Here is a 234533-nt window from a genome sequence, read left to right as displayed (position 1 = left end):
GTTCCTGTGCTCGCTTATCTCTGTTACATTCTCTAACCATGCATAGACATCTTCGTGTTTGGATTTTGCCAGCCCTGATGGAGAAGAGCTACAGGCAAACAACATTCCTCTCCCCTGTCTGAACTGATAATCTTGGTCTCTCATCTCCTTGGTGCTCCCCTTCAGGCTGTGTCAACACCGCCGGGGTTGTGAAGGGCGAGATTGCTCTGCCCCCACTGCCCCATCCTGTACACTGTGTGCTGCCCAGCCCAGCACAGCTCCACTAAGAATTCCTCTGGGGTGCCAGCCAGACCTGCTGGGGGGTTTTAACCACCTCCCTCTTCCAGATTTCTCCACATTTACAGCAACAAAACATGCAGGTTCCAAAGCGCAGAGTGGTCTCAAGATATTGCCCTCCAGAGACTTTGAGGATCTGGAGCCTCTGCACAGCTGAGATCAGCAGCCAGGGCACTGCCAAAGCCAAGTTAGGCCACACAGCCCCTTCCACATCAGTGCCAAGTGCCAGGACACCTCCTGCAGGACAGGCAGCCACAGGGAGTCCAGGCATGCAGAGCTAGCAAGGGTGCCAAATCGCTGGTTTGGTTTTGCTTGCATTTTCAGGAAATTCTTAATCTGAAACGGCAACAAATTCCTCAAATTCAAGTTCTCATGGAGCTGAAACCCTGCAGGGCAGTCTGGATTGAAGCCAGGAGGTGAGAAAAAGAGAAATTCCTCTTTAGAAATTCAGTGTGCTCCATCAGCCACAAGCATTGCCCCTCTATGTCCTTGCACTGCTGTGGGTAAGAAGGATCCAAACTCCTTCTTTTCTTTCTTTATTTTGTTTTTAGCCAGGAAGGGCTGCCCAGCAGTCAGATCACTGCTCAGGGACTCCAGATCCCCTCAAATCTGCCAGTGACCTTTCAGATCCACTCTGGCTTGCCTCCCCAGCACCCACAAGAAGCAAAATTTCCTGAGCCCTGAGCTGTGGTGCTCAGATCCCTCTTCCCACCCCTTTCCCTTTCTCAGACCTAACACATTACAGCAGTGCCAGGGCATGGAGCTGCTCCAGAAATGAATCTCCAGTGTGACATGGCACAGCTTTAATTCCACAACAGGAGCCATAAGAAAGGCTGCAAAACACGGCTCTCTCAAAATCTTCAATCTTCACTTGAGGCACTTTGTGTGGCTCTGAGCAGAAGTAGCAGGACATGAACTCTCCAAGCACACAAAAGAGCTGAATCAACGTCCTGTTACTGCAGGCAGAGCCAAACAAACTGATGATGGACAGGACTGTGGGTTCTCGTGTGCAAGGGAAGGATTTACAGTGATACCAAAGGAATTATTTCAGCCCCGTGCTGACAATACCCACCCGCTTCCTTATTCTATTTTATTGATCTTGCCCTAAATACATGTGGCTGGAGGAAATGATGCATAAATTACTAACAAGTTAATTTCTTGCTCCGACACAGACTCACAACAGCCCTTTGAAGGGGAACCAGGAAAGACAATGTGTGAAAGGATAAAGGCAATGAGACAAGCTTGGATGTAATAATCCCATGTGAATGATTATTGCTGCAACTAATGTAATCTAATAATGAAGAATTTACACCAGATGTCCCCCAGAATATGCCGGGCAGACTCGGGATTCAGCAGTGGATCCATTTCTAAGGAAACCTTGTTAGGAGGGGAAAAAAAAATGCTGTTATCTGTTCATCAAATGAGAGGTTGTAGACCTTTACAGTCAGAGTCTAACAAAAGCCTGCCTTGCAAAGTTTCCTGGAAGGGTGTTCAGCAGATCTGATTGTCCATTTGTTTTCAGGTGAAATTGAAGGGGTTGGGTTTGGCCTAGAAAGCTTCTAACAGTCTAGGAGCAGCCTGTTTCAGGGCTGACACCAGGATCTCCCCTGCCTCTCTCTGGAACTCAGAGGGAGCTTCTGGGACTTCAGGCTCCAGGACAGGTGAATAAAGAATGGAGAATCACTTATTTTTATTTATTTTGAACTTGAATCCCTTCAGCTTCATCAAGTACATCCTTAAAAGAGTGCTCCATCCCAGTCCTGTTCATCCCTGTCAGCTACCAACTAGGCATTGATTTCCATGGCATGACTGGCAATCAGCCAAACCAGAGACTCAACATCCACGTGCCCTCTTCATTCAAAAACCACTCTGAGCTACATGTAAAAACAGGCACAAACCACACTTTTTACTCTCCCTCCTTGCCTCTGTTGCTTATTCATCACCTCTTTGAAGGTATTTTGTGCAGGTATTCCAGGCACCTCTCCCGGCTGCACTTTGGGTTTTAAACTGCTGTTCATGATTCCTCTTTAGTAACCACTGTTATTTAAGTAGCTCTGTGGGATGAGGGGGGGGGAAGGGAAGCTTTAGCAAGATCCAGATCCACTAAAACACAAACCACTACATTCAACTTGAAAGATTTGTTTAAGCCCCATTAACTCAATTGGGACTTAACATCTCGTTCCTTGGTTGTTCCCAGAGATCTCCTCAGTGGGCACGTGTGGCACCAGCACTGAGTCGTGGGGACTGTGTGAGCCTGGTGTGATTGTGTCCAAATTGCATCCCCTGTGCTTCTCCTGTGTTCCCCTGTGTCAGGTAGCTGGATGGTGGAGGCTGCTCGTCTGCTGAGATCTGTTTCACAGGGGCTCTCTGATCCGAGCCTGCATGCTGCTGCTCTGCCCTAGCAGGCACACGGCTGCTCCAAAGGGCTTTGCAAACAGTGACCCAAACATAGCTGCACTTAGGACTTGCAAACCCTGATTTTGACCAGTTTGTGTGTCAGGCATCGCCGTGCCTAGAAACGACTTGCAAACAGGACCAAAGATCAGGTCTAATTTTAGTACGCCCTTAGGCTCTGCGTCCCCTGACTGGGCTTGCTTTGATGAAACACAATCATAGGATGAAAGAGAGCAAAAACCCAGCTGGCACCTGCTGGGAGGGCGGGGAGAGAGAATCTGGCAGGCAGGAGGTTCCTACAGAGATTGCCAACACTACTACACATCTGATTTGCTTTTTTTTGGGCAGCACGGTAAATCCAAAGGTGATAAACATTTGGCTTGGCTGGCCAGACAAGATGTGCCTGCATCAGACACTGCACTCACTCTCCTCTCTTCTCTCTCTGCACCTCTCAAGGCAGCTCCTTCTGCTGTGCTTCTCATCTCCAGCCCCTGAGTTTCAGCGAGGATTGAGGCTCTGCTGGAGGGAAGCACATCAGTGGGGATAGCTGCTCCCTTGCAAAGAGCCGTCTGGCTGGCTGGGCTGCTCGCTGCCAGACATCTGGACAGCCAATTTCACATTTCAGTTTGCAGCACAGCACAAGGATTGTTGTTAGAGGGTATCTTTGAACCTCAGGAAACTTGGTTATGTGTAGGATTTTCAGGACAACAGCTTTATTTACAACTCAGTGCCACGGAAAGACAAATGTTTAACCAATCTGGCAATGACTTTGTTCTCCAAATACTTTCATTGAGGAAGAGTGACTCTGAAGTGAGAAAAACCTTGCTGTTGTCTGGGCAACAAAAGAGGTTAGTAAAGATTCTTGCCTACTCTTTCTCTAGCTCTGAAGTCGTGAAGAAAGCGCTACAGCCCAGCTGTGCTCTTGAACCAAAGAGCATTTTGTGTGCTTTTCGTACCAGTTTCTTTCTCTAAATCCCCAGTGGTTTCACTGTGCCATGGAAGATGCAGGTGAGATGGCTCAATACATTCATCAGCCGAGCACCTGCAGCCCCAGTGAGTCAGTGCCCTGCAGCAGCAGTCAGGCTCCTCTGTCCCAGGGCGGGCAGAGCAGCCCCAGCTCCGGGCTGCGATAACCCTCGGGAGCTTCCCAAACCCATTCCTTGCCCCCAGTCTCTCTCCAGGGAAGCCCACAGCACCTCATGGGAGTGGTGGGCTGTGGAGAACGTGCACCCTGGGCTCACCAGCTGGGTTTTAGGGAGGTGGTCTGCTCTGCAGGGCCCCTGTGGGATGGAAGGGGCTGCTGAGGGCATTTCTGTGTCTGCTCTCTGTCACGGGGAACGGGGCTTGCCTGCACCGGAAACCACGCTAGGAAAACATGCAGACCTTGGTGGAAGCTACAGCAATTAGGTTAATTAAGGGCTGGGGCAGGCCCATATGTTTTCTGATCTGTTGTTTTTCAGGTCCCCTATTGCACCTGTTCTCACAGCATCCAAACACCCTGAAGGCTTAGGTTTTCCCACTGGAGACATGGGAACAGAAGGATGGCTGTCCCAGATCACAGCAAAGGCCTGTTTGGCCTCCCATCAAGCAGCAGAAAGAGAAGGCAGGGGGGTGACAATAGGACATGTCATTCCCCTGGTACAGGTCCTCTGCTCTTCCTGGGAAGGTCCCAGAGCTCTTTTCTAAGGGCTTCTGCATCATTCTGTCACCATCCCTGGAGGGATTTACCAAACATGTAGATGTGGCACTTTGGGATGTGGTTTAGTCACCCAAACCCCTGGTGTGGCTTGGAACACCCTTTCAGACATGGGGTGCCACTGCAATGGGAGCCACCCAGGTTCCTGTCAGAGAGCCCCTGCTTATTGCACAGGGTGCACAGCAGCAGCTTCCACCTGCAGAATAACCCAGCCTGAGACAGGGGTTTGTAGCAGACAGCTTCTCAGGGCTCTTCAAATCCTATTTTCTAGGATCCTCTGACAACTTCTTTCCTCGGGTCTAAGCTCAAGGAGAAATCTGCTCTTCAGAGTTAATTTTGCTCATTGAAAAATCTGGGGGAGCCCATGTTCCTAAAACTCCTCCAGATGATTCATCCCTGCGCAGTGCATTTCCCTAAGGCAGAATCACTTTCTAGAGCTTCATGGAAGCAGAGTACCTGCTGTTTGCAAGCATCTCCATTTCCCCTGCTCATGCAGGAACATGAATAAAGTGCTTTTAAAGTCTATGGAGTCTCCATCACCCATTTCTGCCACAAAAAGGCTGACCTGCAAGACTTTCTCTCACTTAGGAGGCAGGGAAGGATGTTGTGAGAGTTCATTCACCATTAATGGGCTGAGAACCAAAATGTGCCGTGTGCATGCAAACAAACAGGAAACAAAAGTGACAAAACAAAAGCTTTGACTGATCATTGTGTGTGTGTGTGTGTTAGTAGCTTTGTCTGGCAGCATTTGAAGCACTTTTGTCAGCAACTAAAGGAACCACTTCTGAATTTAATGCAGCCAAACTGGACAAATAGCAGTCTGGAGAAAATGAGGATCTCTGATTTCTTTTCAGCAGAGCCCAACGCTTGTAAGCAGTTGCAGTTACTTTACAAGATACTTTGTACACCTGGTAAGTTTTAAAAATGCAGATTTGAAACTCAGTTGTAGGGTTAGAAGAGAGAATAGAAGAACCTCTGCTGCATCTGGTTGTTTCCAGGGATTGCACTGATCAAAAGTGATCTGCTGTGAAGTAACAGAGATCTTCCCCATGCTCTGACAGTGATTCAGCAGTTCCTACCTTACCCGCAGAGCTTTCCTCTGCTGCCTTCAGCAGAAATGCAGAGAGGACTGGAGAGGGCCCTTTCTCTCTTTAGGACTTTGCAGGACAACCCCCACTGCCCTCCTGCTCAAACTGCACCATTTCCCCACAGGATATCTTGGATGTTCGTGCAAGGACAGCATTCTACCATGTCTGATTTTCGTGTTATCTGGACTGTTTGCACTGACACGAGATGAGGTAAAGCAGGGACACCGCTTTTTCCTGCTGCATTTTCACCTTGCTTTGGGCCAGCCTGAGCTTGATTTCCCAAGATCCTGAAGTGAATACATCCTGCCTGATTGCAGCCCCTCCTTTCCCAGAAATCATCCTATGGAATAAGCCCTGAACAATGTTTTTCCTGTCTCCCATTTAACCCTTTCCCTTCCACCCAAGTGCTCCATGGCCCAAGGCCTGCTCCAGAAGGCATGAATTCAGTGTGATTCCCTCATCCTGCCCACTCAGAGGCTGTCAAAAGCCAAAAATGACAGCACTGGAGTGCCAGAAGCAAGCAAGTCACCTGCAATTTCACACCTGCCATCGCTGCTTTCATGGCAGCTGGCGAGGCGAGAAGATTATGAAGGTCCCACTTGGCCCCAGCTGAAAGTCAAAGCAACTGTTGGGCTTTTCAGGGAATGTCCTTCCCTGAAGTAGGAAGGCAGGTAGAAAACCTGCTGGCAGCTGCCCGGGGGCATCTGCTGCCTTGCTTAGGAGGCATTTGTGCTTTTTGCACGCTGTCCTGTTCTTGGCAGCAGCTTCTCTGAGCTGGAAAAAGCACTGGCCATCATCAGCTGTGGAAACACTTTCTGGGCTGCAGATTTCTTTCTGTGGAGCCACAGCTGAACTGTACTGGCCAAGTCTGTGTCTCTTCTAAGTGAGGTTTAATAGTGCCAGGTGAGTAGCAATAACCATCCAGCAGGTTTTGACTCCACTGGTCAAATCTAACCTGCAATTTTGATTGTTTCTTCCTACAGGTGTGCAGGAGAGCGGCCATAAACCAGGCTAGGGAGCTCCACAGGACAACTGTGCAAATGCTGTGACAAGCTGGGCTCTGGTAGCTTTTTTTCCTGCCTTCCACCAAGTTCCTGTTGCCCAGTACCAACAGGAACCTGTCCTGCCTGTGGCTGGGCAAGCCCAGGCTGTATTTCTCATTTGATGTGAGTTATGGCTCCCAGGGAGCAGCAAACTTGTGAGCTTCTCTGTCCCTGACCAAGAGCTCATCACAACCATTTGCTCCTCGAGGTCTGTGGAGGGTCTGTGGGGGCTGAAGACCCCTCACCAAACACCCACCACCAGCCACACAAGTGCAGGGAGGAGAGCCAGCCCCCTGCAAGAACCAGAGGAATCCAAACAGCAGCAAGACTCAGGACAGAAAGCAGAGTCACAGAGGCCCAAGAATGTTGCATTGCACAGACACTGTGTTTGCAGCCTGGCCTCCTGGCTCCTAATATCCTCTGACAGCTCCCAGAGCAGGTTATGGCGATTGGATCACGACACCAAGTCTTGCAGGAGCTGCTGCTCCAGAGTCCTTCTGCCAGGCCTCAGCACAGCACGCGAGGAGCTGCAGGGATGTGCAGCCTCCAGAGCTTGGAGCAGTGGCTTATCTTCACAAGAGAAATACTGGCCAAATGCTGGGTCCAGCGCAGTCCTTAAAAACTGGAGTTTTGGAAGGCAGCTTCAGCCAGGCCCAGGTAAATGACTGCTTGTTTGGTGGCTAGTGGTTTATGAAAACAGAAGGCACAAACCCAATCTGTGTCTTACACTGTCCGTGTCACCACGGCCCACAGAAACACTCACCCCAAACCAAACACTGCCTGTCTGAGACTTTCAGTGGAATTTTGTTTCTAACTCCCCCAGTCTGTCAGCCTGCAGAAGTGAAAAAGCTGAAGCCACCCCGGGTAGCTGGGTTCATCAGGAATGTTTTAAGTTACGCCACAAACTCCATCCCCTTGCCAAGCAGCAGACACACAAAGCCGTGAAAGGACACGCGTGCCTCCCAGTTAATGTCACCTTCACAGCTTCCATAGGTCACAGCACAAGGAGACACCAAAACAAGATGCCAGGCGGAACACGGAGCCCACTCTGAACAATGCCATGGGCCCCAGGGAGAGATGAGGAATTTAAGGGAAGCAGAACAACAGGAAATAAGGAAAGTCCCTCCAGCAAAGGTCCTGTGGCCCATCAGTGGCCGCTCAGCACTGCGCAGGGAGCAGTGACACAATGGATGACTAAAGGCCTGCCTGGCAGCCAGCATTCCCATGGCCATTGTTGCCAGCACTGGCACGACACAGATACAAACAAGAGCTGTGTTCCCAGGCACTGGCAGAGACACATCCACTGCAAATAAAATGACTTCCTGAAGCTCCTCAAGGCCTGGATGCACCATGACATCGTAACTGGGAAATCATATCCTGAGGCAGGAAAAACTGTGCCAGGAGGGGATAAAGAATCGAGCAACCTGGATGAGCACAGGCTGGGTTTTTTTGCCTGTGTGCTGGACCAACATTCATTATGAGGATAGATGTAACTTGAGAGTCACTGCAAGGAAGGAGATCCCCTTCAGAGAGTCTTTGTCTGGCATAGGGGATATATGGGAGAAGTAGAGGATGAATCCCACCCAAATGTGATCTCTCTAGAAGAGCATTGCCTCTAGAAGTCACAAGGCTTGGAGAAAGAAGAGGGATAATTTTATAGTCCCTTTTCTGGCAATAAAGCCCCTGTAAGATCCCAGGGAAAATGGCTAGAAGCACCAGCTCTGGTCAGGAAAGGAGAAGCTGAACTGCCCTGGGCAGCAGGGTGGGATCCATGCTGGATAAGCAGCTCTCTCCAGAGGATGGCCACGCATGTAGAGGACAACAGCAAGGGCAGGCCAGGGGATCCGTGCGGTGCTTTAGCTCTCAAAACAGCTCCTGCAGGGATTCAGAGCAGGGCGTTCCGGGCTAATCTCTGCGTCCCTCAGGGAACCTGAGGATTACTGCTCTGCATCTGCTCACAGGGCTGGGCCCCACCTTGGCGAGGCAGTGGAAGTGCTGACAGCCACTCTCAGCTCTTTAATCGGTCTGGGACAAACAGCAATGGGCTCTGTCCCCTGTGCTGCAGCGCCTCTTAAGTGACTGCCTCCCTCACAGGCCTGATGGCTTCTCTTGAGCCTTGGCTGGGGCAGGAATGCCCCTCAGAGTTCGTTTGGCGGCAGCAGCTTCAGAGCTACAGTGCAGCTTCCCTCGTAGTTTTGGTTTGTTAATTTGAAATTTTGTTAATTTTGAGATTTCTTGGTTAACGTACTAAAGAGCGCGGTGGGTTTGGTGTTGGTTAATTATTAATGTACTTATTTTTTGTTGTGAGATAGGATTAGGAGAAAGGTAAGGTAGGTTCAAAACTTTAAAAGGGTATAAAGAAAAATTTATTAATAGTAATTAAAAGAAAGAGTAATAAGAATTGGAATAAAACCCAACTAGAACGAGGCTCAGTGAGCTCCCTAGAGAAGGGCCCAGCCCCACAACAGAATTTGTCCGGCCCAGCGCAGCTGAAACAGGCCTTATTACTTGTTCCTAAGTCAGAAAAAAAAAAAAAATTCTCGAGTTTCTTTTGTCTTTTTCATGTGTTTTTCACAGAAATGTGTCTAGTTGTCTAGTGGTTAAAAGTTTTATATCACTTCTTTAAATGTCTCCCGTACAAAACCATAACACCTGGTTATCTCAGGGGCTGGCAAAGGGTGACCCCAGCAGTGTCTGGCCACCACTGGTACCTCCCCAGCAGCAGCCACGGCAGGGCATTTGGCTGCACCCAGGCCAGGGTGGGATGGAGGTCCCTAGGCAGCAGTCAGAGCTGTGCTTTCAACTGTAGACCTCTGCCAACTCTTTCAACTTCCCAGCAGAACGGGCTTCAAAAACCTGGATAGGCTCAGGGGTTTGTGCTGTTACTTATGCACCAAGATCCCCTGTTTGCTTCTCTTCCTGCTCTTCTCTCCCTCCTGCCCATGCTTGCCGGAGCTCGCTGCTGGCCCGGGCACCTGGGACACACCACTGGTCCTTCCTCCTCCCTTTCAGACCCGGGGATGTTGGTTTGGGATCGGCTCTGGCTGTGCCAGTCCCAGGCAGTCAGCCCCATCTGCTGGCTGCTATGGAAATACGGGAAGCTCCAAGGGAAATTTAGGTTGGATCTTAGGAAAAAGGTTTTTATTGGGAGAGTGATAAAGTACTGGAATCGTCTGCCCTGGGATGTGGTAGAGTCACCATCCCTGGATGTGTTTAAGAAAGGATTGGTTGTGGCACTCAGTGCCATGGTTTAATTGATGGGGTGTTAGGGCATGGGTCAGACTTGATGGTCTTAAAGACCTCTTCCAACCCAGTGATCCTGTGATTCTCCAGTAATGGACAGCCTTGCTTTTAGCCAGTATTCTCCCTACCCTCACATTCTTCTGTTGAAGCCACAAGTCACAGGGCTGACCCAAATAATTTAAATTATTCACATTTACAAATAAGGGAGTGTTAAATTGAAAACATCTTAATAAAAAATGTTACAAATAGGACAATACGTATCAGGTTAAATGAGAGATTTTTAATTTATAATCATAACTTAAACATAAATTAAGAGTCTCATTTGAACACTTAACAGCTCAAAAAATCATATTTTCAATACATAAACATACAAATCTTAGTATTCCATTTCATTCGTAAACACTATGCAGGCATGCAATCCTTACAAACACTTCCAATTTATTTTCAAATAAATTCTGATCAATTGATCGACAGCCAGAGACCTACTCAAGAACAAGAATTTTACAATACACGTACAGTTAGGAGCACAGAAATATCCACAGTAAAAGCTGCTCAAATAAATACATATGTATATACACATATTACAGTACAGAATCCCACAGGGATGAGATAATTTCTGATCTACCTGCTGTGTTCAGAAACTAGAGTACCCTGTGTAAGCACCATGGTTCCTAGTGCTGTTATAATTTAAAAAATGGTATCTAAGTTTTCTGGGATATGCAGCAGAAATCCAAATAATTGCCCATATCACTGCAGGCATATCTATTGACTGGGACATCTTAAAATAAACTGACTTCCACAAACCAGATCAATAGTTTCAAAGCTGTTCAGTGAATATTTTTTCATCCTGATTCTTCTGTTTCTGCAAGCATAACCCCTGTGACGCCAGAGGAGACACTTCCAGCAGTGTAGTAAGTGATGTGAAATAATGCATGTCTTCACCTCACCTCGGTACCTTTGAGTGGAGCAGAGGAGGAACCAGCCTCCTCTTTAGGCAGCAGTGCACTATTTACTCACCACCTGGACAGGAGATGGCAAGCTCCCAGTTTAGGATAACTACATGGCTGAATGTAGGCAGGATTTGGCCACAAGGCCAGAGTTTTCTGTTTGTCTTCAATGGAAATACCAGACAGCTTGAGTTCAAGATTTCTGAATCATACACAAGGTCAATCATCTTGTCAGCAAAAGGTAAAAACATCTGGACAGCTGCTGATTTGCAGGCAGTTTCATTCTCCAGAAATCTGAGACGTAAGTGAAGGTGGCAGCAATTCCTGTGGAGAGAACAAAATTCCTCCATAAATCAGAAAACTGGCAGAGATTTGTATTTGCTCTCATCTCAGAGGAATTTTGCATGCAGCAGGTAGCAGAACTGCACAAAAGTGTTCCTAATACCATTTGCAGCTGGACAGAATGCTAAGCACAATCATCCTTCAGGAGCTGAACAACCATTTCTACAGCAATAAATCCATCAGTCTTGTTAGGAACTTCCAGGCAATGCCAAGATGCATATTAGGTGTCCCAAAGCACATATTGCTGTGTCAGCAACTGTACAGCAATTAGCAGCTCTGATTGATTGCTTGTGTGATTAAAAGGAAGAGAATTTGTGAGTGAAGCCATCACATGTGCTTACCTGAAACACCTGAGTTAGACATTCTCGCCAGCACTTTGGAAACTACCTTCACTGGCTGTTTCCTGCCAGTTCCTATAAAACAAAAAGTGAAAAATACTTTAATGACAACAGGTTTTTATCAAATGGATTTTAGCAAAGTGATGGCAGTGGTTTTTTCATGTTGTTTTTTGAGACACAACTTACCTGAAAGGAATAAACTTCTTTGCTGCAAGAAGAATAAGAAAAGGTATTAGTATTTCAAGACAAAATCCCTAATTCTTGTTGTCTAAATATTTGGGTTTTACTATTTTTTTTTCATTTTTTCAGATGTTCATCCAAAAGCCAAATATGGCATACATGGAAGGTTCTTGAAAATAATTTTGGAATTTATCTAAGTGTGGGAATTACCACTTTTTCAAAAAGCAAGGTATATGGCTTTGGAGGTTTTGGGTTTTGTTTTTTTTTTTGTTTCCTCCACTGAAATTTTTTTCAGGAAGATAAATAAAGCAGTGGAGCCAGAGGAAGTGCTCACCTTTTCTCCGGAAGCGCCTTGCAAGCCAAAGGAGGAACGATGCTGTGGACAGCAGAGAGGCAGAAGTGGCTGCTATGCCCACAGAGATGTAGCTGGCTTGGTCAGAGGCTGGAAGGATGAAAAGATTTCAGTGAGATCAAGGGGCATGGGTGGTCTTTGAAGCCCTCTCTCCTTCCCTTTCCTCGTGCTCTTCAAGAGGAACCAGAAGTGCAGCTTGTAACACTTAAGTTTTCCCTTGATGAAACAGGACAGCTCCTGCACACAAGGTAAAAAGCTGAATACTAAAATTACCCCATCCATTGCCAAAGTAACGGCAAGGCAAGAAGCTGCCTATACCAGGGTCTGTCTGTAACCTCCAGCCTTGCATAGCAATTTGTGCTCCTCTTATTTTTCATGTTGCAGTGCATATTTTAACTCCCTGTCTGCTACCTTCCTCTTTGAGCAATCCTGCTGAGATCAATGAAATTATTCAAGGATCCAAATTCTGTTCAATCAAACAAAAGTGGAATTGAGCTTTTAGGACCTCAAGCAAAAGCACTCCAGGAAGGCCAGGGGTGCTCCAGCTGAGGACAGAGCTCATACTGCCTTGAATAAGAAGGCAAGGCTGAGCTTTCTGTCTTTTGAAATTACAGCCTCTGAGAGAAAAGCTCTGTGAGGTCCTTTGGCTGAGGAGTTTATTCAAGAAACTATCACACCAAATCAAAAAACCTATAAAATTTTCCACTGAGAAACAGTCTTATGAGTGCAGATTTCCCTACAAGGTTCTGTTTCTCTAGAAGAGCTTTTGTCTGTATTCACAAGCTCATTGAGAGAAATATTTTGTTTAAAAACCAAACATAAAGAACTGAAATCTGGTTTCAGGTTTTTTTTATATATGTATAAGAAATCAGCATTTTCCACAAAGATATTTTAGGATTTCCCCCCTCTTCTATTTTCAAGCATAACGAGTGATTTTGTTGGGCTTTTGAATTCATGGACTTCACTACATGTCCTAGCTCACTGGTTGCTATTACCACCACTACCACCCTTCCACGCCTCATCTGACTAAAAATACAGTGCCACCTCTCTGTGGCTGCTCACAGGCAAAATACCTTCACATGTGGGCAGGCTGGCACTCCAGTTTCCTGAATGGCTGCACTCAAGAACACGGGAGCCATTGAGACTCCATCCTTGGAGGCAGCTGAAGTGGCAGGAGGTGTTGTAGGTGAACATCCCAGCCCCGTGGGAGCAATCCATGGAGCCTTTCTCAGGAGAGCTCAGTGGTTCACACTGTATGACTGAAACACAAAAGATATGGTTATTCCTGCTGTAGAGCAGTGAAGTATGCAAGGAAAAAAAAAATCAAGAAGTTCCAAGCAAACAAATAGTGAAATTTCTATATAATTTCCCATGTTCTGCTTCCATATAAATTTTTTGCAAAAGAACACAACTGGATCAACTAAGGACTTTCCTGTCTTTGGCACAATTTTTTGCACTAGCAGATGTACAATTTATTTTCAAATTCATTTGATATTGGGATGGGAGCTGCTCAGAGCCATGAGCAGGCATTCCAAGGCACAGCTGAAAACATGGGAGCACAGAGTTTAGTTTGGACTCAGGGGTCTATAGGAATATGGATTTCTGTGTGTTCCCCAGTGACCCGAAAACTGCAATTTCCAGCAGTCTTACCTTTGCATTTGGGCACGGGCTTCGACCACTGTCCCTGTGCCGTGCACTCAGTGCTGGGTGAGCCCTCCAGGACATATCCCTCAGAACACTGGAAATCACAGCGTGAGCCCGAGGTGAGCTCTGCAGGAGCGTGGTCACAGCTCACAGAGCCTTCTGCTGGCCGCGGGACAGCCTCACACCTCACAGCTGCAGCACAAGGAGCACGACAGCAATCAGCACAGCTGCTTCAGGACAGCACCACGGCACTGCTGGCAGCCCTGGGGGCTCGGGTGAGCAGGGATAAGGAAATTACCTGCACACGTTGGCTGCTGCCTGTCCCAGGCCCCTGAAGAGCCACACTGCAGTGTAGCTGGTCCCGTCAGGGTAAATCCTTCCTCACAGGTGAACTCACAGGTGGTTCCCCAGGTGAGCTGCACAGAGGGATGGGAGCAGTTCACAGCCCCGTGGACAGGCATTTCCAAGGCAGGACAGGTCACAGCTGAAAGGCACAAGAGACAGCACAAAGCTTAGCTTGGAGTAGGTCAGGATAAACAAACACTCTTCTAGGAGCTGGCAAGAAGATATGCCCTACCTGGAGCTGTCCCCTACAGAGTCATCATACCTCCCTTCAGACCTAGCAGTGCAGAAACAGTGATTTCAGCAGGTTGCACAGTGCAGCCAGAATCCTTCAATATGCACCCAAAACATACAAGTCATTCTGGGAATGGCTCCACATTACTCTCCAGCCTGGACTGCATAAACTGACACTTGCTCCCATTTGGGGTTTAGGGAATAAGGGATCCCTGCCAGAGCACTCCACTGTTAAAGTGTGTTGTTGTGTGTGATGGGGGCACTGCCCCAGAATGTTGTTTGTCATCCTGCACTGCTGTTTCCTCACTAATACACGAGGCTAAATGACTCCCACCTTGAGATCTGCTTATGAAAAGTTCTACCAATGTGGTGGAGATGAATGCTACTCTTTGATTACATTTGATTGAGAAAAGTCTCTTCAGATTCTTCCAACTTTAATCGATGGTCTCCAACCCAGCAAGTCTTACCTTTGCATTTGGGCACGGGCTCCGACCACTGTCCCTGTGCCGTGCACTCAGTGCTGGGTGAGCCCTCCAGGACATATCCCTCAGAGCACTGGAAATCACAGCGTGAGCCCGAGGTGAGCTCTGCAGGAGCGTGGTCACAGCTCACAGAGCCTTCTGCTGGCCGCGGGACAGCCTCACACCTCACAGCTGCAGCACAAGGAGCACGACAGCAATCAGCACAGCTGCTTCAGGACAGCACCACGGCACTGCTGGCAGCCCTGGGGGCTCGGGTGAGCAGGGATAAGGAAATTACCTGCACACGTTGGCTGCTGCCTGTCCCAGGCCCCTGAAGAGCCACACTGCAGTGTAGCTGGTCCCGTCAGGGTAAATCCTTCCTCACAGGTGAACTCACAGGTGGTTCCCCAGGTGAGCTGCACAGAGGAATGGGAGCAGTTCACAGCCCCGTGGACAGGCATTTCCAAGGCAGGACAGGTCACAGCTGAAAGGCACAAGAGACAGCACAAAGCTTAGCTTGCAACAAACCATTAAAAGTATTTTTTCTTTTCTGAAACTTAGCAACACATCCACTAAACAGGAGCAGCTTTAGAAGGGATTCTACTATGCCACCATCTCAGAAAGCAGACAGAAGGGGAAATATTTTTAAATGGGAAACTGGCTCTTCAGGCAAGACTGTTAATTCATCTGCAGCTCATGACAGCAATTATTTACAATCCAAAATTTCCCTATTTTCACTGTTGCTGGGTGACCTTTGATGCTTTCATTTGCTTAGAAAAGTATCTCATTCTAAGCCAACACCTCAGAAAATGATTCCTACAGTCAGGAGTAACTGGCCTGTTGAGAGCTGTCTCACAGCTAGGTCATCTCAATTCCCCGTTTCCACCTAAGAGTTGGAAAAGTCTTTCCCTGCAAGGAACAATGCCAGAACATTCATCCTACTCATCTCACCTCCTCAGGAACAGAGACCTGCGTGCTGAAATAAAATAGCACTTACACCACGTAATGTGCTACGAAGGAATTGGCCAAACTTCCATTTGTTCCTACTGCCAGAGCAGCACTGAGGTGTACAGGGCACTGAGGTGTACACTGAGGTGTACATGTGCAATGCAGAAAGCTCACCTTTGCATGCTGCAAGGGGGGCAGACCAGATCCCAGAAGAGGTACAGTGGACAGATTCCAGTGCAGTCAGCTCATAGCCCTCCTCACACTGAACTTTGCAGGACGAATTGTAGCTGAAGTCCCCCAATGGATGGTGGCACCCAAGGCTCCCATGATCAGGTTTCTTTAGTGGATCACAACTCTTAACTTCAAAGAAGCACAAGAAGGTACGCAGTCAGTCTCTTTGGCTGAGCAGGTAAACCAAGAAGCCAAACTGAACACTAGGTAGCATGAGTTGGCCAAAAAGCAGGATGAAATATTCTTACCAAACTCGCATTCAGGCCCATAGAAGCCAGGGTTGCAATGGCAGGTGTGGTTGTTGATAGTCTCTATGCATTCTCCATGCCCACTGCAGAGAGATGGGTTGCAAGAAGCTGAAAAAAAAAAATAAAGCAAATTATGAAATAATCAACAACAGCCACTAAAAAAAACCTGGCTAGCACTTTGTTTATCTTTCTGACACTAAACAAGCCCTTTGTACAGCAAAAGAAAATCAGAGGGTTTGGTATTTAGGATTCTCCGGTCATTTCACAGAATTTCTGAAATGCACACATTTTACAGACGAGCTCACAGTAAAAGGATTCTGCTGGCTGGCAACTCCAGGACCACTTGTTCTGAGGTAAATATTAGATGAAGTTAAATAACTCATCCCAGCCTCCACCTCAGCTCCCCAGGGTCACACTGGAGTGACCTTTATCACGCTGTACCTGTGTAGCACAAGGCGACCTTCTTTTTCTCACACTGCTCATCATTCCATTTGCCATCATCCTTCCCTCTTTTGATGTAGATCTCAACGCAGTCCTCGTTGTTCCCTTTGCCATTTGGCTCCCCTGAAGCCCAATTTCTTGCTTCTTCTGTCAGTTCTTTGTTGGTTCCAGTCCAGGTCCACACATCATTAATTTTTCTGATTCCAATCCAGTAGTAACCCGGATTGAAGGGTAAGAAGGCATTGAGATGCTTGATTTCCTCCTTGTTCTGGATTGCAACCAGGTTAGTATACTTCTTTCTGCACCACTGCTCTGCTTCGCTGTAGGTCATGTTTGTGTCTGAATAATGGTATGTCCACCCCTTCACCCCCTGCAGCACTGTAAGTCCTAGAATGAGAAGATATCCAACAGTTGGTGTCTGACTTCTCCCCTCCTCTCTCTCTAGAAGAGGACATTTAAGCTCTATAAATACTGCAAACTTTTCAAATCTGAAAATGCATAAAAACTAGTGGTAATTCTTTTATAAACAACCACCTGGCAAGCTTCAAACCAGGCAAGTCAGCTTTGAGTACAAGACTTCAGCCTGTGAAACTATGTCTGATCACACAAAGCTTTGAGACTTATAGGAGCCAATTATGGTTTTGACAGGCAAGCAGGGAAAATGTGCCACTGCATCCAGAGGTTTTTCTGTGTGAACACAGCCTCAGGTTAATTAGGGCAGGTTCAAAAATTCTCTTTGATGCTGAGCTCAAAGAGAACAGTCACACTAATATTGCCATCCCACTAGTTTTCTACACAGAGAAATACACACTTACCATAGGCAAGAAGAGATAGGAACTGCAAGCAAATCATGTTTCTGAGAGTTTTCTCTCTCTTTTAAGCAGATGGCTGTGAGAAATCAAAGAATCACATTTGTAAAAAACTAATAGTGAGCTATCAAAATTCCATATAAACTACTGACCATGCAGTTTTTGCTATGTACTTTTAAACAAGTAGGATTTCCACAAATTATTCATTTAAAAACTGTTTTTAATATCAAGATACTTTAAAATGTTAGCAGCTTTTAAGGAAGATGAACACAGATTTCCAGCTGTCCAGTTCTCCTTTAGCTGGGCAGTGAAACAGAATAGCAGAGCCCATTTCTACTCACATTTTGTAGCTGCAGTGTCCAGGTGACAGAATTCCTCTGCGCTGCTTCCCAGAGACTGTGGCTAAGTGGATGAACTCAGCCTTGAAAAGCAAGTTCAGCTCCAAGTGTCTGGACACTGTAATGCTCTGCCTTTTATCCCTTCAAATAGCCTGTCCTCCACGAGACGGGAAATTCCGTATGGAAGAAAATTTCTTGGAAAATCCCAGGATCTGGCCCTCCTCCACGTCAGGACGGATGTTTCCTCTTGCCAGATCAACCCTCCCAGAAAGACGTACTGTGCTGACAGAGTGCCATTACACACTTTTACTGACAGAAACCCACAATTCCAGGATATCAAGGAGGAGGAGGAGGAGGACAATTAGATTGAATTAAAAGCATGAATAAGCAGATTCCAATATTTCACCTGGCATAATATTTTGCAGTAAGGAGGCGTCAGTTCTTCTGGTATCTCGGTAGGAAAGGCACCAACACTCAAAGCTGGTTGACCAAGTTGGAGCAAAAATGGAAACTGCAGCACAGGACAAGCCCTTCCTTATGGATCTCAGCTGTGCAGAGCTCTCATTTGTGGTCAGGTTGGCCAGCCCCAGGATTGCTGGAACTCTTCACAATACAGGTTCATCAGTCACTTGTAGCAGTCAAGTTTGAAACGTGGACCTTGCTTTGAAGAGTGCCTTGGACCATATTCTTCAATGTCCTGATCTTAATAGAGTTACAGCACCTGAACAGGTGCATATAATATTTCAAGTGGACAAGACAATACACTAGGAATTAATGCACATTTATTGTGTATACCCTGATTAATTATACTGCTGCATAAAGCTTCACTGTTATGGATGGGATTTAATGAGGCTGAACATGCAAAGGACTCAACAAGTGCTGGCAGCAATAGGAGGCCACAGGGTAGCACCCACTTCACATCTGTAAAGCATAGTTTGAAGTTATACAGTGCATGCTGGAGCTCTGATTTTGGAGCCTCAGCCTGTTCTTACAGAATAAAAATCAGTGGCTTCTGGATTCCAAGCTAACATCAACTCGTATCGCCCAATTTTTTCACAAAAAAGAAAGAACTGTCAAGTAGCCAAAGATCTCTGCCCATCAAAGAAATTATTTCAGAAAAGAGCATGGAATAAAGAGTATATTCTAAAACAGCCTCAGTTACTAACTAATCAGGAGAGTTGACTAGAAATTGCAACAAAGTCTTAGAAAGCAAGTCAGTTACTGAAGAGAGTGAGGATTAAAAACAGGCAAAAGAACACTTTCTAGCATGTGTGAACTAGCAAAGCTAGAAACAAAAATCAAGAAACTCTGGGAAGCTGAGGTTAGCTTTTGGCTGGCCTGGGCAAGCCTTGCTTAGAAGCACCACACGTCCTGAGGCTTCCAGGCAGCATCAAATCAGGGCTGCTGTTTATTTAGCCTCAAAGTAGGAATGAAAACTCTTCCTGTTTGCCAGCCCTTCTCTGTTAGGAAGGCTTTACCACCTGAAGGACACAGACAGAAGCTTGTATTTTAATGCACCTGTACAGCATATTATGCAGCAGGGCCTAATTTCAACATTATTCTATTACAAACTAATGTTAATCAGTCTGAATAAGGCAGGGGGTTTTGTTGTTTTGTTTTGTTTTGTTTTTTTTTGTTGTTGTTGTTGTTGTTTTGTTTTGGGTTTTTGTTTGTTTGTTTGTTTGTTTTCTAAAATATTGGTCAGCTGTTTACAACTGTATGCACAGAAAATTTACAGACAATTTCAGGACAGTTTTTATGCTCCCAGGCGCCAAGAGACAGAAAATGCTACACCTTTTCCTGGAGATTCCCTTTCCCAAGTCATTTAATGAGCTTCCTACTGGTAAGCACTCATCCTTGTCATGGCAGAAACTCTGAAGAAAGCTCTGAGGAAACGGCATCAAAATTCATTTGCCAGTGGAATCTCCGGAGGAAGGAAGAGCTTATTTCATAGTTTACAGTCGTCTTCCTTTGCAGGGGCTGTCTGAGACCTCTTGTCTCCAGCAGATAAAGAAAGCCCCACAAAAAATAACAACACACCAAAGCCTACAAGCAATATGCTTGTAAAAATTCCAGCCTAAAAAAAGACTGTTTCTTTTTGTTGGCTGTATTCCTTTGTGCATCATTGCCATGGGGCTCTTTTTGGTTTTTCCCAGGGAATTCTGCTATCCACTGATTCTATTCTTATTTCCCTGTAATGTACTGGAAGATGAAGGCAAAGTTTTCAGGAAAAAAAAGAAAGCCTGAAAATCATTCTCAAAACCCCACAATAGAGGTTAAATCCTCATTATTAAAAGTCAGAGGCACTTCAAAACTTCAGAGGGACTGGGATTCCTATGAGCTAAAGCTCATCTTGGATGCTAAACTACATATATATATTTCAGGAAAAATACCTGTGATACAGTTACTTAGGTGGAACTGGAGATAATCAAGCTAAAATGCCATGCAGCATGACCTTAGCTGCTCTCTGTGCTACTTATTTATTCTCTTCTCAAAGCTATTTCACATTCCTGCTTTTTTACTCTTTTTCCAATTGATTTGGGAATGTAAGAGCCTCGTTTCTTGTGCTGTACAGAGCTGGATGAAGTTGTTGCTCTCTTCTTATATTACATGAGCACAGACATAGTTTCTTAAAATTAATACAATTCCTCTCTGCCAGGAAAACAGGAGACTCTAAAGACAAGTTTTTAGAAATGCTGAACACTTCTTGTTCCTATACACTCCAGAATTTCATTTGCACAAGTGAAGGCCCAGCTTTTTATAGGGAACTCCCCAGATCACCTCTTTTCCCTTACAAGCAGAGGTGCACTGTCAATTATGTAGCCACAACTAATTTTCCAGTTGGAAGGTTCACTTAAGAGGCCACTGTGAGACACAAAGGGTAAGAAAGGGCTATATAAACATATTAGGAATAAAAACAATAAAATCCAGCCAGGTCTGCCATTTAAAGGGCAGCAATTGACAGAGGACATGTCAAATGTCATTTCTTTTATATAAAGGAAAGTTAATATTCATTGCAATAGTGTGGGAAAAGAGAACAGGTCACTTTGTGGAGTGAAGACAATTTAGGTTGGTTACAACCAATCAAGCTACAGTTAAAAGATCCAAACCCTCAGTAATTAACTTTGAGAATATGAGCAAAAAGGTGTAAAAATGTGGACAAAAAGCAAATGTTGCCTCTCTGTATCTCAGAAAAGAAGATCAAGGTAATCAGAAGCCGGGCCTTCCACGTGAGCACCTAGAAAAGACACTAGAACATTGAAAAATATTAAAGAAAACCACTGAAAAATCAGCAGAAGGCTGCTAAGCTGTCAAGAACAGCTGACATGATATGATTGATCTGTTCCTGGCAGATCAACCTGGCTTGTGCCTCAAGGCTGTGTCAGTAATAAAGAAACAATAGTGCACTGTGGTTTGTTATAATTAAGATTTTTAATACCATCCCATGAGACATTCTTATGAGGAAACAAGTGAAACAATGCTTAGCTGAAATCACCAATGAGCACACAAGGGATAGAATCACTACTCAAAGGGCAGATTTTCAAAGAACCCTGTCTGTCCAAGAGAACTGTTTTATTCCCACCCCATTGTAAAAAAGGGTGCTGGAGAAAAGAAATCTTTACAATCTTCTAAAACCCAAAAGATGTTTTAGAGAACTTAGGAGGCAAGTGATCAACAAAGTTTCATATCCACTTGGTGCATAACAAGTAGTGGTAGGTTGATTTGTAGCAACAAAGTTTTAATTGAAAGCTTTCCAAAGAGGCCATGAATTGCTAAGACAGGTGTTTTGTAGAGTCTGCCTTTCTGTTGGAAATTTGTAAGTTTTGGTTTGAGAAACATTTTTTTCAGTGTCTCTATCAGTATCTCAAGAAAATGTAATGCACTGAAAAATTATTTTACTTTATCTGAAACTCCGTTGGACTTGAAGAAATCACAAATCCAAGACAAATACAGAATGTGGTGAGATCCCAGGTGAACAGAGTATATAGATGTACATTTGTACATGTAGAAAAAGACAGAGATTAATTTCCCATGTCTTTTTAAAAGACTGGTTCTTCATCTACAAGATTGCATCTGCATTTACATATCAACAGACAAAACCAGAGCTTTAAGTTCCTCTGAGTAATCCAGTTTTATCTTTCTCCTAGAAGATATTTTTGTCGTTCCTAAATTAAAACACTTGATAAGTATTTATTTCAAAGTGGTTTGTATAATGGACATTTATCCCATGGCAAAGAGTCATAGAACCACTTGAAATTTTGAAATAGTGGAAAAACCTCCAGCTTCACCCACAGTAATACTAGGAGAAGAAAAGTAAGAGATTTAGCCAGCCTGGAGGGGGAAAAGGAGTTCTAGTGCCAGTAGTGAAGGTGTTTCCTGTTAGGAAAGGAGCTTGCAACACTTAATTCTTTAGTAATTAAGAGACAAAGGGTTTAAGGCGCAAGTTTTCCCTGAGGTCCAGATGGGAAGAAAAGATAATTTCTGAAAACATACTCATACCTCAGCCTCTGTGTCTGATTAAGTGTGAATAAGGTAGGCAATGCAACTGCTACAAAGACACTGGAATTTCTCAAGGCTGCCCAAGGCAGTCTCCACTCTGTCTGGAGTGGAACCCCGGGAGTCAGAAAATCTTATCTCCACTTCTCATTTCTGGAATTCTGATGTGACTCATAGTGCTCAATTTCCTCCAAACAGGCAAAAATACACATTGAAGAATCTAACCTGAGGCTGGGGGGTCACTTGCACTGGCCAGGTGTGATTCAGAGCACTGAAACATGAAACAGAGCCAAGGAGCAGAGGAAACAACAACTCACACCTCGAGTTAAGATAAAAGCAGGACTGGCCTTAACACCATATCCTGGCTGCCTGCAGTTGCAGGTGGAACTGATCCCATGCAGAACTTAATTCTTTAGAATTCCACTGTTGGAAATTGTGGCAGAGAAGCTCTTGGAGCCTTGTCACCCTTCATGTACACATAGAATAAGTATATAATGCATGCATTGACTGTTCATTTACTGTCCAGCTCTGTTCCACAGCCCCATGGTCTCAGCAGGGGAGATGTCCCAGAAGTGACACTGTCAGGAGATGCCGGCTCTGAGGAACAGAACAGGTACAGCTTTTGGCAAGTGAGAGGAGTGAGAGCAAGTTTAGGGATTAGGAGATTAAGTAGGTGGTTGAGACTGTAAAAGTGGTCATCGTGAGATACAGTTTTGATTTTGTAGATTCTTTGCATAGCTTCTGCCTAGCTCTGTTCCATGAAAATATTGTGTTGACTTATCAGAGAGCATGTGAGCTTATCAGCAGCTTATCATGGCTGACATGACCCACCAGTCTTCATTTGCTGTATCAGGAGGAAGAGACTACAAAAAAAGGAAGAAGATGCAGCAGCTTCACTTCCTTACTAATGCATTTCACTGTGGGTTTATGAATTCCAAGCTTCAGGTCTGTTCTTTTCAGTGCTCAAGTTCAGCTTCAGGTACATAATTTTTATACATCAACGGACATTTTATTGTATTTAACATGTTTGAGTCCTTAACTACAGCAGTATTCAAGAGCAATCATTAAATCATTAAACACAGCATTCATTATAACAATCATGAAAGGTCCATCACCAAAATTACTGGAATTCTGTGGAATGAAAACTTGCCACTGGCTATCTGAAATCTTCAAGGCAGAAGACCAAAGCACAAGGAACTGCACAGCACTGAGAAGTAAAACCTGACCCAAGAACAGCCACAAAGTGTATCATTCATACCACTCATGACTTTTCTCAGTCAATAGACCATGAGAGAACAGAAGTTCTTGAATTAAGGACTCTTTCAGGAGCTTTTTTTGCCACAACCATATCATCTATGAATTATGCAGAGAAAGAAATTTATATCCATCAGCAGGAAAAATAATTAGCTTTTAGGACAAGTGTCTTTAACACAGGATCATTAGTGAAGTTTACTTTAATTGCCACATAGAATTGTTGTTTCAAGAACAAAGAACTCATCACTTACATTGAAAGCAATGGTGTTAAATTACTTATCTTATCACTTCCCAGACAAGAAAACCCCAAACAAACTGGTGCCACAAGGCTTTTTAAAACTCCAGTTAACTGCTACCAAGAAAATCAGGACTTCCCTTATTTCCAGGACTTGAAAACAATACTTTAACTTTTCCAACAAAGATTTTGCACTTCCAACACTTTTAGATTTCTTGACTCATCAGGAAGGATGATCTGTCACCTGTCCTGAAATTGTTGCACTTTATGTTTGAGCCTAAGAAGTGATCCACAAAGTGAGTCTTCTAAGTGCTGAGCATGTATCCCACCCTACAGACCCTGTTAATAACCCTTCACGTCAAGCACTGGAACAGCCTACCCAGGGAACTGGTAGAGATATTTAGGTACTTAGGGGCATGGTTTAGTGGTGAATTTGGCAGTACTAGGTTTCTATTTGGATTCTGATCTTACAAGGTTTTTCCAAACAAATGATTCATTCTGTGATTCTGGATTTATCCTTCCTGGTGCATGCTAGTTGTGGTTTTTTCCTCTCATTTATCAATAGGCATTTACCCATCATTTGTAGTCACATGATTGCAATCAGTAGCAGAGTCTGGTTATTTGGCCCACAGAAGTAATATCACTTTCACAACAGGTATCAGCAGGAAGAGAAGGAATTGCCATTTATGAGCTATAAAATAATACTGGGCCTGCATACAACATTCTTACTTCAGGCTGTTAAGAGTGCAGTTAATCTAAATCCCCACAACGGGGGTACATAAATACAGTTGGGAAACTACCCTAGTCTCAAAATAAAATGAAAGATCCAGATTTATGCCCACCTGAAGATAAGTAAATTAGGAGTGCAGTTGCTCTATACCCTCTAAAGACAGACAAAGGTTTATCTAAAGGTTAAGTCAAAGGACATAACTTCAATTTGTATCCAGAATTATGCTAGTAAGTCTTCATACCATTACACTCCCCATCCATCATCTTCATTCTGATTTTTTGTTAGGAGCTGCAATCCCAACACCATGACAAAGGAAGGGCATGGCTTCCCAACTGAATGCCTCCAGCCCTAGATCTACCAATCAAAACCCCCTCATATCTCTGCTCCATGAATGCAAATGCGTGAGCTCATCTTGAAGAAAAGCAGCTGAAAGGCCCATCCTGATATTCAGGATGTCACATATCCCACACAAATGAACTCTGATCAATTAAACAGCTCATTCACACTGTTTCTCTCTGCAGACCACAAAGGAACAGCTGGGCCTCAGGAACCATCACCTGCACACTGCTTCCATCGTGCCCCCAACATATGGTGCAAGGCATGGACACCAAGAGCAGGGAAGGACAACCAAAGGACAGCAGAGCCCTGGAAACAAATCTAGAGAGCTGTTTCATTGAACAAGGGGATTCTGGGCATGTCCTGTGTTCTCTCACTTCAAACATTAACAATCCTGTGACAGGCTGGTGATATTTATGGTCATTCAGAAGGAGAACCAGGAGAACGACACCTCCTGGTAGGAAAGTCCAGGCTTTTCAAGGAAAGATACGTGCCATGAGGTCCCTTCTAAAGAAATACCTCTCCAGAAGCCTATTGGAAATTTGTGTTTAAGCCTGGGGAAGAGGAAGCAGCTAGGAAGGCTCAGAAAAGTAAAGAAGGTGCTCAGAGTTTTCTGTATATAGATAGATACAGCTGGTACAAAAACCCCAAATGGATAAAAAAACCTTTTGTGAGTAAATGTACACCAGAAATTAGAGTGGGGCAATGGGGTTATAAAACTGCTTTCTATGAAGAGCAAAACAAAACTTGGTTTTCCCCAGATCTTGTTCAGTTTCTGAAAGGGATTATTATTTATGAAAGCAAGATATGAAGTGTCCAGAAAAGGCCCTTCACAGATGCCAAAGATGTTAACTCCAAGAGAGATAATGTTATTAAACTGCATTTGTTCTGGCCTCTTTGCTAATCTGAGGAGCTGCTAATCAACAGCTGTAAAAGAAGAACCTTTATTAAATCTTATTAAATTGAATGGGCCAAGCAGCAAAGAAGACATGTGATCTTTGATGTCCATGGTAGAATTTACAACAGTGCATTTCCTTTGCACAAGTGTATTATGATCAATCGGATCAACCCCAGGGTTACTCCTGCTCTGGAATTAAAGATAAATTTGCAAGTACAGCTAAACATTAGCCTTCATTTTACTTTCTCTGTTGTGTAAGAGTTACATGTGATGGAAAACACCTACTTCAAAAGCCTTTCCTTAATATTTTCCTGTAATACAAGCATGGGCTAAATGTATCCTCACATCTTGTGCTCTCTGTCAGAGAACTCAATAAAAGGAGAAATTTATACACCTGGAGCTCAATGTGATTGCTTCCCTTTTCCTGACTCTAGTAGCCTGGATTGATCCAATGGCTTGAGAGAATCTCGTGTTGAGTTTCACTGCAGCAGGGTGTGCAGTTAACAGTTTTGCAAAATAGTAATATTACTTTTCTAGTCACTTGCCATTTAGAGATTGAATTGTTAAAAGAAATGAAGATGTTTTGGCATTAGGATACTCCTGGCTCACAGGATCCGATGATAGGAAGGACATAAACAGAGCAATTTTAGTCTTTTGGGTGCAATCCAAATCCTGCAAACTGCAATGCAAAACAAGACCCAAACAATGTTTTTTAGGACTCTGTAGTAGAGACAAGATGACACTTGACCAAATAAATAAAAAAACCCTTGATTTTTTCAGAAAATAGTGCCAAGCCCATGACAAAAGGAAAGTCCCTTTGTGCAGTTTTGTTAGGGACAGGTTGTGTCTGGTTGAAGACCCCTGTCACCCCATGCCATCCTCTCTGTACCCCTGAGGCCCACAAAGTGACGCACCAACAATTCCCACCAGCAGCGGGGAATTTTGGTCTGCAGCTGAAAAGCCAACAGGAAGCTCCTATACCTGGGCATGGCATAGGAAACTACTCTTGGATAAGATGGGTGCTTGGGAAGGGGAAAGCATTAAAGAGAACTGGACAAAGCTCTGCTAGGACTATTACTAAATCACAAAGTTATCTACTCACACTCATGTTGGGTGAAGCCTGATGCCTGTTCTCCTTGTTGAGAGCAAATTCCTTTCAAGTTCAGCTTCTAAGGTATGCCACAAGTATTTCCTTTGCCATCCTTACCACTATTGTTTGTTGTTATTTCCTTCCATGCATCATAACTGAAATGGGGCAATAAAGGTTTTCACAGCCACGCAACGGATTTCTGTGCTTGAGAAAATGAAGGAAACCATTCCAGGGAAAAAGAAAAAACAGAGTTTGTGCGAACAAACAACCTCCATAATGCTGTGTTAGTACAGGATAAATCAGAACATGAGATATTAGGGTAGATTGGTAAACAAAGTAACCAACCACAACCAAACCAGACCTTCCTGGATTACTGGAAACAAACCTAAAGCACTAATCTTACAGGCCTTTAGTGCCAGAGAAAGCAAGCTTAAGCAACCACTTCAATTCCACAAGACTCTCTAAGCCTCATTATCCCAACTAGGCACAGATTTTATCACTTTCTCTGCCTGCCTTGAAAATCCAGAACAGCTGAGGCAGGAGCTTGGTTTCTACTTAAAGCCCTTCACACCTCTTTACCCCTTAAAATTTAGTCAGTAAGGATTTAGCTCTCTAGGACTCTGAGGTTTTTTTTGTTGTTGTTGTTGTTTTGGGTTTTTTTTTTTTTTTTTTTTTTTTTTTTTTTTTTTTTTGTCCCAGGTTTGCTGTTGCTCTGTGCACAGACAAGGTAACTAACAATGGTTTCTGAAATAACAAAATGCTTGAATTTTTTTAAATTAACATTTGTTGCAATTAATAAAGTAGCTCAGGAAGCAGCTTTAGTTATGAAGTAACAAATCTCAAAATAGTCCAACTAACCACCAATTTACATTTACCTTTGTAATATCTCTAAATGTTATATTCAGATGTTATATACTCTTCCTCTATTTTACTGATGTTTTTCATAATTTTCTTAATTTATATAGCATTTTGTTTGTGTATTCAGAGGAAGTATTCAAGTACTAGTTTTAGATTTTAAAGCTATTATTGATGGTGAAGTTAATTTCAACAATAACTTAAATATTTGTATGTATGAAAAGAATAAAATAGTTTAGTTAGAAATTATCGACAATGTAACTTAAAATGTAGTTATGTGGAAGTGCCAGATGTTTTGAAGTTTTAAAAAAATTTCTAGTCTTTAAAATCTGAATTTTCCCTTATTTTGGAGTAAATGCTTGATACAGGCTATGGTCTTACTTCAGCACTGTATGAAAGCAATTATTTTTCCTTTGGTAAATAGTATAGATTTAGTCCTCAGTGAAGTGGTAACAAAAGGAGATGGCTTTAAACTGAAAGAAAATATGTATAGATGGGATATGGGAAAGAAGTTCTTCACTGCGAGGGTGGTGGGACTCTGGCACAGGTTGCCCAGAGAAGCTGTGGATGCCCCATCTCTGGAGGTGTTCAAGGCCAGGTTGGAGGGGGCTTGGAGCAATCTGGGATGGTGGAAGGTGTCCCTGTTCATAGAAGGGGTTAGGAAGAAAGGATCTTTAAAGTCCCTTTCAACCTAAACAATTCAGTGATTCTATGAAATTATTCATTCTACGCATCTGTGACAGCATGATCAATTTGTGTGGGGCTTGCCTAAATCACCAGGTGCACCTATAAAATTAAGCGACCATGAGTTAGATTTGTATTTTTTATTCAGCTTCAGTAAAACATAACCTGAGGAATATTGGCTGTCAGAGCTACCAGCCTCCCTGTGACCCTCTGCTCTGGCATAAACACCTCGCTTTGCCTTGGCCCTGCAGGCGCCATCTACAAAGTCCCCGCTTGTGAAGAGTCCACGGTTGTGAAGGGAGAGATGCAGAACAAGAGCTCTCTGAAGGGCACTTTAGTGTTAGAGGCAGTGGTCAACTTCTGCTCTTGTAGTTTATGAAAAATACTACGTTTCTCTGCTTTTGGTGCCTTGATGTTCAACAGAGGAGCATCAGGTAAACCTAAGCAGAGTTTTATTGCCATTAGGGCTCCTGTCAGGTACAGGCCCCGAGGCTCAGATTACCTCAGCCCCAGGTCAGAAGTTAAAATATTAGTTATATCGGTTTAATGCTTCTCTTGACGATTCGTTGTCAGACTCTGCAACAGAACCACCTTGGTGTTTCATTGAAACCAGAGAATTAGTCATTTACTTTTTTTGAAGCAGATGCTATGCTGCTGTTTTTAAGGTCGTATGTGGCTACCAAGGTAAGAGCGATCTGTAGAAGTGCAGCTTCGCAACTTGACCTAACGACAGAACTCGGCGTGTCTTTATCGGCGGGCACCTGCAAGGAGCCGCCCGGCTGCTGCCGCTCGTCCCCTCACGGCGAGCTGCCGCCCACAGCCCGTCCCGCCTCACGGCCGCCATGGCGCCCGCCCCGCCCCGCCGCCTTCCCACCCCCGCGGCGGCAGCGCCATGGCGGCCGTGCGGGACGTGGAGATCGACCCCGAGGGCACCTTCAAGTACATCCTGGTGCGCCTGCAGCGCCCGGGCGGCGGCGAGCAGCGGGACATCGTCCGCGGCACCAAGGCGGCCGAGTTCCACAGTGCGTGACGGGGCGCGGGGGCGAGCGGGCAGCGGCCGGAGCGGGCCCCCCCGCCCCCGGCGGGTTTGAGGCGGAGCGGGAGTAGCTCAAAAATCCCCTTTTCCCCACTTTCTGCGTCCCCCGTGTGATAGGAAAACTGGGACAATGTATCTGTCGTGTGCCGTTTGGGAGCCCAGTTGAAAGGAATGAGCAGGTGTCTTTGCAAACCGTGGGCCTGCTGGTAGAGAAGGGCAGATATTGAGAGCTGAAAGAAGCACTGTAGGAGGGAACCATAAATTCCATAGGAATTCCACTAATTGACACAGGCTGTTACTCAAGACTATGCTAAATCCCTGGATTTGCAGAAAAAGAACAGAGACACAAGGAGAAAGAAAAAAAGGTGGGGGGTGCACATTAGAAAGGGGGGTCTGTTAGGGCCATTGGGGAAGTCTGTACCTTTCAAGGGAAAGAGAGAAATGCGGCTGGGAAATTAGGATAAAAAGGAGGCTGTGTCTTCTAACAATTTGAGACACCCCACGGGAAATGCCCATGACCTCTCCCTTCATTTGAATAAAATTATAGGACTCCTCTGTCTCCTTTTTGGATATAAACCTCTGGTGTTTGTGGATTAATTTTCCTGACACAATCAGCCTCATTTTGGAGAACGATCTATGCTAACTAACTAAAAAACTAAAGGGCTTTAACTGCAGTTTTTCTGTGCCTCTGAAGAGAAACCTCCCTGCCTTGTAGGTGAAATAAGAAAGTAGCCAAAAACAAGTTCTAGACTATGTAATGCCTAGTTCCTGTTCTAATGTCTCTCACCATTCTTCTTGTGCAGATCATATATTTGAAAAAGTAAATCCTGAGATGGAAAAGCTAGGATATGAGTGCAAGTGCCTTGGAGGAGGGAAAATTGAACATAATAGCAAAGACAAGAAAATCAGGGTATTTGGGCTCTCAACAGTAAGTGCATCTCTCATTTTTCTTCAAATGTTTCTGTCTCTGCTGCTCTGGGATTTTTGGTTAATAGCATAGTGGCTTTTGGCAATTTACATCACATTTTAAACATTAACTGGAAAACTTGCCCTGGCTCACTTGTGAGATAGATTAGAAAAACAATGGTTTTAGGGCAGGAGATCTGTATTATTAATCTAGCTGCCAAATGAAGTGTTAGAGGCAGTGGTCAACTCTTGCAGCCTGAGAAACAGACTTTAATCTCTGCTTTTGGTGCCTTGATGCTCACAGAGGAGCATCAGGTAAAAGCAGAGTTTTATTGCCATGAGGGCTTCTGTCAGGTAGAGGCCCTGAGGCTCAGATGACCTTAGTCCCAGGTCAGAAGTTAAAATATTAATTATGTAGGCTTAATGGTTCTTTTGACTTGAATGCTTGGTGTCAGACTCTAAAACAGAAGTACCTTGGTGTTTTATTGAAACCAAAGAAATAGTCATTAACTTCTTTTGAAACTGTGGTGCTATTTTTAAGGCTGGATGGGATCTTCAAAGTGGTCGCCAAAGCAAGAGTGAGCCGTGGATCTGTTGCTTTCCAACTGATATAACTATATTATCTGTTATTTTTTAAAAGCTTGCATTTTCTAATGCATCAACTTTAACCTTTTCAGTTTAAATGCTTGTTTATTTAAGCAGTTCCTCTTTGGGGCCATCACTGATGAATAAGAGTATGTTTTGTTTGATAATACAACCTTGGGCTCTTTTTTTTTCAGTATTCTAAGTAAACTTTCACGTGAAATACTATGGGGAAAAATATAACCTGCAAATCCCAGATTTCTATCGGTGTACTGCACTATTGTTACATGTATTTCTGAAATAAGAAATCAAGATAACTGTGATCACGTAAGACAATAATGCAAAGGCCACTTTGACCACAACTGCCTTAAATTTCAGTGAAACAGTAACACTGTGACCAGTGGTTTTTAAATGAGGGCAAAAAATCTCATAGGTCATCTGACCTTACCTTGGAGTTGCAATGGCTGAAAAGCACAGATACTTAAAATTGTGCTATTATCAGCTAAGGCAGGATGGGAAATACATAAAACATGAAGGCTGTGATTTCTTTAGTGGCCAAAGTAGTGCTCAAATGCTCACACTTGTTTGCTTATTCCCTTTCCCATCAGCTGAGCCAAATCAGCTGTTTGTATGCTCACACATTAAAGTGGGTCAATGCAATCTCTGTGGTTTAAAGCAACATTCCATAAATACAGTGGCTAATGGCTTGGGAACATTTTAAAACAAACTTTCTGCTGGAGAAATTTTGTAGAAAATGCATTTTCTATTTGACTCCATATAATTTATTTTCTAGAACTTCAATTTGGGGAGGAGGGAATTGGAGAGGACAATAGAAAAATAAAAAATGATACTGCAAGAGTAACTTTTTTAGAGCTTTTGATTTGCATGTGAACAACTTGTGTTGATAAGAACTGAATGGTTCTGAAGACTTCAATGTCCATGTCCAGTTTGTTCTGTCTTGCAGGGCTATGGAAAAGCAGATCACTCAGTCACTGTAGAGATACTGAAGAAAGAGTATGCAGATTATGAAATTACATGGTCAGATGACAAGAAATAAAATTGTGAACACAATGAGCAGTTCCAACCTGGTAACTGTGAGCTGTACTATGATAAATAAAATTTGAAGTATGTTCTATGTGTGTAACCATAAATCTGGAGTGACTGGACTCTGCCATTGTTTGTAATATAATCCTGATATATCTTATTTTTTAGATCATTCCTTTGTGCAGAATCTGAAGTTCTAACCCTTTTTCCTTTTGATGTGCCCTTTAATTAAACATTCCCACACCATCTTACCTCTAATTTGTTTTCATCCAGTCCCATTTCATTGATCTATTGTAGGATACCTAAGGATTTACCATCAACTTCAAACACCACTGGACCAAACCTGTTCACTGATCTTTTGACCACAGTGTTTTCAACTTGTTTTTTTATTACTTTTCAGGTGTTTCATCTTTCTTACCCACATTAAAAAAAAAATGGCGTGGAGGGTAGGGTTGACTGTTACAGTTCTTCATCAATGATCCAAATCTTTGATTTACTCAATGATTTTAAGATCTAGTATTCTGCAGAAGCAATGATCAAAATATTTGATTTTCCTGTAAGAACCTTCCCTGTAGCAGTCTGATATCAATGTAAAATTCTGCCAATGCCTCTTTCATTCTGATTCCCCTGGACTGCTTTGATTTGTGTGAATTTAATAATGCTTTTTTCTTTTTTTTTTTCCTAGCAATAATTATGTGATAGTGAACTACCTCCTCAGTACACCTAGGCAGTGTCTGAATTAGCTAACATCACCCTCCTGTTATGGCAGGATGTTGCCTTTTGTTTGTTGCGAAATTACTTGCTACAATTTTCACTCTTCTTGTTTCATGACAGTTTTCATTTAATTCATTTGTGGATTTACTGACTTGCTGTCTTGAAGGCTTGCTGACTTCCAGAGGTAATTCTAGATAAATTCTCCTTTTCTGTGGTTTCTACTGCACTTACCCAGCAGTATCTGGTGGTATAGAAAAGCCTTTTCTTTTCAGCATGCAAGTGACTCTTACGGTACCAGGAAATCTGAGACTTTAGGCCAGTTTCTCTCACCAAAAATCCTGCTGTTACTCCCTTCTTACAGTTGTGATCCATCTTAAGTCACCTTTCTGTAGCTTTGTTTTGGTTGGGTGGGGAGGAATTTTCTGTTCTCATCCTCAAACCTTTCACTCCAGTCTTCACCAGAGGAGTTCCAGGGGTCTCCATCCCAATAATCTCCTCAGAGCAGAATCTCCTGAACCTGGTGCTACAGGTCTCTTGGTTGGCACCAGATTCCCCCCACTTGCAGCCTGGATTTTCCCCTCCAACACCCTTGCCTGCTCTTGCATCTGCTCTTTGTGCTTCTCTTTGAGTTCCTGTGCAGTGGTTATCTGGCTGCACTTCAGATACAGTGGTAATGATTGCAGGATTGATTTTACTTAGGAAGATTTTGATTTCAGAGCCTGTGTGCCTAATAACCAAGAATAGCACACAAGTCAGTAACCTGCAAATTGGGCACTTCCCAGTTCCATTACCATGGCCTTTTTTGCCCCTAAGCTTTAGTAAAATAACTGTAGCTGCCAGTATACAAAGCTGAGTTTTAAATAGCCTCATTTCCCAAAACTGGCAAATAGTCTTCAAATGGAAGTCATCAGCTAGGGATAACTGTGTTAAAACAAACAAGCCTTTCAATTTTGTTTCCTGAGGTATTTAATGAGTGATTTTAATCTTTGTCTCCACAATACTTACAGGAAAGACATAATTTACACGGGACCTATTATTGTAATGTCGTGTTCAAAATGAGGGGAGAAAAATGCTGTTGATTTGGAGTGAGCTGACTAAAATTGAGTTACCAGCTGAACTCTACCTTTTACCTTTTATTTCTTCACCGAAGGTAGATTTTAATGTGTCATCAAAAAAAAACCCAAAAAATCCCAAAAACTTGGAGGGACCTCCCAATTCAGTTATTTTTTTTTTTTTTAGTGCAGTGTCACATGGGACAATTTAATTTCCCTGGTCATTAAGTAATGCATACAAGCGTTACAAAGGAGTGAAGTTTATTTTCTTCTTTTCTAGTTTGTGAAGAGGAGCAGGACACTGGCCACTAGGGTGGTGAGGATTTCTCAGATCAAGCTAAATGTACATGAGGGAAATTAGTATTTTTTGAAGTTGAAACATCAACAACCTACAAAACTAAATGCTGAATTCTGCTTCCTCTCAGCATGTACCTGCTGGATTTTAAGAACAGAACTCATCTAGAATATGGAAATCCCAATGCTAATTGTGCTGATTTAACCTGAGAAAAAGCATCCTTCATTTTCTAACCAGATTCTGAAATTGGAAGCAATTTATAATGTGTGGGGTTATTTGTTTTTCATGTGCAATCATGGTAAGATTGTGGCTCTGCCATTCTTCCCTCAGAGTTCTGATTCTGTATTTGCAAAAAAACAGCTATGTTTGAACCAAATACTGAGTGAAGGCACAATAATTAAACCAAAGATGGTGTGTTTGATAGTGGAATATTATCAAGAGGACATATTATAGTAGAATATTTTAAGTACCTTCTTCATTTAGTCATCCAAAATTACATTAGATTTTTCTTCCTAATCATATTCTTTGTCATAGAGGTCAACATTTCTTACTACTTGAGGTATAGTTCTCTGGAACTCCACTAGACTAGCAGGTGTAGAACAACCTATTCAGTGGCAAGCCATGATTTATCTTAGGATTGAGTTTGAAAAATGACAAATGGTAATCCATTTGTTTCCAGCATCTCTGATTTGACAGAAAAAAAAAAAAAAAAAGTGCTGTTAACAGTACCTTCTTGATTCGCCAAAGCTAAAACTTTCTTTGTTCCTCAGTCTGTAGTCAGCAGTTATCATCACTAAGTTTCAGAGTTGGTGCAGAAGAATTCCAAAGCACTGTGGCAGTCATGGCAAAACTGACTTTTTTCCTCCCTCTCCTATCCTGTGAGAGGCTAAATTCAGTAGTTTCCAAATCATCCCTTTAAAATAGTCTGAAACAGTAGTGAAGGCTCTTCTGTGAAGTACAGGAAATCCTTTACCACTCTATCTTAATAGCAGCAGGGTCAAAATAGGAACCTTGGGATTGACTTTCAGCACCTTCAGTGATGGAAACTTGATAGCATAATTCAAGTGATTTAAATCACTGCTGTACTAAGTTTCTTTCCATCCCCTCAGACTATTTCCTTCTGCTCTACACTGAATATCCTTGCATCCAGTTTACAGCAGTGGTCACTGTCTCCAAGTTTGTATTTCTGCAAGGGCACCTGATAAAGCAGTGCATGATGACAACAGCTGTCTAAGAGCTTTCTGTCTGGTTTTGGCCAGGGCAAAGCATGCAGTGGATTCCCTTTTTTTTGTTTGAATTGCTGGTGGCAGTGAGCAGTTTTGTAGTTCTTTGGGGGTTTGTTGCCAGTGATTTCTTCAGCAACATCACTGTCTTCAGCCTACAGAAGTGCCTTGTATTGCAGGCTTTTCTGAGTGCTTTCTGTCCTGCCAAACTGGTGTGAAAAGATTGAAGAGGTATGGATGTTCAGTAGTACCCCCAGCAAGTTTAGAAAACAGGGCAATTCATTTCTGAAAAAAATCTTGTTAAAACAGTACAGCAATCTATTAAACTCCTGTAATAGCACATTTTATCTCCTTTTCCAATTGTCTCCTAAACCTCAGTTCTATCATCCTCCAGTATTTCATTTGTAGGCTTGTTGGTTGGTAGAAGGAGCTTATCTTGTGCAGAATATTCTTTCAAGTCAACTTCTAAACCAGCATGGCTCTAATTCCTTGCTGAAATTTTGTTAGCCTGTGACAGAATCTGAATGTGAAAATTTACAGACCACGGTGGTTAATATTGTTACACTCTTTAAGGTGCTTGAATACGTCATGTGTGCATTCCACATGGAAATATTACATGGATTTCTGAGATCCCCACAAATGATAAATACAATCACATCTCCCTCTGCTGGCAAAACAGCAGAGCTCAGAGGTCTGTGGTCCCTGCACGAATCTGGCTGCAGTTAGGCTGCCCAAACCTGAGTGCAAGCTCACCATCTCTTGCACTAATTTTGGATGCTAAATTTATCTCCTTTAGCCACAATATGTCATGTATGTCATTCCCATGTCGTGTATGTCATTCCTGTGACATACAGTTCTGGTGCTGACAGATAATGTGAAAGCCTGGCTGGAGACAATGACTTGCTTAATCTTTGTACATAAATTAATTTTCATAAACAGATGCTGCTTTAAGCAGAACTCCATGCAAAGTCAACACCAGAAAAAACCCTCACTTCCAGTCAGACACCATAATTTGTCAAACATTTCAACAACCACCATCCTTAATTTGTTAAAGGAGAATAAGAGAGGAAAAAGCAAAGAGACATGAGGATTAAAACATTTTTGAGCTATTTTTTTGGAAGATCAGTAGTTTAATTTTAACAGGAATTTTTAAAGGCAATTTCCATAATGCATCGCTGCAGACCCTGATCAATTGTTTTAACCATACTGGTTGTAAACACATTTTTGTCTTCAATGAATTTCTCAAAGAGATAAATACCACCACCAACTCCAAAATAATGCACTTTGCTTGCCAAATACACACGGCCATTTCTATCCAGGAGCTGAGCCAGTGTATCATGCAAAGCACTGTAGTAGTCAGGATTATAGATGGTCTCAGAGGTGAGAATTATATCGTACTTCAAACAGGGTTTGTTGCTGTTTAACAGGAGCTGGCTGACTTGAGACCATTCTCCAGAAAAAAATCTGCATCTGTTGAGCATATCAGGTGAGCTCTCTGCTTTCCTGGGCCTCTTTGAAGGAGGCTTGCTGGCTTTTCTGTCCTTCCCACTGCCCTCACTGACACAGTTGGCCACCACATTAGGCAAGGTTATTTCATCAATCACTGTGCTGTTGTAGTCCTGAAAATGGACTCTGGCAGCTTCACCTTGTAAAGCAACAATTCCCAACAATCCAGCTCCACAGCCAAGATCCAATACGGTCTTGTTGGTAAATTCTATTTCAGCCTCAGAAAAGTAGTCCATGAGATCAAAGGTGCATTCCCAGATTTTCAGCCCTCCTTCGTAGACTCCTGGGATGAGATCAGAGTGGGAAGACACACTTTTGGACACGATGCCTTCGCTGTCAGCATCACCTGAACATGTCATTTCCACTACAGACAGCTTTACATAAGACAGGTCCAATACTGTCTCCATGACTTTATTTTCCAATACTTTGTTGAGATCTTGGGGAATGCTGTGCTCCTTAGCAGCTTTCACACAGAGGTTTTTCTTCAAAGCTGCCTCATCCTGGTACTTAGCAGCAGCCAGCTTCAGGCTGGACTTTGCTGCAAGACTGGCAGTTCCCCTGCTCTTCTCCCTGGATTCCTGCTTGTGTTCTGGAGAGCACAGCAGTAAGAAGTGAGCATCTGCCTCACTGTTCTCATTTTCATCAACAGCAAAATTAAATCGAAAATCCATTTTCAGGAATAAGTTTTTTTTTTAAGTTTAATTTATGACAGCCAAGCTTTTATGTAGGCAATGTTGCAGGACAGAGTATTTCGCTGGTGCAGTATCAGATGTCTTGCCAAGAGCCAGGTGAATTGCTGCTGGAAATAAAAGTAAATAGTCTTATGTATCATTAATATCAGCACAAACCATCTAATTGTAGCATCCTGATTTTCATTACCAGGCTCCCCCGGAAAGTCGTGGAGTCTCCCTCTCTGGAAACATTCCAAATCCACCTGGACGCGTCGCTGTGTCACCTGCTCTGGGGGACACTGCTTTGGCGGGGGGGGGGGGTTGGGCCGGATGATCTCCAGAGCTCCCTTTCAACCCTAACTATTCTGTAATTTTAAAAAACCGCTCTCTAACCACTTAGGTTTATAAACACAGCGTCACAGCAGACCCCATCCCACATACCAGGCAAGGGAATTAGGACAGCTGCCACCCCCGCTAAAACTCGCATTTCAAACTCAGCGTTTCAAGGGGCGCAAACCCAACGCGCGGAGCGGTCCCGCTACCGCGCAGGCCGGGTGAGGGGCTCCGGGAGCGTTTCCCATCCCGTTTTCCCTGCCCCGTTCCCGTACCGACCCGCGGCCGCCGCTCCGGGCCATCCTCCGCTTCCCCCACGTGGAGCCGCTTCCGCTTCCTCGGGCGCGGGGCCTTGTGGGAGCGCGGGGCAGTGGCGGGAAAGGCGCCCCGCGCTGAGGGGAGCGCGGCCGCCGCCATGTCCCAGGCAGACCCCGAGCTGCTCCTGCGGGAGCTGGACGGCTGGGACTGGGAGCTCTGCCGCCGGGAGCTGCCCGCCGTGCTGCCCCGGCTCCTGATATCCTTCCCAGCAGGGCACTGGGGTGGTGTTGGAGGGGTGTGTGTGCGTCCTTCGGAGTTCCACGGTTCGACCAAATGTGTGTGAGGGAGAGCGGTGGGACCTTTGTGAGGGGCCGGGTGCCGGGAATTTCGCTGGAGCCGGGTACGGCCTTTCCCTGGAACAAAAGATTCATAGACTCTAGAGCATCGCGTGTGGTTCATTTAGCGCTGTAGATAACTCCCCGACACACCTCTCACCTACCCCCTCAAAAACAAAAGGAACCCAACCCCCTAAGAAAACCCAAACTACACACCACCGAAAAAAAAAAACAAAACTCAAAAAAAACAACCGTTCAAGGCTTAGTCTCCAATACATTTGGGAATACTTTGTTGATCCTGTGGGTACTCTGGGCTATCACCCTGCGTTGGTTGTGGAGCATCCCCACCAATTTCATGCGAACATGAGACAGTGACAGAAGTCACTGTGGCTTCTGCAGGTGCTTTGAAGGTAGCCTTTACAGCAGAATAAGTTTGATTTTCTTTAACATTTTTACTCAATGTATGAAGAGTCTGAGGACTGGACGGAGCATATTCGTAAGTTATGGTTAAGAAGTGCCTCTTCCTGTGGAGCCCTGTATTGCAATTGCATTAAAATCACTGCAGTGCTTGAAATGCTTCTGCTACAACTTCTCAGTCTTCAGCCATCCTGCTGGACCTTGCACATTGAATAAGCTTTATAAATGTCCCTAAAGACACTGCATCTAAGGCTGCTTTTTCCTTTCTGCTACTTCTGATCTTTAAATGCACAAAAGAAGGGTGTATTTCATCTGGTGTTTTGTTGTCTTTTGGGCTGTTATCTTCCAGGTGACAAAGCTAATAGTTAAAAGAAAATGAGGCTCGTATGTAACTGTTTATGAGTGTTGCTAAAACTGTTACATTGTATATTATGTTGCATTATAAAATGTGCTACTATTTGCAGTTTGGAATGTAGCAAATACTGGATCTGTAAGGTGGCAGTTGTGCTCAGTCTTCAACTAATTTTAGTCAGGTGTGCTGCTATTTTATCCAAAACATGGATTTTTGCATGTTGGAGCTATTACAGATAGTTGATTTTTCAGATAATGTATGTGTGTTTTCATGCATTTCAGATGAGGCAAGTGCTCTGTTGCCTCTCTCAAAATCAAGTGCCTGATTTGTTTTTGCTTTCTGCAGTTCTTTATTTCCTCTGGTAGGTTGCTGTATATTTCTGAGAATTACACATTGTAAATGTTTTTCTTTACAGGTATTTTGAGGATCTTGACTGAAATGTTTTTGCCGCATATCAGCCTTGAAGATGTGGAACGAATTTTTTTCTCAAAAGTATTACCTAAGGTAGAACAGCTTCAGTTAACTGTGGAATTGTCTGTCAGTCCAGTGTTAGAACCTGCTTAGATTGCATTGATTCTTCTTTTGGGGTTGCACAATATCTATGGGATACAAAATTGAAATTGAAGCTTTACCCCTTGAGAGTTTTCACAATGTTGTGTTGAATTGTGTCTGTGATTGTTCTCGTTCTTTATAGTAGGGAGAGAATTAAATATGAAAGTAATGTTCTTTTATATGAAAGCAATGTTCTGCTTTCTATATTCAGCAATAGTCTTGGATTTTATTTCTTTCTGAGAAGATTGGGCTTTTTATAAAATGACCAAGGTGGAGAATTTTTAACTGAGGAAGCTTTTCAGGACAAGTAAACGGAGGAGCTCAACGCTCCTATATCAAGAATGAATGTTGTGAAATTTGTGAATTAATATAGTGAATAAACTTCCAGATCACACTGACCTCACACATGCTTTCTTTTTTGATTAAATGATGGAGAATTTTGTGCCATAGCTGTATTAAAATCAGTGCTTGCATTTTAAGTGAAGTAAAATGGTGCCAAATTACTGATTTAAGTTTCAAGCCTCGGCTTGTCCATTTTAAGAAGCCAGTAAAAAGGGCCACTTGATTTTCCTCTTATTTTATCTCAAGTAACAAATTTTTTGGAGATTACAAGAAAATTGTCTCATAATAGGCATATCCTGAAAAAGAATCACTGTACCACTGTTTATCCTGCACGTGCCTCACTGTCTTTGCAGTCTCAACAGTAACACTCCTCAGATATCCAAAAATCTCAACTAAGGTGGAAATAGGTGTTGTTTTTATGTCACAGACTTTTTTTTTTTGATGTATTCAAAATGTTAATAATCATTCTCCACAAACAATTTTTTTTTCTGAGACAAAAGGAAAATATTTTTTTTAATTATGTGGCTTTAACTAAGTAAAAAATGTTTGGTAGAATAAAATAATATATTTAATAGATAATATTAAATAAATATTATATATAATATATTCTATATATTATTAATGAATAACATATTTCAAGCAAACTAGCTGTGAAGCTTGTTTCAGCAAGAGATCTTAGAAAAAATAATAGCTACAGTATCTTCTGTTTATTATATATATATATATATATATATATGAAAATATATATATATAAAAGTGGTTTTTGCTTCTTGTCATATCATGCTTTATGACTGAAATGCTGTAAAGTGTTTTCTGCTGTGAGTTCTCTCTGTGCCTTCATGCCAAGGCAGCAAGCAGGTATAGAATTGGTGCTATTATTTGCATGTGTACCTTTGTAAGTAAAATGTTTCTGTTTTGTTGTGTTCTGCCAGACTCTACAGTTCTTTGATAACTTGATGTGTGAATTATCCAGCAAGGCCAAAGGACTGACCAGCCAGAGTACAGAGTTATGCAGTACTGTAAGGAATCTGCTACAGGCAAGTCCCATCACATAAGCTGTCAAAATAATGCTTACATCACTCTTTGCTTTTACCTAAACTACTAAAAGGTGCTTAGAAATTTTTTTTGCCAGCTACTGGTGGTTAAAATGTCATTTAATCTTCCTTTGTAGTTGAAGTTCAGTTAACATTTTGTGAATGATTTGATTACATCTAGCGTGTGATGCTAATAATAATTTAAAAAATCATCTCAGATTCTGCTCCAAGTCCCTCCTGCAGATGTAATGTGACTCCCCAGGTGAACCTGGCACCTGTTTATACAGTCACTTCATTCTGAATTTTAACATTTTTCTAAATTGAGAACAATAGTGAAAGAAATAAGGAGTTCTCACAGAGGGTACGGCATCAGAGAAAAGCTCTGGAGCTTCATTCGTCTTTCACAAACTACTTATTTATGCAAATAGCAGTGAACTTTAAATGCAGTGAAAATCCAGGTGTATTTCAGCTAAGAAAAGGTGCTTTTGGAGGTATTGCAGGAGTGATTGATGTTCAGTTTTAATCTCAGACGGTGGTGCAGCTGCTGGAGACGCTGACAGGCTGTGTGCGCTATGTGTGCTCGGTGCAGGAGCTGTCCCTGCAGAGCATCCGCTCCCTCCCTTCCTCCGTCCTCTGTGTGGTGAAGAGCACCTTCACTCACTGCAAGGTAGGGCTCTGCTGGGAGCACAAAAATCCTTCTGTGGGGGAATCTTTGAAATCAGAAGGTTTTGGACAAGTTGCAAAAGGTAGGCCTTAGAGGCAGCAGAACTGGGGTTAGAGCTAAGCAGTAGACATAAGATTCTTTGTCAGTAGCAAAATCATACAAGAAGTAGAAAATAAGGATGAATAGAACAATGGTCAGTGTATTAGCGCTTGGCTAAAATAACTCTCTAAGCAATAGAAAAGAAACACTTTAGAAGAAGATCTTATTTTGAAATTACACTGTTGTCAAAGTATTATTGTTTTAATTTTAGTTGTTAAGTCATTTTCAGAGTGCACTCAGTGCACAAGAACAAAGATGATTTTTCAGCTCTCTGCCCAGCAAATCTGACCTGCCAGTGAGAGGCTCAGACTGGACTATTTCCATCCTTTGCATCAGTGTTAACAAAACATTCTGGTCAGGAGCAGAGTGCTCTGAGGGATCTGTGCAGTCCTGATGGCTACAGAGCCATTTACAGAGCTACAAATGGCAAGTTCCAGAGTGGATTGAGAGTTGAGATTAGCAGGTTTATGTTGCTTGCAGTGAGCAGTGTGTATCAGTTTCAGATGTGGACTGATCTGGATTTTCAGGTGCAACAGTAATTTCCTCTAATCATTGAAAATAAAGCAAGATTATCATAAGGACACACTAACCTTTGGTTGCCTTTCATTTTCACTTTTAATATTTCTTTTTTATAGGAACATTTACATTAGTTTTCCATGTCAGAACTCAAACTCAGATGCCATATCTTTATCTAGTAATTCTAATATAAAAGTATTGGGAAGTCTTTGGAATACTACTTCCTTTGCTGCTGACATTGTCCATGGTTCAGAAATATGATCTCAGGTTCATACATGGAGGGCTGATCCAGAGCCCCCTAAACTCACAAGAGCTAGCCAGACCTCGTTAGTTTCCCACGAGCTGCAAGTGAACATATTTTATATTGAGTGCTCAGGGGCTGTGTATTGAGTTAGAGTAGGTAGGTACATCTGTGCCTTGTTCTTTTTCTCCAGAGGAATGTATGGCAAAGCTCTTGGTGTTTTCTGCATGTGAGGATTCAGGCTGTGAGTCTTCAGCTCTTTTACAAAACTCTTCCTCCCCATTTCAGGACAGTGAATCAGTGTACTATGGGCACCTGCACTTAGTTTCTGACCTCCTACAATCCATGTTCAAGGAAACTTACTCCCTTCAGAAACAGCTGATGGAACTGGTTGATCTGATTTCCATAGGCTCTGCTTCCAGTGAAGATGACATCACATATATGGTGTCAGGTATACGTGGATTTGATACTATTTTAGTCTTGCTCAGTCTTTTTTTCCTTTGGAGAGTATGCTTGAAATTTTAAAACAGGTTTCTGAGTGTGATCAGTTCCTGCTGTTCTGACCAACTTTTTCAGAAAGCAGCATTTTGAACTCGAAATATTTCCATTTTTCTCCTGAAGCTTCCTCTGTGGGAATGTTGTGTAGATTTGTAGGACAGGGGTAGCACCTAAAAATGGAGCCATTTTCCTAATTCATGTCAATGTTCTGGTATTCTCTCAGTATTCTCTTGGGATTGCTGTGAACTCATAAATCTGATTTAACTCTGTTGCTGCTGCTGTTATTTCCTTAGTAATCCACACTGTGCTGGAGATCTGCTCTGTCATTTCCAATATGGACCACGCTCTTCATGCCAATACATGGAAGTTCATAATCAAGTATGTAAGCTAAACTCTTGGGTTTTTATTGTAGTATAGTTTTGAATAATGAGTGTCTCAATTGCTTTGTGCTCAGAGTTTCTAATAAAATTAAAATGAGAGAGTTCAATGTAGCTATTTAATAAGGAAATTTAGAAATTTAGCTTGGAGGTAATATTCCAGCACTGCCAGTGAAAGTAGGTAGGAATTGGTATGAAAAGTAATAGAAACTTGACTTTCTGTATTGCAGTGCAGAAGAAAATTAGCAACACTGTTGTCTGAGTGAGGAGCATTCAGAGAGGTCTGACCTGCAGCTCTGTAGATGTTTTTTGGCTTGAGTTGGCTGTCTCACATTTCCATCCTGCCTCTCCCTTGGGTTTCAGTCATGGCCATGGAGAGAGTTGTTCTCTCTTGAGTTTCTGCTTTCAGTGTTCACGGATATTGCACCAATCGCTGCTGTATAAAAGGCTAAATAGAAGAATGAGTTATTTGGATTTGTAAGAACTCAGTGCATGGTCACTTCTGACAGTTAAATACCTGGCTATATTCATGTCTTTCAGGCAAAGCCTGAAGCATCGCTCCCTGCTGCAGTGCCACCTAAAGCACAGTGACATCCTCAGTGGCCTGTGCAATGACATTCTTCTTTCTTTTGACTCCTGCTTGCAGCTGGCTGAGCAAATGAAGGTGTCAGAAATACAGGTGAGTTAAAAAGCTCTCAAAGCTGCCAGTGAACTTGAGGAGGAGAAATTCTTTGTGCTGTATTATTGCTTGGAGTAATTTGGTTTGGGTTTTTTGGGTGGTAGACAGAATACCTTTGAAACCACATGAAAATGAAGCCCATAGCTTTGTGTAGATTGAGGATGTTTTAGTGAGACACTAAGTTTTCATCATACTATGTGAGAATTTTTTTTTTTATTTTTTAAACTGACAATATCCCAAGGTCGGGCAAATCCTTAATATTGCTCTGAAAGTACTGAAGCATACATACTGAGTATTTTTAAAGTCTTCCCTCCTTAGCTTTAGAGTCTGTAGAGATTCAAATGTGAAATAGGTTTTGAACACTGTTAGCAATCTAACTTCCTATTTTACTGTATTACTCCATATTAACTTTTAGAACTGCTTCTTTTGGACAGGAGGGCACTGACTTCAGGCTGTTCCAGAAGACAGTGAAACTGTGCAGATTCTTTGCTAACTCACTTGTACACTACACCAAGGTAGGTTTTAATTCTTCAATGCTATGTTAGTATTAAATTTAAGCCTCTGGTCTGCAGATGGAATCATTTTGTACTGCATAATATCTTAACAATTTACAGCTCTCCCATATGGACAGTATAATTAATATCCATGCATAACCTGCTTTAGTTCTTCCACCTGTAAATACTCACAAGCCTGTGCAGGGTTACTGCTGGGATTCCCCAGAAAAATAAACTGGAACAGGTTGTTTCATGCAGTGGCACTGAATTAAAATGTAGGAGATGTGCAGTAATTCATGTAATTAATCATAGATTTTATTTTAAAAGTATCTCTCAAAATTGATGGCTTTTGCAGGAATTTCTTGCCTGCCTCTCTGATTCCTGTTCTCAGTTACATCAGCTCTTTCTTCAGATATACAGGTATGTGAAGTACAAATAATTACTGATAGTATCTTAATAACATTTCAAAATTACATTCTTAAATTACAAATATTTTGAGATGTAAAAATGCACTTCTCATTCCAGAGTTGTTGCCATCTTTTTTCATGTACAGAAAGCTGAAATATTTTTAATAAATTAAGTGGTTTAGTGTTTTATAGTTACCTTAACCCTATTCTTGATCAATACAGTGCATGTGCCATGATGACAAACCATTAACTTCGTTGCAACTATTTATGCAAGATTTATTAACAAATTATGTGTAGGATATGCAGAAAAAAGCCTCTACACTAAATGCAGGTGTCAGCAGTGCCTTTTGACAGATTGTTTCTAGCTTAAGACAAAGTTTGGAAAAATATTGTCCTGGAGAAAGAGGGGACCAGAAACAGAGTGCTCTGAAATTTTTCATAACTTTACTGTTGTGTTAATAATCTTGTGGAATCCCACAGAAGGATTCTGGTTTTCCTGGAAGCAGATGCTCTTATAATGCTACAGTTATAAATATCTGCAAGTGGTTTATCACTTTCCTTTCAAAAAGTTTGTTTGCTGCAGTGGTGGTGAAGCATAAGAGAACCCAGACTTCATACTAATAATTGTTTATTCTGTGAAATCAGAGGTCTGATTTCAGCCCTTTGTTGGAATTCAAACCAGGTTCTGTGGTGAGATGTGCACCTGGGTTCACTTGATGTTCCACTGCAAGATTGGGTGAATATTTTTTAATGAATTTCTTCTTCTAAGTTTACTCCCCTTGTAGATTTTTGCCAAGTGGAAGGTTGTAAACTTTTATTCACTCAGGGAAACTGAGCAGGATTTTTGAGTAGGAAAGTAGCATTTTTACAGTTCACTTTATAAGCTGCAAAACTAGAAGATTTTATTTCATGGTCTCTTGCTTTATTCTCATATTGGCTCTTTTTTTCTTTTATTGCCCAAGGTGTTTTTTCATCTTCAGAGAAGCTGTGATACCCTTTTAGGGTCATGTGTTAAGTTAGTGCTGTGATATTTATGGCTGTAAAATCGTGTATACAGTTGTTTTCTTGGCTTTTCCCTTTCACTTGACTCTTTGTGATGTGATATGTTTCTTCAGAGAGATGTTATCTTACACACATTTTCTGTGAGCTTGTAAGGTTTTCTTTAAATGTTTAGTAAAATATTGGATTGTGATGCTTGTTTTAAAGGCTGGATGCAGAGTTGTAACTCTTGGGCTATAACAGATATTCTAAAATGGGGAGTCTTTTCTGTCTTTTATTTCACAGGAACAAGGAAATAATGACTTTGCCTTTTTGTAGTTCTTTTGGAGAAAAGTGATATTGCTGAAAATGCTACTGAGAATATTTAACTTCTTTTTTTTTTTTTTTTTTTTCCCCGTTTCCCCTCAGCAAATTTCCTCCCAGTCTTTATGCTCCAGAGATCTTGGAAGTTCATCAAGATGAAATATCCCAGGTTTTTCTTGTGGCTCTGGACCCTCTCATCACCCAGCTCCTTCCCTTTAGTCCTTTCATGGAACGAGTGTTAAGTGAAAATTTAGGTGGGTTGAAAGTACAACTCCCAGTGCTGTCTGAGGGATCACCATTGACATTCTGACTGTCTGGACCATAACATTCTGTACTCACTTGCTTGTCTCTGGTTCTTTAGTAAGTGCTGTGATAGAGCTGATTGCCTGCTAACTTGGATGGGTTTTATAACAGATAGTTTATGTTGTTGCTGAATTAATCTTTTCCAAAGTACTCATAGCAACTGCACTGTTAATCTGGTTAACAGAAATCCTGTCAATTCTGCTCTTTTGCATAATTTCAATCCACATTTGCCACAAACTTCCAAAGTAGGATGGATTTTTTTTTTTGCTGTTCTGTTGGTAGGGGAAGATAGCTTTTTTCCCCCTAAAGTATTTTCTGTGTAAAGTAGCATGCCTTTAAACGGGGAAAATATCAGCTTTTTGTTTCAACAAGCTCTTCTTGAGTTCTGCCCTGACCAACATCTCACAATTCTGAGATAGCTCTCATCAATTTGCCTCTACACTTGCTTAAAAGTCAGTTTACACACAGAGTAAATATATCCAGGCAACTTCATATCTGAACCCCAAATTTCTACAGGTCTCCCTCCTGAGCAGCAGCTGTCCCAGTGTCTCCTCCTGCTTACCATAATGGACAAGCTGTCATCTCAGCCAGAAGAAGTGCAAACTCTCTGGAACACAGGAAAAAGGTACTAAAAAGGTTTTTGTTGTAGTTCTTCACAACTGTAGTCGTTCCATACAGGCAAACAAAGGGGCTCAGCTGCTGGAGCTTCCTTTGCAACTGAACTTGGAAAATTGTCACTATGGATTTCCATCCTTATGCCAAGACTAACAGGATCTGATGTTCATTGCCTCAGGAGTGAAGGATACAGAGACAGAGATGTCTTTGTTTTTTCAGGGAAGGAGTGGTATTTCAGAGTACTTGTAGGGTAGGAATAAGGCTCTGAAAGTAATTTGTTGATACTTCACTAAGTTAAAGTCTCACACTTTTATGCCTGAACCCTCTAATAATCACCTGAATTGGTAAAAGAGGAAGGCTGTTAGGAACTCAAATCTGGTGTAAAAGCACTGAAGTTATTGCTGTCTTTTCTGGCTGAAGACAAAGTTTGTAATGCCAATGTTGCTTGCAGGATTTGGGACTTACATGTCTGTAACCAAACTGTTCTCTTTTTTTTTTTTTCTTTTTTTTTTTTCCCTTTCCCCCTTGCAGCCTGTCGTTGTTTTCAGCTCTCTTCCTCAGTTTCCAGCAATGTTGTGGAGAGCTTTCTCTCCCTGTGTGTTTGCCACAGGTGGTCAGTACTGGACAGCCAGCAGTTCCCATCACCCTCTATCACTATGTCTGTGTCCACCTGTGCTCCTTCATTGCTTCCACACTCCCATCACACTTCCCTCAGCTGGTAAGATTGGGTTTTGCTTATCAATTCTTCAGCTGTTGTGATGCATAGGTGCTACTTAAAAAGAATGGGTTCTTTCTAATGATGTGGCTCTGAAAAGATGCTCAGAGAGAACGAGAGAACCATCTCAGAGATGGTTTTGTAGAAATCAGCTGTGACACAGCTGCATGGCTGGAGTTCAGTTACATGGCAAATGTCACTTTTGGGAAAGGGGAGAAGAAAGTTCTTGAGGACCTTAGTGGTCTTGGCAATTTTTATACTTTTTCAGAGTAGGAAAGGTCATGTTCTTATAAAAGTTTAGTGCTTTCTTTTCTGTGGTATTCAGGTTGTGTTAATTTTCCCATTTCTCCTCAGGAGTGTGCCCTGCTGGATGCTGTGCTGGGTTCCAGTATGATCACGTCTCTGCTAGCAATGGACGCATGGTGCTTCCTTGCCCGGTAAGATGCTCCTAGTACAAATCAAGCAGGTTTTCCACAGATCCAGTTCATTCTGTTGTTGTACATAATAAGCAGTTTGCTTGAGAGAGATTTTTGTAAGACAGATTTGTCCCAGAATTGGATTGTTTTCAGATACAGAACGTATTTTGAAAATTAGGAGTAGAATTGGCATAGTCATTTTTATGTTCTTGCAAGTAAGAGGAGCATTTCTCTTTAATAATTGATTTTTGAAATGGTTGTCTCAAGTAAATTGTGTCTTTGCAAATCAAGTTTAAATATGTTAGAGGAAATGGCAATTTCTTAGACCAGATTTATGATATTTAGTCTGTAGAAGAATAGGAAGTACAGATTCACAAGCTGCTCTCTCTCATGTTTCAGGTATGGAACAGCTGAGCTGTGTGCTCACCACGTTAATGTGATTGCCCACTTGGTAAGAACCACAGTGATGTTTTCAGTTTGGCACCAGTTTTAATCTGAGTGCTACCAGCAAAGATTCAAATGGAGATTTGAATTCTTCAAATTGGCTTAGTAATTAGCAGAAGCAGTACAGTGAAAATATAAACCAATATGCCCTGCTTATCTTATTTACAGTGTTACTGCTGTGATCCTACATAGCGATTTTCAGAATATCCTGTACAGAATTTGTTTGCTCAGTGGTGATTTTTCCCCCAGTGTAGTGAGGTGCATTACTCTTTTACCCTAATGCAGGTAAAGGCTTGGCCCAGTGACTGCTGCCAGCTCCCTGCCCTGGGTGTGCTGCTGAAGCGAATGCTGTTCCTGATGGCTCCAGAGCATCAGGCAAGTACAGCACCAGCATCTGCTGTTGTTGGTAGAAGAGATTTGAATCAGTGGCCTGTGTTCAAATATTCCCTTTCAGTTCTGGAGAAGTGACAAGATGTTGAGTGCTCATTTGCTGCACTTGTTATTGTACTTGTTATTACTTAGTCTAAGTCATTAAGTCACTAAATTATTACTTATTGTGGATCCCACTTCATGCAGATGTGCTCTTTAAAACAAGAAAAGCACATTGACCTTTCTAAGGGTCTTGCTGGATAGCAACAAATTCTTTTTTTTTGACAAAGTATGAAAACAGCACATCTCCTCAGATTGGCTGAAACTGTGTCCTGTCATCGCATCTGTGATATCTAGGAGTGTTCTTGTGGCATCAGGTATCAAGAGGAGTGTCCTGTCCTGTCAGTGCCTCTCTGTGTACCCTGGAGGGGCTGAAGCCCTCTCTTCTACTCACTAGGGCCATCGCTTCAAGCGGCTGAAAGAACCAGTTGCTTAATCATTCTGATATCCTGTATGTGACAAGGGAGGTGGCAGTTTCTAAATGTTTTTCATATAAAAAGATGGATTTTATTGAAATACTTTGCACAGATTTTTCACATAATTAATGTGAAGCAAACCAGCAGCACATTCTGGTTTCTCATCTTCCGGGCTATCTAATTGTTTTCTGATCTGTTTAGTTTCTATTACCTTTTGTTTCCAGGTAGAATTTGCTCATGAGTTTCCTCCTGAAGAGGATGAGAACTTGGCTGTGTGGCAGCACGTGTCTCTCAGAGCCCTGAATCCTGACCTTAGGGCACAAGTGGCGTCTCAGCTGTGCTCGGCAGGGCTCGCGCGGTGCCGGCAGTGGCTGAGCAGCAGCCGTGCCTTGGGAGGGCTCCCACCTGTGGTAAGGAGATCTGCTTCTCTCTGGAAAAATGAATGACTCTAGTTTTTCAAACTACAAGGGTTCTGTTGCTGTCACCTCAGTTCTATTATTCAGTCTGTTGCACAGCTTTTTTCCATGCCTAGCTGGCATATGCATAAGCAAGAACTCAATTTTAATGTTTTCTTGTATGCAGCACCTTAAGACCTCTACTGTCCTAGTGGAGGTTCTGTGATTCTCTAGTTATTCTAGTTGTTGTTTGCTCTCTGGCTGAGCAGATGTATTTTTCTTCAGGATTTCTGATTTGTGCTGTGCCTTAGCATACAATTCCTCCCAGCTTTAAAGTCCCAGCAAGTTTTATGCAGCATCAAATCTGAAAGATGCTCGCTGGTCTCTTAGATGAGGGAATGTAAGAAACCAGAGGCTTCCACATGAAGTGTCTGCTGCCAGACTTCTCCTGCCAGTGCAGCAAATGACCTGCAGTGTGTGTGAAACTCACAGAAATAATGGATGGTTTCCCAGCTCTGGAATCTTTGTTGGCTGCTCTCCTGCTCGATTAGCTGTTCTGTACAGCTGAAGCAGGACATTGGGCTTCTTGCTACCTTGTATCACTTTAGATGTTTCATATGAGCCTGTGTGCTCACCATGGGTTGGTTTACATGTAATGTGTTTTGTTGGTCTTACACATATTTTCCTCCTAGAACACTGCCCTTTCTGTCCTGCTGGCTGCCTGCAATTCTGCTGATGCTACTCTGGAGGCAGAATTTAAGACATCTGTCTTGGAAATGCTCAGTCAGTTCTGGTCTTTTCTCCAGGTTAAGCAGGTAAGAGAGTTTGCTGCTCCAGCAGTGGAAGCATGTCTTGGAGAGGCTGGTGCTGTTTCCTCAGGTTGTTGTTACTCATTTGTTTGATTGGATTGGACTGTTTCAGTAAAGCACAGTGTACCAGTGCTGCCCATCTGATCTTAGCTGGTTTATCTGTAAGGCAGGCATGAGCTCTGGGAAGCTTGAGTTTGAATTTCCTGAATGTTACATATATGGTTCCTTGTTACTCCATCTGTTACTCAGTGTCACACTCAGACTTGCTCAAGGAGAAGCCTGAAATACATGATTTTGCTTCATACCAGTTACAAATTTGATGTATTTTAAATATTCATCAGAATGTGACCAAAATTCAGGGTGATTTGATTAGAACACAGCCCAGCTCATGGTGACACACAGGGCCAATCACCCTCCTCCTAAGGTGGTCAGGCAGTGTCCTTGTGACCATGTACTTGTTCATGGCTGCAGCTGCATAAAGGAAGGAAAAAAAAGGATTGTCAGGGTTTTCATGCTCCAGATTAAAAAAGAAGGTTTGAGAGTGGGAGTGAAGAGCCAACAATGTGCCCCTTCAGAGGTCTTTTCACACCTCAGCCATTCTGTGAGGACATTTGGCAACTGAAAGTGAAAAGAAATTGTTCAGATAGCCTTTAGGTGCTTATTTTAGTGAGTGGTGGAAGGAGAGGAGGGTTAAGAAATGTTCTTCACAAAAATCAAAGAAAATGGTCTCATAAAATACAGCTACCTAGAAATACTGATATGATTATTTCAATATTTTCTTTGCTGCTTACAATGCAGTGTTTTATGTGTGTGAAGTCAGGCTAACAATTTTGGAATGCTACTGTAGCTTGACATTCTCTCCTAAGCAGTTATTCCATGAGCTAAAATGCAATGTTACTGATATCTTGTGCTCTCTTCAAGGTCTCAGATGAGCCATGTCTCCAGAAGACACTGTGTTTATTGCTTCACCTTTTGGAATTTTTCATCCAAGCATTAGATGCTCAACTGATGACCCAGGTAAAAAAAAAAAAAAAAAATCCTAAAACCCCCAACACCACCTTATGAATAATTCACTACATGAAAACCAACTTCTTTGTGATTTATTGAAATCTCAAATGAGTTATTTCATGGTCTGGCCTTCTCTTAAAGAGGAAATAATTTTCCTTGATTATTTTCCTGGCCTTTAAACCGAGCGCATGACATTTCAGTTAACACTGCTTTTGAGAATCCCTTTCCTCTGTAAGATAATTGAGATATAAGGAAGTATGATAGAAATCATGCTCATTTCTTTCTAAAATGCACCTGCAGCTTTATCCTGGCCAGTTCTATTGGAGGTGCAGCATACCTCCTTCAGGTGTCTAAACTCCATGTGTTTGGATTTAAAGATGAGCCTGCACAGTTTTCACCTGCAGTCTGTCTCATGGGGCTTTGCTGGGATTTGTCTCCTGCAGGTATTTGCACTGCAGTCATCCCTGCTCCAGCTGCATCCCCCGGATCATGTCCGTCTAGCAATGGTGGATTTTCTGTCTTCCATGGGAAAGGTGTTTATTCCACAAGAAGCACAGGTAAATGGAGTTGTGGCCTTAGTGAAATTGCCTTGTATTTTGATAAAAAGACTTTTATTTAAATATACATTTAAGGGATCAAGTTCATTAATTAGATACAGGAATGCCAGGATAGTTGTCTTGGATTAATGGTCTGCAACAGGTTTATTTTTCATCAGGACGTGCTGAATACATGCAAGATGCTTGGAGGTTCAAATGTCAGTCCTTTCTCACTGGTGAGAAGTAACAAGAAGTGAGAATAGAATGTCACCTCCCTCACAGTGGTTCTTTAGCCAGACAGGGCAGTAGCACTCTTGCATTTCCCAAACCTGCCCCTCAGAGCAAGTCTTTAATAATAAATCATGATGGGGAGATATGCACAACTAACTCTTGGGAACTGATGGCTGTTTCTTCCTGTTGCAGAGGCAGGTTGTGCCCCAGCTGTCCTGTCTGTTTGCCTCTCTGCTGGCTGACCAGACCTGGCTGATTCACCAGCACGCACTGGAGGCATTCACACATTTTGCAGAGGTGAGCAGAGCACAACTCTGGGTGCAGGCATTTGGTTCTGTTAACTTCTGTTGTACACAAATTCTCCTGTCTCAAATGTTGGCTGCTCCTTACTGCACAATCTGCATCTGAGTTACAGTGTTGCACACTGAAAGTGCTGAGGGCTGGTGCAGTTGGAAGAGATTTCAGGAGCTGGAAGTGAAGAAGGATTGGGCACTGGTTGCTTAGATTGGTTGCAAGAGGGTAGGGACACCTAGGGAAAATAGAAACATCTATTTTCTTCCCTGTTTTCTATTTTCTAGGGAATCTTCTATTTTCTAGGGAAAATAGAAACATCTATTTTCTTCCCTTCTTAGCATGAATGTACTGAACAACCAATAACATTTTTGATAGGAAACAAGACATGAAGATGTTGTTCCTTGGTGCCTTAATTCTGAAGAAGTTAAGAACAAAGTTGTTAATTTTCTGGCTAAGGTATGTATATTGTTTAACCATTTTACTGCTATCTTAGTTGATGCTGTACATCTGCTATCAGCAATACACAGCACGGGTCTACACTTGCATTATCTGCATGACCGTTAAGTAACTTTAAAATAAACTGTCTGGTTGAACTTCTCTACTTGCTTTAATCAGCAGAATTAGCAACTGCCATTCCTATGCACACTGGTCCTCCAATACTTTCAACTTAAAAGCAAAACATTTATCATCCTTAACCAAAAAATACTTACTAAATTGCACTGTTGTTTTTGAAGGAAGTTACCTATTAAAAAGACAGGATTTGATAATCTGGTTTGATTTCCTTCCCCATTTCTCTTGGATCAGTTTCTGAAATCTAAACAAATATGTATGAAACATCTCAGTGCCTTTTGTATATTAGGAGAAATCCTCTTAGGGCAGGTGGCTGTTGCTGCAGAATAGTGGCATTGGGAAACAGGGGGCAGCTGCAGCTTGAGGCAGGGCTCTCTGGTTGAGCAGCTTTTGGCAAGTAGATAATTTACAAAAGAACTGGTAGCTGCTAGTGATGCTAACCCAAAGTTGTAGATAACCTCAGTCTTTGATCAGAAGAATGTGTGAGAAATAATATTATTTGGACTGCACATTAAAATCCCTCCCTCTCTTCCTTTTGTTCTGGCCTATAAATTTTGCCTATGAAGGCTGGTAATGCTGCCTGGGTTTAGTTACCTCTCCTGGGGCCTTCTCCCTAGACAAGGCAGGTGGAAGAGACAAGAGAAGCACGAACAGAACGCCTGAAGCAAGAAAGGATTACCTGGAGTGCACAGGTTTTGAAAGTGGATGGAGAATTGGAGTCAACAGGAGAGGTATGTGTGCTTCTTTAAACTGTTAATTTCTGTCAGTTCTGAGGAGTGTCTGAGAAGGCTGAGCTGATCTTGCTGCCCTCCATGTTCTAAGAAAAAAGGTCACATGCACTCCTGGCCCTTTGTATATTTTAATGGTCTGTAGTGCCTGCCAGGCAGCAAAAACCCTCACAGGACAAGGGACTTTTGCAGCTCTGTTCCACCTAAGGGGTTTCTTGTGTTTGGATGATCCCCCAAGTCCAGTATTAAATTGATGTTTCATGTTTGCTTAAATCTGCAGCCTGTGGCCAAAAGAGCCTGTCACCCCCCCTCTGAGGAGCAGTACAAGGCAGCAGTAGGCACGATGGAGGGAGCAGTGGAGGCTGTGAAGCTGCTGCTCCAGAAAGGGTCCCCTCCAGGCTGGCTTGCAGTGAAGCTGGAGGCTCTGCACGCAGCCATAGCCACCCTCAGGGACAGCGTGCGGTAGGTGCTCCACAGGGCTTGGGGACAACGGCCCAGCTCAGCTCCCTGGTGGGAGGGAGGAGGTGCCTTTGTGCCAGGAGCGCTGCAGAAGAAAAAGCTGTGACATGGGGCAGTGCTCTACAGTACTGCTGGCTCTTGGTTTGTGTGCCAGGATGGACTGAGGGGTGCAGTGCCAGCCTCTCCTGCATAGCCTGATGGGTTTGAGTGGACACTGCTGGACATCAGAGCTGTGGGTTTGTGTATTGCTTGTTCTTTTACTGCGTGGAGATAAACGTTCCATGACATTGTATTCTGAATACTGAGAGGTTTGAATCTGTTGTCAAAGTAGCAGTGACCTTGTTCCTATCACATGCAGGTACTCCACACTAGGGTAATCCTTTAAAAATAATCTTTATTGGTCAGAAAGAACATGGTGCTTAAGCAGTTTGTGGTCGTTCACTGTATGGTTCCTAGCACCTCTTGTGCCATCCACTGACAACTATACAAACAGAAATAAATAAGTTGAATAAACTGTACATTCATCGTAAAATCATCTCTTAGCTGAAAAGTTAAAAGGAGCCATTCCTAAGGGCTTTATTTTTCTGGGAAAGGAAAAAAAATCAAACAAGAAAACCAAAGGAAAAAGGCACATTAACCAAGAAACTCAGTGTGACTTTCATTTATTGTCAGCAGTTTTTCAGGGAAGGGGTGAGTTCTGGATCAATCTCCTACACCACTCTTGGCCTCCAGTAGCACATCAGCACCATCACGCTGTCCTCTCTCCGGGAGCAGTGGCAGCACCACAGCTGGGCATATTGCTGGAGTACAGGCTCACCCCTGCAGCTTTTGGCACAGACTGGGAAGGAGCATCCCTGGCAAGAGCTCAGGGCCCCACAGGATCTTGTGGCTGTGCAGCAAGTGCCTGCCTTGTGGCAAAAGCAGCGCTGAGGTACTTTATCCATTGTACTCTGGGGAAGCAGCAACTCCTGTCACAGGATCCAACACACCATAAATCACCTTGGTCTTGTTCAGAACTGTTACCAGTTTGTATCATCTTCCCAGTTCAACTCCTCTTCTTCACCCCAGCCTGTAGCTTCAGCCTAGAATCACACAAAATTATCAAGATTAAGGTATGGGGAATGTACTGCTGTGCTTAGCACAGGCCCAGGAGCCAGGCAGGTGCCAGTGTGGCTTGGGATGGCAGAGCATTCATACACAAGGCCAAAAGCCCAAAAATGAAGTGTCAGTATTTGCAGCTTATGGTCTTAAAGAACTTTGTCTTTAAGGTGATTTCTCTTGTAGTTCAAAAGCAGACTTAACAGGGAGTCTTATTTTTTTTTTACTGTTTGCATCAAACCCACTTTCCATTAAAAAAAGGATGCCATACATTAGATGATTTCTTTTCCCCAGGAAAGAGCTGTTTTCTTGTTGTATTCTAACTAAGTTTGATCTCCCCTTCCCACTGACACAGAACTTGCTGCCTTCCCCCCAAAATGGGGTTGGGGTCATGACAGTTCCTGGACACTGTGCCACTTTGAAATGCCATAAACAACTTCAGTTTACAGCCCAGGCTTCTCTCCCCATGCTCCCTGCTGTTCCTGGGGTAGCTCTCTTGAGGCTGAATGAGCAAAACAATCTGAAGTCAACACCTGTTCCCTAAGGGAGTTACATGTTCAATTGGGAATGCTGCCTCCCCTCCTAGGAAACAGCAATTGTCTTTGGAGTCTCCCTGATTGGGCTACAGGGATTTATCTGCTTAAAGAAACTCCAGTTTTGTGACCCCACTGTGTCTTTGAAATAGAGAAATGTTTCAGCTGTTCTTTCATGAAAACAACACACCCAAAAATCTCTACTCTGTAATCCAGAGGTTCAGGTTTCCTGGACCTTCATTTACAATTCTGTTTTGCTAGAAGAGTCAGGAAAAACACTTCAGTCCTGAGTATTCTCTGTGCCTGAAAGCCCCTTCTGTTTGTGGATGGGACCATGTCTGTTCAGCAGCCAGGATCTGGCCTTGTTTTACCTGTCTTGACAAACCAAAACTCTCCTTAACAAGTCCAGGATACAGCAGCACAGAGTAAAAGCTGGAGCTGTAGTAGTGTACAAATGGAGTCCATTCCCTGTTTCCTAACAGAGCTCTCTCTGCTCTATCAAGTGCCCACTGCAGTACCTGGTGCCTGCTAAGATGCTGCGTGCTGAGGAGCCTCTCAGGGCTGCAGTCACCTAAACCTCGAGCCTCTTACCTCAATCACATCAGCTGCTGCAAATTTGGATGAAAACAGCAGAGTCTGGGAGGCACCTTCTCTGCTGGACACCCCACCCGAGTGAGTGGGAACAACTGCTTCTGTCCTTGCCTCAGGTAAAATCAAGAGGGCAGAAGAAGGTTTAATGTCTGGGATCATGTCAGCAAACCAGTCCAGCTCTGGGTCTTGCACAGGTTTCCTCTTCACTTTGATCGTGAATTCTTCTCCCAGGCCAGACTCTGATGAAGACTTCAGCCTTTCCTGAAAGGTTTTTGGCCACACAGTTTCTCCCAGTTGTTCCTCGTGGTCCCACTTGTCATTGCTCCAGCTGTTCCCATGGCAAGACTTTGTGGGGGGACTCAGTCTGAGGCCTTTGAATTCTTTGCTCAGTTGATGGGTACCTGGCAGAGGCCTTTCAGCTGCATCAGCCTGTGTCACAGTGGGGCAGTTTCCTGAGGACAGTTTACTTCTGGGGCTCCTGGGTTCAAAGTCATCCCAAGGCTTCTCATCTATATCATGATCAGCAAAATAAGGTCCTGCGCTGCCCCGCAGCTCCCGGGGCTGAATTTGAATGTTCACAGTTTTCTCAGTGTCTGTCTCCTCTGGCTCGCTCCAGTCTGGCCACTCCTCTGCTGGCTTTTCCGAGGTAGTCAAAGAGCTCCTGCTGTTCCCCAGTGTATTAATGCTTCCAGGAATTCCATTTGGGGGGGGCTGAGTGCCTTGCTCACCTGTGGAAGACAAAGGTGTTACATACCCATTTAAAGACAGCAAGTGCAGGCAGAGATGGAGTTATGTCTAAAACTGCTTGACATTACAGGCACCACCTGGCATGGGAACAAGCCAGTAATTGATTGGAAAGAAAGCTCCTCTTGGATTAGAAAGCAGGGACACCTTCCTGCTTGCAAAGGAGGGAATTCACCTCAGAGCCCTGAGCAATACAAGCTGATTGCTGATAAGCAAGAGGTGGCTGAGAAAAGACCATGGAAGGAAACAGAATCAGCTTTGATTGTCAGGATGAGCTGCCCTGTAAATCCAGAGTATCTGCTGAGCTGTGAAAGGGGTGAAAGCACAGCACAGAATCTGCCATAAGAAAACAAATTCAAGTCCAAGCACCCAGTTTGTGTATGTCAGCTTCCCACATAGCTATTCCCTAGGATGTTAAAGATCACACTCCTCTTCCTTCACTGTTGCCTTCTGTGGTTCACCGAATCTTTCAGATCAGCACATGGGGGGGAAAAGGCACACCTTTCAAGCAACACTTCCTTGATTTCTGAAAGGAAGCACTAGGGTACGTTTTACCTGTCTTTGAAGCCAGGGGATTGTCCTGTTGCATGGGAAGCTTTTTGCCAGGTGCATTTGCAGAGCTGGGGAACGAGCTGGGACTGCTCTTCAGGGGCCAAGAGGTTTGGTTTCTCTGATTGCTCATGCCGTGACTGGGGGAACCTGCCAGGACAAAGGGAAAGAAAGGACACAAGTCCACAAGGTGTGCTGTCGGTCTGAGCTGAACTGCCTGCAGCACTGGAACATTGTTTTTGAACAACACTGAGGCCTGGCACAGCAATCCAACAGCTGCACCTCCTGATCCATATATAACACAATAATCCTCTGTTCCTGCTGCCTGCAGCTCTTGTCAGTACAAAGTTATGGCAAGTGTACATGGTCAGCTTTGGTGAGATGTTCTTTCAAAAAACACACAATGAATAAATTGATTAGGATCAGAGCAGATGCTTTAAAAATTCTGTTTGCCACCTGGCTGGATCCAAAATCCTAACTGCATCACAAATCCCCTGGTACCTGCCTTGTACAAAAGCACTGCACTCGCTCACAGCAATTCCAAGCATAAGCAAACCCATGACACTACACAAAGCCCTTTCCATGCCTGGGCATGGGCACCACAGCTTCCTGGAATGAGAGTCTCTACTCTGAAGGCTGACTGCCAGCTGCCCTCATATCCCAGCCTGAGGTGAGCTGGGTGGTGGGCAGTCAAGGCCATGCTTTGGAGCTGCCCAAGGCAGGTGTATTTCCCTGGCTCAGTGATTACAGCTTGGCAAGCACGTGGCTGCAGATCATTTTTGGGAGCTGCAGGGTATGATCAGTACTGGTGATGACTTGCCAACACCAGCCTCAGCTGTGTGGGACCCTGTTGCCACCACTTCAAAATGGCAGTTTGGGCCAGTGCTGCACTTCCTTCCAGAGGGCTTGTGTGTGTTCCCAGCCAGCTGTGCCTGCCTAGGCTGGGGATCACCAGTGTCTTCAGACACACGTGGCTCATGGGAAAGGACTGCAAGGAACACAGAGAACCCACCCCCTCCCCCAGTGCCCTTCATTCAGGGCACAGCCTTTGAAGGGCTTGAGCAACAGCTTGTTAAGCATCATATGCTCAGCCTCTTGCATTGCTTTGTGCAGATCATCACTCACTGTTGAGGACAAAGGTGGGGGTTTTGTTGTTTATCAATAGTTAAATCAGATTTAATTTTAAGTATAATCTGAAAAATAAACCTGGTTTCAGCCTGCAAATCTAAAGTGGTTTATTTACTACAGTCCACTAAAATAAATAATGTAAAGAAACTAATGCAGTGAGCCATCCACAGATTTTAATGAAGGGTGGTAGCTGCCAATACACATAAACAGGAAGCAAGCACTTAAACTGATCTCTGTCAGGTATTTCATTTGGTATCTCTATGTCTAAAGTTGCACAGGTGCTGACTTTTCCCTCGTTATAAACATTCTTAGTTTCAATATCCAGAGAAGCTTTCCCTTAGCACACTTGGTTCCAAGTTATCTAGCAGGTGCAGGGGCTACTGTCTTCACTTGCATTAGCTGAAAAGCCTCCAGAGAGCTGATAAAATAGGGAAGTTCGTATTCCTTTTCCAATCTATGAATAGAAATTGGGGGAAGAACATAAGATTTACTGTTTTTAAGAACAGGAAGGACAGAGGGAATATTAAATAACTGCCTATATAAGTCCTTTAGAAAGGAAACACAGTTTTTCCACAAAAGACACACACACTCTACCTCCTTTGCTTACAGGAATTCTTAAGTTAAGAAGAGGTTTCACTTTTTCCCAATATATTTGCTGTATTTAAAATACTTTTATATAACTCTTCTTCTGATATCAATTCTGTATCTGCAAATAGCACCTAACTTAAAATCCAAGTTTGGCTGCAAAATAGCTTTTTTTTTCAATTAACCTGTCACCAGGAACAGATTAATAATCCAAGAAATTCTGCCTACGCTGCTGGGACAGAACAGGCAAGCATCCCAAGAACACTGATTGTATCTTTTACCTTCTGGGGAGAGATCAGCAGTTTTCATGAAACTTGGTGCAGAGCTTTTGAAGATCTTTGTTCTTTCTCCACCTACAACTACTTCAGGTCCAAGCAGGGAGACGAGGACAGCAAGGCTGTGCAGGGTTATGGCCACGATGGAGTCACTGGTGTCCCTCAGGCCCAGCAACACCTGCACCAACAACACACTGATGTCAGCACAGCAGAAAAATCTGCTTTTGCACTGCTTGCCTCCTCAAGTGTTACCTTTGCAGCACATCTCATTTCTAATCCTCTACAGCTCCCAGTAGAGACTGGATGTTGTTTCATAGCATAAAACCAGCCTTCCACTTCGTGCTACCAATTAAGCAGCGTGGCTGATGCTAGTGGGTGAATGGGGCTCTCAGCAACCTGGTCTGGTGGAAGGCATCCCTGCCCCTGGCAGGGGGTTAGACAAGATTAGATGGTCCTTAAAGTCCCTTCCAAGCCAAACCATTCAGTGATTCTGTGAAATCCCATATTCCAGGACACACCACCCATTGGTCTGCTGTCCCTAACCTGTGGCAATATGATGTTCTTCAGCTCGTCCCGAGAGAACAGCTCAGCGTAGGCGTGGATGTGGGACAGCAGCACCATCCTCACGTGCTCCTCATGCACCTCAAACAGCTTCAGCAGCACAGGGATCACGTGGGCCTGGAACAGGGCTGGCGACAGCAGGCAGCTGGTCTGGCTCTCCCCACTTTGCTCTAGGGAACAGAGGTGAGGATGGGAAAAGGCTGCTTCACCCACCAGAGACAGCTCACCCAGAAGCTACTGAGTGGTGACACCAGTAGGATCATTGCTAATCCTCCTCCCAGCATCAGCAGAGCAGTGCAAAGGAGGAAGCACAGATAACTGTCCTTTCCAGTTCTGTCTGTTAGAGCATTTGTTCTGCTCAGGGAAACACCACTCTTCCCTTGATTCAATGAAACAACCGCTCTGAATTAATTCCAAACTTGTCAGGAATAATTGTGATGAGGAAGTATTTAAAGGTCACCTTTCTTTGGGCCCAGCAGGTGAGGAAGAAAACTCTTGACAGCTACAGGTTCTGCAAACACAAGCTGATTGAGTAGGAGAGGCACCAGCCGTGATGCTATCAGCTCCTCTGACAAGCCAGCCACCCTGTCCAGCAGGAATCTGCATTCCAGGAGACAGCAATTAGTATCAAGGCAGCCTTCCATGCATTTATGCCTGTTTCCCTTAATATAATTTTCCCCTTTTTGTGTGTGACTCATCCAGAGTCAGTGTCCCACTGCAGCCTCTCCCTCTGTCTGCATTCTGACCTACAGAGAGAAGCCTCTGCTCCTGCCTGAGGCAAAGCTAGCACAAGCCAGGAGCCAGAACCACATCCTGCAAAACCCCACACCCGGATCAGGGGCTGGCACAAGCACATCCAGCTGGCACAGAAACTGCTGGGGCATCAAACTGCTTCAGAGCTGCTGGCATCTCCCGTAAAGAGCTACAGTCAAAACTGCAGCAGAGAGTTTTCCTCTCACTCCACACCCTGGTCCATTGCAAGGATTTTTCCTGCTGCTTTGGAGAAGGCTCTTCTACCCACCGCACAAGGGAAGTTTCCCTTGCACAAAGGGAATCCCATTTTGAAACCACTTCCATCTAATGAGGCCAACAGAGTATAGATTGTGTTTACCAGAGTTTAATTTTGTGCAACTGCTATCAGATTTTTGCTTTAAAATATTAATTTATCAGTTACTGCTGTCTCTCTATGCTTGGAGGAGACCAAGAGAAGGGTGCACATGCTGTGAAGGCCCCTCTGCCTGATGGAAGGGCAGCACTCCCCTATGTTTAAAAAAATTGTTCATCCCTTCCTCAGTAAACACTGCTGACATGGAGAAAGTGAGAAACACTCTGAATGTTCCTGCTAAGGATCTCCATTCTCCTCTTACTTCCTCCACTTAAGCCTCAAACTAATTAAAAATAACTGATGCATAAAATAGGCAGGAAAACAGCACTGTGAGAACACCAAGGCTCTTTTATATGGAAAAAGAAAAAATCACCTTTTCAGGCCTAGATAATTCCACGATTACACAGAAAATTCCCTGACACAAAAATTCTTGGAGACCACAACAGTGGGATTTACTGCAAGATGTTCCACTACTGCAGCTGAGACATCCATTAAAGGCAACAGCTTTATTCTGGGCACCACATGATTAATTCAGCCAACGAGTCTATTTGCAAACTCTCTCATTGGCAGCTACATCACTCTGGAGGCTGGGGAGCATCAGGATGATGCAGAGCCCAGCAGGGACTGCTCCTCCTGAACACCAAACCAAGTCACAAGGAATTGGGAAACAAGAGGTGGAGAGTTTCCTCTTTGATAGGGCTCTTACTTTGGCTGGAGTACCCAAAGTGTTACAGAGTGAACAAGGTTCTGCCAAAGCCACCAAATCTGCCACCTGAGGAAGTGGCTTTGGCCAGGAGCCTTCCCAGGTCCCCCCACAATCCATTTGCAGAAGTGTGCATTATCATTCTGAAATAAGAAGCTTCCACATTACAGTTCCTTCACTTACTTGAAAAATTCAGTTTTCTCCTCCTCAGACTTTAGTGTTAAGGTCTTCAGAAAATTCACAACTTCCAGAAAATCATTCCTAAGCACAAAACCAAAAGCTGTCAAGTGTAATCCTTATTGATGCTTAAACCACCCACTGTGAAGAGAAACCCCCCACCACTCCTTTAGCAGAGAGAAGAGACAAAGGGACCCAAGTCAAATGCTGGGGGATCAAGAGTGGCAGCAAGGAGGTGACAGCTGAAAGGCTGCTGCTCAGCACCTCTTTGGGAGGGTGGTAACACCTTCTTAATTTAAGAAGCCTCTTTGTCAAAGATCCCTGCAAGAGGCAGGGATTAAGTCTGCACTCCCATCCCACCTTCACAAAACTGTTGCTTTGCTAGACAGAAATGAGCAGTACCAAGACCAAGAGAGGCCTGATATTCCTGTCCTTACCTGAAGAACTCGTGAGACAGTAGGCTGGACAGTGGTGGGCGACACTTTGGGTCTGGATTCAGCAGTGTGCAGTGCAAGGTTTGCTGAAAGCTGGAGAGAATATCTGCTGAAACTGAAATCCAGAGCACCTACAGTTAGATTTCCCTCTCCACACTGAACAAGGTATGTTCAGGAGTCCTCTATCCACCCCCCCCAAACTTATTTTTAGCTCCAATTGATAGCAAAAGTGCAAAAGGAAGAGGAAAATAGCATTTCCATTTCCCTTCCTAACCTGCCTGGCTACTGGGCCTCCAGGGTGTGCTGCTGTTCTCCCAAGAAACTTCCTGCTGCCTCTCTGCTGGAAGTGGCAACCCCTTCTCAGCTGTGGCTCTCAAGACTCACTTGCCACATCCATAACCCTTGGGAGGACCAGAGCAGGTTTGGGAGTGCTTGTGTCACAGGGGCTGGTGACCTCCAGCCACATCTGACCACACCCCCACAGAAAAAAAGTCTGCAAACAAGGAACAACACTGGCCAACGAGCCCACAACACTCCTGCCAGCTGCAGAGCAAGGTGGAATGTTCAACCATACAAGGAATGAACCACAGGGCCTGTCACCAGCAGAATAAACCAGTGTCATTCTCACCCTGATCATTGAGAACTGTCAGGAGATTCTCAACTGTTGTCCCAAATGCGTAGGCATCCCTCGCATGCCCGTAGCTGCTGGGCAGGATTTTGAAGTCTGCAGACTGAAAACAAAACAAAATAAAATAAAATAAAAACAACAACAACAAAAACCAGCAAAGCAGGAGCTTATGAAATATGTGGTGTTTTCCGTAAGTCTTTATTCCCACTCCCCACCATATACACTCTAGTTCTTTTTATAGCACCAAAGCTCCACTGTGTACCCTACAAGTAGAATATTATGCTAAAAAAACCTCCACTGGGGAATTTATAACCCAAAGGAGCAACTCCATCATGATGAAACAGCTCCCCGATGAATGCAGGCAGTCAACAGCTTTCAGCATTTCTATGGAAACAGGCAGTAATTAGAGAGCAGAAACGTGCTCCTTCAGCACAAGCAGCTCCAAGGATTCTCAATGGCTAGGAAGTCACTAACAGGTAGGGAAAACGCTGTGGTGAGAGTTGCACAACAATGGGACCATAATGATCTGGGTAATCTCAGCAAATACTCTGATTTTTGCAAAACTTCGGTGATTTAGAAGCAACACAGAGCATTTGAAAAGTAGTATTACCTGTGCCCAACACCATTCCCAAAGCAGGGATGGGACAGAGAGGGGACAAAAGGAACGGAGGAAACCTCAGATATTATCCTAGAGCCACTTCCATGCCATTTAGGCATGAGGAAATACAACATGAATGTAAAAATATTTCCTGACCATCAGGGTTTTCTTTGCTGGCAGCAGGAAGCTCCTTGAGCTGTCACTCACCATCTCCTCGCAGGGGATGCACGACTGGTCTCGCACCGACCTCACGTGACACAGGAACTGCAAGGACAAGAGGGGGCCACGAGCTGCCTCCGTGTCCCCTCAGTGCCAAGGAACAGAGCAGGCTGTGCCCATGGGCCGGGCCAGGGCTGGGGGGTGGCAGCAGAAATCAAACCAGGAATTGTTCTTTCTGCTACCAAGCAGTGAAAATGCCACCAGCACAAGTTAAGGAGGCATTTAAATTATTTTCCTTAATGGCTCGTTTCAACCTGAATCTTCCTGCTATTTTTTTATATCAGTCCAGAAGGGCAAAGATTTCTCACTCTCCAGCCAGCAGTGTCCCTTAGAAAAGCAGCTGGGTTTTGGCTAATGGAGAATTAATTTGTGTGGACATTTTAGTTTATAGTAATGGTGTCCTCAGAGCAAAGATTCAGGACAGAGCTGGAAGAGAGCCAACACATTTAATAGGAAATCCAGCTAAGTGGAAGGACTTGGGCCTTCACCCCCATAGATGGCCAGATTCCACAGGCCAGGAATCCTCCCCTGGGCATCCAGGGTGCACTTGCCTTGGCTCTTACCTCTGGGGTGGCTTCACTGAAGTTACAGACTGTTTCCATTCCTCCCAGCTTCCAGTGCCCATCCTCACTCACAAACACAGATGACAAACAGACGTTGTTATGCGTTAGGTTTCCCTAAAACATAAAAAACCAAAAAAAGGGTAACTGACTTGGGGGACAGATGAAGATGTAGAATTTTAATCAGCACTAATTAGGTACTGCAGGGGACTGAGGGAAAGCTGCCAAAAACCACACAGTTCCTCTGGGACTTTGTAGGTGACCAGCAGGTGCCAGGCAGGAGGGCCAGCATTTTAGAGCAGACAAAGCCCTAATTGTCACAGCCCCTGCAATGCAACTGTAAATCCAGGGAAGTTCTCCAACTGTGAACACAAAACCCCAGAGCTACAGTCTGAGCTGAGATTTACCTGCACTCCTGGGCAAACACACAGTGCCCAGACAGGGCAGCAGTGACACCAGTCTCTGGCATGGGGCATCAGCTGTACACAAACACCAAGCAATCCCATTTCCCTAAAGCGAGAAGTACTACAAGCAGATCCATGAACTGAGAACTGCTTCTTCCCTCATTTCCACAACATTTTCAATTACCCTTCCTCCTACAAAGCAGGCAAGTTTAGCAGTTTCAGCCTACAAGAACCGTGGGGCACGTGTCTGTCTTTTTTGGGAGGAATCAGCAGTGAGTCACCCAGACACAGCCAGGTACAACGCTCTCCTGTCACATTTCCTCCATCTCCCACCAGAGCCTGATGATGCTGCCAGGGGTACCTACCCTGTCATGGAGGAAGATGAGTGCCAGCAACACATCGTAGATGCCTGCACAGATTTCTGCAGCAGAGAGTGTCTCCAGAACCATCTCCAAGGGCTTCACCCGCTCCGTAACCAGGTGGATCCCATTCGCTTCCACGGTGCAGGAGAGGAAGCGCAGAAGGCAAGGGTGGCGCAAGGTTTTCAGGTGCTTCCAGGAACAAAGATGTCTGTTAGACCTCCTCTGAGACAGCTCCTCCAGAAGCAGAGCTTAGTCCTGCCCCCTTAGCCATGTTATCTCATGGAATTCAGACAGCCCATCCCTGCTCCTCACCAAGCACCCAGCAAACTTCCACACTCAGACTGCAGAACGTTTTATAAGACATTGAAACAGAATCATAGAATGGTCTGGGTTGGAAGGACCTTAAAGACCATCTTGTTCCATCCCCTTCCCACAGGCAGGGACACCTTCCATTATCCCAGGTTGCTCCAAGCCCTGCCCAGCCTGGCCTTGACAATTCCAAGGATCCAGGGGCAGCCACAGCTTCTCTGTGGGCAACTTGTGCCAGGACCTCACCAACCCCACAGAGAATTTCTTCCCCTATATCCAGTCTAAACCTACTCTCTCTCAGTTTGAAGCCATTTCCCCTTGTCCTGTCGCTACATGTTCTTGTCTCTCCATCTGTCTTGTAAGCTCCCTGCTGGCACTGGATGGAGAAAATCTTACACAGAATAAAAGTCTTACTCAATAATAAATATGGTATTTTGGATGGGATTCACCCACAAAAAACCCTGAATTGCATCTGCAGGAGGAGGCAGCACCCTGCAAAGGCAGGCAGGCACTGCTGTCTGAACATTGCTGCCCCAGCACGCAGCACACAATGAACTCTGCACCTGCCAGCCCCCTTCTGCCCCATGGCCAGCTTGCCTTCCACTTTTCTCCTGACCTCTCTCCCAAGGTTTGACCCCGTTAACTGATTCCCATCCTGCCAATAAAAGGAGGGACAGCTGTGGAGCGTGTCCCAGGCACAGTCAGTACCTTGGCAGCTTTGTTGACCTTCTCCTCGCTGTCTCGCTTGTACACGAACACGGAGGCCAGTTTGCCATCCTGGAGCACGGCCGGGTAGATGGCGTGCCCGGTGGGCAGCGTGAACGGCGGCTCCTCCAGGCTGTAGCTCTTCAAAGCACTGTTCTCCGAGCCCATGCCTTGCACAGGTCCCCTGCTCACACCAACAGGCCCCGGCTGAAGGAGGATTTGCTTTGGGCAGATTTAGTTCCAGCGGGCGCCGTCCAGGTCACGTTCAGAGCATTTTCTGCAAAGCACAGAACAGCCGTGAAGAACCTCCTCCTGCCAGTATCCTCCCCTTGAGCTTAAGGACAAGAATAAAATCCCCAAAGTTTACCTTGTAAAGGAAACCCAGTGGCCAAAAGGGTTTGGATCAACAGGTGAACGGCTCTCACCAGTGGGGCTTGGACTGCACTGGCACCTGTGTCAGCATCACCACCAGCTCTGACACAGTGCAGCACCCACAGCCCATCCCTGGCCCGGCAGCCAAGCTGAGGTCCACCAAAAGCAGGATCCACCAACACCCCCAGCCACACAGACACCCACTCCAAGGGTTTAACTGACACTAAGCACAGTCAGCAGTTAGAAGGTGTGACTGCCACTCCACAAGGAGCCTCTGGCCTTCTAAAAAACACCATTCTTCAGTTCTCCAAGCCAGAGAAGAATTCAGTGAAGGAGGAAGGGTTACAAGCTGTATTTCAGGAGGCTACCTATAGCCAGGCACCCTCCTCCAGGAGCATGTTTTCCCCTTTGATTACTTTCTCTCCATGTGACAAATATTCCTTCTGCCTGCCAACCCTTCCTTCCTCCCACAGCCTGTCAGGAAGAGGCTGACACAGATTTCTGTGCAGTTTCCTCACACACAAAACCAGTAAAACAAACACACTGATTGCAGAGGCTTTTTTGGAAAGCACTGACCCAGCACATGCTCTGTCATCAGGCTTGTGATCACAGGCCACGGGTGAGACCAGAACCTGTCTGCACACAGAAGTCAGCAAACCTTCCTCAGGAACCAGAGGGACAGAGCAAACCCTCAGTTTTCAGGAAAAGTGGGGGAAATTTCCCACCCCCAAGCTTTTGCTTTATTGTGGTTGTTTCCAGCCATGACCTGAGGCTTCAGGAAGGCAACAACGCAGGAGTCTCCCAGCTCCCCAGCAGAGCTGTTCCACCCAAGCTGCGGCTCTGGCCTCTCACCTGTGTCTCCAGTTAGGTCTCCCCCGAGCCCTGAGGTCAGAAGTGCTCGGGGCCTTTGGATAGAGAGTTGGTCTGTTACAGTTCCCTGGCTCCTTTAACCCTCCAGAGGGTACCACCTGAGGGTACAACAACCCCTGCAGCCTGCAATGGGGGGGAACAGGGGCTTTTAATTAATTCTGTGTCCTGATCCACCTAAAACCTGAATTGGATTAACTACAGAACTTGCAGCTTCCTCATTCTCTCCCCTCTGGTGTCAGGTGTGAATCTGCACCTTTTCAGCACTGATTCCTTAAATGGGACATTTAAGACATAAAGGGAAAGTTATGGAAGTCTAAACTGCAGCTTCCCAGCACTACACAGAGGGGCTGACAGGTGAAAAAGAAACACAATGCAGCATCAGCACACATCTCTAAACTGGATTTTTCTTTTTTTTTGGGTGAACTCCCTGGCACAAAAGCATTCATGCTGCCTTCAGACAGAACATTCTCCTCTCCAGACAGAGCCTTGGAGCTCTTCCCTGGCTGCCCCAGGTTATCCCTCCTCACCTGTGTGCAGGGCACCAGCTGCTGCTCCTGGCACAGCCAGTGCATTCCTCTGCATTCTGCTCTTCCCAGCTGTGCCTCATTTAGTTGTTCTACCTCAATGATTCCTCACTCAGGACACCTGAAAGTATCTGGGCTGACCTGATGCCTCAGGTTCCTTTAAATACACATGGACATATTTAGCTTCAGAGACACACAGAGCTCAGGAACAGAACCATAGAATGGTCTGGGTTGGAAGGGACTTTAGAAGGTCAACTCATTGTGGCCATGGGCCATTGTGGCCATGGGCAGGGCCACCTTCCACTATCCCAGGCTGCTCCAAGCCCCATCCAGCCTGGCTCTGGGCACTTCCAGGGATGGGGCAGCCACAGCTTCCCTGGGCAACCTGTGCCAGTGCCTCACCACCCTCACAAGGAAGGATTTCTTCCACACACCTCACCTAATTTTCCCCAGGTTCCGTTTGCAGCCATTCCCACCTTGTCCTGTCACATCTCCCGATGAAGAGTCCCTCTCCAGCTTCCCTGTAGCCCCATCAGATACCAGAAGGCTGCTATGAGGTCTCCATGCAACCTCCTCCAGGCAGAACAACCCCGACTCTACCAGTCACAGGGGAGGTGCCCCAGTCCCCTTATCAACTTCATGATAGCCTCCTCTGGAGTTGCTCCAACAGTTCCATGTTCTTCTCATGCTGAATATTGCAACACCAGAGTCACCCTCGTGCCTGTGACGCACCTGAGATCTGCTGTACGACAGCCAGCTGCGAACACACCGCCCCTCTGGAGGGAAGCTCCTCTCAGCATCAAACACGGAGCAGCCCGTGGCACCCTGGGCTTTCCAGCTTTTCTTAATGGCTATTGAAACTCCAGCTGGCAAAAGCATCTGCAAAGGTTTATTCGCAGGTGTGGCTCTCCAGAGCCAAAACAAGCCATTACTCACGCAACTATGTAAGAGCATTAACCCTTTTGTACCTTATTTTCAACAGATTGTAAAGGTGAACGTCAGATGTAATACACAGAACACCCTGCGACAGAGAGGAGCCCGGCAGGGAAAGCCAGAGGGATTGGTAGTAAAGGACAATGTGGATTTGCTACCAGAAAGAGGTGGAATTTCAATTTAGCTTCCTTGCGGAGTGAATGACAGCAGCATACAGAGTATTCACCCGAAACACACACCAGCTCACAGAGGGGCTGTTCCCGGCTTTCCAGGCGCTCTGCCCGCCACCTCCTGGGCCAGCAGAGCCTCCGGGAAGGGCTCTCAGCGGGGCCGGAGGCTTCGCTCCCAAAGGCAGAAGTCTCCCAGCGTGACACCCTCAGATGCCCGCCCGGCACCCCGCACACGCAGACCCTCGCAGGCAGCGGGGCGATCAGCAGCCCCGTGGGAAGGAGCCCGGTTCTACCGCGCTCCCCCAGGGCCGGTCCGAGCCCGGGCACCGGGCAGAGCGCGGTTTCAACACACCCGGGAACCCCGGGTAACGCCGGCTGCGGGCACCGCACGGCCAGAGCCGCCACTGCGGGAGCTCCGCCCGGGAGCTGCAGCCCCGCGCCCGCTGCCCGCGGGTCACACCCCGGCCCGGGGGCGGCAGCGGCACCGCGTCCCCAGCGGGGCTGGCAGGGCCCGGCCCGCCCGTCAGACCCCATGGCGGCCCTCACCCTCGGCCCGCCCGTCCCCGTTCACCTGTCCCCGCCGGACCGGGGCTCCGGTGCCGCTGGGCCCCGCCGGCCGCTCCGCCTGTCCGTCCGTCCGTCCGTCCTTCCGCCCGCCCGGCCCGCCAGCGCCGCCCGCCTCGCGCGCCCCCTGCCGCCCGGCGGCCGCAGCGCCCTCAGCGCGCGGGGGCGCGGCCCGCGGAGCGCCGGCCGCCATTTTGGATGAGGGCGCGTCTCCCTCCGGGCGCCCTCGGGATCGGGGAGCCCTGGAAGCGCCGGGGTTGGAGGGAGCCCGGGAGCTCGAACGCGCAGCCGGCAGCGCCACTGGAACCGCTAAACCGCATCACCCAGCGCCAGGCCCGGACGCCTCCTAAACACCGCCGGGGATGGTGACTCCAGCACCTCCCTGGGCAGCCTGTTCCAATGCCTGACCGCCCTGACAGTGATTTTTTTTTTTTTTTTTTAAACTCGTATCTAATCTGAACTCTCCTGTCTCAGCTGGGCCATTTCCTCTTTTCTCCCACCGCAGGCGCGGCAGAAGAGGCCGAGCCCAGCTGGCTGCCCCCTCCTGACGGGTGGTTGCCGATAGCGATGAGCTCCCCGAGCTCCTCCGAGCTCCACACCCGCAGCTCCCGCAGCCGCTCCTCACAGCATCTCCTCGCTCCTTCACGAGCCTTGTTGCCCTTTGGACACGCTGCTGCCCCACAGTGTCCTTCTTAAAAGACATTTTAAAATATCCTTGTCCTCCCCGTGCCCCGCTCGGGTCCGCCCGCAGCCCGGGAGCCCGAGCGGGACCGGAGGGTGCGGGCGAGGCAGGTGGTCCGTCACGGCCGCGTGAGGGGATCCATTTAATGCCATTAAAGCTAATTGCTCTCCGTGCTGCGGCGTAAAGTGGCTCCGGGGAGAGATTTCACGTGAGTGTTTTGGACGGCGGAGCGAAGGTTGAAAGGAACGGCTCCAGAGCGGTGGGAGGTCTGAGCTGTTCACACGCTATTTCCATATCGCCGGTGTTATTCCAGTTTCCTGCAGCGCCAGGACGTGAGGATGTGGTTTGCTCAGTCGCTCTGAACAGCAGCACAGCCCAGCCCCGTGGCCCCGTCTAGACGCGGGTTTAATGGCCTGGGCTGAGTGTTTAACACAGGTGGTCTGAGCTGTGCAAGCGCCTTGGCTTTCTGTAGTAACTCAGCTCCACGAGTTTAACCTGCACTGAGTTTTGTGCTGCCAAATCCAGCACGAACTGTGTAGAGGATGTTCTTTAGCAATACACTTTTCCCCTGCGTTTCTAGGGAAGCCTTCCAGGGCTTGGACAGCACAGATGATCCCAGACGCACAGGTCTGCTGGACACTGGCTCAGCAATGCCAGAGTCCCTTCAGCACAGCTACAGCTCTGCTCCCTGGATAGCAAAAGGGATTCCCTCAGACCCACAGCCCAACTCTGCTCAGCTGAGCCTCACTGACTGTTCAGGTGAGCCAGGAGAGAAGGTTTCTCTGTGACTGTGCAGGGGAAGGGCTGTAAGGTGACATGTCAGGGATAACATGGGGACACAGTGCCAGGAGGAGCCTGCTCCTCTGGCAGGATGTGCTGGTGGATGGATGATCTGGGGCTTTTTAAAAAAAAAAAAGAAGAAATACGATGGGAGGAGCAGGGTGCAGGAAAGTAAAATGGGTCACAGGATGACGTAGTATGTCATACATTGCAGGGTAACGTAATGCACACAGGAACAGAAACTAAATAAAGTTCAGGTACACCACCTCTATCTGTCAAAGGCAGGAAAGATCCAGAGTCTTTGGCCCAAATGGGACAGACACCTAAAAATATCCTAGCCCCGAAGTGCAAACTAAGGGGAACTGTGAACATTAGTCACCAGTTTATCCAAGGGGCCAAGTGTGGGTTTGTGGCAGGGCAAAGGCAGAAGGTCAGAAGATGTGAATAATTGGAGGTAAAAACTTCTTCATAAGCAACAACTGATTTCTACTCACAGCCTACTCACCCTTGGCTCCAGCTGTAATGTGATTCATGTGGCTGTCAGGAAGAAAAAGCAAACTTTGGCTGTTCTGCATAATTTCTGGTGTGTTTCCTCTGCTGGGCTGTCTCTGTGGAGCAGCTTTCTTTCCCTTTACCTGCTTCTCCCGAGTGATTCCACTGTTCCACACAGGCTGAAGTGGCACTGAGGGGTGTGCCCTGCTCAGGGCCCTGTCACCAGGTGCTGCACAAAAACCCCAGCTGGGCTTCTGCCCCCAAACTTCACCTTTTGCCTTTCCTAATCACAGCCAACTGGGCTCCTCCAGAGAATGACCCCGGGATTAGGATTAGGAAGGTGTGAACCCCTCAAGGGCAGAGGGAAGAGATGGAACCAGCAGGATTACAGAGCTCCTAGCAAATGCCTCATTAGGATTGGAACTAGTTCTTTAAGTCAGTTGGGCAAGAAAAGACTGGCATAGTGGAGAGAGAGACAGCTGGTGACTGCAGAGGGGGATGGGGCAAAAATCACTTCAGTGGATTCAATGCCTGTAAGATCTAAAGGCACTGCTGGGGAGCATTGCCTTAGAATCCCAGAATGGTTTGGATTGGAAGGGAAATTAAAGCTCATCTCCTTTCAACCCTGGCAGGGTCACCTTCCTCTAGACCAGGCTGCTCCAAGCCCCATCCAGCCGGGCCTTCAACACCCCCAGGAATGGGGCAGCCACAGCACACTGGGCAGGCTCTCAGTAGTGCAGACATTCCCCAGCTCAGCCTCTGCCAGGCCAGGGGTTTTGGGAAAGGCACAGGGAACAAAGGCTGCAGTGGTGCTCCCACTGATGCCTTCTCCAGTGATGTCCCACTCCTGCATGGCCACGTGAATTACAACTACAGCACAGCAACTTCTTGCTTCCAATGATATTTCTCAATTTCTTAATAAACAGAAGTGGGTTTCTTTTTTTTAGGGGGCAGGGACCCCAGCATATTTTTTCCAGCTCTGGAAAAGTCCATGTTTTTATTCAAGTGGGTGTCCAGACCAAGTGGCTGCAAACACCACCTTGCGACTACGAAATCCATGCAGGGGAGTGCAGCCCTCCTCTGTCTGTGCAGCTCCAACACCTCCCTTGGCACCTCAGAACTCTTTCAGAAGAAAACCCCACAACCTTAACCTGAAGGAAAAAATGAGATCACAAGAGCTTCAAGGCAACATGAATTGCAGCAGGAAGTCAGCTCAGTGTATTTCATGGGTTTTGAGGATGGTCACAGAAGGAATGGAGGCTGTCACCCCTCAGCCTCTGGCCATGGTGAGTGGACAGCTGAGCTTACCAGTGCTGCACTACAGGAATTCCATTAGAGAACCTGCCAGAGGGGCCCAGAATCTCTTCTATCTAAACAGAGCTTGTCCTGCTTATTCCAGAGGAAGATACATCTTGTTCCTGTTTCATTTAATCCAGAGTGGATACAATTAAACAGGATCAGGGCAGTCTGATTTCAGAATGAAATGCACATGTTGAACTGCAGACAGCTCTACAACCCCCTGGATATTTGAGACCTTGAATCAGGTCCTCCATGAGCTCTCAGGGAGGAGAATATTTGTTTACTTTTGCTTTTCCCCACCCTGCTGCCCTGGAAAGCTCCTAAGAACTGGTGTAGTACAAATAATAATTTAACACAAGATCTTAGGCGGCTGTGTGGAGCACAGCCTAGAAATGAGCTTGTCCATCTGCACAAACCCTCTCTAATAGCTACCAGACACAGGAGCTTCTCAGCCATTGCTTATTTCATTGTGCTATTAACTTTACAGCTTCATTATATCTAAAACACTTGCCTAACCAAACTCATTAATTAATTAGCAGCAGGCTGGGAAAGAGGATACTCCTAGGATGGTTCAGGATTGCTGCTGTAGGGAAAGAAAAGAGGAGCTCTACAAAGCCTGGAAGAGAAACCAGGAAAAAGAGGACAAAAGTTGCAGAAGTTGCTAAAAAGAAAGCAGATCCCTCCTCGCCCTGTTTTGTGCAGCATACAGTACCCAGGGACTGAATCCATAAAATACAGATAATTAAACAGGTCAGACTCTCCCGTCTTCCTCTGACACCCACAGGAAAAGTGATATAGGAAATGTGAAAAGTCTATGTGCTCCTATCTTCCCCCCCCCCCCCTTTCTGGCTCAGGAACTGTAATTAAAGGGAAAATCAGCTTCTCTCCTGCCTTGAAAGTGCAGTGGCACAGCTGGTTTTCATCTTGGCAAGTAGGCTCTGTCCTCAGGCTACTAAGTGCTGAGTAATTTTTACCAAGCTCTGTTTGCAGATAAATGATGTTCTTTTCTTAGCTGCTGCCAGGCAAAGCTACAAATACTTGATCTTTTATTCTTTTCCCATAAACTCCTAACATTGAATACTAAAAATGCAGCCAGAGTTTTTTTCCACTGCCATTTATTCTCAGCATGGTCACAACTGTATTACAATTACAGACACCCACCCTTCACTGGAGCTCCACTGCAGCTCCTCGTTAACCTGAAGCTTCCAATTAAAGGCTCCTTCAGTTTCATTGATAGTTTGCATATACTCAAAGGACCCACTTCATTTTGGTTTTCCCCCAAAACACATTCCATGAGAAGGGCAACTGCTTTAAATAACTTCACACTATTTTCTGGAAAAGCCTGACGAGCAAGTGCCAGTCTCAGAAGCCTGAGTGTGCACTTTGGGGGATTTCTCTCATAGCTATAACTATAAAAATAACTGAAAGCTTTTGACTGAACATGCCACAACCTCTGGGCAAATCCAGTGTGGACTCAGAACAAAGGAAACAACCTAGAGAGGTACAACACTGGAAACCCATTAGTGTAGTTCAAGTTTTCTGCCATGTTTTTTACTGAGATCTTACCTGTTCTAAAAAACTGCATAAGAATTAATTAAAAATGGTAGAGAAAATAATTTTAAAAATACTGCTTCATCTTGGCAACGCTGTTCTTCCACCTACCTCCAGTGAGTGAAGCTCTGAACAAGAAGCCAGCACAGAGAGAAGGCCGAAAACTGGTATGAAATACCATGGCTAATTTTAGACTTGTTTCCAGTCATCCAGCTGGGAACACAGGGAGTAACGGTGCTTATAAAAGTACTTGCACACTTTGTAAAGATAACACAGGGTTTCAAAACAATTTTTATTTCAAAGGTATTTTTGAAGTATATGACTAAGAGTTTGTCAGATTCCCCAAACAATCCCGTGCCTTTGAAGATCACATTCCCAGCACAGACCCCAGTCTTATGGAATTACTAGTGACTGGTTTTGTAGGATCAGCCCCTGATGCAAGTCAACTTTCTGTTTAAGCCATAAAGGAGGGAGGAAGAAGGAGAAAAACAAATCTGCAAATCAACAGGCATTAACAAAAGAAAAAGGATGAGGCAGAGGTAACTTCTCTTTTAAAAAGTAAAAATTTGAACTGCTGCCTTGGTAGCTGTGGCAGAGAGAGCATTATCATCCCTTTCTTCTGTCTGTCACAGTGGGCACGCACAGCTGAAGAACGGCTTTAGCCTGAATTCCGTTTGCAGGTTGTTTTAAAACATGACATAAAACAATCACCACACTGCAAGTCCAGTGTGAAGGGGTCCTGGCTTGACTCTGCTGGCTCACTGATCCCTGCTTAGATCCAGCTTAAACCCCAGAAACGAGCAGGACAGGATGGATTTGTGTTTCCAGATAGGGAAGCTGGAGTAAAGGCTCTGCTCTGGATTCTGAACCAAGGTACAGTGTTTCTTGCTCTTGCTGGCCCTCAGGATGGATGTAGCTGTCTTCTCTCAGCCCACAGAACTCAGTTTAAACACTAGGGTAAAGGTATTCTGTTGTGTACTTTCTATTTTTAAGTGTTTTCAAGCATTTAAAATGGACTGTAAATGTCTGAAGCTCCAGGGGAGTGAATCTGTGCCATCTTTCCATTATTAAAGTGGTGACCCAGGACTGGACTTTGGTCCAAACTATGAGTCAGGGCAGTGCCAGGAGATGGGGCTCAGTGGTGTTCTGTGACTGAAGTGTGAGAGGGAAACAGTCCATGTTAAACACGCTGCACATGGAGCACTCTTCTTAAGTGCCTCGTAAAACACACAAAACATGGGTTAGAAACACATCCACCACTGCTGACCACACAGGTTTTTATATTTAATAGAAATTAAATTAGTAGCTTAATATACATAATGTGACACTTTCCAGTCCAGTAGTTTCCAATTCCTGCTTTCAAGTCACAGTTACTGTACAAAAATAATAACAACAAAGAGCAACCAAAGAGTAAACGCTGTCACTAAAACACCGGACCCAGAAAGGCTAAATTATGTGGAGCTACACATGCCAAAGGATACAGAGTGCTGGAGCCATGGTGGAGCAGTCATGCATGAGCAGGCAGGGTGCTGCTGGCCGGGCTCACCGTGCTCCGTAGCCGTAGTAGAAGGGCTCGTCCGGCCGGTAGCCGTAGGCGGTCGCCGGGCGCCCAGGAACCCCTGAGCTCTGACCGAAGCCATCCACTCCAATGCTACAGAAAACAAGGAGAGAGAAACTGCAGAGCTTTGTATGGCATGGAGAGAACACCAGTGCTGGTGGCTCCAGCTCCTCCTGCTGATGCCTCTTTAGGCTGACCTAAAAACAGAGGGCTGACAAAATTAAGGGAATGAAAAGGTGTTATATTTATTGAAGGGCCTTCAGGTACATTTAGGGCAGACAAAGTACCCCCAGAGGCTACACCCAAAATGGATGATGGGTAACAGGTTTTCACACTTTTATAAGTTTGGTCCATTTGCATACTGGGGGTAAATCTTCCAATTACAGCTTCAGGTAATGAAATCATTAACCCCAAGTTTGCTCCTCCCAACTCCCTTTTGTTTCCATCTCTCAGGGCCTGAGGCAGTGAGGTGTCCTTGACTGCCAGGACTGGAGAGGAATTGTTGTGTCTGCCCAAAATGGGAAAGCAGCAGCTCACACTGTGTGTGGAGTTTAGAGCTAAACACTAAAGAACTACAAGACTACAAATAGATGAAAAATATACAAGCTAAAATCCTAAGGCATCGCTACCACAGAGGTGGTTTTGTGAGCAAACTTTGGCAGCTGTGTTCCTCTTCTGGACACCACTTCCCTGGTGCGAAAAGAAATATTGTGAAGACATGAGTGCAACTCCAATCAGGGAAAGGCTTTCAGGTCCAAGAGGAATCCCAGGAGAGACCAAAGTCTTCTTTTCCCTCCTTTCACAGATTTACTGGTCAAGCACTTTACTTCCATGACTCAGTGTCTCCCTCTGTACATTACAGTTACCATGTCCTTCAGGCCTCTGGCAAAGCCTGTTGTAACCCTGCCCTGCACAGCACATCTGAAGAGTCTCTTTCCCTGCCTTCAGCCCATTTCTGAGGTGCATGGAAAACACCAGCTAAAAGTGAGAATATCTGGTAAAAGATAGTGCTTCTGGTGGGATATGAGACTGGCAGCCAAATGGCAGAAGGAATTAATAACGTACTGAAAAGCTATGTACTAATGTACTAATGAGACAGAGCAATTATTTTTTCACGTAAAACAGCATCTTTTACACCTAAAAAGTCCCACAACAATGAGTTAGATACTAAAACACAAGAACTGCATAGGGAAAAGTGGCACATATTTCATGCTAAACAATAACTCATGCAGGAGGTAGAGGAAAAATGAGCATTGCCCAAGACACTGGATTACTGCCTGTTCATAGCTATGTCACTTCTTAGCTTCCACTTCACTAGGGGGACAAATGGAAAAGGATCCTGATTTATTGTCTGACTAAAGATGCATTGAAAGGAGCCGAACTTCCCCTCTGAAGACTGTCAAAACACAAAGAACCAAAGTGCTTTTGGAGTGGGGAAAAGCTGAACCTCATTACTGCCAATTATCCATATGGAACATGGGTTATGCAACAGTCAAGGCTGGGAAAGAACGACCCCTGCAGAAGATGTACAATGGGTGGGCCCCAGGCCCTGGCTCTGCAAGAGCTGGCACTGCTGAATTGGTTGGGCTGAAAGGGCTCAGCTGCATGGCGGGGGACCACGTCCATCTCTGTCCTCACAAAGACACTTTCCTTGGATTGTATCTCAGTGAGGCCCTAGAAAAGGATTCCTAGTGCCTGGTTTCTCAAAAAACAAGTTCACTCATGGGATATCCTGATAGTCAGGTGAAGGTGGAAGGTGTGAGGCTGAGATTTGTCCTCTGGGATGGAAGGGACACAATCAATAGCCAAGCTGCAGAGAAAAAAAAAAAATCACTGTTTTACTTGGATGTATCTTGAGAAATGCTGTGTCCTGAAAGTGCTTTGCATTTCCACATCTGCCCATGTGTATCTGAATTGGCAACACCCATCTCCTAACTCCTGCACAGAGCCATCAGCCCAACCTTGCAGGCTGATCAGCCCTTCAATGCAGCAGAGTGCAGCAGAGTGGCCCTGGTGCAAAGCCCTGTGAATGCATTCCTCTGGCCACCCATTCCTTCCTGTGTCCACCCCAAAGTCCTCTTACCCTTTTCCAAGCCCATTAGGAAATGAGCTGGTGACCTCTGAGGCATCTTCCCCAGATGCCTCCTTTGTACCTGACAAACAACAGCTTTCTCATTAGCAGGCCTGAAGCTTTGAAAGACTCCTGAAAGAAGAGATTAAGAGAAATCCTGTTACTTTGTGTTTATCTCTCATCTCCAGAAACCCCAAACCCAGCAGTCACCTTAGCCAGTCCCCGCCTCTCCCCTGTCACTGATTTGCAATGTGCAAAGGCACTGACAGACAGACCTCACCCAGGCTGCCCTTGGCTGCAGTATCTCCATATCAGGCTCTTGTGTACAAGCCAACAAGGACAAGCATGAAGCTGACCAGTTTGGCAGTTCAGAAAACAAATAATTTAACAAACTTCTATAAACCAATGCCAATTCCTTCAGGGTTCTTTCAGTACTGTCAGTACCACGAGTTAACAATGTACTAAAAGAAGGCATAGTGGGAATTGGGAGTGCAGGGTCTGGTTCTGTTGTGCTTCTACAAATTCCCAGTGACACCAGATATGTTACACTGCAGAGAAGCAGGACCCTTTAAGGCTACCTTTAAACTCAGGAATTTCATTGCTTTCCTCCAAAGATCCTTAAAACATCTACAGCTGATTTATAATGAAGAGCTATTTTAACAGAAAATGCTTTTCTGAGTTTATCTTTCCATGATGTTTTCTGTGACTATAACAATGTTAGTTGTGGCTAAGTTGTTTTTATTACAAGTGTGGTAGAATAGGGCCTTTTTGCATTTCTGCAAACCACTGCAAAGCTCATTCTGGAATGATATTCAGGTGAGTGAGGAGGCTGTGGGTGCCTAGGGCTGTTGACTGCTAGTCAAACTTGCAGCAGCCGTGCCCAGGCTCACAGCAGTGCCATCCTCAGGTTTCCTGTGGCAAAGAGGGACACAACAAAAACAGGAGCCTGAAACCTGTCCTGAACTCCTTTGTACAGCCCAAGCTGAAGCACCACGGGCTTTTGGGGGTGAGGTGTAATAACGGCCTGAGCCACGCGGTGGCAATGGGCCTCTATCCCTGCAGGCCGAGCTCCTCTAGCCACTTCCAGCTCGGTAATCCTCATTCAAAGAACTTCTAAATGTATTTAAACTGATAACAAGAGCAGGGAAAATATGGTTTCAATCACATTCTCAACAAATCAGTTTTTTAATATTTTTTTTATAAATGTGTAAGTAATTAGGTAAAGATCTCTAGAGTTTAAACATTGAGAGGTATCAGTTATTTCCAAATGGTTCAGACATATGTTAGTGTCCTGAAGAAAACTGGAAGAGATGGATCAGCTGATAACTGCTTTGGACAGTCAAAAAAAAAAAAAAACCCCAAAACCCCCCCCCCCCCCCAAAAAAACCCAAAAAAAACCCCTCAAAAAACAAAAACCACAGAAAATCACATTAAAACACCTTGATCAAATCACTATTCTCTCCTATCTAAATATTTCCATATATTTCCCTGAAGTAACTGAAGTCTTGACCATGCTTGAAAAAAACTGGCTTCACTTTTGCACGTTAGTGCTCTTGAAGCGTAGCAGCTTTGCCTGTTGGATTGTTTGCACTGGCAGCCTGCAGCACAGAGCCTGTCGGAGCCGAAGGGAAGGGTCCTGAGCCCAGGAGGTGACAGAGGGGTGGGACAGCCACAGAGCCAACACGCGCCTGGAGAGCGGAGCCTGGCTCGCTCCCGAGGCTGCCAGGCCAAGGGCACAACCCACCGAGGTGAAGATGGATTTAAAAACAACTCCTGATGAATCCTTGTCCCTTCTGCCAAGAACAGCAGAAGGGGAGAGCCAGCAGAGATGGCAGTTCTGCGGCTGTAAACACTTGCTGGATAACGACTGGCCTGAGATCATGATCTGTGCCATGTGTGCTCAGATTTATACCAGCAATCAGCCTCAAGACTTGTTCCTAGGAAAAACGTGTGGTTGGCTTTATGCTACAGCATCTACCAGGAAACTCAGTGCTCAGCAGAACAAGCACTAATCCTGTCTTCCCATAAATTAGGGACACATAATTATCCACTGGGGCAACAATACTCATGCCTGAGTTGGTATTCTTTCCTCCCAGTGCTCACTGCTATGTAACTGGGCAGCCAGAAGTGCATGCACCCCTGCAGCTGTAGAGTGGCAATGGATGACAGAGCAGCACAACACCCTCAGCAACAAGGCTCAGGCTGCAAGACACTGCAGGCAGCTCTGTCTCACAGAGCATGCGTGCGCACAGAGCGGCGCTCGCCGCCACCCTGGCACAGCACAACTGTGCTCTTGTGCAAAGCTCAGACCCACGCCTGGGGCTGATGGAGTTAAACAGTGAACAGCCCAGCTAATTACTATGTACTGCTAACCTCAGTTGCTGGTTCATTTTGAGACCCTTTAAAATATGAACTGTGTATTTTACCCCTATGCACTCTCTTAATGATTTGTTTTTTTTAGACTGAAATCACTTCCAGCCATCAGTTATACTCGAGGTCTCTACACATGCACTTCTCCTAGCACAAATATTTCTTTTTCCTATTGGTCTGCCAGCCCCTGTCAGAGCAAATTTCACTTTAAACTAAATGCTGTGATACTTAAAACCTCTTGGATTACTCAGGCTGCTAGTGTGATCTATGACCTTCCCCAAATGACAGCTGAACTTTCCAATTTGCTTGTACTGCTAGGGAACTGAGGAACACATGCCGAAGAGGAAAGTGTTCCTGATGTGCATGAGTGAGGAGAGATTTCTGAACAGCCCTGCTTATTGATGCTTGCTCTGATTCAGAGCATCCAAATTAATATACCCATGGAGGATCTTAGGTGCCCTGACAAAATTCAAGATGTAAAGACCAGTTGTGTCCTGTCTCCCAACAGAAAAGGGCAGCCAGCATCCTGCTGCATCCACAAAATTCTTCTGAACTAGATAGGCCTTGGACTAGATAGGCTTTGTGGGATGTGTGGAAGGCTCAGCAGGCTCCCACAGGGAGCACTCCATGGGGAACCCTCTGCTGGGGTTTCCCTCCAGGTGTCTGTGCTGCTCCCCAGGGCAAGGTATCAGGAAAGGCTGGGGAACCCGGGCTGGATAATTAACACCTGGGTAATTAACACCTGGGCGCAGAGTGACCGTGGCACTGCACACCCCACCCTGTCCACACCAGTGCTCACACTGGGACCAGTGCTGCTGCTTGACAGGGGCTCTCACACCACAGCATTACCAGCATTACACCAGGTACTAATTCCTCCAGCATTAGCAGGGCCTCAGAAAGGCAAGTCCAGCATCACTGCGGAGATTCTTGGTCAAAAGTAAATGCTTGAAATCCAACTGAAAGCCCCCAGTAGGATCCATGGAACTTAGAGTGATCCCAGCAGGAAGCACTGCCTGGGAAACAGGTCTGAAGCAGTCTGGCACACATTGTACCAGACTGTCACTGCCTGTGCAAGTGACAGTGGCCCTGGAAAAGCCTTTGAGGGTGAAATACCAGTTTAGGACCTCACACTGCCCAAAATTAAGGCACCCTGGAATCACTGCCCCCTGAAAATGAACTGCAAGCTAAACACATAGAGTGCTTCCACCAGAGCCAAGATTTCATCTCTAATTCTTTTCACTCTAAACTTTTTCTAAAACCCTGTCAATCCTCCCTCCTTACTCTGCATCAACAAGCCCTCATGTCTCAGAGGCTCTCAGCTACTCAGTAGGGATACAAGATTTATAAGCTTATTAAAAATAAAATATATTTTGTTTAAAATCTATAGATTTTTAATTATGTAGATCCTCTGACCTTGGTAAGACCAGCCAAACACTACTTGCAACTCAACTCATCAGCAACCCCACCAAGCCCTATGAAGGACTCACACCCAAAGCTCTCCACATGCTCCAGTGAGCTGCTAGGAGGGTTTACATGCAGGGGTAAACAGGCAGCCTCTGCTGACACACGTGACACCTCTGATCACACCTGCAGCCTTCCAAAACTCCTCTTGAGGATCAGAGGCAGGGGAACCAGAGGGGTTCTCAGCATCATTCAGAAGCCTGGTATCAGTACAATTCATAGCAGTCCTACTCTTTCCTCTGTACCTTCTCCCTCTATACAGTGGCTATTATTGTTTCTAAAAATCAGTCTTCACTCCCAAGCCATCCCCACCTCAGCCTAGGCAGGTGTTCAGAATTGCAGCTGCACATCACTGAAGTCCTACATTTTCTGTTCCATGAACCCACTCACATGTGACAGTACAGTTCCCATCCTGTATTCCCTTATGAACTCTCATGCCATGAACCCCTGTATTCCACAATGCTGGATCGAGCTCCTGTGTGTAATAGACAAAACAAATCATGTTCAAAGGAATACTGAAGGCTGTACTTTCCCCTCAGGAGGTGCCAGAGCCATGGGAGTGCCACAGCAGTCTCTGATCTCAAGACAAGCACAGCATTATAACCTGTACAAATGAGATGCAGCTCACTGATTAGAACACTTGCCAACAAGACACACAGAAGTTTGCCAGCAGCAAAGGCCGTATTTTTTCTCTCATCTCGGTGTTTTTGTTTGTTCCTGAAGTGTTGATGAGAGCTGGTCTGAGACAAAGACTGCAGTGCAGGGCAGTATAATCACAAAGGGGATGCTCAGCCCTGCCAGCACAATTAGCAGACTGGCTGGTCAATGCTGCAGCTGCTTCCCTCCCTTCCTCTCTCCTGAGGTTTCCTCTTCACAGAGGCCAGGCATGGAAAGGCAGGGGGAGCTGGGGCATCCAGGCCCTGACCCATTGCACAATCAGGGATTAAGGCACCCTGTGCATCCAAGCACAGCAGGTGGGAAATGATTTTGAATCCCACAGAACACACAAAGACCTCCAGCTTCTAAAGCCGTCTGCAGGTATGACACATTTAGCTAATCCTCTGCAGGTACCAAGGAACCTTCACACATGAACCAAGACTCAGAGCCTCTGAAGCCATGGACTCTGTGGCCTTTCTGCTGATATTCCCTGGCAGCTGAGTACTGGATGGGACCCCATTCTCCCAACAGCAGCCAGAGCAGGGTAAAGGGCACCACGAAGGGGCACAGGCCTGTTGCTTCTGTCCTTGCTTTAAATCCAGGGATTGAGATGACGATCCCATTTCCTCCTACAAGCCAGTTATCTCTCTGGTTTGCCTTCACTGACCATAAATCTTCTGTCCTTCAAAGCAAGAGCACAAACCATGGGTTATGGAGAAACTCCATACAACTGAGAAGCCTTAGGAAAAAATAGTGTTTCTTTATATAATGTCTTGTAACTGTAGATTCTCCTGCTACTGGTAATGACGTTAAACTATAAACCACAGGTCTCCTAAATTCTGCCTCTCATGACCCCACGTTTTTCTCTTCTATTTGTGAAGCTCTTTTTTTCATGCTTTTTATTCCTCAAGCTTAAGTGGGAGGGGAGTTTTGTGGCAGTGTCTGTGACTGTACCCACTGCATCAATCACCCAAGTCCATCTCTACATTAGCATTAAACATTAATGTCCCTTAAATAGTAATATTGTACCTGCTCACAACACAGAAAGTATCCAAATGAACCTGTGCAATAATACTTTAGCTCCCTCGTGCACCGTAACACAGCTTTTATGGATATGATCATGTCTCTCCTTCCATGTTATCCAACTTTCTTCAGTGTACTTAATGACTTAAAGTTTCCAATTGCTTCTGGACTTGTTGCCCGGTTGTATCTCAGCACAATACTGCTGTTTCTCCCATTTAATTACAAACAAATGGAAAGCTGACAATGGGGGAGAAATGAGCACTGTGTCTTCTGTGTCAGGCTCCAGCTATGCACCAAGCAATAACCACGCCAAAATTCACTGGGGGAAGGCAGCATTAAAAAAAAAAAAGTATTTCCCAACTGAATAGTAAGAAAGCACTGAACCAAAAACAAATGATCTTGCTTAGCCAAATTCAGTGTGAAACTTGCTTGAAAGCTGTAGCTCCTGCCATCCCTGCTCTGCAAACACAGACTGGGATTTGGCCTCAGTTTCTTGCTCTGTCAGTTACCTGCTGTGTGATCCTGGACAAGTTGCTCCTTTTCTCCATGACCTCAGTTTCCCATTGGAGTATTGGAAGAGAAAACAGCCCAGACATTAAAGACAGCCAAATGACAAACTACAGTAATGAGAAGACTCAAATTAGACTGACATAGACAGAAAAGACTTCTGCTTATTCTGTAAAACCCTTTAGGAAAAAAAAAATATTTCTGCTCTGCTAGAATGGCAACCAATCCCCAACAGAGCCAGGGGGCAAAACAGCAGCTCAACGGCTGCAGTTGTGTCATGCAGCCACGTTGTTGCTGTGAAGGGCATCAGGAGAGGTCCTGCAGCGTTCCTGCAGTCAGGCTCATAGCTCTGTCACACAGACAAGGAGTTTCTCAGCCATTCTCTACAGGATTTCTTAAAAGGTCAAGTGCACAGGCAGAGCTGGAACGGAAATCAAGAGCTCTGGTTTTCCATTCTAAGCCTGACAGAAACATCTCCTGTGCTCTTGGCTCAACAACTGTCCAAAGCCACTGATTAGATACATCCATTTCTTAAGAATTAATTAAGAACTAAAACAAATAAAAAAGCCCTGAGGAACAGGCAATAAAAAGCAAGATGTCCTTTCCTCCTCCTCTCTCCTTGCACAGTCCAAAGTGTATGTGTCAACTCCATAAACTGAAGAGTACATTGCCTTAATCTGAACTAGGGATAGGCCTGGCTTGGGAAGCTTTCACACCTCCCTTTCAATTGTCTCCAGCAAGCTCCGTGTTAGGCTGGGTACAGAAAGCAAAATAAGATGCTGAAGTTTCACAGAGATGACTGGTGTCACTGACCAGATCAGGATCTGCTCCAGCTTCCATCAGCCTTCCCATTTCCACACAGGAAGTGTTCCTTGCTTCCTGTGCTACACCAGGTCACTGAAAATGTACTCAGAGACAAGCAGCTGAAGCAAAAATGCAGCTTTTTGGTGGAGAATTTTCCCTTTAAATGTTTATACAAACTCCTCAAGCCTAAGCACAGCTACTCAGTTCTGTCCTTCAACACAAATGGGGACAAAAGTCCCCTGTTGTGCACCAAAGGCTGGAGAAGCCAAGGCCACAAGGCACTGGTGGCACTGTGCTGTCTGCAGGGCAGCCCGGTGGGGCATCCCTCCAGATGCTGGAGGGAAGGAGGGAGGGAGGGTCAAGAAATCTGTTCTGCTCTGAGTTCCAGCTGCAGCCAATAAAAGCTTTCAAAGCCTTCTCTGAAAGTTAACATTGCTGGGGGATTTGCAGCACTCACTCGAGCACACACAGCAAATGCAGTTGCAGTGTTACTACTGATGAAGAAACTTGAAATATTCTTTTACTACCACAGATAATTGTCCGGATTTCAAACACTTTTATATATCAGCACAGGGCCCTAGTGAAATCTTGTCGAGATCTATCAGCAATGATTTTAGTGAAAATCAAGAAGAAAATAAATCTCAATGTCTCTTACCAATTTTTTTCCTTAGGAATAACACTGAAAACATGGCAGATACAAACACAGACAAGGAATGTGTTCTTGGAGATCTGTATCTTGGAGTAGCATTATTATATAAAAAACTCAACTTAAACAAATGAAAAATCAAATGTTTCCAGATTGATCAGGGAGTACTGGAAAAAAATAAAATTTAAAAAGCTCAAAATCCCAAAGGCAAATAAACCCTGTAAGCCAATTTATTATTTTTTTTAAATCTCAGAGTTAAAAAACCATCATCTTAGTTTTCCAGGGGGAAAAGAATGGGTGAGTCTTTGGAGTTGGACAGTTGAGGCTGATAAACACAGAATCAGAATAAAATTTTAGAATCAAAACAATTTTAAGTATTTGGCAAAGAAATTAATTTGATATATTAATTTTTATGCTAGAGACTTGCTCAGAGCAACTGAACATGTTCAGTTCAGATAATAACCACAAGAAATATCCCACTGATATATGGGCCTTTTTCAAACTCCTCATTTTAAGTTTAATTTTGAATCCTGTGAGCATGCTTAAACCCAGCACACAAAACACCCCTCACTTTATTACAGTTTTAAATCTTTCTTCCAGATCTGGCCTTGCAACCACTTGTCTTGATAAAATAGGTCACTTGAAAAAGGAAAGCTCAATAAAATGAATTACAAAACCAACAAGATTAAACTGATTGTGCTGTTTTTGTACAGTGCAGCTGAATTCTGCAAATATGCTGCTGGCTGTGGTTTGGCATTTAACAGCATGTGATCAGTGAGAAGGAGGAAATTTTATTCTCATTAACTGTTGCAGATTTACTGCAGTGAAAAAGGGCTATGTAACCTGAGAAGTGACAGAATGGAAAGATCAAAGCAGCAGTCTGGAAACTAAATAAACCTTCTGGCTACTTCCTGCAAGGAAAATTCACTCTGGCAATGTAAAACAGAGTCCAGTTAAAATCTACTCTCAGTTTTATGAGCTGTCACAGCAGCTTGAGTGGTTTGGACCAGTCAAGTTTAGAACATTATATTTCCTTGTTTTTGTCTCAGATACTTCTGTAAGCAGTTTTATAGTTTCTTTTTCTTTTTTTTTTTTTTAATTTTTAAAGAGAAAAATAAAATTCTTTTCTTTTGGTTGAAATCGAGAAGGTCACAGCTAAACTCATTAAAAACAAGCAGGTCTTCATTTGCACATTCCATTCCCCTTTACTACATTTTAATATTTTACTTTGAGATTTATAAGCAATGTACATTTGCTTTAATAACTCTTCCGCATTCTGTTCACTTATTGTTTAATATAAGTGCAAATCAGTTTACAGAGCCCAGATGGCTTGTAACCAGGGAGCCAGTCTATTCCTAGTAGCACATCTGGAGGGACTGAGCAGCAGACAGAACGTGGGAATTAATTAATGTTACATTTCAGAAGAGACAGGCCCAGGGTTGGGGGATTTTTTGGTAAGACATTCCAAAGGACTTGAGCTCACTGCTGCAGCATTTGGGTATTCTTTTAAAATTCTTAATAGCCACCTAAACCATGATGGTTAAATAAGGCCAACTGCAGGTGGAATATAATAAAATAAAAAACAACTAAAAAAATGTAAAAAAAAAGTGACTGCAAGTAAAAGAGGCCCAAGTATCCTGTATTCCAAAAAAGCTGAAGTGCATTAAAACCTCAATACTTATTCTCTTCCCAAACAGCATCTGCAACTTGCTGAAAAAATATGCTATTTTAACTGTGTTAAAATATTCCCCAGCAAGCTATTTCACCTCTCCCATACTGCTGCAATTGTTGGGAGCAATTAAACCTCTCTTACAGTAAATGAAACAAGGGCAACCTGATCCTTCCCAGCTCCAGACCACACACCCTGGCGAGGTGGTGTGGTCTGGTCACTGTGGGAGCAAGCAGGAGAGCCCTGCCCTGCTCCAGCTCTGGCACCTGACTCCGCAGGAGGAACTTCTCTTCTGCTCCAGCTCTGGCACCTGACTCTGCAGGAGGAACCTCCATTCTCCCCCACCTGTGCTTACCTGCCCACCTTGGCTATCAGCTCTCAAGGACTATGGGCACTGGCTGTGTATGGGAGATACATGGAGAGCTGCTTGGGAGCTTTTCCTCATGCTAAGAATACGATGACTACAAATAAACACCCATGTACATTCAAAAGTTGTTGTACATCAAATATTGGATGTGAATAATATTGTCCTTTTAAGGATATTCCTCAATTACAGCCCTAATCTTTCAGTGGTGCAAAGTTCTCCAAACTCTGGGAAAATCTAATTGATGAATATGGGCCACAGGGCAAAATCTTCACCCTCTGGAATAATCAGACCCCTGTCTTCAAAAAGGCTCCAGTAACTGTCCACAGTGTAACAGCAGAATTTGGTCAGACACTTACTAGTGACACCTAAACTGGATTATATGATCAGGCTGCAGCACCTCTAGAAAACAAGGCTTTGAACAGACAGTATGAAAAAATGAAGTGATTGCTAACAGGAATATAATCACCACCCAAAAAACCCCCCAAAACAAACAAACAAACCCAAAACAAAACAAGAAAAAACAAAACCAAAACCAACCCAAAAAACCCACAAAACCAAAAAAACCCAAACCACCAAAATAACAAAAAAAAACCAACAAAAAAAACCCAGAAAGAGAGAGAGTTCTAGTTTAGTACTGATGCAGAAACAAATTACTGTAAGACACAAAGAAATTCAAGCTCTCATTCAAAAGCTCTTAGCAATGAAGCCTTCCTGTCCTGGAAGCACCACTGTCACATTTCAGTGCTGAAGGAAAATAATGACACAGTGAATTTTGGGTCACGTCAGGCCATGATCCAGGCAGCACCTGAAGCAGTCAAGTGAAGTCTTTCAATAAGCTTGTCCCAGACTGTGACCAAAACCCTCCAAAGGGCAGCAGTTCCCACTTCCTTCTCACATTCTTTTAGATGCAAAATCTCAGTTCCAGGGGTATGTAGCACCTGCATAGGCACTGAGGAACAAAAGCTCTCTGCCAGTTCCCCAGGAATAGTCAGTGCCTTTAACTTCTATAAAACTAAACATGTAGGCACAGTTAGGACAACAGAATATGATAAAAAAGGTGACTCTGCTGCCACTAACAAGATTATTGTGGGATTAAAAAAAATAAATACATAAACCAACCAAAATAAACTCCCTTATTTGTGTCCAGGAACTTCATTGGTTCTGGGCTTTTCTTTAAGGCCTTTTCAAATTTGTTTCAGTGGGATTTACAATTTGCTAATACTGATGTGTGATAAACTAATAAAACCTGCCTGCAAGGTTATAGGCCCAATTTACTAATAAAACCTAATTTAATTCTCCTGGGAAATGCAAATTAAATAGTGTCCAAATGGCAGAAGCTGAGTACAACTCTGCTGAACATATTGCAAAGGCAACTAAGTTGGGTTTTGTTTTTAAAATAAGGTTTAATTATGGAAAAGAAGTACTGCACAGAGTTTTAAGAAATATCATTATGGTAAAATGGTTCTAAGTAGAATCATCTTATAATAGTAATTTATACTCTTTTCGGTTTTCTTTCCATTAAGAAAAAGATTTTATACTCACTATATGTCCACCTCTTAAGACAGGGAAATATTACTGCCTGTGTTCAAATAAGGAGGAAAGGGATAGGGGCAGTCTCAGCACAGACCCTGCATGAGAACATTTTTTGTCTAAAGGAGCATGAAACAGTTTGTTCTGCCACTGATCCCTGCTGGTTTTTCATCCTCAGAGACAGCCTGCAAGATGGCTCTTCCCTCCTGAAAGGCTGGGATGGGAATGTTCCAACTTCTAAATAAACTGTGCTGAACTCTACTGAAAATAAAGGATGGATGAGACACACTCCCTGGCAGGGTCACCAAGATCACCAATTCCTTCAGTCCTTTGCTTAGCAAATCAAATTGAAGATGAGGATCTATATGGAATACAGCTCTAAATGTCAAAGTTGGATCTAAGTTACAGGTACAACCATTTAAAGGCATTTTGATAATCATTCACAAAGTGCACAGTTGCCAGCACCTGCTGCAGTTCCTGTAGCTGACCCAGATGGGAGATGTTCAGCTGGGACTCATGACTGGGAATTCACACCACAGTGCAGCAACCAATGGCAGTGAAAGGCTACAGCTCTGGGTTGTTCCACCATGAAAACTCCCCCTGATTCTCATCAGAGTTTCCAAGTACAAAAAGGCCATAGATAGGAGCATTCTTGCCATTCAGTGTGGACTTGCAGCACGTGCAGACATCACACGTGCTTAGCTCAGCTACAGATAAGCCAAGTCCCACTGGGAGAGCTGGAGCACCAGGACCTGTGGCCAGGTCCTGTTTCCATCAAGCCCAGACACAAGAGCCTGGCTGTGCACCCTGGAATTTGCCAAGAGCAGCCACAGCTTCCCTGGGGCCAGCACAGAGCAGCCTGCAAGGGCCTGGCTCCAGGCACTGAGCTCACAGAACATCCCAATGACCTGCCATGGCAAAAACAAGACATGCAGGCACAGCTTTAGGCTGTAAATCCAGGCAAGAGGAAAGATGTTCCACCAAGGACAGAGACATGCAGTCACCCCATAAAACTGGTTGTGTTTGACATGCCAAACCTCACTGCTTCCTGGGAAGAAGCCTCAGTCAGATCTCTGTTGGGAAGAGCTGGGAGTGCACATGCTGGGAACAGCACACACAGAAAGGCCTTGTCTCAGAGAAAATGAGGATTGAGCAATGGCAGCTCTGCTGCATTTTATAACAAGGTTAAAGGATCCTGCACTGGAGAAAAATTTCCTCAGGGAAAAAAAGAGTTCTGGCCAGCTCTAGCATTCCTAACTATTAATCTTTTCAAAGCTACAGACTGAGAAGATTTGGGAACTCTGTTGAGGATATTAACCAAAAATTGGCTTTTGCATGAGTTTACCATTACCTAGTTGTAGCTGGGAAAGGTTAAGAAGTGGCCTCTTCCCCAAGGGGCAAGAAAAATACTGTGGCTATCTCTATTATAAGGTATTTAGCCATCACTATTATGTTTGTGTCTTAAGAAAGTAATTAGTCTCCAGAAGGTGATTAAAATTTGATGAATGACTGTAGATTCTGGAAGATGTCTTTCAGCTGGTCTTTATCCCCTGCAGCTCAGACACTAAGCTGTCATCACATCAGCCAAAGGTGAGGGATTTTTGTTTGCCACAATCATAAAACTTTCATTCAATATTAAGCCTTATCAGAACCAGAAACCTTGAATTCAGATTTTAATAACAGATGAAAATTTCAAATCTATGCCTAATGTCCATCTGCTTCTGAAAGACAGATGATTCAAAGCTGGTAATCTAATCACAAAAGTCTTTTCCTAGCCAATGAAAAAAACCTGGATAGAAGCTGTCAAAACAACCTCCTCAGCCACATCTTTTCTGCTGAATGGAAAACATACCTTACAATCTGTCTGCATTATGCTCCAAACCTTTGAGGAAAACAAGAGATGCTGTTTATGGACTTTATCACTGCTCCTGTGGATGTTACATTCTGAAATAATTCTATTTATAGGCCTCATAGGTAACAGTACAACTGCACTAAGACTATAGTTCAGGGATAAGAGCTGTAAACAGAAGCTGCAAAACACACAAGCTAGATCCCCAGAAACAAAGCATTTCCCAAGGTGGCACTGTCAGAAAAATGGCAGCTACCCAGGTCTTCATTTTTGTGCTTCTTCTGCTTCATGATGACAAGTAACAGAAATAACAATTACCAGGATGTGGACATGTCCAGAACAGCAAGCATGCAAGCAAATCTACAAACTGAATTCAGGGCTAGATACTTTTACAATTCCCTTCGAAGTTGTTCTTTACTTCTCAATGCATAATCATGTGAGGTGGCATTCTCAACTCCTGAGAGTAACACTACTCCAGGTTTCAAAGGAAAAGTCCAAGACACCCCCATGAAGGGAAGGCAGTGTCTTTGAAAAAAAGCCTCTAAGACACTCCACCCAATTCCCCAGATCAACAGATGGTTTTACTGCCAATGCTGCCACTTCATGTTTCCTTCTTGAAAATGACAGGGGAGAACAGCCCCAATGTGGTAACCCAATGAGTGCAGATGCCTATCCATAGTTCAACTATTTTTAATTCCTGTTCTGCTTAACTTCAAAAGTACATCTCCCTACCCTCCTGTAAGGGTGGGGAGCAGCTCTAGGTGTGTAGGTCCAGTGTCTCCTGGGACAGGGACCCCATAAGAGATGCTGGTGGTATCCCTGCTGCATTACAGGAGAGTCAACCACTTCAGCAACTGTACCTTCAAATACATTTGCTGCTCCAATTGTCCTGAATTTTCCCAAATGAAACAGAGTGGAATTGCAATGGCAGAGGGTGCCCTGATCTCTGCTAGAACAGCATCCCCCAGCCAAGGAAGTTCACAATGTAACCGGAGTAACAATACCACACATGGCAGGTGGTGTGGGCTGAGATATCAAACATAACTTACAGGGAAAATCTGCAAGACAGTTTGAGTTTCATTGTGGTCCTTGACAGCCACTCTTCACAGACACAGTTCTTTGGCTCCAAAAGTTAGGATGGTGATGAGAACACACTTAAGCCTTGGTAAGGCACTGAAGGCACCACACCAGTTCAACACAAATTCAGTTTCTCAGTGATGTGCAGCCACTAAAATCATGGGACTTTCTGGCTGCCTTTTCAGCCCTCCTGGAGGCAAGGCGAAGTCCTGATCCACTCTGAGCACATTGCAAGGACAGGAAATAGCCTCAGAGAAATTAAAGAGGTAACATATCCTCGTCCTTTCTCATAGGAATGCAGAAAGGAGAAGAAAGGATTAAATTATTCAAGGCTGAGGAGCAACAAGTCAGCTCACAGTTGTTACCTACCTCAAAATTTTCAGGGTGGTCTTAAATGGCAAAGAGACTCTCTCTTAAATGACAAATAGACTTCAGAACTCACCCCATTGCCTAGCAAAAACTGCTTCTATTACAGAATTGAAAAGCCTAATATAAAAGGCAAAGACCAGAAGACACAGGCATAACAAATAAATGTATAATAAATAAAAAAGTGTAACAAATGAAAAGACCAAAACCAAGCATCTACTCATAATTAGCATTCTCTTTCTGAACTTCCAAAACATGTTACTATTAACTGACTTGCTAATTGTCTATGAAAACCACAACTCAGCTTTCTTGCTAAAAATGTTTCTGAAAACATATTCGAATATTATTAATAGAAAAATGAACCGTTTTTTATAACAAAAATCTTGATTTATTAAAAGCTGGAACTGGTTAAAAATAAATCCTTGACATAAGGTTCTTGTTAGCTTTAAACTGTAAGCATAAAAATACCCCAGAATTATGTTTTGGTATGGCTGAAATGTACACTATATAACACATAAAAAGTGCCTTGACTCGCTATTATTTTTAATTAGGCTCTGTAGCACGTATGGTTTTACCTTCCAACACCAGTTCAAACTGGGAGAAGGGAGCTCCAGACTCATGGGACTGGCAATTCCATGGCTCATGCCTTGGAGCACTAATGCATTTTACATTAGGTCTGAGCATCAGGAAATCCTGGCTGCTGGCGCCAAGCAGTTCCAACCCATAATGACCCACATGTGAGAAGCTGGATTCGCCACTCAGCTGCCAGTATCTATTCTATCAAACAATTCACTCCTGCTCTGCTACAAATAAGACAGAACATTTGCAGCACTCCACACTGTTTCCAATTAGACTGTGTGTCTGGACTGCAGATAAGTCCGTGGAGCAATCATATTGCAAGAAATCTTCCTAGAAAACAGAATTCTAGCCAGAAATCCCAATATTTCCAGAGGCCATCATCAATGGGCCAACCTGCAGTTCTTCCGCTTTCATCTTGAGGTGAGCCTTCAGAATGCCTTAAAACATGCAAGAAAATTCTACAAATACTTAATTTAACTAGGTATACACCAGAGGTATTTTGTTACTCATGTTAGTTGGAACACAATCAAATTAAAAAGCAGGTTACTATTGGAGCTCCCTGATGAGGGGCTGCAATTTGAAGCTGACTGATGTGCCTTCACTTTTAACCAAGGACACTGAAGATGGTTTTGTTTCCCAGCTGAAAACTCTCTGTTTTCAGAGTATCTTGACTGGGGTTTTCTCTAACTTAACTAAGTAAATTTCTCTAGGTTTACTGGAAACAAAGGAGTCTGCAAGCTTTACCCTACCCATTTTCCCCACACCTCCAGGTGGGCTTGAAACTGTTGGGAGCACCCTCCAATGTCCTGGTGAACAGAGAAATCCATCACCTTGTGGGTTGTATGTCCGTTGTGAAGTTAAAAATGGTGAGTCACCCACTGAGACCCCAAGAGCAGCACAGAGCTCACACTTACCTCAGTTTCTCTCCCACCTGCAAGCTCTGCAACAAAGGTTGAACATTTGGAAATGATCAGCACAGGCACCAGCATCCCTTTCCCAAACACAGACTCACACTACACTGAACTTGATGTTTACTGAGTATAAATATTTACTTTTTTCTAGAAGATTCATCTCAAATCCCACTTTTTTTTTTTTTTTCCCTGAGCATGTTAGTTATTTTAATTTGTCCATAAAAATGTTACCACCACTCCAACCCTTACTCATTGTTCAGCTTTCTGGTGCATCACAGGTAGAATAAACCAACAAAAGTAACTCTCCACCACCCTTGATAAATTACAAGAAGCCAAAATAAGGGAGGAAAATATTTTTTGCTTCAGCTGTACGTACTGTGAGTGACTTACATTTTACAAATGGTGAATAAAGATGTTAGTGGTGAAAAGAACATTCTTCCTTTGGAAAGAAACAGCCTCAGCCCCAGGGCTGGGCATATCCAGACAGCTGGATCCTGTTGAAGTGAATGCTGTACCTTGACTATCAAGTGGTTGAACTGTTTCCTGCTCATGAGTGCACAGAATTCATGCTTTATAAAAGGCACTTCTTACACTCTACAGCATCAGGACTTATGAAGATTCCATTCTTGGAAATGAGTCTTTTCTATTTTGAACTCAGGGGTGAAGCTTACTCAGAAATTCAAACTGGAACAGCTTGCCAACATAGACAAGAGGTCTTAGACCAGAGGGGAAATTCAGCAAAACATCTCCCAGAATATCAGCAAAAGCTGATGCCTTTTGCTCCTACAGCCCATTTTCAAAGTGCCCTCAGGAATCTAACCAGGAATACCTTGGGAAGGCTTAGGTTAATGGAAAAACACCCAAAAAAAAAAAAAAAAAAAAAAAAAACCAAAAAAACACCAAACACCCAAACCCACAGCCTCTTATTTTAAATTTAAGAAAGACTTCTTTTAATTTTAAGAATATTGGAAGCAAACATCATCTGGGGAATCAGCATCTCAAGCCTCTCTTTAGATGTTTCCCAGGGTCTGAAGAGTATTTGAGTAGTTGTCATAACAGGTGGTGTATTCTGTGTTATTGTTCTATTCTACAGTTTTGGAAAGCTGTGATCTATTACAACATGTTAGGATGTTAAAATATACATGTGATTCAGACAACAGACTAGAACTGCTTGTGCAGTGTAAATCATTCCTCTTGCTATGGGGGCAAAAATTACTGAGCACTACAAATGAAGCCCTAAAAGAAACTTGAAGAGCCACTGGATGATAATTCTTTAGTAGGAGCAACTTACTTGCCAGAGAAGGGGTGCTGCCCAACCAGGTCTCCATTCTGAAGCTGGTAATCCCCGAAGATATCCGGACTCACGGCTCCATCGGGGGCTATCAGCCCATCTAGGGAAACAAAATACAGTCACTTGTCAAGGAGCAGGATTGAGGGCAAGGGAAAAACCACCTGTCCTGGTTTGCTTTTAGCAATTCAATAGAAATTTAACTTACAGCATTTCTGCGAGGAACAAAAATCAACAATCATACCGAAACCCAGCAACTTCAAGTACAAAAGCATCTTTACTGGGACTCCAAGGAGCTTCAGCCCACTGCCCTGAAAAATGCTGTACCTAAGAAATATTCTCTTAGCCCTTCTTCCTTAAGCCTATAAAAGTTATTTCAAGACCCATCAAAGTAAGCCCAGAGAACAAGTAAAGAAAAAGGTAAAACATTAATCTGAGCCAGCAGCATAAAAATAAAAAAGCAGCAAAGGTCTTAATTGTTCAGACTCTCTACTGCACCACTGTATCTCTTCAAACTTGTTGAGAAAAACAAGAAAGTGACTTCAAACTTATTTATTTTATCTTGCCCATCTTTTAATATCTCAGAGCTCTTTCCAAAAAGGGCAGGCTTTTCATTTGATATCCTCTCAAGAACACAGGTCACAGATTTTTTGTGCTTCCTTTACAACACAACACTGGCATACAAAGATGCAGACATTTGTAAAGCCAGAAGTATTCCTTAAAGGCTTCACAGTCTCTGCTTGCTTTATGAGGAAAAGAAAATCAGGAGCTAACATCTTCCTTCTGTTACATCAATGTAAACCCACAGAGTGTCTTTGAAGTAAAGTCACTGAACTGACCCCAGCTGAATGAGAGCCCAGCTTAACTCTTTACTGCTCCCATTCACAAAACACATTTCAGTATTAAGGGCACAGTTCTTACTTGGTAATTAGTATTAGGCTCTAATCAGATAAAACAAGCTCTTTCATTTAAATGGCCCCTACATCAGTTTGTCTCCATCACTGTATGAAAACGATTCCAAACTTGAAGTGCAGAAAGCATCCCCATAAAACCAGGGCAGAAACAGGTACATCCAGACTGATACATTAAGAGTTTAAGAGAGGGAAGACAGAGATTCCTAATGATTAGGAAGTTACAAATGCCATTCCACTTTAAAGAAAGAGAGATAAGATCCAGGGAGTCACAGGCCACTTAGCTTAACCTCTGTGGTTTCCAAACTACTAAAACTGCCTGCACAGGAAGCAGTGGAAAGTTACAGACACAAGGGCTTAGAGATGATGACTCTGGCATTCAAACAAATCTCCCTGTGCTTTATGAATTTACCTGATGTTTTTTGAAGATAATATAGTGACAAGTGATAAAAGGAATAGAATTGACACATCTAGATTTCTAACAGACATTTGATGAGGTGCTACAGAGATTCATTTAGAAGATAATACCTCATGGGAAAGTGACTGAATGCAAGGCAGCAGATTGCAAATGAAAAATGCCAGCCATGATCAGACCACATTTTAGCAGCATCAGATTGCTGTACAGGGCCACGTTCTAATTGCAGACATGTGTGTACAGTATGTGAAGGAGTATGACTTGACAAGCAAGTGTTCTGGCAGGGATCAATATTCCTGTCTCTCAGCATGTTCAGCGGGACACAGGTGCCCTGTGACATCACACAAATAGAAAATGTCCAAAGAAGTGAAAGGAAAATTGAAATGGCCTTTATTAAGACTTGTGCCAAGTTTTTCTAGCTCACCTCCTAGTCTGTATGCTCCACTGAACTGAAATGAGGGGGACCATTATCACTTTTATACCTGCAGCACTTCAGTTCAAAAGCAATCCATTTAAGTGACTATGCATTTTAAATAGCCAGGCTAGGTTAAAACTTCTCTTCTTTGAGAACAGAGAAACTTAAAAATAACATATGTCTCTGTATTAATAAATAAGCACTACATTTTAACTCTGAGGCTACTGCTACCACTACTTAAAGTGTCTTCAATCAAGAGTGTTAACAGTCAAACCATAACACTCAGAGTTATGGCTCACATGAATTTATAGGAAAATGAAAGCACATGGAGAGCATCAGCTGCAGAAAATGTGATTACACAGTTAAAGGACATCTGTTGTTATGTACATTTCAACATAAATTAGGTCATGTACTTTCAGAGCAAGAGGCACTGAGCTCAGAAAGGTAACTTCAGAGATTCTACCACATTTTTCATGTAGATTTAAATTACTGTGCAAAAGAGAGATTGGCCTGTCATGAAATAAGGAACTCATCTTGCCATCGGTGAGCTCAAGAACAATTATGGTCAAGGTGGGACTTGTACTGACAGCCATCAGTGTAGATCACTTCTAAAATTATCAAACTGAAATACAAGTATTTCATTTCTGACTGCATAAAGATTTGTACTTTTGGTGAGTTTGGGGTTTTTTTTCACTAAGTAATGATCTGTCCTTCAGAAATCCAAATCCCTGCTCCAACTGGTGCCTTAACCTGTAGCCTTTTCAAAGGAATATCATGTCACTTTTGAGATGCCACATTTCAAAAGCTGAAGTCTAGGAAACTGCAGAAGCACAAAATTACTGACACTTGTTCCAATGAACCTGAGAAGTTAATCTACCTTTTGAATATAATCACTCTTTAAAAAGGGATACCTTTAAAAACAAAAGCACATTTCAAACATCTGCAGAACATATCACCAGAATTCTACCTTTCCTTCCCAGTCAAGTATCAATTCCAACACCAAAAATCCAAAAGGGAAAAACTATGACACTAAGAGGCAAGTTGCTATGGCAGAATAAAAAGAAGCCTTATATTCTGATATCCTTTGAGAACAGTATTTGAAATGCTACTGAGATCTTGCACAATTATTTTCTTGCAGCAACTATGAGTGAAGACGACGGGGTTTAGTGGTTTTGTTTTTCTAATTACTCTTCCTGCAAACTGATCCAGAGTCACAGAGTTTTGTGACTCATGCTTCATGGCAGAGGACTGGACACTTATGTGGAAAATGAAAAACACAGACTCAAACCCAGCAATTAAAAAAAAAAAAAGCAAAAATCCATGCATTCAGTTATCCAGGAGTTTGCAAAGGATCTAAACCCACAAGTTTGAGAGGGTAAGCCAACTCCTAGTTACAAAAAGTTATGAAGACATTTATCCACTGGGCAAATTATTTCATTATTGCCTCCTGCAAAGTTTTATTGAACCCTCCTCCTGAACAGCTGGGAACACTGGATTAGATAAATCAGCATTTACAGAAGAGGTTCACACACTTCCCTAAATCCTAGATACAAAACAGCAAAAATCATACAGATGGATTAAAGTAATGAAATTATGGCCTCTGCTACAGAATCTACAAGTTTGCTGAGACTCAACTGAAGTCTTTCATCAATATCTGCAATAAAAATCCCATTGCACAACTAAAACAATAGGCAGAACAAAACTCTGCATAAATCCTATAGCTGTGACTTTAACAGGGATGAGAGGACTTTGTTTAGAGAGCAAACAAACTATGGACACAAGAAACAGGTGGAAAGAACAAGTCTGGGCCACTTTTACTTGACTCCATTGTCATGGTCCATCAGCTCTCTGAGAGAGGTCTACTCATATTCCTGCAGACCTGTAACATTTCCTTAAATCATGGATATGCAGTACTTAATCCATCACTAAAACCCTGATGCCTTAGGATTTTAGCTTTGTGTTTTTCAGATTCTGTACTGCTTTACTGTATAACTCTAAAATTCATACAGAGTGTTAGCTACTGTCTTCACATTTTGGTCAGACAAAATGTGGGCCTGAAACTCAAGGTCACCCTTGATACTTTTCAGGCCCTGAAAAGTATCAACAACTGGGGACTGAACTGGGGAGCAACAAACTGGGGGTACATTACTTCATTACCTGAAGCTGTAATTGGAGGATTAACCCCTGATATGTAAATGGACCAAACTTATAATTGTCTGAAAAACTCATGACCAATGTCCATCCTGGGTGTAGCCTCTGGGAGGCTTCTGGCTGCCCAAGGTGTACCTGTTGAAGGCCTTTAATAAATACCTGCTTTTACTCTCTTAATCTTGTCCTAGGTAGCCACTCCATGGCATCAACCCCAACAAGGAGAAGCCCATCCCTGGCTGGCATCAGTGCTGGCATCAGTGCATCCCAGTGCCACAAAACAGGCACTGTCATGCTGGCTTGAGTCAGGCCCGGTTCAAGCTTCCACTGCAAATGCAGAGGTGGCAATCCCAGTGCTAAAAACTGACAGGTGCTGCTTTACCTGCACTATAGTAGAGGTCAGGTCTCTCCAGAATATCCCCCTCATGGATGTAGGGCTCGATGGGATCATCTCCGTACAGGTACTGCTCGCTGTCGTCCATCTGCCGGCTCTCCACCATCTCCAGCCACTGCGAGTTGTGCCATCGAAACTTCTCCGTCTGGATTTTTTTAGCCCATTCCTCATCATATTCCTGGTAAAAATCACCACGCAGTGGTTTAGGATTAGCTGTTCACAAAGCTGGTGTAACAGGAAATGGCAGGGGAAGCCAACATCAGCAAAAGATGCCAGTTCAGGGTCCAGTGACTAAAATGCTCTGCTCAGTTGCATGTTCTTTGAGCAAAAGGGATTTTGCAAGCATTGGGCATTATTCGGGTTTGTGATACAGCAGTACAATCTTCCCTTCATGGTTTGGGACTTCACACTCTCCAGAAAAAACTCCTGCTTTGAACAGAACAGTTCCATCAGCAGTCTCCTCATTTGGTTTAATTAAGAAGACCCAATTACTGCCAATCTTCAGAGGATTTTTAGTAATTAATTATTAGCACTGACCAAAAACCCTGCATATCTTCATTAGATGAGCATTTCCTAGGACAAGTAGTTACTAAAAAAAATCTATTAAGAAAAAAGGCTATGATAAAACCAATAAATTTCTTTTCTTTCATGATCTCCAGCATGAATTTAATTTCAACTTCATGTCAAATTTTATGTATAATGTCAAGCAACCACAAAAGTGGTAGGCAAGTAAACTCTGAGAAGAACTTCTCCAGAAAGCTGAGTAAAACAGGATATAGGTTCCAGTCACTATGGAAAAACATGCAGGCATGACATTTCAATCTGGATTACAGCCTAATTGCACTCAAGTGATGTGATATTCATGTAAAGGAACACCAGCATGAAGTGAGACAGCCTATGGTCACTGCAATCAGCTGTTCAGAGAAGGATCTTCTGAACAGAGCAGATTTTGGGGGCTGGTGATTTCCACAGAGGGAGCACCAATCCATGGGTAACAGTTCCTCAATCCTGCTGGGAAGATAGAGCCCAGCTATCTCTAGGAAGCTCATCAACATAGAAAATCTGCAGATGGTATCAATTTGGGAATAGTTACAAATAATGCACCACAACTTGTGCTTTTTTAAACCAAAGTATTGTGAGGAAGAATAATATCCCTAACCAGGACGTTTCTTCTTGTGGGAAGAAATATCCTTATGAAACACATCCCACTCCACTGTCTTCTAACCTAACTACAAAGGAGAGAAAAATTGAAAATAACTTCTTAACTCTCATGGTGGTGAACACATGATCTAGACAGACTTTCCTCAGAGATCTAAGCTGGAGTAGTTTAAGGCTTTAAAAATCTGTTTTATCTAGCCATGATGACACACAATTAGTAACAATGCCTTGGTTGTGGAAGTGGGAATTTCTGCTCCTGCCAGACATGTCAAAGTAGATCTGTCTACAACCAGAGGCCATAAAATGGCAGAGAAGGCAGAATCAGCTGGCTTAGGAGCTCAGGTTAAACTTCTGAAAGCTCTATAGTCTGAACTACAGGTTTTAAACTGACTTAATATTCAACCAGCCTTGTCTTCATTGCTGTCATATGTGTTCCACAGGTAACACTCTCTACCCTGTGTCTTTTCCACCTTTGGGCTGGTGGATAACACAAAAGCCAGCTGGCCCTGCCAGTCTGGCAAAGGCTTCTCTGACATTGCCAACAGGTATCCAGAACATCCAAGATTTCATTATTCTCAATTTCTCCAATTCTACCTCTGATCAACACTGATTCCTAGACCTTGCTAACTCCACTCCTCACCATCCTGGCACTCTTGTTCAGTGATCCTGTCCAAAACCTGGTGTCCTGCACAACTTCCACACCCAGAGCAGGTACCACCTGTGGGATCAGTAGATATTCTCAGTGACTAGGGAAGCAAAATTCCACTTTCTGTCTGTCAGGATTCCTGCAGCCTTAGGGAGAGAGAAGAGACAAGACCAAAACCCAACAAACACACTCTTACACCTCATACTGTTTGGAAAAGAACACTTCAGGCTATTTCTTGATTTTTTTCCCCTCTTGATTAAAAAGAAAAACTAGAAGTAACAGTAAAAACTTGTAAAAAGCAAGCTCATCACTGAGATTTATAAAATGACCCATAAAAAAAAGACAAGGCATGACTTTCAATGATGACATCCGACCAGCACCTTGGAAACAGCTCCTTTGCTGCATCTGCCAGAGCTAAACCCTGGGCTGGCTGTTATGTCACCCTCCAGCAGTTGTGAATTACTTACAAGCTTTAGAGAAACATCTTGTACCTGCCAGAAATCATACTGCACTCTCAAGAACACTATTCCCAGAAGTCATGATTGCAAAGAAGGGGAGGAAAATAAACAAATTTAACAAACAGCAAATTAGATTAAGCTCTGTGAAAGCTGAATCCCTTTTACATTATCCTGTTTACTTTTCAAAGTTCTCAAAAGCCAAAAGGCCATCAGCTAAATAATCTCATTCACATTTACCATCAATGCACTTTGAAAACACTTGAATACTCCCAAAGTTACAACCCTAAATGTATCCCACTTCCTGACATCAGAGCTCCACTCACACTACTGTCTGAACATGCTGAATGTCTGTCAGAAATAGACATCAACTTCTTACATCTTCTTGCAAAAATCATTTAACATTTCTCAGATTCTAACTGGTTTTTCCTTCAGCTAATGACAGCAAGGCAGAATATTCCTACATATTCTACATTTCCCATACTATATTAAGAGGTTTAAGACTCCCAGGTATTTTTCCGCAATCATTCATCTAAATTATGGTATTAGCAATTGAACAGCACATTACTTAAAAACCACAATTTATCCATTCAAGTACTTTGACAAGTTTATTCTTGTTGTTCATTCCCAGTGAAAACAGCAAGGTACAAATGTTACAAAGAAGTGACTGCACCAGTTTTGTCAGGAGGAATGATCAGTTTTGTCAGGAGTGTCATTCTGGCAGCAATCACAGAAAAGGAAGATTTGTAATAGCCTAGAATGATTTACAGAACCTCAGCACAAAAGAAGTTCATTTAAGTAGTGTTAGATCAGGAATATGTCTGTAGATTTTCCATGGAAATATGCAGAACCACCACTGGGTAAATGATTAATGGAATAACATCAGAATGGAAGAAAAGCTGTAAATGTAGGACTACAGCCAAAAGGCACAAAGGAACCAAATTAAAGACATTTAGAGCAAAACAATTCCCTAAAACACTGCAAGTCTTCCAGTAATTATATTTTGAGCTATTAAAATCTTTTTTATTACTATTTTGTGAGGGGGGGGTTGTTTTGATTGGGTTTTGGTTTTTAAACACAAAGTCTTTTTAAACAAAAAGAAGGATAAGCCCTTCTTTTTTTACAAGGGAATTTCTGCAAACATGAGACCAGAAAGCTAAAAATTATGGAGATACAGCTATAGCTTTGAGCCCTTTGAGCTCTAGTCTATTTAAATGTTAGTCTACTGGAAAAGCAAGGGAGAATGAGAAGGTGAACAGAATGTGCCTATTTTCCAGCACCACCCCCCCTCAAACACCGCAGTCATGGTCAGAAACTTAAAAGGAGGAATTCTCAAAGCTGATTTTATTCTCTTTGGAGCTCCCTGACATCACTGGTTTTAACATTCGGTTTCCATAAATCCAGAAGTGTCATAGAAGATGTATGGCTTGACTCTGGGAGGAATGTGCCATCCTTTTTGAAGTTCTCCTTCCAGCTTTGTTTACTACTGAACCATTGAAATATTATGAAGCGTTAACTGGCCCATTATCAGAGCGTGTCTGTTCCCTATCAGGGTCCCCTTTGTCACTGGCTTCCGTCACACCTTGTATCTGATTAACACACTATAGGATAACACAGAGCTACACAGATCTGCTTTGTGTTCCCTCACAGCTGATGAAAAACAGATTTTCCTTTTCACTTTAATGTGGCTGCCCTTTAATTGGGTCTGTAATAGGGTTCATTTGATGTGATTCCTCATACTGAAACAAAACTGCTGTGAAATAAGTAGAAGGCTCATTATGCTCAAGGCTCTACTTAGTGATTTGTTACATTCTTCATTAAAAACCTACTGTTTACATGAAAGATTAAATTAACCATTTATTAAGAAAGAAAAGATTTATCTTGTCTAGCTATTCAAAAGTTAGGCATGTGATTTTAACTCTGTGCCTCTATAAACCAAGGAGAGAAACAGATGTTAGGGATCACCTTCTGCAGGTGTCTACCACACCTACCTTAGGGTAAGTACCACTGCAGGACAATTCCTTCACAGGGCAGGAAAAAAAAATCCTTCCACCACTTACACCTGTGCAACCTGGAGTCACTGCTTCACAATCAGCTTCATTACTATAAATATATTCTGACAGGAAGCTCACAGAAATCTGACTGCTGAAACTAATGGCAAGGCAAGGAAAAAAGAGTAATCATTGATGCCCTCTAAATTTAGGTGGCTCCATAAAATGTAGGGCACCCTCAGAGTTCCTATACTGGCAGTAGCAGACTAGAGAAATTTTTCTTCCTTCCCTTTTGGAGGAATGTAAGATATCTCATTGGCAACCTGTTATGTAAGTAACAGATCAGTGGTTTGCTTCACCTTTCTAGTCCTACAAAGCCAGAGAGCAGGCACCAGTGCTGAAAGGGAATCTGTCCAAGGCAGGTTTTATGTGAAGACAAAAACAACCAGGACACTCTTGCCCTATCTAAAGCTGCCTGTGGTTACTCTGCTGAAGGCAGAGCCACAAGAAGCAACCAGCACCAAAGCAGACTGCTGGCAAATTGAACAATGAACAGAGGAAACTTCAGCTGCAGCCCCAGCCCCTCGCTGCCCTTCTGCCCACCCCTCTGTTTTCATGTTTGCTATAGGATAACAGGGCAACAAGATGCGCCACAGAAAGGGGGTCCTGTCAAGTGAAGGGAGAACCTTTTTTCCTGGAGTGACTACAGCACTCTTCATGGAAAGAGGACACCAAGCTGGAGTCAAAGGTTATCTATTTTCAGAGCACGCTGACCATTCAAATAAAGCCCACACCAAATCCCTGTGGCCTGCTCTTCCTTGACTCTAAGGGAGCTGGCCAACGTCTCACACAGCTGGCCCCAAATCCCAGAGCACAGAGGGTTCACAGCACATTCCTGCTTCTTAGGTGAAATTCCAGCATTCCCAACATGGAGGATTTCTATCAGGGAGCTTAGCTAACACAGAAAGATGCAAGCTGTTCATTAACAATGAATTCCATAAAAGGCAAACATTATTTGACATTCATTACAAATACCCAGGGCAAAGAAAGAAAGCTGAAAAAACACCTTAGGCATGAGGCCCTTCCTAAATCCCATGGAAGATGCTGTAACTATCTAAAAGATGTTTTACTGCTGCAGGAAGTATTGTGATCCACTCTTGATCATAAGAGAAACAAGATGGTACATAGAGCAGGTCTGGATTCAAAGCTGCAAAGGCACTGAAGAGGAAAACCAGGGGAAAGGGGGAGGGTCAGACTACAGAGTCCTAGGATCTGATGATGGTTAATTAAATATCCTTTGAATAAATGAGGAAAATAGTTTGCAATAAAACTGAGATAGGAGCAGAAAAAGAGTAAGAAACCTGAGAGAGTAGTAGCTCTCTTGGCTCTTGATAATGTTGCCTAAAGTGAACAGAATAAAACCATCTCAGGTAAGCTGACATCTCTCTCTACAAGCTTGGAGATGCAGTTCTCCAGGCTTTTGAACCAGGGAAAAAGGGAAATTATTTTGCTTGAGACTCCTATACCAGCTGCTGATTCCAGGCCTTCAGCTAAGCCCTGAGAGCTGCCCTACTTTAGGGGTACAAGAACACTGAACTGGCTGCTTGCTGCCAAAGCTCAGCACATGACTGAGACTGAAGCATTCTGAAATCAACTCAGACTTTTTTTGACAAAAGGGATATCAGTGCAAAGCTGAGACTGCCCAGTATATACTGTGCTAAAGCAGCACATCTGTTTCAGTTCATCAGTGGCAGAGTCCAGCCAAGCTATATTAAACAAATCATCACTAGTGTAACATTTCCATAATTTCTGTGACAATTACTTTACTACAGAAAGCATTTCTCCCCTAAGGCTTATAAGCCATGTGATTTTCTCCAGTGCTATTTCAATCACAGTATATACAGCTCACTGATGACTGAAAGAAGCATTTGTCTCCCTGAGTAAAAATTATTTTCAAATCTACTCCCCAACATTTATTTTCTGATTTCCATCAGAGGACCTACTCTTGTCAGCGTGTGTGCAACAAGACTGAAAAGTGAAGGTTTGCTTGTTGTGCATTTAGCACAGATAAGAAGTTCCACCACTCTTGGAGACTGTTCAGACACCTCAGCAGGCACTGCTGATGTAAAACTGCCCCACAACCAAACACCTCTGTGTTTACAGCCTGCTGTAACATTCCTTTAACACCTAGTAAGATCTGAGCTTCTGATAACTTATTATCTTATAATTCCTATCGTCACTATTTAGACTACATTGCCTTTGTTGCTTGTGATTTTTTGTACTGAGAGACACAAGTGCAACCAGATTACAACATGATTGAGAAAGCAATCAATTAATTACTGGTTCTCTCTTTGTCTTCCAGAAAAGAGAGCACATTATGCTTCCTGTTTCCCTCAGGGGCATGGTGTTTATGCAACTTAAAACCCCAACACCCAGATAAAAAAGCCAGAAAGACCTTCTTTGAAAAGGAACTCTCCTAACTCACGAGCTAACACCATTCTAAGTGGGGTATTGCTCCACAAGCAAAGAAAAATATAATTTACCACCATGCCAGCTGCTCTCAGTATGTGTTTGGTGTCTCCTCCTCCACTTCCAATAACCACAGTACCACATCACTTCTTCCCTTTATTCTTCCTCAAGGCCCTGAAAGTCCTGTCCAGTGCTTTTTGAGGAGCCTTTCCCATCCATTATCTTAGCACTCCTCACTGACTCATGGTGAGCATAAAGATTTTGTGTTCTTAAGAAGGTAAAAAAAAAAGCCAAGTATATTTTATTCAGATGGTAATATTTACTATGAAGCTGTATTTTTGTATGCTTATTCTTCTAGATTCTATAAATTTTGCTTAATAATATTACAACACACCTCACTGTAAAGCTTCCCCATATGAACAACTCAACGTGTGAGTCACTTGGAAATTGCATTGGCCTCAAGGTAAAACAAGTGTTTGATGCACTTAGATTGCCCAGCTTCACCCCAAAGATAAAAAAGGTCTTTCCACTGTTTCCATTGGAGATGTCCCTAGAAACAGCTGATTCTGTTAAGCTGAACATGATGCCAATCATAAATAAGTACTAAGTGCAAATTCATCTGAGTTTTAATTTAGTCCTTAATGAATATCAACAGCAACTCTGCCACTGGAGCAGATTTTCATTGCATACCTCCATGAAGAAAAGACAGAGCCAGATAAAAAGAATTCCAGTTCAGAAAATGTTATGTTATTTCACTATTAAATTAGAAGACATTATTAATGAGTATAATAGAAGAAGCCAAACTAGACTATATATAGTATTTTGCAGTGTAAGTTAGGCCTTAAACTATATTGAACTTTTCAGAGAACAAGCTGCAATACACATAATTAAACTGAAAAAGGAACAATGTAGATGACTGAAAAAGCCATAGGTACTGCTGCTCTTGACTTAAATTGTTTTTGACTATAAAATTTAATTTCATGACAGCTACTCTATACCCAAAAGGATGTAGAGTCACTACAATCCTCAACAGCACTTGATAATTCAGTATTCTTTTTTCCAATTTAGCAGTGTAATACAACTGTCCCAAAAGTTGACTGTGATCCATGGATTGTTGGACAAACCAAGTTACATAGCTAAAGGAAACCTATCCAGAAGATGAAGACAATATTACAGTGACTGTTCCCTCAGCAGGGAACAGCCAGCGTCAGGATCGCTGCCACATTTTCTTTTTGAAACAAATATTGGCATCAGGCAATGTAGAGAAGCTGAATAAAGCTGCTGGGTAACAAGAACCGTTTGTTTGGAGAACTAAGAAATAATGAAAGCTTGGCACACTTATGTAATGTGATTAATTTATAAAAGTCTAAAAGCACTTTTAAAAAGTGTAAAGTTAACTTGTATGAATTTTCAAAGTACACACACACTTTTTGGAATTTTGATGCACAGCCTAATGATTGCCACTGTGCCCTGAAAATTCATCTTTTATCCATATGATTAGAAAGTTGCACAAGAAAAATACTTTCGATTTGCAATATATTTAGTTATTTTAGAATTCTCTTGTGGAAAGAGGCTCTGGAAGGACGAAGAAAGCCAGACCTACCGCTATGATATCCAGAGTGTTGTCACAGACCTTGCGGATCTCAGCGTTTTTATCATGCATCAGGTCTATAAGGTACGCTGGAGCTTCTGCAAAGCAACTGTTAAGGAGAAAATAATTTGTTTTCTCCCCCTCACAACCCAGGGTTGTGAAGAGGCAGAGGCAGGAATTTTTCATCTAATGTAGTAAGAAAGCATTTTTCAAATGTTGGTGCTTTATCATTCTGGAATTAGCAAGAGATGCAACTTCTTATCTAATTTTTTAAAGCTAGCAACCTAGGAGTCCAAAGAGGACACAAAGAACAACCACCCAAAAGGCTTCTCAGATATTCCACAGAGATTAAAGGCAAAAAGAACATGAAGAAGTATCCTTAGTATTGTTAGCAACGTAATTACTAATTTGCTATCCCTCCCAGGGCTAATTCAACCCATTCTGAATGCTTCAATAAAGTTCAACATTCAGTTAAAGCCCACAAAATTTCAGACCATGCAACATATTTGTATAATGCTGCAATACAAAAAGTTTGCTTACGCTCTACATATGTTCTTCTATGAACTGTGAATTTAATTATGATTTGCAAAACAAATTCAGACTGTAAATCAGATTGGATAGCAACTAATGAGTCTGCTGGTCCAGTGATCCCCCTCCTACTCCCCTCCCTGCTTCCAAGCAAACTAAGTTTTAATCTTTACTATTAACCTTACAGCACCTTTACATGCTTAGGCTGCTTGGATTTTTTCTTCAGCTGAAATAAACATTTACAAAGAAACCTCTGAGATCATGAGGTTACCGCAAGAGAAACAGAAGTCAAACACCAGCAATGGCAAATTAAGTGCTGCAACTCCAGATGTTTCATCTGTAAAAAGATACGTGTTTCCTTGATGATGACATCTCTGGTGGCTTGGTGGAACACCATCTGATAAAATACATAGATGATCTGGCAGACAAACTCATCATCTTCCTGCTGAGCTGCAAGGAGAAAAAAAATCCACCACCATTTCAAATCTCACAAATAGAAGCTTTTGATGGCTAAAGAGTTGTGAAGGTGTGGGAAACCCCAAATCTATGAAACCACTACTCAGAATCTATCACTAACGGTGTAACTGTTCCTCCTTCCTCATACAAACACCAACCCCTGCCTTGCAAGAAAACAGCAATGTCAATTACAGCTCCTGCTGTGCACAGGTCACACATGGCCAATTTACCGTTCAGCAACTCAATGAGTGCAGGGATGATCCCAGATTTAGCCAGCAGAGCAGCACAGGAGTCATCCATGGACACGGTCCCAATCATGATCACCACTTCCAAAACAAGGTCATCCTCAGCAGAACCTGCTAAGGCACAAGGCAGCAAGTAGAAGTATTACCTCTCTCAGGAATTCTTAATCTACTCGCAGTTGTGTATTTATCTGCAGGCATGATTCTATTCTTCAGCATTCTGTTTTCCTAAACAATCACAAATTATAAAGGTAAATAGACTCTACTCTGAGCACTCTAAATATTCTTGGAGAGACTCTGCTTTGGAAGCCCAACCCAAATTTGTACAGACCTGGTTTCAATTTATCCTTGAGATATGGAACCAGTTTGTATTCCTTCAGCACAAGTTCCCAGTCCAACTCTGGTAAGGTCAAATTTGCAAGTGTTCCCAGGCATTCAATCACAAATTCTTCTTCTTCAAAATTTGATATTTGAGCTGCTAAATCACCAACATATTCCTGAAGAAAATACAGCAACAATCATTACAAATGAATTATGTGGATTTGTGAAGAACTCACATCTCAGCCAAACTAATCTAGTTCTCAAAAGAAAACTAAAGAGATTTTGCTCCTGAAATAAGGACTAATAAGGCAGTTTCAATTCCAGTTGATGAATAATCCAAGAAAACATTTCAGCACTCTTCCCATCCATCCTTTCACTTTCAAGGGATGTGGATCATTTGCTTCAACGTTCCAAAAGTAGTTACTACAACACAGACTTTAAAAAAGCTCTTAGAAAAAAAGAAAAAGAAGAAAGAGAAAACCATCCTGCATTAGTGGCCGTAATGGAGTTCTTTACCTAAAGATTTTAATAAATAACTAGAAGATTTTCTGAGGACATTAAACAGGGGAATAATGGCTTCTACTTACTCATTTTATACTGCTTTAAGACAATTTGATATCCACATTTTAATAGTATGTTGAAAATCTCCATGATTAGAGTGTTGTGTTTTCCTCCTTTCTTTTGAAAGGGTGGCTTTACAGGATCAATATTTAAATATTAAGTATTTTAAATACCCACAAATAAAACACACTTGGACAGTGAGGAAAATAAAAGCACCAGATTTTTCTCTCTAGGTCCAAAAGCAGAAATTTAGGATAACTTAATTGTTATGATGTTCACCCCAGCAGCTGGGGCATTTTTGTTTGTTTGCTTGGTTTTGTGTGTTTGTTTTGAAACCTATTGGAAAAGGCTTAAGACCTGTTTTCCCCTTAGTGGGGGATCCAAACTCTGATCTACCAGCTGAGATAGCATTATAAAACAAAACATAAATCATGGCAGGACAGACAAGGAAACTTAAATTGGACACCCTACAAAACAAACCACAGCAGCTCTCCAGAACCAGACTTTTCCAGAAAGATAAATAACAGAGATCACACTAGGTAAGACCTAATACTTACAATAAACTGGCTTTTAGTTGGCCCATCATGTTGTGAAATATTTCTGATCATCTTCATTAACAATGGATCCTTAAACTTCAAAGCCCGCTTCATGAGCATTTTCAAACCATTTCCTGAAAAGGAACAAACACTTAGGAAAAAGAGAGGCAGTACTGGCAGATCAAAAATCAACATGCACACAAACAAATGCTTCAAGCTTTAAAAATTTAGAATGAAAAAGTGCACAGCAGTTAGTCCAGGCACAGAGACTTCTCTCCCTGTTCCACAGAATAAATATGTTGTTAGGGTTTTAAAAATTTATTTACCAAAGATCAATGCATCGGAACAGACCTGGAGTACTTGACCACATAGAGCAAATCCCAGTGTTAGCATTATGCTTCCAAAAGATCACGCTTGCCTACCTAAAAGGTGCTGCTAGCTCGACTTTGACCTTTAATATAAAATTGGATCTCCCTGCTCCCCCTTCTACAGAGCTATGCACAGAATTTTAAAATGGAATTTCAGGCCACAGAATCTCTTGATTGCAACTTTGAAGGCCAGTAAGTCACTGCAGCAGTTCTTTGGGAATATGCTGAGCACAAGTGAAAGTTGGAGCTACTGAGTAATATTGTTTTATTTAAAACCACTAGTATGAAAATAATGAAACTTTTAAAGAAATCCAGAGTTACTACAAGAAAGTCAGAACTATCTAGACCATGAATCAAAACATTAGAACCCAAAAGAAGCTCAATTATAATAAAAAAAATTAATGGAAAGCTGCAACTGAAAGACATCACTGCTATTCAGTTGATAATGGCAGGTGAAACACCAATCAGCCAAAGATGGATTTTAGGCATCAGGCAGAATAAAATTCTGATGTCCCCATATAGCCATAGTTTTCCATAGCAATGTCATCAGCCTGTTTTTCAGAACTGTGTGCATGTACAAGAGGTGTGGGCATCTCCCTCAAGTGCCACTCCTGCCACTGAGAGCAAATTGTGAGGAGGATGTGGCCATTTGCTTGCCATCATTACCCAAACACATGCATTTTATTTCTTTAAAAACACATATGTACATTTGTAAATAACTCAAATATACATAATTTACACATGTAAGTATAATAAAAGGAACATACAAAGTGTTGTCATCTCCAAACCCCCCACCAAAACCTCAGTTCAATTACCTTCACAGATAAGCTGCACATTTCTTTTGTTGGCAGCAAGGTTAATACAGAAAGAAATAAGTTCCAGGTCAACTCTCTCATCAGGACATTCAAAAAGCATCTTCATTAACTGCCAAGAAACACAAGCACACTTGGGTCATTAATCTTTCCAAAGCATTAGAAAAGCAGTGTTATGATATCAACTACAGTACCTTTTTTCAAAATTAGTATTCAGCATTTCTACAAGAACAGTGAAAGTTACAAAGGTCAGGGGCACGACATGTATAGCTCCATTATTTAGGGATAACAATCCTTTAAAGTGCCAAAAATGGCAATCACTCATCACCTTAAATTAACTTGGCTTAGTTACATTTTATTGCTACCACTGAAATTTTTGTTTGACTGGTTTTTAGTATTTGTGAATGGATAAATTTGTTTTGAAAGCTTAGGTGAATTTAATATAGGAAAAAGAACCCCCACAACTTAATTCCACAGAAAGTCAAATTAATACCTATTAGCTTAATAAAATTATGACTCTAAACAGGTACTTAACTGCAAAATAATTCTACTACTATTTTGCTGTGAGTGACTCCATTGATAGGTAATTTTAGCTGTCTCTGAAGCACTGTTCTTTCTCTTTGCAGCTTCCAGCTAGAGCTGAACACTGCCACATCCCACAGACTCCTCAGCAGTAATCCCATTCTTCTGGTAACATTAATGTAAGTAGACAATCACCTATAATCCTGTTCAAACTGTTCAGCAAATGTCAGTGAATTCCCAGGTGATTCCCAAGGCTCCTAACCTATGGATTGCCATCATTTTACACACCTGGCCCTGTACTGTCCATTACATCACAGGCTGGCTATCCTGGCTCATTTGGTTTAACAGGAACAGGTTTTGAAATGGCATTTGGAATATATGAACATGACTGAAATAAACCCATTTCTTTTCCCTCTGGTTCCAATCCTGGCAGACAAGCCCTGCACAACTTCAGGGCGGGGGGACACCATCCTGTTTGCTTCTAAAACCCACTCAGTTCACAAGACATGGTTAGATTATAATGCAAACCAGTGTGATGACAAGACTGAGATTACTGGAAAAAGAAGCAACTAAGCCTAAAGATAAGCAGAACATAAGGTACAAAAACTGCAGCTCAGAAAGGGGCGGGAGGACAAGAAAGCAACAAATTATCATTAAATTTAATGATTAACTAATCATTAAATATTTGTGTGCTTGCCCCCTGGTGGAAAGACAAGTTTGTAATGCATTAAAAGCTAGAGAAAGTAGGTGAAGAATCTATTTAAAGAGGAGAAAATAAAAAGAAACAATAGGATTGCAGGAATTCTCTCCAAACTATTTTACTCCAGCCATTCTGTAAGTTTACCTATTATCTTATATCAGGCTCTAATTCCAAACAGAACCAAAAAGCCCCAAAATAAAAACTACATTTACAACATAGCTATTTATATCTTTCCCGAGACTTTCATGTACTCATTCAAAGGCTATCATTGATTTCTTCCTCCTTTTCTTAAAAAGGTAGAATCAGATTTCTCTAGGTTGTTTTAAGAACTTATAAAATCCCTGGTTTATTAAATCCTTAAGCCTGACAGTCACATAAGAGGGAATTAACAGAGAAGAAAATTGCCATTTAAACAAGTAGAACATGAGCATTCAAAAATCACCCCCTGCAACTCTTCTGTTACAAAACCTTTAAAAACAGATTTTTAAAACCCTTCAAATAATTTGAAGGGAAACATTCTCATTACTTACACAATACAAAATCTGTGGAAATTAAATGTTTAACAAGATGGGATTACACTGTTAATTACTGAACTACTTCTCTATAAAAGAAAAAATATATCCAGTTTCAATTAAAGCCATTCAAATTTTAAAATAATAGTTTCATGCGAGTTCCATGTTTCCCATTATGTCTTCATTTAATTTGATTGCTTCTTGTGCCACTTCAAAAGGAAGAGTAATTGCTGCCAAATAGGAAATATTAAAATTAAATTTGTTCTGCTTTTACTATGTCCATTGTCATCTTTTACTGATTTAACAGGAAGGCAGTAAAAAGACTGCAGCATGTGCAATGAAGAGGCAGTAGTGTTCAATCAGACAAGTCCCATATTGAGTATCAGATACCACAGACCAGCACTGAAATCACTGTGTCTAGACTCTCTGGCACCTGCCTTCACTTATTTACCAGTGACCAGAGGCCAACCCCCACAGCTCTGTGTTCACATACACCTCTGTCCAACCCCCTCCCCAAGCCCAGCTCCAACATCTTTGAATGATTATGCCAGAACTGCATGCCTCAGGAATCTCTCCTGAGCGGCTACTCCCAACTCTGCTGTTTGAAGTGATGCTCTGGTTTCTGAACTTCAGCAGATAATGGCGGACAGGAGCAAAGGGGGCTGTCAAGAGAGGACGTTTACCAGCATTAAGCTGAAAAGAAGCTTAGAGATCAAAGAGGGCCCAAACAGGACAACCGTGGTGGAAAACATGTGGGCAGCTTTGGAGAACCTTGCACACCGCTCTGCGGTAAAATATTAAATATCACCATGACATCACTGCCTAACCATGCCCTTTGATTGGCCAGGTTATTACCAATAAAGGCTTTTATAAGCATCTGGATGGCATTTGCACCTATTTAAACAAAACACGCATTGCTGAGGTCTAAACAAGAATGAACTGTTAATACTCACTTTTAACTGTTACTAGAGTAGCACCCACTAACTCCTGCAATCCACAAGGATGTTTAGCCGGGACAGCACGCGCAAGCCCTGGGCAAGCACTTCACGCAGCCAGAGTCACCACAGGGGCTGCTTTCTCCAAGCACCTCCTACTACTGCTTAACATTAATTAGTATTTGTTGATGAACACCTCTCCTCAAAGAGACAAACACACCCGAGGGTGCATACCACTACTGAAGAGAGATTTTGGGTTTCTTGGGTAGAATTAGATAGCAGTGAGTCCATTTAAAACAGTAATTTTCTTTTCCTGATGCCTTATCCATTTCCTAATGCTTTCTGCTACCTGTCTTCCTTGATAACCATACTAATTTTGAACATTTAGTAGTAAAATTTAAGCCCTGGTTGCTCAGCTTCTTTTTGAACAGTGTGCAGATGTGACCTGTGACGCATCAATACTCATAGTTATACTTTCCAACTTTGTTGTTTACTTCACTAAAGCCCAGTGAAGGCAGCAGAATTGTTTGCTGCTCCACCAGTCTCTGGACATAGCTCTGTAAGCACTGGGGGTCCAGGAGTCATACCAAGATTCCCTGAAAGCACATCACAAGCAAGTCCTAAGACACTGGTGCAGGAATTTGAGTTTGACTGGTAACTGCTAGAACAAAGGAGGTCCCCTGTATCACACAAATGCCTTAAAAGGTAATTGCTTCTTGTGGTAGAAAAGACAGCAGGATGTTTACGAGACCACTTTGTAACATATATTAGTTATTCCCACCAGTTCTCTCCTCTCTATTATCCAGAATAATCTTGTATATGGAAAAACTTCACCGATTTTGCCGTAAGATAATGACCAGAAACATTCTGATAACTTTCCATGACAACTTTCCATTCTGGGAGTATTTGATGTTAAAAACTCATTTGGCAGGAAAGAAGATACCATGGTGCAATTCTGGAAAAGCTACCAAAGAGCTTTTACACTTAGGCAACACAGACTTTCTCAACCCCAGTCTCACCAGGGCTGAGAAAAAGGTCAGTAAGAGAGGACTTGGTACTTGAGAAAAAAAAAAAAAACAAAAAAAACCCCCAGACTAACAAGAAACAATAAAACACATGCACACAAAATACCAAAAATACCCACAAAAGCCCAAACCCCATGATATTGTGTCTGCTTGAGTCAATGAGTTAAGTAAGAAAATGCAGGCTGAAAGATCAGTGAAGGGCCTTCTACACTCATCAAGTCTTCCTTGCTGTACATGCCTGCAGTTGGAAAAGGAATTATCATGTAGGAATGTAACCCTGCTTGGCTGGTTTCCAGTTCATATCCTGCAATATTGGAGACACTGAAATTTTGATACCCAATGGGATCAGGCAAGAATGCCTTCTAAAACTGTAAAGGAAATACTTTCCACTATGTTCCCTAGGGAGCTGCTCTGCACAAGCTTTAATCTCTCTCAAGCGTTCCCGACCTTCTGTAGGAACCCTCCGTGTCACCTGTAATTTCAGCAGTTCGCTGGTGCAGCTCAAGTGTCAGCAGCAGTGACAGAGATCAGTCACCTCTGCTTTTGCTGGGGACTGTGAAAACCCAAAAACAGTGCCTGTCTGAGGAGGAGCTGGGTGCCTCAGTGCCAAGCAGCACCGTGGCTGTTCCCTTTGTCACCTGCGGGTGTCAGTGCGAGCTCTGCCATGAGCGAGGGAGGGACCCAGAGCACGAGGGAAGATGGGTTTTATCAGCTCATCACGTACCTGAGGGATACAGTCTGTGTATGCAAACATCGATTTAAAGCAATCGTCCATGCTGATGTGATACAGAATGCAAATCGCTACTTTTTTGTTATTTTCGTTTCCTAAAGGGAGAAAAAATATATTATTAGGAGAATTTTTAGCTGTTGTTAAATACTCAAAAGAGGAAAATGAAAAGCAGAACAATCCTAGCTAATAGAGGGAAAATTTAAATCAGAAATGACACGTTAATGAAAGGGTCTTGGCCTGGCCTAGCCAAATGAAACACGTATTAGTGCAAAGAAGGAACCAGGGCAATGGTAAATATTCCTTCATCTTCCCAGCACCTCAAAACACTTCCTTAACCCCACTTTGCAAGGTATTTATTTTGTGAAAGGAATGCTTAATAATGGCCATCCAGAGAAAAGCTTAATCAATTTCCAGATAGAAAATAAAGATTTAGCTGTGAATATTCTTATTTAAATAACAACCTTGTCTCAAAGTGAAATTATAAAGAATACACCGGTGCCAGAGAGAAAAATAAGAACTGCCACTAAGATGTGTTGCAGAAGGAATCCACTGCCTTTCAAGCAAATACTGGTTTTACTCTCCTAAATAACAATATTATCCCATTGGTGCCTTTTGTGTTTCATACAGATCAAAAACTACATTAGTGTATTTTCATAGTGATGTTTACCAAAGAGACTCGCAATGAAATTTGGAGCAGTTAATGTGAGTGGGGTGTGAAGTATTTAACTGAAAGGTTCTATAAAATCATCTTACACAAACATACAAGTGTTTAAGAACACAGATGAATTTGCTTCTGACTCGCTGCTGAAACCCACTGAGCATTCTCAGGTTCTCCTCTAGCCCTGCACGAGCAGGATATTGGCTATGTATGGGATAAACCCTGCATCTGAATGTGTACATTAGTTAAAGCAGGATGTAATAAGGTCACCAACTCCAGATTCATTCACAGCTCTTACACAACTCATCAGCAATACCCTACCTCCCACTTGTATTTAAGCCAAGTCAGAAAATATGTGTAATAATCTGGCAAAGCAAAAAGACCTCAAACAGCAACAAAGACAGCAAAATTTTCTTTCTGCACACATCACTGGGAGCTGGAATTTCCTTTGAGCAGCAAGGATATGATGCTTTTATCCTGAGAATGAGCCCTTTTCAAAACTGAATTATCCAAATAGACTCACGAAAGTCCTCTGGCAGCTGCCATACAAGTGAGTGAAGCATTCTTAGCTATGTTAAATCTAAAATCAGAGCTGACCTTTCCAATCTTTCTAGAGTCTTACCTGCTTGAAAAAACATAACGGGTATCACAATCTTCCATATATTTAATATGGGAGGAAGGATAATGTCCAAATGTGAAAGCTACTCTGATAATTATGAAAATAAAAGCACAGAAGGTAACAGCAAACAAAATGAAATGTGTGTTCTCTTTAGTGCTTCTCCTGTGACTGGTCACCTTACCTACCTATTCACCTGCAGAAACATTGGGAAAACAATAATTTCATGGGAAAAAATTCCCACACATACAGGTAAAGGTTACTCCTGCAAAAATTTAGAAGTACACAGAAGAAATTATTCCTCCAAATTTCGTGGGTCTAAGGAAAAAAAAAAATCTGTTTACACTGCTCTTAACACGCCATGCCTGTATTTAGTACTTAAACACAAGACTCAATTTACAATTACACCTAGCTGCATAATGCAGGAAACTCTGTGTGAAGGCAAGCCAGTATAAAAGAGAGAAAAACTCCCCAAAACACCAACAAGAAAAACTGGAATGAAGTTTGACCAGACCTTCAGCACATATGAACTGCCCAGACCATTAACAAGAATGATGCTAAATGTTACTGTTTAACCTCTATCCTTTGTGGATTTTTAATTCCTCCTTATTTTTACAAGTTTCATTTGTGCTAATATAAAGCATCAGTGAAGGTACACTTACATTTGGTAAGCTCAGCAGCTTCCTGGTACTTGGCAATATTAGTGGCTTATTTTCAATCATAATAGGCTGATACAACAGTAAAGGCCTCCTGTTTTCTTTCTTAGAGGAAACTCTGCATGATTTTCTAACCCCTTTTTTTTCAAAGGTCTAGCTGGCCACAATAACCTTTCTGATGCCTGAACATCTTCTTGGGTGTCAGTGCTAAATGACAGCACTACCTCAATTTCAAAACTAAAATAATTTCAAACCAAAAATAATCAAAAATACCCAGATAATCAACCTAAAGTGAGAAGAATATGTGAAATCCAAATAAACTTATTTTATTTGAATGAACTCCTAAAGAGTTGCTTTCTAATGACCAGCACTTAAATCATTCTCCAAAAGTGCATTCCATAAAGTAGATTTCATGACACACAAAAGGCAAAGACAGCAACAGTTTCCAACAGAAGAACTGAATTTCAATTCCTCCTTGCTGTGCAGTTACCTGACCAATTTTCTCTGAACTGCCCTGTCCTATTGTCACTAGGGGGAATAGAGAAGGGTTTAAAAGTATTTAAGTCACAAACAACCATTGCACAGCCTCAGCAAGGAAGTACTTTTCAACTGTGAATAAACCAAGTGAATTCTACTAACTTGATGATAAAAGTAAACTACAGAACAAAAGCTGTAGGTAAACAGTCTCCCACTAACCCATCTTTTAAGTATTTAATGGTGTATGTGTTTGAAATTTAATTTCATTTTAATTTCCTAGAAAGGAAGAGATTTCAGGCTGATGTCTGCAAGTTTCACTGTTCTATTTCCCTATGGATGCACTTTGGTGAAGGAAAAGCAGAACCTTGTGATTTTGTCAGTTCTCACGCACAACAGTAACAACTCCTGATCCAAAGAGTGAAACACTGCAGGAAAATCAAGAGGAGGTGGTTGTTCCTAAGCACATGACTTAACACAACTGTTCATCTCATGCTCACTTGGGAAGCACACAGCCTGCTGGAGACCAGGTAGAAGGAGTTGGTTGAAGATTAGGAAGAGGATAGACACAGCAGCTAAAGCATTTTAAACTCAAAGCATCACCTGCAGGCTGAAGGTTACACAAAAAGGGAAGAAGTGAGAGACTCTAAAAAACCTACTAAGCCAATTCCCATCCTTTTACATTGGTACTTCACTTCCAAAAATATCAACTGGCAGCTGCTGACTATTACTTGAATATGTCAGTACCAAGCTTCCTTTTTCTAATTATTGTCTACTCATCTGAATGCTAATTAATTATCCCTGAGTCAAGCATTGCATAAAGACTTGGCTATAAAAATTTCAAACCCTGCCCAGCACCTGGCTGGAAAACAGCTTTCCAAAGCACCCAAGTGATACCTTTCTGCTATTTTTGACCACTGCTGAAGGCCACATGTGAAAAAATAGACATTGCAAGGAAGACTTCCTTATGACTGGGTAGAGTAAGGATCAATTATTGCCCTAACTAGAAAAAGCAAGAGGAAAAAAAAAAAACCCCAAAAACAGAACTCTGCCAAACGTGTTCAAAAAATCACCAAAGTTTTGGTGGGTTGCCAGAAAACTGTGGCCTACATATGCTGGTAAGTTTTGAGCATCAAGCTTTTTATGACTGAAGGTGGAATAGCCAAATGGCCTAAAGCAGTAAGGGCAGCCCTGGAAAATAATGGCCTAGTCATTATGGATTCTTCTGGTATTTATAATAAAACACAAACCATAATGAACTCATTGGATATGAAACATGGGGGTCACAAGCACTTTGATAGGATTTCCACAAGAATCTACCATTAATTAACCAAATAATTATTTGAAAGTGTAACTGAATTAGCCTTAGTTCTTATACAGCCATTCCTGAGAAATTGGTCATTCCCAGCTGAGTGCAGTTAATGCCTTAACAAACCAGTCATTAACTGCAGTTACTGATTTTGTGGGAATTACTGTGTTATAAAATACACTCAACAGTTTATAGAAACAATACTTAAGATTTTTTTTTTTTTTTTGCAGCTGTAGTTCAGCTGGAGCAGATGGGATGGAAAAATATCAGGTCCCTGGGGCTGTTTTCACAACTAGTTTTCTGCAAATTAGAGAGGGAAATAAATACATGATGGGTTCTGAGTTCAAAATGGCTTCAGATTTTTAGCCTTTGAACATTAATAAGAAGCCATGTGCCAGTTCTGGGGACCAATGCCTGAATTCCATGTTTAGTTCTTACTATGGTTAAAGGTCTAAATAGTATTAATAGCAGAAGCTAAAGAAAAAAAAACATGATTTCTTGATCACAAGATCAAGTCCTGCATTTTGGTTGACTTTATGAGCTTAAAATAAAAAATCCTCCATTAGCTCCATGACAAAAAGAGAAACCCTAAAGCTGTAAGACTGAATTGCCAGTCTCAGCAGCAGTATTCAGCTTTCAAATGCTAAAGTAAAAAGGAGAATATAAATTATGGACTAAATTATTCAAATAGAACACTATCAGTAAATCCAGCAGCCATCACTTCTAATGGAATAATCAATGTCTCCACGTTAGATATGAAATATGCCCTATCACACCCATGTGCAAAACATTAACACTAAATCAAAACCAGAACACAAATGAAGATAAATACCTGTTAAAAAAGCAGAGTGAATCCTTATTTCAGTTTCAAACTCTAACACCCTAACGTGATCTGCTGCAGAATTGGGCAAGTAAGACATCTAGATTATAAGGAATGCCACAAACTGAATATCAGACCTATGTGGTGTCTCACCCTAATGTCAGAAAACAGATTAATCAAGAGTTTATTCAGATGTATCATAATTCTCAGTGGTTTTAGGGAAAAATTGATAGAAAGGTATCTCCACTTACCTCTATCCCGTATCATTCCTCACAACCAGCTCTGAAACAGTTGGACTGAGTTAGTCCATGTGTGCTTTAGACACATATTGGTTTGATTTACATATGTAAATATAAATCATATTGGCTATATCAGTTTATTTTATCAAGAGAAACTGAATGAATTTTCAAATCTGCTTAGACTCAAGGAGACTAGACATTGTAAATAAAACATTATGATAGTAATTACATACTAATAACCCCTCCTGTGCCACCTTTATGTTATTTAAAACTGGCTTCATACCATAAGCCTAATTTAAAACCTCAGTGTTGCCATGGTTGGGTTTGGGGTTTAGGTTTTTTGGGGTTTTTTTTCCCTTCACCCAAAGAACTCAGTACATGCCGCATCTGAAACCTGATTACAATTTTTTTTTTTCCCCAGGAAACAAAGAAAGAACTTTAGTGATGAATCCTAAAGGACTAAAAATGGACTAATTTGAATTATTTAATGTTGCAGCACAAGAAAAAAAACAAAGCTGCATGTCTGGAACCTCAGGCTCCATTTCTTTGCCTGGAATTCTATGCAAGATAGACTGAGAAACATTCAGTAGCCACCTCAGTGTAGCACTGCCACTCAGAAAGACTGGTTGTTAACACACTGCTGTAATTAGGTGTGTCCTTTTTTGAGGCAAGACATACCCAGTTTTTGTCCTTAGGATGGGCTATAACCAATCATACTTGAACCCCTGACTTCACACAGAAACTGGAAGCTGATTAGTTTCAATATCCCATATACCTCACAAAGCAGAAAGAAATCAACTAAAAAATCAGGTCAGGGAGAAATCAAGAGGCAATAGGATCATCCCTGAAAGAAGAAGGTAAAGCTGCTTCTCTTTTCTCCACTGAAGTATTATGTTTTGGGTGAGGCTATGACCAAGAAAGAAAGCAAGAGATAGAAAAAAGAGTTAATGACTGTGGTTATTACCAGAAACTGGAAATCAAACAGGTTCTTAGTCTGATTCAAACTAAGGAAACACACACTTCCAAAGTAAGTGGAAAAAATTCTAAGCAAAGATCTTCTTCTAGAAGTCTCCACCACGCTACATAGATTAAATGGAAATGTAATGCATAATGGAAATGGACATGCATAATGTTTGCCCTATCTGCACTATGATTTCATTACAGTACATCAACTGCTCCAATTAAAATTACTAGAAAATATTGAGACTTCTTGGATCTAAACACACCCTTCTAATCTAGTTTGGCATTCAGTGGGAAAGGAAATAGGTGGAGGTTTTCTGTGCTCCTCTGAATGGATGGTGCACAGCTGGATTCCAACATGCTTGGAGGAGGAACAAACCCAAGGCCGGACAGGTTCTCTTGCCTTGAGAAAGGGATGATTCACCATTGTGAAATGGAAACTGGTTTTACCAGTCTTGAAGATGCTGAAATACAAAGCTGAGGTTCAATTCTACTAAGCCCAAAAAGTGGACTTAAATATTGGTTGAGCTTTTCAGTCTTCCAGGTAGGAAGAAATGAACTCCATATTCTTCAAGCACCCATTTAAAAGGATTTGAAGAGGATATTATCAACTGACAAGGCATTTCTCACCTCAGCAACTGCAGACATGGGGAATCTACAGTTGGTCTCCTGAACTGCAACAATCATTTGAGAAACTCTTAAGTAAGGAACAAACTTGTGAGTTAAGATGCTTCCACATGTCTTGAAGGAAAGCAGAGTGTAACCTTCTCCCTTACATCTGAACTTGTAAAATCCTCAGCAGCTCTAGGACTACTCCAGCAGCAGAATTGTTCCATGTGGTGCTTTGAGGCCGCTCCTCTGCCTGCAGCCTTCACAACAGCTGTGGGAAAGGAGCTCCTCTCTTCCACCCTGACCCTGCTTATGATGATGTTACCACAGATCAGGAAGATTAACAAAAGTGCCCCACCCCTTCATTATGGAGATTTTTCCAAGAAACCAGAACTAGTTGTTTGTGTCCTGTCATGCTTCAGGCATCCAAGTTAAGCTCTGTAAAGTTTTTAGATGTCAACAGTTCAGCAGAAGATTAGATTTACTTTTTACTGTTAAATATTAATTTGCTCTTGCAATAAGTTAAGAAACCATTAAAAGCATCAAATTAATCAGTCACATCTTGTAAGCTCCACAATAGAAATGTGGAATAGAATAGAAACTCATTCAGGGGATCCTTTCCATTTGTGAGTTCAAAGCATTTCCAACAACTCAGCTCCCTCATCTTTAGATTGCTGCCATCTCTCCACTCCTGTCCTTGCTGCTGCCATGAGCATTTTTATTTTCAGTCAACACACATGAAGTTAGTTTCTTATATTCCACTAAAGTTACCCTCTTTACTAAAAAAGCCAGTAACACAGGTAAATTCACACGTGCACTTGTGACTAGCACACCACAGCAAGGAGCTTTCACTCACCTGATAGTGATGAGTCTCTACATTCAGTTCTGTATTTCTCAAAAGAAGAAGTCATTTTTTCTTTGAAGTTTGCTGTCTATATCCACATTCAGAGTATCTAAATTTAAGTTCTGAGTTCTAAGACACATTGTGCACCCACCTCTCCTTATACCACTCAGACATGCTTAGGTCTATGTACACTTCTAATAAGGATTTTGAAAATTTATGTTAAGAGATGATTTTGGTTTGTGGGGTTTTTTGTGTCGGGGCTCATTTTGTTTGTTGTTGAGGGTTTGGTTTTTTTTTAAGCCTTGGCCATACTCACCACAAATGATAAAAAAAATACCATTAAAATAAATCCCTTAATAATTGCTGCTTTCCAACAGACTGGTCCCTGTAGTTGAACTGTTACTTAATGTGCTTCAGCCAGCCTTTACTATAAAGGAATGGAGACACCCCAGGCAATATTCACACAAGTAGTATTGGAACCAGCTGCTGCAGAACCACCTTAGGAAAAAAAAAAGTTTCTCAATTTAATTGGGAAAACAGGAGGAAGCATAAATTTTACTGCCATTAATAACTTCAAGCAATCCCGATATGACTTTACCTCACCCTGATGGCTGGACATGTGCTTTTTGTTAGGGTCTTTGCCACATCTGACCCTTATTGTTTGCTCACTTGATCAGGTAAGAAAATGTATGTTTCTTTATAGGATAAACGAGGCCTATTAAAGTCAGAAAAAACATTGCAGTAGCCTATAAGAAGCTCCGTTTTTCAACAGATGTGTGAAGCTCCATAATAAGTTCATTACAAAAAGGCCAAGTGAACTCATAAAGAGAGCACATCTACTTTAAGCCTTCTTAAAAGAAGCTTTCATAAAAGGAATAGAGCATTAAAAACCCACAGCACTCCGTTAATTAGAGAGCAAAGTACTACTTGGCTTTTTAAACAGCAGTCACCTTATAATCCAGCTTGGCTGCATACCATATCAAGCCTTGATTGTTAAGAAGCCAAACGTACAACTGTTTGGCAATTCTTTGATTGCTCATTAAACCTAACCTGTAAAGAATGGAAAAATATCAGAGGAATTTCAGCACAGAAATCTAGAATCACAGAATCTCCCAGGAAAGATTCCATCAATGAATCCAGTGAAGACAGGCTATTCACTGAGGACTAAATGTGATTGTCACTGCTACTATCTGCTCTGGCTTCTCCAGCTTAAATGAACAAGACAGAGGCCTGACTTACTTTGGAGTTTTTCCACAGCCCGTGAATTTTTATCTAAAATTAGGTGGCTACTGCCCCTCATTGTGCTTATACTAAATCTTAGAACACCAAGAAATTAAGAATATCATGCCAGGATGCTGACATTAATAAGGCAGAGAGGCTGGGCACAATCTGTGACTGGCAAAACCATACTGTTGTTACCTGGGGCTGGCCACACTGTATTTCAGAGTGCTGTATAACAAACCCTCATCCACTTGGCTGAAACACAAATCCACAAAGCCAAAGTGCTTTCAGCCACTGTAACCTGTGCTGGAAAATACAACCCAGAATGTTCCTCACCACCTAAAATCTATTTGAGATTGACTACCTTGGCACTGTGTGGCACATTCACAGCTGTATGCACAACCCTTCTGTATTCCAGGCTCCCTTTGGGCCTGATTTGCAACCAGTCCTGTTTTGTGACCCACCCACTTTTCAGCTCACCAGTATCTGTGTTTAATCTTCAATTTTTAAAAGCAGATAGCAACTACAAGCAACAGAAGAGACACTTAAATCTGGCTTCCAAGCATAATGGGGTTTTACTCTTTCAGCATGGCTTGCACTGGGGAGTGAATTAAAAGAAAATAGCATTTCAAGACAATATGTATTGAGTACACCTAAGAACTGTCCAGCAGCTCTGGGATATGAACACATACATCATCAAAATTTGTTCCCCACAGAGTCAGACCTACTCCTTTTATTCTGATCAGCAACACAGTTCCTTCCCACTGTAACAGCTTTTGCAACATTCCCCGTAATTTGCATCCTTGGAGAGGGATACCTCACTGATGGGAGGGACCAGAAATGCCAGCACTGCCCACCATGCAGGGATGCTGCCAGGAACTGCTTGTGAACACAGCTCCACCATGAGGTTTTAAGGCTGCCTTAACCCCCACAGCAGCACTCAGCTGGCTCTGCTGTACAAACTGCCTGCTGTTCTCATGGCAAATGGGGAACTATTTGTCTCACTTCACAAAGGCTAAGAAACAACTCAGAGGCAGCATAAAATAGCACCCTTATTAGAAGACTATGCATCACAAGCTGTGCCTATATTTAAGAGAGCTGTACTAAAAATTTTGTATTCAATTTGGCCTCTTAACTGAAAACCAAAATGGATTTGGTCCAAACAAAAAGTAAGGGGGTTTTATTTTTCCTTGAATGTTTTCTTCTGTTTGCTGCCAGGGCATTTACTTTAGAAGCCAATTACACATTCAGGGGAAGAATTATGAAAAAGGGTAACATATTCCTTATGTCCAACAGTGGAAGAGCATTTCCAGGAAGCAAGAAAACAGATTTGTATCCTGTTTTTACGTTCAGCTCTATGTTTCCCCCCCTTTCCAAACTCTACTATAATTGGAGCAAGTCACTCCTGTGCTCCACTTCCCTTGAATTCTGCCATGCAAAGCACAATGAGAGCACTCTAAGAGTGAACCAAACCTCCACAGAGTAGTGTGTAGCAGGCTGCTTTGGTCTCTCTTTCCAAGGGGATGACTGGAAGACACTAAACTTGTGTTTTCTACATTTCAGGCAAACATCTAGTTTAAACCACTTGGTGAACCTTAGGCAACTGAATTGACACTTCACATATATTGGCACAGAAAGGAAAGATTGCTCTAAACAGAATTGTTAAGTATTAAAACAAAGCCACAGTACAAAAATCATTCTCTGCAGGGTCCTGGTGAGTCAACATTTAAAAGGTCTTCTTAAAGGATGGAAGTCACACAAAGCAACAAAATCTCTTTTCATAGCTCCTCAACCACCCTATGTATGGAAAAAGCTGAGTACAGCAGACTGTATCTTACAGGCCTCCACAGCTCTGCTCCAGCTTCAGATCTCAAGTCTGAAGCCAAACTTCACTCAGCTGCACACAGCTCTTTGAGAGTCACAGCATAACAAAAATCAGCTGTGGTTGATTAATTTGGGTGCCTGCAGGGAGCAAGAGGAGCTTTGTCATATACAATACTTGAGATTTGTGAAGAGAAGCAAGTGGTGCTGACTGGCACAGCTACATGGGGAAGCAGGCATTGGCACTATTAAAAATAAAAAGCTAATTAAAATGGAAACCAAGACTTAAGCAGAATTTCTCATGTCCATGCTTTCAACAGCAGCCTCAACACTCTGGAGTGTGATGGAAAGAAAGATGGTCCTTCTCCATTACATCCATGGCATACTTATTCCTTTCCTGAGAGCTCAATTGGAGCCAGTTCATCCTCACTGCTTCAGCCTCTATGTCCATTTAAAGCCTTCCTGCTCCCAAGCAATTAAGTGTCCTTTGGGAAAATAGTGCATCTTCCAGAACTGCAGACTGCATTCACCTCCATGCTCAGCCTTAAACCACTGTCAAACAAATCCTTTAATTCTTTGCAATCTCAGCTCTCCCCTTAAACACCTATTACACTTTATTTGTGCCCATCTCAAACCCAGTGCTAAAGACTCACAGGCCCAGCATGCATAAATGCTAAATTTCAGGAGGTTGAGTCAGCACACTTGACCTCTGGAATTAAGAGTTGTACAAGGACTTGTCAACAGCTGTTATGCTGTGTTAGCACTTGGAGATGACCTGCAAATGTAAAGGGAAAGGTACTGACTTGAACAATGTGTGTTTAATACCCAAATAACCTGTATAAATGGGGCATCTGGCACAAGGCTGTTTTATTATTCAGATTGCAGATTTCTCTCAGACAGGATATGACAAGTGATGCATTTGAGAATTGTTTGAATCATCATACCAAGAAAAACCTCACAAAGCACAGTGATGGCTTAAAGAAGCAAGTAATAGGAAATATTTCTACCTAGATTTTTAGCGCATCAAAAGTAAGTATCAACCAATTCTACAGGGAGAAGCAAGAACAAACAGCACATGCCTCTATGAAAAATTACAATTAAAAAAAAAGAGAAAGAATGGTTGAATACATCCTAGATGAGAAAAGAAACACACTGAATATTCTGGAAGTACCAGCAGGACTTGCCTTAATTATCCTAACAGCCACTTGAGAAACAGACTCCTATTTCAGCAACCAGCTCTTCTGAGATAAACAGCCTTCACACAGTCCTAGTTACAACTCTAAGAGAATGGCATTTGAAAAGCAATTCTCCTCTCCATGTTACAAACAGACATTAGAAAGGAGATATTTAACTGTTGGGTTCAGTCTAACTCTAATATTAAATGGAGAATTTCTAGGAGCAGTGATTTGTGTCATGCCATTGCCTGGGCTTCAGATCCTCAGAAGCCCCCCTCAGACCACAGCATTACCTGCTGTATGAACAAAAGGGACAAGTTCCTGCTCCAAGAAGCTTACTACCCAAGCTGAACCAAACTAACTAACCAGATCCTCTCTCAAACAAGAGGAAAGATTTACTCATTTCTCAGTTCAATGTTACCAAGTAACATTGTCTTGAGGATAAAAAGATAAAGGAGTGGGCTTTCAAAAGCCAATTTTCATTGTCTTAGCTCAGACCAGTGCAAACATGGTTGTGGGACAAAGTATAAAAGGATGTGAGGCATTTCAGGCTGTACCAGATAGCTGTTATACAATAATCACCAACAGGATTAAGGCTTCCAAGCACTCTAAGTTTTCATGGTGTTCACTAAACAGCAATAAGGCTGTGTTGAGGTTGAAGTAGAATTAAGGAGACAAACAACCCTAAGAGACTTCACAGCTAGAGGCGAAAGCTGAGATTCACCACTGCATTGCCCTTGCTCCAGCCAGGACCTGGATCCACCCTCTGCACTGGATTTAGCGCATCCCAAAGCCAACAGATTTCAGAAGACTTAGCAATGTCTGGCATCAGTGATTCACACAGACAAGATCCTCTATTCCCGCTCAGCAACCTTTAGAGCCAAAAGCTGCTAAACCTGTAGTGTATCTACCAGAGCAGCCTCCAGGTAGTATCAGCCAAAGAACACACAAAAAGCAATAGAAGACCCTCCTCAGAACTCCAGCATACAGCAGTGATCAAATAGAACAATCCTCTGCTTTTTCCAAACTCCTTATTGTTTCCATGGCTTTCCCCTAGAGACAACAAGATGTTTCACTTGTAACTGATGTACTTACATGATCTTAACACAAGACTGCCAAACTGAAAGTCTAGAAATCAGTACTGCCTAGATTGAAAACTAACAAAATTGGGAGATTTCTGGTCTATCTAGACAAGTTACAAGAGCAAGCATATACCAAGCTTCATTAAAAATTAACAAATATTTATATAATTAGTCTGTACCTACATTAGCTAGGCTCTGTGAAGTTGCTGGCTATTTTTTCTAGGTGCTCCCCCAGAATTACAAACATCATTCATGTGTCAGCTCACATGGCTTTCAGGTACCTACTGAAGTAATTTTTAAAGACTGGAAGATTTATTCTACAGTTTTAGAGGCCCTAGAAGTAAATCTACTGGAAACCTGTGTGTGACAAGATGATGTGAATGCCGAGAAGCTGGGAGCAGTGAGGAAGTGGCAAAGACAGAAGTGACACAGCAACTTTCAGGTACATCATATCATGATGCAAACAGCTTCACTGAAGTGTCTGTGTTAGACCAAAAGAAGACATACCCAGGAGTGCAGTGAGTTTGGGAAGCAAACCAACATGGACCATTTTACTTCTCAGGCCTGTGTCAAAGGAGAGATTCAGTAAGAGTCGAAGAGTGATATTCAGCAGGTCTTCATGTTCACATGGTACCATTTTCACAAGTTTTTCAACAATATCCATTTCAACCTGTATTTCAAGGAAAAAACCAAAACCATAATCCATTCAAACTTACTCTGGCTTCAATATCCAATTTGTAGCCATAACAGTGACTGAATGCAGTTTCATCTGAAGTAGTTTCACTTATGCCTTTGTGGTTGAAGTCTTCTAGATTGGCTTACTGGGAAACATTTATTAAAAAAGGTTTTGAACCAACAATTTCATATGTCTTGGAAACATTCCTCACAGCTGGAATACTGCAGGAATGTGGTAAAGACATCACCTGCAAAACTAGAGTGGGGTGAGCAAACTTATTTAAACTTTAACACATGCAATCCTGCAGCAACTGCCAGTAGAGTCAAAGACAGACCCAACCAAGAAAGACAGAAAATTGGCATCCAAAAAGAATTTGAGACCTTTCATTACGAATTTCAAACGAACCCCTAGCCAGAAGTGTGCATGTGCTCTCAGAAGAGGCATGCCATCCTACGTGTCAATTTAATAAAAGCACGAAAGCCATCTTGAAACATGTATCACTTTCAAATTAAAAAGTGGAATCCAGAAACTGAGTAGTAGTATCAGTTCCTGAGATCATGTTCACTTTACCAGCCAGAAAACACATCTGAACTGGCAAGACTTCAGAAAGTTTTTATCATGTTTTAAGCAACATTTCTGTGCTTTTATTTGACACAACCTCTTAAATGCATTCATCCTTTTGTTTCCCAGATCCTTCTTTGGCCAGAAGGAGGCACATAAAATTACTTGGCATTCTTCAGACTTCTCCATGTACATTACTAGTCTGGTTATAAATAGACACTGAATGAACACTAAGAAAAGAAACTACAGCTCTCCCCACACAGCACAGTGCAATAATCAAACCACTGCCTGGACAGCTTTGATCAGAAACAATCAGATAGCAAGAACTTCTACCTCACTGCTTTGAATTTCAAATGGCCCTGGAACAGCCAAGGAAAGAATGTTCTATAAATACATATGGATTATTCCGTTGTACTTAGAATCAGGTCCTGCACAACTAATCTTGGTTCATTTTGCCTTTGACAGTTTTGTATTACTGCCCAATACAAATATCAGAACAACTTTTCCTTCACCAGTAGCTTTCCTTAATAATACCATGGAGAAAAAAGCATCATCTTTATTATCAGTAAGGAATGCTCAGGTGACCTGAAGCACAGCAACATTTGCAAAACCATCAGAACACTCTGAGATAAAACTGATTCAACAACTTTGCTTCATCTGTCTTTCACTAGAGCAGATGCAATGGGAAAAGTGTGCCAGCAAATCAGTGGGCTGGAGAGCTAATTCTTATTTTCCTAACCAAGCCCCATATATAAATAAGGGAGATACTTCTTGTCTGCAGTGTTCAGTGCACATGCATGCAAAGACCTTTTCATCTCACAATCTCTGTACACCATTGATCTCACACTACCTCTTGAATGGAAAAAATGTATAATTTTCATCTAATAAATTGTAATAGAGGCACAAAGGTGAAGTCAAGCATCTATTAAAGTATCAGCAAAGGAGGTACTTGGCTAGAGTTTGAAGTCACAAAACAAATTATGCTACAATTTCAGAAGTGCAAGACTTCACAAAAAAAACCAAAACAACAGCTAATGAAGAATAACTGCCTCAAATTCTTAGGAGCTACTGGCAGCAGGAAGGAACCAATCTGACACAGGAAATAAGTAAACTAGTCCAGCAAACTCCAGAAGAATAAATATCTCTCTTCCCAAGTCAATACATGGCAGAAACAATAATATGTTGTCACAAGAGTACAGTGTGGGGGCAGAGTCATGGGCATCACCAGAAGTGGGGATATGACAAGACTCTGAGGTGCTGAATTCAAAATTTGGAATTTTGTGGATCATATTTTGCATCATATTCTTTGTTTGGGATGACATTTCCTCAAAACTGTTTGCAGTAGGTTGTGACTGGATGTTGTGCTTTTCTTCCACTTATTTTACTTGTAACAAAATAGGATAATCAGTGCTAGAGATACTCAGTGTGAAAACAGAGATGTTTCCCTCTTCCCTCCAACCACACAAACTTTTCAGAACCCCAACCTTTCCAACATTGCAGTAGAGTGCTACAAGCCTCACCATATCATTTTTGTTCTCCATGAAAATGCTGAGTTTCTTCAGGAAGGTTACAACAAGGATAAGCAGCTCAAAATTATCCCGGTCCAGTGCTTTCACCAACATGTGGACAATGTTCTTGTTCCTCATCTTCAGCTCAATGCGAGTATCCTCAGCAAGGTTTAGGAGCAGGTAAATTGCAACTAACAAAGGTCAACACAAATCACACCAACAGATCATACCCAACACTGCTAAACAAGTCTCTATTTACACTTTAAGTGCTGAAGACAAGACTTTCAGAAGCATAATGATCCCTTTTCAATGCATTTTGAAGGAAATTGTCAGTGAATGCTTTTTTTTTTTTGCCTCTTTAAAAAGCATTAATAAGATTAGTTCTAATCATAGCTCTGAAAAAAAATTAGAATTATTATAACTAGAAGCTTTTTATGTTGTGTGGTTTGTATTTTTTTTTTATTTCAATTCCAACAGGAACCAGTAAAAAGCCCCTCTCAGGAAAGGTTTGCCACTCAGATAATTTCAATCTAACATGAAGTGTATTTTAGTACAAAAACTGAGATAGAATGAAATCTATTCAAAGAGTCAGATACAAGCTAAGTTAGGCAAATTAAAAAAAAACCCATATACTCAACTCCTCCCAAACCAACATCATGAGCAAAGAAGAGTGGATCACTTTTGCTCTTCTTCTTCTGACAAATGGCTTTTAAAATTATTAACAGTGTCAAACAATCTGATTAAGTACTTGTCTTCTCCCCGTTCTTTGGCAACACTCTTCCATATTCATCCACACATTCAAGATGTTTAAGACATCCTATTTATAACAAGAATCAAACAGCATCCCTCAGCCACATTTACCAACAACAAAATAAGTTGCTCTTTGGATTTGGTACCTCTAAGCAGCTGTTCCTGCTTGACAACCAGCCCTTTGTATTTCTTGTAAGTTTTCTCATAGTCCTTTTTCAGGGTTTGATTTTCAGGATCTTCATCAAGTGAATTACAGAAGTTAAGGAGTTCAGAGAAAAGTGATACAGGCTGGATGACAATTGTCCTCAAAAGTGTTCCTCAATCACTAGTGAAAAGCAAGGGATCTATGGAATACCCAGTGTCAAGACTCTTCCTCAGCATCAGCCTGCTACACCTGCAATCCAGGCCATGGCTGTTCTCTCCATCTAGACTGGGATATTTTACACCCCAATAAGCAGCACAGATGTGCTAAGACATCCTGCTGATAAAATACAACTTTTTTTTTTCTTGTGTTGCTTTAGTAGCTTCAGCTTAACCTCTTCCACATCCCAAAATCTTCACACTTGGTCTTTCTCATATCTGCAATTATATTTTGCACTTTCTGGTGAATTCTACTGCTTTTACAGAAGGTGCTGTGTACTCATCTTGTGTAACCCAACAACACTCATCAAGACAAGGCAGAAGCCATCAGGCTATGCCAGAACATCAAAAGGATATCAGCTTTCTTCTTTTTAGCAAGTTCTTCCTGCCAAAGCTCATGTCTCTTCAGTTCATGGTCTATGATATTCATACACAGAGCTCCAATTTTGTAATGTGTGATTATCCCATGAAATTGAGAGAAACTACATTGAAGAAATAATACTTGTGAGGAATAAATGCCAACAACTCCATATCTACTTTGACATCTATGGTAGCAATACTGCACCACATGAAATATTAAAAAAGGTATTTACAGTGTGCCCCATTAAAGCACTTTCCTATTGGAAAATTATTTCAAAACAAGAACAATACCTGAAAACATGAGTATTTTCTCAACTTGTAGAAAGGCAAGAAACAGTCTGTTGTTCCAGATCAAAATAAAAACACATTCCAATTTTCATGCATAAAGGAAAAGGTTTTCCCCTCAGCCCTGCCTTCCACACTGCAAGCGCTTCAGAGCACTCTCTCCTCACCAGAAATAGAGACCTAAAATCAAGGTAAATGCAATTTCTGCTTGAATTATTTCTAGGCAGGGTATGCAGAAACACTGGCATTGCTAAATAAGAGCAAGTGCTCATTTCAGTTTTGAACATTGTTTCTTCCCTGTAGGTGTGCAGATGGAAATTACAGCTGGCAGCTCAGCCACCTTTCATTTCTGACACAAAGCTATGAGTCAGAATCTTTACTAGCTTCATCCCAGCTCACTTACAAACTGCCTCATCATGAGATTTCTTTTTGTTACAAGTGATAAAACTGAGGCACACGCGTGTTTCTGTCTGTTTTTCCTGTTTCAGTGAAGTTTTGTAGCACAGAGCAGAAAACAAATAAAAAGTCATTAAGCAGAGCTACATTCTTTATGTTCCTAAATCCAGCGACTCCACACTCACCTTGAAAAGCAGAAGAAAATGTAAATTATATTGGTAGCCAGTTCAATGCTTTGTTTCCAGTCTTCCCTCAGCACTCTAGCCAATGCACCCAGGGCAGTTTCTGAAGTGAAACAAGATTTAAAGAAGCATAAGCATTTTGTGTTCCTCCTTTTTAGCTTATTATGAGCCTCAGAATTTCAATACACCTTATTCTATCAGTTTTCTAGTGAAACACTTTCAGAGGTATCTCATTTTAACAGGCAAAACTCCTCATGAGTTCTGTTTGGAGACAGTACCAGAGAGTACCTGAGTGGTCATCCTGTCACAAACCCTAAGAGGCAGCAAGATGGAAGGAAAGTGCAACCAAACACCGAATTCATCTTAAAACTACCACTATATTTCAGATCTTGTGGCCTCTGCCAGCTCTGTGTTCCATACTACATTGTGTCCCCTGCCTAACACTATAATTTTCATTTTCAAATCCCCTTTAAATTCTGCCTGGACAGACAGTATTTCTTTTCCATCTTTCCATTTACTTTCCCCCCGAATCTACTTCATATTATTTAATAATTTGGTTTCTCCTTGTCTTATTTAATTTCACTTTCCCAGTCACGATCCCCTAGCTAGTCTCTCTTCACGCACACCATGTTCCTTGATCAGAAAAGCAGCAACTGGGAACATGAAGCACTAAATATTTTCAACAACTCATAGGGACAAGCCATTATTTCATGGCTCACCATTCCCATCCCATCTTCTGTGGTGGCACTACAAGATGGGCATGGATTGAAGTCATCAATACATGAGGGTATAAGGACTCAGCAAGAGACAAAAAGGGCAAAGAAAGAAAATCACAAAATTAACTCATGTCAGCTTGCAAATCCTCCTTTCAAGGCAAGTTTCCTAATCTACAGAATACACCAATACATTCCCATCTCCAGCAGTAATGCCAGCTGAAGTTAATTTGGCATCAAAATAACTAGGATCAGAAAAAAATAGCTGAAGCCTCTAGAGGCCAGGAAGATTTCAGTATTAGGCTCACCTAAGACCAGTCTGAGCAGCATCCATTCGTAGAGAGACCCAAGCCAGCTTTGATGGCCACCTTATTATATACAGAGAAATAGAGCCTAGCAAACTAAAGAAAATCCCAAATAAAAGGTGAACTACTTTTCCCTGGACACAAATGAACAGCACATCAAGAGAAATTACCATTAGGTTTTAAAATTACCATTTATAAGCAGCTCTTCCAAATTATCAGGATTCCTGGCCAGCTGCAGGATGAGGGCAGAGCCACGCACCTTGTCAGGAATGTCCTCGTACAGTAACTCAATGTACTCATCCATGTCATTGATATTGGCAACCTCATCAATCTGAAAGCAGTCAGAAGCAAGGGTTTCACTGAGAGACATGGCAATTCAACACCAGCAATCACAATGTTATTCAGTTGTGACACCAAAGGGCACTCAGCTTCTGAGTACAGATCTTAGGCAAAAATAAAATACAAGTTAAACAACTCCAACACCTGCAGAATCACTGCCAATGAATACCAGGAAATCTGATTCCTAAAAATCAAAGGATGCTCAGACACAACTCTGTGCCCTGTCTGATGTTCCAGATCGCACTGGCTGTCCTGCTGTGTGCGATACTTGGAGGGGCAAGTATGCAAGTCAAATATTTTACCCTTTATGGAGATAATTTTCTTCCATTGTGCAGTATTTCCAAACCAAGTTCTTTGTTTAAAAAACAAGAAGCTAAAAACCACAAGAATTCAGCATTTCCTCTCCCCTCCTCACTTTTGTAACTGCTTTTTGAAGTTGTAAACAGGGTTTGCATTTCTCTTTTAACACCAATATTTACCTCTGTTCCTTCAAATGGGGGTGGATCCTTTGGCTTGCTGGTTTTCTCTTTCTTTTCTACAAAGAAAAAGACATGGGTGCAGTTAAGTTACACACAAACACAGGCCAAATGCATATCCAGTGTTCTCATAATGAACACTCTAAGTTAAATCAAGGTCAAAGTCCTTTTGTGTCCAGCTGACCTGCCAGACGAACAGGTTTCTGAACCTGAAACAGGTTTCTGAACCTGAATAGTCCCTAGGGAGTAAAACAAATCCCCAGCTGCCTTTTGACAACGCAGTCTAAATGATCAGTGATAGCCCTATCAGCTGGGGAGATAGAGGGTAATAAACCTTAGATCAAGCCCAGAGTGGCAACACTCACTCCCACAGTGAGAGATGGCAGCAGCTCTGATTCTGCTTGTGCCCTGTGACACACCAAGACACAGAAATGCAGAGTGCAAAAGGGTAAAACATGCAAAGCTCTTACAATCAAAGCCCATATATAACATAAATCTTCGGTTTAAATTTGTCTCACTAGGAATCCAGATTGAGAACAACATTTCATGGTTGCAAGAAACCTGGGTAACCTAAAGATAATGTAGAATCTAATGTAAAATATTCAACTGTCCCCTGAGCAGAAAGTTTAAGGTGAACTTAAGACATAAATAGGAGTACCAAGAGGCCAGGAAATTTAGTTGACAAGATAAGAGAAATACCCCAGGCTGTCTGCTACACTGGACCAAAGCTTGTCAGGCTCTGAAACTGTCCAGCTTTACACATAGTCCAAATTCAGCCTAGGCACACTCTGTACCCTTGCAAGAGGTGATGGCAGAGGTCTTTCTAGGAAGATCCTCTTAGAGACTTTTGATGTCACTGTAAGTGCAGACTCAATATGACAAGGCTGCACCCAACAGCCGAATCTGTACCTCTCAAGTCCTGCTAAAGCACAAGGCAGCCAGTAAGAATCATCAATACTAAATGTAACCACAATAATAAAATAAATTTGGTTGTTAAAAAGGTAATTTCCTTCAATCTCACTTCAAGATAATAATTGTTACCAAAGGTGATAAAAGATACATGTCCCCTGCTTCACCATCCCCAGAGAATTGGTACATCAGGCACATTGGGCTCTCAGCTAGGAACACCTCACTATTTGTTCAAGGCTGAGGCACCCCTGTCCCAAACTACTTTGTTCCTGTATTTTTTACCTTTTCCTGCTGAGGAATCTCTGCGGTTCTGCAGGTAGTACAGCAGCTGCTCTACTTCTGCAAGCTTGGAGGGGTGAATGAGCTTGCATTCTTCAACAACCTTTCGAGCCAGTGAACCAATGTCTGTATTTGCATTAAGACTCTTCAGCCGAATTCTGCAACACAGACAAGTCTCTTTTCAGTTTTTAAATTTTTTTTATCTTCAGTCCTTTGATTATGTTTATACAGTCAAGAATTTCTCAAAGCAGAAATGATCCCGATACACCCAGTGCCTGTGCCTTTCATGTCAAAGTGGTGCCTCTGAACTCCAAGTGGCAAGCAACTGTCAAACAGATTTGGTGGAGCGTAACTGTTCATGAGCTGACATGCAGCAACATTAAAGGCTGCTGCATGAACAGATCCCTTACAACCATCTTAGATACAAAAGACAGTCATTGATTTGCAATATACCCCATAAAAAGTGCACAAGACCACAAAGGAGTACTGCAGACAAAAAAGCCCCAAATGAGAGACAGCTCTGAGTGTTTGTCTGCACAGGAAGGTTCTTTTGTAGTGCCAGGAGTCTCCCACAGCTCTGGCAGATCTGCAGCCAGGTCCACAAGCAATGAGCAGGAAGAAATCTCTGTGGGCATTAACAACAGGGTGGAAAAAAAAGGAATTCCACCATCTTGCAGATGCAAGTTATGTTGATTCATCTGATGACAGAAGTATGCTTCTGATATCTTCAAAAATCTGAGACAATTTAAGGATTCTCTTTCTTTTTCCCCCAATTATTCTTCTAACATGCACTCACACAGGCAGCCACTTCAGTTCAAATTTTCAAAAAGAAACCAGTACAGAGAGAAAACTCCCCTAAAATAGGTCCAACCTTGCAGCTTGAAAAATGCAGTTATGATAGTTCTCTGGGCTTTTTCAGTGGGGAATATTTTAATGGCCTTGAAAGAAATCAACCAGGCAAAAGTGAAATGCAGATAAAGTAGTGAATTCGCTGGTTGGGCAGGGGCAGATCAAAACAACAGGAGAGCCAACAGCTGGAGCATAAGGTTGTCAGGAAGTTCAATGTACTTCTTGCTCCAACATGAACTACCATTTGCACAGGAAACAATCACTTTTCTCTGCCTCAACTACCCATCATGTAAAACAGGAGTCATCACTTTCCTTTACAAAACACCTTAAAGGACATGGCTGGAAAGCAATTTACAACGCGTGTTTCAGATGTTCACCTTCCCAGGCACATGTTATTTCCTGGCTTTGAAACGCTCTGCTAGTCCAGCACTCAGTTCTATAAAGATGACAAGCTACAATTTCTCAGAGGTAGGTGCTACTCTGAGTTATTGAATCTGTGACTATGAAGATTGAAATAAAATATTAGAGCTTGCTGTGACCTTACATTTTCTGACATTCCTTGCGTTCCCCCAGCATGGGGTCTCCCATCTCTCCCAGAATCGTTGCTTCCACTTCATAATGGACAATGAGGGCTTTCTCAGATGGATGCACATCTATGTTACCTCCTTTTACCTTCCTGTCATAAAGGGAAAAAAAAATGATTAAATGAAAAGCTCAGAAAACACACCAGAGCAGAAATCAGTTACCTGCCTCCTGTGCTATGCAGGCCCTAAACCCAAGTAGTGCTCTCCCTTCCATACCATACTCCATCCCACACAGCTGTACCAAAGCCTGGTGCTAGTGGCATATTCTTGGCTACTACCCGTAGTACAGAATATCCAAGCCACTGGTTAAGCCCTACTCACAGAAATCAGGAAAGAAATCAAAGTTATCCTTTTTACAATGAGTAAAAAGATGCATTTCACCAAGCAGGTGAATTTCCCAGTCAATTCCCCATTACCCTGTCAGTATTGACAAATTTTTGTCTAATGGCCTAATGCAGTCCTCTACACATGGAATTTTTCTGTCATTCTCTTACCTAACTCCTAGTAGTTACAATTCTTTGAGATAGAATTACAAATAATTTGTATTTCAATTTAACTGTTCTCTCTTGAAACACAAACCTCTTTGCTACTGTTCTTCACCTCATTGTGCCTGCTGCCAGGCTTGAGGGATTACAAAAATCAACAGCTGCCATCAAAAGATACAAATCATTTCTATCTGCTTTTCTACAGCTACAGATCCTTGGGAGAAGTATTCTCCAGGGAAGCACTCTGGTGTATGTCAGTGCCAAAAGGGCCTGTCCTGCTCTCTCCTCCTTTGTGCCAATAATTCTGTGTCCATGCAGATCCAAGGCTCCTGAGGAAAGGCTCAGATGGGTGAAGACACAACACATTTGTTTTCAAGCAGTGGTAGAACCACATCCAGAGAATACAGTGACCTTTTTTTATTTGGTAAAGATGACACTTGTTCCTTTTCCACTTGGTACAGCCAATTGAATATGTACAATCTTGCCATAAACCAGGAATGCAAAAACACTGTAAATTAAAACCACCTCCAAAATGTGGGTTTGGCTTTTGGGATGTGGAGTGGGTTTTTTGTGGCGTGTTCAGGTTTTTTAGACAGATCATGTCCAAAAAGAGAATTACAAGTAGCTTCACCAGCAGTCATATCAGCATCTAGGAGATAGCAGGTAGCCATGGCATTGGGTCAATTAGATCAGGGAAAACAACTTCAACCTCATAAAGCTGGAAATGTCAGCAAATCCAGATGCAGCCAGTGCTGTAACCATTCTCAGCAGAAAATGTTTGAAATGTGTCTCCATCTACCCAGCTACTCTGGTGTCCACTTTTCCTTCTGCAGAGTACAGCTGCAAAAAATACCTTTATCTTGAGATACAGCTGCCCAAAAAACCCCACAAACCACAAAAGTGTGCTGTGGGAAACAAAGAGTCCAGTTCAACTACCAACCTTGCAAGGACATAAAGATACTCAGAGCAAACAAAAATATCTCACCAGTGCTGGAAAGTAGCATTTTCCATGAAAGTACAGCAAAACTCTCTTTATGACTCGAGATTTTTTGAAGAGACTTGGGTTGTTCCCCTTTAACAGCACCTTGAAGCAGGTGTTTCATTACAGTTTGTTCTCTGTTCTCACGAGGTCCAGCCTTGCAGGACAGAAAGCTTATGGCAAATCTACTTCAAAAGAATCCAGCTCTCACTCTCCACCTCCAAATATATTTCTCCCACATTAAGATCTATCAGGAGATGCCAACTGCAAACACTCAGGGCTCCTGACAATCAAAGCTCTCGTTAGTGACAGCTTAGTAATATTTACAGATATAAATAAAAGTATGAGTAGAGAACAGTTTGGTAAAATTTTACAAGAATAAAGCTGCTGAACTAACAGTTCATCATTGCCCAAAGGATTAGATCTTCCCATGTTATCCCTGCTCCTGGCACTCACCTTGGAGTTCAACATGAGGACTCATCAGTCCCTGTCACAGTCAATTGAAGCAATCCAACAGAAAACTCTCCATGTTTTGGAGAGGAAGTTTTTCACTGTGTAACAGAACTAACTATAGAAAAGGAACAACACTTCCTATTTCTCATCAGGGAAAAGAAGGAGTGAAACCTCCTCCTTCTGGCAACAGTAAACCACTGATGAGCTTAGCAACCAGGAGAGCCTTAGCTTAAGACTGCTTAAACAGTTTTAGGACTTCCCATATTTAATTTTTTCTTCCAGAGGGATAGATAGAAGAAACTGAAGAACTTAGAGCTGCAGAGATTTTCTGCCTTCTCACACTGACAAACACCCTCTCTGAGCTAATGAAGTCACAAATCAAGGCACAGCCAAGTTTCCCCTCTGAAAATCCTACTTTGTGAAATGCTTGAGGACCTACACTAAAATGTACTCCCCAGACAATGAAGTTGTTTTTCATTTGGAAAACTCTGCATTCATATTGTCAGCATCACAAGGTAAATCTTTATTTACAGAAAAAAATCCCCTCCTCTCCCTCAAAGCTACAAACATCTTCTTTACTGATTTTCTACACATCCTGAGTCTGTAAATCATGTCATAAAACATTTGAAACTGCTGATATTATAATGAGTAGAAGCAGCAATGCACTGGGGAGCTCTCATGCACATCAGCCTGTCCTTTCACTTCACTGCTTGCTTTGTCAACAAGAACCCAGTCAGTTCAAGGTTTAAAAGAGGAAGGCCTTTGCTACAGACAAAAGCTGCAAGCTGAGCTCACATAACCAAAGCTGGAGTGTTAATATCCTTTATTAACTAATTCCTTTAGAGGGAAAAAGCAAAAGCAAACTATCCTAATGAAAAGTGGCACAAACGGTGCATGTGGGTAAGGCTGAAAATCCAATAACAAATCCCAGCAAGTCAGACTTGGTGGGAGGGGGAGTGCCCACGGAGGGTGACAAAGGGAGCAGGGAGCAGAGGAGTACCAGACCTGCACACCAGCCTGGTCACCTTAAACAGCACAGCAGGGTTTGGGATTGTGCTCCCCAAAAAGAGAGACAACTACACCTGTTTCAGGGATGACTACAAAACAAAGATTCCTACAAAATCACGCAAGATGGTACGAACTGAACAGGTAAGGCTAAAAAAACAGGCATTGCTCTAAAGTTACAGCTGTTGATTTAATTAAGGGTGGCATTTGATTTTTACCTATCATGGCATTGCTATGACAGAATGGATGTTCAAAGACTATCAAGAGGGTTTTTTTTTTCCCTGCACTGCTTCCAGCTAGGGAGCTAAATATGTGGCATGTAAATGGAGAAAAAGCAAAACCTAGACAGTCTGAACAGGAAATTCTGCAAATACTAATAAATGGAAAGGAAGTAAAAAACAAGAGCAGGAACTCTGTAGGATTCAAGACGTGATGGAAAAAAATCACCAGCACGATAAGAGGAAGTGACACTGTCCACACATGACACCTGAACAGAGGCCTAGATGACCTGGCATCTTTTGGGATTGATTCCTTTTTGCTCTGAAACAACTGACAGAGATCCAAGAGCTGCCAGCTTAGGCCCTATTCTTTATGCTGACTGGTTTCACTGTCAAATAGACAGATAAAAGATACCATTCATTCATCACACCTGCAACACCAAACCCAGATCATACACTTTATACACCAGTTACCTCTTCCATTCACGTCACCTGTCCTGCCCAATCTGCCATGCCATACTCTTAACATCTCCTCCGAATCAGCCTCCCAGCTGCTCCTTGAACCTGGCCTTACTGTCTCTTATCCCATCCCTGACCCCCAAAGCAGCCACCTGCCCTATCCCAGCACCTAATACACAATGATCCTCTCCACTCATCTCCTAAGTGCACCTACTCTCCTTTGACATTCTCAACCTGCTGGCACTTCAGTGCCTAGTCCCAAACACACCACAAAATGTCGCCACAGCCATCTCCAGACCAGAGCACCCTCCAAACCCCACCTTCTCCCCAGCAGCACCCACCCCACCTCTCTGCCTTTGTAACCTTCACTCATCCCTAACCCTCAACCAAATCTTCTGCCCAACAGACTGGGGTAGGCTGAGGGGGAACAGCCTAAACAAATCTGTCTCCCATTCCCACACCCCTCACCCATCTTACCCAGCACACCACAGCCTCCAGTCAGCCTCCAAACCAGCCACTCCTCACTCGCAATACCTCCACCCACCTCATCATCACCCCTCCCAAAACACTCTCCATTGTCACCTCCCCAGCTATAATCTCCCATCCATCCCCAAGCCAGCCCTCACTACACCTCAGCCTCACACTCCACCCCATTCTTCTCCCCACTCGCCCCCCCCACCACACCCTCAGCTCCACTATACTCCCCCATCCACCCCTCTGCAAACACCCCGCGACACCTGTGTCTCGCACCCCACAGCCTGACACACTCCATCCCTGGGGACAAGCTGCCGAGCCTCAACGGCTACGACTTCCCTCCCCCCGCCCCCACCCAGCACGAACCGCCGTCCCTCGTGCCCATCCTCCCCGGTTACCTCTTGAGGTACCGGGCGTCCTCGCCCTGCATGGCGGCGGTGAGGGGCTGTGAGGGGATGGGAGGGGGGGGGCGGCGGCCCGGGCAGGGCGCGGCCCCGCGCGCGCGGTGCTCGTTACCAGGGAGAGCGCGAGCCCCGCCCCACGCCGCGCGCGCGCGCGCGCTCTGAGCACGCGCCGCCGCTCCCCCGCGCACGCGCGCCGCCCTCACCGCACCCACCCCCCCCCCACCCCCGCCGCCTTTCCCTCCCCGTTAGCGCCCCCTGCAGGCGCGGGGGAGGCGCTGCCCCGCCGTCTCCCGGTCCCTCACGGCCGGGAACAGGCCGCTCCTGGCTTTTTTTTTTCTTTTTTTCCCTAAATATGTACGCAAAAGTTAAGTTTCTAAACTTTAGAAACGCGGCGTTTCTGGGCGTCGGTATGATCAGCTGCGGTTCAAGCTGGTAGAGACTTGGCTGAGAGTGAAAAGTGACCTGACCTCACTACAGTAGAGGCAGGTGGGTTGGTTCCCCTTTACTTCGTCTTCTGTCGCTGTTTAATGCTTATTACTTTGAAATTGATATGCATCACTGCCACCTCCTGCCAGATTATGAAATGGTTTTTCAATTAATCAGCGAGTTGCTTTTGGTGAGAGGTACTTGAGGACACTGCGAGCAGCAGGAGTGAGGGAGAATCTCAGTGTTCACACAATCACGGCGTGGCTGAGGTTGGACGGGACCTCTGGAGATCGTCCTGGCCAAGTCCTCTGCCAAGGCAGGTCACCCAAAGCAGGTGACACAGGGATGCATCCAGGTGGGTTTGGGTTTTGCCTCCAGAGAGGGAGAATCTGCAACCTTCCCGGGCAGCCTCCTCAGCCACGCTCAGTGCAAAGAACTTCCTCATGTTGAGGTGGAACTTCTTGTGTTTCCAGTCATGGCTGTTGCACCCCATCCTGTCGCTGGACAGCACCGAAAAGGGTCTGGCACCATCCTCTTGGCACCTCCCCTGGAGACATTTATATGGATTGATGAGTTCCCCTTTCTTCTCCAGACTAAGCTGTCCCAGCTCCCACAGTCTCTCCTCATCCAGAGATGCTCCAGACCCTGTGTGCAGTATTTATAGGAGGACTGAAGAAGGGCTCTTGTGGTGTCCCGCCCCATTATGGCCCCCTGAGCTGGTCACTGGTCTTCAGCACCAGCTCTTGGCTAAGCCCAGCCTAAAGGCAGCCTTGGTGTTTTGAAACATAATCTTCCTTTTGTGTCACTGACACACAGAGAGCACGGGGATGACACTGCTGTAGCTCCAGACTCCGGCAAAGTGGCTGCAAATCCAAAATCACGTTGGAAAAGTTACATGCTTAGCCAGCACCTGAATTTTCTGTCCCTTTATCTTGTCTCCAAGCCACTCTAAAGAACAAGCACACAGTGTCATATCCAGAGGTCTCAGAAAGGACCTTAATGGGCTGTAGTTTTTTGGAGTACTCTTTACTGCCCTGTAACGTAGAACTGAAAATTCTGTCTACCCAGAGTCGTAGGGGTAATGCAGAAATAAATAATAGACAACAAAGCTTTGGTTTTTATTGTGGCAAAATATGCATAAATACTTAATGTCTACTGATCCCATTAAAGAATTTTTATACTTTCATAATCTGTAACAGAGCAGAATAAAATATTTTGTGGAATCCACACAGTGCCTGCCTTTGTTTTAACAGAAAATGGAAAAAGAAAGTACCCTGTGAAATATGAAGTGCTATCTTTGTGCAATGAATTTACAAAAGATTGCTAGAACATAACACCCTTGTTACTAGCCTCATTTTATTTTTATCACAGTAATATTGTCATAAAGGAAAAAAAAAAAAAAAAAACCAAAACAGCTACCTAATCAGAATGATAATTCTCCAGTGATTTCAGCAGCTCTTTAGATAAGCATAAGCTAAACATTAAACTCTGAAGCCATATAAATACTCTGATATTTACTGAGCACTGAGACCTGACAGTCTTCATTTATTTCACCACAAATTTATCTCATTTATCTGGTCACATATGCCTGTAAATGGAGTCTAGTTTTAGACACCTATGGAAAATAGGCCAAAGATTACAAGATGAGAATGATACAGAAGAATGTGAGAACTGAAAAAATATGAGTAAAGGAATGTTTATTCCAGTTAAGTGTGCCATGATGTTTGGGTTAAAATTGGCTGTTTGTCAGGACCTGAAGGGACAGCAGAGCCTGGAGAGAGTCCAAGTGAAATATCTCAGCTTTGTAGGTATTGAGCCACCAGCACTGCCAAGATCAGGCAATTCTGTTGGGCAGTGACAACCATTTGATGCTGGGTTTAGAAAACTTCATGGCATAAACACCAAAACCCACGTATTGCACGGTGGAGTCTTCTAAAATTAGATTGTAGATCACGTGCTGCCTGAGGTTTTGTTCTACAGCCTTGCCCTGAGCTTCTGATGTTGTTTTGCACAATCCCTTACATCCCTGTCCTTATAGTGTGATGAGGTTTATGGGATGAGGCTCTGGAGATCCCCTCACCTGCATGCTACAAGTATATATGAGGAGGAGGAAAGAGAGGGTGGCATTTGAGCCAGAAGGGTGGTCAAATTGCAAGCAGAAGCTGGAATATACAAGAGGTTTGTGTCTGTTCTTTTGTTTGGGTGGCTTTGGGGCAGTTTGGCTTCTTTTGTAGAACAGTTGTAAGAAATATGGTTCTGGAGTCAGCTTGAAGAGATTTTTTTTTGTAGTGAGGGAATATAAAAGAGGGTGTAAAAGAGCTTGGGAGCTGCAGAGAAAATCAGAATAGGAAGAGAGTGGTGAGAAAGTTGCATGAGGAGAAATTGGGCAAGAGGAGTGAAGCAGTTGGGTAAAAAACGAGGAGACACAGAGGTGTGGAGTGTTCCCATATGGTATATGTATGTATATGTATATATATTTATGGTAGAATAAGCACAGATGGAGTAATTAACAACATTTTAATGCAAAACCTCCCAAATTTATATTTTTTGGTCAAGCTGCAGACATGTATTAACCAGATGGACAGAATACACTCAGTGACATTGGAGCAACACCCACCACATTGCCTCATGGTAAACTTGATTTTATTTCTTCTTAGTTTTTCTCTTAGTATTGAAAAGTACTGATACTAGCAGTGATTTTTAAGTCAAAAAAAAAGTGTTTCGATTGTCTTCAATGAGCATTTGGTATATGATAAGACTCCATGTTGAAAATGTTTCAAATGGTTTCTTTTACATCACTGTGAAAAAAAAAATCAACCAAAATAGCCAACACTGTTTTTCTGTAGCAAATGGAATTGTTGAAATGTAATAGACTAATCTCTTGTGTCTTGTGGAGTTGAGAAACCAAAGCAACCCTGAAATTTGTAATCTGTCCATCAAAGATTGCATCTTGCTCTCAGGAAAAAAAGAATCCAGTGGTTTTGTAGGGAAAAATCATGAATATGGGACATTTGCCTAGACTTTGTAAAATGAAGTGTGCATAAAACTACATAAGACTCTTTACTAGCTAAAATAAAGTGGAGCGCTCTGAAAGGATGACTCCCAGGGAAACACGTTAGGTGATTAGACTGTGCAGCTCCGTAGGGGATGGAGATGATGTTCTGATGTGCTGTCACGCAGTAAGGGACTGAGGAATGGAGGTAATAAACCCTGGGCTTAAACGTTTATACTGGGAGGAGAAAGTGAGACAAGGCAAAGCAAAATCTGATATGCAAAGGGAAAGTCTGGCTTAACTCCTCAGGATGGAATTAATCTTGGAGCACAGATCAAGGTGATTCTTGAATGCCTTTTTGATCAGCAGTGACAGTGACATCTGCACAGGAGAAGGTCATTTTCAGTGTGACACGTGATTGTGCTGGCAAATCCTGGGTGCTTTCGTTTTTCTTGAATGTGAGACTTCACAAAAATGAGAAAAAGATCCTCCATTAAGAGCTTGGTTTGTATTTTATAATAGATTTAAAATACAAGATATTTTTAAATATATTTAAAATACATTTCAAATATATTAAATATATTATATATATAAAATACATTCAAATATCTATAATATATTTACATTAAAATTTAATATAGATATTATATAAAAATATATTAAATATATTTATTGGGTTTTATTTATTTTAATATTAAATATATTAAACGTTTAAATGTTTAAATATTTATTTTTATATATTTAAATAGCTTATAAATATATTTTAAATATATTTATATAATATAATAACACTGAGCTAAGTAAATGCATCAATTTTCAACTCATTCAAACCAGGAAAGAAAATAACCTGTAGGTTTCCATTGTTTTAGATGTAAAAAGAAACATCTAAAGATGTGAGAAGAAGCAGATCTCTCCATAGCGAGCTCACTGTAGGGCAGAGCTCTGTCTTCTCCTTTGGCCTATTGAAATCAGAATTGCTGCCTTGCATGGGATTGATACTCTTTGATGGCCTTGTAGCTCCTTCTGGAGCTGGGGTTGTGGTAAAGTAACCATCTACATGGACTTCCATGTGCCTGACTCGATACCAAGCCTTTAAGAGGGAATTGTGCTGGGAGGAAGGCAGAACAGCACGTTGTACACTGTCGTAGAATCTTTAGAATCGTGCAGGTTGGACAGACTTTTAAGATTGAGCCCAAGAATAAACATAACACTGCCAAATCCACCACTAAAGCACATCCCTAAGTGCCACACCTACTTGCCAGTATGGATGTTCAGTGTTTGTGCTGCACTAGGATTTGCATTCTCCATTTCTCCTCATTTTCTGGCAAACAGCCTGAAAAGATAAAATATAGAAGTGTCCATGCAAGAAGGAACAGATGGCCTCTCTCTGTTCGTGTCATCTTGTGACCCCTAATGACAATGAGGGGGATTTCTTGTGCAAAATCCTGGTTTTGCTGAAATCAATGGGAGTTTACCACTCAGCCCAGTGGGGACAGAATTTCACCTCTTAATGTTTATTAGATGCAGCAGGCAGAAAGCAGACTCGTAGCTATAAAGGCTGTGACATTTTATGGTTCTGACTCTGCAACCACTCAAGCACATGGTTAATTTTGCCACAGTAATAAAGTTAAGCACTAGCTAAAGTGTTTTCAAGGAGGGGTCTCTTTTACACTTGAACAAGTCTATATTTCATCATAAATCAGGAATTCCTCCCCTTCAAAAGAAAAGGATTCTGCATGTGATCATCAAATTGTTTCTACTTTGCACAACAATAATTGCCTTTTTTTCAGTTTTTGTCCAAAAAAGGCAAAGGGAGAGCAAGGAATGAATACCTCAGCTGAAGTGGTGTTGCTCCAGTGACATTTAACTCATTTCAAATGGATTCAAGAGGGAAATATCAATTTTTCAATATTAATTCTAAATACCTCAGACACTGGCTATTTATTAAAAAGTGAAGATTTGCACTTTACAGCCAAAATTTTTTTGTTGAGTTTTTAAACCAACGTGGACAACACCAGCATTGTTCTTCATATTAGGGAAAACTCTTCTACTTTTACACATAGCAGTATTTTTGTATTTGTTTCCACTAAATTTTAGCCAAAGCACATCAGGAGTGTAGCAGAATGGAAGTACAAGGAAAGACATTCAAGCTAGATGAATTCAGACCCAAAATAAAGCATAAAATTTTACTGGGATAGCACTTAACACATGGAATGACTTACCTTAGGATTTATGACTTGATGCTTCCCCATTATTACCAGTCTTTATATCAGGAGTTTAAGAAAGAGAATGTGGGTGAGTGTAGAGTAAATCCTTTCCCAGGGTCTGTCCTGATGCCAATTTGTTTTATTTCCATTGTGGAAGGAACCAAGCAGAGGCTGAACTTCGGTTTGATTTAGTACACTTGCTCCTTTGCCCTGCTTGGTGAGGGAAAAGCAGGAGAGCATTTGGGGCAGCTGGAAGAGGCTGTCAGAGGAGGATGTTGATGGTGTGGGGTGACAACAGAAGACCCAAGAGGTGGAAGGGAACATGGGGCAAAGAATATTCCCTCACCCTCCCAGCTGTGCTTTTCAGGAGCTTGGAAAGCACTGGGGGAAGGAAAAAACAGGGACTGGTCTGGCTGGCCCATGAGTAAGAAAATAGGAGAGCCCAGGAGTTCAGCTCTGGAAATTACTGGTTCTCAGGAGCTTCTGGGTTACAATAATGGAGGTTTAACAGTGCTGTTGAGCTGTGTGTTGAAAAAAGAATCCTTCAGCTTTCAGCTAATTTAGTTACCATCTGTAAGCTGTTTAAGCCATTCCCCTTATTTCACTTTCCCCATTTAATTTTGCTCTTTATGCTTTTTCTTCATTCCACCTCCTACATGTGCATCTGTGCAGGCCCAGAGAAGCACATAGGTGTGTAACTGAGGATTTTCTGTAGAGCAGGAAAACACAACTGTCACTGATGTTCTTTGTGGGAAGAACTACAATTATAAATACGAATAAATACATATAAAGCTACATTACTGTAACTCATCCACAGACTGCTGGCATTTTGCTGTGGGGACCCATGGCCTGTTCCTCACACCAGTGTATTTTATATAGACACAGAAAGAGTGAAACACATTTTTTTAAAAAGTGCTTGGTGCTACAAAACTCCAACATTAGCATTTGTGTAGATGTCTGCGCGTTGTTTTGTACAAAACTCGATTTGCTACTGGATTTCAGATTTCAGAGTTAGCACATTAAAGCTGTCCTTAGCTCACCCAGCTGAGCATCTCATATGTTTCATGAGATTCCCCTGGAAGCCAGGGGCATATCGGTTGTCGTGGCAAGGCATAGTGAGGTGGGTTAATTAGTAGCATTCCAACATATCCTGGGCTTTACTGGCTAGTAGTGAAGAATCCCAGAAGAAGGAAAGCACTGTAATTGTGCCAGATCCATCCTCTGTTTCCTATAGTTTCCCCCTAGAATTTTTTTCATACATATTGCCTCAGTGCCAGTGCTTGTGGTCTCTGAAATTAAAAGCATTTCTCATAAAGGGGATTATGAGATTAAAAATATTGCTCGTAAAGACCACATTGATCCTCACTGGGAGGATGACATACATAAAAACATCAAATTACTGATGTCACTAAATAAAACTAATTCAGGAGATAACAGTACATTTTTAAACAAATAGTGGGGATGTATTGGATTTACAAACTGCAAGAACTTTCCTTCCCAGTGTGCTCATTCTTCATTTATCATTTTATAAGAAAACCCCTTAAACTAAAAGTTAGTCTCATACAAATGTCACTTGCTAGCTTTCTTGCTAATCCAGAGGAAATATTATCCTAGTGGTCCCTGAGGCCCAATGTCTAGGTGTTGGATACATGATAAACTTACTTGAAGCTTTCTCAGTGAGATATAGTCCTCTGGAGACAGCTGTGGATTTAATTTTTCAAGCTTTAGTACAACCTAACCTCTTAAAAATAAGATTTAAGTTTCCCTTGTCAGGTCACCTAAGAGTTTCTTCTTTTATTTTACTTTTTTTTTTTTTTCCCCCTCCTCTGCTACTTGCCCAGGCTGTTAATCCCCAGCCTCTGGAGGAAACATTTAACCATCACAAACCTTTCACGTCTTGATCATTTTTTGGTTCCAAAGGACAGCACACATCCATTTGGCTTTTGAATTGTTCTAGTCTGAGAGTTTATCTAGAAAGTATCAATGCAAAGTAAACAATTTTCGGTCCTGATTATGTAGGTTTCTACATCAGTGCTGAACAGAGGTGGTTTGTGCAGATTTTGAGCCACTCCTCTGTGTAAGAGCAGTAAGAGGTGTGTTTCTAGTCTCTGCACTCCATCTTCCTGTGTGTCTATGCTGTCCAGGAGTTGAGTTTAATCTAGATTTCTTTCCCCTTGATATTTATCACTTAGTGTTTCAGAAATGGTATATTTAATTTCAAGGCATGCACAGAATTTAAGTGGCGAGTTCCTGGTATTGAGAAACTCCACACAACTCAGAGCCAGGTTAAGGATGAAGGCTGATCAAGCCAGCAATGTCACAGACACTGAAATGTATCTGAAATGCAAGGGATATTATACTCCTGATACTTTTACTGATCCACAAAAAATGCTGCTTACAGCTCCCGACCCCCCTCATCTCCCTGCTGTGCACACACAAACACACTCACAGGCTTCTGCCAGACTGTTCCTTCTCAGGAGCTAAAGGTGCCAGAGGTCTTTCAAGGTCACTTGTCATATTTGTTCTCTACAGTCAACTTTTCTTTTTTTTTCCTCTCAGCTCGTTTTTCTTTGACTTCCTGAGGAAATTAGTTTTATCTTGCTTTACCTATGCGTGCATTCATCAGGTTTCTGCTCCCTCCTTCTTAATGCCCTCGTGACATGTTGGCCAAGTGCAATCACCACTGAAAGATGTGCATGGAGTCTGCAAGTTAATTAAGTTTCTAGAGGTTTGTGTGCTCTGGCTGCCGGGCAGATGAGGGAGAGACCTGTGGTGGGGACTGTGCTGAGGGAGAGTTAAGCAGAGTTCAGCTCTTTGGCAGCAGTGAGGGGTCAGTCCCTCCGTGCACACTCTCCAGACAAACAGACAGACAGCATAGAGGAACTACTGGCCAAGCTGTCCCACAGCAGCTCCAGCCTGGCTGCAGCACAGGCAGTTTCTTGTCCAGGGTGGATCTTTCCCAATGGATGGCAAGTGAGAGGAGCTATAGGGCTTATTTCAGATGGAAGCAGAAAGACACGCATCTAAAAGAAGCTCTCATGTTGCTCTGTGGCTCACAGAGCAATCTATTTTCCAGTTCAGTTCTAACAGTTCTGACTGAAATGATGTTCACCAGCACTGCTGTGAAATGTGCCTCTGTATCAGATCAGGGAAAGCCAGTCTGATGTTTGCTATCTGAGCCAACAGCAGGGAGGGATCCACAGAGCTGCAGATTGAAAGTCTGGATCTTTACATCTCTGCCTCTGCAAAAAGAGATGCAGATTGAGAAGGTTAAATGGTCTCTCTCATCAGTAGTCTGCACACAGCACTTCTTTCTACAGCTCTGTTGTTAGCCATTGCACTCTCTTCTTTCTCAGGGTGGAGTTGCTCTTTTGTTGGGATGGTCACACTCCACACAAAGGCTACCCCCTCCTGCCATCACTCCTTCCACATCACATCACCAGTGTGTGCTCTGGTTTTCCCACACTGGGGGGGGGCTTCATGCCTTGGCCTTCTAAGAGTTCAGGAAAATACCTGGTCTGGCTCTGTGCTAAGAGCTAGCCAAAGCACATTTCCTACCTAATGGACTTAGGCTGTTCCCTAAATCTGCTGCCAGTGGCTGTCAAACACAGGATAACACTGTGGTCTGAGCAGATGGGTCAGTCTCACGCCTTAGGTAGGAAGGATCCAGCTGAGAGGAAGTGGAAAGGCATGTTTTTTCTGGCAGTGTTGTGTGCAGAAGGAGCTTTGATGGTGTGGTTGCCATCTTTCTTTCGCTTTGGAATTGAAAATAAACCCTTGAGAGACTTTTCACCAAAGCATTTCTGCCAGAGCTGAAAGACATTGAGGCTAACTTACCTCCCACTTGCCCAGTTCTCCCTGAGGGGTTTCTGCATTGCTTTTTGTGCTGTTTTGTGAGTTTGCAACATCCTCTTTATCCCTGCTCACCAAACCACAATCCCCTCTGATCACTCCTTAAAACTTTCTTCTTATGTGCAGCCTTCAATGGCTGAGACAGGCAGTGTCCAGAGCCCCTTCCTCCTTGGTTAGAGCTGTGCCTGCATTCTTAAACAGAGCTGTGGGGGCACAGGAACTGTGCACACTCACATGCACAAGGCTACAGCAGATGTGATCCTGCATTTTCCCCACAAGTCTCCCCACTCAGCCAGGAGGAGATTTTTGTTAGCTTTCACCTCAAAAAAGAGCTTTACCCTGCGCTTGAGCCAACAGAGGGCAATAGACTCAAAATTCAACATTGAAAAGAAATGCTTTTAAAAGATGACTCTGAGCAGCCCAGCCCTTACTGTATCTGGTGTCACATATCACAGTGAAAGGCAGCATTCCATGCAGGACCTAAAACCTTCTCAGGCTCCATCAATTAAACCACCACATCTGAGGTGGAAGAGACTCAGCAAGGAACTCTCACTAGGGTTCAATGAGAACCAGATGTTGTGGGCACAGCTGTCATGCTTCTTATCAAGAACAACAGAGCAGCCCCTGCTGCAGTTTCATCAGGAAACCTGCCCTTCCTTCCCTTCATCCTCAGCACTGCTGAGCGTCCCTAGCCAGAACCAAATAAAATCCTCACAGCCAAAGCTCAGGAGTCCTCCCCAAATATTGCTATTTGTGTTAGCATACTGTTTGTGGATCTCCAAATCAGGGTCCTGCTGGGACTCTCACTGTGCTTGGGACACAATCTTCAGGCTGCCTCTCCTACTCAAGAGTGGCTTCACTCCCTCCCTTTCTAATGTAATTTAGTTTTGGCACCAGGGCTAGAAGGATTAGAAGGAGAGAAGTGTGTGTTCCCTCCATAGGAATAGAGCCCTGGCCAATTTCAGTTACATTAATTTTAAAATATATTTACCCATAGGGCTCAGATGCTGTGTTTTGTTGCTTTAGATGGAATTCCAGATTGCTAAATTCCAATTGTATAAACGATAACAGATTGCTGCTGTGACTGCACCCATGAAAGCACATGGGAATAGTGCAGGATATGCCCTGAAGGCTGTGAGTCATCCTGACCTACAAGCAGTGAACTCTGCTTTGGAAATGTGGTTCAAAGCAAGGGTTTCTCCTGAGACATCAGAAGTCCTATCCTCCCAAGGCTGGGTCTTTGCCCAAGCTTTGCTCTGCATTTCCTTGACACAGAGTGATTTTGCAAGACTCACCAGTCTGCTGGAGACATTATTCTTGTTTGCAGTTGTAAATGATAGACTGAAACCAAATCTACCTGAATCTGATTACAAATAAACAAATAAAAAATTAGAAGGGAAATAGCCCTGCAAACAAACAAAAACATTTTGTTTGGCCCAACACAGAAATTTTTGTGTGTGAGAAAAGGGCATTATTTCAGCTTCTCATAAACCCAAAGTACTTTTTTTTTTTTTTTTTCTCAATTCCACAGTCAGCTCAAAACTAAATTATTTCCACTGTAATAATTTTGAAGACTGCTAAGTCTGATGGGACCCATGAGTGGCGTTCAGGATTGTGACTAAGATTTCCGGACCTCAGCGAGTCAGACAATTTGTGCATCCACTGTCATATTGCTGTTTTCCAGCCTGACGGGGCATTCACTGCTGCTCTGAATGAGCCACCCCAGAACAATCCAGGCAGCAGGTAAAGGTTACCAGCTGCCACCCAACCTGCAGCTGTTCTTCACTGCCCTCAGAACTGCATGTGTGCTCTCTGCCCATGTATCTTCTGTTGACGTGATCCCATGGTTCTCAGGAACTTTTAAAAACCTGTTGTCACAGAACAAAGATAACTTGCTTTAACCAAATCTATTCCTGACAGCATATGCCAAGCATGAGTGTGAGGGAGAGGAATGACTATAGAGGACTTTCTAAGATAAAGAGAAATCTTACAGCAGTCCTGATGGCTTGTCTGTGTGGAAATTAGATTGCATACCAGGTGTTTTGTAAGCAGAACACAGTCAATTAAAGGCAACATTGACCCTTTGTGATCTATGTGATACGTGGAGCTTGTACACATGTTTTTATTTTCCTCTTCTGTGTAGCTGATGTGTTTCAGAAGTACATGTACAGCTCAAATCTGCAGGGACAGATAGTTACCTACTAATACAAAAGCAAGTCCAACCCCTCGTGAAATATCCTGATGCTCCAACAAGCAGATCCTCCTTGGTTCTTGCAGTAACTCATCATAAACCATCTGATACCTGATTTTAATTGGGCTACTTAGATAGAGATGAGCTGCAGGTGTTTTAACAAGAAGCCTCTCTAGCTGATCCCTCATTTTAATTTCTGCTAAACCTCTTGTCGCAGGACTGCCTGATTTCCTGGGAAGGAAGACACACAGAGGAACTGTTTGCTTACCCACATAAATACAAGCACATTCCTATTTTAGACTAAAAACTGTTCAAGCCAACGACTGGCAGACATTGTGGATGTGTAGACTGTTAGTTTGGTTTAGTTTACTCCACTTTATCCAGACTCTGGATTCTCCAGGGTCCCTACCACCAAGAAAAAGGCTGGGTAGCTGGCTTCAACTTCAGAAAGAGTCAAGGGGCATTTGGGAAAGGAAACCAGGGTTGAGATGTGGCTTTGCTCACATTTCAGCAGTCACACCACAGGTAGTATGGGTGTCATCGTGCCCATACTCAAACCCCACACTTCTTGTTAATGCAGATGTGGGATGTGTAACAGTGCTTGAATTATTCACAGCTTCTGGGTAGACCGATACTACTCCTGTTCAGAGTATCAGTTTAGGAGACAGCGTGAACCACTTGTGAGTTGTTCTTAGCAGAAAATATTAATATGCTGTTGTTTACAAATAGAAAATGAAGCATCCACTTTGTGGGGAAAACAAAACAAAACAAAACCCAAAAAAAAAAAAAAAAAAAAAAAAAAAAAAAAAATCAAACCCTCACCCCCCCCCCCCCCCCCCAGAAAAACAACAAACCCAACCCTGCTATTTATGTGCTCTTTATCACACAGTTCTGGGCACAAATCTGTTTGATCTAATCGTTCACAGCAGTAGGAAGTGCTTTGAAAGTGCTTTAAAAGGCTCAGTGCTCTTGAGATTCACTTGCTTAGCTGCACTAGGATCTGAGGAGCAAGGCTGTGTCCACAGCAACTCATAGATGACAGAGCTGCAACAGGGATTTGATCACATGCAGGTAAAATAATAGTACTGTTTATGCAGCCTTCTAGAGATTTTCACTCTTTTTGTGTAGGCAGGACTACTGTGAGTCAAACCCACCACAATTTTATCTATAAAAGTTATAATCAACATTCACCATGAAAAACTAACCCTGTTTTTCCCAGAACTGTTATTTCTGATACATTTGTATTGGGTGAGAACTGTGCCATGGAAAGACAAGTGTGGGTGCCACAGTGCCCAACAGTTCTTATGGGGTCTATGGTGTCTGGTAAGAGAAAATCTCACTTTGCTGAGTGAATCCAGGATTACCTTTGGCTGTTGTGGCACCCCCTGGTGTGGGTTCTTTGCTTCTTTTTGCCAGGGTTGGGATTAAATGTGTGAGATGGTATTTCTTGTTTGGACTCAGATGTTTATTAGTTCTTATCTCTGTTACAGTCTCACAAACCCTGAGTTCTACAGCACTTCACCCGAATAAACTAAAAATGGAGCCCTGTCTCTCTCTCTACAAGGCCTTTTAAGGATCAACTGTCCAGTTAAGAAATGACACCTAAATTATTTTCACTTTTAATCCAATAACCAACCACCCATGCCCATAATGTGGACTTTTTTATCCAATTACACAAACCCATGGAGAAGAAAGTGAAGAAAAAGGAGCAGCCTCTGCCCTAAAACCTCCATCTTGCTTTATATCTATTACTATATTCTGGAACCTTCAACTCTAGGTTTTCCACCCTGTGATATCACACACTTCTATCCAAACTCCACACCCATAATCCCAGTGCTGTCATTCCATTTTGGAAGCCTTCTCCACAGCCTCAGGTGGAATGCAGTGTTCTTCTGGGGGTAAGTGCCTGTCAGCACAGAAAGCCTGAAATTCTCAGCAGGGTTCCAACACCCTGCAGCACACCTCTCTGACAGGATGAAGCAGGGAGGTCTGCATTATGCATACAGCCACGGCCATCCTAGGTGGCTGTTCCAGGCCCCAGACTGTGGCACGTGACAAATTCCCACATGTCAGCTGTGAGCTAGGCTAGGGAACTGATCCCACTTAAAAGAAAATCAAATATATTTTTCTGAATAAGATTTATTTTCCTTGGTGAAGGCTCGGTCACCTTTGTGCTGTTCTTAAAAACTTGGTCAGATATTTGTCAGGAGGTCGAAGTGTTGCTGGGCATGCAGGGCAGCCCATTTGTATTGGGAACATCCAATTTCCTGACTGTGTTTCTGCAGTGCAGCCTACTGATACTGCAGACACCTGGAACAAACAGCTTGAAAATCTTGAAAAGCTTGCTAGGATCACAGTTTATTAGGACTCACAGTTTGTGTAGAGGTACATCCATGTTCTGTCTTCTGGCCTTCCTCTTGAGTGTCCTGCCCTGAAGAACCAATAGTGAGGGAGAGACACAGAAACAAAATCACCCTGCAAGATGTAAGAGGGAGATTCTGGATAATATCTGAGTTCTTTTGGAGTGAAAGCTGAATAGATTAAGAAAAGTACAATTGAATTAAAGCCACTCCTTTTTGGAGAGGATACACTTTAATCCTGGCTAAGCAATTTCCTGGTGGACTTTTTTTCCCCCCCCCGCTTTCCAGCACCTGCTTGTGTCAGAGGGCGACACTCCAGGGATAACTGTGAGCCAGTGCCAAGAGCCAGCATTTCTCACTCCCCTCTCACCCGCCTCCGTCCCCTGCCACACACCCTGGTATAGAATGACAGCACATTGCCACAATTTAAATTACTCTGCCTCTGTCCCTGTGGAAGGACAGGTCCTCCAGAGAACACCAGCCACAGCAGCTGTCCATTCTCCCAGAAAAAAATCTTCATCATGGCCTATAAAGCAGCACATTTGGCCTTTAAGTCTCGCTGGCACAAGACGGACGAAGAGCTCTGTCGGCACAGCATGTCCTTTGTCTTGCACAAGGCAATCCAGAACGACTTCTTCAAGTGCTACCTTTATCTGCTGGAAAAGCTTCCCCTGGGTGAGTAGCCGTGGGCAGGAGTGTCTGTGTGTGCTCTGGAAAGATGGATCGTGTCAGATGGTGGAGATGGTTACTGGCAGTGAGGAGGAGGAGGAGTAGTTTTGAGAAACCCAACTCAAGAGACTGCAGTGCTCACTAAAGACTTTGGAACTGTGTCTCCCAACTCACTCTAATGCAGTAGTCTGTTGTTTCACCTAAATACTCCACAGATTTTTAGAGGAGGGCAAGGGAAAGACTTGCAAGACTGAATGAGAAGTTTGGTTTCTGGCTGACCATTCCTATTTTTGCCATCATTTGAGTAAAACATGCTTTGACCTGTTTAGAACTTGGAAGGACAAAAGCAAAACTAGCAGAGCTGGCAGGTGGTTCTTTCTTTTGCCTAATACCCGTTTTGTTGTCATTTTGGATGTCCTTAGCTCTGGTGTTTATATTGATTTGGACAAGTGCTTGAAAGGTGGTGATTTAAATTTTTTTTCAAGAGTCTTTGTTACGCAGATCTCTGCAGCAGATTGTCTAACCTACTGTTTGCTCTCTGGGAGGAAAATGCTTCCAAAAATTTGTTTATAGACAAATTTCAATGTCAGCCTCTGGTACAGAATGCCAAGAGGGTTTGGTGGGTTTTTTGTTTTTGTTTTTTTTTTAAGATGTAGAAAATGAATGTTCATTTCTTATGCAAATGTGACCCTGAATAAAAAACAAAATTTCCCTGTGGGAATAAAGCTAAAAAGTACATTTGACTTGAGTCTGTATTATGTTAGCATGTTTTGTTTTAAGCAGAATTATTCATCCTGCACTTAATGTCAAACTTGTAGGAATTTTAAGATGGGATGGATGAGCCTGTGCAATCTGTTTAAATGAATTCTTGGGCGTTCCTTTCTAATTGAATGATCTATTTAGGCAAAAGGAGTATCTTACCTATTTGTGTGAACTGTACAGATGCCAGTGATAACCCTATTCAAGAGGATAGAATGCATTAATCCTGTAAAGACAAAAAACATTTCCATGTTATCTTAGTATTTTTAATGGGCAATTTAGTATTATTATAATATATATTTATTAATAAATATATATTTATATAATATAGTATATTTATTATCTTAGTATTTTTAATGCAGCAATATCTGCAACTATTTAAAATTAAACATGGAAGATAAATACTCCTATCCCTAGTGGTAGGTAGCTGTGAACAATGGAAAGGAAGGAAAGATGGAAAGGAAGGGAAATCAGTTACAGGTTGATGGAATCTCACGAAGTTGATGAAAATGTTATTCTTTCATTTGTTTTGAAAATAAACACAACTTATTAGAAACTGAGTAGGATTTCCTACAGTGTTAACTGTTAGTGTAAGTACCACTGCATCATTTTAAGGTTAGAAGGTACCATTATGAGCATCTAACTTAGAAATGAGTGTAAAAATTCCAGCATCGTGCTTGTAACTTGTCTGGGTCACAGAACACAGAATTTATTTATGAAAACAGAAATACCTTGGTTTAAGTGTTTCAAATGGCTGAGAACCCATCAGGCACCACTCAGCTGTTTCCAGGCCTAATTGCTTCACTCATAAAACTATACTTATTTCTTGACTGAATTTTATTGAATTTCCATTCCTGGCCAACAGGCTTTGTAAAATGTTCCTATCAGATCATAGATCCCCTCTGCCAGGCTTTTCATGACCTGACTCACTAAAACTTAGCTAATGATCTTACAAGCCCATTGCCAGCCTATCCAAATTACTTTGACTCCATGGAAGATGCACTATGAGCCCAGCCTTCAGGTGAATATGCAGCATGTCTCTTACTCCCTGCTTATTGTCATGAAGTAAAAGTGGGCATGAGGACAGGTGGAGTGGTTCATGTGCTGTGAATACACATCCAGGGAAATTCACATCCTGCTATGATGGCAGGGTCTGGATAGGGAGACAGTCAGGTGGGTAAAAAATGTTCAGGTGATTGGCTCAGAGAGTTGTGGTCAAATCTTGAACTCAGTGGAATCCTACAAGGGTCTGTCCAGGGACCTGTCCTGTTTAGAACCATGGAATGGTTTGGGGTGGAAGGGTCCTTAAAGTTCATCTGGTTTCAACCCCCCTGCTATCTTCATCAATAACCTGGAGGAGGTAAAGGACTGCTTTATCCTCACATCCAGAAATTGCAGCCAACTTCCAGGACCTGCCCACAAGCTCTAAGTCAGGGCTGCCATCCAGAGGCACCTAAACAGGCTGGAGGAAAGAGACAGTAGCAACCTAGTGCCATTCAAACCCACTGAAATTCCAACCCAAACACCAAGTTGTATACCTGGATAGGAAAAACCCTGGGCAGCAACACCACGGACTGCTCAGGAAGTGCCCTCCTGGTGGGGTTTTGGTAGGCAGCAGCTGAATGTCCTGGAAGCAAAGGCAGCCAACAGAATCCCAGGATGAATTAACAAAAGCATGGCTAGTTGAGTGAAGGAAGTGATGATCCCCTTTTCTCCAGCAGTCTTTAGACCCTACATATAGAGCCTTGGGCTGCTGGAGCAGGAAATGACATGGAATGAGTTGGAAGACCCTCATTGTGGTGAGGGAACTGGAGCACGTGCCCTGTGAAGACAGACAAAGGGAATGGGGCATGTTCAGCCAGAAGAGAGGCCAAATATCATCCTGCTAGTGCCTACAGGAAGGTCATGAATAAGATGGAGTAAGATCTGCACAGTTGAGTGCAGCGTGAAGACAAGGGCTGGTGGCCATGAATCAAAAGTACCCCTATACTGGCTATAAGGAAAAAAGTCTTTTTATGTGAGGACAGTCAGGCATTGGAACAGGTTGCTCAGGGAAGATGTACAATTCTCCATCACTGGAGGGCTTTCTAAACCTGGCTGTCTAAACCCTGCTGAAGCTCATCTGGTGTGATGTCTGTCCCTGCTTTGAGCAGCAGTTTGGACTAGAGACTTCCTCAGGTCTCTTTCAATTTGGACTATCCTGTGGTCCAGTGCTCTCTGTGATGGAGAGGACAGAACTGAACAGGTCTGAACATCTCTGCATAATGACAGTTTCCAGCTCAGTTCAGAATGGACCTGAACTTCTCAGTCTTCAAGACTGGAGCCAGATATCTCTGTGTAAACAGTGTCACAGGACTGGAGCAACACTGTGACCTAGCAGGGAAGTTAAGCATGTGCTTAACCCGACTTATGAGTAATAACACTGAAACCAAGTCTCACACTGAATCCTGCAGCGCTGCCCAGGCTCAGCAAGGTCCAAAGTTTCCTCCAAACTCTGCTAACTCCATGCTCCCCCCACTCCATTGCTGGGTTCAGTGGTGGAGCTCTTCTAGGCATGTTTACTTAGGAGCTGAGTGTATCTGGTATCACAGCCTGTTAAGAGAAACATGTCACTTTTACAGACCAGGCTAACATTTCTAAATAAAAGACATGAGTAACTTCAGGCCCTGATCCAACAATGTACTTAAATGTGTGTGAGAGCCCTTAAGCCCAGTGGACTTTATTGGAGCTACTCAGATGCTGGAAATTATGCACATGTTTACACGGGCTGTGGGACTCAGTGCCAGTGGGCTGAGATCTGCAGTGGAAAACTGAGAAGATCCACCCCTGGAGACAAATATTCCCGTGTGTGAGGCACGTGGCTAAAAGTAAAATCTGCTTTGGGGGTAGGATGATGTTCATCCTCTATTAACTAGAATTTACATGGTACTCAGACCACAGCAGAGAGGTAGATTCTACCATGCACACAGATAATTCTTTTTCAACTGATGCACAAAGCAGATGTTGCATTTAAAAGGGAGCACTCAGCCAAACTGGAATTAGTTCAGTATCTTGCAGAAAGCAATTGGAGCCACAGAATAATGTTCACAAATAAAAACTTCAAAAGAAATTACTTGCAACATTTACTTCTGCCAGGGAAATTTAGTTGAGGAAACTCTGAAGTCAAGAACTGTAAGTCAGCATACTGCAGGTTGGGATTGCACTGGGTCTTACGTGTTAAGTGGTCCATTTCTTTAGAGATTTAGACCAAATGCCCTGGAAAACAACATTTTTAACTGATCCATAAGAAAATAGGAGAGATCATGTTTTGAACATTGCAGGGCAAAAGGCTCAGGTGGATAGTGTCTGTCTAGCCCACACTGGTTAGCATTCAGCTGTAGATCACCACTCTGCATCCAGACTGTTTGCAGTGACTGAAAATTATTGATGTCTCATGACTGCAGTGACCTTTAGGGAGCCACTTTGTGCCCTCAGCCTGCCTGAGCAGTGGGTTTACTTCAACCATCTTCGCTTGGGGACTTGCCAGCAGATTCAGCTGAAGGACAAGTGTGCCATGAAAAAGTTTCTTCTTTACTGGAAACACATTTCTGACTTTAAATCTTACAAGTTACCTGCCTTAACACTGAAAGCCTCATATGTTAGCCAGCTGCCTGCTTTGTGATGTCTGAGGAACTTGCAGCCTGCCTTGTTCTATCCTGCTCATGCCCTACTTCACGGAATTTATTGAAGGCAGGCTGTGTACCCATAGCAGGCCTCACAAGTATTTAATTTCCTGATGCATGAGGCAGTCCCACACGGGTCGTGGAAAGGAAGATGCCTCTGGCTAGGCAGGTCCTGTGATGAGGGGGAGGCATGGCTGCAACACTGACAGCCACCAAGGATTTGTGGCACTTCTCTTTTGGGGTAGATTCCTGCAAGCTGGCAAACCTCCTCCTCCCCGTGGTGCTGCTGCTGCTGGAGCCTGCATGCCAGGCACAGCTGCGAGGCAGATCAGAGGTGAGGTTGATTGGCTGTGTCTGGAAAACTGGGTTGTGCACTGGGAGAGTTGGCAGTGCTGCAAATTCCTGAGAGGGGGGAGCAGCACTGAAGGAGCAAGAGGTGGAAATCACCTCTACAGATCTCACACTGTACAAGTGAGGCTGTGGGTCCACAGGAGAAAACTTTGGGTGCAGAATCCCTCTTTGCATTGGCCCGTGTCCTTGCATGCCCCGGGGTGGGAGACATGCATAAAAACATCTTTGCACAGTTTAATGCATGGAGAAGCCCCTGTGGATGCTCACCCAGAGCTGGTTTTGGATGCCAGCACGTAGGGCAGGGCTCTGGGGCCCCAGATGGCCCAGGAGGAGCTGCAGTCAGCTGGTGTGTGCATGCAAGTCCTGGCAGGAATTCTGCAAGCCTGATATTGGTTCTGAGTGAGAAATGTGAGAGCAGACACTCCAGATCTGATATCCTGAACACCATATCGTCCCCATGTGTTGCCGCAGGTCAGGCTCATGTTTTGAGTAGATGGACTCTGAATATTTGTTGTTCATGCTGTCCTGGTGTGCAGACAGCCTATAAATGTCCTTCCTTTCAATCTAGCAAAATGGGATAAATCACTGTCCCTCGACAGGTTCATGAAACAACCCCTGGAATCATCACTGGAGTCCTATATGGAAGATCTCGCAAAGCCAACATACAGGGATCCAGTTCTGTTCAGCAGACAGGCTGACCTCTGAAACAGAGCAAAAGCAGACACAGAGAAGACAAGATGGTGCCACTTCTGGATAAGGACAGAGATCCTTACTGGAAAAATCCCAGGCACTGATGGAGTCTTTTTCCCAGGCTCTGGGAGTCACCCTGGCCAAGCTGTACTGGGGATTGGCTGCTGCCCCCTTAGTATTAATTTCTTCAACTAAATGGTTTCTTCTGAGTATGTGAATATAATCAGTGGAGTGTGTAAAACTCCCAGGTTTGACCCTTGCTGGGCTCAGTGCTTCTTGTGGTATAAATTTCTCAGGCATAACATAAATGTGTAATGGATTAAAGCTTTAATAGTATCCGTTCAGCAGTTGACTTAAGCAGGTGATGACAAGAGGGGCTGGTAATGCTGCTTTTGTTGGATGAGGGATATGCTGGGCATGCTGCTTATATGTAACCCAATAGCACTATTCTGTTCCGAGTGGTCCTTGGTGGTAATTATTCCCTATCCTACTTCCTTTGTCCCCCCCTCATTTGCCTCCAAAGTGTCACTCTCCTGCTGAGGATGGGCAGGCACACACTTATCATTCCCCGCTGAGTTTGCTTGCCCTCAATTAAATACATTCCAGGCTTATATTCAGGGCCTCTGGCCTTACTCTCCTCCTCTGTGTGGAGGACATAATTCCTGTTCCCCGGCCTGTACAAGCCTATTCAGCCCCTTCCCAGCAGCAGCTGGCAGTGCTCCCATGGAAGTTTGAAGATGCAGGGACAAAGAACTGCTGCCTGGTCTTTGTGTGCAGCTGGCAGGGAGCTCTCCCTCCCTCTCTTGTCATGAGCTCAGAAGGTGTTTGCTTCTGGAGCATTTCCAGTTCCCTGGGTGCGCTGGGAAGCTGCAGCAGAGCTGGTCTCACACTGCAAAGTGGTGCTTGCAAAGGCTTCAGGCTTCTTCCCAGCGTGACTCTCCCTCCTCATGATTGGCTTTCAGTGTCAGGCTTGGAGTTGTGTTTTTGGTGGAGGGTCTGTCACACACCCTGGGCAGTTGTGTGCACGCACGAGACATTAAGAGGTGATGATTTGCAAGCAAAATTTATAGCCTGCCTCAATCCAAGCTTTTGAGCTTTGAATCCATACTTTTGATATGCTGATGCACATCGAGTACAGAAAAACCCAGGCTGTGGAGGATAGACCTCCATTCTTAAAGAACAGGGCAAAATAGCCCTTTCTGCAGCAAAACTCACAGGTTTTAATGAAACAGCTTCAAAATACTGGTTGCTGTATGTTACCAGCAATGCAGCCAAGCCATGAAAAGAAAATCCAAGCCTCTGGCACACAGGAACCTTTCAGTATATCACCCACTGATTACCTTGCTCTTTGACCTGTGCCAGATGAAAATTTAGGACTGTGTCTTCTAAACTGTGTCCCCCTGTGTACTCATTTAGGCCTGAGACTACCATCTGCTTCGTGGTTCAACTTACTTGCACTGCCACAGACCATACAGTATCACTAAAAATAAACCAGAGCAAGTCCTCATTCATCCACTCTCTTCCTGGTGCGCCCTCCCTGCAGCTGTCAATAGCTGGAAAGCATATCTGAAAATCTGCACAACAGTTAGGTCGGTGATAGCAGAAATGATGACCCTGCACAGTAATAAATGCTGCCCACAGCTTTTCCAGGAAAAAACTAGTCCACTTGATGTCCTTGGCACATGTGTTCACTTCAAACCTGAGGTGATTTTTCACTGACATGAAAACACAGTGTGATGATTGAAATGACTTCTGAACCTGGAAAGCACCGAATTTTCATGAGGAGGGCTGGATCCCTGCAAGGTCTTGTAGGATTCAATCCAACACCTTTCCTTCCACTGTTGCTTTAGAAATGGATTTGGTGTTTTGAAAGCTCAACTTAAGTTTACAGTCTTCATCTGTGGGAAATGGATTTATAGAAAATTCTCAAAACCTGGCAGAAGGCTCACACAGTGTGCATCTGTATGCAAACCTTGAGATAAGAAATGCTGACTTAGAAATGCCATGGAATAGGACAGACATTGTTGAGAGAGAAATGGAGCTAGAAACTAGAAACAAGTTTCAAAGGATGGTTTTGCAAATAAGACTAGATACTTTAGAGAAATAGAACTATGAAAGATGCATTGTAGTAGGACCCACGAGGGGTAATTTTAGATGATTGGCTTTAAGGCATTTACAGCATGGTGTGGCTGATAGGCCAAGAAGCGCTTATAATGTATTGTAATTAGGAAATAATTGGCTTCTGATTGTGATGGTGTGAATTATAATATCTGTATTGTATCACCCTTCACTTGAGATTGAAAATGGAATAAAAGTTTTTAAAACACCTCTCAGTTGCCCCATCTCTGGGTCAGAAAAGGGCATAATCCAACATTCATCATCGTGTCTTTGGAGTGTCGCTGTGTCACTCGATAAAGAGGGATGCAGGACACGTTTTATGGTGCAAAAAGAAAGGAACCAACCCGGTTTGTTTTATTAAACCCTTTTATAGGGTTTTTTAAGAACATCCCCTGTCTATCCCCAATTGGTCAGTAACAAGTTGTTACCCTGTGTTGATTGGTCACTCAAACCCCTGGTGTGTATGTGCAGGAAAGGTTATTTGTGAGAGATAGTTTTCATTTTTCTATCTAATGGTGTAAAAATCAGTTTATACAGGTGACTAGTGTTTATCACAGTCCTAGAGTTCTTTCTCAGGGAAAGCAGGTTGTTTTCCACAGTCTTAGAGCTCTTTCTCAGGAAAAAACAAGTTGTTTTTCACTGCTGCACAACTCTGTTCTCATGAAGAGAGCTTCCTCATGGCTTCTGTCGACTCGAGTCAGGATTCAGTTTGTAGGCCTTTGGCCTGCTGCTTCACTACCACATGGAGCAATTAACGAAGGCAGAAACATCTGTCACTAACAATAAAATGGTGATTTATCTGCTTGCAGTGAAACTTTACGCTCTGACAAGCCAAGTCATCAACGGGGAGATGCAGTTCTACGCCAGGGCCAAACACTTCTACCGGGAGGTGCCCGCCACGGAGGAGGGAATGATGGGAGACTACATCGAGCTCTCCAACACAGATGTTGAATCCTCCCGGGAGTTTCTCAGGAAGTTTGTTGGGGTGAGTCATTTAATCTCATCTTCTGCAAGGAGCAGTGGTGATGTGTCAAAAATGGCGTGCAGGGTGCCCAGGCACACCTGATTTAAATGGCACCGTGTGTCACATTTGATTTGCAGTCACAGGTCAGCACTGTCATTGGGTCTAGTCATGTGTTCTGCCAGGTCATTCATTAGCATGACTACACATTTTGCCTGGTCCTACATCATTATTTACCTGTTTTACATCCTTTTCTAATGCTCCCAAGCTGCAATGAGGAATTCTTTTAGCTGGGTTTGAGTGAGGGATTAATTCTGAGTGTAGGACTGGGACCTTTCATGATAAAATCCTTATTGGCTTCCATGGCAGATTTGTGCAAATTCTTGCAGTCCAGTTGGGAAAATAACTGAGACTAAATGCCCAGTTTCTGGTTTGCCTATTTATAGATATTTCTGAGAATGCTGCAACAAAACCCACTGTCTCCCACACATTAGAAGCATATAGAAGAGGCTACACATTAGGCAAAATATTTTTCCTTAAACATTCCAGTGTCACTGAACACCTTTTCAGGCAGATTGCTAAAGGTCTGTAAACGTCTTGAAAGGTCTGCTTTGGCCTGAATTGCAAGGAGACGCCAAGTGGGATTTTAAGAGCAGTATCACTTTGGTTCTTAGGTTTCTGAAAATCCTGTTGAGTTCTAAAACTGTCTTTAGAAATCTGAAGATCTTTAGAAGTGTGGTCTGATGGTTTTCTGACTGCCCTTCCCTTTTCCCAGGAAGGAGCCCACTAAATCAGCTCAACAACAGTATTAGATGTTAAAGAATCCACAAATAAATTTGTTAAGTTCTCCTGCTGACAAAATGACTAGTGCTATAGAATGCTACCACAGGTCTTTAATTTTCTGCTCAAATGTACATACTTGGGATAGCCAGATGACCTTTTTTTAGCCTTAATGGTCCACTGTGGGAAGAAAGCTCAATAGGTTAATTAGATATTGTATATGGAAAAAAAAATAGGGCACAATTTAAATGGATTGGGATGGAAAATGAGTGTGGCTTGACAGCAGATAGAAATAATGCAGAGCAGTGCAGAGCAAGTGATGGCAAGTTTGCTGTACCTGATAGAGGCAGACTTTCAGGGCCGTGAGCAAGCAAAACACAAGTGAATAGCTGCATGTTTCTGTATCAACAATCATTTGTATTAATGCCGAGGTACAAAAGGCTTCCCAGAGCCTCCCTGTATGGTATCATGCTGTCAACAAACACAAAATGAGAAAATACAAAGGAGGTTCAGTGAGGAGCTGAAGCTGATGGTAACATTTCTGCATGGCGTTTCTGAAAACAGCATTTTCAGAAGGAAAATGAAATGCAGTCGAGGCACATTCCTTAAATTTTATTTAAGTCTTGTTTTAAGGACATTTGTGGAATTCAGGTGGTGCAGAAGTGTGTGCTCAGGGGAAGATTTCACCCTTCCTAGACATCACATAGATGCAGTTTCCTGCAGCAGGTTTGTGTTACACTCTCCAAGACCTGAAAAGGAAAGTACAGTCTGTGACAGAGTTTCACATGCCAAAGGGGAATCATACCCACTGCATCAGCTGTGATGACAGACACAAAATACTCCAGAGCAAAATTCCTACTCCTATAATTAGCCAGGGATAGAAAAGATACTCTGAATGGCCAAGATAAAACAAAACAAAAAAAAAAAAAAAAAAAAAAAAAAAAACACCAAAAAAAACCACACCACCAAACCAGAAAGGAGTCTGCACCTTTTACTTATTCTGATTTCTCTGTTAAAGCCTGTTGTCTGATGAGATGTAGCCAATTGATTACGTTCCTTATGGTTTATTTTTCTTTCTTACTACTGAAATTTGAATCCTGCTCAATCAGATACAGATATTTAGTGGCTTTCTGTAGCAGTGACTTGATAATAAAGCTAATGAAGTGTCTTACCAAGTTTATGGCTCTATGAATTTTTTTTTAACCCATAAGGTGATCAAGATAGAAAAAAAAAATCTGCTTCACCCTAATATACTTTCTCTTTTTAGAAGATAAGTTTAACAAAATTGGAAAATAGGAAAAATTGTTTCAGATGAATTGAACAAATTTTTTATTGTTTCACTCTCTGAAAAACTTTTCTCTTTGCTTTCAAGAGCTCAAGTCAGTTGCAAAATAAAAAATGCTCTTTAGAAATGAAAGCTGACAAGTTTGGTTTCTTTTTTCCTTGAAAGTTACAAAAAAAAAAAAAAAAAAAAAAAAAGGAAGTACTTTGACATTTTCAACATTCTTTCCCATGTTTTTTTGGCTAAAAACTATTCTCTAGATTTGAAATACCAGTTTCACAGAGAGTTTTATTCATTCAAAACTCTACATTCTGGCAAAACCGGTGCTCCATACTTGCCCGGTCCCACTCAAATTACCCCTCTTGAGTTAGCTTGGCTGGCGTGGAAATGCCACACAGTGACATTTCCCTTCCATGACTGATGTTGCATACCTTCAGGTATGGCATTTCTTAGCATGATCCTTAGCACCACTGTAAACTGAGCTACAGATTTCTTTGGAGAAAAGAATTCATCTTGCCTGGGCACATGGAAGGAATTACAGGAAGGGACTGAGGGCTTCACTTATATTTTAGCTTCACGGGCGAGTCGAGCGGGGTTGAAAGTGCCACTGTGCTGGAGTTAAGAGGTTTTATGTGTGTGTGGGCAGAACTCAAACCAAGAGCAACATGGCTTGAGCCAGCAGGGCTCTGCAGACAAGCTCCAGGCTGTCTCAGGTACAGGGTTATCAGCACAGCTACAGCCTTGCATATTTATGGCAGCGTGCTAATGCCTCCATGTCCACACAGCCACTGTGTTTCCAAGTGCCTAATCCGGAGGTAGCGAGTAAAAAAGAAAATAAAGAAAACAAAGGAAGCATTAATTCAGCGTCGGTTGTGAGCTGTAGGTGTGTAAAATATTACAGATGGAGATTATATTGACTTTATGGCTCCCTCTCTGCCCTCAACGCTTTCTCCCTTTCTTGCCCCCAGCTCACCTGTGTGATTGGTTACTTGCTGAGTGAAAACTTCTTGAAAAGTGATTTTTCTCCAGTTTGATCAGGGTGATAGAAGAGATGTTGTTGAAAACATGCTCTTTTTTATTTATTTAGAAGGAAAACCACGGGGATTTTTATCTATTTCTTGAACTCTGATTCCTTTTTTTGTCGTACATAGCTTCACTGCCTTTCTGCTCTTCCAAGACCTGAAGTAGCACTGGGAACATATCCCACAGCTCTTTTATTCCGAATGAAATTTATGAGTGCCCAATTTAGCTTTAGAGAACAATTTTGGGGTGTATATGTGTCCTAAAGGACAGTGATTCTGAGTAATGGGAAGCAAGCAGTCAGAGGGGCAGTCAGTCTCAAATTTTGAAGCCTGTTCTGGCTTACAGTTTTCACTTATACGATTTTTTAAAATAAGGAGTCTGATTTTCAACTCAATTAGACTTTTGGGAAAATGTTTGCCTTCCAAAGAAAATGTTAATACTCTGTCAAAGCCCTAAGCACTTCCAAACTGAAAATATATTAGCTGAACATGGAATTATGTCAACATTTTCATTACAAACGGAGCCGTGGTGTTTCACAGGGCTTCTCAACTGACTGCTGGAAACTCTCACTCCTTTTCAGCAAAGTGTGGGATCGAACTTCATCTCTCATGATCATTCCCTTTCCTTCTTCTCGATGGCACACAGAGATGTGTCATCAGAAGTCCTTGCTGTGACGTGTCATGGGAGATGAATTCCCTGTTTTGAGTGATGAATTCCCTGTTTTGAGTCCCTGCTATGACTGTAGATTCTGTGAAACACAGACGTTGAAGGAATTACCTCACTTTTTGTAGAATTCTGTTGGTGGTTTTGGTAAATCATCCCAGTTTTCTCAGCAGCTTTCTCAAAGATTTTTAGTTAATCCCATCAGTGTAGACCTGTATGTATCTGCCAGCCAACAATATGGAAATCCGCCTTGTAAAGATCCAAGACACAGTTCCTTCTCCTTTCCTGAACTCCTTGTTACCTCTTAGTCTGGTCCTCAGTAAAACCCACGTGCAGGAGCTTGCAAGACCTGAAGTAGCACCAGGAACTGTAAATCAGAACAGGTTTCAAAATTTTAGACTGACTGCACCTCTGTCTACTTGCTTCCCATTACTCAGAATCACTATCCTTTAGGACACATATACACCCCAAAATTGTTCTCTAAAGCTAAATCGGGCACTCATACATTTCATTTGGAATTAAAGAGCTGTGGGATATGTTCCTGGTGCAGCCTGTGGATGAGGAATGGCTCCCATTTTCTGGCTAACTACAAACAGGTAGTCTCCAGAGCCGAGTAGGGTTGAAGGTCTGTGGACTCGTGCACACATCAGGAGATTAATCTTCCTGGGCATACAAATTGGGAGCAGCAGCCCTGGAGACTGGTGAGAGCCCTTGAGGGCCGTGTGCTCTTTCTACAATTACTGCGTGTAATCAGATGCTCGCCTGGGCTATTCATAGTCATGTCATTGACAGTGCTGTCCTTTGACCTTAATAATCTACTGAATTACCCACTGAAGCCAGGCCAAAAAAGTGTGAGTTACATGATTTACGCTGGGTTCATTACAAAGGGGGGGGTCTCCCAATAAGCAGGAAGAGCAAGACTCTTCCATACCTTATTGCTTTGAGTGCACTGAAGTTGCAGCAGGGACTTTGGCCCATGGCTTTTACTTCAACACTCAGTTCCAGAGGACAGGGAAAAGGTGTTTACATTTGCTTTTAATATGTTTGTTTAACAGATAACTTTGGCCAGGGAGCTCCTATCCCACAGTCACTGCATGTGTCGGCTCAGAATTTCTGTTTTACAGAACAGCAGCAGGCTCTTAAGAGCTGTTTTATAGTTAGAATGGAAGCTTTGGGGTGAAATACAGCTTTCATTATAAAGCTTCTTTTACAGCGCTTCATTATTTTCTCATAGTCACAGCCTTTGTGCCACATTTTTTCATGTCTGATCTCTGTCCAAAGCTGACATTTATGAAGAAAAAAGGAACAGTTAAGCAAAACTTAGTCAATCATCCTTCTTGTCTCTATGCCTAAAAGAGAAATTCTGTGTATGCTCCAGCCCAAACTTCTTGAGTTGTCATAAGTTACCTATCACTCCAAGGTCTTAGTTCAAACAGAATTTGTTTTGAGGACTGCACTTTGATCCCAGGGATTCTGTGTAGCTGTAGAAATGCCCATGGGCACTCAGGAGTTCTGTGCTGCAGAAGTTACTGCTTGCATGCAGTATTTGGTGTATGCTTCCTTTTTTATTAGCCTTTACAGGGCACAGAATAAGGCTTATCTAGCCACGTAGTTGCCTGTGAGGTGTGAACATTTGGAGTTGCAAGGACTTTACAAAGAGTAGTGGATCTTCTGAGAAAGCCAGGAGCTTGTAAAAGACTGTTTCTTCTTACACCAAGCAAAAACTTCCTGTACAGCACTAAATGCAGTGAGAAGCCCCAGCAGCAGCAGCCCAGGTATGTGAGAGCCCAGCTTAGCTCAGACAGCAGCACCCAAATCTCTGCTGAATCTTATCAATCTCCTAACAGCACTGCAAAGATAAGGAGAGAAGACACCAGACTGACTGGACACATAGTGGGTAACACAGTGTCTTGGTTTGAACAGACAGGTGTCTGCTAAAGAAGGCAGGAACCTCTCTTGAAATGGGAAATGTAAACCCCCTCCCTCTGAATTATAATTTTGAAATTAAGGAGAAGATATGGGAGCAAGAATAAAAGTTCTTTTACCAGGAAAACTAAAAATACAAATGCAATACTACAAAAAAAAAAAAAAAAAAAAAAGAAAAAAAAGAAAAAAAAAAAAAGAAAACACTGCCAGAGTCAGGAGAGGCCCTGGCAGCCTGTGGGTCAGGGAGGTGGCAGCAGTCCCATCCCATGGTGGCTCAGCCCTCCTGCAGTGCCAGCTGTGCTTCTGCTGGAGCAGGAATCCTGGACAAGGCTGGAGATTTCCTCTAAAGCTCCAGGGCTGCTGGAGATGGGCCTGGTCTTCCTCTGGGAATGCAGTGGAGAAGAAAGCTGCTCCTCTGGGAATGCAGTGAGCAAAGGCTGCTGTGGTGTTCCCAAAATATCTCAGATTGTATCCAGGTAGGAATGCTTGGCTCCTCCCCTGGGTGGAGCATCTCCTCCTGGGCTGATGGAATTTTCTCAGCCATGCAGGGACACTCCCTGGCCATGAACAGAAGAGATCTCCTGGAGGGAGGATTGGCTGTGGGAGAGATAAAGAAAACTGCCCAATGAACAGAAGATAACTGCCCCACCTCTGACAGATGACAAAGAGAATACACCCCAGCTAAATCTTTGAACCTAAGACACGTAGTTGCTGTGATTTTTTTCAGGTGGTATTTTTCAGATTTCCAATAATTTTCTTGTATCCCACAGGGGGTGGGGAAAGCTGGCACCAGCCGTGCCCTGGACTGTGGCTCTGGGATAGGTCGCATCAGCAAGCACGTCCTGCTGCCAGTTTTCAAGAGTGTGGAGCTGGTGGATATGATGGAGAATTTCCTGGCTGAGGTCCCAAACTACCTGCAGGGCAAGGAGGACAGAGTAGAGATGTATTACTGCAAAAGCCTGCAGGAATTCACACCGGCCCCACGAAGATACGACGTCATCTGGATTCAGTGGGTTTCAGGTTAGTTCTATGTGATCCTTCTAGCCTGGCATCTCACAGAACAGGCAGCCTCTGCTCCAGGGAGGTTCTCAGGTCTTTGGGACAACTTCCTAAAACATCACGAGAGACTTCTGAGAGTTCCCCCAGGCCACATGCACAGTGGGTAAAAATCAAGTTGGTTTTTTCAGGTGGAGAAATGTGCCAGTTCTTGGAGAGCAGCCTGCATGCAAAGGTGCAGCTGAGGGTGAGGCCCCACATATGGATTTTCTGGAGCAGGAGTGCTCTTTCTTAGGTGTAGAGAGATACACAGGGCTGACCACACTTGTGAACAGTGGTTTCTGAATCTGCTGATTATCCAGGCTTGGAGGTATTTCAGGAAACAATCAGGGAAAAAGCCATAATGGAATCACCAATACCTGTAAATCAGATCAGGTCTTATTACAAGCACTGATGTTTATCAGACATAGGTTCCCTTAGCTATGTCCCACAGTAGCCCTCCTATAAGAAACATCTGCTTCTTCTCCAGCAGCCACCCCACTGAATGCCCTGTAGCATTTAGAGCAATCAGATAATGAGGGCTATGTACCTAAAAAAAAAAAAAAAAAAAAAAAAAAAAAAAAAAAAAAAGAAAAAATTAATTCTGTGCAGTGGAAAGAAGGTTTTCTCTTAATCTGTGAACCAAAGTGTCCAGGGTGCAGTTTCAGAGGGCAGAAGGAATTATTAATTAATTAATTATTAATTAAGGTATAAGAGGCGGTCTGAACAAATTGCTTTAGACCAGCATAATTTTCCTTTTTATTTTTGCTTTTCTTTAATAACGAGTCATTGCTGTAACTGTAGCTCCTGCCTCACCTTTTGAGCAAATCCAAGTCAAAATGAGGAGGATTGAGCTTAGACCTATCTAAGGCTGTGCTGGTCAGATATGTAGCTCCTAACTAAGGGAGCATATAATATTCTTAGCACAGACACACAGCTGAATCTTCTTTCTCCATCAATGTGAAGGAAATATGGAGTCATCTTAATCATTAATCAAACTTCTACCCCTATCTTGAATTTGGCTGAAATATGCCAACAAATTCATTTGATGGAGCGAGGGCAGGACTGTCTGCTAGAAAGCAGCACCTTGAAGATCTCATTTTCTTCAGAAACTACACTAAAAGCCAAGTAAAGAGAAAAATGAGTTCCAAAATAGATGTTCAAAAGCTTCAATGAATCTTGCCAATGAAATCTTTAGTTTGTCTTATGCATGCATAAGCATGTGAACTCCAGCAGTCATTTTGTAAAAAAAGTAAAATGGCAAGCTTACATTTCATCTAGAAATTACCACTTCCCTTCTACATGAAAGGTATTCAGCTTTAGGTTTGGGGGCTTTTTTATTTTAATTTTCTTGTTGGGTTTTTTTTTGAGGTTTTTTTTGTTAGGAGTGGTTAAAGAAGCTTGACATGCTATGTCAAAATGTGGTTTTGAAATGACAACTTCCATTTATAAAAGTTTAAATCTTCCATCAAGAAAACAAAATAGTTTTACTAGAAAATACAGGTGATTATTTTTTCCAAGTTTTTCATTCAGTTTCAGATCACCTGTCCTGTTTATTCATGTTAGATGTTTCACATGTGAGAGTTCTCATTTTGCTTTTCTCTGAGCTCTACACCACTGTTCTCAACAGAACTCCTGATCTTTGAGACGGAAGGATAAGAAACAGAATCTCACTAACATTGGAAAAAAATCACTATTTTATTATTATTATATGTATATTATTTACATATTTGCAAAAATCACACGAGGTTTGAAGTAACATGAGGAGTTTAATTGAGGTTGTGGAATTGGCATTGCATTCTTTGCTGGGTCTTTGGTCCAAAACTCTTTTGATGGAGGGATACAGTGCTACACAAAGTTACAGAGATTTTTAGCAGAAAAAGGCAGAGAGGACTGGGATTATCTAGTTTGACCTACTCTATATCCCAAGATGTTCTTTTCATTCCTTTACCCCCGTGCTAAGCCAGTAGTTTGTGTTCCATTAAAACATATTTTGAAAGATTCAACCGCACTTCAATTGAGGATTTCAAGAGGTGGTAAACCCCACTTCTGTTGGTAGTTTCCAATGGGTAATTGCTTACACTGTTAAACAGTTGTCACTTATTCCCTATATGAATTTGCTTGGCTCCAGCCTCCTGCCACTGATTCTTATTATAACTTAAACCACCAGATTAAAGAACCCTTCAGCACCCACTATTTTCTCCACTCTCCTCAGTGGCTTCTGTCCACATCTGTTGCTGCTACCACTATGGATCCCAAATATTGATTGGAGTTTGTATTTGATCTCATTTATTTGCCCAAGAATTCCTAGTTAAATCTGGCAGGACTAGAATAATAATTTTCTGCAATAAACAGGCTATGGAGACTCAGATCAAGGCACCCTTCCAACATGTCTGAATGGTTAATAGCGATCTATTTTCCATCTGTCTTGGTTTGAAGAGACAGGTGTCTGCTAAGGAAGGCAGGAGCCTCCCCTGAAATTGAAAATGTAAACCCCCTCCCTCTGAATTATTATAATTTTGAAATTAAGGGACTCTCAGGCAAAGATATGGGAGCAAGAATAACAGTTCTTTACTAGGGAAGAAAAAAAAAAGAAAAATAATAAAATAAACAATGCAGTAATATGAAACAACACTGCCAGAGTCAGAGCAGGCCCTGGCAGCCTGTGGGTCAGTGAGGTGGCAGCAGTCCCATCCCATGGTGGCTCAGCCCTCCTGTAGTGCCAGCTGTGCTTCTGCTGGAGCAGGATCCTGGACAAGGCTGGAGTTTTCCTCTGAACCTCCAGGGCTGCTGGAGATGGGCCTGGGCTTCCTCTGGGAATGCAGTGGAGAAGAAAGCTGCTCCTCTGGGAATGTAGTGGGCAAAGGCTGCTGTGTTGTTCCCAAAATATCTCAGATTGTATCCAGGTAGGAATGCTTGGTTCCTCCCCCTGGGCAGAGCCTCTCCCCATGGGATGATGGAATTTTCTCAGCCATGCAGGGACACTCCCTGGCCATGAACAGAAGAGATCTCCTGGAGGGAGGATTGGCTGTGGGAGAGATAAAGAAAACTGCCCAATGAACAGGAGATAACTGCCCCACCTCTGATAGATGGAAATAGAATACACCCCCCCATTTCCAACCTAAGACACCTTCTTTTCACCTGTAGGATATCTGACAGACAAAGATCTCCTGGAGTTTCTCATCCGCTGCCAGGGTGGCTTGAAGGATAACGGTGTCATCATTCTGAAGGACAATGTGGCCAGGGAGGGCTGCACCCTGGACTGCCTGGACAGCAGCGTGATCCGAGACCTGAACATCCTGCACAGCCTCATCGAGATGAGCGGACTCACCATCCTGAGGGAGGAGAGGCAGGAGGGCTTCCCTGAGCAGTGTGTCCCTGTCTGGATGCTGGCCATGCAGAAGGGCCCTGGCCACTCCTGACTGCCCAGTGATACTGCAGGGACTGGGCTATGGATGAGCCAGGGGACTGGGAAGGAGAAAAGCACCTCCTGGAATCCCCCTACCCATGCACTGCTCCAGGGCAGCAGCTTCTAAGGGGTCAGGAGAGAACCACAAAGCTTCTCCCAGGAATAGTCTGCTCCTAAATCCTACCTGCTCCATCATTCTTTCCATTTTTAAAATCTTTCCTAACCTCCTTGTCAGATCTTTGTTCCATTAAGGAGTCAATACTGTACAAAATTCCTCCAATAGAAAATAATTAGGACTGAAGTTTCTGTAGTAGTTAATAATTTTGGGGTGTTCTGTATGAGGTGTTAACAAGCCTGGTTTTTACTATGGCACTTAAGTCTTCTTGGAATTTAAGGAGGATCTGTCAGATCACTGAAGCAGGAAATTCAAGTAACTTCTGGAAGACTTCACCCAAATTTTGGCTGTCCTCTCTACCTGTACTTTAAAATATTAAAACCAAGAATATAAGGAAAATGGTATCTTTTTGTTGGCATCAGCTATACAGTTTTGGGGTTTTTTGGAGGTTTTTGGGGGATTTGTTGTTGTTGTTGTTGTTGTTGTTGTTTTGGGGGTTTTTGGGGTTTTTTTTGTTGTTGTTGCTGTTGGGGGTTATTTTGGGTTTTTGTTTTTTTTTTTTTTTTGTTTTTGAGTTTTTTTGGGGGGGTTGTTTTTTAGTTTTTTGGGGGTTGGGGGTTTTTTTGGGGGGGGTGTTTGGTTTTGTTTTTGGTTTTTTTGTTGGTTTTTTTTTTTTTTTTTTGCATTTCTGTCAATTTGGACAATAAAACAACCTGGTTAATTTTCCATTTTTAGGAGTTACTTCCTCTTCCTGATGTTTCTTCTGTAGAACAATAGTGGTGCATAAGGGATTTCACACTCCAGAGGAAAACTTGGCTGACAAATATCTGCATGTTTGTATTGAAATTTTGTGAAAAGCTTGCCCCACATATTACATTCTGGATTTTTTTTTTCTGAATGTTCACAGTGGAAACCACTTGAAAGCCTCTCTTTATTATTCATACCACTGTACATTTCTTTCTTTCCCACATTCAGAACAAGCCTGGCACCATATGCAGAGCTAATGGGATTTCACGGAACATTAATAGTAAGGCTGTAAGAAGAACTAATACAGTATTGTATTAATTAACAACTGTGCTAAACTGCAGAGAGTGTTAGTGTAACCCAAAAGCTATGATTTATATTCAAAGAGCAGCTGTGTAAGCCTGGATTTGAAAATACTGACATGCAGCCCATCTCCTTAAGGCTCACAGAAATCATACATTAAGCTTGTTGCCCTCTTTGTAAAGGCACAGAAAGTGCTGTGGGAGGACAGAAGTTCATTTTGCAAACAAATTTGGAATTTGGAATTCTGCTTCGTTCTAAAGATGTGAGGGGGGAATTTTGAAATTTGTTATGAGGGAAAGCTACACAACCACAGTTTTCCAAGCTGATTAATTTTTTTTATCCAGACAAAATGAAACGCTTCTTTTGAATGGAACTTTTAACATAATTTGCACTTAAAATGTTACTGAGGCTTGGTGAAATTTTTAGAAATTAATGATAACATTAGAAACGTTCTGACTGTCAGAATTTTTATCACATCTTACTCCCTTGAAATGCAATCCTGGCAAAGCTTTTCAGACTCTGTAAAGAATTGTACTATGACAAATCTCTCTGTGCTAGGGGAAAGGAGTTCTATAAAACATCCCTCACATGACAGAAGGCACAATTGGCTGTGTCAAATATTGTCAGCTGTGTTAGATTAACTAAAAAGAAGCCTGAAGATAACAAGATAAGGGAGCCTCTCAGCTGGATTTTAGTACACATTGCTGTCCTTTGATAACAAATCTCCAATTTTGATTTTAATTGCATAACTCATCTTCTCTGGCAATATGTTTGCACATGTTGAGAATTACCAGTTTATGGCAGAAGGCTTTCTGCCATCAACCCTTATCCAGTAACTCTTCTGTTAATGTTCCATGGCTAATTGTAGCATTAAGGAAAACCACACTGGTGATTTGGTGAATATTCTGGTGTTTCTTATAGCCTGGAAACCTATGGTTCCCACAATACAGATGCTTCTGGAATGTTTTGACTAATTCTTCCATTCTGATCAGCTGGTGTTGGATGGAAACTGAGTAACATTTTTATCAAGAAAGAGGCATCAGTCCTATAGCAAAAAGAAGGAAATATTTACATATTTTCCTTTATATGGATTACAAATTAATTTGCCCTTCACCATTTTTTTCTTCCAGCCAGAGACCTCTGCCATGGTGCAGAATACTTGGGGACTGCTGGAGATCCTTGTGCAGTGGTGTCTGTGCCAGGCAGGTCTGAGAGGTGTTGTCACTGAAGTGGTGAGAGGATGGCATTGTGGAAACAGGGAAATAAAGAATTTTATACAAACCTAAAAAGCTGCCAAATCTTACAGGGCACAGTAAATCAGCTGGTCATGTACACAGCAGAGTTGGTGCAGTTAAGTCATGAGAGACATGGTTCCAAGGTGGATTTAGAAAACAAAGTGGTTCAGGATGAAAAATGGAATATAAATGGGTGGTATGGTTACCAGTGAAATACATTTTTCAGTATAAAAATGTTCTTCCTGTGTTTTGTGTATCTTTCCTATTAGAATTTCCAGAATGCATATACATAAATATATAATGAAAATTGGTTCCCTTAACTATGTAAGAAGAGAGAAAAATAAAATCTTAATTTAGTAGAAAAACCTGTATTTCATGGTTTCCACATTCCTGGAAATTAATGTTTCATGGCTATGTTGCTTCCACAGTAAAATAGCAAAGCTTTTCTGGTGACATAATGAATCTCAAGAGTAAAGAAACACAAGTCCTTCAGGAGCTTAAATGCATGAGAAAGCTACAGACTGAAAAATATTTTGGTTTCCTCCCTTTCTGAGGCATATTTTAATTCCAGAACTCCCAGTCATCTAGTACAGGCCACCCTTAAATGTCCCTTAATTTGAGTAAGGGCCATTCTTGGCTTAGAAATTCAGGGCTGTCTGCATTTTACAGATAGTATATAATAATAATAAATAATCAACAAATTTCAAACAGAACATTTTGCTTAGAAATCATCTGTGTATCAGTTCTTCTTTGGTGTTCAAGACAAGGATGTTCAAGGCTCTGCCTCAACTTCCATGTTATTTAAACCAATCATTTAAAGAAGTCTTTATCTCCTTGGGAGTTTGAATCCCATTTGTTTTGTGCTCATCTAAGACTGGTTCCCGATCTCGATGTTACCAGAGATTTAATCCAAGATCCAAGGACCCTGTCTGAGACAAGGCTCACAGAACACTGAGGGTCCTTCAAGCTCAAGTCCTCATTCACCACTGACAGGTGCTTAGGGAAATACCCAGCTTGTCCTTCTAGCAGATCTTTCTCCCAGGCAACCACACCAAGCAAAGGTTTAGCCAAAGCACAGTCAACCCCATTTCTGCCAAGCCACCATCGAAGTTCTGGTGTCACTCGGTGTCCCCATATCAGGTCCAGCTTCTATTCTGTGGGACTGAAGGTGAAATATTACCTTTGTTGTATGAATGTGAGCCTCAAGCCCTGGTTGTAGCCTCCAAACACCACTGCAACTCCACAAAATGTAGAAAAACAATTGTTGCAGCATTCTGGGCAGCAATCCCAGCCATGCAGATCCAGCAACCGTCACAGTTCAAGCAGTTCATGTTCCAAAGACAATTCAGACATTGCAAGTGTCCTTTCCTTCCTAACTGGAAGAGAGCACCATCGTTTTGGAGCATGGAGCTGAATGGATGTGCTGAAATGCTTGGTTTCAAAAGTACTGAAATGATATCAGGTGTTTTTAGCTTGACTTTCTTGTTTGGATGTTCATATAAGCTAGTTTGAACTGACATGTTATGTGAGATGACAGTGTAATACACTATATGGTATTGAAATAGTTGAAGTGAAACATGAGTTTCCTACAGAACACACCAATAAAATTGGCACATTCCCTGTCCCTAAACTTAGTGAAACAAGTCAGCAATTTCCAGAGCAAACTGATTTCAAGAGGTACAGCCCTGTCAAGAAGCATTTCCCCAAGATCTCTTTGTCCAGACCTATGCCATCCACTCAGCTCAGCTCAGGCTGGTCTAGAAGCAGCCACTGGAGGCTCTTTGAGAGGCAAGAAGAAGCAGCTGACACCTCCAGAGCACTCTGACCAGCTCAGAGCAGGACTCGACCGAAATCAGAGCCTCCCCCTCTCTCCAGTGGCTCTGCAGTGACAGTGCAGCCTTGTTACAACCAGCTCAGCATCTTCATTGTGATGTCAAACAGGAGTGCAGTGTGTTCTGAGGAGCTGTGGCTGCCAAAAAGAAGGCAGGCTTTGGATAACCAAACACCCTCTGAAAATCAGTCATGGAACCAGCACACTGCATTCAAGGGACACTTCAGCACTGCCTAATGCCAGCTGGAAGAAGCTTTGCCAGTTAGTCCACAAAGAGCCCTGAGGACCTTTGTGCCATTCCCTTGGTTTTTTGCAGGCTCCCCAGGGTGTTTACAGTGGCATATCAGAGACTGGGCCTATCCAGAGGAACGTCACTCTCATGTGTGATTAAAACCAGTTGTGCTGCATCCCATCCTTCTCTTCCTTTGATGCTTTTTCCAACTTGCCACAGAAAATCTTGCCTCTGCTTGTCAAAAATGATTTGTTTTCTGTGGACATCACCACATATCACTGAAGTAAAACAGATTGATTTTGAGAGGAGGTAATTCTGTTGGTCTGAGAACAATAACAACACTCTGCATTTCAAACATGCAGGTTCATTCCTGTCTTTTCCAAATGGCAAATAGGCACCCCCAGCCCACTGTACCAAACAAAGCTCACATTCTCATCACCACAAATAACATTATTTGTATGACACCATACACCCCTAGGCCATGAAGAACAAGGTTTATCGTGTTTGGGATAAGGAAACTGAGGCACAGAAGGGTGATCTGGGCAGCATTACAGCTTCACCTAAGCAGTAGCTGTGAGTGAGTAGCACCTCTACAAACCAGGCCACCAGAGGAACTGCAGAATGTTTAGCAGGCAGACATAAACTGATTCTGGCTGTGCTGGGAACAGATTGAAACAGCCTAGTTGTGGTTAGCCTGCTTAACCCAACCTGGAATGTTCTCCAAAGAGAGGGCTCAGGCTGAACATTATGTTCAGGAATATCAACAGCTTCTGTTCCTTTCAAAGCCTTGAAACAGCAATCCAGTGTATGCCTGCAGCAAAAATAAAAACACAAAATTGGTTAAAAGTCTCTCTTCCCTGCATCCCTCTTCAAAGAAATGTTGAATTTCCAAACATTTCAACCTGTTGTGGTGTCTTCAGGCTTCTGGGACTGAGGTTTATAGAGGTATCTCCATTCAACTGTGCCTCTTCACTGTGACATGAACTGATCTGTAGGTACATTGTGCCTGATTGCTCCTCTCTCCCTCATCAAGTCAAAAATCACAGATCTAGGTTCAAAATCTTTGTTTGGGTTATTCCCCTCTGTGTGCACACCCATGGTAACAGTTTCACCTTTGCACACACCTCTGTGTAGAATAAATGCAGTTTGTACTGGCCAAGGTGATCTAGGTCCTGGCAATGTGTGTGGCTTGCCAGCTTTTCACAAGGCATCTGCTGCAGTGGAACGGGGCCTGCTGTGTGATCTGGATCCCCAGCCACCCAAATAATTCCCTGTTTGCCAAGGAAACTGTTCCTGGATCAGCAATGAATGTCATCTGCTCAACCTGGCCCCATCCCAGGATGCCATGGCAAATCCCCTGGGTGACATCTGACATGTCTGGCTTGTAAAACCCACTCAGATCTGTCCCAGCCTCTTTGAATTAATGCTGCTTGTGTCTTAAGCCTCTCAGTCATGTGAGGATTTTGTAATGTGGGACACAGCATCAGCTGAACTGACCTAGGCACTTCTCCATGGCTGCACATGTCCACAGGGCACACCAGCTGCTTCTCACCTGATTTGGACATCTGAGAGAAACTCATCTGGGGCTAAGGCAATGTCAAGACTTCCCACAATTGGTACTGGGGAGAGGTCAGCACTTCCCTCCTATGATGTTTATCCCAAGGTTATCCCATACACACAACTGTAGAAGAAGCCATGGGCACTGTCTTAGGTCCAGACAAGTAATTCTTTGGTGCCTAAAAGAGGTGGGTGAATTTCAGCTCCAGTCTATGGAAATTCATGGACCCTGTATTCAAGTCTCTTCTTTCTCCCACAGATGCAAACTTGGATCTGCAGCCCCAGCTGTAAAAATCTTACAACTCTGAAAGTCTCTCCAGAGGTCTGAAGTAAAGGTCGCTGGAAATGACTCCATCTTGGATCTTTTGGCATTTCCTTTTCATAAGGTATGGGCACAGAAACTCCTGAAAACCCAGTGGAGTGCAAATCACAGTGAAATTTGGCTGGTACCTCCCTCAGATAGACACTATGTGTTTCCTGAGAGGTGCTTTTTGCACTCTGGATTGATCAGTTTACCAATGAACCAGGGCTGACCTTCTGTTGGGACTTATTAAATAACACTCTAGTTTTATTTATGGATCAGTATGTGAGTGCACTGCTAAATAAACAAGTGACTTCTCCTAAAATTGGGGTACCATTGGCAAACTCTTAAAAAGCCGACCTGTAAAATAAACAGGCTCCAGGAGTTACCTCTTACTCCTGCCACTGCAGGAACTTCAAGGTAACAAGAAGTCAATAAACCCCCATCAACAAAATCCCCACTGGGATCCAGGCAACTGAGACTCTGAAGCAGCACTCATCAAGAGAAACGAAGTGATCCAGTAAAACATTAGAGTTCCCAGAGGAACCATATTTGCCTTGATTTGAGGCAGACCTGACTGCTCACCAAGGGCAAGGAGGCTCCTGCTGGATGGTGTCTGTGGAGTCCCTCTGCTTCCTGACATGCTCCCTGCCTGTGTTTCACCCCTAAATGTCTGTCTGCCAGGGCAGAGGGACACTGAGCAATGAGAGCTTTCTCAACCTACACCACTGCCCAGGTAGGTTCAGTGCCTGTTGCTCTGTTCTCCTCAGGATGATGTCTGATAGCACCTTCTGTTTGTAACATGAAGCAATTCTGATTTCCACAGGCAGAGCAAACCTGGCCTTGGCCCCAAGGCAGCTGAGGTCAGGAGCTAATTACCTCTTTTTCTGGGCTTTTCAGCACAGGCAGCTTCATCCTGCTTCCCCCAACAGACTGCAATCCCTACAGCAAGGAGAGAAACACCACCTCACAAAAGATGGCATGGAGCACCAAGGAGATCCCAATCAGTTCTACAACAGCCAGGACAGGTGCATGTACCACACAGAAAGGATTTAGGAACCATGGTGGATTTACTTTCCACCACTGCCTTCTCAGGTAGACAGATCTCTTTACAGTCAGGCTTCTATGGCCTTTAGCATTTCAGCATTAGAGAAGGTTGTAATAATTAGGACCTTTTCCACCCTACTGTCAGGTAGGGAAGGACTAATTAACTTCATTGCATGTCTGGGAAGCCCAGAAAGCAGAGTACATTCTTCTTGTGTTAATTCAGCTGTTTAGTCCAATGGGTTATTACAGCTGCCTCAGTCACGGGAGCAAGGCCAGCTCCTCTGCAAGACCTTTCAGTGCTATTGGACAAATCTGACATTGGGAATGTCCTGTCTTTCACTGCTGATCAGTGGTTTGGTCTCCAGCTGGGATCAAATGCAAGATGGGTTGAATCTCATCTTGAGGGAAGAGAGAGAGAGAAGGAGAGGGAGAGAGAGGAAAGATCTGTATGAGTTAGGGCAGGGAACAAACCCAGCTCTCCTTGGTCACAGCCATGTCCTCATGCCACTGAGCCATTTTCTCTCTTATTTGTGTAAACCAAGGGGATTTGGGGTTCCAATATGGTAAACAAGGATTTAACTACTTCCTCCGTCCTCCCAAATAACTTTCCCTGAAATTAACATGGCAAACAGAGCCCCTGCTCTGAAAAAACCCTTTTTGTTTGGTGTTGTTTTTGTAACTGATCCTCTGCTGGAAAACAAGCAACTCGCATTTCTGCTAAAAACAACCTAAGGGAACCTCTTAATAATAACATTACAAACAGTCTTATACCCTGCTCCACTGGGTGACAAAAGAGTGGATACCCACCCAAGGGTGGGTTTGCAATCCTGTGGAATAAAGCAGCTCTGGGGCAGCTGGCAGCAGAAAACAAAGATCAAGACAAGATGGAGAAAGAGGCAGTGTCACAGATGTGAAAAACAGGATGGTGCTACTCCTTTTACCTGGAGAATAGTGAGAAACCTCCTGTCTATCACATAGTCTAGGAATCTGTTTTGGAACTGTGCCTTCTAAATGTCTTTACTTAAGGCTAGGCCTAAAAGCACAAAATGGCTTGCAGTGATTTCTTACATAGGTCTCAAAGGTGCAGTGCAGAGAGAAGCAAAAGGAATCCCCTTTGTGGAAGGGAAAATGATGGCCCAGAGCATCAGATCACTGAGCAGCCAAGTTGGGAATCCCTCAATCCTGCCTCCAGACAAAGCTGTTCCTTCCTTGTGTAAGGAGGTATGTTTTTCACAGGCTAGGGCTGGATTTTCTTTGACACAGGTCTCCTTCCCAAAGGAGCAGAAATGAGGGCACACAACTAGCCCTTGGCCACAGCCTCGCTGCTGTGAGAAGCACAGCAGCAAGGAGACTGTCTCGGTATGGTAGGACAGGAGCTCCAGCCAGGACAGCTGAGGTGAAAATCCTGCACAAATCCATATGAGACACCCTTGCAGCTCAAGGCATCCATCAGCTAATCCTCCCTTTGGCAATCTCCCCACTTCCATCAAAGGAGTTCGGGTTACGAGGGCTGCTGTCTTAATGAGTGTGACTCTGAGGAGGATGGCTTCTCCAGGACAAAAATAGAGTACTTTGCAGTGTCCTGGTCACCTTGCCTCTTAAGAGAACCAGGCACTTCACAAGCTGCTGCTGAGCCTCGGGAGGGAGGCGAGTCCTCATCCAGGGAGTTGTGCATGCAGAGCTGGAGCAAGAGAAGCCAAGTGCCTGTCTCATGCTTCAGAATAATTCTGATCTGAACTGGGCACAAGAATGTGCATCTCCCACCACGCAGGTTTTTAAACAGTTTGTGAGGCCAAGGCCCTGGCCCTGGCTATTCACTGTCACACAGACCTAGTAGTGTTCTTTGTTTGGCAGATGGAAGGTGTTAACTCATGTTTCCTGGCCACACTTCAATTTGGCTGTCTATATTTTTACTTTCTGATATTCCTGCCCCACCCAACCAACCAGTTTTGACCATTTGCTGATTCCCCCCATCACTTGTTCCCGTTGGTCGTGATGATGCCTTGTGAAGGCTGACCTAGAACAGAGACTAGACAGAGTTAAAGAATAAAATAGGGATTTATTAAAAGGCCTCAATGGATCCACCTTGGGCAGCACAAGAGCCCAGCCAGGGCTGCACCCAAGATGAACCCAAAATGGTCACAAAATGCACGACCTGTCACGGGGGTCTCTCACTTTGATCAGTTCTGCTCCATTTGCATATTGGAGCTAATTGTCCAATTACAGCTCCAGCCCATGAAATCACAACTTTTTTGTTTTTCTTTCTTCATTCCACGTTGTTTGTGCTCTTGGGCCTGAGATCTGGATCATTTGTCCCTGGTCCCCAGTTAGAGAAGGAATTGTTTTGTCTCCCTGCTCTGTGCAGAGAGCTCAGCATCCCCTAATGTGAAGCCCAGACCCACACACTAAAGCAGCACAGAATCTGAAACATAGAAAAGCTAAAGCCTGAGGCATCAGTGGAGTGGCTCCTCTTTCAGCCTAGAGCTCACAGCATTGTGCTACAGAAATGATCTCAGGTTCTAAGCTCACCTACAGTGACATTCCCTGTTCTGGAGAAGCAAGTTTGGGTTCCCCCTCACTCCTTTCCAACCCTTGGAAGCACAGCTGTCACAAGAAGGGTGGTGGAATGGGTGCTCTCATGTGCTGTTGCAAAGCTGATGTGCTTCAAGAGGGCTTTCTAGTTTCTCATTCCTTTTTTCCCCTGTAACTATTGGAACAAACTGGCCATGCCCCTCTAATCAAAGAAATGTGAGGTTAGCAAGCGGCTCCAAATACATTTCCTGGCAACAAGACAAAAGTAAGTCTACTGAGAAGTTTATGCAGAGGGAACATTTCTTGTATATACAGTTGTGTCTTGTTCTCAGATGCCCATACCAAAGCAATTACTGTATGGGAGATGCAAACTGGCTGGAAGAACCTGCTCATTCTGGATCTGTAATGGAGTCTGTGAGGAGCTCAGCTTCCTGGGGTGGAAGGAGGTAAGTGTGTGTGAGGAAGGGAGGCTGGGACGTGCTCATTTGGGAGGGTAACCTTTCTGGGCTGGGAGCCTACTTTTTAGTTTATTTGGTGGTCTGGGAAAATGTGTCACATCACATTCTTCAGCTCCCATTTACACTGAGGTGGTTACATCACCCCAGAGCCTTAGGTAGCTAACAGGGATGCAGCTGTATAAAGTGCAGGCTGGCCCTCTCATGATGGCAGAAGTGCCATTTGTCCCTAAGACAAACAAAGTTGCACAGGAGAGGTAGAAGTCTTCTTCCAGCCAGGGAAATGCAGATCCAAGGCCAGCTCTGAATTTTGAGCCTGCTCATGGTTGGTATTTTCCACATGTGCTTTTACCCCACCCATGAGCTCCTCACATGAGATCCACAGACACGTTGTGGCCTCTATGTTCCTGCAAGAACAAGGGTTGTCATTTCTGGTTTGTGGAAAAAATACCCAGCACCAGTACCAAGGCTTCCCAAAAGGTAACTCCAATGGTCTGAGCAGCATTTTGATGGTCTGGAGTTGCAGGGCATCTTGGCTTCTTTACAACACTGTATTTTGCAAAGCAAGTGTGAAGGCTCAAGGTCCACAGGAGTTGGGGCAAAACCAGACACAGGGTTGTGGAAAAAGTGCTGAGGGCTGAGGAGGGTGGAAAGGGAGAGCTCCAGAGTTCCATGGCAGAGAATCAGTGGCTCTCCCATCACTCACTCCCTTTTTGGTGCCATCCCATACACAGGAGTGAATACAGAGAACTTTGTGTTCTTGGGTCACAAGCCCTTGCTTTGGCAAGATCAGCCTCAGTGTTCAAAGGGACATGGGGTATTTACTCATGGAGTCCCACAGCACCTCTGAGAGGTGTCCAAGTATATCACTCCCCTTTTGCTCACAGCTGATTACCTCTTTTTCTGCTGGTAAGGCAGTGCAGGGAATCACCTTTCACAGCACAGAGTGCAGCAGTGTCAGAGCCAGGCTGCCTGATGCGCAGCTCACTGTGTGCTCCTCCAGATCCTCTGCTTCCTCTGCAGAATGGTGCATCTGCTTCTGTGCCCCACGTCTCGTGCTTCTGGTCTATCTCAACACCAAAATCTTAACTGCTGTTTAAAACTGGCATAATTGGTTTTGATACCTGCAAGCTCTTGCAGGTGGGGATTCTGTCTCCAAAAGCTGAACCATTCCTCTTGCCATGCAAAGCAGCCATACTTCCACAGAGTTAGTAAATCCATGTGAGCTCTTTAAAAGAAATCAGGAGAGTCTTTCAGACATTTTTAGGCTTTTTTTTTTTTTTTTCCATGCAGCCTCCTTGGTAACCAGTTAAAACAAATTCCTCCAGACTGTAAACGAGAGATAATGGAGTGCGCCTTTAATCTCCATCCGCTACAGATCAAGTTACCTCTTAGAAATTACTTATCCTGGCCAAGCAAATGAATTGGAATTGATGTTCTTAATTGTTTTCTAAATTGCTGGTCCCCACTCCCTTCCTCCCCTTCTCTGCACACAGCTGTTTTGCATCAGGATCTAGTCTAATGGGTACTGTCACTCACACAAGGGGGTGAAGTCATGTGGTCATAAAAGAGAAAGATTGGGGGAAGAGATGGAAATACCACCCAGTGCATTATCTGGCTGTGACACACACAAACTGAATAGAAATAATTCCTCCTAGGGGGCTAGTCCCAACAATGGACACAGTGCTGTCTTGGGCTAGAAAAATGTGAAGACTCACTGCATTCTCTGATGCTCATTTCTCTCTCACAGAGAAGGAAGATGATTAAAGTCCTAGTTTGGGACACAGGAAACCTGAGTTGAAACTGCTGACTCTGCAGCAACCTCCTTTGTCTGGTTTTGTGCAAGTTGCTTTGTTTATGCCTTAGTGGCTGCAATTGTAATGCATAAATAATACAATTCCCTTCTGTTCTCCTCAGGGCAACAATGGTCTTTCATTAGCTGCATCTTACAAAACAGCTTAACCTGCTTACCCTCTCCACAAAGTGCTCCAGTACTCCTTGTGCTTGCATATATCAATCTCCAGCCCACTCAGAACTTGCATTGCAAAGCCTCTGGGCTCTGGGAGCATCAGGCCAGGACTTAACACCAGAATCCCATTCCCCTCTATATCTCCTAAAGTGGGCACAGGTCTCAAGTCTTAAGCACAACCTGAAGACTTCTTGCTTCTATAAAATTCATTCTTGCATGTGAAATGTATGCAAACTATTCCACCAACTTCCCTGTCCTGCTACTACATTCCTTCCCAACCTATAAATGACCAATAATTCCAGTTTTGCTGCCAGCAGTTTTCCTGAACTCAACTGTTCCCTTTTGGACCATCTAATTCCATGGACTGGCAACTGTTTGCATGGACTGGCAACTCTCTGCTCATCAGTCCATTAGGAGTAGAACCCAAAAGAACGGTGGTTGTCCTCTTCTTAAAGCCTCCCAGAAGATCTTTCTTGACAAACAACAGTCTAACACTTATTCTTGTTATGATGTCAGATCAGTTTTGTGAGGGAGATCAGAGATTCAGGGAATTTGCTGCCCACATAAAGTCCTGAAGTGCCTGCTGGAAAAGCAGCAGAGTCTTGGATACCTGCCTGTATATCCTCTGTTGGATGAAGGAGTTTTATACAGAAGGAGTTAAAAACTATGCTAACTGCTGCTGATGGTGAGGAAGCCTGACTATTGTACGGGTGAAGTTTCTTCCCCTCCTTTTCAGTAAGGAAAACATGGATTTCTGAGCTGGTCACTGTGCTGGAAGGGAGGGGGTGAAATGTGCAGGTGTTGGGTGCTGTGAGTGAGATTTCCAAAAGACTGAATATGAGTTAGGAGCACAACTTCCAAGCAGTGTGAATCAGGTACACCTGATTGTCTAAATGTGGGATTCATTCAGCTGCTCAGTAGTTTAAGTGCCCAATTCGAAGCTAGGAGGAAAAGCAGACAAAAGGTGTTCAGAGCAATGCTCAGGAAGGAACTCTGACCTTCTCATCACAGCTTCCTTTTATCACAGGAGGATTTTTGTAGATGTTGGAGCTATAAGCTGAGCTCCTGTACTTTTTGCTTCTTATCACACTAGCACTAAGGAAGAATCTTCAATCAGCATTTTGCTGGAGAGGTGCCAAGAGGAAGGGAACCTGACGTGCTTTGTCTGTAGCAGAGTGTGCTAACAGGAGAAAAAACTCGTTTATGTCTATGGAGCAAACAGCTGTGAGCCTTAGATGGTGCTGCCCTTGCTGACATTGGGTACTTGCTGACTCCTTGAATAGCTCCATTTAAGTCAATATAACTGCTCTTGGAGTGAGGTTCTGCTCAGTGTTAATGAAGATGTCAGACTCTGGCCCATGGGGAATAAATGCATTGAGCAAGAAGGAGCTCTTTTATAACCTCTTTCCTAGAACATGTTTGGAGGCCTACATTTGCAGCTGGTTCCTATCTCAAAACCAGGCCAAACCAAGCTCCCCCTCACCAGAAGATGCAAGCGTGCCCAGACTTTTGGAAGTTCAGCTCCAGATCCAAATGTAGGCCTGATCCAAAGCTGATAGACTCCCACTGACCTAAACAGACACTTGGCCCAAGTCCCCATGACTTGGGCCTATCCTGCCACAAAGCAATACACCACACACCAACACTACTGGCGTGTCTGGGCCCATGTCTGTAGGAATATGATCCCTTTTCTCTTTTTTTCCCCCTTGCTTTAATTTTTTTTTTTTTTTTTTTTTTTTTTTTTTTTTTTTTGCTAGGAAAGGGATTAGTCTCAGGGAGGCATAAACTCCCTTCTTTTCCATCCCTGACTGAGTATCAAACTCCTCCGCTGAGATTTCTCCATGGAGACATTGGGTTTTCCTGGCAGGCAGGGTTGCAAACTAGTCAGAGGAATGTCTACAGCTCTGCAGCTCGAGGGGAGCCAGGAGGCTGGGCATCCCAGCCAAGGGAAATACTGCTGTCGTCCCAAGAACACTTTCATGGAGACTGAGGTGCACACTGGATTAGAGGCAGCTAAGCTGGGCTCGTGTGTTTTTTTTTTTTTTTCTTGGTTTCCTCTTTCCCCTCGAAAACCTAAAGCACGAGGAAGAGAAGTGCACAGACGAGAAATCTGGGGATCCTGGTGGATGTTGAAAAATGTGGTTTGTTAATGGATCTTTTCACTTCTCGTGCTTCTGGCTTGTTCGATGCATACACGCACACAAACACACATACAGAGAATAGTTTGGCAAGCTTGTGTTTTCATGGCACAGCACCAGGAAATGGGAGTTCCCCTCCCAACAGAGAGGATCAGGGCAATGAGGCAAAGGTGGGGAATCAAACCCAGCCTGAGTCTCAGTGGAGCTCTGGCCCGGACAACTCTTACACAAATAATCTCCAGGAGCTCTGAACCCATGTTTCATTGTGGACACAGACAGTGCTGTAGAAAAAACAGACTGAAATTGCTTCTTTTTCATGGCATCTGTAGTGTAAAAACAGTTTTCGTCCAAGACATTTGTGGTCGGAAAATCCTGACACCTCATAAATTATCTTAGAGGCGCAACAAAGCTTCAAAAAGATGAAACTCAGTGCTGAGGTCAGCAGGAATTTTTTTGCATCTTCTGCAGTGGAGGAGCATTTTCAGTCTCAGGAAAACCACCACAAAAAGAGGCAGCAAGAAGGGAGAATATTTCTTGGCACAAGAGCCTCAGTGCTCAGGGGAGTAAGGCGTCTTCTGTTATTTATTTTTGGCCACCTCTGTGTTCACACATCATCAGAACATGATCCAAGCGACCACGGGCACCCGACAGCGAGGTGGCTGCTGCAGTTGGGTGACACTTCCAGGTCCACCCAAACAGGTTAATTACCCTGCATAGTGCTGGGGGCTGCACAGGTTGAGCACCTCCTGACAACACTTTATAGGTGAGGTGGCTGTGGGATAGGGCTGAAGTACTGCAAAACCACAGTCAGCTTCAGTGAGAGCCTGCAAAGAGCACGGAACAGCATTGTGAGGAGTGGTTTATGGTCTCTATCAGCTCTTACCCACAAGCAGTCAGCAGGCATTTTTTAAAGCTGTTTTCCTATTCCTCCTGACTACAAATGCAACCCTGCCGCTGGAGCTCTGCTGCCCTGCTGTGTGAGGCTGAACAGGCTGCTTAATCCCTCACACCTCCCCAAATTATAGCTAGTCTGGATGAGGACCACTGCCTAGCAGTTCCCCTTGCTTTCTGCTTGGATATTTCTTTTTTGTTACACAGAGGAGTTTCCTTCTACCAGACAAGAACCGGGTGGAGAAAGACAACCCTGAGGGCCATGTCACACACAGCTTTTTTCGACGTAAGAACCTCTGCAGCTTAGTTACCACATGTGGTGTTAGGGTGGCACCCAACTGTCCTCTGCAGCACATTAAACTCCAAGTTTCTCAAAACACAGGAAAACTGAGGTGGTGTTTGAAAGGAGAAGAGAAACTTGATGTCTAGGATGGCCTGTGCCTCCCCTGCTGTGGTGTGTGGCTGGAAGGACCTAGCCAAAGCCAGGGAGTGGAGGAAAGAAGGGCTTTTTTTTGCAAGGGGAAAAGTGGAAGAGATGTTTCTGAGAAGGCAGACTGGGGTTTCAGGTCGTTATTTATCCCCTTTACTGAGTAGTCATCAAAATGGCTCCATTTAACCTCCAGCGTTGCTTTTATGTGTCTTATTTTGGAGAGTGAAGTTACAAGGTAAGATATGAACTGCTCTCCATTTCTGTGGGTGGACAAAACTTTCAGATTTAAAACTTCTCTCCATCTGTTCAGCTCTCCAAGTCCCTTGCAAGATCTGACCTCCCTGCCCACTTAGTAAATCAACGGTTTCTAAGGCATGTAGAACTGATTTTATGGCAGCAAGATGCATTTCACTAGATTTATGTTATTAAATTGAAGTGGGGGGAAGCCTCCTTTTATTTGGGGCAGTCCTTGAGTTTTACAGGCTTGTTTGAGTAAGTAATTATTTTGGTAATGCTGGGGCCTCCTTTATTGGATCGTAAATGCATCCTGAACAGCTCTCGGAATAACAAGCAGACCTTTCCCTGAAAGGCTAAGGATTGCCTTGATTAGCAAATCTGAACATTAGTAGTTTACTTTGTGATTAGCTTTGCTGCTGAGAGCTGCCTTGGTTCATTTCTCTGGGACTACTCACAGGATTAAGACTGTGTGTAAATGTTTGCAGGATCAGTGTCACAAATGAAAAAAAACCCCAACCCAAAAGCCGTTTCTTTGGAAACATCCTCTCTGACCATGTTAGGGAAAAGGATCAGATAATTGGGATCTTTATGATGCTTATTATAAAAAATGTTTTGGAACTAGTTCAAGCACCAATCAGAAACCACATTGTTCCACTAAATCACTTTCAGATGCCATTTCAGATACAGAATACAATTACTCCTAGTTTAAAAATATAAATGTTCCCTTCCTAAAACACACACACACACACACACACACACACACAAAAAAAAAAAAAAAAAAACAAAAACAAACTATTTTAATTTCTTTTATTTTTATCTGTCTTGGCTGGAGCACAAGCCTTCCACAGATGACCTATCAACAGTTTTTGTGCCATTTCTTTCTGCCAGGCGTCGCACAGAGCCCACGTACAGTGCAGAAGAGCTGTGACATGGACTTTGGGGCTTTACAGCCAAAAGAGTCCTTACACAAACCAGGAAGCTGGAGGCCCAGGCTTGGATGTCTGTGCACTTAAGAAATCAATTCAAAGCAAAACCTGGAACAAAAATTCTGCCTGAGTGTTGCATTAGAAACCCACCTGAGACGCCTGGAGGAGTTCCTGGCCTGTCGCTTTTGGTTATTGGATTTCTATGGGTTTGGGGAAGCAGACTCCCTCCTCTACAAGGGTGGCTGCTGCCCACATGCAGTGCCTGGTTGTTGGGGGAGCCTGAGGCCCACATGTGCTGAGCTCAAACAGGGAGTCTGGCCCTGCTGGTGATGGGGACCCACCCTGGGCCCTGCTGTTTGTGTGTGAGCACAGGCTGGCGGGGAGCTGGGGAAAAGCTGGTGAGGGAAAAGGCTGCTCCAGTGTGGGCTGAGCACCCTCTGCTCACTGGGGTCAGCATGGCAGGAGCACTGCCCCAGCACAGGAAAAGTTTGGTGTTGGCAGCATCTCCTTCCTTCTGAGCCAACACCCAGGCACCTCTGGAGGGTTCCTCAGCCTCTCTGTAAGGTGTGACTCATTTCCCAGGAGGCAGCATCCCTGCAGGGATATAGGGAGGGAGCCACAACAGCAACAGCTGACCCCAGGACTTGGGCAGGCAGTAGGATGCCTGGCAAAGGTCCTAGTCTGTGCAGCAGAAGCCCTGAGGGAGGGTCCTGAGCTTCAGGCTCTTGTGGTGTAGCTGCTGGGCTGCCCAGAGGACTTTTTCACCTCTGCCAGCACACCGAGTTGACTCTAGGCTGGGACTGTCTGGGATGTGGGTAATGGAAATCTTTCCTTCCTGTCAGGGAGTCATCCTCCGTCACTGCTGACACCCTCGAGAGTGGTTCTGTTTTGGTGAGCCCAGGCAGAGCCTGCAGGAGCTCAGCCCAGGTTCCTGCCGTGTTTTCCAGGCCTTGGGGCCCCTGGGCTGTGCTTATTCCTGCTGTGGGACAGGAAGCTCACAGACACTTGGGAGAGTTGCCCTAGAATCCAGACAAAACCCCCAGAGATGCCAGACCCCCAACAACCTGGCACAAAGCCCTGGGAACTTGGGATCAAAACAGGGATAACAAGGCTTAGGGATGCTTGAGGATGTTGCCATCTTTCAGACACTCCATGGGCCATCCTTTTTTATTTTTTTCTTTTCCTGGGGCAAGCAGAGGGATTTCTCAGCATCAGAACATCACGAGACTCTTGAGGGCTGCATTTTGGAAAAAATATATGGAAACATTTTCATATTTTCCAAAACAGAAGATGCTAAGGGGTTTGTTACTAAGGGAAAATTCCTCCACTGGTTTTGCAACGGCTGAGATTTCTGGGTTTCCTTAGTGCCACTGGTGGCTTCTTTAGCAGGGCTTTGGTCTGACACTGAGAGGAATGGCCTTTGAACTCAGTGGTAGCTTAAATGCAGTGTGTGAAATCCTGGCCCCAGCAGCAGCAAGTGAGATCAGGAACTCGGGCACGATGTGCTAGCTGACATTGCTGGGGCCTCACGGTGGAGTAAGGGATCTTCTCTGAGCCAAAATCTTAGCAGGCATGACCAAAGACCACTTTGCTTCCATGTCTCCAGTGGCTGGCAGGAACAGTTTGAATGGAGAAAAAGCCATTTCTGAAGAAGGGATGTTTCGACTGATATCAGAGTTGAAGAAGCATTTTACAGCAGTCTGAAATAAATCTGAGAGAGGGGATTTTCAGAAGCTCTGGCTGTTCTTCCTAACACCAGTGACTGATTTTACAGTGGGAGCAGAGACAGGCTGACGAGGCTGATACAAGGTGGCTGTAGAAATTGGACCACCAGTGCTCTGGATTTTTACTATTTCTGACCAGAAAACTGGAGCTCTTGCTGAGATTTGATTATTTCTGTGAAGTTTTGTTGTTACAAAAGAGTCATAGCCTTGTTCAAAGACCAGAACATCCCATTGATCCAACTGGGCAATACCCTACCCAAGTAAAGAGCAGCCCACAATCCATTTCTATGAGTATTGTTTAATTATTGCGTATTAGTGTCATTAATCATTTTGTTTTTCAGCAAGATGGCTGTGGCATTTGCTGCAATGTACTGGTCTCTATTTAAAAGAGACATTGCTGACAAATGTTTCCCAGCCCTTGTGTTAAGATGTGCTTCTTACCTCAGAGATGGAAGTTTGCTCTGCAAACAGGACATATTTTTCACTGATGGGATGGGGAAATGTTTCAGGTCCTGATATTGTGAACTAGAGAGGCATTAGTGATGGGCGAAGTGGGAATGGGTTGAACCTAAAGGAGGGTAGATTCATATTGGATGTTGGGAGGAAGTTCTTCACCCCAAGGGTGGTGGGACACTGACATGAGTTGCCCAGTGGCTACCCCATCCCTGGAAGTGTTCAGGGCCAGGATGGACAAGGCTTGGGGCAACCTGGTCTGGTGGAAGGTATCCCTGCCTTTGTCAGGATATTGGAATGAGATGATCTTTGAGGCCACTTCCTGCCCAAACCATTCTGTGACACTGATTTGAGGATCAGGTTTGAGGGACTAGTCATTGGTAGGATGTGATTATTCAAACCTCTCAGGTTTTCTTTTTTCCAAGGTTATATTTCTTGCCCAGCTTACAGAAAAATTATCCAGCACAGTGAGACAACTGCACCTGGAAGCATAACAAAACCTAGAAATTCAATAAAGACGTGCCACATTTCTTGTTCTTTTACCTCTTTTCCTTTCTTCTCTTCCTTTTCATGGCTGCCTCCTCATTCAATAGTAGGGCTTGGAGGCACAGAAAACTGCAGTGGGAAGAAAGCAAATATTGTTTGAGCAGATGGACTTAAGCTCTGGGATCCAAGGAGGAGCTCCAGCCTCGGATCCAAATATCATTGGCATTCCATTTCCTTTTGCCCTGATGGTTGGGCTTGAGCTCTTCTGCACAACAAAGAGAACTCCATTCACCCATTTGGATGTGTAGAAGCCCAAGTATCAGTAGTCATTAGCAGTGGTGGGAATAGTTACACTTTTCTAGGTATGTGCCTCTTCTGGGGCTCACTCCTCATTCCACAGCAATGCCAAGAGTGCGAGGGGAAGCAGGAGCAGCAGGAGCAGAGCAGTGGGCTCAGGATGGTGCCAGAATGCCATGGGTGAGTGTCCTTGCAAGCTGCCCATGGAGAGAGCCCGTCAGCCTGCACCAGCAGTGAAGAGGGCCCTGCGGAGAGCCGGCCGAGTAACGACAATCACACCAATGTGATGGCTACATATCGTTCTCCCGTTATTGCACACTTCTCTCAGTTGCCTACCTGTGACAAAACGTCCCTTCCTATTAGTCCAGGTAGCGTGCGGGGAAGACGTGTAACATACGGCTGGGCCACAACGATCTGTCCATCATCAAACTGAAGACTGACTGGTCCTTTGCTCATCAAAGGTGCTTTCATTCCTCCTACTCCCACAATCTGAGTAGTAGGGGATTGCAGTGGCCAATGTTTTGGCCAACAAGACTGGTTGATAATCGTGACGTCTGCCCCTGTATCTAGCATGAGATCAATTGATACCCTCTTGTTTCCTCTGCAAAGTACCACTCTTTTAAAAGGCCGTGTCGACATGTCCAATGTGAAAAAGCTATCATAACTTGTAGATCCAAATCCGCTTTCTCCTCTTTTTCGATCAGCCTGGCCTTGTGTGCGTAGCTTTTCATTATATTGTCAATGTGTCACAAAGTTCTCAAAGGGGAGAATCTGGGCGATCTTACTGCCTTTTGGAATAGTAACTGGCAGTTGAAGGGCATAGGCCATTATCTTAATCTGCCCTGTAAAATGGGCATTAATTACTCCAGGCAAAACTATTACCCCTTGTTTTCCTGTTGGTGATCTTCCTATTAAAAGACCTCCAACTCGTGACTCTGACGAATAGAGGGGTCCTTTAACCATTGTTGGAATTAACACAACTTTTTTATTAGTCAAGGTAGCTTCTACTGCTGTTGCCACATCCATGCCAAGGCTCCCTCAGGTTGCAGGAACGCAGAGGTATAGGAAGTCGCTGTCTTTATCTGAGGCCCCAGAGCATTGATTTGTGTCTTGGCGCGTGTCTCCGGTGCGCTGCGCTGGGAGTTTCCCTATCACTGACAAGCTGCTGTTGCATGAGTATCTGAATTGCAGGCATGGCACCAGACAGTCTTTGAACAAGTTCGCCGCACGTGTCCTCGCTCTCCACAGCGAAAACATGCACCCGTCGCTGTTTTCTTCCCTCGCGGAATCTTTTGATTTTGGTCAATTGCCTTTTCCTCCTGATAAGGCCTCTGCAATTATATGTCCCTGCTCCCTGATTGCATCTTGCATGGCTGCTGTAAAGGCAGCAGTTTGGTTATTCTGTTCAGCCCTTGTGGAACGTATCAGCATTTTATCAGCCGGGCTTCCTTGTGGCAAGGTTGCTAGGATTGCTTGCGTCCGAGGATTGGCGCCCTCGAATGCAAGAGTGCAAAACATATGATCCTGCAATTCAGGTGACAAATTAGGATCATCCTTTATTGCGGCAGACAGTCTAGCTATGAACTGTCCATATGGCTTAGTTGCACCCTGCCACACCGAGCTGTAGGGTGCTGGTTTCTTCTTGTCTGGTACTGCTAAAAGGGCTCGATGTGCTAGGGTCTGAGCAAGCTGATGCATTTCAGTAGGGTACTGCAATTGTACACTGGTAGTGGCATATGGTCCGTGTCCTGTTAGCATGTCTGCTTGTGGTCCATACAGGGAGTCTCCCACAGTCTGGTGTTTATTTGCTTCTTTGGCTGCCAATCTCCTCCACTCTCCTTCATGCAGGAGATATTGCTTTGGTGTTAGTAGCAGTGAGGCAATTCCAGCACAATCGGCAGGGCAGAGGATGCCAGCAGTCAAGATGAATTGTATTACCTGTTGCACAGCCTCCAGCTGAAGGCTGTGGGTGGTGACTCTTTGCTTTGACTGTTGAAGAATCTTCCAGTCATGAGGTTCCCAAGTGCCTCGCCCATTATGGATGATTACAGAACATGCAATGGTGCTCGCAGCTTCCCATTCTCCTTCTAGGATTGCGTTGCGGATAACCCCAGACCACCTCTGTTGGATGGGATCTTTTCAAGCCACACTGGGGGCCGGTGTTAGGAGCAACAAATGTTCTGGAGGTGCAGTTGGTACTACAGTCAGCGAAGTAGGCTTAGGTTCTGGTGACTTCCAGAATCCTGATGTACTCTCTGCTTGTTTTTCTATTCTTTCTTGTGGAACAGATAGCTCTGTTAGCTTTTGCAAGATTTCTTGAATTTGGTTGTCTTTAGCTGGCCTTTCCGCAGCAGGGTGATTGTCCTCCCACTTTTCTGTCCTCAATAAGTGCTCTTTTGCACTGTTGTCCACTTCATCATCTGACGATTCAGGCAGCGGAGGGTACAGTGAGATGTGACGACATTTTTCCCCACCCAGTCTTCTCTTCCCTGACTTTATCACTCTTCTTGGTCTTGCTCCACCTTCCTCTTCTTCTACTCCTCCCCCTAGGGGGAGTTCAGATGTCACTTCCTTATTCTGGTCATTTGCTACAGTCTCTAGAGGAGTAACTTCCTTTTTCTGCACAGTGTTATTTATTACCTCTTGTAAAGTGGAGCATACAGGAGCTGTTATTCCCTTCATGGGCAGCATATGTCCAACCCCAAAAAAGGTAGCGAGTTGGGACAGCTTGGAAGTTTCTGATTTAAGAGATTCTTGTTGTGCTTCTTTAACATCACCTCCTAGAGCCTCAACAGCCACTGCAGCTACCTTTTTCTCGGCTTTCATCATCTCTAAGGTATTGAATATAGCTCTCCATGTCACCCCTAACTCCATAGCCTCCTTTCCTTCCTTTCCTCCTGCAATACTGATGTCCCAAAGGGCTCTTCCAACTTCACGCCATTCAGCCGCGCTAAAAAAAGAAGGGAAGGCTCGGGAAGTTTTCCTCGCCTGCGTGCCCACCTTACTAAAGCTTCAACTTCAGCTTCTTTAATCTTTTCGCCTCTCTTAGAGAGAATACTTGTAAGCAACTGAATTGCCACGTCCAGTTCCATCGCTGTCTTACCTTGGCAAGGGCTCGATTGGCCACTCAAGCTCTGGTCTCTGGTCTCACATTCGTCTACCAGGACGCTCTTGCCTCCGGCCCTCTGGCTCCCAAATCAGAGTCTCGTCCGATGCACGGAGTCTTCCACATTTAGGCGATCCGCATCGAAGCGTCTTACAAGGGTCCCCGTTCAGGCGCCAGGTGAAGAGGGCCCCGCGGAGAGTCGGCCAAGTAACAACAATCACACCAATGTGATGGCTACATATCGTTCTCCCTTTATTACATACTTCTCTCAGTTACACAGCGAAGCCTCCTGTTCACATGGCAATCACCTTAAGCTTATTGGATATATGTCTCTGGTCGCATGCCAGTCGCTATCGTTTATTGGCCATCGTCAAAGCTATGCATGATCAGGGTCAGCCTACTTTGCGGTTTTCACATCCTGCTTAACATCCTCTTTGCTGATGGCAACATCACTTTACTTCCTCCTTTTCTGTCCTCAAGGTGACCTCAAGGACAAAAGCAATCGCTCTTTATTAGGCCAAGGCTGGATTGCCCAACCCCTGCAAGGGCAGCCCCTGCCCTTTTTCTGTAAGGAAGTTCTCTATACAACAGATCCATACTTCATCTGCACACAAGAACCTGGGATTGTCCTGGGAGGCTGTGTAAGAAATGAGGCTCCATGGTTGGCGAGAAACTAACAACAAACACAATGTGAATAAATCACACAGACTCCATTTTCTTCATGGTGGAAAAAGCTCATTCTTTATTCATATAACTCGTTTTTAGACAGTTTTATAGACCTTGTGTGGAACTCTAATTGGTTAGTACCTTTCTTGCCAATTACTTTATCGGTTAGTAACAAGTTATTATTCTGTATTGATTGGTCACTCCAACCCCTGGTGTGTATATGCAGGAAAAGTTGTTTGTGAGAGATAGTTTTCATTTTTCTATCTAACGGTGTAAAACAGTTTATACAGGTGCTAGTTGTTTTTCACCCAGGAATAGATTGTTATGTTAATGAACTGCTCACACCAGGATTGCTTTCACATGGGAACCTGCAAAGTGCTAACTTGACAAGGCCAGCCACTGAATTTAGGAGAGCAGGCTTGATTTTATGAAGCCTTTCTTTATGATTTTTCTACCTCATTGCAACAAAATACCACGTTGCCTCCTGCCAAGAGACTGGCGAGCAGGGGGAGGCCTGTGGCAGAGGAGAGCTGGGACAAGCACAGAACAGCAAAGGATGTTTGTTTGTTCTTCACTGTGTCTCTCACCAAGCGTAACCAACCCCACCACCAACAAAAGAGATTGTGACCATGGAATGAACCCACCTCTGGGACCCACTCGACGCTTTTCATTAGAAATTTTTTTTAAACAAGACATGTTACTTTTTTGTGCAAACATTTAAAAAGTACCTGTTTTGAGTATTTTTTCTGGATAAAAGAAAAGCAAAGAAAACCCAATCTTTCCCCAAAATGAAATGCATGAAAGTTCTGTTTTCACAGCTTTTGAATGTTCTGAACTTTCTTATTTTTCCAATACAAAATGTATTTGGTTAGATTTTTAAAAAATGTTTTGGAAAACCAGTGTCCAGTTGAAACACATGCACTCGTATATATCTGTTTATTCAGTTCGATTGTGAGAAGTTTATTTCTAAAACATGACCTTATCACCAATATAAAATGTCCTTATCCACTCTGGAAGAGCAAAACAATTCAGAATCATGGAAAAAGCTCATGAGATGCAGGACCAGAAAGCAGAGGAGAAGACTTTAGGAAGGAAACAGAGGGTAATCAGTGAAGAACCACCTAGGTTAAAAAACAAAGCAGGATAAAGTTGCTTGCAGAATAGATTCCCTGGTGTGGAGAAGTGCTGCACAGGAGGGTGAGTCTGGACAGTTCACAGGCCTTGATCCAAGTTCAGGAGGTTGTGCAAGGATGGTGATGACAAGGAGGACGGGGATGTGCTGAGCTCTGATGTATTTCTCTGTTTGGATTGATCTTAAAGTTTTATGCAACCTACCATAAAAAATAACAGTCCTAAAGACTTTTGCAAAACCTGCACGTCACAGGCTTTGCCTGTCCTTGGTCTCTGGAGAGCATGAGCAAGACACTGAGGCCTGGGGGTTTGGTTTCCATGGGATAGTGTCAGAGCTCCCAGGGTTCAGGATGTGCAGGGAAGGCCTGTGAAGGAGGCAGTGCTGGTGGCCCAGGAAACCCAAGGAGCACTGTTCTTGTGCACTGCAGGGAGCCTGGAGATCATCCAGAATGGAGGCAGAGTCTGACTCGTGACTTCTCCACAGCCACGCACCAGACAAAGGAGGAGGATGGAGATGACGTGCTCCATCTCTCTGTCACTGCCAGGCAAACCTGTCCCCAGTTATGCAGAGCCAGCTGCAGCCACCCAGTTCCACCAAACACACTTGTGGGGGGTTTCAGGCACTCACAGGGGCTTTGAAAGCACCTCTTGGGTGTGCTCCAGTAGTGAATAAACACTTCAAGGACACCAAGGAGGTCCCCTGCCTCTCAGGCAGCATGAGCCAAGTGATAAAAATTGAAATAAAACTCCCAAAACCAAGGCAGGAGAAAGAGGGAGAAAATGCTGTGAGGCCCAAAGGGCTGAGGATGTGGGTAGTGCTGGGCTTAATTGTCTTCTTCCCTGCTGTGCAAGGCGGAATGTTCCTGGGACAGCATTGCTGACTTTTGGATTGTTACTGGTTGGGTTTTTTTTTTTTTTTATAATATTATTTTCTTCCCCCAAAGTCAACAGGCAAGTGACATAAAGCAAGCAGAATTGCTGTTCTGAAGCTGGGAAAGTCAGAGATGATCCCTGGCTGGAAAATCCAGGTCTGGGTTTTGAACTCCCTGTGTAGCACAAGGCCATGGGGGCCTTCAGCTGGGTTAGGTCTGCCATGTGCAGAGGGGGCGAGTGGCCAACTGCAGAGTCAAGTTCAGATTTGGATTCTGAAACACGTCCCCCTTGCCAAAAGTCCAAGGTCAGTCCCAGAGGCTCATGAGGGAATAGCCAATTCCAGCCCTTCTCCTCTAAAAATTCATCTGGGCATCTAATGAGGAAAGCTGTGTTTCTTGTGCTGACAGTTAAATATGTGCTCAGGCTCATTCCTCCATCAAAAGTTTACATTATATCAGGTTTAAATAATTTTTTTACCGTGGTTGCACCCTCATTTCACAAGCCTTTCATCCTATTCTCGTTTGGAATGTAGAGAACTTCTAAAGATTGTGAATTAAAGCACGAAGATGTCTCCTCACAACCTGTGACCGTATTTCCATTATCAGGCTTGAATCCACACCACTGACTTGTCTGCAGGGACACAAGGGGGCTGGAAATATCCAGGAAGGACACGTAAAACAAAAGCTTTGAGCTCAAATAATCACAGCAAATCTGTGATTAATCCTTGGTTTGAAAGCTGGAGTTCTCCCCAGACTCATGGGCTGACTGGACCATCCATCAGATCATTGAAAGGAAGCAGTTAGGATTTGATCAACATCTCAAACCAAATCAGTGAGGTTGATTAAAAGTGAATTCTGAACTCTGAGAGCTTTTTCACATTGAGGGTTCTCCTCAAAAGAAATTGCTCTGAGCTCCTCAGCCAGGAGAAAGTGTTCCAAGTCACTTATGCCTCCTCATCCTCATGGCCTCCACAGGCACAAATTTGAAAGGCATTTCAAGGAGATGGCATGAAGTAACCCCAGAGTCTGTGATTGACTCAGGTTGGTGAAAGGGGAGTAAAGGGAGTACAATTACTGGGTAGGAAATAGGGTCCATGAAGCATGCAGGGATTTCAGACACTGGGATTTTTTGCAACATTTATTGGAACAGACAGGCTAAGAGCGCTGAGGGATAAAGGATCCCAAATCAAACAGGCTAATTGGTCTCAAATGGAGTGACTAAGGAACTCTCTCCCTTCCAAAATGGGTCAAATTGCATTTTAGAAGGAGATCTCTGAAATTTGAGTGGGAGGCCTGGATAGAAAAACGAATGGATGAACTCATAATTGACATGGATTCCATTATGGCTAATACCTGTGTCAGGGCTGCCACCGAATACGGCCTGCAAATCCAGTCTGGGGGAATTCCCTTTAGAGATGTGACCCAGGTGAAGTAGACTATTTGCCATGAGCCTGTGAGGAACTGAGACTTTAATTGCAAACGTATGTCTGGGTAACTTTCCAGCAAGTGAAAACTGGGGGATAGAGAGAGACCTGCTCTGAAACAGATGATCCAGGAAGGCTTTCACTGTCTCCAGTGATGTGTTTCTGTGCTCTGTGCTGAACAGAAAATTGTAAATAATGGAAAATTATGCTAAAATACAACATTGGCACAAAGAGCCCTGTGATTTTAGGATGAATAAAGGTGAAATTAAGTTTCCTGTGAATTAACTGTGACATAGTTTTGTCTTTTAAAAGGCAGCAGTCTGATCTTCAGCTCTCTCCTGTACAGGAGGAGATGTAAGGTGGTTTGTGTCGTGAACAGTTGTGCCTGGGCTCAGTTCCAAGCTGAGAAGATGACCTGAAGGACAAGAGCATCACTCACTTGTGATGGGCTACTTGAATTGCCTGTCCTGGTGTTCAGCAGGCGGGGTGAGTGCGCTGCAGTGAGGGTGTAGGCACCAGCTCCTGGAGCTGATTGCTTCCAGGGACAGTAGGGAACACCTCACCCTCCACATCCATGATCAGGATCAACAGGGTCTGTGAGCACAGCAAACCTACAAGACCAAGAGATGGAGTTTATAGGCAGCTCCCATGGGAATTGAGGAGGAGCCCTGCAAAGGCTGCTAACATCATTTCATGTTATTTTTCACGGCAGTGTGATCCCAGCTTGCAGCAGCACCATGTCAGAGCTGGCCTGTAGCACAGGCAGCCAAACCCCAAGGCCAGGGGACAGGCTGCAGAGTTTTCAGTGCACTCAGGGCCTGGTGAATGCAGACTGAGGGGTTAATCTTGTCTGTTGCTGTCTCTTCTGACTGTCCCAAAGGTTTTCCGTGCTTTGGAGAATACCTTTAGTACTAGAAAATGTGTTTGTGCTTTCCTCTGGGACCTGGAAGCATGGCTTTATGCATCATGAGGGGCAAAGAACTATTATCTGTATGACCAGGAAAGCAAAGGGGAACATGGGCTGGCATTGATCCCAAGAACAGGAGGGATGAGCTTGAGGGAGTTTTCTTTTCTGGCAGTGTTTTTGCTTGTCAGGTGACCTTGAGAGAACACAAACTTAATGAGGCAGCAGCTGCCCTGTGGTGGTTGGACAGGACTGTGGCTGGGCCAGTCGAGTTTTGTTGAGGTTGAACAGCTTATTCTGGGTTCTGGTGATGCCTCAGGTTTTAGCTTTTCTATGTTTCAGATTCTGTGCTGCTTTAGTGTGTGGGTCTGGGCTTCACATTATGGGATGCTGAGCTCTCTGCACAGAGCAGGGAGACAAAACAATTCCTTCTCCAGCTGGGGACCAGGGACAAATGATCCAAATCTCAGGCCCAAGAGCACAAACAACGTGGGCTGGAGAGAGAAAAACAAGCAGGGTGGGACTTCACAGGCTGGAGCTGTAATTGGACAATTAGCTCCAATGTGCAAATGGAGCAGAACTTATAAAAGTGTCAGACCCCGTGACCAGTGGTCCATTTTGTGACCATTTTGGGTTGTGCTGCCCAAGGTGGATCCATTGATGCCTTTTAATAAATCCCTACTTTATTCTTTAACTCTGTCTAGTCTCTGTTCTAGGTCAGCCTTCACAAGGCACCACTGGCTTGGGAGAAGCAGCTCCTTGGTGTCCCAGATGGCCAGTTCAGGGGGAACTTGGGCCTTTGCAGGGCTGGAGGAGTTTGACTCCAGAGTGTTGGAGGTTCAAGTTCTGGACAAAATTGAGGAAGACTGTACTTACTGTGGGGAAGGGATTTCTATTTCCTTGAGCAAGCATCCAGGTGAGGAGAGTAATATCTCAAGTGTCAGCTGGGAGTTTGGCTTTTGGAAGAGAACCAAGGATGAGCTGGAACAAACACAGCAACCTGTGAGTGCTGATTTTGCATCCATAACTGCAGTTTTCCATATGACCTAAACATCAGGGTTTGAGGATTCAAAGATTGTAAGTAACTAACAGACTAATTGCTGCTTTGTGATGATGTTTACCAGTTCACACAGACCAAAGCACCAATTTTTGGTCAGGATAATTTTTTTAAGGCAGTGTCTACGACATATGTGGCAAAGGCTCTGGTTATGCCAAGGAGTCCTGAGAATGAAACCAAGAAAAGTCAGGTAGGTCTGCAAAAACCGAAGCATTTCCCATTAAATATTCCCTTAACCAGCGACCACATGTCTGAAAAGGAAGATTTATACAAAATGGGAAGTTTCATAACAGCAGTCCATAATAAAATAACAACAGTGATGTATGCACACATGTTCCAGATAAGATCAAATACCCAGCACCCCCAAGTTGATATACTTCTATTTATTTTTATCCTTATGACTATGAAATATATTTTTTGTTGGACTGACCATTCCAGATAGAAGTGCTGTAGATGATTCTATCAGCTGCTGCTGGGGGTGAGCTCTTTACTTTGCCTGCATCAATGGATCTATCCCTAGTCTTTCCTGCCTGTAACCCTTCTTGCATATCCCAGTCCTCTGCTCCCTCAAGTCCTGCACTCTTTGCTTTACACAACCCTTTCCAGGACCCTGGAATGCACCTCCACTTAGATGTTCTGTTGCCAGCGATTTTGGCAGATAACAGAGAGGCAGAGATTGGAGCAGAGCCATTGAAGCAATAGTGGGATCTGTTGGAAGAGAGGAAGCGCAGAAAGGAGAGAGAAAAGGAGGCAAAAAGATAGAAGTGGAATAGAGGAGAAGTGAAAAGGGGAAGGTGAAGAGAAAGAAATGAGAGAAAAAGCAAGGATATAAAAGAATGACAAATTACTCCTCTGGGCCATGTTATATGCTGCATAATTTACAGTAAATTGAAATATTGTTAATCTATAAAGGCTGTATTGTTCTCTTTTTCTTTTGGCCAGCTACTGACGTAAGCAGAAACTCTGTTCTGGGCTAAAGCAGTCGAGAGCCTTGCAAGAGAGCCTGGTGCCCAGACTGGAGCTGGAAGAGGGATTTGGCCTCTGCTGTGACAACTTTGTGGACTCAGGCCTAGAGGAACCCAGGGAACGTGAAGTTGTTGAGCAAGCTTCAGGAGCTTTTAGTCAGTGCTTCTTCTACAAAAGGTAATAAAAATGCATCTTTAAATCTTGTCCAGGAAGATGTCAGAGCTCTCCTACAGAGTTAATAGGCCTAACACAGAGACCAGCTCAGTCATGACAGGATATAGCATTGTCCTGCTAGGAGTTCATATATCCTGCAATATAGGATATACAAATATTTGTCTTAGGTTGGAAATTTCAAACCAAGACAATATTAGATATATATCATAGGAAAAATGAACATGAATATTATTGCAGGTTCATATATCCTGCAAATCTCACTCCATGAGATGCATAAATGTATCTGGGTGCATATATATATATATATATATGTACTTATAAATGTGTGTGTGCATTGCTGTGTATAAGCTTATGCAGGTATCTGTTTTCTCCCAATAATTCAGTAACTCTGCCTGCAGCTTTGCAGACTCCAGGAACCTGGCCAGCAGGAACAGGGGAGGCTGCCAAGTCCATCAGGTTGATGGAGCCAGCAGGCTGCTCCACCTGCCTGTCTGGAAGCATTCTTTTGCTCTCCTGGGAGCTTCCCAGCACATCTCCATTTCCTCTGGAAGAAGGTTTGCCCATGGCTGCCAGCATCTGTGGCAGGTCTGCTTTCCATGGCTGGTGTGGCTGCAAAGCCCAGAGACCCATGGCCCTTCTCAGCACTGTTTTAGTCATCTCCCAGCTGCACAAGTCCTGAAAATTTCCAAAATGTAGCTCATGAAGCAAATGAAAAGACACAGGCTCTTTGCTGGTGCATAGCTGCTTTATAGGGATAGAGGGGATGATCCCATTAAGAACTCTGCATATGCCACAACCTGGTGAAAACAGTAATAAATCATGGTTTTCTTGTCTTTCAATGGAGAACTTCCTTGTCAGCAACTGAGAAGATCCTAAAGAGTTCCAAGCTGCGTGAGGAGGTAACAAGGGGACAGCTAAAATTTCAATTATTGTTAACTTTCTGTGCTAATATCAAGATTGATCCTACTGATAAAGTAAATTTTTTGCTCATGAATCTGGTATTCAGGTGCCCTGCAGGAGCAATGCAGAGACATAGAAAGGACTTTTCAGCACTTGGTCTCAGCATGGTGCTGTGTTCTGTCTGCTCCTTGCCTGGGACAGTGTCAGAACAAGTGGGGGTTTCAAAATTGATCTGTAGTGGGGAGTGCAGGAGTAATCCCGTTTTCCTCACTGTCCAGACTAAAGAAATTGCTCCAGCCACACCTTCCCTTCTGGGTTCTCCTTCCAAGGAGAGCTTCTTCACAAGGCTTGGAAGCAGAGGCTTGCACAGCACCTTCACTGCCAGTCTGCAGTCATGCCCTGCTCTCTCACTGCCCACTGCATGGTGGTGACCCTGTCTGCGTTTCAGGGTTGTTTTACACCTGGAAGAGCCATCCCAAATTCAGGCACAGTAGTCAGGTGGAGCCCTGAAATGAGAGAGGGGAGCAGCAAAGAGATTGGAGAGGTGGAAAAAAGCATCAGCAGCTAGCCCAGCATGTCCAGTGGATGCACAAGCAGGTACCATCGCTGTGTGTTTGTGAAACAAGCCAAGACAGGAGTGTCCTCACTGATCCTGGCTCTCTCCTGCCTGTCCTGAAGTGTGAGGTGCTCACCCTGGCAAGGAATCCATCACTCCTTGCTCAGCTCACTGGAGTGTGTCACACAAAGACAGGCAGCCCCAGGCTCTTTCTCTCTTCCTTAACACAGAGCCTCCCAGGCCGTGGCAAAGAGCCCTGATAACCTTCCTTATGTCTTTTGGAGCACTCACACTTGTATTGTTCAGCTTTGAATAGAGAGTTTTCAAAATAGTTGGTTCTCCCGACCAATTACAGACTTTTATAATCTCACCAGCCAACCCTGGATCAAGGGTGGGAAGTGCAATTTTGGCAAAAAAAGGTGACAATTCTTCTTATTTTCTCTCTGTTGGTTTAGGTTTGGTTTGTTTTTTTAATATAACAAGAATTCAGGTAAAGAAGAACTGCATGTATAAAGGAGGTGAGGATTAGTGAAGAAGCAAACAGGAGATTTTTCTTTTGCTTATGTGGAAGGGGAGACAAAATATGAGAGCTGCTTGTGGAAACATGGAAGGTCTCCAGTGTAATGAATAATAATTTCAAAAGTATTTTCTGAGATATGAACAGTATTTTGTATGCAAATACCGTCTCAGAAGGTAGTGGGAAAAGACCAACAGTTTTTCCTAACATTGGCTGGGAAACAAAATTTGCAGATCTGGAAGACTTGCCATTTCCATAGGAACCAGATGAGATGAAGTAGAAAGACTTAAGAGAGGTGATTAAAAAGTATTTTATACTGAAAACAAACTTTCTAGCTGAATGATATAAATTACTTTTAAGGGATCAAATGGCTTTCTAGCAAGTTTAAAAAAAAACAAGTTCTGCCCTTTAGTAACTGTGTTAGAGAGCCTTGGAGAGCAACGAGCTCAGCACAACCTTAAAGGAACCATGGACACATGTCTTAAGGTGCTGGAAATCTAGTTTATGCTACCAGAATTTTGGGGGTCCTGTTAAAATTTAAAGCCATGCAAGAAACCCCTACATGCTTCATAAATCAAGAAAGGACCTTCACTACTTTGCATTGCTCTGAACAGAGGTTGGAGGTGAGTGATGTGGGCAGAACACTTCATCCCACTGTTTGGTGTTTGGGAACTTTAACAAGAGAAATAATTATGGGTGATATCCTGCCTAATTTAAGGTTTTGTATTTTAACAAAGAAGGATCCTCCTATTTTGTGTTTTGTTTTGGTTATTTTAGCAGTAATAATTCTGTGGTTTCTGTAGTCACCTTCCCAAAGCAGGGAGCCATCACAAACAAACGAGCTACTTCCTCTGCAGTGCTATTTCTGTTTTGGTTTATTGATGAGCTAAAAAAAAAAAAGCTTTGATCTACCCTCCAGCTTGATATGTTACGAAATATTTTCATCAAACTCTGCCCTTAATTGAACTCATATTAATCTCAGCAAGATGAATGCAGATCTATGTTCTTAGGGGTTTCTGGACAGTCAGATGAGATCTTGCAGTTGATGTTGAGTTCAGTGGACACCACTGGAGGGGCAGAGATATTTCTACAGAAAATTGATTTCAGGATTGGGGGTAAGAGCAAATGCATTTGGCCTGAAGCACGATTAATGCATTGCCTAAACTTTGCCAGTATGTGTTGGTCTTTCTCCCACTGAAGTTGATGGCAAAACTCCCATGGAATTCAGCAAAGTGGGGTGGAATCTATACAGAAATTATTTTTCCCAGAACAGCTTTGCAATAACCAGTGGATTTGCAAACTCTTCACTCTGACACATTGAAATAATTTGGGACTTTCGTTCCATTTTGCTTTAATTGGACTTACCCTGCATCTGAGTCTTCCTAAATGGGTTGCTATGCCTAAAATATGTGCAGGCATGTTTGCACTCTCTGAGGGAACATGGAGGTTAAACTGGAAAGTGAGGTTATGTTAGCAAGGATATTTTCTTTTTATACTGCTTCCAAAGGCAACCCTGTTTTGGGCTCACCACTCTGCCCTGACCGCTCTGTGCCTCTGCATCCCAAATCATGCTGGGATTTGATGATAAAGCACATCCTCTTTCCAGGAGCCCTGCCAACCCCTACATCCTAACTCACTGGTGTTCTGGTACCTTAGGCACTTTGTGGTCAGAAGGCAGACTGCAAATGGGGGTATGTCCAAACCCTCTGGAGGAAGAGAAGAAATTTCTTACAGAGCTGCTGTTGTCCATTTGATTCCCAGTTCTTTTGTTTCAGTGCTCCCTGGGCTGTGCCAGCTCAGACAGCTCTTAGCTGGATACCAGCACTTGCAGGGCCTGATTTGGTTCATGTCTTCTATAAAAGTTTTCCATCTCTGACCAAGGTATTTCACATCAGGGTAAAAATGTGAGTAAATCAGAGCTGGCATCTCTCCCAGACATATCAATTCCCTTAATTCCCTTCTTCCTGTGGCTTTGGGACAATCAAAATAGGGAATGTTTCCATTGCTGTACCTTTATGAAAGTACAATATGTGAACACCATCTCCTGAGTGCATCCAGTGCATTTCCTTGCCTTGGTTACAATAGCTTTCCCTGGAATTTATGTGGGAATCAATCCCTTGGCAGGACTGGGCTCCAGGGAAGATCAAAACCCCCAACGTGACAGTTCATGAAAGAAGGAGAAAGAAGATGGAAGCTGTCACTCCCAGCTGGCCAACACCAACACAGTCCCAAGGCAACGGGAGGTGCCAAGGTGTCTGCTTGAAAAATTTGGAGAAACTTGGGGGAATCACAGAGAGAGCTGCTCTGAGACCAGTTTTCCTGGCAGGAAAAGCCATTTGCAGCAATGGAGGAGCAGTGGAGGCCACTCATCCTCTCTGAGGGGACATGTACTGTCTTTTTTAAGACCCAGGACAAGCTGGCCTTATTCTGCATCCCTGGGGCGAGGGTGCTTTGCCATGGAGCTGAGCTGGGGGGAGTGCAGGGAGCAGGGCGTGGATCCAGGGGTATAAACTGAAGGATCCAGGGGTATAAACTGGAGAGGCACAGGAACTGCTGGGAGAGGGTGGCACAAACAGGGCCTGTAATGAGCCTGTTTATCTCTAAAGCAGTGTTTCTCTCAGACCCTGATCCATGGGCCTTTGGTGGTCAGTAAAATATCCAGCAGTGGCTCATGAAACAATAGGAAACCTTCTCTCTCCCCTCCAGCAGCCACAGAAGCATGCACACAAGCAAAATGGGAGAAAAGAAGAGCTACTATAGGTTAGCTTTCACGTTTTAGTCTTTTGTTTATTTGATTTGCTATATAAAATATATACAAGTTGATCTTCTGATTATTGTGCTTTTTCTGAAAAAGGTTAATCCCTGGACTTGAGAAGTTTAAAAAAAATGTAGCTCTGAGGATGCTATTTTTGGAGCCAATTGCAACAGCATTGAAATGTTGAAAGATTCCTTTTATTTGTTGAAAGATTAGGCTGAAGCCCTTCAGTCTATAAAAGAATAATAAACCCTAGCAGGATAAAATCCTTCATTGCAATGAGGATACAAAAGCCACCTCTCAGTGCTGTGTGGCCCGGGTGGAGGCACAGGGCTGGCAGAGCTGGCATTGATAATTACTGAAGTTATCAGTGCCCAGAAAACAAGATTGTGATCTCTTGCTGCATTCATACACAATCTCATCTTCCACCTCCTGCCATCATCTTGGACAGCATCTCTAAAATGAGATGTGTTCACACGATGTGCCCAGTCCCTTTTAGTATCCTTCAGTCTGGTACAATCCACTCCAAAATGAGTTGTTAGAATGGAAGGTTGGCAAATTATTAAGTCCTGGAGAGAAAATGAGCTCTAGTGACCTCTTCTTCCTGGCAAGTATAGCCATCTGGGCTGCCTGGTGTTTGGGACCAGGCTTGCAACTGAGCAGAGTTTGGTTTTCAGATAATCCCCCTCAGATGAGCAGTTTCTGGGTTATTTGCAAACCACCTTGAGAGCCATCACCAGGACAGAGGCTTGTGCAGCTGTGCCTGCCACTGATGTCATGCACGTTGGCTGCACGTGCAGGAGGGTATGGCTGAGCTGAGGAGCTTTCCAAAGGAATGGCAGGTTTGAGGGGAGCCCAGGGTGCAGAGATTAAATGGAAAAATAAACCTGCACGTAAAGACCAGGCATGCCTTTGTCTTGTCTGCCTGAAACAGCACAGAATCAGCAGTGGGAATGGCAAGAAGCACCTTGGGGCAAGGGGGGAGTGGCACAAACAGCAGGTGACAAAGGTGCCCTGGGCTCCAGGCTGAGAGCCACTGGTCCCTGCAGTCACAGGAGCAAGAACTTCTCAAGCAGTAAATGAGCCTGAGGCCTGATGGCAGCTGTGGGTCATGTCCAACAAGTCCTGTCCAGCCCTTTCCCTCCCAAACTGAGCACTGATCCTGCCACCCCAGCCCGTTCTGCTGGGATGCTGCATTACCTGCCACACTGGAGTATTAGTGGAGCCCTAACAGAGCCTGAAAAAAATCACATGGTGCCTTTCACTGTTGTCTTAGCCAAGTTTCAGTGTGATTAATCACACCGTTCCTGCCTGAAGTTCCCCTCAATCACCACGATTTTAATTCCTTACATTTAATTTCTGGCTGGTGTGTTACATGGAGCAGCAGTGTTCTCATCTGTTAGACGCCTCAGTTTCACCCCAGAAGGTGCCCCCACTCCATAGCAAACGAGGTGATCCCCTTGTGTCTCTTATTTCTTCCCAGGACCGTGGTGAGGATTAATAAGCAGGCATTTGCAAGGCACTGTGTGATCCTCTGAGGAAAGGGTTTATACAGGGGTGAAGTGTTGCCCTGAGCAGAGGTGGGGTGTGTGAGCAGGTCAGCCCGAAGCTGAGTGTGCCTTTGGGGCTGTCAGCAGGCACAGAAAGGAGAAGCTGTCTTCATTCCCCATTTACAGCTCACGTATCCTTGGCATGGAAGCTTGGCTTGGCAGGCTGGTGGGGATGGATATCTCTCAACACCCTGGGAGGGTGACAGACAGCTGGGGTCCATGGCACGTTCAGGTCTTACAAAGTCAGCCCCACTGGGGCTTTGAGAGGTGAAAGGAAATCTGCCTGCCCTTGGGTCTGTGAATTTGTCATCAGAGTGGAGGGGCTTTGAGGCAGTGGGGGCAAAAAAGAAACTCTAAAGAAACTGATTTCTACCCCAGAAATTTAGAACTCTAAAAAAATTGATTTCTACTCCAGCAGAAATGGAAAGCAAGCCTAATCAGAAAGATCCCTCAAACTGAAAAACCTGAAGCTCCTGCTCAGGTGGCGTCTCTGCCTAATGTTTGCAAGGCTGTTGTTGGCAACTTTTCCCTACTGGTGTAACCATCCCCATCCATTTCTCACCAGTGGGCTGATGATGACCCTAGGCTGAGTGTGTGATGTTTGGATGGCTGCAGTTTTGTGGACAGGTCCTACTTTTATCAGGATGCAGGGGTGGTGCTCCAGGGGCAGCCAGGAGCCACTTGTCTAACTCTGACCTTTCAGATTTGGAGGATTTGAGATTTCCAAGTGGTCTGATGAATCAGAACACGCTGACACTTCCTGCCACCTCTCCTCCTGGGGCCAGCTTGAAGAGAGAAAAACAAGCAGGATGGGACTTCATGGGCTAAAGCTGTAACTGGACAATTAACTCCAATATGCTAATGGACTAAAACTTATAAAAGTCTCAGACCCCGTGACCAGCTGTGCATTTTGTGACCATTTTGGATTAATCTTGGGTGTAGCCCTGGCTGGGCTCTTGTGCTGTCCAAGGCGGATCCATTGAGGCCTTTTAATAAATCCCTACTTTATTCTTTAGCTCCATCTAGTCTCTGTTCTAGGTCAGCCTGCACAAGACACCAAGCTCAGCACAAGGAAGCACACACACACACAGACGTGGAGATGCAAGCCCGGCGCTGTTTGATGGCTGCAAAGCTCAGCCCTGCCTGGGTGAGCAGTCACCTCAGCAAGGAGGAGCCGTGGCCAGAGAGATGAAGGATGAGTCAAACACGGGGAAATCAGAGCAGAAGGCAGGGGTTTCCATGACTCAGATTAATTGCAGGGAGGGGGCTTTCATGGAAGAAGGAGAGGTCAGTTACACTGGATAATGCTTTGACTTCAACTTTCCTAGGAAGCTGCAGCCCAGAAGATGTCTTTTCCCTGCCAAACAAGGGCCAGTACAATGACACCCTTCCCCCAGGGCCTCCACCCACTGTCATGCAATCACTGAAAAGGAAGATGATTTCTTCTGTGCCACACATTAACGCTGGAGCTGCCAGAGCGGCGTTCCTGTGCTGCCATGGCCTGCTCCCAGCTCCAGGAATGCTCCAGGAATGCAGGGGTCACTGAATGGGGCAGCTCCACGTTGGCCCCCAAAAACTGCTGTGCTGGAGAGAGCAGCAAAGGGTGGGAGCTGCCTGTCTGCAGCTCACATCTCTGTCCCCTTAGCTCACAGTCGCTGAGCTCTGCCTTTTCCTGCCGTGTTGCCTTCCCTGTCCTTTTTCTCACTGCAGTGGGTCCAGGCTGCACGGATCAGAATCTGCTCAGGATTAGCAGCACCCCATGGGGGCTGCAGCTCAACCCCTGGCAGAGTCAGGCTTGCAGGGCAGTGAGGTTTTTCTATCCTGTGTGACTTCCAAAGATGCGAGCCAAGCCTGGCTCTCCATAACCATCCAGGGGGTCCTGACAGAAGAGGGAAGATCCACCCACAGGGACTGAAATATGGCAGGGGGCTCTTTGGAGAAAGCCCCTCTCCTCTTGCCTGCAGGGATGCAGAAAAGGTGCCTCTCAGGTATCAGGGAATCATCACCTGGTGACACCACGTGTTTTTAATTTCCACACTCTGTCCCAGAAGTCATTTCAGGGAGCTGAGGAGAGGTGAACATCTGGGTGGGTGCTACTGTCCCCTCAAAAGGCAGCTGTGCTTGCTGATCCCCATGTTTCATTTCAAAGCAAGCTCCTCTCCAGGGCTCTCTGGGTACAAGAAAATACCCTAAAGCCTGTAGCTATGGCAAAACACTCCATGGCTACTGTGCAAAGAAATGAGATTCACCCCTGACCGCTGCCCCCGTGGAGAGCTCCTCAAAACACTGCCAGGCTTGCACCAGTGCCTCCGAGGGGAAGCAGCTGCAATTGTTCTCTCTGTGCCCAGAGCTCCCTGGGCAGCAGCCACGCAGCCCAAGAGCTGCTCATTTTGTCATGTGGCATCCATCATGCTGGAGGGACTGGCAGTAATGTCCCTGTGGGCACCCCTGGTGTGGCACAGCCACTGGGACTCCTTCCACCCCGTTCCTCGGGACCCACTGTGTCGGAGTCCAGGACATCCCTTTGGCTGCTCTGGATGTCTCAAGACCCTGGCAGGGGGCTCAGGGACCTTGGCAACAAGTCAAAACCACCTGTGGCTTCCATTTTAGCCCATGGGAGAGGCTGCCAACCTTATATGAGGAATTATAAGCCACAAGGGTTCGAGTAGTGCAATAGGGGAATTGACACAGGGTGGAAAAGTAGAATTTTGGGGTTTTCTAGAATGTAATTCAGGGATACAATATGGAGGAATCTGGGCGTGCCCTAGCCTTTTCTTCCTCCTTCTTGTCCTCCATGTCTCGGTGTGATAGTGACACTTTTCTATTGGTCTAGGATAGGGACACACTGTGCAACATAAATTTTAGGTATTGGTACGCGAACTGTAAACATGGTACACGTAATTTTGAGTTTATAATGTGGGAGACACCCGGGGTTCGGGGCAGACTGCCATGGCTTCTGTACTAGGTGGACCTCGGCAGGTCAGAGAGAAAATATTTTAGATAAGAAGAAATAAACAACCTTGAAAACTCAGCTTCACGCCTTCCAGACCTTTTCTTTGTCTGCCGGGCGAGGGAAAAAGGACTTTCACACTGTTGGGGTCTTGCCAACCTGACCCCGACACCACTGCAGGACGGGCAAGGGTGGAAGCCAACTCCACAGCTGCTTGTGGCCAGTGATGCTTTCATCATCAAAGCAGGAACTTGTGGGGATCAGCGACAGATCCTGTGCTTGGACCAGCAGCTTCAAAGTCTCCCAGCTCCACCCTGTGACCTTCACCAGCCGTGTTTGCCCGAGCTGTGCTGTTTCATTCCCTGGAAGGAAGCAGGATCACTGCAGCTTCCTGGGCCACCAAAGCACAGAGGGGGGTGAGGACTCCATTCCCCATCTCCAAGCGGGACAAGGCAGCAGCGGTGCGAAAGGGTTAAGCCGTGTTGTTGATTGTCACATGGTGCTGGGAATGCAAAGGCAGTGAGAGGAGAGAGAGGCACATCTTGAGTGCACATGTGGCCTCTACCACAAACACTTCAAAGTGCTTCCCTCAGACTGACGGAACAGCCTGACGCCGACTGTAAATGCCCTTGACACGCAGAGTGGAAAATATCAAACGCGGCGGCGTTGCCCGAAACGCGGCCTGCTCTGGCTGGGGAAGGCCCTAATGAACCTGCCCGGGAGAGCAGGAGGCAGCACGGAGGTGTTACGGGTGGTTCTCATTTACGCCGTGTACGGGTACACGCCAGCCCGGCCAACTGGACTTAATCTGAGGCAATTCCAAGCGCTTGAGGACATTTTAAAAGAGGCTGGGACATCAGCTTGAGGCGACTCCATGTCAGGATCCCGCCACACCTTCCCCCACTGCCTTGCTGCCTGCCCCACAAAAGGGTTTCCAGGCTGGAGGTTTCTCTTTTTCCTCAAGGAACCTCTGTCTCCTCCCATCCTTGCGCTACCTCCACTCCACCACCCCCAGCCCTGAAATGCCCTCCCTGATCAGGTGCTTTTGTGACAACACTGGAATCCTTTCCAAGCTTGGCACAGAGCAAATGCCAGAGGAAACCTCATGGTGGCCGTGTCCCTCTCCTGGGGCTGTGAGATGGGGCAGACCTCTTTGGCCCATCTTCTCCAAGCAGGACAGGCCTCTCCTGGGACACAGTCCTGCTCTGATGCAGGGGAGGAAAAGCTCTGAGGATTGCAAGAACAGATCTCGGTCACCAGGAGCATCATGGAGTAACTGGGGGTTGTCTGCCGTAACCTTGTCTGGGGCATCACCTGCCCCTGGGCACACTTGGCTGGCCAGGACATGCACTCCTGGTGGCTTTGGCTGCTGGGGCTGGGGACATGACATCAGCCAGCAGTGCCAGGGAGCAGGGGAATGTGCCCCAAAACTTTGAGGCCATTTTCCCGGGACAGGGGCCCTGATGCGGGGAGAAAGCACCACATTCTCCTTGCTGCACAGAAACCTGCGGGCAGAGGCCAAAGCTCTGCCTGTGCTGGTGGAGGGACATGAGGTGCTGAAGAGTAGCTAAGATACAACAGCTCTTGACCCTGGAGCTCTCTGGTGAGAGAGACACAAAGAGTCTCTGATGGCCCCTTTTGACCATGATCCCAGCAGATTTAAGGGGGGTATGAGCACGAGTAATGGCACTGGACCAAATGTGTGCAGGCGGGCAGATACAAATGTTCTGCCCAGCAGAAGAGGGGACAGAAAGACAGCGGGCCCGTGTGCGGTCTCCTTGGCTCCAGCACAGCACACACATCACTGAGAGGCTGAGCAGGGCTCTGATGACTGTAGGCAGGGATCCATTGGTTATGACACATTTGGCATGAATGAAATTGCCTCATAAAATACTTCTCAGATCAGCAAGAACTTGAGGGATCTCAGGAGGGAATTGAAGGAGAGGAAAGTTCAGACGGTCGGCAGCGAGACCCCACCTTGCATCTTGGAAGCAAAAGCAGACAGAGGAGGAGACCACCAAGGGGCAAAGAGTGTAAAATGGAGGTAGAATGGAAGTGTTGCAGGTCATGGAGCACTGGGCCCACCTCCTGAAGGATCATATGAGCTGGACCACCTTCATCTCGCTGGGAGAGCAACTAATTTTCCAGATAAAAAACAAGGTAAAGCCATTAAGAGGGTTTTAACAGAACGTCTTTGGGGAACACTGTTAAGAGGGAAAACAGAACATGTAGGTGCCACCAAAAACTGCTGAGTCGTGGCAGCACAAATGTTGAAGAGCAAACCCAGAAGCCTGCAGCGAACAACAGGAGCTGGAAATCTCCACTGATGGCAAAAAAAGCAAATGGCTTGGGATTTATGAAACCTCCTGGGAAGGTTTATCCCCCAGTAAGCTCTTGGTGTACCCTCTGCTTGGAAAAGATTCTGTTGCTTTCTTTAGAGCTGTTGGTTTCTTGGAAGGGCAGGAGGTGGAGTGCCCTCTCTCTGATGGATCACGGGAGGAGACCTGGAGGGTGACTTGGCTCAGCTGGCTGCAGAACACGAGGGGATGGTGCCTGGGAGAAGGGGACACTGCTCTGAGGGAACGGGCAGCAAGGGGGACAGGGTCTGGCACTGGGGACCATCCTGGGTGCCGCCAGGGCTGGCGGGGATGGCAGGGGACAGCGGGCTGGCACAGCCGGGGGCCTCCCGCGCCATCCCCGCAGCGACGGAGGAAGATGGATTGATCGCTGAGTGGTGGATTGATGACTGCTGTCAGCTGGTGGCCTGCCTCGCCAGCCAGGCAACGGAAGCAGACTCCATGCCCAGTCTCTTTAAAGGCTTTTTGCCTCGGGATATGATTTATTGTTAGAAAACAAAGGATGTTTAAGGGGGAAAAAAAAGCCAACACAAAATAAAACATCACAATTGATGAAAGCTGTCTTTGGTCCCCAGTGGCTTTTTCCCTTCTTGTGAGCCTGGGAGCTGAGAAGGGATACATCCCCCACAAATAACCCCAAACCAGCTTCCTCTGCCTTTTAGGTATGCAACTCTCCGGTCCTGTGAAGCAGGGACTCCACAACCTATTCGCAGGCTGTCTCCCTGCCAGCGAGCACCACACTATGTGCAAACACAGAAAAGCTCTGAGCAGAGCTATTTATAAGTGGTGAGGGACCAGATTTTTAAAAGCACAGAGGTGCCCAGCTGAAGCCCTTGGTTCTGGAAAAATAACGGCTTCCCTGGGCTGAAAATAATTAGGAGTACAATTAAGGAGTGGAAGGAATTATTTTAACAAAATGGAACGGATGATAATCAGGGAGTGTTTGAGGCTGTTTGGTGAGATGCTCTAAGATCAGTGCTATCCTGGGAGCCTGAACACTGCTTTGCAGAGACCAGCCCAGCTAGGAGGGAAGGTGGAAGCTATTTATCTATATATATGTAGATAAATAGCATTATGGACATAAATATGTGGCAGTGAAGTGCATATTGATGTTGATGATTAATAAAAAAGGAAGACTCTGATAGTGGTGAGTAGAAATCAGCAAGAACCTGGGAAGGGAAGCTAAAGGTAGGAGAGAAAAGCCTTTTGCCACTGGAGTTAATGATTATTACTTATATGTATCAAGAAAAGCCAAATCCTGTCATGAGATCCCTGGCAATAATGGGAAAATATTCATCCTGTGTGTAAAAGAGACAAAGTTATTTGTTCAACATTTATTTTTCCCTTTGGAAGGAAGTGGGATGACACAACCATACTTTATGGAGATAATGAAATACTTTGTATTCTACCAGCGATGAAGCCGAATGTTGAAGAGCAGTGATTAAAGTTAGACATTCTGCAGGATCAGATAACTTGCATCAAAGGATAAACAAATTGGCCTGAGAGCTCTCTCAACCATTAGTGTCGATTTTTAAACAAATCTGGAAACTCTGGGGAAGTTCCAGAGGACTGCGGGAAAAATCTCACACCAGACTAATAAGGCAGTAAATAAGATGGGCCATGAAAACAAGGGGTGTTTGGCAGGACGTGGATCCAGAAAGAATGATCATAAAGAAAACCTTTATGGAACACAGTCCATATGGACTCACAGTATGCTGCATAATTAACATCAATCAGCAGAAAATAAAGACTTTTTACTGTCTGTGATGGGGTAGTGACCTCCATTTACAAGGTGGCATCATCCATGGAGGGTTTTTGCATGATTCTTGGCTTACCTCGGCATGGCATCTCAAGGAAAAAAAGGGAGAAAAATCATCCCTGTGTGAAACTAGCCCCATTGGGATTGGTTTTACTGCCCTGTAACTGAGTCAGTGGGAAATCTGGAGATGTTGTCTGGTGGGGTGACCTTGCAGGGTTCTGATTAACGAGAGGGCTGATCAGGAGAGGGCTGAAGCTCTGCATGGGCAGGCAGATCCCTGAGCTCTGTCTGTGCTCACCAGCCCTTGTGTCGTGGTCACCAGCCCCTGCAGGGGAGGGAGCTGTTGCAACACACCAGCATTCCCATCTGGATTTCCTCTCTCTGAGGCTCTGGGGTTGCTGTACATCCCCAGTCTGGAGCTGGGATGCAGCCAAAGCATGACTCTAGATCTGAGATTTGGGAAGCATTCTGGGATAACCTCATCTAGGCACAGCTTGGGTCCCTTGGCCAGGAGGATTCCGCTCAGCAGTGTGTGTTTTAGCCCAGCTGCCTGCAGGGTCTTCTGCAGCTGGAAGGTTTGACCAGCTGGGATCACAGCAAGCCAGCCCAGATCCTCGGAGCAGCCTCTTGGGCTCATGAGCTCCAGCATCCATCAGCCAGAGCAAAGGTGTGTGTGACACCGAGGGCTGTGCATCCTTCCTGGGGCTGCCCCACAGCTCCAGAGCAGCTGGTCCCAGTCAGGCCTTTCAAGTTGTGATAAGGATCGTCTCATCGTCTCCTGTGCAGAGTGTGTGACAGTCTGTCTGTCCCCTGCAGCCAAGTTTCCACAAGAGCAGTTATTTACAATCCAGTGCTCACACTCAGAGACATGGGCTGAAATGCTGAGACAAACCCTCATGGAACCTGAGTCCAGTTATTCCAGCTCGGTTGTTTCCAACTTACCAGGTTTTTTTTAGTTCTGAATCTTTCTCTTGAGCGTTGAAAACCCCCTTTAGACGTTTCTAATCTGCATGTAATTACCAAGGAGATATTCGCTCTCATTCCTTATTTGCTGTAGGAGTGGCTTGTAGTGTCTTGGGGCACAGGTCATAGCCCCCGGTTTAAAAAAGGGAATTGCTGCTCCTGTAGGGCATAGAGAAGGTCAGGCTGGGAAACAGCTCGGGTTTTACACAGTGCCTTTGAGCCTGGGGTTTTTGGCAGTTTGACTTTTTAGAGATACCACTCTGCACGGCTGGGGCACATCTGCCCACGTTGGGGAGCAAAGGCAAGGGGAAGGTTGGGTCAGAGGAAGGTGACTAACCCAGCACAGCATCTCCCTGGGGGTGACCTCCTTCCCTCAAGGCATGGCCTGGCCCAGAGCAATGTCATTTCTGGGGGATGGTGGCCACGACCATCCAGCTCTGTGGTGCATTTGTGGGGTCAGCAGGAGAGGAAACCAAATTCCCTTTCCTTTGGTGAGCTGTGTGCTCCATAACTCAGGAATGTGAACCACCACATGTTTGGCTGAAAAATGATCATCCTCAGGAAAGAAACAGGTCTAGCATGGTAAAGGAAGGGAACAACTCAAAGCATGATGTGCAGAAATGACACCTCAGGGCTTCAAATTTGTTCCCTGTCAATGCAGAGGAAGAAAACTGACCTAGACACCGGTGAGGTTGACAGGTCTTAAATTTAATCTGCGCTGAAGGCACGATATGACCCTGTGTTCCTGTGCACTGTAAGGCTGCAGCTGCTTTACCCATTGGCTTTTCCTGCTGGACACCTCACAACCTCTCCAGCAGAGTGGAGAAATATTCCTGTCTGTGCACTGTCAAATGTGGGACCCTTCTGACTGAAACCAAGCCCCAGGGAGGGGGCTGTTGCCAGAGGATGCCATCCTTTCTAGCACCTGGTTCTCTAGGCTGGTCTCTGCTGCACAGGAGCCTGTCCCTAAGCACTGTGGTTTTCCTGCCTCCATTATCCTCCTCTGTTCACTGCTAAGCTCCTCAGAAGAGGTCTCACCAAGCTGAGCTTTTTTTTTGTGTCCCTCGAGGCAGACACCTTTCTTCCCTTTTAGTTTTCCTGGATCCCCAAGCCGGGATTTTTGGGATTTTTGGGGTTGGTTTGTCTGCTGTTGCTGCTTTTGCCTTTTTCTTCCTCTTTGTTACACATCACCAGGCAATTCTAATTTCAGACCTTGGTTCCTGCAGCCAAAACTGGACTCTCAATCCACTCGGAGCCGTGCCAGGGGGGTCTGACCCCCACGATATTGGGGGTCATTTCTGGAGGTCTGTACAATGCTCGGGGGCCTGCAGGCACCAGACCTGGCTGATGGTACCATGGGGCCCCACAGGTTTTGCAAGGCACGAAGATTACCTGGATCATTCTGCAGCTGCAGCCACTGGAATAATGATTTTTTTTTTTTTTTTTTTTTTTTTTTTTTTTTTTTTTTTTTTTTTTAGTTTTACTGGTGGAGCCAAAGCCTGGAAGAGGAAAAGGCCCTGCCAAGCCAGCAGAACAAATCCATCTTCCCGGTGAAGCAAACGAAAATGGGTTTCAGGTTAATTGATCTGCCCCAAACAAAGCCTTTTGATTTGGCCTTCCTCACTTCCCCATTCCCTCCTCTCTTCTCCCATTGCAACTGTTTGGATCTGGGATCTGCTGGATTCAACCCAAAGCCACAGAGGGGTCCAGTCCACTTGAATTAGTATTTCCCTGCAGACAAAACCCATCTCTGAAAACTTGTGGGTGCTTTTAGGTTCAATAACTTCCCCTATCACGAACTCCCTTCTCTGACCTTGGTCCAAATCCCTGAGCTGGGCAGGCCCTTTGTTTATTTGAGTAAGATGCTCTTCCCTTTCAGCGCCGATTGTTCATCAAGGCAAGGGCTCTATTTAAGCCGTGCCCTGTGTTTACACAGTTGGCCGACGTGTTGTTGTGAAACTGTTGATTGAGGCCTGTTGGAAGATGGGGAGCGCTCGGCACAGAAGGATTTTGGGCTTCATCCATCTGCCAAACACCAACCAGCCTCTGCTGTTTCCCAGACTCGTGATCCAACCGACTCCGGGCGCCGTCACGGGGATGCAGAAAGGCTCGTCTTCTCACTCAGGGGACACTTCTTGCCAGGCCTGGAGGCACTGCTGCTTCCCACTGAAATGGTTGTAATAATGTTTTAGCATGGGCAAGAGAAAAAAAATAAAGAAAGAAAAGACCTCCCTAAAACTCGTTCAAAGGGCTGGTGGAAATGGAGTCATGGAATTTTTTTGACAAATACAAAACAAAACACGGCCCAAGGCAGGAATCCAGCATGGAAAATTGGAGCCCAGTTAAAGTCTGGCAAAACTGTAAGTGGAGAAACTTCTACTCTCTTCTATCCTGATCCTAAAAAGCTGCCTGATGTCTCTTCTCAGCTGGGAGGAGAGAGTGGGGGCATGGTGGGTTCTCACCTCAGAGTGCAACTGGAATGTGCTTGCATTCATCGTGTGGATGATGATAAAAGAGGCCTGGAGAACAGAAGAGTGAGAGATGTTCCCTAGGGGCCGGAGGCCTTGTGGAGGAAGTGGGAAATGAAGAAACACAAAGTCCCTGCTCTGGTTTAGCCACTGATCCCATGGTACCAAGGAAAACATCAGAATTCACCTTTCTGTCTTCCCTCCTGACTCTCCTTTGGGCACGAACTAAGGAAAGGACCTTCTTCTCTGCCTGGGGCTGCTTTGCAGAACTGGTGGGACAGGAGAGGACTTCAGGCCTGGCCACAGCCCCACAGGCATCTGTGCCACCATGTAAACTACACAGCCCATCCCCCAGCACGTCCAGATGGTAGGGTGGGGGGGGAAACTGTATAATGGTGGTGGCAGAGGGGATCTACTTAGTAATTCCAGGGGGACATGTGCTTTATAGATAGAGGGAGATAGAGGGACCAAATCATTTTCCCTGCTGGGATCTCCGTCTGGGCAGTGCCATGTGCTCGTGGTGAGCAGGAAGGCAGTGCTGACACTGTGCCCCAGGCCAGGCTGGTCACGTCCTGCTCTCTCCAGCTGGGACATCCCTGGCCAGTGACTCAGCCCCTCAGGGGTGTGTGTCTGAGCCACTTCCCCTCGGCCATCTGGGGAGCATCCTCTCCCCACAAGTCATCCTCAGGAGGCCTTTGCCATCAGCTCTGCTTCAGGCACATCCACACGCAGTGTCCCTCTGCCTTCTGCCTCCACAGCTGTGGCCAGAGCTCCTGGCTTGTCCTGCATGGGTTCAGTCATGGCTCCATGACTCCATCACCCTGACAGAAAGAGACTACTCTCTCTGTTGTCCCAAATCTGGGCCTGGGAGAATCAGCCATGGGAAGAGAGTGGGCAGGAACAGCAAGCTGCATGTGGCCGTGGGATATCTCAACACTTAAAGAGAAGAAGCAGGAGGACCCCCAAAACTGCCTGGGCTGGGGGAGGTGAGACAGCAGAGAAGGCTTCTGTGGATGGATGCACAGAGGAACTGGCCAAGGGGGCAACCTGGCACTGCAGAGGGCTAAAGCAAACCCAGTTTGAGGCTCATGTAAGACTTGGTGGATGCCATTTCATGCATTTGGGTTTGTGTCTCACATTCAGATAATCTGGACTGGAGCCAGCACGTTGCCATTTGAGCTACTCCCAGTGCTGCAGCATATGAAGATGAATTATCAGTCTCTGGGCCCTGGGAATAGAAAGCTTTTGAAAAATAAAGTTAGGAGCTTTAGTTGCAGTCTCACCTTTTTTAGGTACCAATGCCCAGCTCCACAAACCTAAGTCCATCTACTGTGAGAGCCTTTATGGACTCCTAAATGCAGGAATGAGTTCCTGCTTTTTTGTTTTGTTTTGTTTTGTTTGTTTGTTTTGTTTTTGTTTTGTTTTGTTTTGTTTTGTTAGGACATTTATTCAGCATTGTCCTGACCAGCCAGGAGGACTGGGCCAATTCTTGGTGCTTTTTTGCCAAAACCATCCTTTAGTCTCAGGTAGCTCCTGGATGCTGGTGGCTGGGATGAGGACAGTGGAGTCTGAGAGCAGACTGTCTGCAGTACCTGGTCTGGATGGAAAGGGGACAGGCTGCCAGCTACAGCGCCTGGACAGACACACTGTGGTTAGAGCAGTCTTGATTTTGAGATGGCAACAGTATTAAATGTGTGTAAAGCAGACAGACTGGTGCTAAAGCACTTACTGGGAACATTAATACACCACGGACCACCCTTCATCATGATATGATGTGGTTCTGTGTATAGGCAAGATATGTAAAAACAATTTAAAATTAATTTAGCTTTTAAACCTTTTAAAAACATATAAACCCCCCAACCTTTTGATATGGGATTGGGCTGTTTTTCCAAGTGGGAAAACGTTCACATCAGGATTGATTTAAATTTTTTTTCCCCCTTTTAAATCATAAACAGTCCCGGTACAAGAAACAGTAGCTGTTATTGATTAAAAGTTCATTTGCCTTGTCTTTGCTGATGATTGATATTTGGTAAGGAGGGATAGAAGAAGGGAAGGGTGTTGTACTTTGGAGAGCAAAAGAAAACGTGTCACATGTTACCTGCATCTCAGAATAATGTTAGTGTTGGAAGGAGCACTGTCCCGAAGAATAACAGTTGTTTTAAGGTTCAGCAGTTCCCGGTGCTTTCTGCCTGTGCTTGACTGAGTTGGACACACCCTCTTTAAAAAGCAATGGGATGCAGGAGGGGAGCAAGGCAACTGCAACCCCAAATGGGATTTTTATGGCCCGTTGAAGGAAAGCAGCTCCCCATGGATCCCACCGCGCCGCTCCCAGCTGGAAAGGCGTCCCTTGGGAGCGTGTGTGCAGGAGGTGCTCGGGAGCTGGGGGGTTTGCCTCGACACCTCAGAATTTTTATGGGGCTCCCCAAAGCCCCAGACTGCTGTGACCAGCTGGGAGTGCAGCTGGTCACAAACCCATGCAGGGATTGTGGCCTTGGTTCCTCCTCCCAGGGATGGGGGGTGTGGGTGCTCCCGCTGCCCTGGGGGCTGCTCCGCAGGTGGGAAGCCCACAGGTTTTATAAAATCTCTGACCTCCTGGAAATCTCTGTTTTCAGACAGTTTACATGGAAACCACGCCAGGATGCTGGAGGTAGAAGACCCCTTCTCTCTTTGGCCTTCAGAGGGGACTCAGTGGGGCAGGAAAGGCATTTCTCTGTCAAAACATTCTCCAGGCAAAAAGGGTTGGAGTCAGAGAAGATGAAATTCTGTGAATTTGTCTCCATTCCCCAAACTGTTGAATTGGGGAAGAGGGGAAAAAGGAAATGTTTTACTGAGACATTTTCAAAGCAGAATGTTTCTGAGGTTTCTTTTCTTGGCCCAGTCTTTGGTTTCAGGACCTCCTTCAGTTTCAGTAAAAAAAAATTAAATTCTTTAAAAAATATTTAAAACATCTGTCAAAACACTAATTTCTCAGTAGAACTGAAATCTGCTTTTTCCAAGACTTCATAATTTGCTGAAAATATTTGTGGCAAATTTTCTTCCCAGCTCATTCCGGTGCTAAATGTCTGTGAAGTGGCAGGGCAGGAGCACACCCTGATTTGCAGAGAGCTCCTGGGCAGCTTTTCCCAGCACTTCTCTGAAGGTGCCTCAATGTGTGAGGAAACTGTGGCAAAAAAAAACCAACCCAACCAAAACCCGACAAACAACAAATTTTCCAGTAAAGGAGCACTGGGGTTGCATCACACGTACTTTCAGACTTTTTAATGGAAATTTATTGATTATAAATAGATATGTGATCCCATGGGAAGGTGGGACTTGTCTCCATCAGCTTGGCTTGCTTAAAAGTTAAAGACTTCATGGAGGTTTTGCTGTCTTGAGTGCTCCTGCCCACCCTGGTGCTCATCTTTCAGGGTGATGGGGTGACTTGCTGCTCTCTCCCATGGCAGGAGGGACCAGATCCCCACAGGGGATGGCTCTGTGGTGATCCTGACGTGTGTCACCCACGTAATGCACCCATCACTGGCACTGATTTACGCCTCAGCACAAGGAGGGTGTTTTCTGTCCCTCTGCCTGTGAAAGGGCAGGTTTATTTACAGCCTCCTGATGTTACTGCTGGCTTTCCCATTAACAGTGTGCCCTGCAACTATTCCCTTGTCCTGGGAACCCCATCCGGCTCTTCTGAAGCAGTTTGCAGTGGCAGGAAGCAGGAACCCATGTGAGACACAGATCCAGAGGCAGGGTCTCTCCAGGGATCAAGTTTGCCCTCGTGTCAGTGGTGCTGGACAAGGGGGCAGATCCTCTGCCATGAAAATTGGTTATTTACAGCAACTCGGCCACGCTCGTCCATGGGAGAGGAGGCTTGGCCCCATCTGTTCACAGGCCTGAACCTCTCCCAGTTTATTTAGATGATGCAAAATCCCAGCCCACAGGGGTCCAAGGTCTGGGATTTTTCAAAGCAGGACAAGTTGGACCAGAAGAGCTTGGGAAGACCCCTCCCCTCCAGCTCATTAATGACTCTGTCAATTACCATTAACCCCTTGCGTGGCCTGGCTTTATTCCCAGTGCCTTTCATCCCACAGCACAGGATTGTGTCCTCACTGCAGCATCCCTCTGCATGTGGGACGTGGCCACCTATCCAGTCACCCCCAGAGACAGGGCAAAGCAAGGATGACAGATCCCACCTGCCACTGGTGGGTCTCAGTCCTACAGGCAAGAGTGACAGGGGACGAGTGACCCGGGAGAGACCCTCCCTCTGCAAGGAATTGCCCAAGGGGTTGGGACTAAACCTGACCTGCCAGGACATCAACCTCCAGCTCCCTCCCTCTCCAAGGTTTCTCCTCAAAGTTTCAGGCTTTGCAGCACACCCAGCCTTGCCAAATCCCCTCTCCCACGCAGGCGTTCCTAATCACGCATAAATACGGCGGTGGATATCGCCGTCTGTGTTGCTCCAGAGAGAGCCTTTGATCCTGGATTGAGAGCTCATGTTTCAGGTGTTTGGGCAAATCAAAAGTACAAAATAGAAACTCCAAATTGCCTTGTAATTTTTAAGAGGCAGATCAGGAAGACACTGCTCACTGGATGGGGAACAGATGTCTCCCTGCCGGCTGCTCCGCGGTCCGGAGGCAGAGCCTCCCCTTTCCCTGGGTACCTGCAAGCAGAGATGAAGGGGGTTTGGGGAACATGTCCCAGAGCTTTATGGGTCCCGTCTGGGGAGGGGGCAAGTCTGTTTTGCTCTGTTCAAGCCCCAGCTTTGGTTCAGTGCTAGCCCCAGCCATCCTCCTCCTTTTCACCTATGTTGTTTTGGGACTGGAGCCCGTCAGCAATGCTGCAGGCCCTTGTCCCAGGGGTTTCACCTGAGAATCAACTCCACCTGGGGAGTAAATCAACTCCCTGTGAAGCAGGTGGGGTTGGCAGCTGGCTGGTCCCTGAGCCAGGCAGCAGGGAGAGGCTGATGGAACCACCTGAGGGATGCTATAAAGGGAAGGGAGGCGCCCCTACCCTCCTTCAGCTCTAGCAACAGTAGGAGCTAGGGGAGGATGGAGTGAGGAGGGCTGCAGCCAGCATCACCAGGGAGGGCAGTACATGGCCCATTTCCAGTGCCACTTTGTGGGCTTTGCCTCTGTGGAAGGGGATCGCTTATTTAGGCATGGTTTTGTTTGTAAGCTCCCTCCACCAGCCTGGAGAATGCAGAAGGGGCACCCCAAGGCAGGGGGTGCCCAGTGATGCCTTGAGGATGCAGATATGTGAAGTGGGGGTGCCCCAAAGGGGCCAGCTGGCTGTGTTGGAGGCAGAAAGTGTGTTTGGTTACTGTTTGGTGATTGCTTCCAGTGCCAGGAGTGGTGGCACAACCTGGTCACCAGATGATGCCTCAGAGCCCCCTGGGGTGAGCCTGAGGCTGGCAGCCAGGCTGGATGCTCCAGGGAGCATGGTGCCTAAATCCCTTTGCTTTGGTGCCTTGGCTGGATCCCCAAACCACTTGAAAGGAGCCAGGGCTGGTGCTCATGGCTGCCTGAGTCAGAGCAGGAGGCAAGTGGGAGCCTGAGGTTGGGGCAGAGCTGTGAGTCACGGCTGCCGGAGCCACTGAGGCAGCATCTGGGGGCCAAGATGATTTTGGACAGAAAAGAGCAAAAAAAAAAAAAAAACCTGCATTTGGCACTGAGAGTAAACCTGAGCAGGGCCAGACCAAGAGGCTGCTTAGGATGGTTGGGTTTCCCCCTGAGGGCTGGTGGCCAAAGGAGGTCTGGACAGCCCTGAGCTGACTTGGTGTTGGTGTGGCAAAGGGCATCCTTGGGCAGTGGGATCCATGGGGCTGGCCCTTAGCCAGGCAGAGTAAGCCAGTGTCCTGTAGAGGAATGGGATGTAGGGCCAGATTTTCTAGCAGTAGTGGTTTTTTACTGCCCTTTGCATGAGACTCATGGCTGTGCCATGAAAAGCCCAAGACATGAGATGCACTGAACAACCCAGCACAGAGCAAAGGTGCCTGAACACAGGGACTGGCCTTGCTGGTGCTGTGGAGGGGTGTGGAGGTGGTCCAGGGCCAAGCAGTGAGCAAAGGTCTTCTGTGGCTTGGGAGGGGATGGAGGCAGAAGCCAGGTCCTGGAAATGGTGTTTGCTCTGGCAGAGCTGGTGGCCACCAACACTGGGCTTGTAGGATGGCTTTAGGGATGTGTTGGAAAGCCAGCGGTGGAGTGTTGGTCTCAAAACATCCCTGATTGTATCAAGAGGGTTTCAGAGGAATTCCTAGGCTAGGCTGGAGAGGAGCACCTCAGCCTTGTCCCCTGTGTGGCCCCCACTGCTGGGTGTGCTGGGGAGCTTGGGTCCGTGGCCCAGTCCTCCTCATCACCCACCCTGCAGCCCCCCAGCCAAGAGAGGTGCTGTGCTGCTGGCAGAGCACGGGATGGGTCTGCTCGTGCTTTGGCCTTCAGCATCTGAGATTTGTGCTCTGGGCAGGGGGTCTGTCACTGAGAGCACAGCTTGGCCACAGTCCCTCGATGGGAGCACACCTCTCAGCCATGCTGGTGTGACCTTGAGCTGACGGGGGCCTGCTCCAGCACCGTGTTTGAGACTTCAGTGCTGTGTTCCCCTAAATCCTCCCAAGAGTGGGAGGGGGGTGTGGGATGTGCTGGGGCAACTGCTGTCAATTAGTCCCCTCTGCTAAATTGCTTCTGAGCTCACCCCCTCCCCCTCCCCAAAAGGCAAGCTGCAAACCTCTCTGAGTTTATGATCTGTGAGTTCATGCAGCCTCCATTAATTTTATGAGTAGATTTTCCTATATTTACTCTCATATATCAGCCCCAAAAGCAGGAGGGGGTGGTGGCAGGGGAGTGTGACGTAACCTGCTCTGACACACATCACTGCTGGGAGGGAGGGAGGGTGAGCACCCAGCCTCTGCCAGTCTTCCCACCTTGTCCCACAGCTTTGGGGAAGCTTCAGGCCTCCCCATGCAGACAGGAACACTTCTGAAGTGTTCCCTGTGGAGGCAGAGCAGCTTTTCCCTGAGGAGCACTGGGAAGGGGCACTTGATGCTCTTGTGTGAGGGAATATAGAAAACTCCATCCCTGATCCAGTCAGGATGAGGAATGGGAAAAGATATAAATCACTCAGGAAAGCAATACAGTTGGGATCCCAAAAGGCTCCAAGTCCCAGAGCATGGATTGCTGACCTAAGCCCCCTTTTGCTCAGCTGGAGGGGTGTGACTTGTGCGTGCTGCGTCCGTGTGTCTTTAGAAAGACCGAGGTATGGTGGGAAGCTGGGATGATAGGCTGAGTCTGGAGTGTCTGCAGGAGGTGTTGACCTGGGGACTTGCCATGGAAGCCAAATGGGTGGTACAGACTGGTTTACTTTCCTTAGAAAACCTTGAGAGCCTTCCCCAGTGAGCAACAAGAAGGGGCTGGGAAAATGCCCCTTTTCTGCTGGAGTTTGCCCAGTGTAGGTGCCTCTGGCATGCAGGGGGTGTTAACCATCCCACATCTCCTGGGGGCAATGGCCTGCCTGGGCAGAATGAAAAAGGGATGTAAACCATCAGGGCTCCCTATAAATTTGTGGGGTAATTGGCAGCATTGCATTTGTGATGAAATCCAAGAAGGAGCTAAGCCCTCAAACAGGGGAGAGCTTTGGGAGGAGGGTGCAAGGGAGCTTGATGGAAACTCTAGTTGTATTTCAGGCTTGGATTCTCTTTTGCTTTCCCCTGGGGACCAGCTGCTTGGATGGGTCCAGCCCAGGTGGGACTTGTTCCCCATCCTGGGGAGTTGCAGGTCTGGGGACCCCTGATGTGAGTCCTATGCCCTGAGAATTGCCAAAGAAGTCCTTGTCTAAAGTTTTGCTTTCTCAAATCACTCCCTGTCCAAGCAGGTTAATCCATCAGTAAACGCTGTTTAAAGTTTTTGGGCAGTAATTTGTGCTGAGTTGTTCCAAGAGGAGCCCATGGGGCTGCCGGGAGCCCAGGGTGGGCTGGGGCAGGTTATGGGGTTGCAGCCCCACAGCTGGCAGAAGGTTCTTGGCTTTGCTCCATGGTCTTTGCCCAGGCCAGCTCTAAGGTGGTGCAGAGCCCTCCCCATGCTGCTGGAGTCATTCTTTTTGAACAAAATCTGACCATCTATGTTCATCTTGCCTGTGCTTTGTGTCTGCTTCCCAGTTGGCAACGCTTGGGAAATTTTTTTTTGCGACTTTCTGTTGAAAGACTTTGGGATTTTTTTTTTTTCCCCCCAGGATAAATTTTGCAGTGGAAAAATCCCATTTTTCAGCTACCTCTCCGCATGGCCTCTGACAGAGCACCCTTTCCCAAACCAACAGTAACCAGACCACAAAAATTGTTCTCAAAGAAGCAATTAAAAGGAAAGAAAAGGGCACCGACCAAGATCTCTTTTTCTTTCTATATTCTGAGAAAGCATGTGAATTACCCTGCTCCCAATTCTTCCCAGAACATCGTAGTAATGTTACAAATTTAGTCATAAATCTGCGGTTGAATTACAGTTATCATTGTAAAACAATAATAACTATGCAGATCCTTATTATGGTGCATTAAGTTACAATGATAGTAAATCTGTCACAATAACCATGGCAACTCTCTCAGGCACGCAGCAGGGCTCCGTGATGTTATTGATAAAATCTGCTGAACTCTGCTGTCTTACCCTCCGCAGAGCCGCGGGGCCGGTTTATTGGGGATGCTGATTAAGTGATGCAAAGCATCTCCCTCTCCCCTGGCACTCATTTGTTCTCCTCGTTTGCCTGGAGAGGTATTAAATGCTCTGGCACGGAGCGCGGGGGACTCGCGTTTGTAGGATGGGTCCAGGCTGAAAGGAACGGGACGGGGGGAAGGGTGGGTCTGGCTTGTTGAGTGCTTTTTTGGGGTGTCTGGCTGGTCTGTATGGGATTTCTGGGATTTTGGTGGCTTTGGGTGGGCACTGGGCCAGCTGCTCGCCCAGAGGTGGCTTTGTTGGGTGTACCTGAAAGCAGAAAGTGGCAAGCAGGGGGTGGTTTTGTTGGGTGTACCTGAAAGCAGAAAGTGGCAAGCAGGGGGTGGTTTTGTTGGGTGTACCTGAAAGCAGAAAGTGGCAAGCAGGGGGTGGTCCCAAAGGAGATGCTGAGCCTTCCCTGGGGCTGGTTAATGGTGCTGGAGTGTGCTGGAGGCAGGTCAGTGGATGGCTGACTCAGGCTGTGGTCAGGCTCAAGCACCCAGCACAGAGACTCTCATCGTGTGGCTGCTGCTCTGACATGTTTTATGGCCTTGTGTCATCTTATTCCTGGTCCTGTCCAGCCCCACTGCTGCCAGAATAACCCACAAGAAAGGCTGTTCTCATGAATTTCCCTGACTTGTTTTGGGGCAAGGGAAGATCACACTTCTCTGGCTGCCTCTGGGAGCCAAACCACAGCAGCTCCTTCCTAGTTTCCATTGACCTCATGCATGTGCAATCTTACACAAACACTTGGGGCCATGCCAGGCAGGGGCACCAGTGTGCCCAGGCAAGGATGTGTGATGCCTTAAGGAGTGGAACAGAGGCTAGGTGGAGTTAAGAGGAATAAAGTAGAGATTTATTGAAGTGCCTTCAAAGGCCATGCCCTGGCAGTCAGTGCCACAGTCGTGGCTCTGCCTGGGTGGCTCCAATTTGGAAGCAAAAGAGAGCTTGGTCACAAGATCTCACATTTTTATAAGTTTTAGTCCATTTGCATCTAGGAGTTAACTGTCCAGTTAATACCTTCAAATTATGAAGTTTCATCCTCCTTGCTCGCTTGCCCACCCTCCTCTTCTCACGTTGTTTATGCTTTGGGCCTGAAGTTTGAAGAGATTGTCCTTGAGTCTCCAGCTGGAACAGGATTGTTTTGTTTTCACCACCCTGTGAAAAGATCCCAGTAACACTTAATATAAAGCTAAAAGCTGCACACCAAAGCAGAACAGAAAAACTTAAAACCTAAGGTATCCAAGGCATCAGTGGCTCCTGGGCCCATCTCTCCAGGCTGTGACAGCTTGGAGGACCCACCTGCAGCATCTCCCTCTCTGTTCCATGACAAAGTGAGGCCATTTCATCCTAGAACAGACTTTGGATTTGCTAACCCAGTTCCCTCTGTGGGCTGCTGCTCCCTGGGGCTTATTTCAGGTGAGCACAGCCCAGGCTGCAGCTGGCAGAGATGGGGGAGCCAGCAAGGCTCTGGGGTGCTGGGAGACTGCCTTGGTGGAGGGCAGGGGGCTCCTGAGCCCAGCTCAGCTGTTTCAGCCACATGGCTGTGCTGGGCCCTGCTGGAGCTGGTGACAGGCTCAGGGACACACTGGCTGCTGTGCCCATGGGTGGCATGGGCTGAGAACCCCCGGGTGAGGGCACACTGGAGAAAAGCCACTCTGCTTGCTGGGCTGGTTCTTGCTTCCTCATCCCTGCCTCTTCCTCATCCCTGCCTCTTCCCTGCCAGGGCTGCCGAAAATGGGCATGTTTCTCCTTTTGTCATTTTTCCATTGTAAGGTTTCATGCTGGTTTAGGAAAAAAAAGGCTACTAATTTATCACTCTAATAGGGTTTTTCTGGCTGAAGAAAAGCCCATTAAAGTCTTGCTAAGTATAGGAACCCAAGTTTCATTGTGAGTGTTTATATTTTCTAATTGCTTGCAGATGATGCCAGTGTGTAGATGGATATTGGAATGTGAGTGCTGGCTGGTTTCTGTGCCATTGCTTCACTGGCTGCTTTGTGCAAGTCTGCCATGGCTGGAGGCTCAGAGCTTATTTGGGAAGGAGTGAAGGTGCTGGGAGGTGCCTCACCTCTGCCGTGATCCTGCAGGATGCCTTTGGTGTTTGCTCTTCTCCAAGCACCCTCTCTGCCCCAGGATGGGTCTGTCTGCTGCTCTTTGGGTGCAGCTGGTAGAGGTCAGTGAAGGTGCAGTGAAGTGAGGCAACCCCAGAAAGACAGCTGGCCCTTCTGAGGGATGCTTATTCTACAAAATACAGCATTTTAAAAAACAATTCCTTGAAGAAAATATTTGCAAATGGTCCTGCTGGGGCATTTCCAGTGCTCCAGTGATTTTATTTAAATATGAAGTTGGGTAAAATGTGTCTCAGTATAAAATAGCCTTCTCCATCCTTACACTGGGAAACTTCCCAGCCCCATGGGAAATCCATCAGGACCCCTCTGTGCGTCAGCCTTCAGAATGAAGGGACTCTCAGGGATGTCCCCATCC

General features: G+C 44.1%; 7 protein-coding genes across 22 annotated transcripts; 3 read left to right on the top strand and 4 right to left on the bottom strand.

The window, feature by feature from the left end:
- Positions 1–10005: 10005 nt before the first annotated feature.
- Positions 10006–17338, bottom strand: SELE (selectin E). The gene is made up of 13 exons (XM_053985715.1): positions 17264–17338; positions 16449–16835; positions 16008–16115; positions 15703–15888; positions 14879–15064; positions 14587–14772; positions 13842–14027; positions 13550–13735; positions 12973–13158; positions 11882–11989; positions 11554–11575; positions 11371–11442; positions 10006–11011 (listed from the first exon to the last, which is right to left on the bottom strand). The coding sequence occupies exons 1-12, from the start codon at positions 17298–17300 to the stop codon at positions 11385–11387; spliced, it is 1836 nt and encodes a 611-aa protein (XP_053841690.1). The 5' UTR covers positions 17301–17338; the 3' UTR covers positions 10006–11011; positions 11371–11384.
- An 11672-nt stretch (positions 17339–29010) lies between these two features.
- Positions 29011–31910, top strand: LOC128811457 (14 kDa phosphohistidine phosphatase-like). Of its 2 annotated transcripts, none has more exons than XM_053985103.1 (3): positions 29011–29196; positions 30014–30138; positions 31646–31910. In XM_053985103.1, the coding sequence occupies exons 1-3, from the start codon at positions 29067–29069 to the stop codon at positions 31694–31696; spliced, it is 306 nt and encodes a 101-aa protein (XP_053841078.1). In that variant the 5' UTR covers positions 29011–29066; the 3' UTR covers positions 31697–31910. The 2 variants fall into 2 exon arrangements, with proteins under 2 accessions (XP_053841078.1, XP_053841077.1); XM_053985102.1 differs by having other exon boundaries at positions 31663–31883.
- Positions 31911–36138: 4228 nt separating this feature from the next.
- On the bottom strand, positions 36139–37868 carry METTL18 (methyltransferase like 18). Of its 5 annotated transcripts, none has more exons than XM_053984638.1 (2): positions 37816–37868; positions 36139–37328 (listed from the first exon to the last, which is right to left on the bottom strand). In XM_053984638.1, the coding sequence occupies exon 2, from the start codon at positions 37201–37203 to the stop codon at positions 36163–36165; it is 1041 nt and encodes a 346-aa protein (XP_053840613.1). In that variant the 5' UTR covers positions 37204–37328; positions 37816–37868; the 3' UTR covers positions 36139–36162. The 5 variants fall into 5 exon arrangements, with proteins under 5 accessions (XP_053840613.1, XP_053840617.1, XP_053840614.1 ...); XM_053984642.1 differs by having other exon boundaries at positions 36139–37568; positions 37816–37865; XM_053984639.1 differs by having other exon boundaries at positions 36139–37331; positions 37816–37852.
- Positions 37869–37892: 24 nt separating this feature from the next.
- Positions 37893–65741, top strand: FIRRM (FIGNL1 interacting regulator of recombination and mitosis). Of its 3 annotated transcripts, XM_053984631.1 has the most exons (25): positions 37893–38050; positions 38586–38625; positions 39314–39402; positions 40725–40829; positions 41356–41493; positions 42635–42797; positions 43138–43222; positions 43762–43900; positions 44335–44415; positions 44750–44814; positions 46209–46357; positions 46923–47031; positions 47553–47739; positions 48091–48173; positions 48552–48603; positions 48882–48971; positions 49666–49851; positions 50529–50651; positions 51567–51662; positions 52097–52210; positions 52613–52717; positions 53090–53170; positions 53902–54015; positions 54293–54474; positions 65700–65741. In XM_053984631.1, exons 1-25 carry the CDS (start codon positions 37952–37954, stop codon positions 65704–65706), a joined length of 2682 nt encoding a protein of 893 aa, XP_053840606.1. In that variant the 5' UTR covers positions 37893–37951; the 3' UTR covers positions 65707–65741. The 3 variants fall into 3 exon arrangements, with proteins under 3 accessions (XP_053840606.1, XP_053840607.1, XP_053840608.1); XM_053984632.1 differs by lacking the exon at positions 65700–65741 and having other exon boundaries at positions 54293–54989; XM_053984633.1 differs by lacking the exons at positions 54293–54474; positions 65700–65741 and having other exon boundaries at positions 53851–53933.
- On the bottom strand, positions 54846–70265 carry SCYL3 (SCY1 like pseudokinase 3). 3 transcript variants are annotated; one of them, XM_053984635.1, is made up of 14 exons: positions 70180–70265; positions 66743–67016; positions 65729–65914; positions 64963–65076; positions 64388–64444; positions 63583–63685; positions 62958–63069; positions 62527–62604; positions 60996–61135; positions 60518–60705; positions 59981–60152; positions 57993–58136; positions 56694–57421; positions 54846–55553 (listed from the first exon to the last, which is right to left on the bottom strand). In XM_053984635.1, the coding sequence occupies exons 2-14, from the start codon at positions 66905–66907 to the stop codon at positions 55491–55493; spliced, it is 2250 nt and encodes a 749-aa protein (XP_053840610.1). In that variant the 5' UTR covers positions 66908–67016; positions 70180–70265; the 3' UTR covers positions 54846–55490. The 3 variants fall into 3 exon arrangements, with proteins under 3 accessions (XP_053840610.1, XP_053840609.1, XP_053840612.1); XM_053984634.1 differs by lacking the exon at positions 70180–70265 and adding an exon at positions 67107–68761; XM_053984637.1 differs by lacking the exons at positions 64388–64444; positions 70180–70265 and adding an exon at positions 67107–68761.
- A 4984-nt stretch (positions 70266–75249) lies between these two features.
- KIFAP3 (kinesin associated protein 3) lies at positions 75250–143171 on the bottom strand. 7 transcript variants are annotated; one of them, XR_008438348.1, is made up of 21 exons: positions 142903–142981; positions 138527–138658; positions 137137–137291; positions 135949–136004; positions 135320–135461; positions 134116–134215; positions 133247–133371; positions 132676–132774; positions 131792–131970; positions 129542–129704; positions 116545–116645; positions 112130–112238; positions 110968–111080; positions 109860–110025; positions 109517–109645; positions 109182–109280; positions 108315–108400; positions 99981–100170; positions 95713–95812; positions 78618–78737; positions 76539–76627 (listed from the first exon to the last, which is right to left on the bottom strand). XR_008438348.1 is itself a non-coding variant. In XM_053985075.1 (20 exons), the coding sequence occupies exons 1-20, from the start codon at positions 143067–143069 to the stop codon at positions 76519–76521; spliced, it is 2385 nt and encodes a 794-aa protein (XP_053841050.1). In that variant the 5' UTR covers positions 143070–143171; the 3' UTR covers positions 75250–76518. The 7 variants fall into 7 exon arrangements, 6 of the variants coding, with proteins under 6 accessions (XP_053841050.1, XP_053841051.1, XP_053841048.1 ...); XM_053985075.1 differs by lacking the exons at positions 78618–78737; positions 142903–142981 and adding an exon at positions 143038–143171 and having other exon boundaries at positions 75250–76627; XM_053985076.1 differs by lacking the exons at positions 78618–78737; positions 142903–142981 and adding an exon at positions 143038–143171 and having other exon boundaries at positions 75250–76627; positions 109517–109642.
- Positions 143172–157577: 14406 nt separating this feature from the next.
- On the top strand, positions 157578–176412 carry NTMT2 (N-terminal Xaa-Pro-Lys N-methyltransferase 2). The gene is made up of 4 exons (XM_053984757.1): positions 157578–157746; positions 166130–166305; positions 172726–172975; positions 176138–176412. Exons 1-4 carry the CDS (start codon positions 157593–157595, stop codon positions 176410–176412), a joined length of 855 nt encoding a protein of 284 aa, XP_053840732.1. The 5' UTR covers positions 157578–157592.
- Positions 176413–234533: the final 58121 nt, after the last annotated feature.

This window comes from Vidua macroura, chromosome 9 (assembly GCF_024509145.1).
Source record: "Vidua macroura isolate BioBank_ID:100142 chromosome 9, ASM2450914v1, whole genome shotgun sequence".
NCBI lineage: Eukaryota > Metazoa > Chordata > Aves > Passeriformes > Viduidae > Vidua > Vidua macroura.
The sequence above is the reverse complement of the archived record's forward strand: the minus strand, read 5'-3'. Positions and strand labels throughout refer to the sequence as shown.

Excerpts from the sequence above, each read along its gene's own strand:
- SCYL3 (XM_053984635.1), bottom strand. The coding sequence starts at position 66,907 with ATGGGCTCGGAGAACAGTGCTTTGAAGAGCTACAGCCTGGAGGAGCCG. Across the intron at positions 65,915-66,742 it reads AGGTCAACAAAGCTGCCAAG|CACCTGAAAACCTTGCGCCA; the intron begins GTACTGACTGTG and ends TGTTCCTGGAAG. Across the intron at positions 57,422-57,992 it reads TCCCCTGGCTTCAAAGACAG|GTGAGCAAGGCACTCAGCCC; the intron begins GTAAAACGTACC and ends TGTCTTCCACAG.
- KIFAP3 (XM_053985073.1), bottom strand. The coding sequence starts at position 142,937 with ATGGAGTGTGTCAGGCTGTGGGGTGCGAGACACAG. Across the intron at positions 137,292-138,526 it reads CGCAAGGAATGTCAGAAAAT|AATTCGGCTGAAGAGTCTTA; the intron begins GTAAGGTCACAG and ends TCTGTGTTGCAG. Across the intron at positions 76,628-95,712 it reads CAGCACCCCTTCTCTGGCAA|CATTGGAGTGGATGGCTTCG; the intron begins GTAAGTTGCTCC and ends TGTTTTCTGTAG.
- LOC128811457 (XM_053985102.1), top strand. The coding sequence starts at position 29,067 with ATGGCGGCCGTGCGGGACGTGGAGATCGACCCCGAGGGCACCTTCAAG. Across the intron at positions 29,197-30,013 it reads CAAGGCGGCCGAGTTCCACA|ATCATATATTTGAAAAAGTA; the intron begins GTGCGTGACGGG and ends CTTCTTGTGCAG. Across the intron at positions 30,139-31,662 it reads GGGTATTTGGGCTCTCAACA|GGCTATGGAAAAGCAGATCA; the intron begins GTAAGTGCATCT and ends TCTGTCTTGCAG.
- NTMT2 (XM_053984757.1), top strand. The coding sequence starts at position 157,593 with ATGGCCTATAAAGCAGCACATTTGGCCTTTAAGTCTCGCTGGCACAAG. Across the intron at positions 157,747-166,129 it reads GCTGGAAAAGCTTCCCCTGG|TGAAACTTTACGCTCTGACA; the intron begins GTGAGTAGCCGT and ends ATCTGCTTGCAG. Across the intron at positions 166,306-172,725 it reads TTCTCAGGAAGTTTGTTGGG|GGGGTGGGGAAAGCTGGCAC; the intron begins GTGAGTCATTTA and ends TGTATCCCACAG.
- SELE (XM_053985715.1), bottom strand. The coding sequence starts at position 17,300 with ATGATTTGCTTGCAGTTCCTATCTCTTCTTGCCTATG. Across the intron at positions 16,836-17,263 it reads CCTATCTCTTCTTGCCTATG|GACTTACAGTGCTGCAGGGG; the intron begins GTAAGTGTGTAT and ends TTCTCATTCTAG. Across the intron at positions 13,736-13,841 it reads GCAGCAGCCAACGTGTGCAG|CTGTGAGGTGTGAGGCTGTC; the intron begins GTAATTTCCTTA and ends CTTGTGCTGCAG.
- FIRRM (XM_053984631.1), top strand. The coding sequence starts at position 37,952 with ATGTCCCAGGCAGACCCCGAGCTGCTCCTGCGGGAGCTGGACGGCTGG. Across the intron at positions 38,051-38,585 it reads CCGTGCTGCCCCGGCTCCTG|TCAATGTATGAAGAGTCTGA; the intron begins ATATCCTTCCCA and ends TAACATTTTTAC. Across the intron at positions 43,223-43,761 it reads ACATGGAAGTTCATAATCAA|GCAAAGCCTGAAGCATCGCT; the intron begins GTATGTAAGCTA and ends CATGTCTTTCAG.
- METTL18 (XM_053984638.1), bottom strand. The coding sequence starts at position 37,203 with ATGGATTTTCGATTTAATTTTGCTGTTGATGAAAATGAGAACAGTGAG.